Source organism: Taudactylus pleione, unplaced genomic scaffold (assembly GCF_031769625.1).
Source record: "Taudactylus pleione unplaced genomic scaffold, aTauple2 ptg000015l, whole genome shotgun sequence".
Classification (NCBI taxonomy): Eukaryota; Metazoa; Chordata; class Amphibia; order Anura; family Myobatrachidae; genus Taudactylus; species Taudactylus pleione.
In genome coordinates this window covers 30,928,853-31,193,619 of record NW_028284417.1, presented here as the reverse complement: position 1 = coordinate 31,193,619, position 264,767 = coordinate 30,928,853, and the positions used below count along the sequence as shown (strand labels likewise).

The 264,767-nt window shown below is 41.9% G+C and overlaps 1 protein-coding gene across 1 annotated transcript; it reads right to left on the bottom strand.

The window, feature by feature from the left end:
- Positions 1-125,324: 125,324 nt before the first annotated feature.
- On the bottom strand, positions 125,325-236,832 carry FHL5 (four and a half LIM domains 5). The gene is made up of 8 exons (XM_088470865.1): positions 236,772-236,832; positions 202,829-202,930; positions 197,737-197,835; positions 169,518-169,689; positions 161,494-161,668; positions 139,105-139,274; positions 132,679-132,865; positions 125,325-125,787 (listed from the first exon to the last, which is right to left on the bottom strand). Exons 4-8 carry the CDS (start codon positions 169,674-169,676, stop codon positions 125,636-125,638), a joined length of 843 nt encoding a protein of 280 aa, XP_088326991.1. The 5' UTR covers positions 169,677-169,689; positions 197,737-197,835; positions 202,829-202,930; positions 236,772-236,832; the 3' UTR covers positions 125,325-125,635.
- Positions 236,833-264,767: the final 27,935 nt, after the last annotated feature.

The window sequence follows — 264,767 nt, the reverse complement described above, 5'->3', positions numbered from 1 at the left end:
GGCCTTCAATCATTAAAACACAATTTTTCACTCTGTTTTCTGAGATTATTTGTAACAGGACAAAGCTAATTTCTAGTTTTGTCTAAAACTAATGATTCATACACACGGTCAGATAAACTTGACGATTTAAACAATAACTATCATATCGCTCAAATCGTCACGTTTATGGCCACCTCAAACGATGGTTGCTGCGTGGGCACGAATGATCGATGACTATATCGGCCATCGCCCATGTGTGCAGGCCAACTTTGTCGATATCGACCAGGTTAGCCTATTAATGATAGGGAGATCGTGGGTCGTTATAGTAGTTTGGGGGTTGCTGCATGTGCTGGTTGTTCGATCCAGCACATGCAGGACGATCAGATAACGATTGTTATAGTTATCTGACCGTTGAGCAGTATGACCATGTGTACCCTCCATTACTTTTCAGTGCAGTTTTGTGTTTTTCTTTAGTGGAATTATGAAGTCTGCAAGATAAGAAACCATGATTACATAAGCTGAAAGGGAGCTGCAGTCAGAAACAAGGGTTTATCAGAAATGTATGTATTTTTTTACATTTCAGAGGGTCCAATAGAAATATAACATGATAACCTGGATCTTAAAGTGGAATCAAGGCCAAAACCAGGTTTAGCGTGGCCTAATATAGCAGTTATTTCAGTGCAAATGCCCACACTTAGCCATTTATAAACAGCTCCCGCTTTTCAGATTTGATTGCACATGCAGGGGCAGATTCAGTTGGCTAATTGTCAGCCCCAAGTGTTTTAATTAGGCTGTGAGAAAAAAACTCATCTTAAATGCACCCTCTGGGACATGACAGGCCGGGCAACCCCATGCACTTAACGCAGAATCTGTGGGTTAACATGCGCTGCACGTGGGTTTACCGTGCAAGAAAATTGACTAATAATTATATTTGAATAGCTCCTGACGTTAAACCCAGAGCGTTACCCGCTCAGTAAATACCATGGGTAATTGAATATGCTCTGCAAAGTATCATTACTCAGCTGCTTCAAACTGCCTATGAAACCAGAAAATTCTTAATACAAAAATACCTCTGCTGGCTCATGCAAAGTAAAACAATTCAGCTATGCTTACTGCCGCCCCTTTAGGATACGTACACACTGGTGTTTGCAATGCGGTTTTGCAATTTAAAATTCATAGAAATTGCTCCTTGGTTATGTGCGAGTTTGATATGCTTCCTGATGAGTTAACAAGTGCATTTAATCTAGTTCCATCACAGATGTGTTTTAAAAAGTAGGCAAAACCTTCTTCAAGGAGATACTATTGCAAACCAGACTTAACCACACTCCAATCTGTAAACAAATTGCTCCCTTTTGAGATGAATGTAATTTTTCGATTTCAATGACACACCAGACACCATGAAATAGAACTAACAATTTAAATGCACATAAATTTTTTTTTCTACTAACATGTTAACTTGAGTTAGAAACGTATTGTCGAAGGCATTATTTTAATGCCCGTGGGTACGTAGCCTAATGCCGATGGAAATTTATACAAGCTATTTGCCCAAAGAACGATTTTTAAGTTTGTACCCTGACAATAATTTTATTTTTTGACCGATAGCTTGTATGTTGGATAAAGTATTCATTGTGGTGTTTGTCTATAAAATAGGAGGGTTGTTCAAAAAGTAATGCCTAAATGTTCACATCTCAAATTTTATTATAGATAGATTTGAAAATTTGCAGTAAAATACTTTGAAGTCTTAGTAACAGAATGACTCTACTCAAAAAATTCACCATCTGCCCTCAAACATTTTCTCCACCTCTCAACCCAAGCTGTGAAGCCACATTGGAAAAATTCCAGTGGTTGGTGTTTGACCCAGCAACGTATGGTGTTTTTAACAACCTCTAAGTCTTCAAAATGTTGACCCCAGAGACAGTATTTGTATTTGACAGGGCCAAACAGATGAAAGTCAAAAGGGGCCAAATCAGGACTGTATGGTGGATGTGGTATCATTGCCCACCCCATTTTGGCAATGGTCGCAGATGTTGCCATCGAAGTGTGATGTCTGGCATTGTCGTGGTGTAAGTTGACAATTGACAGTGGAATTGTTGACCCTTTTTTTGCGGATGGCTTCTTAAGTGTAATAAAGTCGATCACTGTTGATTGGTTTGATTCCAAGTAATCGGTGAGAATAACATTACATCCCAGTAGAATGTGGCCATGACTTTGTTTACAGATCGCTGTGATTTAAACTTTTTTGGCTTAGGTGAACTTGGGTGTTTCCATTGCTTTGATTGGGCCTTTGTTTCTGGGTCATAAAGGAATACCCAGGTCTCATCTCCTGTAATTTTCATTTTCCAAAAACGTCTCAGGGTTGGCTTCAAAGCTGGTCATAAGGTCATTGCACATTTCCACCCTCTGGGCCTTATGATCCCTGGTTAATTGCTTTGGAACCCATTTAGCACACACTTTACGATATCTCAAATCATGGATTAGTGTTTCTACAGTGCCATGGCTACATTAAAGTTCATCACTGATATCTCTGATGGTCACATGACGGTCTTTCTGACTCATGGCATCGACTTTGTGTCGGTTCTCTGCTGTCACTGCAGTTGATGGTCTGCCACCACGAAGGTTTGTCACACACTGATGATTCTCCCAATTGAAAACACTTCATCCACCTTCTGACATTGCTATAGTCAATCGTACACTCACCATACACTTTTTTCAGTCTTCTGTGGATTTTTGTAGCACTGCAGCCTTCTTTTTCCAGAAATTCAATGACTGTTCTTTGTTTCATCTTGGATTCCATGGTATTTCTTGGTCTACCTAAACAAAAATACATAATAATATAAAGTTAGCAGACATTTTAAACTACAAACTGACACAGTTTGAAATAAATGTTGCATATTATTTCAGAGTTATGAGCATTTAGGCATTACTTTTTGGACAACCCTATAAACCACATGTAAAAGTTTACGCTATTTGATTTCTAGTGAAGTAATGCCATATTTACTTTGGAATCATAACTGTTTGTGTCAGAAGAGTACAGGACAGTGACTATTGTATATTATGGGAATAGATCGCTATATATAAACAGAGTTGAATTGTTTTTAACTGGGTTTGGCACTGAGATGTTCAGTTTGTTAGTGATGTAGCTTTTGTTATAGGCTAAAGCACAACTTTTGTGGCATACCTGTGTTAGCATACATACTAGACTCCTTAGATGTTACTGGAATTTAATTTGTATTTTATTGTCCTATTTGTTATGAACTGTGGTTGATTCACTCCTGACATACAAACTAGCTTACTTGATAGCACTGTTCACTTTATCAGTCCAGTGTACATTTTTTAATTGATTTGCAAAGTCTAAAGCCAGTTATCTCAGGATATGTACTTTTCAACTAGGAAGCAATTTATAATGACAAGGTTATTAAATCCATCTATGGCTTTAGGTGGAGTAGCTTCATTTAAAGTTCCCTACATCAACCTTCATCAGAATTGTAGAGTGAATTTACTCTCATAAGCCATCTGATAATTTACAAAATGCATCTGTCAAAAGTCCTTATAAAGTAAAAGTTAATAAAAAAAATGCTAAACACTTGGATATAAAATATTTGTGCCACATGGTTCAAATTATACAATCTCAAAGAAGCAAATTAATACATCCTGAAACTATAGAAGTTAATGAACCTGACAGGTATAGCAAATTTATGTTCTACAGGCTGCACATAGATGAACAAATCAATTGCAGTCACACTTCCCAATTTGTCATGCACTATGTTGAACAAATAAGTGAACCAAAAGCACACAATTTCTTAAATATGCAGAAATGTTGCTTGCATAAGTATTCATCTGATGCAGACTAGTACTTGGCAGAATCACCTTTTGCTACAATAAGCTAGAAGTCTGTTTGGGTCCGTACCAGGTTTGTACACTGTTGGAGTAATGTTTTCTTCCTTGTAGATTTGGTCCAGGTTGTCCAGTTCACTTGAATGATGATTGGATTGCGATCTGGACTTTGACTTGGGCATGGTAGAACTTTCACCTTTTTTTTGTTCAACCATCAGTCCATCAATTTAAACAAGATGCCCAGTCCCCACTGTGGAAAAGCATACCCACAGCATGATGCTGCCACCCTCATACTTCACTGTTGGTCACGGTGATTGCTGAGTAATGGGCAGTGTTTGGTTTGCACCATATATAGCAATTTCAATTAAGGCCAGAAAGATCTATTTTTGTTTCATTTTACCACAAAACCATATTCTCCTTTTTAGATGTGTCACTCTATTTTCTGGCAAACTTCATTCTAGTCACATTCCCATACTGGTTAGTTGTATGCAGAGCTCTTGATATGGTTGACTAATGCACTTTCACTCCAGTTTCAGGCACTGAACTCTGTAGCTAATTTAAAGTGGTAGTTGGCCTCTCTCTGTGTGTTCCCTCACAAGTCTCTTTGCTCTGATGCTGAGTTTTGAGGGATGATGTTGTCTTGACCGGGTTGTTTGATGTAGCTTCCATTTACTCTCAAATGATCCAACTATGCACAATATTATGTTGTAGCCTTTTCCTATCTTGTGCATGTCAATAACTTTATAATTAATTTTTTCTCAGTATGCTGTTTGGTCTTCATTTTCACAACTATCCTTAATATTGATTGTATGGCCAATTTTATTTGAATTGTGGCATCTTTTCTCTATAAAAGCTGACCTTTTTAATAATTGACAGAGGCTAGTTGACAGCCAGTTGTTAGGATAATATATTTCATATGTGTAAACTTAGAGCTTCTCTGGCACAGGTGTTGAATACTTTTGCAAACAGCATTTTCTTTTTCATTTTGTAGACAAATTAATTATAAGTTTGAAAAACTACTTTAAAGAGCATACTGTTCGCAATAAAAATACTGCCTGGGATAATCGGTCATTTGAATAAAAGCTACATGAGACTTTTTAGAGGGTCAGATAATTTTGTATGCCACTGTATATGTATTTAATAGGCAAAGAAAGAATGCAAATATTTTAGGTGAAGCTCACTCCTGGGGATTTTTGGTCATAGTGGTTTCCCTTAATATAACTCCTCGGAAACCTTGACGATGCTGTATCATGTTGTAGTATTGTAGTCGTGAACAGTGGATTGTTGTAATTGGCTGCATGATGAAGTGATGCTGCACTCTGCTATGTAATCCAGCCCCTAGTAATAGTCTGACGTCACTGTCCCATTACTACCCAGGATGTGCAGGTTATAATAGGCAATCCCTTTTAATAGTGTGTCCTACTTTATTATTCAGGTAATGCTCCTGAAAAGGTTTTAATAGAAAAACTATCCAGTTCACAAATATAAAACGCTGTATTTAAAATGGAAGTATTAGTAATAAAGAGAAGTGTCCTAGCAAAACAGGATGTGCAATTCAAAGCTATACAGCTTTTATAGAAAGATTTTCAAAAGGTTAGCTCCCATCCTCTGCTGCATGCTTTAAAAGCTGTCCACACACTTAAATGTTCTTTCCAACCAGCCAACCAACGGTCATTCTGAAAAGTTGGTTAAATCCATTTGATTTAACTAGTTTGTCTGAACAACCGTTTTTGCCAGTTTTCCAGCATTTTGGAGCAAGTGGCCTATTGTCATTTGCGCCCATACATTACCAGACTTTTTGGATATCGGATTCTCACCTTGTCCATTGTGGTAGACCAGTGGTGTTAAACTCAGGCCCTCCAGATGCAGTGGAACTACACATCCCAGCATGCAGTGCCACAGTTTTGCTACTAGGGCATGTGAAAATTGTGGCAGGGCATGCTGGGATATGTAGTCCCACAAAGGCTGAAGGGCCCGAGTTTGACACCACTGTGGTAGACTGTAAATGACATTCACCTGCTGAATTCTTCTTTTGATGCTTTCACACAATTATTTCACTAAAGCTGGCCACACACTAGACCAACTTTCATCCAACCATCCAACTAGTTGATTGGTTGGAATGAAAATCTGGTAACAGATGGGAGTAAATGATGATCAGCAGTTTGCTCCTAAATGCTAGAAAACAGATGAAAATGGTCGTCGGACAAATTTGTTAAATGTTTGATCTAAACAATTTGTTCAAACAAAAGTTTTTGTCCATTTTCTGGTGTTTGGGAGCAAATTGCTGATTGTCATTTCCTTTCATCCCTTACCAGATTTTCATTCCAACCAATCAACTAGTTGGATGTAAGTTGGTCTAGTGCGTGGCCAGCTTTAGTCCCTCCCACAATGGGTGTGTTTCAACATTTAGTTATGTGACCAACTGATTTATGCTATATGAAGGAAATGGGAGTTAACTCTGTTTTAAAAGTAAAAAAAAATATATATATTTTTAAACAAATTACTTTCAACAGTATATCTCTTCAATTGTTAAAATACACAATTTATACAGTATTTTTTTGTATCTAGAATGTCATGCTACAATCATACAACCCTTACACTACAGGGCATATTCAATTCAGAACAATGTTGTGTTGCGATGATATCACAGATATTTACAGTAGCCCAACATCGCTCATTTTATTGTGCTAGTGTATTGTATGCAAGGTAAAACCAACAATGATGCGATATTCCGCCGTTATGAGTGTTCCTACAGCACATCCACAGCATCACTCCAAAATTAAATGCCCCTATATGGCACAATTATGATAACTGGTGTCAAGGAATATGGTGATGGCACTGTAGGAGCTATTCAAATTCTGCCATGCTCCAGTGTATTTTAGAAAATGAAAGCAAAGGTCTATTGTTTGATGTTGCTCTTGGCTACATCATGTTTATTCTTTGCAGATCTTCCTTCATAAATGTCCTAAAGATGCCTGTATTTTACGTTTCCAGCAGGAGTGGTTGTAAAAATGAGCACACTGTGGTGTCCATACACATGGAAATATTTATGAGACCAAATGTCTGCATCTTTAAGTAATTTGTCATCGTACACACTCCACAGCTGCACAAACAAATTAGAATTGCACAGTTACAGGGGTATTTACCATTTACAGGCCAATGACCTCTCCATGTGTGTCGAGCATTCTAATGATGTTCCAGTGCTGAAAGGTTTAATTTGTTTAGGGTGCAGTATCTTTATTTCACCCATTTTGGTTGTTGAAGTTCAAAAATATTTACCTATTTTGCAAATAACTCCATTTTCTGCATTTATCCTGCAGTAATTATCCTTTAGAAAATGTCAAAGAACAATGGGAAACTAAATAAATTTGTGTTTTAATAATGTGTGAGAAGAATAATTTACTTGTTCATTAATGTTGTTTACAGCTTATATTTTATTGTGTATATAAAAAGAGGATTCACCGTATTACCTTATGCTTTTATTTATTATAGATTTTGAGTGTGAGCTAGGGAATGAATGTATTTTGTTACTTCACTACTAAACTTTAAGAGCTCATGTATCGGATGAGCAAAATTAAGCTGCTGCCATTAATTCATTTTGGGTTGATATTCATGTAAATATTGCATGTTTTAGGTCATTTAAACTTTCTGTATAAATATACATTTATGAAACAAAATTGCATTGTGTCTTTTTGTTGACTTTAGATTTATAATTGGTCTTAAGATAAGTAAAAATGTGAATATTTTTATAATCCTTTAACACATACGCACATGTACAGTGGTGCTTTAAAAGTTTGTGAATCCTTCAGAATTTTCTATATTTCTGCTGAAATTTGGCCTAAAACTACCTCAGATCTTCACACAAGTCCTAAAAGTAGATAAAGAGAACCAAATCAAACAGATAAGACAAAAAATTAGACATGCTAATTTTTTAGGAAAATGATCCAATATCACATCTGTGTGTAGCAAAAGTATGTGAACCTTTAGGCTTAGCAGATATTTTTAAGGTGAAATTAGGTATTTTCAGTCTATGGGATCAGTCATGTCTGAGTGGACAACCTGTCTTTTTAAAATCACAGGGAACTATCAAAGTCTGATCATGTGTATCATGCCACGAACAAAGGAGATTTCTGAGGACCTCAGAATAAGAGTTGTTGATGCTCATCAGGCTGGAAAAGGTTACAAAACCATTTCTAAAGAGTTTGGACTCCACCAATCAACAGTCAGATTGTGTGAAAATGGAGGAAATTATCCAGGAGTGGTCGACCAACATAGATCACGCTAAGAGCAAGGCGTCTAATAGTTTGCAAGGTCACAAAGGAACCCAAGGTAACCTCTAAGCAACTGAAGCCTTTCTCGCATTAGCTAATGTTCATGAGTCCACCACCAGGAGGACACTGAACGACAATGGTGTGCACGGCAGGTTTAGAAGGAGTAAGCCACTGCTTTCCAAAAAAACCATTGCTGCCGTCTGCAGTTTGCTAAAGATCACCTGGACAAGCCAGAAGACTATTGGAACAATGTTTTGTGGACATATGAGTTCATAATAGAGCTTTTTGATTTAAATGAGAAGCGTTCTGTTTGAAGAAAGGAGAACACTGCATTAAAGCATAAAAACCTCATATAATCTGTGAAACACGGTGGGGGTGGTATTATGGTTTGGGACTGTTTTGCTGCATCTGGCTTAAGACGACTTGCTGTGATTGATGGGACAATGAATTCTGAATTATACCAAAATATTCTAAAGGAAAATGTCAGGACATATGTCCATGAGCTGCATCTCAAGAGAGTGTGGGTTATGCAGCAAGACCTATGCACACAAGTCATTCGACCAAATCAAAGACCTTATCTTAATCCGATCAAAATGTTGTGGAAGGACCTGAAGCGAGAGCAGTTCATGGGAGGAAACTCACCAACATAACACAGTTGAAGCTGATTTGTAGGGCAGAATGGGGTAAAATTCCTCCAAGCCAATGTTCAGGACTAATCAACAATTATCGGACACTATTAGAAGCCGTTATTGTTGCACAAGGATCTCATACCAGATATTGAAAGCCAAGGTTCACATACTTTTGCCACTAACAGATGTGATGTACTCATTTTTTTTTTATTTTTTTTAATTGAGGAAAATTAAAAAATTTTTGATTTGGTTCTCTATCTAATTTTAGGACTTGTGTGAAAATCTGAGGTAGCTTTAGACCAAATTTCAGCAGAAATATAGAGAATTCTGAAGGATTCACAAACTTTCAAGCACTGTATGTTTTTGAATTAGGTGTGCAGTACAATTTTTTTCCTACAGTTCAAACACTAGGCCAGAAAATAAAAATGTACATACTTTTGTCCACTGTAGTGGATCATTTTATATGTGGACACCCTGACATCACACCTATATCTGCTTGTTGAACATATGATTCCAAAGCCTAGGGACGGACTGGGGCTGCTGAGCAGCTCTAGCAGTCACCATGTGGTGCGCCCCTGCAAACAGGGCATGGTTACGACTCATACGGGGCGTGCCGTGAGACACGGGCCTGGCCTTGCGGAAGGCCCCCCCATCTTTCAGTATCCCGGCCAAACTGAGCACTGGGAGGTGGAGCTGCTTGGCCAGGGTTGAACGCCAGAGCGGCTCATCTGACCATTGGCCCTTCTGGCAGTTGCAGTCGACCCTGACAAAGCCTAATGCATTTATAAGGAGAGAGTTTCTGCTTTTACAACTATCCACTAGATTTTCAGACATGCCTGCTGAGATTTGCATCTATTCAGCCACAAGAGCATTAGTGAGGTGGAAGTTTACAGTCAGCATTCCAATTTTTCAAGGTTTGTTTGCTTGTGAGGTTAGGGCTTGTAATTGCGCATGGGTGATCTAAGGTTTATGTTTGGCAGCATGGCCATGGAAACTCAACCTGTGAAGTTTCTGACAAACCTTTCCCAGGTTGCTCCCAGAGGAAATTTAGAACTGAGGACAGATTATTTTTATCCAGTTCAGAACTTGGAGGTCCAATTCTGCAAGCATTTAGTTGTGCATGGCAGCTCCGGCAGGACAGAAACTTGACATACTGACAAAGGTGGTATCCTATGACAGTGCCATGTTGAAAGACACTGAGCTAATCACTATGACCCATTATACTGCTAATGTTTTGACTATGAAAACTGCATACATGCTTGATTTTTATGGCCTTGTAATCCGATAATCAATGTTCACAGGATGTAGTTATAATCCCGGCTGAAGAAATTCCAGCGCCGGAATGCCACTAACCCGGCTAGAATACAGTCAGGAGGTGAAACCCCGACACCGGAGTCGCAACACCAGAGAAGCCGGACGTAAGTATAGCCAGACTGGTTAGGACTTGGCTGCGGTTGGGAAGGTTAGGGGAGGGGGGGTTTAGACAGCAAGAGGGGAGGGTCAGGATGTAGAAACAGGGTTTGGGGGAGAAGGGGAGGGCAAGTATACTTACCTGATGCTCGGGATCCTGAGCACTGGGTTGCCGCTGTCGGTATATTGACAGCAGGCATCCCAACTGCCGGGATTTCATACCCATGCATTGGTCACTTCACCTGTGAGGTTTTGGGGTGTGTGTGTGTATAATATATAGCACGCTGAGCAGAAAACAATTGTGGGTCCCAGGGACTCAACGTTAAAAATTGGGGTCCTAGCCCATGGTTTCTGGATCCCATAATATTATGGGGGGTGAGGGCAGGCACCACTTGGGGCTGGGGTCAGGTACAGTGCTGTGGTTAGTTAGCATTTGGGGTAGATGTGTTAAGGGCAAAGAGCAATTGTGGTAGAGCTGGGGTGAAGTAGGGTGAAGTTGTGGGTAAGTGCAGACAGCAGTTGGAACAGTACTGGGGAAGCAAGGAGCGGGTTAGAGGAGGGTAGTCCTGGGGTAGGGAGGAGATGAGGGTAAATAGCTGGGGCAGTACTGGGGCCAAGGAGGGGGTTAGCGGCGGGCAGTGCTTTGGGTAGTGAAGGACCTCCATGTCTGCATAAATTTAAATAAAGGGCTCTACTATCTAGACACAGATCAGTGAGATCCGTGCATGCATCTGTTTAAAAAAGTATTAAAGTGTTAAAAAAAATAACCAGTACTGGTTGTGAAAATACAGGGGACAAAAGACTTTGGGGACCCCGGTGGGTGTTTTTTTATTTTAACATTTCTTTTGCAGGTTTTCTACAGGTACCAGAAGACCCGTAATGCCCTGTATGCTGGTACTTGTGGTTCTCAAAGTACCAGCATTTTTTTACACAGATTTATGCACAGATCTCACTGAACTATGCATGCATCTGTGTCATTAGGGAAATGCCTGTCAAGTAACTTCAGCATCATTTGGATCAGAACGACCTATTGTTCATGCCTAAACACTGAACGATATGTCGTGAAGTTTTAGGCAGGTGTGGAAAAAATTCTGCAAAGTAAGAATGCTTTCAAAAATAGAAGTGTTTAATAGTTTATTTTTATCAATTAACAAGATGCAAAGTGAATGAACAGAAAATAAATTTAAATCAAATCAATATTTGGTGTGATCACCCTTTTTCTTTCAAAATAGCATCAATTCTTCTGGGTACACTTGCACACAGTTTTTGAAGGAACTCTGAAGGTAGGTTGTTCCAAACTTCTTGGATAACTAACCATATATCTTCTGTAGGCTTGCTCAAATCCTTCTGTCTCTTGTTATCCCAAACCGACTCGATGATGTTGAGTACAGGGCTCTGTGGGGGCCATATCATCACTTCCAGGGCTCCTTGTTCTTCTGTACGCTGAAGATAGTTCTTAATGACATTGTCTGTATGTTTGGGGTCATTGTCCTGCTCCAGAATACATTTGGAGCCTGCATGATGGATAATTACCTGCCTGTATTTCTCAGCATTGAGGATACAATTAATCCTGACCAAATCCTCAACTCATTTGCTGAAATGCACCCCCAAACGTGCAAGGAACCTCCACCATGCTTCACTGTTGCCTGCAGCCACTCATTATTGTACCGCTTTCCAGCATTTCAGAGAACAAACTGCCTTCTGTTACAACCAAATATTAAAAATTTTGACTCGTCAGTCTAGAGCACCTGCTGCCATTTTTCTGCACACCAGTTCCTATGTCTTGCATAATTAAGTTGCTCTGCCTTGTTTCCACATCAAAGGGATGGCTTTTTGGCAGCAATTCTTCCATGAAGACCACTTCTGGATGGACCTCTCGTAACAGTAGATGGGTTTACCTGGGTCTCACTGGTTTCTGCCAGTTCTGAGCTGATGGCACTGCTGGACATCTTCCGATTTCAATTATGTGCCTTTATTCCTTTTTGAAGGAATTTGTTCTTCATAGTGCTTGCCACCTTCATATAATTCATATTGGAAGAACAATTGCATCTCAGGCGTGTGTACCGTCCCTTAGGGACATTCATAAGCCACTGAGGTTTACTATAGACGTTGATATAAGTATTAGAGTCTGTTGGCTTGGTGCACACAGTGGACTCTATTTGATTGTTTGCAATATATATATTTCTAAATCCAAAAAAACTATTTGTTCTTGGCTATAGTTAAAACTCAATTTTATATTAACATTATTATCATTGAGATAAGCATAGAAAACGCAGTGTTCTATTGTCACATACAGTATATAAGCTAAATCTCATCACTTATAGATGGTGTTAACTATTGGTGTTTTTTATGTACTATACCATATGTTTTTCTTTTTACATCAACATCATGAGACAATTATGATAATCTAACAAAGCACATCAGGACAGACTACCGTATACCCCATATTGGACTGACTATTGCATACTTCATTTTGGACATTTAGGTATGACTTGCCTTTTTTCTGACTTTATTAATACTTATTTTGAAATCTGTATGGACTTTACCGAGCGCCGTTACCTGTGAAATAGTTTTATAAGTTATATGTATGAGGTTTAGGTGGCAGCATAATGTCATACGTCACAGGCTACCTAATAAAGGAATTGCGTGTCAGCAAAGCAGCAAAATGACCTAACTTACTGGCGAGGTCCACGCTGGAACCCAGAAGTCTCCACAGTGGAGGAGTATGCTGGTTCCCAACATTCTTTGCGGAACAAGGTCACTTCCAGCATGGCAATATTATCAGCATATACAAAAGCTGCACAAATTCTAGAAGCCGTTGCACTGGAAGCAGCATAACATAACTAAGGCAACCAGATACAACAATATAGGTTACCTAACCACCAGACCTGAAGTCATACAGTGGCATTATAGTAACCTAAATCAACTAAAGTAATAAGTCGAGGTTAAAATAGCTCTGATTGGTGGCACATAAAAAATCCTTAATAACATAGAACATATTCAGAAACGAAAAAATAATAAGTGATACAACCACATAAATATATTCCAAAAAAAAAAAAGACAAAAATATACAATAATGCACATAACCCCCCCTCTCCCCCCGAAAAAATTAAAAGCATTCAAGCAGCTCTTAAAAATTTTTTTTTTTTTTTACAGAAACATACTAAATATTTTAGTTCTTCATTGAGACTGTTTGGGAGCACTGTCTGTCTGAAATTTGTAAATAAATTGACACTTGGTTTTTTTGTGGCAAACTCTCTCTTCAATGGTTTGCGAATGGTGGTGTGCTTTGATCTATGCTCGTTGTTGCTTTCTTAATTGAAGAATGGTGCATCCCAATATATTCCTTGGGCATCCAGGTCACCGTGCCTATGTAAATCAATTTATATGGGCAGATATTTAAAAATATATGAGGAACTTGCTCTCACATGTCATAAGATGTTTAAGATGGCTTTGTGCAATCAGGAAAGCCATTTCTACCAGCCAAAACTACGCAGGGCCTCCAATTGAATATATTTCACTTTTGATTGATATAAAAATTATTTTTTATTTTAAATTAATTTTTTTTGCATTTGCAGGGAATGGCAATTAGGTTGAACATCAGGAGGCAATCGGGAAGCCGACTGCCTAAATACCGGCAGCCGGCTTCCCAACTGTCTTATCCCGGCAAGGGTGAAATGCTGGGCGTCTAGATGTAGACACCCGCATTTCCCCGGTGCCCGGCATCACAATCTTAGTGATGCCGGGCGCCGCGAGCGGACAGCCGCGGGGGGGGAGGGTTAGGTTCAGGGCTCCCGGGGGGGACTTAGGGTTAGGCTAGGGGGAGGGAGGGTTAGGCACCCCCCGGGGGACTTAGGTTTAGGCAGCAGGGAAGGGGGTGGTTAGGGTTAGGCACTTAGAGGGGGGATTAGGGTTAGGCACCCCTAAGGAGGGTTAGGGGGAGTTAGGTTAGTGGATACTTACCTATCCACGATCAGGATTTCCAGCGCTGTCGGGCTTCCGCTGCATCGCACTCTGCTCCTGTCGGGCTGCCGCTGACGGGAATCGAACCGCCGGCCGCATACCAATTCCCGAACATCGCCTCTACATAAGCCAGCCTTTCATGTATAATTAGGAGTCCACTCACATTTTTTAATAACATGAGGTATTCATCTTTTATTGCATTTTTATATGCAATTCGTCAACAATATTTTCTTGGTTATGGACCTAAGTGCAGTTTTGTTACATTGCTTAATTATTTGACCAACACCATTAGGTTCACATATACAAGCAGACCTCTTAAAATGTATTGTATTTTTTTTTATTTATTTATTTATTTTTTTTTTATCTTTTTATTGCAATTGTCAAAGAGAAGTTTGAGACCAGTATACTTAAGAAACTGACTACTAGGAACACAGTTTTATTGGCTAATAGCTTTCGCCCAAAACCCCCTTTAAAAAGGATTGCCATTTTCTCAATCTGAGTACGAATTACCTCAAACAAATCTGCTTTACCCGATGCTTTGAAAAATATGGGACAAGACTTTCTCCAATGTGGCTATGATCAGAAAGAGATTGAAGAAGCCTGACCCTAAATAGGGAAGTGCTGTTACTGACTATTAGGAAAGACAAGAGAATGGATCATCTAGTGTTTTCAAGCACATGTTCTACCTCCTTAAGACATATGCGGGAGTCTATTCTTGGGCACTGGCACATCATCAAACTGATCCCATTCTTGGGTTACAGTATATTGCCAGAATAATCCGCTGTTTGCTTATAAATGTAGTAAAAATTTGGAGGACGTGATTACTTATTCAGACGTCCATCCACACTTAACCAGTGATGGTTGGCTCTGTTTGAAGAATGGCTCTTCCCAATGTAGTGGTTTTGTCAATTGGCATCATATAATCACGGGCGATACTTTCATACATCCAGGTACATCTTAAACTGGGCAGCACAGACGGTGTAATAGTTAGCGTTACTCCCTCACAGCACTGAGGTCATGGGTTCAATTCCCACTATGGCCCTAACTGTGTGGAGTTTGTATATTCTCCCTGTGCTTGCGTGGGTTTCCTCCGGGAACTCCGGTTTTCTCCCACACTCCAAAAATATACTGGTAGGTTAATTGGCTCCCCACAAAATTGACCATAGTGTGTATATGTGCGTGTACATGTGGTAGGGAATATAGATTGTAAGCTCCACTGGGGCAGGGACGGATGTGAATGGCCAAATATTCTCTGTAAAGCGCTGCGGAATATGTGTGCGCTATATAAATAACTTGTAATAAATAAATAATAATAAACATTGGATGACATGTGAGAACAAGTTCGCAATATGTTTAATTATCTGTCCATGTAAATTAATTTTATGTATGTAACGATCCGGATACTCAAGAAATGTATTGGGATGCATCGTTTTTCAATTAAGAAAGCAAGAACGTGCACCATCAATCACAAAGCATTTTTTTTAATAAAGTACACATTTTAAAATGTATGCCTATGGATCATATTAAATCATTGAAGAGAGGAGGTGATCACCACAAAAAATTACTTTAACAAGAGTGTGAATTTATTTATAAATTTCAGAACACTTCCAAATTGTCTCAATGAAGAACAAAACTTTAATATATTCCTGTAAAAAAAAAAAAAATTTTTCTTTTTTTTTTTTTTTTTTAGGGCTGCTTCTGTTTAAATGTATATGTTTTTATTAGGAATGTGCACTGATCCCCATGTTTTGGATCTGGATTTGGTTTTGCCAAAACCGCCCCTTGCATGTTTTGGATCTATATTTTTAATACATTCTTTTTTATAAAGTCTGCTATTATCATATAATTCATTTTTTTTTGGGGGGGGGGTTGTTTCTACAGTATTATTAACCTCAATAACATTAATTTCCACTAGTTTCCAGTCAATTTTGACCACCTCACAGCTCACAATATTGTTTTCATCCGTTTTAGACCCAAAATTTGCACCAAGCTAGCTGGCTGACTAAGCTAAGCAGCATCAGTGGGCTGTACAAACAAGTGGCAGTTCAACTTCAAACATAGCACAAATGTTTCTATTATTCAAGAGACTTGAGGGAGTTGGAGCATGTATGTAGTTTAAGGCAGGGAAATAAAGATTTGATTAGTAGTAAGTTTTTAATTTAATTTTTTGATTCCTGAAGCAAATTTATGAGTGTGGAGGGGAGGCATTTACAGAAAATATTTACTGAGAAACATCAGTCCTTGTCCTGGAAGAATCTTTGAGCACTATGCCTGCTTCTGCTGGTGCTGGGAGTGGCCAGGAAGACCACTAGTAGTGCTTTAAAAAACAATTGACTGTTAAACATTCCTTTGCAAAGATTCCACTTCACTAGAAAACAATTTCCCAACCTGTACAGGGACATTAAAAAATACTTAATTAGTGGCCTCCAAAATGCCATTGTACCCACTGTCCACTTAACCACAGGTATGTGGACAAGCTGAACAGAGCAAATGCAAGATTTAAGGTTTAAGTCTTACATTGTGTCTTTCATTAGAATCCTTGAGCGCTATGCCTGTTACTGCTGGGAATGGATTTTCATCCCAGAAGGGATGAAGACATTGTGTCTTCCCAATGCACACAGATCTGAAGAGATGTAAAGAGCTGTTGGTAAGCAAATTGTTAGCTCAAGTGGCATGTGATGCAGTGGCGGTTTCTCCTTCAGTTTCTCCAGCAAGTGCATCTGCCAAGAAAAAAAATAAACTTTCTCAAAAATACCCACTGGTGATTCAGATGAGTCAACACAACAAACTTTTTTTGTCTTGTGCCCAGGCATGACAATGGGCTTTTCCTTATCATGGGAAACAACTGTTTCATCCACTGGTAATTTACACAAACAACATCCTCATCATCAACATCCTTATTAGCGTTAACTACACATATATCCTGCTCATCCTGGTGCACCTCCACAGAAGCATCCTCAATTTCTATGTCAGCATGTTTACTTGTGCTTACATCATCATAAGGGGCAGAACCACCAGTCATAAATAAAGGCCAATACCTTAGCCTTTCCTTGCCACTTCATGTGGTGAAACTGGCATATTGCCAATTTTATGTCTTTCTGCAGATAACTTTCCTCTTTGATGTTTTCTTGTTTACCACTGTAAAAGATTGATTCTTGATTTCAAATGCCCTGACTTAAGCCCTATATGCTCTTGGGCATCGGCTTTAGTAGATGATGTAGATGGACTAGTATTATCATGACTGGTGGCACTGGCAGCAGCTCCAGCACTAGTATGTGGTTCCTGCATTCCTCTCAAGTGTCAACTGATCGTTCTCCATATCAACCAACATGAATGAAGTGGGGTACAGCACACACGTCAATTCGTACCAATTTTATATATTCCACTGTGGTATCAATGACCTAGAGCGTCACAAGATTTTTTTATGAATAATAAAAGAATAATACACTGTGCATCCACTTAGTGTCACAAGATTAATTATTTATGAATAAGTATAACACACTGCGCTACCACTTAGTGTCACAAGATTAATTATGAATAAGAATAACACATGTCGAAGCTGAATAATTGGCTGAGACAAGTTCAGTTTAAAATTTAATCACGGCGACGCCATCTTGCGATTGGCCGCAAGACGCCATCTTGAAAATGAGATCGCAAGATGCCATTTTGCGAATGGCCGCCTAAGCGCCATTTTAGATAAACTCACATTTTAGTACATGTGGCGATAATACTATTAGCACCATGCGATTGCATCTTTCACCAGTTCTCATACACACATTAATACGCACAATTGCACTGCTAACTAGTCGCATATTAGCGAATGCATAGGACTTTGTATGAAACTGTTGTTTTATTAACTTTATGCGCACGCATCTGCCCCAAGTTAACTAGCGTCCTTATATCAAACCCCGAATACTCACACACTACATATTCACACATAAGGTTTAATGAGCTTTAAAGTATATGATTTAAGTTGGTTCAGTTAGTTTAAATGCTGAGAAATAAAGATATTTGATAAAGGTTTTATACATGCTAAACAAGCCGTGTTTGGTTTTGTACTGATGCGTACTCTTTCCACAGTATTCCGGTGTTATCGGTGGGGAGATCGCATCATGCATTCTCGAGTTATGGATCGCAGAGACTTCAAGCAACAAAATGTATTAACTGTTAGGATGTTACAGGGGGCGGGAAGGGAAAGACCCCCAGCTGTTAGAGGCAGGGAGAGTCTATTTGAACCAGCCTGTTAAATGCTCTGTAACAGATGCTTCTCCCCTGGGAACCAATGACATCAGCAACAAACTTCTCTATTGTCCTGTCTATTCTGGGGGGGTATAAAAATGTGTGCTCAAACGCTGGGTTCTTAGTCTGAATCCTGAATGATGAGGGGTCTCTTGCTGATGCCTATCTTTGGGTCCGGAAGCGCTGCGTATGTATACTGTACTTGAGTCTGTATAATTCCTTTTGCGCCTAAATTGTGTCTGGATCAATTGCGTGTAACTGTCTGAACTTTTACTTGAATAACACTTGTGCTTTGGAACCACAGATTCCAGGTCTAAGCCTTTATTTACTGTATGACTGCGTACGCAAATTAGCGTCATCCTCAGAAGGTATAGGCAGGTTATCAGAAGGTATAGGAAGGAGTGTATAGAGGTTCTGATCCAGTATCGTTACACACTGCAGTACCACTTAGTGTCACAAGATTTATTATTTATGAATAAGAATAACACACTGTGCTGCCAATTACAGTGATGTAGTTTTGTTTTATATATAATGCATGTTATTTAGCACTTGTTGTGGTCTTGTAGTCGACGTGTAGACTAATCATTAATTCACAATTGAGGAAAGAAGTGAACAGTTGAATATTACACTGTGCTACCATTTACAGTGTCACAATACATGGATGATAAACTGCGGTCTGGTGAGCAGTGTCACCAAACAATAATAGCGCAGCTAAGTTGCTAACACACACAATAAAAAAATCTTTTTTTTTGGTGGATTGATATTAATTTGATTTCACTTTTTTTTTTTTTTGCCCCGGCGGAAGAGCACCCCTGAATGAGGCAGCAGCCCCTTGATGAACAACACAGACAGCACCCCTTTTGGATGGGCAACTAAGCACCCCTGCTGAGTGTGGACAGACCACCTGCAGAGTCACAAATACGTGGACGATAAACTGCGATAGTGTCACCGTACAATAATAGCGCAGCAAAATTGCTAACGCACACACACAAAAAAAACAATTATTTTTAAACTGGGGAAGAGCACCCCTGACTGACAGAGCACACCTCCTGGACAACACAGCACCTCTTTATGGACTGCAGCCCGAGCCTGATGTACAAAAACACAGCAGCAGCAGCAGTTAATTGACAGGACAAGTGACACAGCAGCTGCAGCACCCACTGAAGGAAGCCCCCCTATACTGCAGCCTAAGCCCCTTTATGGACAACACAGCAGCAGCCTTCAGGCCAAGACTCTGACTAGACACACACACTGAGTGACTGCTAGCTTCTCTCTCTACAGCCGGAGTGAAAATGGCGCTGATCGCGGGAACCTTTATATGATCCAAAACCTGCAAGAATCCGACAGCGGGAGGTTGATGCATTTTTGCCTTGTTTTTGGATCCAAGTCATGCTGGAAAACCCAAGCCTAGCTCGGTTCTCGCCTCAGATCTGGAAATTCGGGTGGATAAGGTTCTCAGAGAACCGGACCCGCTCATCTCTAGTTTTTATATATAAGTAAATGGATCTGTGTGTGTGTGTGTGTGTATATATATATATATATATATATATATACTCAGGACTTCAAGGACCTTATATCTGTATATATGCACGGGTTTTTGTGTGTTTACAGTATGTGTGTATATATATATATATATATATATATATATATATATATATATATACACACACACACAGACGGCACTCAGAGACTCACAATAAAAATCCCTTGGATTTTTTACCATGGATTTATTAGTCCCTGAGTGCCGCCTGTGTATATTGATTCTATCATTTGGGTGTGCTGACCCCAAAGGAGGGCACCGGAGTAAGTTGTAACTGTATGTCTAAATCCACGCATGGAGTGCCGGAGCATTGGGAATTATATATACACGTAATTATATATATATATATATATATATATAATTTTGTATGTGTGTGTGTATATATATAATGCACATGGCAATCGCACATACCCCATCAGAAAATTATTACAAAAATATATATAAAAAGGTGCCAGTTTACTGTCAATATATAGCAACATCCTTCCTCTGAACAAAAAGTCCCAGCATGGAACAGAACCAGGACACTTAGATAAATGCAAGAATAATTTATTCCACCAAACATGCTCCTGACCACATGGGCTTTTTTGGACATCAAGGGTATTGAGCATAGCTCCTCTTGTTCAACATGCTTAAGAGATAAGTACTGATGTCTACTCATGTTTTATTAATGGCTGGCTTGTTTCCCCTTTATGCCTGATTTGGTGGAATAAATTATTCTTGCATTTATCTAAGTGTGCTGGTTCTGTTCCATGCTGGGACTTTTTGTTCAGAGGAAGGATGTTGAGATATATATATATAAAATAAAATGACTAGTCGAAGTACCCAGCATTGCCCTGGTTTAAATCTTCAAGTTATTAAGTTTTGCTATGTGATTTTGTACAAATCTGTCCAGTGGAAGGGCCAGAATAGGCTCCCTGGGTCAAAGTTCTTCCCGTTGCACTCTGCCATGAGGTCTGATGGGGACCCCAACCAGTCCATTAGGCATCCCAGACCAATTGTCACCCTCTGTCATTCAAATCCATCCATTGGAAGGCCCAGAACAGGCTCCTTTGGTCAAAGTTCTGCTCAGTGTACACTAACGGGAGGTCCATAACCTCCCTCAAACCTGGCCAGGATCCAACTGGACCACCTCACGTTTGTTTCATCCCATATTGACAAACAAACAGACTAATGAATTTTATATATACAGTAAGATTTGTGGCTCTGTTGGTTTGTTGCATTGTCGCTATATTGTCAATAGCTTACTTTTCCAATACTAAATGACCACTGTATGTAAGATTTGGCAGCTGTACCTTGAGAGCTGTGGAAGATATTCACCAACAAACAAATAAACTTCTTTTATATATATATATATAGATGTGTACATACAGTATGTATGTAGTACACCGGCTCCACTGCAATCTTGAAGCTACGGGTGAACACCTACAAGGCACAAGTTAGGAGTCTGCTCTTGTCCTCAGTGAGTTTTCAGAAAGCCGTCTTCTTTGCACAATCCTCAGAGCAGCACATCGTGACAGAGTAGCTACAGTACCAATCCCTTGCACACACAAAAACCACACCAGGAATGGGTACAACTCAATTTCATTTTTGAGTAATGAAAACCAGCAGAGTAATATGTAAAGGAGCAAGAGAAACACAACCAATACCCTAAAAATCAACTACTTTGTCAACCTATTGGCTCTTCCTGTTACCCTTTTTCAATGCAGAGGAGAAAAGAAAGGGTGTACACTACTTAACCTGGAAAAAAAATGATTAATATGTAATGACGATTTTTCCCTCTGAAAAGGATATATACAGAGCACAATGGACATCATCACAGTTTCTGCAATAAGTAATGTGTAACAAGTGCACAGTTCCTGTAAATAGCAATATGTAGTAGATGCGCAATGGACATCATCACAGTTTCTGCAATAGGCAATGTGTAACAAGTGCAAAGTTCCTGTAAATATCAGTATATAGTAGATGCGCAATGGATATCAGCACAGTTCCTGCAATAAGTAATATGTAACAAGTGCACAGTTCTTGTAAATAAGCTATGAGCTACAAGTGTACAGTTCCTGTAAATAGCAATATGTAGCAGCAAACAAAATTAATACTAATGGAGCATTCACACGGTTAAGATTTGTCAGATTTGTCAGATGAACGATTGAACGATTTTACCAAAGTTTTGAACGATTTGAACGATTTTTTACTGCATTAAAATTAATGGAATCGTCCAAGTCTGACTGCAAACACATCAGATGTCAGATATCGTTATCTGACAAACGGGAACGCGCATCGTTCATCGTCCATCGTTCAGGCATGTCAGATATGTCAGATTTTCCTTCAGATATGAACGACTGGATGATTTTTAAATCGTTATCGTTCAGATCTGAAAGAAAAATCTGACCGTGTGTATGCAACATAACAGAGAAATATATATACAGTTTATCACCCTCCAAACAGCAGTGAACGTCCCCATAAAAGATTGCAGCCTGAGCATTTGAAATAATATACAGTGACAATAAATCCGACAGCAATTAGCATAAGTGACAGCTGAAATACTCCCACATCATTAGCATAAAATACAATTGAAAAACATTTGCATAAATTGAGCATTGTATGCATTTTGCAGAAGGGGACATTGAGAAGAGCAAAAACAAGGTAATAAGCATGACAGAGTAAAAACATGCAGATACATTATCTACAATAATAGGACTCTGACAGAACTCCCAATTATCAAGAATTTAACTTATTACAGGTGTCTAAAAGCCTAATTTGATCCTGACTGATAGCTGCAGCTCAGGCAGCGCTGTACCCCACATAGAAAACCCCCTTTTTATTAGGACAAAGCTTTGCAGAACACAGCCACCAAACCCCAACGCCCTCTTTGCTCCCCCAAGTCTGGGCGGAAGCCTACTTTAAGACAGGAGAAGATGTTAGTTCCAGTAAGATGGTGCCACAGGGTCTTGCAGGGTTGCTCTTTAGTACCCTCAGACTGGGTGCAGTGGTCCAGTGCCTGAGTCTCTTTCTCCCTCTCATTGGCCACGGAGACCAGCAACTGCCAGGAGGAGGTGGGCAGCCCACGATGCTTGGTACATGGCACCCTGCCCCCAGGCCCAGCCCACCACTGCTTGGTTGTAACATAAAGGGAGACATCAAAGAGACAAAAAGAACCAATGTGTAGTAATATTTAAAGCCACCAAAAGGAGATTGTCATTCAGAGTAGGGTGTATATCATAGGTTGATATATCATGGCATACCCCACTCACATCATCTGTGGCAGGTATATGTGATGAAAGGTATCTTTTGTATAGAGAATCTTCTTTAAAAGATTAGCGTACCCTACTCACTTCTCGCTATTATGGATGAAGATATATAAAGGTATCTTTTTTATTCTATCCCTCTGGTCAAACACCGTAGTTGAATATACATAAACCTTCCCAGTGGATTTTGATTATTGATTGGAGTGAGACACTAAATTGCGTACCCCAACTCACACTCTGTCGTTGATGATAAATCGTATATGGGTATCTTTATATGGAAATTGTGGATTCGTACCCCAACTCACGCGAGATAAAATGATGGAACTCCTATAAAGGTATCTTTTTCCAATGGAGTCCAGTCCTTCAATGTATGAGTAAACAAAGGTGTTTTTCAGTCCAAAAGAGTTTTAATAATTAAAAATAGACATATTGTCCCAAAAAGGACAAACAACAGCATCAGAAACACATAAAAAGTGATGCATAAAAACTACACTTTCAAAAAGAACATAAAAAAGATACAAAAAATGTTAAAAAAAATAAAAACATATTGCAATAAAATGGTCCAAGAATGGAAAAAATCCAAGTATTGAGCTGCCTTTAGTAGTTGTCAACGCGATTTGGTCACAATGACCTTTTTCAAGACATGCTGTTAGTGCGAGGAGCTCGATATTTATGTGGGAATAAGCCTATCATTTAATTACAGTAAGTGGTCATCGTTAGCATAATCATTATCTGTAACAGGTGTGTGAAGTTTATAAAAAGAAACCCTTCCACATATCAAAATATGTCAGGGTTTTAAAATTATTATTTCCCAAATATGTATAACCCATATTATCATAACATAGTCCACATTTTGAGATAAATCGTAATATATATGGTAACCACAACACATCAGTGTGGCGCATACAAGGTGCACCAATTGACAGACATATATAGAGAAATACCACAATTAGTGTTGTTAATATACAATTACATCTAATAAAAACATTGCTGAAATATATTAAAAGTATGAAATCCTAAAAGTATTCTAATCCATAGATATGGGACACACAGTTAATAGTTATAGCTATCCAAAATTCAAGAAATGTCACAGCATAGGTCAGACATAATTTCTATGATGGAGATCTACTTATGCTATTATATTAACATAAACACAATTAAAATCGCATCAGCATGATTAGTGTGATAACTCTAATCTGTTGTTAGAGACCTATAAGGACACACTCCTAAACAGTGGTAGATGATATCAAATAAATATCATTTAAGCACAATGTAATTATTAAGGTCATAATACTCACATCTTTAAGAGTGTATGAGACCTTAAATTCATATCTCAAACCATTTTAACTCAAAGTCTCCATTTAGACCTTGAATTGTGGTGAAATTCATGTAAGGAATATTGACAAAACCAAGTGGCAGCTTGTTGGTGCGCCCTGATAAGTGGCAGCTTGTTGGTGCGCCCTGATAGTTCTCTCCTCGCCCCTTTTCCATATATATATATATATATATATATATATAACCACATAATGTCCACACTCACATCTTACTAAAATACAATGCTGGGGTAGCTATCCCAAGCAAGGTAAAAACCTTGCCAAAAGACAATCTCCAAAAAATGAGGGTGCACTCACCAGGCTTCAAGAAATGTTCATAAAGTATTGATTTTATTTAGATCATCATAAAACGTACAGCCATCGACGTTTCGGTCCAGTCCAGGGACAATCTCATTTTTTGGAAGAGAGAGAAAGAGAGAGAAAGAGAGAGAAAGAGAGAGAGAGAGAGAGAGAGAAAAAAAAAGAGAGAGAGAATAAATAAATAAATATGTGGAATATACAGATCTCCCAGGTTTGACAGAGCAAAGGTATTAGGATTGTGTAAATGTCCCGGTCAGGTGTTGCCTCAATCAGTGCCTGGCAAGGCAGCTGATTACAGACACCTGTGTAAACCTGATTTAAGAACTGCAGAGACACTGGGGAAAATGAGCATGACGGTGAAATAGTCGCACAGATTATAGGCCCGTGGCTGACTAGTGTTAGGGTTCCTGGACTTGCAAGTCCACTGAAGAAATATTGCTCTATTGGAAGACTTTGTATGACATCTTGCCTGTGACACTGCCATATCCTGTGTACCTGCCTGTGGTGAGCAATAAAAGCTACTGATGGATTTTACCGGGTCTATGTGATTCTTGTCACATTTGGCACCTGAACAGGGACCTTGCTGGATACTGCTACGTAGCAAGAGCCCATATATAGTGACCAGATCCACCCACAGCAGCAGTGAGACGCTTTGCAGGACCCTACCCACTGCACAGTGGCTTGGTGAGTGAGTCACTTTAGTAGCAGCTAGGTGGGTGAGTGTGGCAGGCCAGCCATAAAATGGCAGTTGTTCATACTGATAATATGTCTGTGTATATGCAAATTGTGCACAATATAAAAACTGCTTAATTCCTATGTATGGGTGAATGACCAGGAAATGTGGTGCAGTTTTAAGATAAGCCAGTTGATATAGTTTGCTGGGAATCTGGCTTCCAAAAGAGAATTTATAAAGCCTCCTAAGTTTCACCTTTGTCCATAAAGGGATAAAGCAGTGTAAGATGGAGGAGCTTTTGAAAAGTTTTGCTGAATTAGCTGCAGGGCAACAAGCTCTAGCAGCAGTACAACAAGCGCAGGTGCAAGGACAACAAACCCAAATTCATCTATTACATGCAGAGTTAACTGAAGTGAGGAAATGTAGGCAGGAGCAAGAGGTGTTACAGAAGCTTACTCCATCTGATGACATTGAAGCTTTTCTGTGCACCTTTGAGCATACTGCTACGCGTTTAAAATGGCCTGAGGAGGAGTGGGCTGCCAGACTTGCTCCCTGTCTCACAGGGGAACCTCAGAGAGCATATTTTAATTTAAACATGACTGAGGCAAACTCCTATTCGCACTTTACAAAAACCATATTAAGCAGAGTTGGAGTGACTGGACCCAGCAAAGCTCAGGAGTTTCAGGAATGGCGGTTAAACCCATATGAAGCTCCAAGGGTCCAGCTGGCCAACTTAGCCAGGCTGAGTAAGGCGTGGTTGCAGCCAGATAAGAACTCTGCTCAGCGTATAGTAAAGGTGGTGGCTTTTGACCATACTGTGCGGATACTAGATCGTATGGTGCAACAGTGGGCTCTACAGGCTGATCCTTAAACATTTGAGGAGTTAGCCGTCGTGATTGAACGGCACCTGACTTTTAGGAAGTTAGGCAAAGCCAAACAGGAATTCCAGCCAGTTTCCAAGCTTAGAACCCAGGTCCCAGTTGTTAAAGCCAACAACCCACCTCCAGTTGTGTGTTTTGACTGCAGCGAGCCTGTTTATTTGCGCGGCCACTGCCCAAAGCAGGGCGAGCCGATGGACTGCGGTGCTGGAAAAACAACTCGACCAGTGGTCAGCATGGCTGCTGGAAGCACTTCACCAGTGCAAACCACCTTGTTTCATTTGATGGTGCGAGTGGAAGGCCCGGGAGGTCTGGACCTTAGTGGATACTGGCAGTGAATTAACCATCATCTCTGCCAACCTGGTTCCACCTGGGGCTGATCTGGTGCTACCCCCGGTAAAGATTATGTATGTACATGGGGATGTAGAAGAATGCCCCCGAGTGCACCTCCCAATAGTGATCAAAGGGTGATCCCTTAAGGTGGTAGCCGCAGTAGCTGCCAGACCACCCTACCCATTGATCCTAGATCAGGACTTTCCGTTGTTATAAGAGGTGGTTACGTGGCATGATGACAGCAGAAGGTCCACATCAGAGATGTCCCAGGAGCCAAGCTCTGCTGTTTCCCAAAGTTTGGTGGCTGTAATGCCCTACTTGGCCAGTGAGCAGCCAGAGGGGAGTGAGACCGAGACACAGTGGGTTCCCATTGGCAAGGAAGTGTCCTTGCAGGACTTTGGCCAGGATCAACAGAATGATGGGAACTTGATAAATGCATTTGAAAATTTTGTAGAGATAAATGGTAAAGTAATCACGGCTTTACCAGCAGAAGGTGTACCATACTTTGCATTGAAAAATTATTTGTTTTATCGTGTAACCTATTTGCAGGGTAAGAGAGTAGAACAATTGTTGGTTCCCTGGAAACACAAGCAGTTGGTGTTAAGGGTGGCTCATACACACCTGTGGGGGCCATTTGGGGGAGGAAAAAACTCTCCAGCATATTCAGTTAAGATTCTTCTGGCCCGGCATTCATGCAGCAATAAAAAAGTATTGTCAGTAATGTCCAAGCACCCCGGCTAAGGTTTCGGGCACACTTGGTTCCCCTCCCTGTCATTTCCATACCTTTTGAGAGAATTGGTATGGATCTGATAGCGCCAGTGGAAAAATCTGCTCGTGGGCATCAATAGTGGTGGTAGATTATGCCACAAGGTACACGGAGGCCATCCCGCTTCGTAACATGAAATCTAGCACTATTGCCTGGGAATTGTTGATGCTATATACCCATTTGGGAATACCAATGGAGGTCTTAATGGACCAAGGTACCCCTTTTGTCTCTAAACTAATGAAAGATATGTGCCGACGGTTTAAGGTGGATAGGATTACTGCCTCAGTTTACCACCCACAAACAGATGGGCTTGTTGAACGCTTTAACCAGACCCTTAAACAAATGATAAAAAGGGCAGTGTCTGAGGAAACGGGAGATTGGGACTTACTCCTACCCTATTTTAATGTTTGCAATGCGAGAGGTACCTCAATCGTCAATGGGATTTAGTCCTTTTGAACTCCTCTATGGGAGGCAACCTAGAGGGATTTTAGATCTGTTGAAAGAAGGATGGGAACAACAGTCATGCCAAGACTAACATTGATCAGTTTGTGACCCAATTGTATGTGCTATGAACAGGTTGCTGCGACCTCACAAGGAATATGCAGCTGCATATCTAGATGACCTAGTCATCTTTAGCCCTGACTGGGAGTCACACCTACCAAAAGTAGAAGCAGAGTTGCAATCTTTATGGGCACATGGGTTTACTGCTGGTCCTGAGAAGTGTGCCATTGGAATGGTGGAGGCAAAATATTTGGGATATATTTTAGGCAGAGGGCAGGTAAAACCTCAGCCCAGTAAGGTGGAGGCAGTCCTCATATGGCCTAAACCCAAATGTACATCTCAGCTCAGAACATTCCTTGGCCTAGTGGGCTACTACCGCAGATTCATTCATGATTTTGTCACTAGCGCAGCACCATTAACTGAGTGTCTTAAAAAACAGTCCCCAGATAAGATACTATGGTCTAGAACAGCCAAAGCTGCATGACAGGATTTAAGGCGTGCCTTGTGTGCAGAACATGTTCTACAGGCTCCTAACTTTAATAAGTAGTATAAATTGCAGACAGATGCCTCAGGTACAGGATTGGGGGCAGTCCTTTCCCAAGTGGTAGAAGGGGAAGAGAAATCCATCCTCTACCTTAGCCAGAAATTGCTGCCCAGGGAGCGCAAGTATTCAACTGTGGAGCAAGAGTGCTTGGAAATCAAGTGGTCAGTAGACTCTTTAAAATATTGTTTGTCGGGGTGGGAATTTGTGTTGGTTACAGATCATGCCCCCTTACAGTGGATGCAAATGAACAAAAAAGTGAATGCTTGTGTAACCCGCTGGTTTTTGTCTTTGCAGCCATTTAAGTTTGAGGTGCAGCATCGTCCGGGGAAACAGCGCCTCAATGCTGATGCCCTTTCCAGGACGTTTGTTGTGCCTGGTCATACAAGCAACCCTATGGTGAAGCTAGAGGAGGAGGAGGAGGAAGAGAGTGAGGAGGACGAATTGTGGAAAATGGTAGAGAACTGTGTACCCGGACGGATGGCACAAGTAGATGTGGGAGAGGCAGATAGCTCGCCTGAAAGTTTCTCAGCTTCAGCAGGGTGGTTGAAGCTAAGGGGGGAGGAGTGTGACAGGGTCGGCATGATTCCACATGAAGTAAATGTTGAATATCCAGATCTCCCAGGTTTGGCAGAGCAAAGGCATTAGGATTGTGTAAATTTCCAGTTCAGGTGTTGCCTCAATCAGTGCCTGGAAAGGCAGCAGATGACAGAAACCTGTGTAAAGCCTGATGGTGAAATAATCACCCAGCTTAAAGGCCCGGGGGTGACTAGTGTTAGGGTTCCTGGACCTGCGAGTCCACTGAAGAAATATTGCTGTATTGGAAGACTTTGTATGACATCTTGAATGTGACACTGCCGTATCCTGTGTACCTGCCTGTGGTGAGCAATAAAAGCTACTGATGGATTTTACCCAGTCTATGTGACTCTTGTGGCGCCATATAAATAAAGGATAATATATATATATATATATATATATATATATATGCATACAGTATATATAACTCATATATTAGCAGATGTACCTGGTTTCACCTGGGTAGACCTTAGATATTTACTGTTTCCATTTTCATCTCACCGCTCCAGTAACACTTTAATCCTTCACCTCTATAGTAATGCACCACTGCTATAGTAAGACATTACCTTCCCTCAACTGTGTACTAACACATTCCACTCCCTCACCCCTGTAGTAACACCTTTCCATCCCTCGCCCGTATTATAACATATTCGACATTCCCCTCCCTATGCAGTGCCCCCAGTAGTGCCCCTTATACAGTGCCCCCCAGTAGTGGTTCTCCTATGCAGTGCCCCTGTGCCCCTTATACAGTGCCCTCATCCAGTAGTGGTGCCCCTATGCAGTGCCCCTTATACAGTGCCCCCAGTAGTGGTACCCCTATGCAGTGCCCCCAGTAGTGCCCCCCCTATGCAGTACCCCCAGTAGTGGTACTCCTATGTAGTGCCCCCAGTAGTGGTCTCCCCTATGTAGTGCCCCCAGTAGTGGTCTCCCCTATGCAGTGCCCCCAGTAGTAGTCCCCCCTATGCAGTGCCCCCAGTAGTGGTCCCCCCTATGCAGTGCCCCCTGTATTGGTCCCCCTATGCAATGCCCCTTATATAGATCCTCCAGTAGTGGTCCTTCCTATGCAGTGTCCCTTATATAGTGCATCCAGTGGTCACAAGACACACACAAAACAAAATACTCAACTGAATCCCTACTCCTGCACCCCCCTGCCGTCCACTCGTCCGTCCTCCCGCTCGGCACTATGGGAGAGACATTACGACGTCTCTCCCTTCACCCACTGTGGGAGCCGGAAGGCGCACACACTCCCCCAAAGTGTCACCGGTCCGATGGCACCCAAGGCACAAGCTGACGCCCCCTAGTTACATCACTGGCTAATAAATCTGTGATGAGAAGTGCCTCTTGTGCAAAACCAAAAAATCACCAAAGTGTGCAATTAAATATGAGGATGGCCTTGTACCAAAAATTATTATGTGGCTTATCTGTGTATCTTTTAAGATATGTAATTTCCCTTCATATCCTTCAGGAATGCTCCCAACACATGGTATACATCATCAGGTCTTAAATCAGAATGCATAGCGTAGCATAGTACTGTTTTGATTACCAATGAAACGTAACAAACTCACAATAAAAACACTTGTGTACTAGCTTATCTAAGAACCGCTGGATGCAGCTAAAGATGGCAAGGTTTGTCTCCTTCCACCAAGATAAGAATTAACTAGGCTGTCCTATCTGGATGTATTCATGCTCTCGGCTGTCTCGATGCAGGTGCTCAGAACGTTGGCGCTGGAATGCCGACACCAGTCAGAATCCCGGCGCCAGTATCCCAACCACAGGCATCCCAACAGTAAGTATTCGTGTTAGGGGGAGGGTTAGGATTAGGCTGCGGTGGGGAGGTTTAGGCTGCGAGGGGAGGGTTAGGTTCAGGGTGCAGGTATGGAGAGTTAGGGGAAGGGTAGTATACTTACCTGCTTCTGTTGGGATTCTAACTCAGTCCGGATGTCGGCACCGGGATTCTAGGTGCCAGCATCCCATACCCTACCCATCATAATACCACAGTGATTTGTAAAATATCTGGAACCCTGAAGCGTTTAATCCAACTGGTCTTTGTCTAAGGGTAAAAGTTCAACCAGTCTGTGGTTTTTTTGTTTGTTTTTTTTAATGTTTGTTTCATGACCTACATTTCTTGCATAAACTTTGTACCTGACAGGTGTGCTGTTCATACCTGTTGTGGAAGCTACATATGTATGATATTTCATCTAAAATATCTAAAATGTATAATTGATTTAACAACTAGAGGGCTGATACCATGATTGTTCTTACATTGCTTGCACATAATATATATAAATTATACATATTCACCCAAATACAGAGTTGTAAACTGCTTTGCCTGTGAGCTGGCTCTATCTGTAAAATTCCGTGCATCCGAAAAGTATTCACAGCGCTTCACTTTTTCTCATTTTGTTATGTTACAGCCTTATTCCAAAATGGAATAAATTCATTTTTGTCCTCAAAATTCTACACACAATACCCCATAATGACGTGTAAAAAGTTTTTTTTTAGATTTTTGCAAATTTAATTAAAAGAAATACTTTGTTGATGCACCTTTGGCAGCAATTACAGCCTCAAGTCTTTTTGAATATGATGCCACAAGCTTGGCACACCTATTTTGGGGCAGTTTCGCCCATTCCTCTTTGCAGCACCTCTCAAGCTCCATCAGGTTGGATGGGAAGCATCAGTGCACAGCCATTTTCAGATCTCTCCAGAGATGTTCAATCGGATTCAAGTCTGGGCTCTGGCTGGGTCACTCAAGGACAATCACAGAGTTGTCCTGAAGCCACTCCTTTGATATCTTGGCTGTGTGCTTAGGGTCGTTGTCCTGCTGAAAGATGAACCGTCGCCCCAATCTGAGGTCAACAGCACTCTGGAGCAGGATTTCATCCAGGATGTCTCTGTACATTGCTGCATTCATCTTTCCCTCTATCCTGACTAGTCAACCAGTTCCTGCCGCTGAAAATCATCCCCACAGCATGATGCTGCTACCACCATGCTTCACTGTAGGGATGGTATTGACCTGGTGATAAGCGGTGCCTGGTATCCTCCAAACATAGCACCTGGCATTGACACCAAAGAGTTCAATATTTGTCTCATCAGACCAGAGAATTTTGTTTCTCATGGTCTGAGAGTCCTTCAGGTGCATTTGAGTGACTTCCGTCTGGCCACTCTACCACACAGGCCTGATTGGTGCAGAGATGGTTGTCCTTCTGGAAGGTTCTCCTCTCTCCACAGAGGAATTCTTTAGCTCTGGCAAAGTGACCATCGGGTTCTTGGTCACCTCCCTGACTAGGGCCCTTCTCCCACAATTGCTCAGTTTAGACGGCCGGCCAACTCTAGGAAGAATCCTGGTGGTTCCGAACTTCTTCCACTTACGGATGATGGAGGCCACTGTGCTCATTGGGACCTTCAAAGCAGCAGATATTTTTCTTAAACCTTCCCCAGATTTGTGCCTCGAGACAATCCTGTCTCGGAGATCTACAGACACTTCCTTGGACTTCATGCTTGGTTTGTGCTCTGACATGCACTGTCAAGTGTGGGGCCTTATATAGACAGGTGTATGCCTTTCAAAATTATGTCCAAACAACTGAATTTACCACAGGTAGACTCAACTAAGCTGTAGGAACATCTCAAGGATGATCATTGGAAACCGGATGCACCAGAGCTCAATTTTGAGGATCATGGCAAAGGCTGTGAATACTTATGTACATGTGATTTCTTAGTTTTGTTTTTTTACCAAATGATACATCTGCAAATATATGTATTTGTCAGGGCTTAGCACATGTTTTGATTTCACTTATTCCTCTCCGGTACGTACAGGCCGATCAGCCATTGGCTCATCTTCCCTGTATCTCTTTGCTTGTAATTCTCCAGCATAATCCTTGCCCTTTATCTCTCTGGCCTCATCCTCATATTTGTCTCTTCAGCACCTTTCCTGCATATCCAGCCTCACCTTCCCATATGTCTTTTAATCTCTAGCATTCGGCTCATATCCTGTGTCTCTAAACCTCATTATGCCCCCCATGTCTCTCAGCACCACCATCATGTGTCTCTCCCTAGTATACTTAGCATCATTCCCTTCTCCTGTGTCTCTCAGCCTCATCCCCTTGAGTCTCTCCAGCACATCCCCTTGTGTCATACCAGCCCAGTGTCTTAAGAACCACCCCCTGTGTCACTGCCCCGTCAGACCCCCTCACCAAACTCTAACCTGTCACATGTCTCTCCATCTCCAGTGCACACTTGTCTCCTGCTCCTCTTTGTGGCTCCTCTGTGATCCAGCAGTGCCACATGTCAAGAGTGCTGCAGTGGAAAAGAATAAAAAACCCTTTATTGCGCCGGCCACTGGGCTCCATATTTTTGTCTATGCCCCACTGAATACTGCAGCAGCACAGACAAGGGGAGTACATGAACTGGACTCCTGAGATTCTTGTGGGTTGGCACCCCTCAGAATCTTGTGGCCCAGTACAAGTGTCCCCTTTGTACACCCCCTCTTGATGGACCTGGTATTTTCACTTTCAGCCAACTCTGCATAGCTCACAAGTCCATCAACATGCCTTTCCTTAAATATTGCCTATGTGAGAACCCCCATTACAGCTCAGTTATGCCCCTTCAGTTACGAATGGAGTTTTTATTTTTTTTTGTTTAGACAATTGACTTTTAGTAGATTCCACCCTAAAATTGAGCACAATAAAAGACAAATTAAGAAATATCTGAAGATATAATTTCAGTCATATTAGTAGTATTAAGAATCCCTTGGTACAGTAGCTCTAAATTGTTTAGTATATTTAAGTATATATACAGTATAAAAGAGTTAAAGTTTCTATCTAAAGTGTTAGGGAAATGCTTCTTGTTTTTTTTACTGCCCTAATCAGCATTCCCAGGGGACTTCATTATCTTGAAGTGAGCTATTAAATGAGATCTGTTTGTGCTTTTTGAAGCTGTGTTTAATCTCAGCAAAACTGATTACTAAGCAACAGATTCTGCTTCTTTCCTGTAACATACAGAAGCAGTCATTCTAAATATGGAGAGTATATTTGCATGGGTGCAATATTTTTTCAAAACAATGTTCATTCTTGCTACTGGAGAATGAGCAGGGGCTTTTGTGTGCAAAGCATTGCATTTAGGGGTATATTTACTAAAGTGCGAGTTTTTAGAAATGGAGATTTTGCCCATAGCAACCAATCAGATTCTACTTAACATAGCACCTTCTAGAAGATAATAGCTAGAATCTGATTGGTTGATATGGGCAACATCTCCACTTCTAAAAGCCTGCAATTTAGTAGATATACCCCTTAACCTCTATGTGTGTGCAAAGCTCTAACCTATTTACACATCCACTGACAATGCTGTGCGTACCATCAGAACGTCGTTTGTACTTTGTATAAACACTAATTATATCTTCATATAAAATCCGAAGGCTAAAATAAATCGGTGAGAATTTGCATTTGTACCATATGGCAGACTGATAGTCTTGCAAAATACTGTATGTGCACAGGTATCCAATTCAATTAGCAGCTGATACCCCGTGCGTTAATTAACAGCGGGTGCATGTAAAAATGAACCTCTGGTAATTAATGCGTGGGGAAACCCATTATAATTAGTGAGTTTCCCCATGTTACCAGAGGTTTTACCGCACATGGAAAAGGCCAAATAACTGAATAGCTCCAGGCATTAAACACAGGGCTTTCCCCACACAGTAAATACTCCTAATTGGATATGCCCCAGTGAGTACTTATTTTTTAAAACAAGTTTTCAAAAGTTAACAAACATTAAGTAGCATACAATTGTTACTGTATTTACAAGGAAAGAGAATATGACATCAATGTATATGTTTTAAAACATGTACAAAATAATAAACATTATTAACTTATTTTCTGAAAATGTATGGCACTGTAACTTGGATGTAAATTTAGCCTTGTTTGACTTTGCATTGGTGTGAAAGTACAGATAATGCTAATTAGAGTTTACACCTTCCTAAAGCCAGGGGCGGATCTCAACTGTTGTATTAGGGGGGGAGACTTAATGATTAATTCTGCCCTCCCGCACCCGCAAACCCCCTCGCGGCAACTCCCCCTCCCCCTGCGACCCCCCTTCACTGCAACCCCCCCTCTCCCCCCCTTTATTTTCACTTACCTCCACTGCTCCAGTGATGTTCTCCCTCCGGGCTTCGGTCAGCTGCTCTCCCATCCTGCACTGTGACCCGGTCAGCTGTTTAATGTAGCAGCTGACCAGGGTCACAGTGCAGGAACCGGGAGACCAGCTGACTGGAGGGAGGACATGACCGGAGCCCCGATCTTCGGTCCCTGGACAGAGGTAAATTGTTTTTTTTTTTTTCAGCAGTGATCAGCGTGTGGTCTGTTTAGCCCACACAGCTGATCACAGGGTGTGAGGAGCCGGCTGTGATCTCTTCCTCCCCAGCTCCCGGGTGACAGCCTGTCACTGACACATCCCCCTAACTGGGAGACGGGAGCTCCGATCACAGCACAGCACAGCCATTATCATCGCTCTGCCCTGAATGATGCAGAGGAGAGAGATGATAAAGGTCAGACAAACAGTGGTAGGGTGGCAATCGCTCCAATCGCCCCCACGTGGATCCTCCACTGCCTAAAACTGAGATTAAACGCCAACATTTAGTATTACTGGAGTAAAATCTATATAAATACTTATAAATTATAATTTTTGCTTTAACATTTTCGGACTACTTGGATAATCTGGAAGATTCTTATCCTGTCTGCATTGTGGTTATTGGATAATCTGGAAGATTCTTATCCTGTCTGCATTTTGGTTAGAAAACCTAGTGTAAATCTTTGTATATCAGTTTTGCCAGAGCCGGCCCTAGCCAATTTGGTGCCCTAGGCAAAATTTAGAGTGGTGCCCTCTAGCAGATAATCCCACCACCAATCTAAGGCCCCCATTTATCAACGAAGCATAAACCCTTTAGCGATCATTAAAGGAATTATGCCTTCTTTTCTGGATTTAACAAACAGCAGTAATCAAAGATTACCGCTGTTTGTCAAGCATCGCTCTTGCTATCTTTTAGATGGCGAGTGTAATGCGGCCCCCATTGCCTGCAATGAGATTCAGTGGTGCCTTTACGGCTTCGGCGAAGCCTTTCGGGCACTGCCGGGTCCCTGTGTTATGCACAAGCGCAGACGGACCATTGCGCATGCGCATAATACCAGAGCCCTGACACTGGCAGCGTTAGGCAGCCACCAGCCCAGCGGAGGAGGACTTCACGGGACCTCGCTGGACGGTTAAGTATTGGTAAATACCAGTAAATTTTTTGTTTGTATCACAGTGATGCTAAATGAAAAATTGCTCTGGTGTTTACCATCGTTGATAAATCCGAGCCTAAGTGTTTATACGTGGAAGCCAAAAATATCACAGTGGTATATATATATATATATATATATATATATATAAATACATATACAGTCAGGTGCATAAATATTGGGACATTGACAGAATTTTCATATTTTGGCCTCTATTCACCACCACAATGGCTTTGAAATGAAACAAACAAGATGTGCTTTAACTGCAAACTTTCAGATTTTATTTGAGGGTAATTACATCCAAATCAGGTGAACGGTGTAGGAATTACAACAGTTTCTATATGTGCCTCCCACTTTTTAAGGGGCCAAAAGTAGTGGGACTATCGACTCAAAAGCTATTTCATGGACAGGTGTGGGCTATTCCCTCATTATTTCATTATCAATTAAGCAGGTAAAAGGTCTGGAGTTGATTCTAGGTGTGACATTTGCATTTGGAATCAGTTGCTGTCGACTCTCAATATGAGATCCAAAGAGCTGTCACTATCAGTGAAGCAAGCCATCATTAGGCTGAAAAATCAAAACAAACTCATCAGAGAGATAGCAAAAACATTGGGTGTGGCCAAATCAACTGTTTGGAACATTCTTAAAAAGAAAGAACGCACCGGAGAGCTCAGCAACACCAAAAGACCTGGAAGACCACAGAAAATAACTGTGGTGGATGACAGAAGAATTATTTCCCTGGTTAAGAAAAACCCCTTCACAACAGTTGGCCAAATCAAGAACACTCTCCACGAAAAAAACAGGAAGACCAGATTAGAGTTTGCCAAACAACATCTAAAAAGCCATTACAGTTCTGGAACAACATCCTATGGACATATGAGACAAAGATCAACTTGTACCAGAGTGATGGGAAGAGAAGAGTATGGAGAAGGAAAGGAACTGCTCATGATCCAAAACATACCACCTCATCAGTGAAGCATGGTGGTGGTAGTGTCATGGCGTGGGCATGTATGGCTGCCAATGGAACTGGTTCCCTTGTATTTAGTGATGATGTGACTGCTGACAAAAGCAGCAGAATGAATTCTGAAGTGTTTCGGGCAATATTATATGCTCATATTCAGTCAAATGCTTCAGAACTCATTGGACAGCGCTTCACAGTGCAGATGGATAATGACCCGAAGCATTCTGCAAAAGCAACCAAAGAGTTTTTTAAGGCTAAAAAGTGGAATGTTATGCAATGGCCAAGTCAATCCCCTGACCTGAATCCGATTGAGCATGCATTTCACTTGATGAAGACAAAACTGAAGGGAAAATGCCCCAAGAACAAGCAGGAACTGAAGACATTTGCAGTAGAGGCCTGACAGAGCATCACCAGGGATGAAACCCAGCGTCTGGTGATGTCTATGCATTTCAGACTTCAGGCTGTAATTGCCTGCAAAGGATTTACAACAAAGTATTAAAAAGTGAAAGTTAGATTTAGAATTGTTTAGTTTGTCCCATTTCTTTTGGCCCCTTAAAAAGTGGGAGGCACATATAGTAACCGTTGTAATTCCTACACCGTTCACCTGATTTGGATGTAATTACCCTCAAATTAAATCTGAAAGTCTGCAGTTAAAGCACATCTTGTTTGTTTCATTTCAAAGCCATTGTGGTGGAAAAATATGAAAATTCTGTCAATGTCCCAATATTTATACACCTGACTGTATATACAAAAGGTGCAATAAAAAGCATCTGAAACATTGATATAAGCTTTTATTTATGTGAAATCTGAGGAGTGCCGCCCGTGTCGTAGATGTAAATATATTTTTATATATATATATATTTTTTTTATATTTCTTGATGTATATATATATATATATATATATATTTGAGGGAGTCATTGGTTCTAAACACCCGTGGTACCTGACACACACGCACATATATATATATATATATATATACATACACATGTATACACACACATATACACTTACATACATATACACACACATATATACACATATACACTTATACACATATTTATATATATATATATATATATATATATATAGATGCACATCCAGGGACCAAAGCTGACCCCTTTACACATGTGCAGAAGCGCAGCATCCATGGATTCAAGGAGATGACCACACCACAATGCATAGTATTACCAACATTAAGCCTTCTGCTGTGGTTAGTTCCTTGAAGTCCATGGACTGCTGCCACTCTTCTGCATTTGACACATATATATTATAGATATGTATATATATCTATAAAATATATATAGATATATATACATGACACAGCTGCTCAGCCCCCCTCTCTGCCCACAGTTCCTACCTGCCTGGGCAGGTTCACCTACTTTTCGCTGTAGCTAATGCGGCAGCTCTTCAACACTGGGCTCTGGGCACTGCAGCGGCGGGTGGGCCGGCGGCTTATCATGGATCTGGAAGCAGAGCCGTGAAGTCACTCACGGCTCTGCTCCGCAAAGGCCCATGGGAGGAGTGGCCGCAGCTGGGCATGCGCAGCATGCCCTCCCGCAGCCATCTTGTCTCCAACTGTAGCCAATAGCAAGAATGAGCTTCTGTGCACCAGCTAACTGCTGTGTACTGCCCAATCGGAGCTGAGCTGAGCTCCGATCACGGCAGCAGGGGGAGGGGCAGACAGCAGCGCGAAGGGGGCAGCGTCGCAGAGGGGACCGGGGCAGTGTCAGAGCCCTGGAATGCCCCAAGGCATTCCAGTCGCCCCTAGGCATTTGTTTAGAATGCCTATGCCTAGGGCCGGCTCTGAGTTTTGCCTAAAAATATGTTGTAGAGCTGGTGCTAGCAGAATAATGTCTGGCTGAGAGTAATAGAGTAATGAATGTAGTGCTGAAGCTGTAAGTATTGCTCAAACAGTGTATGAACAAATGTGAAACATTTCAACTTTTTCACTCTGACATTGATAGTGTATGAGGTGTGGCTATTAAATAATGAGACTGATGCTATATTTTATGTTTAATTATATTGAGTACATATTAATGTCATTCCCCTTCTGTATCTACACACCTCTGCATTCTTATTTTCCATTGGTCAAAGCTGTGCTGTAGCTCATTATCGGTCAGCTGTCTCTACAACTTCATCATATTCTTCTTTACCTCAGTAACTAATGCAAAACAAGTTCCATTGAGTACAGATTTGACTTTAGGGAAGAGAAAAAAGTCACACAGTGCTAAGTCTGGTGAGTATGGAGGGTGTTCTAGCACTGCAATCTGTTGCTTGGACAAAAACTGTTACACAGAGAAGGCTGTGTGAGCTGATGCGTTGTCTTTATGGAGGATGAAACCATTTTCCACACAGGTAATAACTTTATCTAAAAAATGTGAATCCGCTTGAATTTGTTCCAAAATGTCTGTACAAATTTTCTTTCTGCTCGACAGTGAGAAGACTTGGAACCATCTTAAGATGGGTACACACTGACAGATGTATTGGTCGATCAATTGATCGGCCAATATATCTGGTGCCCGTTGGCCAGTGTGTATCAGCGATATATCTGTGAACGACGTTGTTCACAGACATATTGCATCGGCTGTGCTGCACAGCCGATGGACAGATATATCTGCAGATATATCTGTCCATCTGCAAGTGTGTACGGGCAATCAGCCGATCGCCCATACGCATGTAGCCACGGGGAGAGGGACAGATCCACTCCCCGGCCAGCGGGACCTGTGGCTGCCTGGAAGATGATGGTTGTTCAGTGTGTATGAATGACCATCATCTGCAGATCACTCGATCTGCAGATATATCATTGCAGTGTGTACCCACCTTTAGCACAAATTTCTGTCATGATAAGATGTTGATGCAAAACTTGCATAACAGTTTCTTTGTTTACCAGTCGACGGTCAATTCAAAAAGTTTCATCAACTTCTTTCCACATTTTCAATTGTTTTTGATGTGCAAGGCCTTCCAGGACATTCATCATCATCGATATCCTCACAACCTTCACTAAATCTTTTGTGTCACTCAAACGCATGTGCACATGATCTACAATCTGCCCTATAAGCTTTAGTTAGCATAATAAAATATTCGGTGGGCGTTTTGTTCAATTTAACTAAAAATGTTAAGTTAACACGTTGCTCTACTTTAGAACGAAGTGTTTTTCCCGTGCATCATAAAAATACTACTAATTTGAATGCTGTGTGACCGCAAACTATCTGTGTGACAGGGTTGTACCTTTCAAAACCATTTTGGGACAGTCCAAGGTCAATGTTCCCCCACTCTCATCATACTAACACACCTGTGACAGGTGATATTTGAGGTTGACAAAGATTTGCTAGTATTTACACTCTTTTCTGGCATATATTTGGGATATATATCACAATTTTTATTTATTTATTTTATTTTATGTCTACTAAAATGTTTTGCGCTGTCGATGAGGATAGAACTAATTACCAATACTCTAATACAGTGATTCACAAACTCAGTCCACATGACCCCAAACAGTTCATCATTTTTAGGTCACCTAGCAAGTGCACAAGTGTATTCATTACTCACTGATACATTTTAAAAGATCCACATGTGGAGCTAATTCATTCACTTGTGATTCTATGAGGAGACCTTGAAAACATGAACTGTTTGGGGTCCTGAGGACTGAGTTTGAGAACCTAACCTCTAGCTTTATTTTCTCATTAAATAATAAACAATATACGTTCATATTAGCAAAATTTTGCATCAACAAAGTCAAGCACCCATAGAGTGAAGACAGTACAAATGTATTTATGGCTCCCTCAGTAAACCACATTCAGAACATTAGTTTCCACATTGATTACTGTTTAGGAAAAGTAATCAGAAAACTGATACATGTACTTTTTAAATTTTAAAGTGGTTGTGAAATTGGTTTGATAAACCGGATCTAAAGTTAGAAATTCAAGCTTTGTTTCAAGTAAAAAAATGAATGAAAATAAATGTTGTTAAACATATTCATATCAATTTGAACATGGTTGAATACATGCATTTTGTAGTTTTATTTTAATGTCATTTTAACGTCATTTAAATGTGAGTTGTGAATTTTGGACTAAAACTTCAGGTAGGAGTTGACACCAATTTTAAACTACTAACCAGTATGGTCAAACAAAAATACATTTTCATCATTTGCTAGATCAACCAAAAGTTACATTTTATTAGATTTCCAACTAGCTCAGATAAGTTTTGAGTCTCTGTGGGGTTATTGATTCCAGTCTCTTCTCATTTACATAACTCTGGAAACTTGCACTGGAGTCACTGATCATGTATTTAGCCATGCAAACTGATGGTCCACTCAAAACAACACAAGTTTTATACAAGTTGGTTTGACTCCAGTGTCTGCAATATTTTTGGATTAGTGTTATGGATAATAATTTTAAATCGATAACAATGTGACAAATACAGTGTATCCAAGCTCTTAAAGTTCACCTGTCAGATGGAATTCAAGTTTCCAGCAACTCTGTAATGCAGGTATTACAGTAGTTATGGCTATAATTTTTACTTATGTCTTTTTTTTTTACAATCTATGCAACATTTTTGTATTTATTTTTACAAATCCTTGAGAAGGTGACTGCACTGCAGCACAGAGCAGTCCTGAAGACCACATAGCATGCTGGTTTTATTTCTCCTCTAGCCCTCACCTATAGAAATCATAAGTTAAATTTTAAGCATGGTATTGAACACTGGTGGGTCTAATTCGTTGATATTAACAAATCCATGTAAACGGGGCATAGTCGCACCTATAAAATCTGTTACTATGCAACGGGGGCAAATGCAAATGATTTTTGCATGCAGGTAAAACACTGCTTTTGCATGCAGCAGACAAATACAATATATATCAAAATAAGGCACTGGGTTTTCATGAGTACAGTGCCTTATTTTGATATATATTGCATTTTTTCTTTCTTCATTGAAAGTTTTTAGCGAGCATCCACTGGCTCACATTAGGCTGCTCCAGCTGTTGTTATTTAATACAATTCAATGTTTTTTCATATGCCATATTAGTGTATGAATTAGTTTTTTTGCAGACAAATACAGAGCAGTTTTATTTCTACATTGAGATTTGGAGTTGGTCTAGGAAACTGCAAAATATCCCCAAATTATACACCAGTGCTTTCCCACATTGTTGTTCCTAAATTATTCCGATTTTTCAGATTATTTTTCTTTTAGATATTCTGCCACTGTGTTGTAGATTTCCAAATACCAGTATACCATTGTTCTCCCTACTCTATTTTGAGGCTGTCTACTTCTTGTCTAATCACATCTTTCTCTGAGCTGTTGTTGTTGAATAACTTATTATATTAAATTGCATTGTGTGGTGTGAAATGTTTGTTGTCTTTACATGTGAATTAAGTGCATGAGTTCCCTAATGAGCAAAGCTGTAAATTCCCCTGGTATAGGAACTGTTCACTACCTTATTAAAGAAATAAAATCATTCCTCTTTCATAAATCCTTAACACATATGTCAAAATAAAAGCTCTAAGGAGTAAACTAGACACAAAGCTTATATCATCTTCCTGCTAAAGAATGCACAACATTCATAAACATGTCCATGAACTGATTTAGTTGTAAAAAAAAAAAAAAAATACACTAAAACTTATTTAAATATTTCTACTTGATTAGTTAAAAATGTAATTTGTATATTTTGTAAATGCATTTCTCAATTATTATTATTATTATTACTATTATATATTTTTTTAATGCAAATGTAAGTGTAGTATTGATGGATTTGGAGCAATGTACTCCCTACACCCTGCAAACTATGCACTATAGTTGCTCATTAACCTAAAAATCCAATCTTATTTAATGTTAAAGCATATTTGTGCATTATATATGATAGTGTCATTCTATAGTTCATTTTGAACCAATTTGCATGAATTTTTATATTTTGCAAATATATTACAATATTATATGTTTTACATAGATAAAAATTATGCTAGAATTTAAGTTCCAGCGGGTGTAATTTTATTTGTGAACAGTTTGGTATATCACACATATAGTAATTTTATGCTTTTGAAACCTAATAAATACTGTAGCAGTGCTGGCTAATGGGGACAGAGAACCAATTAAGGGTTAAAATAGTAAATTTTCTTTCTACTTTAAATTATCTTTGCTGCTTAATGGTGCTAAAATTACCAATCACAAAATGGCTACTAGTTTTACATCATATAATCAATAGTGACACAGTCACTGCCAAGAAGTGTGACATTTTAATTTATGCACTAAATATAATATAATAAAGGTGTAAAGATTATATAAGTTTGTAAATATGAATATTGACTGCATATTTAAGGTGAATATGTTATTGTAATTTTGGTTTACTTGGAGACAAACATGTTTACATGTGCAGTGTATGTGTATACAATCTGCGAGTAATAAAGTTAGCCAAGCACTGTGATATTCCAGACAATTTTGTGCAATTGGTTTGCTATTACCACCTGGCCATCTCTTCCATTGGGCTTCTTGGGCAGTTGCCCAAGGGCCCGTAGATTGTAGGGATCTGCCCCCCAGCAGCCGTGGCCAGTTGGTAAATTTGTGATATTTGTATTTCTGATGCTCCAGGAATCATCTGTGCCCCATCACACACATATGGGAAACATGGCTTGTTCCCCATAGGGTTAGACATTATGTCTTGGGGAGCAGACTCCTCAGAATCGGTATGGCGGTTAAAATGCTGACGGCGGCAGCCCGACAAGGATGAAAATCCTGATCGTCCCCATGTAAGTAATCACTAACTTATTCTACCCCCTAACCCTAACCCTCCCTTAGGGGTGCCTAACCCTAACCTTCCCCCCCAGTGCCTAACCCTAATCCCCCCTCTAAGTGCCTAAACCTAACCCCCCCTTCCCCACTGCCTAAACCTAAGTCCCCCGGTGGGTGGGTGCCTAGCCCTAAGTCCCCCAGGTGTGCCTAACCGTAACCCTCCCTCCCCCTAGCCTAACCCTAACCTCCCGGGGAGGTGCCTAACCCTAAATAGCCCCCGGGAGCCCCTAACCTAACCCTCCCCCCCTGCGGCTGTCCACGCTCGGCGCCCGGCATCACTTTGATCGGGATGTCGGACGCTGGACTCCTGGCGTCGGTAAAATGACACGAGTCTAGATTTAGATGCCTGTCATTTAACCCTCGCCGGGATTAAGCAGTCGGGAAGCTGGCTGTCGGGATTAGGTCTGCCGGCTTCCCGACTGCATACTGACTCCTCTGTCCCTATTTTTAGACTAGCAATCTCCATACCTGCAGGAAAAGATTCTAGCACATGGCTTACCATACCGGGCCCCACATGGCCCATGGTAAGTGTGTGATGCCTACCCTCTGCCCAGGATGGAGGAACTGTTAGCTCAGCCCATCCACGCAGGGTACTGACAGCTGTCAGAACACAGCATGGCAGTCTATGGAATGCAAAGCCAATGCCTGTCTTAAGGAGGTGTGATGAATAAGTAAATTTTTTCTTAAAGAAGTGGGGCCAGAATATAATGTCAATATATATGTGTCTCTCTGTAGGAAGGTGTATCTGTATAATGTCATGCTAAAGTCTAATGTGAGGTGTCAAAACCCTTAGTGTAGTTCTTTGAAGCTGGGATGAATGTTAGAAGGGATTTCCTTCCCATAGCATCATAAAACTTGGTCAACTGTTAAAATCTGTGGTTGTGGGTATTGAACACAAAGTACAGGGTCTGTTCATAGCCTCAGGGGGCCAGGTCAATAAACTCTGGAGTCAGGATGTGCAGCTGGGCATAAAAAGGACCTTACAGTACTTTGACCTGTATAAGTGGGATCAGTTTGCTGTCCCACAAGTTTAAACAGTTTGTGTGAGCCAATCAGCCACTCTCTGCGGGTAGGATTAGTATTCCCCCCCCCAGGGGGGATGAGGGGGAAAATATCTGGACACCAAGGGATAAAATACAGGCTCACTGGACAGAGGGTGTGATTCTCTGCTTGAGGCTGTCGACAAGACACAGGGCACCGGAACTCTTCGTCCCAAAGCTGTTCTATCCGTCGCGATCTGAATGGTTTGTTTTTTCCCATTTTATTATTTTCTTTGGTTTACTTGAAATTGTGATTAACTGTGTTTGTGACTTTTTGTAACATCCTTATATCCTTTGTAATTTTTGTACATAAGCTTTGAAGATATTTCTTGAATTAAACTAAACTAATTTTAGTTCTTGGAATCTGTGTTTTTATGACCCAAACACCTCATGCTTGGCATGTTACCGATGTTTAAATATTGATAAGTTGTGTGTACAGGTGAGAGCAGAAGCTTGCCTTATGCATTAGTGTTAAATTGGTCTCCTGCTGGTGGCAGATACCGGAGTTAATAACACACGCGCTGAGGTATTGGTGTAAGGTCTCGGTGGCAGCTCTTAGATTGTCGTATCTGGGAAGAGTTGTCACGGTGGTCCGTGTCAGACCCCATTTTATTTTTGGGGTCCCTAATTTTTGCTGAATTCTAGCCATGGGCTGAGTAGTATGAGACTAGTTATATCTAATGGCAAGGGGACCCCACGCTGTGTGTCTACCTGTTATAGCATCAGCCCCTCGGCTGGTTCAGCCTGATTCTGGTTTTTGGAGAATAGAGGAGAACCACCACCAGTTTTCCTCCCTATTTTCCAATACCAGAAAAGGTCCAGAGGTTAGATATTGATTTTGGTGGGGGACCACACACACACACACACACATATATATATATATCTGGCAAACTATGGGCGGCACTCCGGGTCTTGTTAGATGAAATGAATGCAACTGCTACCACTAGCCGTTAGTTCAACATTTCGGTTTATTACCTTTGTCAAGGACTTTACTTTTAGGCTATTAGTTCTTGATTAATAAAAACATTCTATAGAGTCGTATAGTTTATGAAACTGCCATCCTGTCTACCACTGCTGTGTTTCATAGATGTGCTATATTCTTTTAAACTGCCGTGTGTTTGTACCGCTGCTCTGTCACTTAGTTCAGCCAGCCAGCTCACTGTAGCCTTTGGCTAATATTGGTGAAAACAATATTGTCAGCTGTGCAGTGGTCAAATTTAACTGGAAATTAATGTTATTGATGTTAATATATTGTAGGAACAAAAACTGGTCAAAATTAGATGGTTTTAGCTGTTTGTATAAATGTTAAAGAAATCTAAATCTGAACCAAAACATTTGAGGGTGGTTTTGCCAAAAACAAAACACGACAATAAAAAACAAAACATGGGGGTCTGCACACATCTCTAGTTTCAACTGGACACCCACCTGCTCCACATGCGTGTCCCAAAGCGCTTACCTTTCCTTTTCTTAGTTTGTGCCTCTTCCTTTTTGCCATGCAGTTGGTTCATGCAGTAATTTGTACTTGTCATCACAACACTGACCGACACTGTGGTGCCAAATTCAAACCCCTACAGTCTATAGATGCTCTTTGCATAAACCTGTTCCAGAGTATTGGTTCCATTTCGAAGCTCCAGCATCCAGTGTTTTGCCATTCCGTGTACCATTACTTGTTCCTATGATACTGTGCTTGTGACCCAGACTCTGGATCGTTACCTTGTTTCTTAATCTGTGTCTGTGACCATGACCATTTGCCTTTATTCCATTCTAAACCAGCTCTTGTGCCCCAGACCTATTGCCTAGCCTGACCACTTTTGGGTCATTTATCTGCACCATGCATCTAGTACCACTTCATCTTAAAGGGCATTTCTTGTTAAACTCCGCTCCTTGACACTGCCAGTGCAAACCCGTCACTACCTAATAGACTTTAGATATGTTACCTGTGTCCATGATGATAGAGGAAGGGACTGCTGTATAGCTGCTTTCCACCCTGCAGGGGAACTTCTTAGCTGTCTGAGTTGTACAGTAACAGATTAATGGCATGGTACACAATACACATGGAAATGTAACCGCATTTTGTTATATTGCTTTGGCTGCATTGCTGTAATACTCAATCATGCTTACTCATACTTCTTTTCAATATGTTTTCTTCTGGGGAAAAAAATCATCATAAAAATATTTAAAAGAAAACTTGTACTTGTCGACATTGTGTCAGTATAATAAACATTAACCACTGCAGCGATGCAGATTCGCCTCCTCTTCTGCACCGTATTCTCTTTGGTATTCTCTGATGCTATTAACCCTATTCTTCTCCATCCCCATCCTCCCACTGTCTCTCCAGCCCTGCCATTGCAATAAATGCCTTCTGTTTAATCACATCTTTAATATGCTGGGCAGAGGACGAGGTGAAATATTTAGGCATGTTCTTGGCAAAGAACAACTGCAGATGCCAGGTAAGGAGACATATAAAAAGAAAAGCTTTAACAAGTACCAAAATGTAGAATGTATTTGAAGCAGAAATAGCATTAATATTAGCAAACAGCTGTGAGATGTTTGTTAATGTTCCAGACAGGACACAAGTCTTCCAGGAAACCTTACAGCAATGTCTCACTGTGCTCTGAGCCATACAATTTAAACATTGCTTGAAAGTCAATAGGAACATGCTACAAACCAAGCAGAAACATAGGGCCTGATTCAGACCCACTCGCGAGCGGCTGTCCGCTCGCAAGTGGGTCGATGTTCTGGACTGAGCATGCGCACGATGGAGGGAGCTCCGTCGTGCGCATGCGCCAGACGCGACGAGCGAAGGAAAGTCCTTCGCTCGTTGTGTCCGATCAAAGGGGGCGTGCTGTCAATGTTGATTGACAGCACGCCCCCGTTGGTAGGCGTGCCGGGGGCATGCCTCCCTGACGGGGGCGTTCCCACGGGAACGCCTCCCGTCAAAAGCCGGCCCACTGACATCACTAGTGATGTCAGTGGGAGTGATTTTGGCTCTGATAGAGCCAAAATCACTCCGGAGCTTGCGGTTGAAAACCTCAACCGCAGGCTCCGGCTCGCAATTTCGATGGTCGCGATGGTCTCGACCATCGCGGCCATCAAAATGCACGCTCGTATAGCCTGTGGGTGGTGACCCACAGCTATACGAGCGTCCAGAAGGACGCTCCATTTTCATGGAGGCCGGCCCTCATTCAGAGCGTGCGCTCTGCTCAGAGCGTACGGCTCTGAATGAGGGCCATAGTTCATTTGGATTTCACATTTGAAATATCAGAACAATCTTCTATTCCCTTGGATCTTCAACCCAACAGATAAACACTGTGGTGCTATAAGGTCACATATTTTATTTGCTAAATATGTAATGGGTAGCTAAGAAAGCATTGCAACTGCCAGGTCAAGCCATAAGTAAAATAAACAAACGGACAGATGTATGTCCCCGACCCAACCTGAGCTGAGACAACCCCTCCCCCCTTTAATAAGTTTAGTACTTCTGGGAAAGTAAAAGTACTCTCTGGCGGTGATAGGATCACTTATAAAATGTATTTAGAAATCCACTAGAGATAGTGTCTATGACACTGTAATTCTATTTGGGGTAATACACCTGGTTCCTATGAATGTCAGTCATCTATGACAATTGTCTCTGTGACACTATGATACTCACAAGGACAAAACCTTACTCACATATAGTGAGCTATATAAACTAGGAATGTCCAAACAGCAGGTAAAAGTTGAAACATCAGTGTATTTATAATTAGAGTCATGTAATTATGCCAGGCTTTTTTTAAATAGTTATGGAGTTAAGTGTATAAATATTGAAATATACACTTTTGTCGCTATTTCAAACAATACATTGCATCTAAACAGCTATAAAAGAAATACTAAACAAAATGGAAATGAGATCACAGTGTCAGATAGGAAAAGAATAAATGGCATGATATGCAAAAAAAGACAGCATCAAATCGAAATCACAGCAAAAAGTCTCACTAAAATCTGCTACACATTTCATGATGCCAGTCTACTTCTTCAGGCAGTCAACCTCAAAAAAAGAAACCTAGCCCCCCTTAAGCCTGCGTCAGGCGCACCTCTGGGACTCCCAGGTTCAGGTGCAGTGCGCCTGACAGGCACCTGTTATAAAATCGTCATTAGCACCTAATTAACTCAATTCTAAAGCTCTTAAAGTGGTCAGTGACCTTCATTAGGATGTACAAAGAGAGAATATATGGAAATCTGATTCACAAAACCACATTTATTCACCTAAAAGCAAGTAAAACAAAAAATACAAAATTTTAAGAGGCGCAGTGTGCCTAAGAGGCCACCCTGGACAAACCTACATATTTCCGCAAAATACCCACAACCTTTGTCATTTTCATTCATAAAATGAGCAAAATACACAAAATTGTGAGAAAATAAAAGAAATACTTACCTTCAAAAGTATATATACAAATAACCAGATAGCATATATAAGCAGATCAAGAGATTGTTAGCCATTGCGCATCCGTGAATGCCACACTGTGTATATGCAGTGATTTTATTGCAATTACGCTTGCACAGAGGATTCACTTGCAAAGTGAGTGACAGGTATTTGGGAGAGGTAACGGGGTAACTAGGCAAAACGAAGGCATGTTGGGACCATTTAAACTCCATTTCATGGGCATACATAAATTAGCCTTTGCGATCTCCTTTGCAGGATTAGAGCTGTGTCAAGAGAACGGCAGTGTTTGAGGCTGGTGAGACTTTCCTTACAAGCTGCGTTGCAGGCCGATCTCTGTCAATGTTACCAATGTTTACGCTGTTGTACGTCACTGGATGGATATGAGGTGGCAGCAGTGGGTGTCCCTATGCTCGGCTAAGCTATGGAAGGCATTAGCATATTTTGATAATTGCGATCTTTATGAGATGTCCTGGGGTAGCTCTATAAACAAACTAAGCCCTGAAGCAAAGATGAGCATAAGAAGTACAATAAAGGCAGAAATATACGTACAGATGATAACAAGTAACAAAATGCTGGGAGAGGGCAGTGTAAGCTTCAGGAGAACAGATAACCTATCTGGTGAAAACCATTAACAAAAATCTTTGGGAGACCAAAAGCCAATCAGATGCTTTGTAGAGGAAACATTAGATTAAGCCCTTTATGCTCCCACAACAACATGGTGAGCAACATAAGTCCTGGGTTCCCCAACACATGGGGCCAAGTGTAATAGTGTCCAATTTTTTTGAGCGGGTCAAACTCGCACCTTCTCGCCCATTTAAAAGTGCAAGTATGTCCAACAACTTGGCAAATGTAATAGAGCTTTAGTGTCACAGTTCGACTCGCATGCGAGTGCCTCTCTCAGCCAATGAGCGGTTCCCACCAATGATGGAAACCACTGGGTCGGAACCGCTCATTGGCTGAGAGAGGCAGAGGCTCACCTCTCTCAGCCAATGAACACTCAGTCAATGCATTTCTATAGGAAATGCAGTGACTGAGTTGTCATTTACAAGGTACCATTTTTAGAAGATGATACATGTCCATGGGTGCAATTTTTTTTTTGTTTTCTTTTCTCCTCAAGATATGGATGCCTACATAGACAGAAGAGGACCGGAACAAGGGGTAGGTGAGAGTAGAATTTTTTTGACAGGTTATGTTGATGCTACATGGAGAAAAGGATGTGAATGGCTACAGAGATTGTAGGTAAGTATGTGTGAGTGTGAATGAGTGAATGTGAAATCAAATAAAAGCTTCTGTGTCCATGTCCTATGTTTATTTTAATATTTATGTTGCATGTGATCTAGAGGTACCAGTGGGCCCTTAATGCCCCGCATGTTGGTACTTGTGTTTCTCCTAGTACCAGCATGCGTAGGAGGTTTGCCAGGATCTCTATGTCATGCGCCAGACTATTAAAACCACTTTCTTACCGCTCCTGTGCCTATCCAGGATAGCACAGAGGTCCGCTCATGCTGCACATCACTCCTGGCTAGGGATGAGGTCTGTCTGTGCTGCTACGGCCCTGTCCGCTCAGTGTCCTGTTACTGAGATGGCTCTTCACAGACTCTTGCTCACAGCGTATCTGAAAAAACATACAAGACTTGCGCTGCTGGGAATAAATTAATCACTATTTAATAAAATGTCAAGGTGCACTGATACCTCCAATATAAAATACGTTAATTAAAAATAAAGGCAGAGAATTATAAATAAAATTAAAATAAAGATATGTATGAATCTACAAAAGTAGAACCCTTAAATAGCATATGTGGAACAAAGTGTCATGACACAATAAATATGAGTGTGTAAACCAGATTGTTATTTAACCATGGTTAAACCTTGAAACAATGTACATGGGGGTCTCTGTGGCTCCCGGTGGCCTCCCCTCTATCTTCACACTGGAGAGGAGGCTGCTGGGAGTCCTGAGGACTGCTGGGAGGCTCCAGGGGCTGGTGAGAGAGGCAAGGTCTGCTGGAAGATGTAGTTCTCCTAGTGCCCATTCTTGGGGGGAGCACACAGACACTGGGGGGCCACACACATTGGGGGCCACACACACACAACACTCATACACACACACTTACAAACACTCACACACACACACTGACATACTCACCCTGCAGCAGAGGACCCGGCTTCCGATGCTGGATACAGAAGAAGATGCAGAAGACAGCGCTGCAGAAGGTAAGCAATTAATGACTAATTAATCAAATTAGAAACTTCCAATTGCATAAGTAGTCCTCAGGGGGCGGGATGCCACCAGGGGCCCAGAGCAAGTCCCAGTGATTTTCCCCAAAATTTGCGATTTTGGAAAAAATTACACTTGCTCTGGAGGTGCATGAAAAGAATCCTCCTGGGGCTCTAAATTAAAAAAAAAACACACACCTAATTGAATAGCAAAAATCCCGCACCTGCAGAAACAACCTTGCAGGTGCTGGATTTTTGCTATTCACGCACCCTATTGAATATGCCCTAAAGTGTCTGATAAAATGATCTATGGTTACACAATCTGCAGGTTAATCTGCCCCCCGACCCCCCCCCCCACCATGAGATCTTATACCTTCAGACACCACCTCCCTCTCCACCTGTCTTTCCTCTCCCACCCACCACACTGGTTTCTACCGCCAGTAGTATGCTCTCATATTGCCTACCTGGTCAAATGTATCTTTCTCCTCTGGCACCTTCCCCTCATCCTTCAAGCATGTTCTGATTTCCCCATTCTTAAAAAAGCATCACAGGCCCACTCTCTGACTATCATTCCATCTCTCTCTTTCCCTGTTTCCAAGCTCCTTAAGTGAGTGGTTTATAACTCCTCTACACCCACTCCCTCCTTGAAACACTTCAATATGGCTTTAATTTTTGTTTTCCATTCCACCAAAATTGCCCAGATCAAAGTCCCCCGTGACTTCCTCATGGCCAAATCCAAAGGCCAGTTCACTTTTCTTAAACTCCTCCACTCAATCTGGCTCCATTACTCCATTCTCTCATTTTATTGGTTCAGACACGTCTTTACTTGATATTCATTATTATACAGTTTTACTAGAAGGTTATTTAATGGCAAATATTATTCACATTATGGGAATGAACAGATTACCACTCTCTGGCCCTCATTCAGAGGCGATCACAAGAAGTGAGCGCTCGTTCTGAATTAAGTGCGGCCTCCTGGTCGCTAGCTAAGCTGTGGCTTAGCGACCGACCAGGGTGATGGTCGTGATGCTCAAGACCATCGTGACCATCGGGGCTTGTGACAAGACCCTAAGGTTGGGTCTCAGCAGCCGCAAGCCCCAGGTAGCTTCCTGATGTGATCGAGCAGGAAGCTCCCCACTGACATCACTGCTGTCGCCCACAAAACAGTAGGCGTTCCTTAAGGAACGCCACAGTTTGTGAAACCACCCCCCCCCCCCCCGTCCCACCTACAATACGGGCCAAGCTGTCGATCAACATCGACAGCTGGTCCTTTTGTAGTGAGCTCCGGAGCGAGAGAGTTAATCTCTCTCTCCGGGGCTTGTGTACGCGCAGTGCGGCTGCTGCGCGTGCGCAGGGCCTAACCATCGACCTGGTTGCGAGCACTCAGTGCTTGCGTTTGGGTCTGAATGAGACCCTCTGTCTGTTGTAAACTGTTTGCATTATAACTTATACTGGGAGTAAATGATTGAACACCCCAGTTACTGTATAAAGTGACACTGCATTCTAAATAAAATATTATATTACTATAATTGATACCTCATGAAAACAAGTATTTAGTGGATCTCCTATGTTTAAACATTGTTTATTAAAATTACCCTGAAATGATAGCCCTCAATTATTTAGGGTTTGCCCATTTTTGGGTACATAATACACTTATCACAATAATTTTTGGGGATCAGATAAACAAATCTATATGTATGCTAATAATACACAAATACAGATGTGTCCTCATACAACTAGTGTTAATGGGGACTACTGTATGTACTAAGCCTTGGCGAGAGATAAAGTACCAACCAATCAGCTACTAACTGTCATTTTTTAAACACAGCCTGTAAAGGGACAGTTAGGAGCTGATTGGTTAGTAATTTATCTCCGGCCACTTTTTCTCCCTCCAAGGCTTAGTACATAGACCCCAATATGCTATGAGATACCCGGCGCGACTGAGCCACTCTGAGAGGTTTAGGGTACTGTCTATTTGTATGAGCAGTGCCCTCTACCCTTTGTCTTAGCTACATAACTATGCTAATGACACTGTAATTATGTATTAAATTGTTTGTATTAATCTGTACTCGTAAGATTTTGTCCGTTGTATTCCACTTGTTCGACACTCAAAACCCTTTGATATCTTATTAATAAATCATAAAGATTACCTATAATACTGTCACTTTGTTTTAAACTGTATGCTCTTTTTTAACAGCATTTAATTTAGGGATTTGTGCCAGCCACTTGCATTTTGAATCTCCAAACATCTGGACAATAAATCTAATAAACATTTTAAGAAGTGGAGTATTTGGGGGCAACTGTATAAAATATGTTGATAATGCTGAGTTTTGTGATGACATGGGAAAAGTTAGCATTGCAATGTAACAAGTTTCCGGAACCGCGACAGCTCTTTCTAAAATTTCCTATTCTGGAGAGGTAGTGTCTGGTCACGCACTTTGCAGTGCTTGCCTTGGCAGAAATGATGCTAGCATTGTTGTTGAAAAATGTCATGTTGGTAGCACAAGGTTGCCATATTGACCACAAACCAACGGGCAACACACAGCAGAAAACTTTTCCTTGGATGATCTGGCCCGGAATGAAGCCCAATGGGAAGATGACAAATGGGGATTTATGTTTATCCGACTGCCTGGTCATATGGCTTGCAGTGCTTGCCTTGGCAGAAATGATGCTAGCATTGTTGTTGAAAAATGTCATGTTGGTAGCACAAGGTTGCCATATTGACCACAAACCAACGGGCAACACACAGCAGAAAACTTTTCCTTGGATGATCTGGCCCGGAATGAAGCCCAATGGGAAGATGACAAATGGGGATTTATGTTTATCCGACTGCCTGGTCATATGGCTTGCAGTGCTTGCCATGGCAGAAATTCTGCTAAAATTGTGGTGTCACAAGCTGTCGCAATGCGAACGCAGGGCGAGGTGAACGCTGGGTGATCATTCGCTGAACTTCTCCCCATCAGTTGTCTATCATCCCTGGTTTTATCTGGATTGGATCCAGTGACTATTTCCTGTGGGTGTGAAGGCAGTTCCGATGCTGGTGATAGTGTTGTTTCATGTTTCCGGTTCTGGCATAGTCTCTTCTTTTTTCATCCGAGTGCCCAGCCCTCCTGTCAGCCTTGTTTATCCTGTTGTTTGTGTCATCCAGGCGGCACGGTCTGCATACATACTACCTGCTGTTTGTGTCATCCAGGCGACACGGTCCGCATACCAACTTCCTGCCGTTCGTGTCATCCAGGTGGCACGGATCGCACTCCTGAGTGCAGAGTGCGCTATCTAGCGTCTAGCTGCTTGCGTCAACCCGGCGGCAGAGGCTGCACTCCAGCGTCCATGACCTTTGCGCACATGCCAAAAGAAAAGTACTCCATTTGAGGACAGGGCAACAGAAGGCGTTTTAGCTGGATACAGGAAAGTAAACAAAGCTTTGGACTCTTAGGGGCCTATTCATCATCCCTTATGCGCCCATTGCAGTTGTTTTTAGTAATTTGCCTATTCATTATTAGGGGCCCCCATGGGGTCACCTAGTATTCAGCAAATTCAGAAAACTGAAAGTTTTCAGAGTTTTCTTGTGGAAACAATGCCATCTACAGATGGTGTTGGTTCCCGGAACCCCTCTCTTTGATATGGGTAGGAGTGTTGCGAAAAGGGATCCAATTAGATCCCATAGCACTTGTGTGCATACGTGAATTCAGGTCATGCATACGCAGTCAAACGGATCGGCAGTGGTAAATAACACTGTTACTTCAGTAGCAGTGTTAGGGATTGTGGGGACAGCTGCAACGGACAAATACTGAATTGCTCTGGTAGTTAAGTATCAACTGCCTCAACATTCAGACCCTGATGAGGAATAGGCACCTTGATCCTAAAACTTGCAAATACAATATTCCATAGTCTCCCTACACCAACATGTATAATGTTAGAAGCCTCTATAGAAACTGTGCTATAATGAGACACGGAGGGAGAACAACAAATCACTGCTAACCATGTGATTTTTAAATCCACAAAACTCTCCACAACAACCAGATATCACTGAACAGCAAACGCCAAAATGGACCATAAAAGTGGATACCAGATTGCAGACTCATACTGGAACCATACTCTTAGGAAAACATCAGCCAGCTGTAAGAGGAGGAAGCCAATAAATGAGAAACAGATGCACAAAAGGAAATTGTGCCCATATTTTAATTTTATGCTAGGAATCATTTAATCCAAGGTTGCACAACAATAGCATGTAAACAGAAGGTGAATAGAGATCTTGAACTTTACAATGCTAGACTAGTTACGAAAGTATACATAGAAAATTTGGGTCAAGAATAAGAAGAAATGTTTGCTCCAGTGGTAACGCATAGTACTGTAAGGACACTCTTATGTTTGGTAGAAAACAAAACGATGCAAGTACAACCGTTTCCAATAAAAATAAACATTTTTATGATGAGAAAGATTAAGTCATGTTTGGTACAAGCATAAGGGTTTATAAGTTCAGGAAATAATGTCTAGTGTACAAACTTTAGTTACGGTTTTAAGTAAACAGCAAGAGCTTGGAATGAGGAGGTTAGCCAAGTGTTCTTGTACGGAGGATTTGACCGGAAAAAGCAGATGCTAGTTGAAACAAAAAGAATGAAAATAATAGATACATATCTTGTTGTTTATGGATGATTTGTTAATATGTTTAGAGCAGCAGGGAGGCAACTTAAATATTGTTCATAAATGTGAGAAAAGGAATTGGGGAATGCAAATTGACAGATACAATATAACAAAGTAATTATACTACTCAATCTTAAAAATAAAATTAAACTAGTACAGTATTAAGAACTTGATATGGAATGGAAGAAACATATGTACTGAGAACTCTTTGATACATAGGGGCCTATTCATCAATGTCTGCATTTTACATGTGAATACATTAGTTGCAGCATGTTTTTTGCATAATTGCACTTTGGACTTTCATCAAGATACAGTAGCAATGCAGGAGATATAATGGATATCAAGGAAAATATTCAGATGTTTTGGAAATACTGGCAAGTTTAATAAATTCTCAACTATCAAATTAATTTACCAAAAACTTGAAAATCACTCACTGAACATTTGTCCAATAACAGTGCACAGAATGTAATAAGCACCTATCAGCAAGCATCAACTAATGTAATGGCTGTACTGTAACTTGAAAAAAGGAACTCTGTTTATTAAACATCAATGAATACAAATATTAACAGCACAGACAGATGTACACTCATACATGCACTGCATTTATCACTGCAGCATAGCCTGTCACAAACCTCAACTTATGTTAAGCCCTTCTTAGTAATGCCATAATTATTATGGGATAGAATTATCAAGAAAAAGCATTGGAATCTCAACCAATGGATACTTTACTACAGCATACACCTATATAGGTGTTCATATACCTAGGGCTAGCGCTACCATCATTGAATGGTTATAGGGCACTTAAAACACTGAGGAGTCTATACTAAGACTTGAGTGGAGATAAAGTGAGTGGAGATAAAGTACCAGCTCTAATGTACAGGGAAAGGTGGGATGCATAGGGGAAGGTGTGACAAAGGGGATGTTCAGAGGAAGACGTGACGTTCAGGGGAAGGTGTGAGGTACAGAAGAAGGCGTGACGTTCAGGGGAAGGTGTGAGGTACAGAGGAAGGTGTGACATTCAGGGGAAGGTGTGAGGTACAGACGAAGGCGTGGCATTCAGGGGAAGGCGTGAGGTACAGAGGAAGGTATGACATACAGGGGAAGGTGTGACGTACAGGGGAAAGTGTGATGTACAAGGGAAGGCGTGAGGTATAGAGGAAGGTATGATGTACAGGGGGAGGTGTGATGTACAGTATAGGGGAAGGTGTGACATACAGGGGAAGGCGTGAGGTACAGAGGAAGGTGTGACGTTCAGGGAAAGGTGTGAGGTACAGAAGAAGGCGTGGCGTTCAGGGGAAGGCGTGAGGTACAGAGGAAGGTGTGACGTTCAGGGGAAGGCGTGAGGTACAGAGGAAGGTGTGAGGTACAGAGGAAGGTGTGACGTTCAGGGGAAGGTGTGAGGTACAGAGGAAGGTGTGACGTTCAGGGGAAGGCGTGAGGTACAGAGGAAGATGTGACGTTCAGGGGAAGGCGTGAGGTACAGAGGAAGGTGTGAGGTACAGAGGAAGGTGTGAGGTACAGAGGAAGGTGTGACGTTCAGGGGAAGGCGTGAGGTACAGAAGAAGGTGTGAGGTACAGAGGAAGGTGTGATGTTCAGGGGAAGGTGTGAGGTACAGAGGAAGGTGTGATGTTCAGGGGAAGGTGTGAGGTACAGTGGAAGGTGTGAAATTCAGGGGAAGGCGTGAGGTACAGAGGAAGGTGTGACATACAGGGGGAGGTGTAGTGATGTGCAGGGGAGGTGTGATGTACAGGGGAGGTGTAATGTACTGGGGAAGGTGTGATGTACAGGGGAAGGCGTGAGGTACAGAGGAAGGTGTGACGTTCAGGGGAAGGCGTGAGGTACAGAGGAAGGTTTGACGTACAGGGGGAGGTGTGCTGTACAGGGGAAGGTGTGATGTACAGGGGAAGGCGTGAGGTACAGAGGAAGGTATGACATACAGGGGAAGGTGTGACATACAGGGGAAAGTGTGATGTACAAGGGAAGGCGTGAGGTATAGAGGAAGGTATGATGTACAGGGGGAGGTGTGATGTACAGTATAGGGGAAGGTGTGACATACAGGGGAAGGTGTGAGGTACAGAGGAAGGTTTGACGTACAGGGGGAGATGTGAGGTACAGAGGAAGGTTTGACGTACAGGGGGAGGTGTGCTGTACAGGGGAAGGTGTGATGTACAGGGGAAGGTGTGAGGTACAGAGGAAGGTGTGACGTACAGGGGAAGGTGTGACATACAGGGGAAGGTATGAGGTCCAGGGAAAGGTGTGAGGTGCATTTGAAGGTGTGACGTACAGGGTGAGGTGAAGGGGAAGGTGTGAGGTACAGAGGAAGGTGTGACGTACAGGGGGAGGTGTGACGTACAGGGGAAGGTGTGACATACAAGGGAAGGGGAAGGTATGAGGTCCTGAGAAGGGTGAGATGAAGGGGAAGGTGTGACGTATATAGGGAGGTGAGTATAATGGCTCCAGACCTGTGTGTATAAATGGCTCCAGACCTGGCTCCAGACCTGTGTATATTACAGAAAAAGAGAGGCAGTATTTCATCTGTTCCTGTACAATGAGTCTTTCTCCTTTTAAACATCTTTCATGTTGTGTGATGAAATTTGGCATTGACATGTAACACAGGTTTTCATAGGGGATATTTACTACCAGTATGTGTCTCTGGTCCTCATTAAAGAGGTAGCCATGCCCCTGGTTGGTGAATGTTAAAGTTTATGTTACCACCTCCTGCTTGCTGACAGAGCATTCCTGATGTGTAATTAGTCATTGGTGACCTCATGCTATGATTCGGATGGTCAGTAACTTTAGTTCATTAAACTAGAGGAAGAATCCCTGTATTTATAGTTTTATTTTCACACCATAACTAAAGATTTGTAGGTGATTTTGTCAGTGATGGCGTCAAGTACTGTTCAATAAAAAGTCACCATATATTATTGCTTAAACAGGCTGTATATGTTATTACAGCTATCACAGTAAGTTTAGGTTTTATGATAATATATTTTATTATTCTGTTGTTAAGATTTATGAATAAATTGTAATATCTATATTTTACTGACTTTAAATTTTTATTACTTTGCTCTTAATAAAATACTGTAGTTCATAATTTTTTTTTAACAAATTCTTTTTATTGCACAATCATTAAAAAAGTGAGTAATTGCATTTCAAAACAAGACATCATGCTTATACAATAATTGTTAAACCTTGCAAATACCAGACATTACATCATGTAAAGTATAAATAAGAGGCACCAATTTCAGTTTCGTACCTTACTCTGTGATACATAAGGTACGAGTCCCCTTCCCTTATATAGGAAAAAAAAAAGTAGGTACTTTTTACACCTGATTTCCATCCCAAGTAATAACTGAGAAGTATTCTTTAATTCAATCCTGTATTGGACTGGATAGAGTTAGCAAATACACTCCCCACGTATCAAAGAACTTCCTAGTGAATCTTTATTTCTGGTTTGATGACTCTACCCAGTCCATTCGAAATATAAAATATAACTTATCCAGAAATATTGACATAGAGGGTTGTGATGGTTGAATCCATGTTTGTAAAATCGGTTTCCTTGCAGCTGCAGAAATCGCCAATAATAGTTTGTCTCCCTGCTGTGGCCCTGTTGCCCAAGGGCAGTATTCCAAATATGGCCCATTCTGCAGATGCCTGGAAGCGGCCCCCCACATTGGTACTAATAAATCCTCCAATTCTTCTCCAGAAACACTTTATAACCGGGCACTCCCAAAAGCAGTGAAAAAGATCTGCTCTTCTAGCCCCACATTTTACACATTTAGAGGAAGATGATAAACCCATCTCACAACGTCGGAGACATATAAGGCCTGTGATATATTTTAAGAAACATTTCTCCATACATTGGTATTGGGAGTAATTGTGATGATTTTTTCAATGCACCAATAGATGGGGGAATCTCTCCTTCCATTTTCCTAAGCCCGTCATTACTCCTTTATAATATAACTGTATCCTTAAAAGAGAATAATGAGATAATATTGCCTTCCTTTTAGGAACAGGTTGCAATAATATTGTCAGGGCTCAGCCGGGGATCGGCGCCCTCTTACCGCACCGCCGGCTTCCCCTCTCATCCTGGGTGGTCGGTCGGCCTGCGCGACGGCGGGGGAGAAGCTGAGTATTCTCCCCGCTTGCTGTGGCTTCCTGGAGGGCTGGTGTCCGGCATCGCAAATCCGGACGTGGGCGCCGCCATGACAGTCGGCCCATGTGACTGGATCCTTCTCCCTGATAGGCCCGTTTTCAGCTGATGCTGTGCACCTGTCTAAGGGTTCCCCTGGGTATAAAACTTTTCCACAGGTTATGGGAAATTGCCTGAACGTTTGTCTCCTAGCGTGCTTTAGTGAGTTCCCGGTCCAGGTTCCTATTCACCCGTACAGCAGCAGTGTTACCACCTTTACCTGTGTGCCTAAACATCTCTGGTGAATACCCGTGCGGCAGTGTTATCACCTTTACCTGTGTGCCTATACATCTCTGGTGAATACCCGTGCAGCAGTGTTACCACCTTTACCTGTGTGCCTTTACGTCTTTGGTGAATACCCGTGCAGCAGTGTACCCACCTTTACCTGTGTGCCTATACGTCTCTGGTGAATACCCGTGCAGCAGTGTTACCATCCCCACCTGTGTGCCTTACGTCTCCAGTGAACATCCGTGCTACAACGTATACCGCCTCTACCCGTGTGCCTTCTATCTCTGGTGACGTCTCAAGTAACCGTGAGTTGCTTCCCACTTGAAATCCTCATTGACGTTTGATCCTCGTGTCAAGGTGTTTTCCATACAGTATTTTAAGGGACTGTTTTGTGCCTAAGCAGGCATATCCTCGCTGGGCCATGGGTGTAGTGTCTCTATCCCTGCAGGGCTTGGGTACCTGGTCAAAGGACCGCGACCTGCTCACGGGGTGCAGCTAAGCCCATATCCCAATTGGGGGGGGTCACTGGTGAACACCATCCTGTGGGTTAGACTCCGCACCTTTGCCCAGGTCTCGCCAACACTCAAGACCTGTGGATGAGGAGAACGTACATCCAGGCCCCTCGTCTCCGCTTCTTTCCCCAACTTAGGCCCACCACGTCCTCTTCTCCAGTTTCAGACGTGACAAATATTTTATCCAGATTGTTAACCCAATCCTTCTCACTAAATGCCTGGACCACCCTACTTGTGTAATGCTGAGCCTGGATGAATGCTAAATCCCAAGTACTTATCACTACAAATTTTTCTCTTGCCTGCATCATGGGGGGTTGCATAGCTAGTTAGCATGCGGGAGTCTCATTTGTTATCAGAATTAACCAGACAAATCGCTCCAGCAACTAAGAATGGTCATGCACCACCACCCACAGAATTGAGAAAGAGCTATTGATCTATCAATCCTTTCCGTGTCCGAGCCAGGTGAGATTTCTCGTGTTGAGACAAAGTTCATAAATATTTATTATTACCAGATAGCATTGCAATAAGACCACCTACATCAAACTGGGTGTACAACACAAAGTGTCAGACTGGGGCATGAAGGGCACACCAGGGGAAGGCAGTGCTATGGGCCCAAGCTTAGAGGGTGTGGCTAGCTACCTCAGAGGCTTGGCCAATTATTAGAGAGGACATAACCTGCAGAAAACATGGATACTGCAGTACCTAGGCCTATATATATATATATATATATATATATATATATATATAAGAAAGAAACTGGCACACGGAGACGACAATATCCAAATACGATAAGTCGACTTATTACATCGTATTTGGATATTGTCGTCTCCGTGTGCCAGTTTCTTTCTTTTCTATAGGTCTACTTATCTGTGCACCGGAGCAGGTTGTCTATATTGACTGAGTGCCGGCAAATTGGAAGAGGATTCTATCTATCTATCTATCTATCTATCTATCTATCTATATATATATATATATGTATATATATATATGTTAACCAGCCACTAAATTGGATTGGCAGGAGGGCAGATCTTGGTGCAGTTTCTACAAAAACATATCAAGCATCCATATTCATCCATGCTCCTGCTCTACCAGGTAACTGACCCTCTAATAGCAACAGTAATAATAATAACAATTGTAATTAATAATGCAATTAATAAAGTATAATGCAAATGCATAGTCTGGAACCTGACTTTAGAGGAAGGGTTTGGGCCCACAGTCACCTGTACCCCTGTACTCTGGGCCCCTGTACCCCTGTGGGCCAGTCCAATCCTGTCAACACAGTCACAAACGGAGTCAGACTTACAGCTCAGCAATGGAGAAGAGGTAGCAGGTAAATGTGTAACAAGAAGGGGAGGACTGACCTATGCACCAAGTGTGGGGGAGGGGTCAGTCAGTGCACAACTGTGGTGGCTGATTATAAGAATAGGAGATACTTGCCAACATTTCTTTTCTCCTCTCCGAGAGAGTTCCTGGAAGGCACATTTCAATAGTAATTTGTCATTATGCGGAAGTTACCTTCTTTTCTGGGAGTCAGTGGGACTTACAGAAAATGTATGAGTCTTCCGGATATTCCGGATGAGTAGGTGAGTATGCAATAGGCTCGACTGTCCCTTATGTGCCTGGGCTGCCAAGACCAGGGAAGGTGTGTTTGAATGCTTGCATGATTGACCAGTGATACATAGGGGACAGCTGCATATGTCCAGTAAATATATTGTGAGATTGCTGACAGGAATGGGGCAGAAAAAGTAGCATTTGAATGCAGAAAATTAGAAAGAATTATTGTGATATACTCGTATTTATAAAAATAGTAGAATTTAGATTTAGGGAAAACACGCAGAGCGAGTTTTGCAGGATTAATACGTTGCAATTAATGAGGAATTATTGAAGATGAATGTTGGAATTTGATAATTCTCATTATTTTGAGAAGAGGTGCTAGAGCTACAATAGACAGCAGTAGCTATTCTACAGCTGCTGATGTGTTAAATTATATAACACTGATTAGTTCAGAGAGGGAAATGGTTGCTAAGCAATGTGACCCCATGTTACCTGTCACCCTGTGCTTTCTATTTTGTGTTGTTGTGCTATGTACCTTATTATTTCTCTACTTGTCATGCTCACCAATAATCGCCAGTAAATTATTAAACATTCTCTGTAAAGTGCTGCAAAATATGTAAACGCTATGTAAAATACTACTTGTGGATTATTGTAAGCTATCTTTTTGTTCTTCATGTGATGGATTGTAATGATGCTTAGGGTGGTGATGAGTTAGTTTGTAGTGTGTCTTTGTTACATTGGTTGTTTAGCGTAAACATGGTGAAGTAAGTATGGTTAGAGTTAGCTGTAAAAAGAATTTTGATAGTGATTGATTATCCTGTGTGTGTTTGAGATAATAGTGGTTCTTAACAGGCTGATGGTCAAGGGGGGGAATTCAATTCCTAATGAAGGCCATGAATGACACAAGAATGACTGGGTGCAGGCACTACATAACCCTATCTTTGCAAAATTTTCTTCGCACCTCATACCAGTGCACAGGAAAATTTGCAAAGTTGTCTACCGTAATCAGGGGCGGATTGAAAAAATTTCGGAATGTGGCCTAATACCGGTGGGAGCACCTCAAATGTAGGCAGTGTCCAAAACAAATTTAGGTGGAATTAGCAAACCATTAGCCCTAGTCATAATATAATACAGTGAGCATCAACATGACTGCCGTATAGTACAGACATCGTTCATGTAACTACAATACAGTGTGGAGATAAACAACATTATCACATATAATATAAATAGCATCCCTGTGAATGCCATGTTGTACAGAGAGAATCCCAGTGACAGACATACAATACATTGACCACCATACAGTACAGACTGCATCCTAGTGACTGAAATTATAGTAGAGACAGCATCCCAGTGACCAGCATACAGTACATTGAGCATACCAGTGACAGCCATACAGTACTGAGAGCAGTATGCAGTCGGGAAACCGGCTGCCTTAATACCGACAGCCGGCTTCCCGGCTGCTTTATCCCGGCGTGCGATAAATGACCGGAGTCTATATCTAGATGCCTGTCATTTACCCGACGCCGGGAGACCGGCGCCCGGCATCCCGATCGAAGGGATGTCAGGTGCCGCGAGTGGACTGCCGCGGGGGGGAGGGTTAGGTTTAGGGCACCCGGGGGGACTTGGGGTTAGGCACCCCCTTGGGAGGGTTAGGGTAAGGCTAGGGGAAGGGGGGGTTAGGGTTAGGCACCCCCGGGGGGAGGTTAGGGTTAGGCACCCCCCCGGGGGACTTAGGTTTAGGCAGCGGGGAAGGGGGATTAGGGTTAGGCACTTAGAGGTGGGATTAGGGTTAGGCACTAGGGGGGAGGTAAGGGTTAGGCACCCCTAAGGAGGGTTAGGGTTAGGGGGTTAGGTTAGGTTAGTTTATACTTACCTTAGGAACGATCGGGATTTCCAGCGCTGTCGGGCTTCCGCTGCCGGGGCTCTGCTGATATGTCGGGCTGCCGCTGCCGTGAATCGAACTGCCGCCCATGCGGCAGCCGGGAATCCATACCGATTCCCTGAGAGCATCACAGTTACCTCTATACTATATAGACAGCTTCCCAGTTTCTGTCATACAGTAAATTGAGCATTCCAGTGGCCTTGGATATGCCGGGCTCTATGGGAGTGGTAGTACATAGTTCCTGTGATGGGTGGACAAGTTGTGGAGCATGTGTTATTCAATATCGGATTTAAAAATGAAGCTAATATTAGATGTAGAAAATGTGTCATGCTTATTAGGAGATCATCGTCATTACACCACAGATTTTGCAGAGCTATACAGAGTAACAATTAATACATAGGACAAGCAAAGATAAGGTGATATTTGGGTGGTATGGGACAAAAGGTATAGAGGACCCTGCCCATGGGAGCTTATGGTCTAGAGCAGTGGCTCCCAAACTTTTTCAGTTCAAGGAACCCTTAGGGTCTCCTTGATTTTTTAGGGCACCCCTAAGTCAAAGTAATTAATGAGCTGTCCCTTTTTGACCCAAGTAGTTTGGTCAAAATTACATAATTAGTATTTAGGACAGGACATAAATACTTATTAACTTTTTTGTTTGTATTGCCACCTCTGTCTCTCCCCCATTGCCCCTCTCAATGTGTCTCCTTTGCAGCCCCCTCCATGTCTTTCTTTTGCAGCCCCCTCATGTGTCTCCCTTTGCAAGCCACCTTCATGTTTCCCTATGCAGCCCCCTGCATGTGTCCCTTTCTCCCTTTGCAAGCCCCCTCCATGTGTCTCCTTTGCAGCCCCCTCCATGTGTCTCCAGTCTCCATATGCAGCCCCCTCCTCAATGTCTCTCATTGCAGCCACCTCCCGTATAGTTCCCTATGCAAACCCTCTCCCTATATTACAGATTAACCACTCATAGCTATCCGCCCCTCCTATAGTTTCTAATGTAGCCCCCTTACTTACCTTTACTAGAGATTGCCAGCGCCGTTCCCTCAGCTCCTCAGATCCAATCCTCTAGCGCTGAGACCGGTGGCATCAACAGGCAGCCCAGCCCACTGCCTGTTCCATATCAGCTCCCACGCGATAACACCTAACCCATCCTTCCACCACCTGCTTTGCCTCTGCTCCAGCTCCAATCACTGATTGCCAGTCTGCTGCCATTTTGGGGTGGTGAGTGGAGCATGTTGCCACCATGTTTGAGGCATGCCAAAGCCAACAACAGCATCTTCCGATGCATATTCACTGACCTTTGCAGCTTAGTAGCTGTGGACAGTCTGAGTAACTTTAGGGTTGCTCAGAATGTTATTCCAAAATTGCTCATTATTAGATAAATATTTCTTACCAGCTACCCATATGTATATTAACAAAACCATTTGCATTAATAGTACCCATGTCTGTGCCACATATTTGCAAGTAAAATTGATCTAAAATTTAAAAAAAGTTGTGCATGAATCTAATAACATCTAAAAGTAATTTATGTTCCTTAGTTAATGTTAGATCAGGTTCTAGAGATTCTGTAACTTATTCAATTCCCTTATTGTGTTTAATAGGGGTTTGGTACGGGATGCCAGTGCTCGGGATCTTGGTAGTCAGAATCTCAAAGCTGGCATCCCGACCAGGTTACACTGCCAACGCATCCAGGTATGTATGTAAGCCTAACCTAACCCCTAACTCTAACCCTCCCTCCCAGCAGCCTAAACCTAACCCCCCCACGCAGCCTAATCCTAACCATCCCCCTAGTGCCTAACTCCTAACCCTCCCTTAACCCCAGTACTTACCTTTGTGATCCTGGCAGTCGGGATGCCGGCACCAATATTCTGATAAGTGTCGGGATTCAGGTGTCTGCACTCTGAACGCCAGAATCCCAGCGATCAGGATTATGGCCGCATCCTGTTAATAGATGTATATAATGATTGCACATCTATAGTAACAAATGCAAAATCATTCTGCCATTTTAGGACCATTCAATTCTATAATACAGATGTATGTTTTGTATATAATTTTAATCTGTTTACATAGTTTTTAAGAAACATATCCACATACTCAGAACAATGTGCCATTAATGAGTTTATGCCAGCCATGATCAGCCTAGGATATAGTTTATATCCTGGTGGTCGGGATGTCGGTGATCAGAATGCTGGCAACGGAATCCTGACACTAGTCAGAATCCTGGCGTCAGCATTCCAACGGTATGTATTGGGGTTAGGGGGAGGGTTAGGGTTAGGCACTAGGAGGATGGTTAGGCTGCAGGTGGGAGGTTAGGTTTAGGATGTGGGGAGCGATAGTTAGGTTTAGGGGTAGGGGTAGGATACTTACCAACAGGTGTTGGTATCCTAACCCTGTTGGGATGCCGGTGTCAGGATTCTGACCGCCGGGTTCCTCTTCCTAAACACTGACATCCTGTTCCAACTCATCGGCCTACCTGGTGGGCATTCTAGACTTTCTGGATCATGGAGAGGAAATAAAATATTAGAATTATTAGGTCATTTTGTATTAAAAATTGATACTCATCTTTTTTTTTATGATTTCCTCATGTAGACATTTGATTAATACATTTCTCAACTGTGATATATATTCTTCAGATGGATCTTTCAATAATATTTTATAGGAATTCTTATTTCCCAATAGTCTTTCTCATAATCTATTCTATTTAAAATAATAATTTTTTTTATTTATTTACAGTTTCTTATATAGCGCAGCATATTCCGTTGTGCATTACAATTGTAAACATTAACAACACTGGGTAATATCAGACAGATATATAGGTAGGAAGACCCTGCTCGCAAGCTTACAATCTATAGGGCAATAGGCATCGATACACAAGGATAGGTGCTATATTTTGGATTTTGGTCCAGCCGGAATGCACAGTTTCTTGGTGGGCTGCATGATCCAGTCACACCGGAATGTCGGCCTAATGTCATGAGGATGTGAGAGAAAGACAATGTGTGAGGTTGTGTGTGGACTGTGAAAGGGGATAAGCTTGCCTGAAGAGGTGAGTTTTCAGGGATCGCTTGAAGGATTGGAGACTAGAGGAAGGTCTTATTGTGCGTGGTAAGGCATTCCATAGAGTGGATGCAGCCCAAAGAAAGTCCTGTAACTGTGAGTGTGAGCAAGTAATGTGTGGGGATGAGAGACGCAGATCTTGTGCTGAGCGAAGAGGTCGGGTAGGGAGATATTTTGAGATGAGTGAAGAGATATAAGTTGGTGTGGTTTGGTTAATAGCCTTATGTTTAAGTAAAAGTATTTTGTTTGAATACGATAGAAAACTGGCAACCAATAGAGGGACTGACAGAGCAGGGAAGCAGACAATGAACGTTTGGCAAGGAAGATAAGCCTTGCAGCTGCATTCATAATTGATTGTAATGGCAATAGCCTGTTTTTGGGAAGACCAGTAAGGAGGCTATTGCAATAGTCAATGCGGGAAATAATGAGTGCATGGATTAGCGTTTTTGCAGTGTCTTGTGTGAGATATGGAAATAATTAACCAAACCTCCCCCTTTGTTTGCTTGTTTTAGGACAATGGGCTGGATTCAATTAGCTGCAAAAAGCCGCGGTTTGGCGAAAACTTTCGCAGTGCGAACTTTGCGCACAAAATGCATATCGTGCAATCCTATTCCCAAAGTTTTCGCGAGCAAAATCTGATCACTTGTACTAGTTTGCGCACGTGCACTGTGACTTTTACGCTTGCGCAGATGGGCGACCATCGCTCAGAGCGAGCGAGCGCAACTTAGCGTCCTGGTCTGAATCAGACACTCCCCCTAATGCCAAAATAATGTCACTAAGCAATGCATAAAACAGCAGCAAGCTGAAAAGGAGGACCATGTCAGCATGAACTAATCACTGCTGACCATCCAGATAGACAAAAACTAAGGTAGGAAACAGAAAGCTGGACTGGACAAACCAAAGCATCAGAATTTGCAACACGTGTAACTCAACACCCCTGTCCTGAGTGGTCCATCTTGGAAGACCACAATTTACAAAGCACAGCAGAATACCTAACCAAAACATCTCGCATGACGAAACCAAAAGTAACAGATGCTTTACTGAAGGAACTAACTCGCTAACCTAAATAGCCCTGAAGAAAGCGAATGTAAAGGCTAAATTTAAAAGAGCAGTTCTGAATAAAACATCCAAAGCAACACTGACCACAACATCTATCGACACCCACAAAAGCTGCAAATCAGGCTTGTGTGAATCGACGCACCCTACAAAAGAAGGAAATCCCTGCCAGCGCCAGAGACATGGAAGCCTTAGAGTGAATGGCCCCAAACCAATGAGAACAACAGGTTCCAGACAGAGTTATCCTCTCAATTACCCCTAGCAAGGAATGCCTCCCAATCACGCCAGGTGGCAGTGTAATTCCTTAGAGTAGCCACGGCCAGTGACTTCTGTGTAAAACCCTCTATGCCAGCCTGATAATCTACTAGACAGCCGAAGGGCAAAGTAAGCAGACTTCAGTGGTCGCAGGAGCCAGCACATGAAACTGAGCAAAGTTACAAAAAGGCAAGGCATCCCCTATCTCATTGTTAACAGTGGGTACATGATGATCCCAGAAATTAACATTTGCTTCCAGAATTAGGGGGCGCGGGGAGGAGTGAGGAGCAAGCACCCTCCCAGGGGCACCATTACCAGATGAGGAAAGGGATGGGCAGCGGGGCAGTAAAAACATTAGGAAAGCTGGTAGCCTAGCTGAACTGGCTCCCACTGTAGCTAACTGCCACACAAATGCCATATCTAAAGTGGCCACTAGCCCCTCTGCTAACTCAGGGGCCACAGGACCAGAGGGGAGAATAATGTGCTGTAGTGCTTGCTAAGCTAAAATGGCAGATACACTGGTGGGGACTTCAGTGGAGGATGGCCCTGCTGGTGCTCTGTGGGAAAAGCACTGCCCGATCAGCTGTAGCTGGAGTCACTGCAGTCAGGGGAAGAGACGAGCACCACTAGCCAGCCAGGATGGGATATGAAAGTGCAGGAAGAATAGGGAGAAAGGAGAGTGGGAATGAAAGCAGGGAATGAGATAAAAGGAGAAAAGCCAGGAAATGAGAAAAAAAGGGGAAAGCAAAAAAAAGTGAACAGGGTTAGAAAGGCAAAAGGGAAAGAGAGCAGGGAGATCAAAATGGGGGGCAGTAAGGATTTGGACAGAGAAGAGAAAGACACACAAGATGTCTGGATACTTAGTTACATGTTGACTTATCATCAAACATCTTGCAACTTGTATACCAAACTAAAATTCTCCTAAAGAACCCTATTGGCCCAAATAATGATTGATGCCTAAAACCATATAACCAGATCTGCCTAGTAACAGGTCACACTCAGCCAATCAATAGAAAACAATATTCTTATATAACCTCAAGCCTAGCCAGCTTTTGTCCACTCTTAGTGAAACACAGTGTTACAGGCCCCCATACATCTATGATTGAGTGGGGCAGATTCCCAGACATTAGGGTTGGCGCATCAGTGAAATCCAACATATTGATCAGCAAATCAAGAATTTCTCTGATTCCCAGATGGATCGGCAATCATCGATCACTATCAATCAGCATTTCCCACCCTGATTTGAAGATCAATTTCAATGTCAGCTCTCACACATTGAGGGAGAGATGAAGTAGAGAGAAATAAAGTACCAACCAATCAGCTTCTAACTGTCATTTTACAGGCTGTGTTTGAAAAATTACAGAAGCTGATTGGTTGGGACTTTATCTCTCTATAAGATTTGATAAATCTCCACCATAGTGAGCCTGATTAAGAGGAGGACACGAGCACCCAATGTTTTACTCCTGCTCATGCATCAGAGATGCACTGCACATGCGTCCTGATGGTTGCCGCTGGGGACGCATATAGAAATTCCATGGAGGGGGCATAGAGTGTCTTTGTACACAAATTGGTGGATTTGTGCTGAACCTGTGGGTGTCTCAATAGTAGGACATCTGTCAACCGCGGCACTACCATACAGACACAGTAGTGGCTACAGCAAGAGTCACTGCCACTACATTACTGCATCCTCCTCTGAATCATGCCGTGAATTTGTATACCTCAATATGCACTATCATTATCTTTACAGCTCTTCATAACATACATGACACTTTATAAATCAACAATAATGGGGATAATTCAAACAACAGTCTAGAGAGATTGTGAATTCTGATATGATATGGAGATTGCACAGTGCATCTATGTGCAGCCAGAATGAACACTGTTGTATTTGTGCCATTTGCAATGAGCTGATGAGCTCTGTGTCTACATATTGCTTCATCATGTGGCTTTGTATATGCCAAGTTTTATATATAGATAAGATGCAGGCACACGGCTATTTATAGCACATCTGCTTTTGGGCCATGAAACACTTTGAAAGGATTGCATTCGGTGCAGAACATATGAGCAGGGGAAATTGCTACTGTAAAATATATTTATACATTATTATGTTATACATTATTTTTTAAGGAAAGCATATCTTTCTTATGTGAGCTCAAAATGTGCTTTTAATTCAATATTCATTTCAAATTGTGAGAAATTAGAACTGTATTGAATACCATAATTTACTTTATTGGAATGTAATCTAATAGGATATTATTGCTAATAGGATATTATTGCTTTAGCTTGCTTCCCATAGAAGGAATTACAGTCCCAGCCCACACAACATTGGGGATTGCAAACAGGGAACTTTGTTTCGGGAAGTATGTTACGGAGTGGTGGTGGATCTAGTGTGCTATTACATTAGATGGAGTGATTGTTCTGTTAGCCTTTCTTTCAGACCATCCATATCCTCTACCTTCATTAGTTAGATTCATTCAGTGGCATAATTGCAGAATCCCATGATGATCAGAGAAACTAAATACATTTAGTTCCTGTGCCTGGTGCAGGTTCCTTTGCTATATGATGTGGCAGGATCTCTTCAGAATCTGCAAAAGCTGGGTTCAGAGAGAGCCAATTTGCACTGGGCAAATTGTATTGACTACACAGCAAGTTATGAAAGAATAGAAATCATTGAGATGTTGATGTAGGTAAGTTTAAATATTGTGAATTATATGGAGGGAAAAAATAATGTTTAGACTCTATAGGGTAAATTTACTAAGAATCGTGTCTGGCCACGTATTAAACAAACTCCCAAATTTACAAAGAATCGTGTTTGACTGAATAGTATTTTTTTATGGTGTATGCAATCGTGTTTTTGTAGCTGTGTTACGGCCAAACATGGTGAACATTCTGAATTCCAATCCACTCCGTGTTTGCAAAATACAGGTGAACACGGAAAGCCACTTCCGTTTGTGTTGTCATTGGTAGAAGCTGTCACATGTAAAAGTGTCATGCCTAATGCATATAAATATGCCCTCAACCGATCAGACCTCACAGGTTTAGTGAGAGGAGTTAAGTTAAGTAGTGTCATTTTCAAACAGATGACAGTTGGGAGCTGATTGGATGGAGCATCATTTATCATACACAACGAGTCTGATAAAACTTGTTGATAAATGTGCCCCAATTTCTGTGTGGCGGGTTGTTTGGTCGCGACACCAAAGGACTGCTTGTCATCATGTCTGGGTGAGCTGGCTCTCAATTTAGAAATACATTGCATGACCCAAAGTAAGTGCTGTTATCATGTAGCATAGGACCACCAGAGCAGAGACACCATGCCATGGCTGATGGCTTATCATATGTTTTCAAATGTATGTTACTGTATTTCTATTATCATGTAAGATGTATCTCTCTTGCTGGTCCATCATGGTCTGCCTGGGGGAATTTGTTTTTTTTTAGTCTAGAATAAATTAACCCATCCCTTACATGCACCCGTGATGGACCAATAAATTGATTTGAGCAACTACCATTCTGTATTTCACATGTCAGGTAATGGACCTACACCTTCTTGCAAAATAGTTATACTTGCCAAAATCATTGCAGCATTTGTTGACTGCAGGACACTTGGGATGCTCAGAGTAATGGCGGCCACCACAATTCACACAGCATAGTGACTGTGCTTGACGGTGGCTATTACATACAGTAGCTTACCTTAAACTCCTGGACATTTTTGTTGGACAGTTCATGCAGTCTGCATATTGTTTAAAGCGGTTTCTAGAGTCAGTTGCTTTTCACGTAATAGGTAAAATGGGTACTACTAGTGAGTTTTGTATATGGGCAATGCTGATTTATATGGTGGTCATTGTAATATCCTCTGTATTTTATGGTGGTCACTTATGTTATATGTATTATTTACCAGTCACTCTGATGTCCTCTGTATTTATGGTGGTCACCAGTGGAGACTCCAGATGTGGGGCTGCAGTGCAGTCCTAAATTCAAATAAAGGAGCCACACCAACTGTAGTGAGTCTTGGCTGGCGATGTGGGCCAGCGTTTGGAAGGCCAGTTTGTGCGGCTGCCTTATTTGAATTTTGGTTTGCGCTGCAGCCCCAGATCTGGAGCTGCCACTGGTGGTCAATGATGCTCTCTGTATTATATGGCAGTTATTGAAGCTCTCTGTAATAATGGCAGATACTGTAATGCTCTCTGTATTATATGATGGTCACTTTAATGCTTTTTGTATTATATGGTGTTCACTGTGAATTGTATGGCAATCATTGTAATACTTTGTGTACTCTATGGTGGCCACTGGGATATTATGCTCTTCCTATTGTATGATGGTCACTGGAATGCTGTGTGGTTGGTGCGGTAGTGTACACGCAGTAATACTTATATTTGAGTCCCAAGACTATGGAGTCTGGGCCTGATTCAGACCCGCTTGCGAGCGCTGAGCACTCGCAAGTGGGTCGATGGTGCCCAAGTGCGCATGCGCGAGACTCGAATATGGGTCTCGCTCCAAAGGGGGCGTGCTGTCGATGGTGATTGACAGCATGCCCCCTTTGGTGGGCGTGCCGGGGGCGTGGCTGCCCAGATGGAGGCGTTCCCATGGGAACGCCTACCGTCTGGGTCCGGCCCCCCTGACATCACTAGTGATGTCAGTGGGAGTGCTTTTGGTTCTGATAGAGCCAAAAGCACTCCTGGGCTTGCGGCAGCGAGACCCTACCGCAGGGTCTCGTCGCAAGCCCGATGGTTGCGATGGTCTTGACCATCGCGACCATCATTTTGGCCGCTCGCTATAGCTGTGGGTGGTCACCCACAGCTATGAGAGCGGCCAGGAGGTCGCTCCAAAAGGTAGGAGGGACGGCCCTGATTCAGAGCATCCGGCTCTGAATCAGGGCCTCTGTGTCTCTGCAATTCATTTCTTGAACAACCAAAAAGTGGGCCATGCTCTCATCCTACAAACATTTGTGTTGACATCTATTTTTAAACAGGGATTGATAGCTCTACATCTTGTAGTATATGTCAAGTCAAAAACTGTGGAAGGAAGGTTTATTGGTACTTTAAATATTTTAGCCATTTTAAGTAAAATGGTACATATTCTACTATATAATAACAGAAAAATATGTGTTTGGGGGAGCTGGTGTGGTCTCTCATCTAGGGCACTAACATGTCTGGTTATAGGTGGTTTACCCTTGTTGAATACCTTACTTCATCCTCTGCTTTGGACTGTGTGCTCTCAGCCATGGTGTGTGACCTTAAGCTAAACTCAATATTGGTATGTTTAATGTTGGATTTTGTATATAAATATAACTGTCTTTTGATGCTCTATAAAAAGTGAATTTCGCTGGAACTTGTTACATAGGCCTTTAATATGTCCAATGCTTAAACTTTGTCCTTCATTAGATAAATGCATATTTTTAATAGATATCTGTAAATGTTACCATATTTCTGTTGTGTTTTGGAGTCATTTTGTAAGACCACACATGTCACTGTGTATGAGATGACGTGGTCTTGAGGCTCTGCTCTTACTTATTTTATTATTATTATTATTATCCTTTATTTATATGGTGCTGCAAATGTTCTGCAATTTTAGAAATTGTTTCTCTTGTAGTTTTCGTACTTATGCAAATATCACGTCTCATAATAGCTGGATAAGATGATATTATGGGGTCTATTCATTATGTTAATTATCGGGGTCCAGACATTTCTTCTTGCCGCGAGCGCCTGAGCAATTCATCATTGCTCCGCAGCAGAGACAGCTGATCCGAAAATCAGCTGTCTCCACAGAACTTTTCACTGCTCCTTTCAGGTCATGCATACGCACAAGAAAAGCCCCGACATCCATCAGAAGGAGCCAGACAGAGGCAGACAGATCCCTTTTTGCAACCCGGAACTCCTTCCCATAGGGAAGGAGCTGGTTGCTTGCAGTGAATGGGAGCAAACGCCATCTGAAGATGGCGAATGCTCTCGCAGTCAAGCTCCAAAAATATTATTAAGGAGATATCTGTAATATCTCCTGTTTTACCTCTTGATGAGTGGCCCGAATACTTAATTTCTATAATTGCAGGTGAAAATAATAAATTTCACCTGCTTTTGTAGAAATTAAGTGATGATGAATAGGCCCCTATGTAATATAAGGGTCAGTCACACAGAGAGCAATATATAATATGAAACATAAATGAATAACAAAATAGGACAATGCACCGTAGAATAAAATGAACTATATTCAAAGAAGAGAAAAAAGTATACCAATGTAGGGCACTGTCAGGTAACCTTGGAAACTGAAAGCCTGTGTTAAAAATAATCTTTACTAAGTAATAATTAAAATAATAGACACGGAATCCCCATTGAAACTGATAACATAAATAGCTAACACAAAAAGTAATAGAAAAGTGAGTGAGTGAAAAAGTGACAATAACACAAACAAATGAAAAACTACCTTGGACATCCGGAATTAATGAAATAGCTGGTTTACTACTGTATAAATAACTTAACTTTGGCAGTTTGTCTGCTTATAATAATTTATCTATAAATTAATATTGCGTTGTGGTGGTAATTTCCATAATCAAAAGTAATTTTAGTTAGAAAACTTTTGAATTTGCAGTCCTAATACAGACCAGCAATGAATGATGAGATTTATATACTGCAGAGTTCCCAATAGAGTACCATGGAATGAAATATAGATGTTTTAGGAACACCTGTTACCTTGGTGCTTGGTGTGAACAGCACTACGATTTTAGCACTCAATAATATTTGCAATCATTACCTAGGTGAGTTAGATTGATTTATCTCCTGTGCAGAAGGATTCAATAAAGAGTCTGATACCTGTTACTGGAATATGGAGCTTTCCATTCTTTATGGAACATTAGGATTAGTAGATCATAACTAATGTATCACACTACAACTCACAACAGAAGGGCTATACTGTATATTACGGAGGGTCCTACAGTTCAGATTGAGATCAAATAATGAATAATTGCTGAATTCTGTGTCCTATATCTAACTATTATTGAGAGCAGATACACATATCCAGCAAACACAGTCTATCAAATCTCTAAAATAGAATCAGGATTTTGCATGCAGAAACTCTGTATACAATTTAGGCTGTAACATTATGAATACAGCCCCTGTAAAAATGGGACCTTTGATACATGTGGATATTATCATCTAGTCGCTTCATTCATATAATTCAGGCATATATTAGAACAATACCGACCCCAATTCTGCTCTAATTATAATGAATATTGATTCCAGAAATTGTCACCACACCACAGTATTACTTTTGTGATACATCATTTATTATGATCAAACCACCAATGTGAAGGTATTTAATTTATACCATCTATTTAATTAATTTTGAATGTCTAAGAGAGAGAATTCCTGTTATATATCAGACATTGTCACTTTTTTCACTTATACACTCACTTTTTGTTTTAGATATTTAGAAAAAAAATGTGGGTCCCAGGGACCCCTCACTTTAAAAAATTGAGGTCCTACTCCACTGTTTCTGGGTCCAATCACATATAATGGGGATTCAGGGTAGGAAGCAGTTGGGACAGTGCTGGGGATAGATAGCAAAAAATGGAGATTGTTTAGCAATTTCGCAGTAAAACCAGAGATCTGCAGCAGTAAAAATCACATGAAAGTAAACATCAATACTTCTAACAATGACACAAACATAATATAAAGTGATGATAAAATTGCGCTGATATCTGGAAAGATTATTTCAAAATAAATGAGTTTATTAAAATCCACTAAAATACACAAAGTAAAATGTCACAGTGCATCACTTTATGTAGATATCATGGATATAAAAAATACAAGAAATATTTAAAAAGTACAAAAGTGCAAATCATTGTATTATGGCTGTCAAACAAATGGTGTTCCTGGATCATACCATAAGGAGATGGTAGTGTGTTTGAATATCGATAGTCCAAAAGATCCAATTAGGCCATTCAGAGACACACCACCTAGCTTTGCCCAAATGTGGAAAGTCCTTTGGAGCCCAGGATACCACAGCACGGCATGAAGCACAACGCGTTTCGGATTAAATCCTTTTTCAAGTGCATGTATCCATGAGTGCAGATGGTGGTATTTAACTAGATGAAGCGGAAGTGGTTCCCCACATGTTCCGGCACCAATTCACACCGTTTGTGGTTCACCGTGAGTTACGGAAACCAGAAGTATGCATTCCACCGTCATTGACCAGAACCGGAAGTGAATGCGGGTGACATATTTCCGGGTTTTTGACAGCTGTTAGCAGCTGGGGATAGCAGCTAGCTTAGTTTTATGCACAGGCATTATATATTGCAATATTTTATAACATAGATGTTGGCCTAGCACCAGTTTCTTTAAGATAATTTAAATATACATGTATTGATTACATTGACAAGGACAACTCAAGTAACTTAATGCAACCAATCAATGTGGTTAGTATTGAAAAGCTTCATTTAGTTACAAGCATGCAAGCATAGAGGACTGAAGTCAGCGGCATCACCAGGTATGGTACTCATCCACCCTGGAGCATGCCAAAGTGGCACATGTGAGAGGGGGCGTGGCTTCATGCACATAAGGCCATGCCCCCTGATGTGTCATTTTGGGGGCGTGACCGTGTAATAACCACCTAGTTATCTGGGATTTTTTTTCACTGCTTGTGCAGTGGTGAAAAAATTCCCCAATAAGTGCTGCACTTGGGGCTAATTGAATAGCCGGGGGATTAATTATATATGATAAATTACCGCGGTTAATTGAATTTCCCCTTAGTCACTAATGTAGGTAAGCTATATTATAAGGGCACAGTCGTGCCCTTATATTAAGACTGTCTCGAATAAACGGAATTCTCACATAGGGAATTCCTGAGATGGGGGCATGGTGTTTGAGGGGCTACATCTCAAAAGCTATAAAACATACTGGGCTGAAATTTGGTATGGACGGGTAGAAGTGCTTCATGCCAAACTTAAGGTTAAAAAACTTAGAAATGAGTATTTAGGAACAATCAAAAATGTAAACTGTCAGTTTTTTTCTTCTCCTTCCTGTTTGGTTAAAATTGACACTTTTCTGCTTTAGTCTATGGGGGATATTTGGGAAGGCATAACGCAGGGTAGAGGACAAAATAATACTTGGGGCCAATTGTAATAGGGTGAGAGTTTAGAAAATGTGAGGGTTTAGCAGTAAACTCTCACGTTGGTTGAGTTTTATCTTCAAAATGGAAAAACATCTGAATGAGATTTTATATCATGACAGTTTTGTGAGTCTGAAAAACATGTGTTTGCTCTGTTGCTTTGTTCTCGGACTCTATTACATTGGCCAAGTTTAAAAAGTGTCAGAAAACTCTCTCATTTTCTAAACTCTCACCAAATTATATTTGGCCCTTAGAGTTTGTTTTGTTAGGTAGCACTTGTCCCAGTGTAGGGCCTTTTGGGGTTCAGGTAATTGAGAAAGCTAGCTTTTTAGCAATTGGCCAAAACATGCCCCATTTCAGAGATAGGGAATGTCGACTTGCTGCATATGCTCAGTAGGTGGCCTCCTGCAGTGGGTGTACAGTGGCTTCACTTGGGTGCACAAACATGGCTGCCTTTTACCGTATATATATATATATATATATACACACACACACACACACACACACATCAGTGGTGGATTCAGGGGAAGGGGCACGTGCCTTCCCTGTCACTTATGGGCACATTTGTTTTTATTTTGCAACCCTAAGGAAAGCCAAGCATGTGCCTGAGTCTGGGGAGGGGGGTGCACTGCTCGCTGCGTAGGATGCACAGCAAAAGCCTGTCACCTGTGAGATAGTGTGAGTGAGGATGAAAGGAGGACGCTGGCTGGAAAGGACACAATGTCTCCGGCCGGCGTCCTCCTCTCATCCTCACTCACACTGTGCTTCTGTGCAAGCACCCGGACATGTACACATGGGGGGAGAAGATGCCAGGCTCTGGACGGTAGGGGTGAACGTCCAGCACACGGACCACAGGGGGGCTCATCACCTTCCACGGGCCTGGCCAGCTGCTGTGCTACCCAGTGCTGGAGCTCAGCTACCTGCGCCACACCTTGCACCCTCATGCTGAGGAGGGGCATGACCTAATCCATACACTGGTGGCAGATGACTCCGCCTCCTGGGTTGAGAGGTTAGTGGCCGGACATCATCATCTCTAGATTCCCTCATATTGGTGTGGTGGGGTCTCAGCCCCATACCGTGAGACAGGCAGGGAGGGATCAGAGACATCCCCATAATACACTCAGACAGCAGGAGACAAGTGTTATAGAGAGACTACCCCCTCACCGGGATACACGCACAGAACATAGGCCCATTCATGATGATGTAATTTGCAACTACCGCAATGATTATGTAATTATAAAGCAGCTCAATGTAAATGATACTTAAACTTGAATAAAAATGAGCACTATTTATGTATATTGTTAAAACAAGTTACTAATGTGGCACCTGTAAAGAAAATACACTTTATATGGGTTATTGTAAGCATATGTTTATAGCTCCTCTTAGAATAATTGATTATTGGATTCCAAAAACACAGTCACTGCTGTCCCGCTGTTGTTAAAACCCTGACTTTCCCTACCTTTCCTGGCTTCGTCCTCCCGATGGCTTATCAGGCAAAGTTCAGGCTGATGGGGAAGCCAGTGCTTGCGAGAGCTGGCCTCAGCTGTAGCTCCACGTGTGTTTGTTCATGTGCCGCCGATTGAGGCAGCAGATGATGACGTCACATGGGTGGCAGCGGGCAGAGTGAACAGCTGTAGAGCCGCAGTGTCCAGTGTTTTGGATGGGTTAATACCTCCAATGCGTTTCGTGCCTCCATGCACTTTGTCAAGGCTATCCTTGTTTTTGGAATCCAATAATCAATTATTCTAAGAGGAGCTATAAACATATACTTACAATAACCCATATAAAAGTGTATTTTCTTTACAGGTGCCACATTAGTAACTTGTTTTAACCATTCATGATGAGCTTGGAGAGAGTACTAAAGTATCCTGACAGTGATGACAGACTTATTATTGTCCTCATTATCCCTGCTATGCATGTTGTTAAGACAAAAATTGGAATCATGGAGTGCAAGCTGCACCAGAACATGTGACTTAAGGTTTCTGAAGTACTCTAGGTAATATGCCCTCCACCCACACACCTTCACCATTAGCACCATGGCATTCTATCCCCCATTTCTTTTAACAGCTTGTACTATACCCCATCCCCTGACATCATGGCATCCCAGCATGTGACATGGCTTTGCTCCATACAGGGCATTTCATGATAGTAAGGGGTATGGCATGTCTGCAGGAATTCCTCAGTTTCTGTAGTAAATCCTATGTATTTGAGACAAATTTGTGCACAGGTGTTTAATTGCAGACCATGCCTAACACTGCCATCAGAAGACACCTCTACCGATTACTGTGTCCAGAGACTTAGTATTAATCCAACTACACACTGTCAGATTTTTTTGATCGGCATGAGAAACGGGGCGATTTTTTAGCAAATTGCCAGCTCTAATATCTGTACTACACATTATACAATAATTAGAAGCTACCGATTTTCCACCACACTGATTTTGCATATGTCCGTCCACAAGGAGAATGACATAGTGACAGGAGAACACAGGAAATAGCAGATTATTGAGAATGCTCGATATCGGGAAATTGAGGCCAAGATTTTCGTTCTTGGCCAATCGATCGGATAATCAAAAGATTGCGTTCGTGGACATTTTTTAACTTTTATCGGCGAAACGCTAAAACTATGGTTCATACACACAATACAATAAATCAGGCCGATTACCCAATTATTGGCAAATTGGCCCAATAATTGTATAGTGTGTAGCTAGCTTTAGCATCAAATCAACTTATACGTCTTATCCCCTTACCCTTTAGGCGGAGTCTGCAGTTTAGCAAGAGACCGCGGGCCCGATTCAGTCATGTTATGCTAGTGCCACCGCAGCTGTACAGTTGTACACAGCTGCTGTGCGAAAACATGTGAATGTCGTAGATGCTGGGATTTGTAATGAGACTCCAACAGATGGCATCGCAAATCCAAGTCACTGCATACAAAGATGCAGCATCGGTCGCAGATCCTCTGATGATCGACTTTTTGAGTATCCCTTTGATTGTGAAGAATGGCCATGTCATGGGTGAAAGAGGACTTGGACCTGGAGTGAAACCAGGAGAAGCTTTCAGGGCAGATTGCTGGTACTGGAAGGATGCAGGCTTCAGAGAGGTATTATTCATGTATTACCCACTGGCAGGTGGTGATCCAGACGGAAGTATACCCGATAGGTACGCAGGGTACAGGCGACTGTTAACCGGATGACTGGGAAAAGCACAGACTGTTTGGATATCAGCAGAAGTCCCTCTAGGGGTGGTAGCCTGGAGTAGCGCTGCTGTCACACAGAGGTCTAACGAGGGTGAAGGGAGTCTGGAGCGAGCAGGGTCTAAGGATAGCAGCTCGGAAAATGTAACAGCAAGGGAGCACAGATAACTAGTACCCAGCTTGCACTGGGATAAATGTTGCACTTGCAAATAAAGGACTACTCAGCAGCCCTTAAATACCAAAGGAAGTGCATGGTTGCTAGGATTCCTGATAATGCTCTGTCTGGATTGGCTGAAATGAGTCACCTGATGAAATCCAAGATGGCGACGCCCATGTTGTGCTGCAGCACTGCCCAAAGTGACCCAAACTGACACCTGCATTCAGGACTCTGTGCCTGCGTGACCCTGAGGTATGCAGCACTGATCTCCAGATGCCCGCACCCCCACCAGAGGGATCCCGCCAAAGCGTCTGAACAGGTAAGGCTCGCTGGCCCCGGACATACATAGCCCTGGTCATGACAGGGCATGTGTACTGAGACGCCAGACCCATTTATATTTGTACAGAATCATAGACCCAGGCTGGTACAAGCCCCCAAAAATATTCATGTGTTTATATATAAATAAATTTTAAAAAAGCAATGAAATTCCATAGAGAAAAAACCTTCCGGCTTCACATGTCCCATTAATGCTTAGACATGATCTGAAATTTCACAAAACCTACTGAATTTCTGCCACTTAAACTTAAATAAGCAATTAAATTCAGATTATTAAGGCTGATGCCTTAATGGATGTGTTCCTTTCGCAATACAGATATGGTATGCCATCACACCCTGCAGTGGCAAACGCAGGATTTCTGGATGGGCGTTTACCAAATTTAGAGTGAGTGTGGCCAGTCCATGAAGAGGGCATAATTAGCACTTAACTAGCTTTAATATGCGTCATACAAAGTGTATTGTGTGTCATTGTTCCAGCATATACAGGACCAGTGATCACAGTAAGCCATTAAATGCAGCAGTAGGGCCATCCTGCCTGAGCTGAATGTTTTTATTTCAGATGTGGGCACCATTATAGAGCATTGGAGCAAGTCCAGGAGTCTGGGAGAGCAGCAGAGGAACCTAGCACTGCCCTGGACAAATAGGTACATATTGGTCTCCTTATGCACTGGATAGTGTATTATTATACAGTATTAATAATTAACCCTATTGATGATCTATAGCAGTGCACCCCTAACAGTGCATATTTTTCAGATCTCCTAGTTGATGCACAGGTGTATTTATTACTGACTGATTTAAAAAGATCCACATGTGGTGCTAATTATTTCATTTGTGATACTGAAAAGAACATGCAGATCTAGTAAAATTATATAATATTACTATTTCTATTGTGGTCTTGGTGTGGACTGGGGAAGGGGGTTTCCAGGCCACTGGAACCCCTCCACTACATTTGCCTATGGCCCTGTGGTTAACTGCAGCTTCAGCACTCTCACAGAGTGACATTGCTGTCGCTCACAAATTAGTGGAGCTGCTAACTCACAGAATTGTGTGCTCATTTGAATACACACATGCAGTCTATGCAACTGAGATCTGAGCAGAAGATAGAGATGTGCAGATAGGATAAGAGTGGTGTGGTTGGGGGGAGGAGACAGAGCGGTGTGGATGGGGGAGACAGAAAGGCGTGGAGAGGGGAGAAGATTAAGCAGCACAGATGGAGTGAGCCAAAGTGATGCAGATGGGTTGAAAACAGTTGTGCGGATGGAGGGGGTGCAGAATGATGCAGATGGTTGGAAAACAGTGGTGCAGATGGGGGGGGGAGACAGCAGCATGGATGGGGGGAGACATAAAGGCATGGTTTGGGGGGGATCAGCAACTTGGATGGGGGGTAGAGAGTGGCATGGATACAAGAAGACAGCATAGCGCAGATGGGTAAAGACAGATTGGTGCAGATGAGGGAATACAGACTAGCACAAATGGTAGAATACACAACATTAGGGATTGGGGAAGACAGAGTGGTGCGGGTGGGGGGGAGGAGACAGAGTGACATGGTTGGGGGGGATAAAGTGGTGCAGATGGAGGAAGAAACAGTAGCACAGATGAGGGGAAGACAGAACGGCATGGCTGGAGGGAAGGCATTGGTGGAGATGGAAGGAAACAGAGTGGCACGTATGCAGGAAGACAGGGTGGTGCGGATGGGGAAAGACAGATTGGTGTGGATGAGGGAATACGGACTAGCACAGTTGGGAGACCACACAGCAGTAGGGATTGGGGAAGATAGAGAAGCAAGGAGGTGTATAGGGGAAGAAAATGTACAGTACATGCATAGTCAGAGGATGATAGTTTTTACAATTAGGGGTAAATTTACTAAAGTGAGAGCTTTTAGAAGTGAGTTTTAGAAGAGATGTTGCCCACAGCAACCAATCAGATTCTAGCTATTATCTTCTAGAAGGTGCTAGTTAAATGTTAAATTGAATCTGATTGGTGGCTAAGAGCAATATCTCTTCTAAAACTCACTTCTAAAAACTCTCACTTTAGTAAATTTACCCCTTAGGAAGCTGAATGTGTATTCTTAATGAGATGGATGTATGGAGTGAGAAGGATGTTGGAATCCAGTGGGATTGTTGTGGTGACCGAATGGGATGATTGTGGGTACTGAGTGGGATGTGTGTGCCACATAACTGCTCAGACCTCAGTTGCATAGACTGCATGTGTGTATTCCAATAAGCACATAATTCTGTGAATAAGCAGCTCCACCATGTTGTGAGTGACAGCAATCTCACTCTGTGAGAGTGCTGAATCTGCAGTTAACCACAGGGTGTGATGGCATACCATATCTGTATTGTGCAAGGAACACGTCCATTAAGGCATTATCCTTAATGATCGGAATTTCATTACTTTTTTTTAGTCTGAGTGGCAGAAATTGAGTAGGTTTTGTGAAATTTCAGATCATGTCTAAGTAGCCTTAATGGGACATGTAACAACAAAAAGTATTCCCCCAGCACTCAGAATGAAATCAGCAATAAGATTTGAAAAACTACATAGTGGTAGATAATTCAGAGATCTCAGTTGCATATATTTGCAAAGATATGGCTAAGCCTCCGGGCCGCGTCACGGCATCTCTGATACCGGAGGTCCCTATCACTTGGTCAGAATCTGGGGTGCAGAACCCAAAAAAAGCCGGCGATAGCCAGCCACCCCAGCGAAGCACAACAGTGAGAAACTAAAGTGTTAGTATAGGATTAAAGGAAAAACTATGTGAATAAGTGAATGTGTAATTAAAAAGCTAAGAAAAATATATATATACACAAAATATATTGGAAAGTGTAAAAGTGCTAAATAAAGTGTTAATGTGTGCCTCACCAGAGCAGCCCAGCCACACCAACCCCAAGGGGCACTGCACCCCAGACTCATCCCCAAAACTGATAACTGTATCCAATTTGGGTAATAATTGCCCAATATAAGGCCACATGATAATGGCACATACAAATATACCTGAATTGAGAGCTAGCTTACCTTGGAGTCACCCCTAAGTCCTCCTAATGGCACTACAAGAACCAGCACGCCTTCCTAACGCTGGTCCCATCTATGCCTCTCAATATAGAAATACATGTTGGTAGCTGCTCAATCACTTCAGTAATATCACTCAGGTGCATGTAAGGGAGGGGTTAGTCTATACAAGAAACAACAAAAAGTATTCCCCCAGCACTCAGAATGAAATCAGCAATAAGATTTGAAAAACTACATGGTGGTAGATAATTCAGAGATCTCAGTTGCATATATTTGCAAAGATATGGCTAAGCCTCCGGGCCGCGTCACGGCGTCTCTGATACCGGAGGTCCCTATCACTTGGTCAGAATCTGGGGTGCAGAACCCCAAAAAAGCCAGCGATAGCCAGCCACCCCAGCGAAGCACAACAGTGAGAAACTAAAGTGTTAGTATAGGATTAAAGGAAAAACTATGTGTTAATAAGTGAAGGTGTAATTACAAAGCTAAGAAAAATATATATATACACAAAATATATTGGAAAGTGTAAAAGTGCTAAATAAAGTGTTAATGTGTGCTTCACCAGAGCAGCCCAGCCACACCAACCCCAAGGGGCACTGCACCCCAGACTCATCCCCAAAACTGAAAACTGTATCCAATTTGGGTAATAATTGCCCAATATAAGGCCACATGATAATGGCACATACAAATATACCTGAATTGAGAGCTAGCTTACCTTGGAGTCACCCCTAAGTCCTGCTAATGGCACTACAAGAACCAGCACGCCCTCCTAACGCTGGTCCCATCTATGCCTCTCAATACAGAAATACAAGTTGGAAGCTGCTCAATCACTTCAGTAATATCACTCAGGTGCATGTAAGGGAGGGGTTAGTCTATACAAGAAACAACAAAAAGTATTCCCCCAGCACTCAGAATGAAATCAGCAATAAGATTTGAAAAACTACATGGTGGTAGATAATTCAGAGATCTCAGTTGCATATATTTGCAAAGATATGGCTAAGCCTCCGGGCCGCGTCACGGCGTCTCTGATACCGGAGGTCCCTATCACTTGGTCAGAATCTGGGGTGCAGAACCCCAAAAAAGCCGGCGATAGCCAGCCACCCCAGCGAAGCACAACAGTGAGAAACTAAAGTGTTAGTATAGGATTAAAGGAAAAACTATGTGTTAATAAGTGAAGGTGTAATTAATAAGCTAAGAAAAATATATATATACACAAAATATATTGGAAAGTGTAAAAGTGCTAAATAAAGTGTTAATGTGTGCCTCACCAGAGCAGCCCAGCCACACCTTCACTTATTAACACATAGTTTTTCCTTTAATCCTATACTAACACTTTAGTTTCTCACTGTTGTGCTTCGCTGGGGTGGCTGGCTATCGCCGGCTTTTTTGGGGTTCTGCACCCCAGATTCTGACCAAGTGATAGGGACCTCCGGTATCAGAGACGCCGTGACGCGGCCCGGAGGCTTAGCCATATCTTTGCAAATATATGCAACTGAGATCTCTGAATTATCTACCACCATGTAGTTTTTCAAATCTTATTGCTGATTTCATTCTGAGTGCTGGGGGAATACTTTTTGTTGTTTCTTGTATAGACTAACCCCTCCCTTACATGCACCTGAGTGATATTACTGAAGTGATTGAGCAGCTTCCAACTTGTATTTCTTTAATGGGACATGTGAAACCAGAAGGTTTTTTGCCTATGGAATAGAATAGAGCTGTCTCTCATATTTATGCATGTGATTACACCTATTCATTACTGGGCATTCCTTTTTATTTGTGGCTCATATTTGGCAATATACTGTACATTTTAACATGTCACAGAGACTAAGCAGACGCACACACCCGGCCGCTGTGAGAATATGCTAATCAATGCATACGCACGGAGACTGCAGAACAAGATGTAGATGCCCAGCCCCAAACTAAGCCACCCATCTCCCTTTACTCACAGTCTGATCAGTACGCAAGATAGTTTCAACATCAGTAACATCGAGAACCATCAGACCCATTAGCATTATAGTGGTTGACCTGACCTGCCGCAGGATTTTGGGTGTTTTCTGTGTACAGCTTACGGTATGGCTGCGTATGCTGCCGCACTGCGTTAATTATGCATGCCCCTATAACGGCATCCCAACGCACAGATACGCATGCGTTCGTCTGAACACCCCCCATCACCACCCACAAACGGCACTTCCTGTCAATCAATATCGGAGGGGGCTGCGTACACACTGCGTGCAATCTGCATCCCCTAACTAAAACGCACTGGCTAGTTCGCACACGCGCAGTGCGAAGCATACGCATGCGCAGTGCGAAAACATCAGCCAAGTGCGTGCGTTCTCTCCTTTGCATTCCTTGCTGAATATTCTGGCCCTAAATGCAATGAAATGTACTATATATTAGTAATACACATGACACCTTTCTATTCATTCCATGTTCACACAGTGGAATACATTTGCAAATTATGTCTTTGTCTTACCACATTTAAGTACTATGTCTGCTTGCTTTGATTGCTGATGAATGATGATATAGATTCTGAAGCTCTCTCAAACAGACTGCAATCAATCTACAGAAAGGCCACATTTACTGAATGAGTTCACTTGCATGTATTTTACTCTGGCATTAGATTGCCATTATTTTATTATTGTTCTCCTATCAGTGTTTTAATTCAAGGAATACTGTCTGAGATATCATACATGGTAGATGATTCTGTCAGTATTATGAGATGTGGTTAGCTCTATAACTGTGTATAACTTGGTATGTATCACTTTGAAACAAGCGGTTGGTTCCCTTAAATAAATACATACAGTATAATAATGTACTGTATATAACCATGCCAAAAGCACATGCTTTCAGGTTTCATCAGTTACCTGTATTTGTACTACATACTACAAGTTTTCAAAGTTTTATACATAACACTAAGTTTGGAATTTTAGCATATTATCTAGTTAGTTAGACAATTTGTATTTGTGGACTTCACAAGGTAGTCTTACAGAAAATCATAAAAAGATATCTGTGATCATCGATGGCTGCTGATCCCCATTTCTGACCGTCAGATCGGGGAATCCGTGAAATGGCCGCCTGATGTATGGGGCCCTTAAGGGACAGACTGAGTTGTGTTTTTTAAGTGCACTGTTAGTTATGGTCCTCTGGTGTTCAGGGCCAGCACAAACCTGGAAGTGCCCTAGGTGGCGCCTTTGGCCTTTCAGACTGGGACTGGATGTGACATCAAAGTTAAATGCCACACTCCCAGCATAACAATGACATGATGACGGAGCTTCCATCATCTTCACATATATAAAAGCTGCTTCCTGGAGATGGCCATCAAAGGGTTAACCATCGATCGCCAACAGTGATGGTGCCATCAGTGCACCATTGGTGGATATCCCTGCTGTGGGGCATGGCAGGCCAATCAGGGAATGAAGGCTGAGCGGCACAATGGCCTACATGCCCCCTGCACAGAGAGAAAGAACAACTATTGCTGTCCCTCAGCCATCGATGGTGGAGAACGATCAGATTTATAGCACTGATGGCAAAAAAGTAGTTGCTAGCCATCTATGGGCGATGGCTATCCCTACTGCTTCTTCATTTCAACAGAGGGTGCTCCATGTGGGATTGCCCCGGGGAAATAAAAACACTGGATAAGTGACATTATGTCACTCATTCACTATTTTAGGCACAGACTATCCACTGATACCCTAGATCACAGGTTCTTAAACAAGGTCCTCAGGACCCCAAACAATTCCTGTGGATCTTTTATAATGTATCAGTGAGTAAAGAATACAGGGCCTGATTCAGAGCCGCTCGTAAGCGGCCACTCGTTCACTCTGAGCGATGTTCGCACAACTGCGCATGCGTATGGGTCGTAATGCGCATGCGCCAACCAGTCATTGCAGTCGGAAATCGTGTGCTCGCAAAACAGCGAGGGGCTGCTAATTTGATTGACAGAATGTACCGTTTGTGGGTGGTAACAGGGGAAGGTGCTTGAAAACGGGGAGTGGAGATCCGAACGCAGGCGTGCCAAATGGTCAAAACGGGCGTTTAATGGGTGTGCATAATTAACAAAGCAGCGTCATTGACCACGTCACTTGGTTGTCTTTTAGCCTGAACTGCTCGCAGTGATTGCGGGAAGTAAAACCTACCACAAGCACTGCAAAGCAGTTCAGATGCCTTTCGATGTACTCGATTAATCTAATAAATAGCGGAGATGACGTATGATGCGAACGGCCAAGGGGCGTCTTTACAAAATAGCGAGCACATGTTTCGTTCGCTCGCTCAGACATAGAGGCGTCAACAGACCGCAAAGAGCAAGCGCTCTATTTAAATAGCCGGCCCCTTTTTCTAAACGACCGTTCGCAAATAGCGTCCGGCTCTGATTCAGGCCCACAGTTCCTGCTAGGTGACCTGGAAAACGTGATCTGAAATAGAAGTTGATAGGTTCCCAACTTTTTGCACAAAGAAGCCATTTTATGTGTCCAACTCTGAAAAGAATGTCACCACATTCCCAGGTATATAGGCAGAAAAAGGTGTAAAATGGATGGACTCAATAAATGGAGCTTATAAATATCACAAAAAAACAAATAATAATGACACATAATACAATACATTCCTGGAATGAAGGTACAGATGTTCCATATGGATCTGTTATTCATCCAGACATTATTCCTTTATGTAAATCTCCCAAGTTGGACATATATCAAAAGGAAAAAAACAGTATATGTGTGGAACGTTCATAAGGTTGGTCTACAGTGCACAGTCTCCACCTTGTGAGATTAGTATATCCATAAAGGTGCAAAAAGTCCAAAACCCAGTTTTGTCCCCTGTATTTCCCAAACCAGGACTGGCTCACTGAGCACAGTGCTGGTACTGCAAAATTCGGGGACCCCTACGTCTTTCAACCCCCGTATTTTCACAACCAGGACCAGCTCAGAAAAGCCCGGTGCTGGTTGTGCTTTTAGGGGGGGACCACACATCATTTAAAACAATGTTTTAACACTTTACAACCTTTTTACACACAGAAGCATGTATGGATCTCATTGATCTGTGCATGCATCTGTGTAATTCACACAAAGTTGCAGCATGAAGCAGGTATATTATTTTGGAGATTTGAAGTTCAATTTTATGTTCGATTTGAACCTGGGCATCCAAAATAGAACAAGAAATCACTATTCAAAATCAAACCAAATCAGATTCGATTTAGAAAAGGCTTTGGGGACCCTGGGGGACTTTCTGAGCACCTGTGAGACTAGGGTGCTGCACTGTGAGACTGTGACTGTTGATAGTGGAGATTTGCCATCTGTATGGTATGTTGCTTGGTTGGAAAGTAATGTAAACCTTCGGAGGCCCTAAGTAAATGGTAATGACTGGCACAGAGCTGCTCCTGCTCTCCCCTCCCATGTGGCTGAGTCAGTTGTTTGTGTGGATGTGATCCTCTCTCCTACACAGGGGGAACAGAGCACAGCTTCCCAGAACAGCAGGATAAGGAATAGTGGGCACATCATAGATTAATGTCACCAGTGAGTGTAGGACCGGTCTTATCTGCTGCTGCCCTGGAGCTGCAATGCTATATATTTATTTTCATTTTTGGGGGGTACAGGCTGATTTTCATTTTTTCTTATTACCTGCGGGTTTTGCTGTTAAAAATTACTGCAACTATTTTTTTTTTTAATTGGATACCACAAGTATAGGGAGCGCACATAACCGTGGTAATTTTTACTGCAAAAATCTCCAACCCAATTGAATATGCCCCTTAATCTCTGCCTCTGCTAGACAGTTACTACACATAAGACTCCTGTTTTACAGTTATGGTATTGTGACCATTATACCTGCTAAGAAACCTGTGCCACAATTATTGGTAATGCCTTATGAGCCTATGTTGTGTATTTTGGGCAGTGAACCATAAAGAACAAAAGGAGACTTATAAAGATAAGGTTAATAAAATTCCATTATTATTAATTGTATTCTAAATATCACTGTATGCATATCTAACTGCCAGCAGAATACAGGGATTGTTATACTATTAACACAAATTCACATTGTCCAAGGAATTTAAAATTAATGTTGTTCTATGATACAGTAATTACTGTGGTGATAAATGTGAGCCCTAAGTAAAGTGTTTAACTTCTTTAACCACTTAATTGATGATTTTTTTTTCTAAATGCCGCTCTGATATTGTCGTTTTTTTAATGCATATTTCAACTTATCCAAAATGATTTCATAACATTTTTGGTTTTTAAATTTGTAAAAAAAAAAAGTTTATTTCAAATCGGAACCACCATCGGAACATCGAAAACATTGTGACCATCGCGACCTTCAATTTCACACCGGTTTACGGCACAAGGTACACTAAGGGGGTGAGGGGGGAGGTTAATTTACTTTTTCCCAGCTGCTGCTAATCTTTGCAGCCCCTTGGTGGGGGGTCCTGCTTTGCTGACCGATCAGCAGTGATCGGCAGCACAGCAGACACAGGGGGTGAGGGTACAGGCAAGCAGAGGGAGCGGAAGAGAGCAGCAGTTGTGGCTTCTCTTCCTGCAGCAGCCCACATGTTTATCTGACTGGTGGAAATTGTGCGACCAGAGCAGATAAAGAACTGCCTGGTGTGGTTGGAAAATTGCGACCATGCCAGGCAAGTGGTTAAATAGTGTTTTGCCCAATATCTTCCCTCTTCTCTATAGACATTGCTTTGGTGGGATCCCTATTTTGGAGCTGCCCACCCAATTGCTATTATTCAACAGCATCCCAGTACTCAAATATAGCCAGAGTTTCTGTCTGTAGGGCTTGATTCACTAGGGATCGCTATTGCAATCGCAGCTGCGATTACGCACACAGGTCTTTTGTGAATGTAATCACAAAGCCAGCATAGAGACGCCCATTACTGCTATCTCACATCCGTAATACCTTGCAGTGCTGCTTATACATCGGGAACATCAAGTTACATCGGCCCCTCATGCACATTTACAACAGGTCTGACTTTACTCAGAAATTGCTAACCTCGTCACACGCAGTGAGTACACAAGCTATGTATGTCGTTGCAGTGGCTAATTTATGCACACCCATGCAATGGCATTCAAATGGACAGGCACACCTGCATTTCTCCAACCACTCCTTCATCATCGCCCCCAAACGCTTACGTCCCGTCCCTCGGCCTGCGATGGCTTTGTATCTGCATAAGTGATCGCAGTGCTATGACAATGCTAACTGACGCATGCACACAATGAAGCATATGTACGATCAGTACATACCATCGGGCAATCTGAATACGCAGTTTCAGTTGCGATCCGTGATGAATCAAGCCCATAGTTGTCAAAGCTACTTGGATCTCTTTGGACACAGTACACATACGAGGATGGATCAAAAAGTCAGCGTCCTGATGTGGTAGTAGATGTTGCCCCATATTGATTTTCTGTATGTATGTACTAGAGGTCTTAGTAAAACACTGTGGAAAACTACAGCACAATTATTTTTTTATTTTTGCAGATATTGAAAAATAAACGGAACAACTGAAACTTGAGCCGTCATTAAATATCTACACATGAAGAAGATGGCGCCTACTGAAATGCAACCTCAAGGAACAGGAACACATTCGTGGGAAGACTTTTGCATCTGATGATGATGTCATGGCTGCAGTACAGGACTGGTTTGAAGACCAATCACTGGACTTTGTCCTGAAGGAAATCAAGAGGTTGGAGCATCGATGGGAGAAGTTTATTGAAGTATATGGAGACTATGTTGAAAAATAAATGTCATTTGAACTAAAATTTCTCTGTTATTCATGGTCAGGACATTGACTTTTGGATCCATCCTGGTAAAACAGTGCATGATTCATGGACAGTTTATAACCCTGGTTGGTGGATACTGTAAGTTACTGTAGTGTACAGAACGGGGACGCTAAGTGACATTAAGCTTAGTTGCAGATTAAACTTCCAGTGGACACTTCAGGGAAAGTAGAGATCTGGTTAACAAAGGGTACCTGAATACTTAAAGGAATATTTATTACCAGCTTTTGCAGACTTTTCTAAAGGCCAGATTTATTGCACAACATCTCTCAATGCTTTTGGGTTCAAGCTTGGTGTTAACCAGCTCTTGTCAGGAGATCAGATAGTTACCTTGAAAGGTCCCCTCCTATAACTTCTTCATTAGTTTAAAATAGAAGGAACTGATTTACTAAATTTAAACATATATACACATGTAGTACATTTACTCGCCTAAGAGTCATGGTTTTTGCATTTCTGTTAATCTATTGGCTGTGTAGTTGGTATTTTCAGATTTCCATAGGTAGAGCTTTACATTGTTTTAACTTAAAATTTATATATGATCCAGGAGCTTGTAATCAGTATTGGAAATACCAAGTATTTTGTCTTCCTAGGATACAAGAGGACTGCAAAGCTTCTATTCAGGAACCCATTTATTGAACTTGTCACATTCACCCAAAAACCATTGTCCGGTGTGTAATGGGAAAGGACCTTTGCCATTACACAGGACATCAGGAGAGGAGGCAGTGTATAGTTACCACCACTAGTTGAGGGAATATTATTCCCCTGTTAGATTAGCAGTTGGTTGTGATTGACACAGATGTGGCAAGCTTTTTATTATTTTATAATCATCCTCTACTAAAATACACAAGTTCTATGGTAGGCAGCCAAGAGTTTGGTTAATATGATTAGTGTAGACACAATTTTGTGCTACTCCATAACATTATGATCATGAAATGTATTATGCATATTTTAGTATAAGACTGCAAATCTATTTGCTGTTAATACTTTTGGGCAGCTCCATAATGTACACCACCATATTTAAATATATATTTTTATATCCACAAGAAAAATAATAAAATAAAGATTGCACTCACTTTTGTGCACTGAATAAATGCATTTATTGCTGAATGGTTAGCTGCAATTTAAATGTATTTTATCTGTGATTGAACCTAGCATGGAGAAGACAACATTTTGTGTTTGCTCATTATAGCTATGAGTGTAACCCATTTCTCAGATGAATTCCCTTTTTCATATTTTTCAGTGGGTGGACAGTTACCACTGTCTACGACCTGATTTAATTCAACCTCAGGACATAGCCTGTCATTGTGTTATAAAGAAATCACTTGAAGGAAACATTGCCATGGCAACCGTGAAACAAAGTTTAAAAAAAAGTTTATTTTTCAAAAAGTATTTTTTGTAATAGGATTGGCTTGTCTCTTGTCCTTTTCTCTCATTTATCAAATATTACAGCACTGTAAAGATATGTCAAGAGATATGTAATTGCTATATCTGTTAAAGATTGCCGTCTAAAAAGCAACAGGCATTAATGGTTCACATCAGGTTAAAAGTATGTTTTTCTATCTCTTCTGACATTTCCCAGAATTAATAAAAAATGGTATTTTATATTCAACATTTGAAAAAGTAAAGCTCCCTATACTATATTATTGAAATCTAATTGAAAATAAATTGTAAGAACTTAGCTCAAGCGTATCTCTGGCTGGGGATGTAGTCTTAGACTGCCGGACGAGATGCCGATGGTCTAAATGCCGACAGTTCAAGCCTGACATGGGACTAAAGATAAGCGTTGAAATGCCGATGCCTATCTTAATCCTGACGACAGAATCCTGACAGACGCCATCCCAAACGAGGTAAGTGCGGGGCATATTAGGAGTTAGCCGCGAGGGGGACGGTTAGGTTTAGGAACTCCTGGGGGGACTTAGAGTTAGGCACCCCCCCAGGGTTAGGCTAGGGAAAGCCGGGGTTAGGGGTTAGGCGCCACTGGGGGCAGGTTAGGGTTAGGGACCCCCCCGTGAGGGTTAGGTCTAGGGTGCGGGAAGGGAAGGTTAGGTTTAGGCACCCCTGGAGGGACTTAGGGTTAGCCACCACCCAAGGAGTTTTAGGGTTAGGCACCACCAAGGAAGGGTTGGGGGGGGGGTTAGGATACTTACCAGCTGGCATCAGGATCTCCTCCTGACGGGCTTCCACAGTCTGACTAGCCGCCGGTATTTCAATCCCATTTCCTCTGGCTGTACTGACTGTAAAAGATGGCCGTATAAGATAATGTTCTTCCCTTAATCATATGATATTCTGCAGAGGGCCCATTCTGTTATCCACAAGCCTGGAATCTACATTGAAGCTCAAAACCAGAAATTAGTAAAGAGGGGAATCCTGCCATAATTCAAGAGGTGTTCTGCTTTGCTTTAACATGATATAAACAGACATTCTAACTGAGGATTAAGCAACAGGTACACATCAAGACTTTACTTGCTGGAGTTTTCTGAGAACAGGATGGGTCTTCTGCCACCACCAGTGAACTGATCTCTCTATGGTGGAAGGGGGAGTGACTTTGCTTCTCATTGGTCATTCCACTCATGCCCCATTCATCAGCCATTACAGATTGATCAATTATATTGTTCAACAATTTCAGAGGTAATGCAGGCTGTATATCAAATAATGTCTCCATTTGCTCTTTAAGAAAACGGATAAACTTATTTAAAGGGATCCATATGGGAGGTCAATACTGACATTGGTTTATTGATACCACAGTGCCAGTACCAGTATGCCAACATGAATGTAATGCTGCTGTAAGTAAAGCATTTTAAACAGGTTGTAATTATAACTTTAAATATGATGTTAAAGTTATAGTGCCAACACGGTTAAACTGTTTTAAGTAGTTATTACAAACGCATCAGCAACTTGGTACCAACATTGTGATGTCTGTATAGTCGGTGTCAAACTGACTGCATAGTACCTATTTACTGTAAATGCACAAAATATGTCAAGTTTTCAATATAGGTATATGTCTTAATTTTAAAGTCTCTGGCGTCTATGTACTAATAATTGCAGTACAGTATTATTATGTCTATCTCGCAGGGAATATTTACATTTTTAATTAAATTATCCCTGCTACAGTATGTACCATGGGGAACTCGCAGGGACAGCAGTTGTGGTAATGGGATGGTATTGGGCTTCGCATATCAGCTGGGACTCTTTGGAGGCAACCCCAGATATGCCTACAAAAAAGCAAAATAATAATAATATTAATAATAATAATTTTATTTATATAGTGCTTTTCTCCTAAAGGACTCAAAGTGCTTTACATTTGCCTTTACAGTACAAAACACAAAATTAGCTTAAACAAGGGACATTAGTGAAATGTTTGGGTGAAGAGGTAAGTCTTGAGTCTATTTTTGAAGGATTCTAGAGTGGAGGCATCTCGAACTGTGCGGGGAAGTGAGTTCCATAAGGTTGGAGCCCCAAAACTGAAAGCTTGACCCCCAGACGAATTCCGGGAGATTCTAGGTACTGTCAATAGCCCTTTGTCAATGGATCGCAGGACTCGTGTGGGACGGTACAGAATCAGAAGCTGCTTTGGGTACCTTGGGCCATGGTCATGTAGGGCTTTGTAAATTAGTAATCCAATCTTAAAAACAATTCGCCATCTGACAGGCAGCCAGTGAAGGGAGTAGAGAGTGGGTGTTATGTGGCTGGAATGGGGCTGGTTGGCTAATAGCCTGGCAGCTGCGTTTTGAACCATCTGCAAGCGGTGCAATTCTTTTGCTGGGAGTCCAAGGTAGAGGGCGTTGCAGTAGTCTAGGCGTGATGATATAAATGCATGTATGGCTTTAGGCAGATCTTCTGAGGGAATTAAGTGCTTGATTCTGGCACTGTTCCTCAGATGAAAGAATGAGGATTTGATTGTGGCCGATACCTGATGTTTAAGTGTCAAGCCACTATCCAGGACAACACCAAGATTCCGCACATGTTCAGTGTTTGTAATTCTGATCCCCCAAATGTAAGTCCTGTTGGTTGGCTATGTTGTAGCCCTGACTTGTGACATCTGTTTTATCAGGGTTCAGTCACAGCCAACTGGCACTCATCCACTTCTGAAGCTCAGCTAGGCAGCCATTTAGGGTTGTTATGGGGCCCTTTGTACCTGGAGCAAAGGACAGGTACAGTTGTGTATCAACTACATAGCAGTGGTACACCAGGCCATGACATCTGATTATTTCACCCAATGGTAGCATGTATATTGCAAGAAGCATGGGAGATACTATAGAACCCTGTGGGACACCACATGGAAGTGGCACTGGTGATGAAGAGTTTATTCCAGAAGAAACTCTCTGTGACCTGCCGGTCAGAAATGAATTGAACCAGCTAAGGACTGTGTCATCCAGTCCACAGAAATTTTTCAGGTGCTTAATTAGAATCCCGTGGTCCACAGTATCAAATGCTGCTGAAAGATCCAGAAGGATTAAGATTGAACAATCACCTCTGTCTCTTGCCATCAGAAGATCATTAAGCACACATACCAGAGCTGTTTCAGTGCTATGTGTTCTCCTGAATCCTGACTGGAATGGATCATAAATATCATGGGTAGATAGGCGGGTTTCCTGTTGTATTGCCACAACTTTCTCAGTGACCTTTCTTAGAAAAGGAAGGTTTGATACTGGTCTGTAGTTGGTCATGCAGTCAGGGTCTAAATTAGGTTTTTTAAACAATTGCTTCTTTTAGTGGTTCTAGAAAAATGCCTGTTTGCAAAGAACATTGAACTATTTTTGCAATTACAGGGCTAATCATGTCCATACACCCAAAGAGAAACTTAGTTGAGGCAGGATCCAGATCACAGGTGGTGGGTTGCAACATTCTGATAATTTTGGCAATGTCTTTTACATCCATTATTTCAAAGCTATTCCAGGGAGACAGGTGGTTTACCTTTGCAGGCTTGGTAGTTTTGCAATCCTTTGATGGCACTGTGGAGATTCCAGCCCAGATGGAGGATACTTTATCTGCAAAGAATTTTGCAAACTCATTGCATCTGGACTGGAAGAGGGTTTCATCAAGCTGCAGGCATGCTGGTTTGCAAAGCATCTCCACTGTACGGAAAAGCTGAGCTGGCTTATTGTTTGCTGCCTTGATCTTATTTGAAAGGAACTCTGTTTTCTTACGGGTGATTGTTGAATGATATTCTCTAATATGTTTGATTAGTGTTATCTTATCCTTTACCAGGTTAGTCTTCCTCCATTGTCTTTCACGTCTATGCCCCCTTTTCTTGAGTTCACTGACACTATTGTCAAACCAAGGGGCTTGACGGTGTGGTATGCGGGGTCGTATATGAATAGGGGCAATAATATCCATTGCAGCTGTCACATCTCTGTTATAGTAGTGGACTAGAGAACAAGGATCTTCACAGGCCCCCATTATGGCAGAAAGATCCAGGTTTGCTGCAAGATCCTGGGGGGTCATGCACCTCCTTGGATGATACCTTTTCAACTCCATGGGTAAAGTTCTATTTTGAGGGCTTGCAACTGAGAAGTGAATTGAGTGGTGGTCTGACCACGTGACTTGGTTTATATTTAGGTCAGAGACTTCTAATCCAATCTGGAAGACAAGATCAAGAGTGTGACCACTTATATACGTAGCTGAAGGAATGACTTGTGTGAGGCCCAGAGCATTCATTGTGCACAGGAGATTTTGGCCAAGGTGAGAGAGCTCATCATCAACCCATGCATTGAAATCCCCAAGGATCAGCCATCTTTAAGGCTCCAGAACTATTCCAGCAACAATAGCTACAAATTCTTGTAGAAATATCTTTCCATCTATAGGGGGGTAGTAAATGAGAAGTACTCTGAATCCTAAGTCTGTAGAACTCCGAGCAGCAATGCACTCAAATGAGTGAGTCATTTCCATTGGGTGGACCCTAAGTTTAAGTTCTATTTTAAAGCAGATGGCCACTCCCCCTCCCCTGCGGTTAAGTCTTGGGTTGTGAATTACATAGTAATTTGTTGGAACTGCAGCTTCCAAAATAGGAGCTGCATTTTCATTTAGCCAAGTCTCTGTAATACAGACAAGATCTGAAGATTCAATAAGGTCAGCAATTGTAGCAGTCTTGTTTGTTATAGATCTGGCATTACAAAGGACGGACCTTATTGGGCATACCAGAGGGCCTGTAGTTTTCTTTATATTGATTGTGGGGGCTCTGGGGATGTCAGTCACAGAGCGAGCGTTTACAGGTCTGTTCTTCCAAGCACAGGGCCGTTTAATAGGGACCACTTCTATTTGTCTCCTATATAAAACTGGTGACCCTGAAGGCAAGGAACTTACGTGGTTACAGCTGTTTAGAGCAATCCCAGCTGCTGTAGTTAGCCTATGGCATGCAATGGGACTAGAATTCTGAAGACCAATGAGATCAGCTTTATAGCATGAGCTTGATCATATTAGCTGGTGCACATCCACATTTGTCTCATCCATGCCTGCAACATTGCAACCTCTGGCCTTCACCAACATGTCTTAACATATTATTCCTCCTAGATCAGCTCTTACTGGCACTTACAGTATGTATCTCTAACATACAAATTCCAGAAAGAAGGAGAAAGAATGTCCTTAATTGGCGCACAGATAAATAGATCAATATAAATTAAAATGTAACCTTTATTATATTGTTTAAAACCTTGTTGTAGTGAAATATCAATAAAATAGATAGAATCAGATATGGTGAAAAAGAAATAGAAGAAAATGAATAAAAATTATTTATGCTGATACTAGGGGCAACTGTCTTCCTATGAATAAAGTATCTTATCCCATTCTGAGTATTCATGATGTACAGTACAGTATGTATCTCTGTCTACACCTCACTGGAAGCCAGGGACTCGAGTCTGTTGAAGACATCTCACAGTCACTATTACACAGCTGCAAACAGCCCTGCTTAACTGGAGTAGCAGATGTCTTTATAAAGCTTTTATTCAACATTTCAAGATAGGACCAGTGTGCTCTACCCCTCAGTGCCTAGCAGGCCTCCCTTAGCTTGAAGGGACTTCTATTATATCTGTACAGTTGGGTCAATGGCACTTCCCTACACATCTTAAGCTTCCTATAGCTGCAAAGGAAGTTCCCGAATGTCATTATCTTTGTATACACAACAAATTATATCACTATCAGCCAGGAACTCACCCATAGGTGCAGCACTAATAGAGGCTTCCAGAGTCATTTTTCCTTTCAAGCAACTAGCTATATCTGTTCACTGTACCTGTTTATACAGGTTGGCTCTCCATGCCTGTTATGTTGGTGGGAGTAGCCCTGTTTAGTTTCACTTCTTTGTCAGCCGACTCAACTTTCAGCTGCAAATAACTCATGCACCTAGAAAAGAAGTTCTATGCTTCGATACAGTACAACACAGGTACTTGTACCTGGCTTCACTCACAGTAGTCCTTCAAACATATCCGTGTTCCTGTTGCTAGATCCACAGCAATCTGAAATTGGCAATTTCTCTATATTGTATTTTGTAACTGGTATACATTCTGTATTATATGTCTATGGCAATTACTGGGATTCTCTCTGTATTGTATGGCAGTCACTAAAATGCTCTCCTTATTTTATGGTGGTAAATAAGATGCTCCCTCTACTGTATTTTATGGTCACTAGGGCACTCTATATTGTATGGTCACAAGGATGCTCTAAGTTTTGGGTATAGGTAGGCAGAGGAAATGTGAGTTATTGTTTATTTTACACTGCTAGGGAAAATCTATTGAAACCTTGCCTTCTTTTGTGTTGATCCCACCTAGTTAACTTAGCCCTACATGAGACCACTTTCATAATTGTTTTTAAAAGACGTCCTAAATATTCCAAACTGCTACTGAGAACACTTGCTACAGGAGGTAATGAAATAACAATTGTAGCTGGTGATGGGAAAAGTGAGTGTTGCTACTGTTAAGACATAAGCACTATCGATGGGCAATAATAAAGCAATCATTGTTAACTTGCATTTCCCTATGCAGCTAATGGTGGTGCATAATGGTTGGTTATGAGGAGACACAGCAGAAACCTGACATTGAAAACATAAACCAGTCACTGTAGAAGTCTTAAAAAAAATGCATATAAGCAGGTCTGACCACAGAGCACATTGTTCCCAATGACACTCCCAATGAGAGGCATGGCAAATCCAGAGAGGCATGAACGCGCCCACTAAAAATGCAAAAATAGCTTTCAACAACACTGGCACCTGCGGCTGCACAGTGGGACAGCATAGTTGCGTAACCTTCGGGAGAATCCCAGATCACTGTCTAGTCTCCTGTTGACCCGGATTGTAGATCATAAATCCAAGATTCTTTACTGCAGCTCAACTCAGCCTGCTGGGGGACCACTAAGAAGCTGCTGAGCAAAGACAGTTATTTTCTGCTGTCACTGTGACTGCCTGCATTGCTTAGGAGCCTATGCTGTCCTTGTTCATGCAGGGCTGTCTTAACAGCAGTGTGGGCCCTGGGCAAAGCAATTCACTGGGGCCCCTACCCAGCCATTCACGGGAAAAAAATTTAAATGGTCAATAAAATTAAATCCTCCTGCATGCCCATCAGACCTCCCACACATGCAGAGAAACTCTGTCTGACTGGTCTAAAGCCGGCGGATGAAGTGAAACTGCGACAGAATACAGTGCACCGGCAGCTGGCTTATAAAAATATCACAAATTTACCAACTGACCGCAGCTGCAGGGGGGTGGGTTGGTGGGCCCCTACAAGCTTCGGGCCCTTGGGCAACTGCCCAACAAGCCCAATGGAAGAGATGGCCCTGTGTTCATGAGCCCCTTGTTGGTGCCCTAGTAGAATGACCACAGTGTCTTCTTATCTCTGTGTGTATGCTGCAGTGAGTTACAGCCTCTGCTGCTGCTTCTAGCGTGAGCTGTGACTGAGGGTAAGAATTTTTATTAGTAATCTTTTGTTAAAATACAGAGGAAGATATTACTCCCAATGTGAGTTGCTCACTGTGAACACACAAAAAGGACAATAAAAAAAGTTTTCAAATCTGTTTTTTTACAAAGTAAGTCTGAAAGGTCATATGTGGTAAACCAGCAAATATATTAGCAAAATATATGTTCAAAACTAGTTAAACAAGATATATGTATAAAGGAACATCAAAATAATAGTAACCTCGATAAGTGCGATCAAACGGTCAAAATATTTGATGTCGCTGGTTAGTACAGTGATTTGTGGTGGACTAAAAGCAGCCTTTTTAAATAAATACCAACAGGATCCCAAACACAATTTCTCAAAGTAGCTCATGTGACCAATAAGTATGATGTAGTTTTACAGATAACATTCTATTCCTCAGATTGGAGTAAGTAGTATTTAATTAGAGTATCTGGTGTCTGTAATGATTTGGAGGATACTATAAAGGCATGGAGACAGCACAGCCAATAATTACACTGGGGAACAGTCAATCTGTTGCCAGGGATTTAAGAGTCAAGTTCGATTAATTTTGTGCTCCTGATCATGAATATGCCATGCTTATTTTTCAATTGGCTCTAGTTTTTGAGATATGCATATGTCCTTCATATTTATGAAAAATTAATTAAACAATGTTAAAAATAGTTAAAAATATATATTTTTTTATTTTGATTAAATTTGAATCATAAAATGTTATAAAAAGACACAGGATAATGACATACATAAGTGTTAGGAAGCTATGAGAACCGTTTTATGTAGGATTTTCTTTTGTATTCTTGTTGTGGGCAGTCCATCTGCAGACTCCAACAGTAATCGGCCATCATGTGACGATCCCACCTTCCTTGATATCTTTCTTCCATTACCTGAATATCCTGGTGGAACTGTTCACCCTGTTGTTTGCTTAAATCTCCTAGACTGAACGGGAAGTGACCTAAATGGGTGTACAAAAAATTTACTTTAATAATCATGTTGGCACCTACTTTCTCGAAACATTTTAGCATATTGTGGACTAATTCATGATGTGACAAGGATACTTAGTATGTCCACTTTGCTGCCCAAGAAGAAAGTTTACCATTTTTAAATCAACACAAACAGGCCACTGATGCTGATTATAAGCTATTTTTTCTAAGATTAACTAGATATTTTCATACTATTCTTTAAGTTTTGTTGAATGACATATAGGAATCAATGCAAAAGTATTCCCATTGTGCAGTAATATGCATTTTAAGCTCCTTTTAGACTAGTAAGGTACTTCAAATGCAGAAAAGAATTGAAGTTTATTATTTTTCATTAATTTGAAAACTGGAGCCAATTCAGTTATAGCGAAGATCTAATGCTAAAATAGGACCTGCGAGTACTCTCAAACCGGTCTTAAATCCTTGGCAAGAAAGAAAAACCCAGTGTTATAGGTAGGGTATACAAGTTGCAGGCAGTCCAGAGATCACAATGAAATAATATCTAATACACTAAAAAATCATACTTAACAACATCTTCTCAGTTGACCCATCAAGAAATATATGCTTATATATGTATACATATATGAAATATATGTATTCACACAAGGTCAAATTGCATTTGAATATATTGCATAGGCATTACATTTATCATGTATATTGTGCTGAGTGAGAATAAAGAAATATCACACCGAATAGTTGCAAACAAGAAACAAGGCAGTAATGTTAGTATCAAAATATTGCAAACTTTCCCCAAATATATTGTTACTAATGTTGTATAGAAATATCTTGCAACAAGCAAGCATTAAATAATAGATACGCCCATATGTGGAGCTAGACACGCACTTGGGTGGAGCATGACATGCCCCCTCATTCTACTACCAACTAGTTTTCAGAAGAGGGCAAGTATCAGCAACACTTTGCAACCCTGCAAGTATCAGCAACACTTTTCAATATCCTCCTTATCCTCCTTAACGGGTCCCTACAGCAAGCCTGGGCCTGTGTAATCAGTACCCCCCCCCTCTTGGTGCCCCTGACTATACCCACTTAAGTTTTTACTAGTATTCAAGTTTTTGTATTTACATTTTTCCAAACAGTTTCACTGTGTGTTCCCACTACAACTGCTGGAATCTATTTAATGCACAGGTTCTCAAACTCGTTCCTTAGGACCCCAAACAGTGCATGTTTTCCTGGTATCCTCATAGAATCATAACTGAGATAATTAGCTCCACCTGTGGAACTTTAGTAGTGCATACACCTGTGCACCTGCTGGGTGACCTGAAAAATGTGAATTGTGTAGGATCCTAGGAACCATTAATGTAATGGATCTATGACCCTTTCTGTAAAAAAAATGTTTTACCTACTGTCTTAGTTTTCCATCCCCCCAATTCCAAAAGTGTCCCTTTATTACAGAAATCCTTAATTTTTAAAATGATCCAATTCCTGAACTGATAATACTTTTGATATATTAAAAATGTTTCTATTAAATCACCACTTACCTTTTTAGAAGCCTTTCTCTATATTTCTTGCCGGGTATCTTCCAAGATGTCAGGAAGAAACTGACCACCATAGTAGAAATCTAGGTAGTGGCGGCTCTCCGTTCTTCCAAATAAATTATACTTTGCAACGTTTCAGCACTTTATTGCAATTTTGTCAAGCACATTTTTGTATTATGTTACTGACAAAAGTGCAATAAAGCGCTGAAATGTTGCAAAGTGTCTGTGTCTTAGAAATATATATATATATATATATATATATATTGTGATAAGGGTCCACACACAGCTTTTCAGTTTAAGTAAAATAAATGGAGTTTTACTGTCAACATTTAGGAACAGTGGCGGCTCTAGAGGTGGGGCTGCAGCGCAGTCCAAATTTCAAATGGGGGAACAACACCAACTGCCATTTCAAATGCTGCCAAACATAGTTGGCTATGACCCACTGGCAGTTGGTGTGGCTCCCCTATTTGAAATTTGCACTGCACTGCAGCCCCACCTCTGGAGCCACCACTGTTCAGGAACAAAAATAATAAACAACCTAGCCCCCATGCAGGGCACTACCTCACTTTTTGAACCCTGACTAGTCTGCAAATGTAGTCCTGTTTCTCACAGGTATAGACATGGCCCCTTGGTCTGACTTCCACACACAGTCTCTTTAGTGGTCCTCCCTGCCTCCTGAGAGTATGGACCCAGCCTCCCGGCCTGCAGCTTGGCTGATACAGCTTCACACAAACAAATTCAGAGTTTTGTGGTCCTCCCTGCCACTTGCAAGTCTGGGCAATGCCCTCCTGTCCCCCACTGGCCTTCAGGTACATTTGGCTCTTAGCTGCCACAGTTCCACTTAGACTGTCTCCTCTTGCAGCCTGTCTGGTCTGCCTTATTAGCCCTCACCTGGGCCCTGTCCACAAGGCAGCCCTTAGGTGTGGTCACACTTCCTTTTTCTACCCTGTGTGGGCGGGTCCCTCCAGCCCCACACAGAATACATGGCTCACTATCGCCACCTAGCATGATATTGCCACAATATATATGCGTGTGTGCGCGCAGCCGTGGGCAATATAACCTACCTCTTCCTGCTTCGAATACCTCTTCCTGATATATTTTCCTATCTGTGTTAATTCTGTGTTCTGCAATGCACACACTGCTTACATAATAAGACAGCCATCAGTTTGTAGTTATTGATTGCAGGATTAAGCTATGGGGAAGTTCATTTGTCTAATATGTTCATTCTAGAGATTTATTTAGACCTCAAATAATTAGTTTTGCTATATCAAAGATTTTAGGAAAAGCCAAGTTATCCCACAAAAAAATAGGAGGGCACCTAGCAATTAACCAGCAAGTTATCTACTCATATGAGCTGATTCTGAGCTGGGAGCAAAGCAAAAAAAGCAAGTAACTTTGCACTTTAATAAAACCATGCTGCACTATAGGTGGGGCAGATATAACATGTGCAGAAAGATTTGTATGTGAGAGGGGAGTGTCCAAAATCTAAATTGCAGTGTAAAAATAAAGCTGTCCAGCATTTGTGGGCTACATGTAGAAGCATATAGTATTTACATGGAAAAAAAATAAATGTATTTGCACCCCTTGCATTGCAACATGGATTGTCCAGGTGCTCAGTTACTTGCTCTAGTTTGCTTTACTCCCAACTCAGATTCAGGCCCATAGCGTTTTATTACATTATTACTTCCCTTTTGCTGCACTCTAGTGGTCAACAATAGAATAACTGCATTATATTCCTGTTCCTCATGTCTCCATGATAAAGTTCCTTCTAGAATTCAAAGCTTACTATCTTGCTCTGAGAAGTTTTCACCTGAAATGTAACCATTTTAACACAATAAAATGCATGACAGCAATACTACTTGACAGTAATTACCTACTGTTGCTACTAATGATAATAATTAGGGGTGTGCACCGGCCACTTTTCGTGTTTTGTGTTTTGGTTTTGGATCTGGATCTTTCTTCGTGTTTTGGATCTGGATTGGTTTTGCCAAAACCACCCTTGCGTGTTTTGGGTTCTGGGTTTTGTGTTTTGGGTCTGTATTTTTTTGAAAAAAAGCATAAAAACAGCTAAAATCACAGAATTTGTAGGTTTTTCTGCTCCTATGCTATTATAAACCTCAATAACCTTAATTTCCACTCATTTCCAGTCTATTCTGAATACCTCACACCTCACAATAGTGTTTTTATGTCCAAAAGGTTGCACCGGGGTAGCTGGATGACTATGCTAAGCGACACAAGTGGGCGGCACAAACACGTGACCCATCTAGGCGTGAAACTGCAGTGGCAGACAGGATGGCATTGAAAAACTAGGCCCCAAACTGTACATAATGCAAAGAAAAAAAAGAGGTGCAAGATGGAATTGTCCTTGGGCCCTCCCACCCACCCTTATGTTGTATAAACAGGACATGCACACTTTAACAAACCAATCATTTCAGCGCCAGGGTCTGCCACACAACTGTGGCTGAAATGATTGGTTCGTTTGGGCCCCCACAAAACAAGCTGGCAATTTATCTGTCCCTGCACAAACTGGCTCTACGGAGGCAAGATGTCATCCTCATCCTCCTCATCCACCGATTCCTCACCCTCTTCAGTGTGTACATCCTCATCCTCACAGAGTATTAATTCGTCCCTGCTGGAACCACAGGTCCCTCTGTACGTTCTGGAGGCTGGTCTCCCTGGAAGAGTTGATAATTCATTTTATGAACATCATCTTCTCCACATTTTGTGGAAGCAACCTCCTACGCCTTTCGCTGACAAGGTTCCCGGCTGCACTAAACACTCTTTCGGAGTACACACTGGAGGGGGGGCAACTCAGGTAAAATAGAGCCAGTTTGTACAGGGACCTCCAAATTGCTTCTTTTTCCTGCCAGTACAGGTACGGACTGTCTGACATGCCTACTTGGATGCTGTCACCGATGTAATCCTTTAACAGACAGACGCACGCTTGTCGCTGCTGCTTTGAGGATTCAAGTGCGGCTACAGCCCACACAATTCACAAAGACAGAAAAAAAAAAGAATATTTTTATTGTTTGTGGAGCACACTTTGAGGGTTACACCACCCTTTAACAGACAGACGCACGCTTGTCGCTGCTGCTTTGAGGATGCAAGTGCGGCTACAGCCCACACAATTCACAAAGACAGAAAAAAGAAGAAGAATATTTTAATTGTTTGTGTAGAACACTTTGAGGTGTCACCACCCTTTAACAGACAGACGCACGCTTGTCGCTGCTGCTTTAAGGATGCAGGTGCGGCTACAGCCCACACATTTCACAAAGACCAAAAAAAAAAGAACAATATTTTAATTGTTTGTGTAGAACACTTTGAGGTGTCACCACCCTTTAACAGACAGACGCACGCTTGTCGCTGCTGCTTTAAGGATGCAGGTGCGGCTACAGCCCACACAATTCACATAGACAGAAAAAAAAAGAACAATATTTTAATTGTTTGTGTAGCACACTTTGAGGGTGTCACCACCCTTTAACAGACAGACGCACGCTTGTCGCTGCTGCTTTGAGGATGCAAGTGTGGCTACATCGCACACAAGTCACAAACACATTAAAAAAATAGTTTTTTATTTTTTGGAACACTTTGAGAGTTACACCACCCTTTAACAGACAGACGCACGCTTGTCGCTGCTGCTTTAAGGATGCAGGTGCGGCTACAGCCCACACATTTCACAAAGACCAAAAAAAAAAGAACAATATTTTAATTGTTTGTGTAGAACACTTTGAGGGTGTCACCACCCTTTAACAGACAGACGCACGCTTGTCGCTGCTGCTTTAAGGATGCAGGTGCGGCTACAGCCCACACATTTCACAAAGACCAAAAAAAAAAGAACAATATTTTAATTGTTTGTGTAGCACACTTTGAGGGTGTCACCACCCTTTAACAGACAGACGCACGCTTGTCGCTGCTGCTTTAAGGATGCAGGTGCGGCTACAGCCCACACAATTCACAAAGACAGAAAAAAAAAGAACAATATTTTAATTGTTTGTGTAGCACACTTTGAGGGTGTCACCACCCTTTAACAGACAGATGCACGCTTGTCGCTGCTGCTTTAAGGATGCAGGTGCGGCTACAGCCCACACAATTCACAAAGACAGAAAAAAAAAGAACAATATTTTAATTGTTTGTGTAGCACACTTTGAGGGTGTCACCACCCTTTAACAGACAGACGCACGCTTGTCGCTGCTGCTTTGAGGATGCAGGTGGAATCTAGACGGGATTTGGAACCGAGGACACACTACCTCCATCAATTGTCTAAATCCCACTGCACTAATGTCGGATACCGGACGCACGTCTAACACCAACATAGCAGTCAAGGCCTCAGTTATACGTTTTGCTTCAGGATGACTGCTGTCGTACTTCATCCTCATCGCTAGGGACTGTTGGAGGGTCAATTGTTTAGTAAAAGTAGTGATGTTCCTACTTCCTCTCTGGGATGATGAACAACTCCCAGCAGCAGCAACAGCACTAGTAGGAAGTGGTTCTTGATCTTTCCCTATTTTATTTTTATCAGAGAAAGTTTGGTCCTCCATTTATGTTATATTGATATATATACGTGCGGCTAAAGCGCACACAAACACAGAAAATATTATTTTATTTTTGCTGGAGAGTAGTGCACTTTGTGGGTTACACCACCCTTTAAGAAATGAGCCAGCCGGCTCTTTACTTATGGGACACAGGCGCACGCTTGGCGCTGCTCCTTTGTTGATGCACGTGCAGCCACAGTGCACACAATTCACAAACACAGAAAATAATTTTTTGGGGGGTTTGGACTGGAGTGTACTTTCGGGGGTTACAGCACCCTTAACGGTCAAGCCAGCCGGCCCTTTACTTATGACACAGGCGCACGCTTGGCACTACTTTGTTGATGCACGTGCGGCTACTGCGCACACAATTCACAAACACAGAAAATAATTTTTTTTTTGGTTTGGACTGGAGTGTACTTTCGGGGGTTACAGCACCCTTAACGGTCAAGCCAGCCGGCCCTTTACTTATGACACAGGCGCACGCTTGGCACTACTTTGTTGATGCACGTGCGGCTACTGCGCACACAATTCACAAACACAGAAAATAATTTTTTTTTTGGTTTGGACTGGAGTGTACTTTCGGGGGTTACAGCACCCTTAACGGTCAAGCCAGCCGGCCCTTTACTTATGACACAGGCGCACGCTTGGCACTACTTTGTTGATGCACGTGCGGCTACTGCGCACACAATTCACAAACACAGAAAATAATTTTTTTTTGGGTTTGGACTGGAGTGTACTTTCGGGGGTTACAGCACCCTTAACGGTCAAGCCAGCCGGCCCTTTACTTATGACACAGGCGCACGCTTGGCACTACTTTGTTGATGCACGTGCGGCTACTGCGCACACAATTCACAAACACAGAAAATAATTTTTTTTTTGGTTTGGACTGGAGTGTACTTTCGGGGGTTACAGCACCCTTAACGGTCAAGCCAGCCGGCCCTTTACTTATGACACAGGCGCACGCTTGGCACTACTTTGTTGATGCACGTGCGGCTACTGCGCACACAATTCACAAACACAGAAAATAATTTTTTTTTTGGTTTGGACTGGAGTGTACTTTCGGGGGTTACAGCACCCTTAACGGTCAAGCCAGCCGGCCCTTTACTTATGACACAGGCGCACGCTTGGCACTACTTTGTTGATGCACGTGCGGCTACTGCGCACACAATTCACAAACACAGAAAATAATTTTTTTTTTGGTTTGGACTGGAGTGTACTTTCAGGGGTTACAGCACCCTTAACGGTCAAGCCAGCCGGCCCTTTACTTATGACACAGGCGCACGCTTGGCACTACTTTGTTGATGCACGTGCGGCTACTGCGCACACAATTCACAAACACAGAAAATAATTTTTTTTTAGGTTTGGACTGGAGTGTACTTTCGGGGGTTACAGCACCCTTAACGGTCAAGCCAGCCGGCCCTTTACTTATGACACAGGCGCACGCTTGGCACTACTTTGTTGATGCACGTGCGGCTACTGCGCACACAATTCACAAACACAGAAAATAATTTTTTTTTTGGTTTGGACTGGAGTGTACTTTCGGGGGTTACAGCACCCTTAACGGTCAAGCCAGCCGGCCCTTTACTTATGACACAGGCGCACGCTTGGCACTACTTTGTTGATGCACGTGCGGCTACTGCGCACACAATTCACAAACACAGAAAATATATTATTTTTTTAGCACTTGGGGGGAGCACCCCTGATGGACAGAGCACCCCCTGGACAACACTACAGCACCCCTTTAGGACTGGGACACTGCACAGGACTTTGGAACTGACTGCACAACACAGTCCAGCCAGCCCCTATGGACTTTGAAGTAGTGGACACAGCCCCTATTAACAACAGCAGCACAGCACAACACAGCCAGCCCCTATGGACTTTGAAGTAGTGGACAACAGCAGCACTACACTACACTACACTACACAGCACTAACTCCCACCCTCCCTCTTCACTGTCCACAGCCGAGTGAGAAAATGGCGCCGACGCGGGTACCTTATATAGGATCCAAAACCCGCGAGACTCGGAAGGCGGGATGATGACGTTTTGCCTCGATGTCAGATCCGAGTCAGGCGGGAAAAGTCGAGCCTGACTCGGATCGGACTCGGATCGGGGGGGCTCGGGGGGGTTCGGATTTCAGAAATCCGAACCCGCTCACCCCTAATAATAATACATAACTACCATTAAATCTAAATAAAATATAATTAGAATTGGAAATTTCAGGGGAACTGCAGCGTTTTCCCAGCAATTTACTAAGCTCATAACTGCCACAAAAATGCAATGAAACCACACTTTATAGCAGAAATTTATGACAGATTTTCCTTAAAATAATTGAAACCACCATATTTACTAAGCGACGAGTTTGGAACCCACTGCAAATCTGCTGCAATAATGCTGCAGTCCCCTCAAAAATGACTTTTCTGCACAGATCTTAGCTTGAAAATGAAAAGAAAAAAAAGACTCCATGCTATTTTTTTGAAAAGGTAGTAATATAGAGAAGCCTGCATGGGATCCATGCTGTGCTTCTAAACCATGTCTTTTACAAACCTGTGGGGACTGACGGTGGGTTCAGTCTAGAAGATAAAAATGACCCATAGTATATCTAGTGGTTTTAACTGAGAACCCACCATCAGTCTGTGGCAGTTTCCATAAGTTTTTAATCCCTGCAAACTCACCGTTTAGTAATTTGTCCCCTTTAGAACTTCCACCTCTTATAAGATTTTACATGAATATACATATATCAAGTGCTGTGTATTACTTGACCAAATAATATATATGAAATAACTATAATCAGTCTAATAAGATTAACATTCTCTTTTTCACCCCTTGGCAGCAGGTTGTCATTTTGAAAGGGTGTTCTTCAAAAAACAACAACAGAATCATTGTTTGGATATGCAGAATTCATACGCTGGGGTAATAGCTGATCCCATTTGGCTATTGCCCTAAGGATGAGAAAATTATATGTAGGAGTGAGACAGTAACACCGTACCAACCAAGTGTCCCGATTTTGTGGCACTGTTCCGCTTTCAGTCAGTTTCTCGCCATCCCACCCAGGATGGGAGGTAAATCTCACCGCTGCCCTTCGACACATGTGCAAAGTCCCAATCACATCTCCCATACATTGGGAGGTATGTAATAACCTTTTTATGGCTGTCATGGAAATTCAGAACAACTATGAGAAAGTATTTTATCTTCATACTATAGTTCGCATCTGAAAATTAGAATTTAGATTTTTAGTGGTACCGTAGACATTTTCTTATAAATATAGTGGGTAGTGGAACTGAACAGAAATTTAAGAATGTCTCTCACATCCTATTGCACACCCTATTGACCAGTAAATTAAAAAATGTCTATTACATCCTTTCCAGGCCCCTAATTCTTACACAGAATTATCAGCATATATTATGATTAGAGTCAATACATAACAGCAGCAATGCCCTCACATATAGTACCTGCAATGACCATTATACTATACTAGCAGCCAGGGGCGGATTGGGAATTTAAAGTGGCCCTGGAAAAAGCATGAAAGTGGCCCTATGTGAGCATGCCAAGAAAGTGGGCATGGCCTTGTGGCAAGGGGTGTGGTCTAATGTGAAATGCCATGCCCGCAAGCCACAACTCCCATTTTCGCCATGCTGAGGGCATGTCCACCACTCGAGGAGCAGATGGGCAGACCCACAGTCCCTCTCTTCAGTGAATAAGCACAGCAAGCATGTGAATGAGTATTTTCTTACCTATATGATTTCTCTGCAATTGGGAACCTCTGAAGAAATTGATCCTCCCTGGACAGGTAGTGCCTACAGTCGGTATTCACTATTCATGCAGGAGATCATATGGTCTAGAAGCTGCCTGTTTGTGTAGCAGTAAAGTCAATGTCATCATCATGTAACAAAGGTTCAACCAGATAATACATAGTAACAGAAGTTTTGGGGGAGTACAAAATATGAGTTTCCCATATCAAACTATTTTATATTAATAAAATATATTTGCATATATGGTACCATCTGCATCAGTAATATGGTTTCATTAGAATTGTTGTCTTACTGAAGATTACTGTCCCCCAGTCTTTTCTCCCAATAGAACCAGCAGTCCTGCCATCCTATTTGTGTGTCTCTAGCACCATCACTTTGGTGTGTCTCCAGTCCATCCCCCCTTATGTGTCTCTCCAGAGCTATCCCCCTACGTCTCTGCAACGCCATCATACCGCACCTCTCCAACACCATCCTTCCATGTCTTCCCAATGCCATCATTCTGTGTTTCTCCAGCACCATCCTCCTGTATCTCCCCAGCACCATCCTTCTGGGTCTCTGCAATGCCATCATCCTGTGGCTCTCCAGCACCATCCTGCAGGCCTAGCACATAATATCCCCCTCCCCAGATAGATCATTATCTCCCCTTAGCACTAAATAACCCCCCTCTCCCTCAGAAAGATCATCTCCCCCTAGAACAGAATAATCCTCCCTCCCCCTCAGACAGATCATCTCCCTCTAGAAAAAAATAACCCGCTCCCCCCAGACAGATCATCTCCTCCAGAACAGTATAACCCCCCCTCCCCCTAGAACAGAATGCAAAACAGCCCCCCCCAGACAGAAATATTTGTGAACATTGCATAACAATAATCTCTGGACTACCAGTGTGGCAAATGTAACATTTTCCTCTACAGTGCAGCCACAAGCTACAGGTGCTTGAACACTAAACTGTAATTGTATGAGACAAAAAGCCCTAAGCTTTTGGTCCTTTGCATTAAACATGTGTGATTCAAGGGGTCTATTACTAAGCAGTGTTAGGAGAAGTGAAAAGTCAGAGTGAAAAGTGATAAGGTGCCAGCCTATCAGCTCCTAACTGCCATCTCACAGGTTGTGTTTGAAAAATGACAGTTGGGAGCTGATTGGGTGGCACCTTATCACTTTTCACTCTTCACTTTTCACTTCTCCTAACACTGCTTAGTAAATAGACCTCTCAATCTTATAGTATACTGTGTAACCTATCAGGGAAACACCACATCCAACAGGGATTTCACTTACACGGTTGCATGATGTGAATCCTTGTCATTGTAACTATAACAAATTCAAGAAATGTGGCACAATACTGTGCACAACAATACTGTCACACATACAGTAACTTACTGACAAGTGAGGGCTTACAGACATGCAGACTGTCGCACACAACTTACTGACATGGAGGCCCACACACCTCTTACTAACACATAGGCCCGTATTCTATTAGTTTTGCTTCCGCAAAAAAGTTTTGCTTGCCCTACTTTCTACCTATATCGCGTGTTTTGGACGCGGAAACTTATCATGTGCACCCCCGCTATTCACCGTATTCAATCCAAACCACGCGAAAACGGTAAGCCACGAAGTCGGAACAGGTGGAAAGTGCTGCCAGAATTAGGGAAAGCAGCCTGAACCCCCCAAAAAGTTAAACTAACATTGGGGTTCAATGTACATGTGCCAGAATAGCCCTAATAAAGCTATTTGGGGTACTTAAGTTGTTTCAATAGCTTCTAATTAGCGTCTTTGCAGAAGTGGTGTAGAATGGCATAAAGTAGTATTTTTGGGTGAAAATAAGTAGTCCTGTCAAATTTGGGGTACCTGAAAATGGATGCTAGGGTATTTTAATGTCTCTAAAGTGAAGTTTATTCCTCCGTCATACAAGCACCTGCAATCCCAAAAACACTTGGCACCCCTCTTAGTGCACCCCCAGAACCTTATTTCAATAGTTTTTGAAGTTGTCCCCCCACTTTGTGCTTTTTTGCCCGCAAAATGAAAGTACTTTTTTGGGGTGTTCTTAAGTGTTTTCTGGAAATTTTTGATGCAGTTGTCCATTGGGGGCTGTCCCAAGGGTTCTGAGTGGTTTCCCCACCTTTGCACCCTAAAATAAAAGTTTTGCACTTCTAATCTCCTGCTACTCAGAGGCGAATCTTTTTCGCCTATTACATTGCATTGACTTTCCGTGTATGCGAAACCCGGCTGGAATTGAATACAGAGATAAGTTTCCACCACGCGAAAAGCTCCGATCCACAATACTTTTCCGCAGATCTCAGCTTTTCGCTTCTAATTGAATACGGGCCATAAAGTGGAATGTATCCCGCCACTGATCACACGTATAGCTGCATTTATTAAAGCCATATGTATCAAGATTTGCAATTAAAACCGTAAAGGACAGTTCTTCCGATAAGAGCTGTCCTTTGAAACGTGGGGACCTGGGAGTCCTTTTGCACATGCGTGAGCCGCAGATGACACTGGGAGGTATCCTATTGGATCCCTTTGGGAAAGTCTCTGGTAAGAAGCATATACAGCAGGCTCCTATTAGACAATGTCATCTGTAGATGGTGTTGCCTACCGGGAACAAGCTCCGAAAAGTGGTATACCAGACAAACGGCATATTAAATAAAATATATCTGATTAAAGATTCAGTCTACAATAAATGCACTGAAAATTACACTGTTATAACAGATAATGTCTGACTTACATATCAAATTTATTGAGTGTGCTTTTAATGATTCATTGTAACAGTTGTTGTACAGGCACAATCTAATTTCCCAAGGGACAATTACCTCAATAAAGGGTTATCCACAACTCTGGAAAAAATACCATTCATAGTGATTTACACACAGTACTATATGTAATAAGTAGAGATGTGTGTGGACTCCAGTTCTTTGGTTCTAATTCATCATGTTTTGGTTTTGCCAAAACCACCCACACGTGTTTTGGATCTGGATTTTATTTTACATAAATGATAGAAACAGACAATTTTGACCACCTCATAACACACAATATTGTTCAGCAATATTGTCCAAAGGCCTGCTGGCTAAACTAAGCAACAGAGTAGCAGCACAAACACACAGAAGTTTAAAAAAATATAGCACATCTATGAAACATTGTGGCACAGCAGTGGCAGAAAGGATGGTATTTTACTAAACTATACAACCCCATAGAAAGAATGGTTTCATCAATCAAAAACTATATCAGAGGCTGAGGGCAGTACAGGGAAATGGAGGTGGGGTATGTAGTGGGATATGTAGTGATTGATTAATTGATTAAGAAAATTTAATTTAATATGTGGCCTTGCTTTGCAGCAACTGAGAAAAGGTCATAAAACAATACTATTTATCTTGCCATGTTCATGTTTCTGAATAATACTAAAATAAATATTCTTCATAAAGCTCCTGATTGGCTGCCGTTTCACGAGTTGTGATTTGCTTGTGGCCGGCTCCTTATTTCAAATGCCACTAATGCTCTTTCTCCGTGGCTGCCGCCTGGTGCATTCCTCTCCGCTGTCACCCAGGCATTCCTCTCTATCCGGGCCCAGAACTGGAGTCCTGGCAGTCCCACCCTGCTGAGTGCACACCGGTGAATGTAAGGATACTGCCTTTGAACCACTATATACCCCTGCCTATACCTTCTAATATTCTGCCTATAAACCTCTAAGGATGATGCTAATTTGCGTACGCAGTCATACAGTAAATAAAGACTCCAGACCTAGAACCTGTGGTTCCAAAGCACAAAGTATTATTCAAGTAAAAGTATAGCAGTTACACGCTGTGATCCTCATATAATCTTAGCGCAAAGAGATTATGCAGACCCAAGTACAATTATACATACGCAGCGCTCTCTGGTCCAGATGTTAGGCATCAGCAAGAAACCACTCGTCAATCAGCATTCAGCACGAAGATCAGGAACCCAGGGTCAGAGCACACATATTTATACCCCCAAAAAAATAAACAACACAATAGAGAAGTTTGTTGCTAATACCATTGGTCCTAAAGGAGAGCGCATATGTTACAAGGCATTTAACAGGTTGGTTCAAATAGACACAGCCCAGCCTCTAACAACTGGTGATCTCTGGTTTCCCGCCTCATGCAAATCCTAACAGTTGTTCATATAATGTACATTTTGTTGCTTGAAGTCTCTGCGGTCCATAAGTTGAGAATGCATGTTGCGATCTCTCCATCGATATTACCGGAATACTGTTGAGAGAGTACGCATCAGTACAATACCAAACATGGCTTACTTATCACGTATAAAACCTTAGTTACGAAATAACCTTTATTTCCTAGCAATGATAATAAATGTGCATACTCGAATCTTATACCTTATAGCTTATGGAACCTTGTATGTGAATATGTAATGTGTGAGTATGTGGGGTTTGATGTAAAGACGCTAGTTAACTTGGGGCAGATGCGTGTGCATGGAGCTAATATTCAGCGTTTTCATACAGGGTCTTATGCATTCGCTAATATGCGACTTGTTAACAGCGCAATTGTGCGTATTAATGTGTGTATGAGAAATGGTGAAAGATGCAATTGCATGATGCTAATAGTAATATCGCCTAAAGTGTGAGTTTATCTAAAATGGCGCTTAGGTGGCCATTCACAAAATGGCGTCTTGCGATCTCATTTCCAAGATTGCGTCTTGCGGCCAGTCGCAAGATGGCGTCGCTGCGATCCAATTTTAAACTGATCTTGTCTCAGCCAATTATCCAGCTTCGACAAATGGAAAGCTTAAGTACACCAAAGCTAGTTTGTACAAGCAGCTCCAAATTGATTAAGGGCCTGATTCATTACTGAATGCAACTGCGATTACGCATGCAATCAGCCAATTTTTGGGTTCTGCAAAAAATTTAAAAAAAGCAGTGCGCTTGCGCAAACTAGCCACTGTGATTGGGACTGTGATTGCAGAGTCTACGCAGACCCATCACAGAGTGATTGACAGGATGTGCCATTTGTGGGTGGTGATGGGGGTTGTCGGGGAAACGCAGGTGTGCCAGTGCATTCGTACGCCTTTTCAGTGCATTCGTACGCCATTTCAGGGGCATTATCCATTGCGATAGCCTACGCAGTGTGAGGTTTCATAGCGTGCCTGGTTATTAGCAATTTCTGAGTAAGGCCAGGGCTTGTGCAACTGTGCGTGAGGCTGTGTGTGAGTACTCGATTGTACCGATGGTTTTGCTATTCTGCTAAGTATGCTTGTAAGGGAAAGTAGGCATCCTTATGTAGTGCTATGATCGCAATGGTTTGCCTTGTTATTGCAGGTGAACTGCATGCATAATCACAGCTGCACTCGCAATAGCGATCTTTGTTGAATCAGACCCTATGTGACATGCTAATTTTTACATTGTCATTAAAATAATCGTCCATCATCTTATTAGACTGATTCATGGTAGAGATGTCAAAAATTGTTGGCAAATCTTTTACGCTTGACCAGGGGATACATTTACTAAAGTGAGAGTTTTTAGAAATGGAGATGTTGCCCATAGCAACCAATCAGATTCTACTTAACATTTAACTAGCATCTTATAGAAGATAATAGCTAGAATCTGATTGGTTGCTATGGGCAACATATCCACTTCTAAAAATTCTCACTTTAGTAAATTTAAGCCCAGATGTCAAAATGATGTTTCACTTGATGCGCTGAGTTGACTCATCATCCTTACCCCCAGAGGGTCTCTTGGAAAAGGTTTGTTTTTCTGGGTAGCAGCACTTGCAGGAGAAACTGAAGCAGAAGATGTCATTGTGTTATGTGCCATATGAGCTGACAACTTGCTGGCATGGAGCTCTTTGCAACTGATAAGATTTGTGTCAGTTGGAAAGAAAGACATTATGTAATAATTAAAACTAGGGTCTAACATGGTTGAGACAATGTATTGGTTCACATGCAGGATCTTGACAACCCTTTGGTCCTAGTGAAGTGAATAAAGAAGTTGAACTACAAGTCCAGCATACTTAGCGGAATCACTTCATATCATCGCCTCCTTCAGTTTCTCTAGCTGCTTTTCCAGTAGTTTTATTATGGGAAACACCTGACTCAAGATGGCATTGTCTGAACTCACTTAATTAGTTACAATTTAAAATGGTTTCAGAAGCTTGCATAAAACAGAGAGTATTCTCAAGTGTGCTGAACTAAGGTTCATTCCTCCTCTTCTCCCTATATCATGGCTTATTGTGTAGGTTTGGAAGGCTTATTACTGTTCCTCCATTCGCTAAAGCACATAATGGGTGGAATTTCACCTGGTCTCTACCTCTTCCTTCACTTGGTGGCATGGTAAATTGAACTGTTCCTGCCCTACTGCAACCTTCTATAAGTGAATGCTGAATGCTGAAAATGTCAAACAAATTCTGTCTGCAGACAGCATCCCCTGCATGCCTCTTTAATTGTTTTAAAAATTTTGCACCACCATGTTTATTGTGTGGGCAAAACATAGGACATGTTCAAATTCATCCAGTTGAAATGCTCTCACAATGTCACTTGAGTTATTAGAAAGGACAAATCCTGAGGAGAGTCCTAATGGGGCAAGCCATTTTGCTATGGCATCTCTGAGTTTTTCTAACAGGTTGACACTGGTATGCCTCTTAGTGAAGCTGGTGACACAGAGAGTAGCCTGCCGTGAATTAGCTGACATTGTGTGTTAGACACTGCCACTGCTGAATGGGCTGTCACAGTCATATAATTTTTAGTTTGACCAGTACTGCTTTTCAACATATCTGTGGTTAAGTGGATAGTGAGTACAATGTAATTTTCTAGGCCAAGAACTAGTCTTTTTTAATTGACGGTACAGGCGAGGAATTGCTGTTCTTGTAAAATGGAATCGAGATGGAATTTGGTAGCGCGGACACAGGACCACAATTAACTGTCGAAAACCACATGCATTGATTGTGGATATTGGACGCAGATCTAATTCTAGCATAGCCATCATGGCTTCAGTGACTTGTTGTGCAACTGGATGGCTGGTTTCATACTTGCTTCCTCTTATTTTACAGACAATTGTTGTTTAACCCTAGCCTTCATGGTCCCCTTCTGGGATGAAGATTCATCCCCAGCAGCAGCAGAAATCTAGCACTCCAGGATTTTTCTGTGGCATCCTGGATAAGGGAGGGGTAAGTCAGCTTTCGCAAATTGGATGCAGGAGGACTACCTCTGATCATTAATGAAGAGGTTGATGACAAAGGTGCTGGGATCTATCCATGCTGCTGGAAACTGATATTGGACTGCTTGTAGTTATTATTTTACAGTATTTTTGAGATTTTCCCAAATAATTTGCATAAACTCACTGCAAATGATGTTACAGGGAGGAGATCCCTAGATGGTTAACATCTCTACCTCTACTTACTTTAGCTTCACATATGGTACAGATGGCTTGACAAATGCTGTCAGGATTTGTGTAAAAATAATTTCACACAATAGAGGTGGCTTTTTTGGTCTTATGGCCAGGCATGACAATGGTCTTCTTATCACAGGCAAGAACTGCTTCCACTGGTACTTCACTAACACAAACATTATTCTCATAATCAACATCCTCATTCACGGTGTCAGCTACACAAATATCCCCCTCATCCTGTTGCATGTCCTCAGTAGCATCCTTAATTTCTATGTCAGCATATCTACTTGTGCTGCTCTTCCCCATATTGGCAGAGGGTGCAAAAATTGTGGAAGGAGACTTCTCTTTGTATCCTGTATCGGAAAGGTCAGACTCACACATAGCACTCGTGGACACACTTAGATTCTCCTCAGGGATTTGTGACATTTCTGCACACACAGGGCCCATTTCAGCAAGGATCGCTGATGTGATCATGGCGGTGTCAGGATTTGGCCTAGGATCGGCCATTACTCACCCCAGCACCGGCTTCCCATGATTTCTCATGTGGTCAGACGTTAGGTGCGGCGGCGGGTGATGGCACTGAGGATTTTACCTTAGGTGCTCTTGGACTTCCATGCGTGGCTCCATGTCTTGGTTTCTGAGGTCATGGGCACCATGATGTTAGTCTTCCTCACCTGACTGTTCCTTCACCAATGGTAGCATAGTCTAGGTCAGCTAACACAGTCCTCCAATGAACTGCTACCTTCGGGTATATAACTGGGCTCTGGACACCAGGAACTTTCCTGTGCAACGTCATACTTCCAGTGTATGCTTGTCATCATTCTGTTCCAGGTTCCTGTTCCTTGTTCTCAAGTGACTGCTACTATCATCTCAATACCATTCTCCGGTGCATCTGGATTCGCACACCGTGAACTCAGTACACGCTATTGAGTACAATTGCTAAACCACTCTCTGGTGCGTCTGGATTTGCACACCGTGTACTCTGTACATCTCCATTCTAATCCTAACACAGAATCCACCTCCTGTACCAACGGTACTCCAGCACTCACACTCCGTACAGGCAGTGCTTTTTCAGTCTGCTCAATCACCATCCTCCTCCAGTGCTGGCAGCATTCTACTCCTCAGTGGAACTTTCCTATGGTTTGTCATTATAACACTTCAGGAGACTATTTCCTTTGTGCTACCCTGTATCTGCTTGTATAGAGTACGTACGCCCAGTGGGCCCAGTGGGCCCCAGAAATTTTTCCATTTCCCACTGGTATCGGATAGCTGACCAAAGGACCATGACCTGTTTGCTGGAAGCAGCTGAAACCCATATCTTGCTTGGAGGGGACACTGGTGAACACCTCCCGGCAGGTTAGACTCCACACCATTGGTGAGGTCTCATCAATGTCCGATACTTGTGGATGAGGAGAACATACATCCAGGCCCCTTGCCTCTGATTCTTCCCTCAACCCAGGACCACAGCTTTCAGCCCTTTAGTAGGGGATTCCATGGAGTAAGGCATGACAGGCAGCAAGCACATACGCAGTTCTGCAAAATTATGCAAATGACTGCAATCACAATGCCGCCAGTGCACAACATAAAGATGCCCACTTCCCTTTACTCACATCCATGATACCTTGCAAGTCTGTGAACATAGTCAGTATCATAGAGTACCATCGGAGCCTCCCGCACAATTAAGGCAGGTCAGACCTCATTCAAAAACTGCTAAACTTCCTGTCAGTATCTAGCGCTCATTCTGTGTATGCCATCGCAGGGGCTTAATAATGCACACCCCTGTAGCAGTGTTGAAATGCACTGGCATGCCTGCGTTTCACCGAACACCCCCCGTCACCCCCCCAATCGGTACTTCCTGTCAATCACTTTGTGATGGATGCGCAGAACGCATCAATTGACCTGGTACATGCGTTTTTGCACTTGCGGTCCTTGCTGACCCACAGTTTGTTCTTGCCACTGTATGTGGTATATGGCATGTTGCCAATTTTATGTTTTTCTGCAGTAAGCTTTCCCTTTATTAGAGGTGATTTGTTTTTAGCAATATAAGATATGGTTTTTATTTCAGATGCCTGACTTAAATCCTCTATGCTAAGGGAGGGCAATAAGCGGCCCCCCAGCTGTTGTAGAACTACACATCCCAGCATGCCCTGCCACAGTTTTGCTATTTGGCCATGCCAAATCTATTGCAAGGCATTGTGGGATTTGTAGGTGAACAACAGCTGGAGGGCCACTTATTGCCCACCCTTGCTCTATGCCTTTGAGCACTGGCTTTAATAGATGATGTTGAAGGACTAGTATTGCCATGACTTGTGGAAGAAGCCACAGCGCTAGTACTTAGTTGCTGCTCCTGCAGTTCTGCACAAAGGGTTAATGGAACTTATGCTGCAGTGCTCAGTTAAGTTACTACAGACTAGCACCAGTGTGAACAAGTAGTGCTAGTGTAAGTTTTACGCACACACACATATATATATATATATATATAATTATATACAGTATATTTGGATATATATATACTATTATATTATAGTATAGATGTTCCTGCACTATAGAAATTAAAAACTTATGTTTTGCTAACTGCCTACATCAAAAACTAGCTCGGCCAGTATTACAGTAAGGGACTGTCACTCCTCCTAGTCCTATCTAACATCCAATTCCTCTAGCCTAGCTGAGCTCGGCACTGTCACACTGCTACCTCTCCAGCGGCCCTGTGTAAAATACCACCCTAATCAATGCGGGATGGACGTATATCGGATCCAAAACAAGAAAGATACAATGCCGGAAAGATGATGTTTTGCCTAATTTTGGAATTTGAAAATGGTGGGGAGATCCAAGTCACCATTCAGATCAGGTAAGTTAAAATCCTGGAAACAGAACCTGCACATCTCTAAAATAATCCCTTAAATAAGAAGATTGATATATAAATTATGTTCGACTAATTTAACATCATATATAAGGTTAGAATGTTCCCTTGGTTATTGAATTAATTCCCAAGCACCCAATACATATTATTATGTGATTTTATTTGTTATAAATGGACACAATAATAACAACCCATAGTTTAGAAAAAAATTACACAGGAGACCGCCTTCCAGTTCAATTACAAGCTTCATTTCACAAATAAAATACAGGAGTAGGTACAGAATGCATATCAAGTTAAATCACTACTTAAAAAAAAAAAAAAAAAAACACAATCAGTTCCTAAGGGAACTAAAATCTGCTAGCACCTTACGCTGCCCGTGGAGTCAGTAGCATGATTATATGTCACAATATGTCCATTATGTGATTCAGATTAGGAAGCAAGGACACTGTTTACATGTACTAACGCTGAATAATATATAACTGAAACTACGGCGTATGCATGAAATTAAACAATGAACAGTTATGTCCGATATTGTAATATTACCTGTACACGGAGTTATATAGGTAACCAATAGTAGTATTTGATACCTACAGCAGAACTTGTGAATTGATACCATCTAGTACTCTATTATAAAATAAAGTCAGTCCTTAAGTGAATCTAAATTTGCAACCATCACATGCATATATGATCAATAATAACAATAAAGATATACAGACAGGACAGTTGCCCTGGTACTGATAATACTGTATCATGATCATAAGGAGAGAGTTTATTCAAAGGGGAGCTGAAGCCTGGAGAAATATATCCAGTGCATGCGTTGATGATTGCAAGCAGAGATATAACTGCAGCACAGTGACTCTAGAATAGAAATAACTGACATGTGACTATTAAATCCATTAGGAAGAAGAGACTATGAAGGTGTGAGAATTGTTACATGTTGAATTGTGTGAATGACATTCACTGTTACTTAATATCTTACTCAAACGTCACAGTGCTACAATGTTTCAAGGTGTGAACCGCTAACTAAAAGTCACTAGTATTATTACTATTGGAAACCTAATAATGCCACAGACGGTACATTGAAGAAAATAATAAATTATAAGTATAGTGTATACATCCTAACACTATTCATATGTACAATAGACCAACGACAGATGTTATTTTAGCATCACTTTTTTCTTTCTAATTGTATTTATATATGTATATATACATATGCATATATATGTCACATCTATTCTATTATTTTAATTATTTCGCCTGTTATCCTCAGGACTCAAAATTTTAATAAAGCATAATAAAAGTTATGTCTTACTAGGTTATCAAAATTATTCATACTACTGGTATCCCTTCAGTGCACCAGAGGTATATCTTTTCTTTTTCTTTGTTTTTGTTAAATTATCTCAAGATTGTCAGGTAGCACCTTCATATATAAATCTAATATTGTTTGTAATTATATTTATGAAGTGTTAGGGTATGGGAACTAACTGATATTTTCAGTAGTGAAAGATTAATAGATTAGGTTGGTGCGAGATCTCATTTTGTGTGTTTCTCTATTTTTCATTTTCACTTTTCTTATCTATCCATTTTATTTTGCTGGTTTTAAATAAGTCAATACTAATGTGAATAATAAATGTTATGTTTTAAAATGTTGTGGTTTTTTGTGTATAACATGGCAATTCTGTTGCTTCCTTTTTGCTTTTAATTTGGCTTCTAACTGAAAGGACCCTAGTGTGTGTTTATTTGTTTGGTACGGAATTTAGGCTGTAAGTTTGAATGGGGCAAGAATTGATGTGAATTATTTAATAATATGTTTCATAATATGGTAATGATAAACAAAAGCAACAATGATATAAATACACAATTTTAAAAATGTATATTAATAAAAAGCAGTTAACAGAAAAAAATATCACACAATACTTCCATTTTCTTTTATAATATGTTATTAATTTAACATCTGTAGCCACTAATGAGTTATTGTATTCAATATTAATTACAATGACACCATAAAGTCAAGCAAATATTAATACAGTATTATATAATGCATTTCTTTCTTAATGATATTTGCAGCAGAGAGGAAAGCATGACAGGAAGCATTATTAAGACATCTATTGTTCTGGAATTTACTAAAATAAAAATGAAAATATTAATAAAAACAGTATTGCAGTACAGTAATTCATTATACAAATTAATTTTACACATTTAATGATGAAATGTTCTAAAATGTTAGGCAAGGAAGAATTTTGTGGAAATTGTCAATTGCAGCAATTAAATAAAATATTGATAATTAACAAAATCCTTTGTACTATGTGAATCAAAGTGGCAAAAAAGTTTTCCCATCTATCACAAAAATGGACCAGAGAGAAGATACCATACAACTTCTATAGTCTCTTTTAACAAATGTAAAACAGGTTTATTGTCATCAATATTTATTAAGTTTACTACAACAATTATGCATGAAGACGGTATGTGTCTGAGTTTCAAAAATAAAATAAAAATACATAGCTCTATCTATTTTTGGAGAAAAAAACATAGGGAAGATAGAAGGCCTCAAACATTTTAAAATATGCTATAAATTATTTCATAAGCACTGGAAAAGTGGGGAGTGGCAGCTCGCCCCATCAAAACATTTGAGAGGCTCCAGTATATGTGTTGTGTTGTATTGTAGGGAGCAGGTTTACCACGTAGCTATTCCCCTTTCCAGCTGCTCCACCTTTTCCCTCCCCACAGCCCTTCTCTGCCCACCTCCTCCCCCCTCTGACCCTTACCGAGGCTAGTAACTTGGGGCTTGCTCCTCTCTGGGACAAGCCCTGCGCCCTTCTCCCCTCCCACTTTATATATTCCTCCCCTCTTTCCACTCAGCTGCCACGCTCTACCCTCTTGGCAGCACTGTTTGGAATTCACCCCAAAAAACCCAAATATTAATAAACACGTGTAAAAAAAATTAAGATTAATAAACAACAATGCACTTGCTTAACCAGGTACATAATTAAATTGCCTAAAGACAGTGGAGGCAGCCATTTTTGAATGTTAACAAAACTGCTGCCACCACAGTGAGTATGTAGGTGTTTGTTACACTTGAAATGTTTTTACAGGCAATGTGCACATGCATATTTATATGTGGCATGCTGGACACATACATCTCATACACAGTTAAAAATCTATATGTCATGACCACACTTAGGACAATATATTTCATTATGATGTGTGAGGAATTTTTGGTCGACAAGTGATATTCTGCATTTTGCACAGATGAAACAGTCACTGTGCCACTGATGATCCTCAAATGAGATATATTTGCCACCTCCTTGACCTGTTCAGAAAAAAAAAGTTACTTACATTGGTAAATAAGAAATAATTATTGTGCCATGAGAAATGATTAGAGATGTGCGCAGAGCCCCGTGTTGTGGTTTATTTTAGTTTTCCCCAAACCACCCTAAAATGTTTTGTATTTGTCAAAACCACCCTCGAGTGTTTAGGTTTTGGTTTTGGATCTGGATTTCTTTATAAAATTCTAAAAACAGCAAGTAATTTGTGCCTGTTTTTTTGTGCCTACAGTATTATTATCCTCAATAACATTCATTTCCAGTCAATTTTGACCATCTCACAGCTCACAATATTGTTTTAAGTTTTCACCCATATTGGCCAAAAGCTGCAGCGAGCTGACTGGTTAAACTAATGACAGAGCAGTGGCATAAACACATGACAGTATAAAAAAGACTATAGCACATCTAGGAAACATAGTGACACTGCAGTGGTAGACAGGATGGCAATTTAATATAAACTATACAATGGTATAGAATGTTTTCATTATTCAAGAACTAGATCAGAGGCCTGAGGCCAGCACAGGTAAATGGAGGTTGTCATATTAGTGGAAGCTAGGTAAAGGTTTGAGTAATTGATTAATTACAGAATATAACTACAATATAAAAAAAATTGAAATGGAACAAACTATTGAAAAACAAAATCCAAATAAAATTGATTGATTATAGAATATAACAATAAATAAAAAATTATAAATGGAACAAATAATTACAAAAGAAGAATCCAAATGAGATTGAATTAATTGATTAGTGTTAATTATTTACATTAACTATAAAAAAAAAAAAATCAGAGAAATGAAAAATGCTACTAAAGAACAAGCATCCAAAATCTCAATGAGATAGATTCCTCAGTATTCAAGGTAGAGTAACGGCCTAATTAATTATTAATTATATGATTGTATGATTTGATACTAGTCTGTATCTGCTTAGAAGCTAAAGGAAATAGGACCTATATGCCTGAATGAGAAGCTGGCGATGAATGGCATTGCAAGATGCAAAACAAGATGAATGCCCCAGTAAAGTACAGTAAAGGTCAGGTCAACCACTATTATGCTAATGGACCCAATGGTTCTCGATGTTACCGATGTTTATGCTATCTTGCGTACTGATCAGACTGTGAGTAAAGGGAGATGGGCGGCTTAATATGGGGCTTGGCGTCTGCATCTTGTGCTGCGGTCTCCGTGCATATGCATTGATTAGCATTTTCTCGCATTTTCTCACAGCGGACGGGTGCATGTGTCTGCATCCATGAGTTCCTTGCTGAATCAGGCCCTCAGATGCATAATCACATGCAGGCCATACTCTGACAGAAAATCTGCACTGGTGCAATTTTGATGGTGCAACAGTTGGTTGCATCTAAAGAAGCACTAAGCAAGATTACAGCGTCTAAAGACAATCAAAGTGGGCGTCTCAGTCCTAGCACATTCAGATGCAGAGCTGTACACCAGGGAAGGGCTTATAACAGTATTAACATAACAGCAGCTACAGTGACACAAGATACACACATAGATATGGATGCATCCAACTCAGAATGTGGCTATTTTAGTCTTTTTTAAACTGTCTGTAATCTTAAATTGAATTAATAATAAATATATCAATATATAATAATGGAATTGGTATGTATTACCGCCAGATGCCCGATGCCGGAAGGCCGGCAGATGAAGAACCCGACAGTGGAGATAAGTAGGCTATCCCTACCCCTCTCTCCCCCCTAAACCTCCCTTAGGGGTGCCTAACTATAACCTCCCCCATAGTGCCTAACCTTAAACTCCCCCCAGGGGTGCCTAAGCCTAGCCCCCCCTCCATTATCCCTAAATCTAACCCTCCCCCTCCCCCCTGTGGCTATGAGCTCCCGGCGCCTGGATTACCTACGTTCAGTATGCCAGGCGTCGGGATTTCAGAATGGGGTTAATGATAGGCATCAGTATTTAGACGCCTATCATTAGTCCCAACCAGGGCTTTCACTGTCGGGAAGCCGGTGGTCGGCATTTCGACCGCCGGCATCCTGACTACATACCATAACAATACCTTATTGTAATTACCTTCTAATTGTTATTATAACATTTCTGGGCAACCATTTTTTCCTACTTCATTGTGCATTCACTTAGTGTGGTGGTGGCGGCATAGGGCCTGATTCACTACCATACGCAACTGCATATGCAATAGTGATTACAGTTCAACTGCAATAGTATGCAAATTCATTGTGATCCTTATTCCCTTGCAGCACTACATAAGGATGCCCACTTTACTTATCACACATCTGTAATGTTTAGTAAAACTGCGAAATCATCGGTACAATTGAGTACCATTGTAGCCTCACGCACAGTTGCACAAGCCCTGACCTTACTCAGAAATTGCTAACAACCATGCAGGCTATGAGACCTCAGACTGCGGAGGCCATTGCAGTGGATAATTTATGCATGCCCCTGCAACGGCGTTGAAACGCACTGGCACACCTGTGTTCGCCCAACCACCCCCGTCACCACCCACAAACGGCACTTCCTGCCAATCACTCTGCATAGTCAGCTAGTTCACGCCTGCGCACTGTGATGCATATGCATGTGCAGAATGCAACACTAGGCCGATTGCGTGCGTATAAGCAACTGTGTTCGGTGCTGAATCAAACCCTAAGACAAGAGGATATTCAGTTGTCATTGGATTTATATTGCTGTTACACTGCAGCACACGGCTTTATAGCTATTGTAATGGATCAGTCTATTGCACAAATTACTATGCAGATGGTGCTTACTGGGAGGAAAAAGAAGTATCTTTGAAGCCACCTACAGATTGACTGCGATCGAACAAAAATTTGGACAAATCGGGCGCTAAAAAAAGTGTATGTATAAATAATATATAAATAATTAGCATCAACAGTCCAATAAATAAAAGCTGTGAGTTTGAGGTGAAACACCTATTGTTCCCAAAAAGACAAACAGCTAACTGAATGTATGATAATAAATTCCCTTACATACAGTCAGGTCCATAAATATTGGGACATTGACAGAATTTTCAGATTGTGACCTCTATTCACCACCACAATGGCTTTGAAATGAAACAAACAAGATGTGCTTTAACTGCAGACTTTCAGATTTAATTTGAGGGTAATTACATCCAAATCGGGTGAACGGTGTAGGAATTACAACGGTTTCAATATGTGCCTACCACTTTTTAAGGGGCCAAAAGTAATGAGACTATCAACTCAAAAGCCATTTCATGGACAGGTGTGGGCTATTCCCTCGTTATTTCATTATCAATTAAGCAGGTAAAAGGTCTGGAGTTGATTCTAGGTGTGACATTTGCACTTGGAATCAGTTGATGTCGACTCTCAATATGAGATCCAAAGAGCTGTTACTATCAGTGAAGCAAGCCATCATTAGGCTGAAAAATCAAAACAATCCTTTCAGAGAGATAGCAAAAACATTAGGTGTGGATAAATCAACTGTTTGGAATATTCTTAAAAAGAGAGAACGCACCGGAGAGCTCAGCAACACCGAAAGACCCCGAAGACCACGGAAAACAACTGTCGTGGATGACAAAAGAATTATTTCCCTGGTGAAGAAAAACCCCTTCACAACAGTTGGCCAAATCAAGAACACTCTCCAGGAGGTAGATGTATATGTGTCAAAGTCCACAATTAAGAGAAGACTGCACAATAGTGAATATAGAGGGTTCACCACAAGATGCAAACCATTGGTGAGCCACAAAAACAGGAAAACCAGATTAGAGTTTGCCAAACAAAATCTAAAAAAGCCATTACAGTTCTGGAACAACATCCTATGGACAGATGAGACAAAGATCAACTTGTACCAGAGTGATGGGAAGAGAAGAGTACGGAGAAGGAAAGGAATTGCTCATGATCCAAAACATACCACCTTATCAGTGAAGCATGGTGGTGGTAGTGTAATGGCGTGGGCATGTATGGCTGCCAATGGAACTGGTTCCCTTGTATTTATTGATGATGTGACTGCTGACAAAAGCAGCAGAATGAATTCTGAAGTGTTTTGGGCAATAATATTATATGCTCATATTCAGTTAGATGCTTCAGAACTCATTGGACGGCGCTTCACAGTGCAGATGGACAATGACCCGAAGCATACTGCAAAAGCAACCAAAGAGTTTTTAAGGCTAAAAAGTGGAATGTTATGCAATGGCCAAGTGAATCCCCTGACCTGAATCCGATTGAGCATGCATTTCACTTGATGAAGACAAAACTGAAGGGAAAATGCCCCAAGAACAAGCAGAACTGAAGACATTTGCAGTAGAGGCCTGGCAGAGCATCACCAGGGATGAAACCCAGCGTCTGGTGATGTCTATGTGTTCCAGACTTCAGGCTGTAATTGCCTGCAAAGGATTTGCAACAAAGTATTAAAAAGTGAAAGTTAGATTTAGGATTGTTTAGTTTGTCCCATTACTTTTGGCCCCTTAAAAAGTGGAAGGCACATATTGAAACCGCTGTAATTCCTACACCGTTCACCTGATTTGGATGTAATTACCCTCAAATTAAATCTGAAAGTCTGCAGTTAAATCACATCTTGTTTGTTTCATTTCAAAGCCATTGTGGTGGCGAATAGAGGCCAAAATATGAAAATTCTGTCAATGTCCCAATATTTATGGACTGACTGTATACAATTCAACCCAATGGGCGGAATTCAATTGTTTTCGTGGCCCGCATCTCCCATCTAAAGTGACAGGAGATCGCGGGCCGCTATGTAATTGTTCTAGATTTTCGTGCTGATCACGCCAAAAGTGGTTGGGTTTAGCTGCATAAAGAGGCTAAACCCGACCAAAGTGCTGGGCGCGATCGCGAAAAGTGATGTTTGGGTGCCCAAACATGTCACTTTTCGCACATTTCGGCTCTCATCCCCCAGGGGCTGCGAGCTGAAATGTAGCGCTGGCAGCTGATCGCACCCTACAGGAGCAAGAATTGAATAGCAATCAATTGAATTCCGCCCATTGTGTTAAAACAAATATAAATAGGTGACTCAATAGTACTGTAGGTAGAGAGAACGGCTGTTTATCTAGTAGATTGACTGCGATCTATCTAAGTTTACCAACCTCCAGTTTTTATTCCAGCAGGCAACATTGTTAGTGGTGATCACAGGTGGTTACTTCCAAAAAATTTGGAAAAATGGTATTCATTAAATGAAACTACAACTTGTTCAATGAATGCCGACAAACTGAGTTACTGTAATTCCTATTGAATCTATATTACTACATAATAAGGGTTAGTGGGTGGACAAAGTCATTGACTGTTCTAAAGAAAAGCTGAAATGCTGGCCTTTATCTTCCTCTATCCCCCAGCTACCCTACTGCAGTCTTTGCTCAGAGCTGCACACAGTCATAAAATAAATAAGTGATCATTTAAAAATATACTGGTAATGAATATAAAATATATAAGTACTTATATAGGAATAAAACAACTCATTGGATAAATTAGGGCAAAATAAACAACAACAAAACCTGGTTGTACCAAAACCAATACCAAAACAAGATAATGGTTCGGACAAGAAAACAAAAACAAAAACACTGGATCGCTAACTCATTTCTAAATAAAATATTTTAGTTACACATGAAAGAAAACCTTATAAATGCAAACTTTGTCTTCTCACTTATACCACTGCCTTGCTTACCATTAACTATTGTATAACAAATTTGTCTACTAGTAAATTACTTCAGTATAAGATATCAGTTAATTACATTTGGTTCCCATGCACCTAATCTTTTAAATACAGCAGTTAATCTTAGAGCTGTTTTTTTAGAATGTCTCTTCTTTAGGGTTGCCATGGAAACTTGGTCACATCATAATTACATCAGCTGGATTTCCTCTTCCAGAGTATAGCCATATTAGGGCATGAAAGACATAATCTATGGCTATCCTGCCACTCAGTATTATTACTTAACTGTAAATATTGATCTAATGATAGCTGCTATTTAACACTGCTTAGAGGCAAAACAAAATTCTATCAAAACTCTCCTGTTGTTAAAATAAATATAAAAAAGCAACAAAAATAATAATGAAATAATATGAGAACATTTAGAATAATAAAATAAAAAGAATACTAACAAAAGCAAATTCTGTATGAGATGGATGCATTTTGCATAAATGTCACCCATACATATAAAAAGACATGCAGTATATGTTATCTCACCATACTTGCCTCCTCTCTTGGAAGTTGTGGAAGGCTCCTGATTTTTCAGGTAGTCCCTCGCACCCCACCCACTTCCTAATGAAGTGGGCAGGATGGAGAGATTATACAGGGAATTGGCGTGTCGGGTCCGTATGGAGTGCTGGAGCTAAAATGATGCAAATCTTGTCATTTAGCCCTGCTCCTTCTTCACAGGTTCGTGAATTGCTGCATGAAACCATTGGCTGGAAACCATCGATGCTTTCATCCAACAATGGTCATCCTTGCTTTAATACTTGCTGGGCAGTGGGCCAATCTGGGAGTAGGGGCAGGGTTTCACTGGCCATGTCCAAGGGTAGAGCTATGCTCCATGTCCCAGCACATGAGAAAAAAAACATTGCATTGTTCTGTGCCATCAATGGTGGAGAACCACTGGATCTCTGCCATTGATTCCAAAACCATCAACCACCGGTTGTTAACCATTGATGGTCAGTGGCTATCCCTATGTGGAGAGACGGGCCCCTCATTAATTAAAGTAGGCAAGTATGCCTCAAATGCACAAAATTGCAGCAGCCCTCCTAGTTTTTGTCTGTCCACTTCTTTCCCTACATTTCCCACACTAATGATTCTGAACACAAATGCTTTGTAGAGAAAATATAATTATTACTAAAACATTTATTTTGCTACAGCAAAATTAAATATAGTGGGTGAGTTAAACTCCACACCATTATGTAGCTATGGTTATATGACACTTACCAGCAATGAGTTTATGACAAGCAGAACATGTTTTCGCAAAGAGGTTACTGAAGCAATCCAAGCAGTATGGCTCCTCATTTTTAGATGTAAATTTCTCTTCAGCCAGCTTCCCCTTACAGTGAGCACATACAAAGCATTCACTGTGCCATGGCTGATCATGGAAAGTAATTCCTGCTGTGGTGATAGCCTAATCAAACCAGAAAACACATGCTTGTTTTGTATATATACATATGGTACAAAAACATAAAATAAGGCCTTTGTAAATAGATAATACAAATGATTAGATTCAAGGTACGCTTGTAAGATTGCATGATAAATTTACTATTTATGTACATTCAATATATACATTTCCCCTGTTTTATGGATACATTTTTTTAGGGTGTGGTATGAAAAGTCGACCATTTAACACATCAACACCAGAATGTAAATATAAATTTTTTTGCATATTTTATCTTAACCCAAGCCCTAAACCTAACCCCTAATCCTAAATTTACTGTAACCCTAACCCCTAATCCTAAATGTACTGTAACCCTAACCCTAAATTTACTGTAACCCTAACCCCTATTACTAAATTTACCTTAACCCTACCCCCTAATCCTAAACCTACTGTAACCCTAACCCCTAATCCTAAACCTACTGTAACCGGAACCCCTATTCCTAAATTTACTGTGACCCTAACCCCTAATCCTAAAGTTACTGTAACCCTAACCCCTAATCCTAAACTTACTGTAACCCTAACCCCTATTCCTAAATTTACTGTAACCCTAACCCCTAATCCTAAATTTACTGTAACCCTAACCCCTAATCCTAAATTTACTGTAGCCCTAACCCCTAATCTTAAATTTACTGTAACCATAACCCCTAATCCTAAATTTACTGTAACCCTAACCCCTAATCCTACATTTACTGCAAATAGATCGATGGGTATGTGGACCTGCGCACTGAGGGCCTGATTCAGACCCAGACGCTAAGAATCGTTCGCTCATAGCTGCCGATGGTTCGCTTTGTGCGCATGCATCGCAGTGCGCGTGCGCGAGCCAGTCACTGCAATCGGGAATCGTAAAAAGACAAAGACTGAGTGCTACCTTGAGTGACAGAGTGCCATTTGTGGGTGGTAACACGGGAAGGTGCTTGTGAATGGGGGAGTGGTGGTGCGAACGCAGGAGTGTCTGGGCGTCTAAACATCGTTTAAAGGGCGTGCATAATTAGCATGGAGGCGTCATTGTACACATCACCTGGTTGTATATCAGTCAACACTGATCACAGTGCTTGCAGCAGGGTAGGGGCTACCATAAGCGCTACGTGCAGCTCCGATGGCTCTCGATGTTACCGATTAATCTTACACTTCCTGGAGATGACGTGTGTTAAGAAAGGAAAGTGGGCGTCTTTATACACCTGCGTTCACTCACTGCTGTCACTCTCTAAGACATAGAGGGCGTCCTTACGCCACACAGTGCGATCGCGGAATTTGCATTCCCGGCCCCTTTTGGCCGCGAGCGATCACGGCTTAGTGTCCGGGTCTGAATCAGGCCCTGAGTACTATCTGTTGATGGCAAGCTGCCGCACTAGATAGCTGACTCTATCTGATTGGTTTATTTAAAACCAATTTAGTATATAGAAACTGCAATGTTATACTCCTCCTTATGTATACCCCTAGTTCTTATTAACTAAAATAACATATAGGAGGTAGGTGGTTTTAGTGTTAAATGTTTTTACTTTAAACATGTAAATAAAATACCATACACATTTCCTATAATGCCTCTCCACATGGGCATAAAAAACATGTATTAAATTAATAGGTACCAATAAATTAATAAACATGAAATGAACATACTAAATAAATCATATATTAATTAGAAATAATTAAATCAAATGTAATAGTAAATATTGTCTCTTAATTAGAACATATAATGCTCTACACAAAAATTTACTGTCTCATTCTGGTGTCCATATGTTAAATGTCAACATTATGAATATGTCGACATTTCAACCATTTCGATATTTGTGAATGTGTTTCTTGTCAACCTAAAGTCAGTGCTGACAATCTGACTGTCGTCCTTTCTGAACCTGCCTAAATTCTGGTGTCAACATTTTGAATATCGACATTCTGACCAGATCCTGTTTTATTATGCATTAGATCCTCTTTATTATGCTAAAAATGCTCTTTATTATACTACAGTATATATCCTCTATATTGGTATGCAGACGGGAAGCCGGCGGACCTAATCCCGACAGCCGGCTTCCCGACTGCTTAATCCCGGCGAGGGTTAAATGACAGGTGTCTAAATCTAGGGATGCCGGGCGCCGAGCGCGGACAGCAGCAGGGGGGGAGGGTTAGGTTTAGGGCTCCTGGGGGGGACTTAGGGTTAGGCAACCCCCCTGGAGGTTCGGGTTAGGCTAGAGGGAGGGTAAGGGTTAGGCACCCCCGGTGGAGATTTAGGGTTAGGCACCCCCTCGGGGGATTTAGGGTTAGGCGGCGGGGAAGTGGGGGATTAGGGTTAGGCACTGGGGGGGAAGGTTAGGGTTAGGCACCCCTAAGGGAGGGTTAGGGTTAGGGGGTAGAATAGGTTAGTGAATACTTACCTGGGGACGATCTGGATTTTCATCCTTGTCGGAATGTGAACCGCCGGCCAGGGTTCCAGCGGTAAATCATACCGATTCCTCTATATTATGCTATAGATCCTCTTTATTAAGCTATACATCCTCTTTATTATGCTATTGATCCTTGGGTCTGATTCAGAGATGGACGGATTTGTAGAGTCGTACACAAGCGGTCATGCAAATCCGTCAATCTCAGAAGCAAATGCCGAAGGAGGTGTCAGACACCTCCTTGCTGCATTTGCTATCCCAGCACTGTGACCAATGTCGCAGGCTGGGATCTCCATCGCAACAATAATGACCAATGATCGCGATGGTTGCTCCTTTGGTTAGGCTGCGGGATCTGAAGCTTCCCACAGCGTGATTGGTAGTGAGGGCTTCTCAATGCTGTGATAGATGTATATCTCTTTATTTACATGCTGAGTTCTCCTGCCTCACCATTTTAGCAGCTAGTTGCTTCATACATTGTTTTGAAGTAATATTGGCATTAATGCCCTATCCTGGCTGGCACATTATGAGAGCTGTGGTTTTAGGATTGTAAGTCTTGTTAAATTGCATTGCAAGATTGCTGAGTAGGAGCCACTGTAAGCAAATACCCAGTGGCATACATCTTGGACAAGACCCCTGTCTTCCTTTTTCAATAAAGATCAAGCTAAAAACTATATAGTTGCTCAACCCAAATCTCCTGGCAACAAGAGAGGTTACATGTGTTGAATGTGTGAACCTATACAAAATGTAACTGCTTCTAATCAGATACTGTTGGGATAATCCTGTCACAAATCTGGGTCTTAGCATTTCTGACAAGCTCTGATACTTCTTCATTGCTGTATCCAGGCCTATGCAGAAACATTCCATTTCAATTACCTGATGCACTTCAGCAGCTCAGCTGTGTGCTCACCTGGTCAGTAAGACCAATGGCTTTTCACCTCCTCCTATTTAAACCAGTTCCTGTGAGCAACCCATTGCCAGAACAACGTGTTCCACTTTCTACCCAGGATTGTTCTAGGCCTCAGGTTTACTCCTTGTATCCTGTGATCATGTTCTCTGTGTATCTGCTACTTCGTGGATTCTCACTATTTACCATCTGCCCACTGGTGTAACTACTGTAGGTGCAGGGGGTGCGGCTGCTATGAGGCCCAGATCGACCCGGGTCCCGGACTTCCCCCTGCACTAACAGTAGTCGGTAGGAGGACTGCTGTGGTTGTGTACTACCTGGCAGCAAGGGCTTAAGCTCCGCCCCTGCTGTTAGTCCCTGCCTCCCGGTGACAACATCCATCAATGACTGGGAGGGCAGAAGGAAGCAGGCTAGCTAGGAGAGTGGCCTCGCGGGTCTAGAAGGGGACGTGGCCTTGCAGCAGGCGCAATCACGTATTGGCCATGGCTGCAGCGTCTGACGTCAGGGCCCGACTATAAAGGCTCAGGTTCCCAGCGTCCTGGTGGAGGGGGAGCAAGCAGAGGGTTACCTGGGGGGGGGGGGGTGTCTGTGAAAATTTTGCCATGGGGCCCCCCAGGTGTAGTTACGCCCCTGCATCTGCTGCTGTGTTCCATTACCTGTCAGCGCCGCAGCTTCCACGTTGCATACAGACCTGCTTTTCATCTGCTACTGTGTTCCGCTACTTGTCACCGCCGCAGCTCCCATGCTGCATACAGACCTGCTCCAACCACTTTGTCTCAACCAGCAAGTACAGTATACTGCTTTCCATCTGCCGCTGTGTATTGTTTGTCACCTATCAGTGCGGCAGCTTCCACACTGCATACCAAGCTACTACTCTTCAGTGCAGTGAGTACAGCTGCTGTCTTCATTCCATCATACCGCTGGGACAGTGCATGCAAGTTATCTCTTCTGTTTTACTCTGTGCTTGGTGGTTGCCCGGGTTATTTGGTTATACTATTGTGCTGACCTTGTATTGGTTTCCCAGTGCTATGTGCTATTGTCTTGGCCTAGTTCATAGAAGGGTGCTGGTTCCAGGGCTAGGTTTCAGTATGCAGTATACAGTCTGTACACTGAGGTGTCCAGTAAGCTGTATTACTAACTATTCTGACTCTCAGTTTCTGAGTTCCTCAATTGTTCCAGTTCCAGAGTTACAGCTTTCTCAAGTTGTACTCTGACTACATAAGTCTCTGATTCCTGGCTTCAGTTTTGAGTTCCTATCTACCAGTACTATATAGTTCTGAGTCCTGATGTTCACTCCTGTTTCTGGAATCTTTCCCTGGTCATGCTGATCTTCAAATGTCACTAGGCGAGGGGTAACCAAGTGGACCTGGTCTGTTCACTCCAGTTCCAGTTCGGTATCTATGCATATCACAAGTCTGTGGTTCCTACACTGTCACTAGTGCACCTATACTCCTGGTTATACTCATGTGCAAGAGCTACATTAAGCCTCCTCATTTCATCTGCACCTCCATTCAGTCCAAGGGTCCAACCAGATCTACAGAATACTCAGACCATGACGCATCCACAATCAGCAAGTTGGTCTAAAATGCCCAAAATGGCATGTTAACCTTTCATGTTTATTTCAAGCAATGCAGGAATCTCATCAGCAGGAGATATACAGTGGCAGCCTGGAGCATACAGGGTTTGCTGGGTGTTGTAATGCATCTGGTGCAGAATGCACCATCAGACTCTAAACACAATGTCATGGCAGTAGGGTGCTTGGGCACCTAAGAGGTGGTGGTACAGAATAGGTAGACATTCCTTGTGGCTGTAGTAGAATCCAATGAGCCTGGGGTGCATCTGTGGCTAATGTATACCAGAGGAGAGAGACCCGCAGCATGGCTGAATATGCACAGTAGCACATGTTCCAGGCTAGACCTGATATGAGAGCCTCAGTAGATCCTAGTGCCCACTAACTCTGTACTATGTGATGGAGCTCTGCTCTCCCAGCAGCATTGACTGGTGCCTCTCAAATGTTTGGGGTGGTGGTGGAGATCCCCCCCTGGTTATAGTGTCTATGCATAGCACACTTGAAGGTACACATTTACTTTGGAGAGACATCCTGATAAATTAGAAGTGCGCCTAGAACCATACATCCTACCACTTATGAACCTTAACTTTTCTTCTTAATAATGGCTTAAATTAACAGTAAAAAGACATTGGGACTGCCTTTGTTATTTCTGTCTGTTAACAAAAATACAATTCAATTGGTTGATGGGCATCTCTCTGCAGAAATGCTAATTGATAGTACAAAGTACATGCCACTATAAATAAAGGAATGAGATCTGAAAAAGTTGTTTTTCAGAGTAAAAATGACTGGATGTCCTTTAGCAAAACAAGTAACTCCACTAAAATGTGGCCTTTCTTCTTTTCTATGTAATTTTTATTGTCTCAATACACAAAATCAAATCTCTTTCCTTTTTTGATTTTGTTCAATTTTTTTTCTTATTTTGTTTTTAAACACACATTATTTTTACATTTTTGATTAACCTAAAACTGGAGGCCCGAGTGCAGGTTTCATGTTCCAGTGCACATCTGGGAGCCTATAAACCAGCTTGAGCTTTTTTTGACATCTCACTGACCTGGCATGGGGTAATACTAATCTCACATCTGCAGGCCAGTGTCACTAGTGACATGAATATTACATGACATAGCTGCCCCAATTACTTTTTTGATAAATTCTTCCAAAAAATATAAATTTTCAATATAAGTGGTGATAGAAAATCTGTCTTTTCAGATCGGTTTGATAAATATGAACCTTAATGTAACCTTATATAAATGGCTGATGGCCTTTAGTTGTCTCTAGATGAATAAGAACATGTACAGATGGTGTATTTTGCATAAGTGTATTTCCTATGGAGAAATTATGTAGAAATATAAAATGAACTATTTACCTTTTTGCAGGATTTGCATTGATTTGCAAATTGTTTCTCATAGCATGGTACACAATATAGACTGGAGAGTTTGGGAATAAATGGTTTTATTCCTAAAGGCTGCTGACAACTTTGGCAGACAAAACATGTTTCATGCCAGTTACACCCCTTGTACTCCATTTTTCGAGAACCTACAATATGATAAAACATAAAATGTTATGTGTCCTATATACAATTATAGAACAGATTATGTTGTTTCATGATCTTTTTAAATTTTATGACATATCTGTTTTGTATACAGGTCTATATTTACTAGAAAGGCAACGGGCATACGCCCAGGGCAACAATTTTCATGCTCAGGGTTTAATGTTCATATTAATTATTTTCATTATTTTTCCTGTTTTGCTACAGAGGTTAATGAGCATGTGGCAGTGCAAAATTTATAGTTTTTCTCTTTCTCAGTGCCTGGCATTGTCAACCATGAATTCAGACATATGCTTGCAAATACAGCTGTAATAATAAACAGTATAAGGATAGTTACCCACTGAGGATAAGAAATATCCAGTAACACAGAATGTCAAATGCTATAAAGTTTGTTCCGCAGGGCATAACTTGTGCTTACACCTGCTATCAGGTGGGGAATAATAGCTCCCATTGGCTGACCATATCCCCTCATTAGTATACTTGCAGTGAACGCAAGATAATAGAGTAGGCATTATCCAAAATATTCTGCAGTCCCACAGACACTCCTAAACATATCAGCAATTGGAAGTGGCTATTGGGTGAAAGGTATGGTTATTTAAATGGCCTGAAATTTTCTGAGGAATTGTTATGGTTACATAGACTGAACTTTGTCTTAAATAATATTAAACCTCTGATACTTTATAAATACATTTATTACTAATTATAGGGTAGATAATGCATTTGTCTAGGTGTATGTTTCATATATAATGCAATTTTTTACTCAATGAACGTAGCTAAATGTTGTGTGTCCCAGATTTTTTGTAAAACTATTTTATTAAGATTTTGTTATAAACAAAACAAAAGAATGTTACAGCCATAACAGGTGATACCTTAAAGTTGAGGCCATAAATTTATATTGAAATTGACAACTATGAATACATTAGCAATAAACATATACACAAATCAGGGTGGTAATCTCAACTGAGATAGGAGTCAATAAAGGAGATAATGACCATGCCAGAGAAATAAGGTCATAGAATGTATCACATACATTGACATTAAATAAACTAGTCAATATGACGGTAGCTCTAGCAAGTATTCAAATTAACATATACCTGTATAAGATGGGGGAGGAGTTGGAAGACCACGATAAGATGCAATAGGGAGGATATGGAGGAAGAATGGTCTTATGGAAGAAAGATGGTACCACTTAGGTAAAGTGTACATGTATTCAGGGATCAATAGGACCAAGAGAACTCATTAAAAATGTCAGTTATGGTTCTAGCAGTAAACAGCGGTGAAGAAACCAGTCTGTGGATTCAAATAACTTAAAGATATGTTCCTGAGTAGGGGGATGCAGATGATCTATATATAAGCCCCATATTTTATAGAACTTCACCACACCTCTATTTAATCAGGAAGACAGTATCTCCTATTAAAATATAAGAGTTGAAGAAGTTTTACTTCATTAAGAGTAGGGGTTGAATGCATAGTCCAATGGATTAGGATAATTTTCTTTGCTATTGAAATTAATATTATAAAGATGGAGATTAACGCTCTCTTATTAAGCCCTAGGTTCCAATTTTGAAAATTAGAACAAAGACATGCCAACTAATCAGGTTAGAGGTTTAAAGAAAAGATGTCAATTATAAAAGAGATCATTTTGTTCCAAAATCTTTTAATCTTTCCACATTCCCAGGGGCATTTAACATGTGGCACTTTAGACAATTACTGGTTTCAGAAGGGACCAAATGCATATGTTGTGATGGGGCTATGTAGGCTTGAAAAGTAACTTGTAAGTGAACCTCCTGTAGATAGGCAGATTAAAAGATACATAGAGTGGAATCAAAATGAGTAAACAAATCTTCAAGAGAGAATAAGGACCACATATCTACACGCCAACCCAGAATGTTTTGTCATATTGTGATTCTTGCATTTAATTAACTAGAGTAGAGTATTTTGCCCTATAGGATATATGACTTAAGTAGTTCAGTAAGCAAATGAGTGGGTCCATAGAGATCGGGGGGGGTGGGGACATTGCTGGTGGAATGGATTGGATTAATATTTTCGTTTGTAGGTACATATAAAAATCTTGATGTGGAATTTGGAAAAGTTGCTGTAAACCAGAAAAAGAACGTAGAATACCACTCAAATCAAATACCTTAGATGTGTTAAGCCCTTTGTCGTGCCATGATAGAAAGTGGGAATTGGTGAGAATTGGGGAAAAGCCAGATTTCTCCATAATGGTATGTGGGGAGAAGAGAGGTGATTTCTATGTATTTTATTAGTGATAGTAATCCTGGAATAATAAGTTTCTCTAAAAATAGTATGAGTGACAAAATCTTTAGGAATATCCTGCAGTCTTGTGTGTAGTAGGGTCCCTGGTGAGTATGGGGAATATAATTCCATATCTAAAGAGATGTCTGTGTATGTAATTCTACCAAGTAACCAATGCATACATATCTAAAAAATGCAGCCAAGGAGTAGGCAGCAAAATCCAGAATCCCTATGTCCCCTTTTAATGAGTCAATTTTAATATTGACATTGGAGTTCTAGGGTGTTTACCTTGCCATACAAATGGGAAATTAACAGAGTAAGGTGAACTATATCAGTTCTAGAAAGAGCGATAAGGAGCATCTGCATGAGCTAGAATATTTTGGGAAAGACCACACTTTTTATAACTGTTGCTCGGCCCAGGAGGGATAGAGGAAGAAATTTACAGCTATCTAACAGAAGTATAACTTAAAGTATTAGGGAAAAATTAGCTGAATATAGCTGTGAAAGATTAGATGTAATCTGGACCCCTAGGTATTTAATTTGGGAGGTATTAAGTTTGAAATATTGGAGAGCTAGTATAGAATCCAATTGTGTTAAGGAACCCAAAATTGGCAGAATTTTTCATTTGTCAACATTGACCCTGTATCCAGAGAAGGAACCAAAGGAGATTCATAAATCCATAACTGCTGGAACAGATAAAGCTGAATTAGATATAAACAAGAGCATATTGTCTGTGAACAATGCTACTTTAAGGGTCACTTTGCCTATATAAATTCCTTGAAGAATGGGTGTAGCACAGTACGTAGGGCTATGGCTAGATGTTCTAGTGCTATGGCAAACAAGAAAGTAGAAAGTGGGAAACCTTATTTTATTCCTTTTTGAATGGGAATTGGGGTGGATTAATGGCCATTACATGAAACTTTTGACTAATAGTTCGTGTAGAGGGTCCACAAAATATGTATAAACTTTAACGAGAATCTGAATTTTTTCTAATGTAGGGAATAAGGTTGAATGCCTTTTCGGCATCAAGTGAAAAAATTACTATGGGATTGGGATCTTTAATGGTAAGTAGAGATTACATGGTCCCCAGAGCTCTTCTAACATTGACCACAGAATGACATCCCCATATACTGTAAATCCAATTTGGTCTTGGTGTATGATATTAGGCAAAAGCCAAGCACAGGAATGCCCAGTGTTGCCTCCTTAAATATCTGTCAGACAATGTGCAATAGCATAAACATTGGTGCCTTTGACGCACATCAGCCATTCACAAAGCTTGTAAGTTAAGTCTGACTTGCTCCAATCACTGCAGCTCTCCTGACATGCAGAGAGCTCTCATGCTGTGTAGGCATTCGCAATGGCTATTATAACCATACCCATGAGACCGTGTTTAAACAGTCATACTCACCTGCAATTTTATAACCACCCCCCATTACCAAATGGTATATACCATCCCCCAAATGGTAACTACTTCACACTCACTTTTCAAGTGGTTTCTATGCATGGGTGCAATTGCACTGCAATCACTGCTTGTGCACAGTTCAACTTTTGTGCATATCCATTTGAGAAAGGAATTATTTGTAAATCACAGTATGATTTTATCAATATAGAGTCCCCATCCATTCCAACTATATGTCCTCCCCAAGGTACACAAAGATTTATTACATCCCCCGGGCATGCCCATTGTGTCATGGACAAATAGTATTACCTCAAATCTCTCAGCATTAATTGATTAAAAAAACTGGAGCTTGCCTACAAAAGATTTTTAATCAAAATACAGGAAATTAAATGGGAGGAAAATTACTTTTTGGCTAGTTCTGATGTAAGCACCTTATATACAATTATTGACTTGAGTATAGTCTTGAGAGCAGTATCCCATTTTTTAGACCAGACTGACTTGTCTGTAGAATTGAGGGACTTTATCATGGAAGGAATTTAATTCATTTATTAAATAATTATTTTATTTTTAATGGATCCTACTATTTTAAGTGGGAACTGCGATTGGTACCAGGTTTGTGCCCAGTTATGCCAATCTCTTCATAGCCTTCTGGGAAAAACAAACTAATTGGTCTGAGGGGGTACTGGGTGCAAACCTGGTATTCTGGCAAAGATTTATAGATGATGTTTTAGGGAAAGTGTGCGTTCTAAGGATTTCCACAAGTGTGGCCTATGTCTTATAGTATGTGTAGGTCTGTAGAATATGTAAGTTCAAAGCCAATGGCAATGTATATCCAATTTAAGATTTTATTATTTGCAATTCAAAAACTATAATTTATGCTCTGGAATGTCAATGTGGCTTGATCTACATAGGAAAGACAACTAGAAACCTTAAAGTTCACCTAGCTGAACATGTATACAATATAAGAAAAGGCCTAGAAATGCATACTATCTCTGCACATTTTAAAGAGAAACACGATTCAAAGGAATGCTTTATCAAAGCATTTTGGAGTATATAGTAAATTTCACCCATTTTTTCCACTGGTGTATGCACTGTTTCAAGAAAGCACCTTGGGGATAATTATTATTTTTTTATCACTAAAATGTTTATTGGAGAATGGTGAAAACTCCTTTTATTATCTTATAAGCTGCATATCTGTTGTTTATCTGCAGAAGTAAGGTTATTTTTTGTTTTATTTAGCATATGCATTTGCACACAGTCGCGTAATCTGCAAAAATATTGGCTTTGCATAAATCTTTGAATCAGACCCATTGGTCTATAAGAGTCAGGTAAAGTTAAGTCTCATCCAGGCTTGGGAAGAACCTTAAGACTAGCAGAGTTATAGTAAAGAGGAAGAGATTCATGATAAATAATATGGTAGAATACCTCCACCCAGACCATCTGGACCTGGTACTTTTGAATCGCTCTAGTCACCTCCTCCAAAGTGACTGAATATACTAAAGTGTGGACCACATCAGAATGCAACTTAGGATATGTAAGATTGGTAGAATATAAAAGGTTGTGTGGTTTGTGTAAGGGGGTGAGAAGTAGTTGTAATAAAAGGGATTCATAGAAATACCTCTTAATGGAAGCTATCTGCATTTTAGAAGAAAAAAACCATTAAAAGTTTAGAGTGGGTGGACTAACATTGGGGGTCAGATACCATTTAAAATATTGGTTAGGATGTGCCCAGTTTCCAAATGTATGTAACTGATAATTGACAGATAACAAGTATCAATCTCCCATAGTTTGTAGAAATTCATCAAAATTATTTTTTTCTACCTGAGAAAGATGTTTAGATGTAGGGGATAGATCAGTTTTAAATGTTTGATAGTCCTCACATAGGGCCATTTGCAGTGTTACATAAGAGGTAGAATTTTTCTTATTCATGGAGGATACATAAGAAACTATGGCACCGTTAATGACAGATTTGGCTGTCTGCCAAAAAAAAGGGATTGGACTATTATTATCTTTTATTTATATAGCACCACAAGTGTTCCACAGCGCCTTACAAAGTACATAAATAAGTGAACAAGAAATCGATGACTTACAGTACAATAAGCAACAGGGCATAAGCAACCAAGTGTTAGGTGTCCTAGTGGGGAGTAAGGAGAAGATGAAAGTATAAGTAAGGAGAAGCACAAGAGGGTAAAGGGCCCTGCTTGTGAGAGCTTACATTGTAATGGGGAGGGACAAACTAATAGGCGTGACACAGATGGGGTAGGAAGGAGCATGTAGCAGTTGGTTAGGATGAGAGCTGGAATGCTTTGATGAAGTAGTGGGTCTTGAGAGCCCATTTAAAGATTTGTAGAGAGGTGGAGAGGCTGATGGTGAGAGGGAGTGTGTTCCAGAGGTAGGGAGCAGCACAGCAAAATCTTGGATGTGGGAGTGGGAGAAAGTAATCAGTTGGCAGGAGAGGCAGAGTGCATTTGTTGAGTGAAGAGGGTGGACAGGAGTGTGAAGGGAGATGAGGTTAGAGATGTAAATGGGAGAGGAATGGGTGAGGGTTTTGTATGTGAGTGTAAGAACCTTGAATTGGGTTCTAAATGGGAAGGGGAGCCAGTGTAGGAGAGGGGAGGCAGATGTAGAATGTTTGGAGAGGAAGATGAGCTGAGTAGCAGCATTGAGGGCAGATTGGAGTAGAGAGGTGGGAGTCAGAGAGGCCAGATAGGAGGAGGTTACAGTAGTCCAATCTGGAGATGACCAGTGAGTGGATGAGGGTTTTCGTATCATTCTGCGTGAGAAAGGATCCGATATTAGAAATATTTTTGAGATGGAAATGACAGGACTGTGAGTGGGGCTAGAGAAGATAGTTGTGCCTTCAATTGATAATGAAATTGAGAGAAATGAAGCTATTCGGGAGGGTGGTAAGATGATCAGCTCAGTCTTAGACATATTAAGTTTAAGAAAGCACTGGGACATGCAGGCAGAGAGAGCAGTGAGACAGTGGGAGATACGAGTTAGGAGAGAGGTGGAGAGGTCAGCGGAGGAAAGGTAGACCTGAGTATCATCAGCAAAGAGCTGATATTGGAAGTCAAAAGAGCTGATGAGTTCACCTAGAGAAGACACATAGAGGGAGAATAGGAGAGGTCCAAGAACAGAAAATTGGAGAACAACTACTGTAAGTGGAAGTGGGGGGAAGAGGAGTCATGAAAGGAGACAGAGAAGGAACATTCATAGAGGTATGGGCAACAGTCAGGAGAGGGCAGTGTCATGTAGACCAAGGGAGTGAAGGATTTGAAAGAGGAGAGGGTGGTCCACAGTGTCAAAAGCAGCAGAGAGGTCGAGGAGAATGAGCAAAGAGTAATAGCCCTTAGATTTGGCAGCAAGGAGGTCATTGCTATCTTTCGTGAGGGCGGTTTCAGTGGAGTGGAGTGAAGAGAATGGAAGCCATACTGAAATGGATCAAGGGGGGAGTGGGAGGAAAGAAAGGTGGTAAGGTGGTTGTAAACAATATGCTCAAGGAGTTTGGAGACAAAAGGGAGGAGAGAGATGGGTAGGTAGTTGTAGAGAGTGTTAGGATCAATGGTAGGTATTTTAAGAATGGGGATGACAAGATCATGTTTGTATGCAGAAGGGAAAGTGCCAGATAAGAGGGAGAGATTTAGGAGGTTGGCAAGATGGGTACAGGGAGAAGGAGAGAGGTAGAGGAGGAGATTGGAAGGGATATGGTCAAGTGGGAGGTGGAAGGGGGGACCGGATGAGGGCCATGACTTCCTTTCCAGATACAGTGGAGAAAAATGTCAGAGTTGGTAGGATGGATGGGGAGGGTTGGTCCTGGAAAGGAGGGGGTGGAGTGCTGAGGGTCTGGTGGGATATGATGTCCTGATGTATGGAGACAGAGTCAATTTTAGATGCAAAGTAGGTGGCAAAGACAAGAGCAGAGAGCAAGATGGGGAGGCGAGGAGGGGGCAGGCAGAGGAGGGACTTGAAGGTACGAGGAGACGCTGGGGGTTTGAGGACTGGGAAGAAATGAGGTTCTTGAACTATGACTGTTTACAAAGGGAAAGGGCAATACTGTAGGATGAGAGCATAAATTTGAAATGGAGGAAGTCTGCCTTAGAGCGTTATTTTCTTCACTGTCACATGAGATATATCGTTAATTTTATACTCCTCTCAAACAGTTTACAGTCTTTTTTTTAAGTTTAAGAGAGTGTGAAAGGTGTGAAGGGAACCACCAGGTCTTTTAGGGGCCCCTGTCTAGTGCAATATGTAAATTAGACCAGGTCAGAGCATTGTCAGAAATAGCAATCAGTTCAATATTTGCCTATGGGACCATGAGAAATAATGTCTTGAAAAATAAAATATAGTCTGTTTGGGAAAGTGTATCGTGTGCCGCCAACAGACACGTGTAGTCATTGTCCGTGGGGAGCAACACCCTCCAGATATCAACTAGTTGGAGTCTAGATGCATATAAAGAGATTCCCATTTTGGGAAGGATGGGCAATTTAGAGGAACAGTGAGATCTATCTAACACATGATAGTACACCAAACTAAAATCACCACATACTATAAGAGGCTTAGCACAAAAATGTTTAACAAACATTTGGGCCATATACTGTGCATTGCATAGAAAATAAGACAGATTATGAAAAGGAATAACAGCTATGACATAGCTCTCTTCAGGATCAGCATTCAGCATATCCACAATTGGAGATATTTATTTCTCTAACATGGCAACTCCTCTTGCTTTGGAAGTATGTGGGGCTGCAACAACCAAGGGCCAATTATGCATTTGAAATTAGCCATCTCAGAGGGAACTAAATGAGATTCCTGAATAAATGCAATGTTGATATTCTGTTTAGATAAATACAGAAGTACTTTGTGCCATTTGGCAGGAGACTAAGAACATCTAATATTCCACATCTATTTTAATACTAGTCATACTTTAACTACAATGAAATTAGGCGATAAAACAGCATAGTGAGGACTACCACTTGAAGGAGGGAGGTGGGGAAAGGGGAAGGGATGGAACATGAGGAAAGTACTAAAACTAGATAATGAAAAGGGGAAATAATAAGTAGGGAGCAAAAAGTTTCCAGAAATGAGAACCAATTCAATTAATGAAGAGAGGACTTCCAGAATAGCAGAAATTGAAGCCAGTAGATTAGATTACAACATTATATCTATCACCCCAGAGAGTAGCTCCCAGCCGCAACCCATTTGCTACACTAGAGGGGATGCGGTCAGAATGCCGTCTGCTGTGATTCTAGCAGTAAGAATGCCAAAGACAGAATCCAGACACTTAGAATAGCGGCACCGGCATCCCAACCGCTGGAATCCCCAAGGTAAGTACTTGTGTTAGGGGTGGGTTAGGGTAATGGGCTAGGGTTAGACACAAGGGGGAGGGTTAGGGTTAGCTTGCGGGGGGTGGTTAGGTTTAGGCTGTGGGGAGGGAGGGTTAGGTTTAGGCACTAGGGGGGAGGTTAGGTTTAGGCACCAGGGAGGTAGGGTTAGGGGTTAGGTTAGACTTACTTACCTGGGGGCATCAGCATTCTAACCTGGTCGGGATGCCAGAATTGGGATTCTGACTGTCGGGATCTCGAGCACCGACAACCCGTACCTAACCCGTGACAGACAACTCCGATCTGATGTTTTGATCAGTAACTTTGTGGCTTAAGTTTTGAAGCTGGATTAAAATATCAGATACAGTCTGAAACAGTAGGGGTCCAGAAGTGGACTTACTTGCTTCTACTACATCCCCATATGAGACTGGAGCTTCAGAGGATCTTCATACGTGTGGTAAACTTGTGTCCTCAGAGTTTGCTGCAGCTTTCTTTGATGCTGGGGAGGTTGCCGTTGTGTCAGCATCCAGTGCCATGTTTGTGTCAGCCCAGCGTTTTTCCTGGCTGCAGTGGCTTGGGGAACGACTAGCTAGATATTTTTCCAAGTGCTGTCAGGAGGTGGGGGAGCCCTATTTGGAGGACAGCAAGCAACTTTTAAGAGATTAAATGTCCGGGAACGCGGATAAGCTGCACGGAGGAGACACTTAATCCAGAACCGGAAGTTCACGAGTCCCACATTTTTAACCATTCTCTGCTGTCTTCCTTATAACTTTGCCAGGTGGAGTCTTGGGGAGAGTATATAATAGATTGTGTATTTTTAGGTGACTTCAAAGTCGTTGCAAATCTTACAGTGATTTTGCCATCCAAAATCACCCAATGTTTTACCTAGAGATTTGGAGGATGGAAACCCAAACTGCGAGTGATGTGTAGCAGTTTTAAAATCCATATGTTACCAGTGGCTTGGGGTTCTACAGTGTGTTACAAATAAGTCAAAGAAAAACATGTGTAGCCCCTTATCCCCTTTCTACAGAAGATCCATACTATTCATCATTAGGCTTCTAAATAGCATTGGGCCCTTCATGGCACCCCTGGACTTTGGATAGTAAGCTAATAATAATTATAATTCAAAATGAATAATTAATAATGTAAAATCAAATGTCCTGACTGACTGATTCATTAACGCCCAGCCCAAACCCCTGGACCTACAGTCAGGTGCATAAATATTGGGACATTGACAGAATTATGGCCTCTATTCACCACCACAATGGTTTTGATGGGCGTGATCAGCACGAAAATCTAGAACAATTACATAGCGGCCCGCGATCTCCTGTCACTTTAGATGGGAGATGCGGGCCGCGAAAACAATTGAATTCCACCCATTGGGTTGAATTGTATACAGTCAGGTCCATAAATATTGGGACATTGACAGAATTTTCATATTTTGGGCTCTATTCACCACCACAATGGCTTTGAATTGAAACAAACAAGATGGGCTTAAACTGCAGACTTTCAGATTTAATTTGAGGGTAATTACATCCAAATCAGGTGAACGGTGTAGGAATTGCAACGGTTGCTATATGTGCCTCCCACTTTTTAAGGGGCCAAAAGTAATGGGACTATCAACTCAAAAGCTATTTCATGGACAGGTGTGGGCTATTCCCTCATTATTTCATTATCAATTAAGCAGGTAAAAGGTCTGGAGTTGATTCTAGGTGTGACATTGAATTTGGAATCAGTTGCTGTCGACTCTCAATATGAGATCCAAAGATCTGTCACTATCAGTGAAGCAAGCCATCATTAGGCTGAAAAATCAAAAGAAACCCATCAGAGAGATAGCAAAAACATTAGGTGTGGCCAAATCAACTGTTTGGAACATTCTTAAAAAGAAAGAATGCACCGGAGAGCTCAGCAACACCAAAAGACCCGGAAGACCACGGAAAACAACTGTGGTGGATGACAGAAGAATTATTTCCCTGGTGAAGAAAAACAGTTGGCCAAATCAAGAACACTCTCCAGGAGGTAGATGTATATGTGTCAAAGTCAACAATCAAGAGAAGACTTCACAAGAGTGAATATAGAGGGTTCACCACAAGATGTAAACCATTGGTGAGCCACAAAAACAGGAAGACCAGATTAGAGTTTGCCAAACAACATCTAAAAAAGCCATTACAGATCTGGAACAACATCCTATGGACAGATGAGACAAAGATCAACTTGTACCAGAGTGATGGGTAGAGAAGAGTATGGAGAAGGAAGGGAACTGCTCATTATCCAAAACATACCACCTTATCAGTGAAGCATGGTGGTGGTAGTGTCATGGCGTGGGCATGTATGGCTGCCAAAGGAATTGGTTCCCTTGTATTTATTGATGATGTGACTGCTGACAAAAGCAACAGAATGAATTCTGAAGTGTTTCGGGCTATATTATTTGCTCATATTCAGTCAGAAGCTTCAGAACTCATTGGACGGCGCTTCACAGTGCAGATGGACAATGACCCGAAGCATACTGCAAAAGCAACCAAAGAGTTTTTTAAGGCTAAAAAGTGGAATGTTATGCAATGGCCAAGTCAATCCCCTGACCTGAATCCGATTGAGCAAGCATTTCACTTGATGAAGACAAAACTGAAGGGAAAATGCCCCAAGAACAAGCAGGAACTGAAGACATTTGCAGTAGAGGCCTGGCAGAGCATCACCAGGGATGAAACCCAGCGTCTGGTGATGTCTATGCGTTCCAGACTTCAGGCTGTAATTGCCTGCAAAGGATTTGCAACAAAGTATTAAAAAGTGAAAGTTAGATTTAGGATTGTTTAGTTTGTCCCATTACTTTTGGCCCCTTAAAAAGTGGGAGGCACATATAGAAACCGTTGTAATTCCTACACCGTTCACCTGATTTGGATGTAATTACCCTCAAATTAAATCTGAAAGTCTGCAGTTAAAGCACATCTTGTTTGTTTCATATCAAAACCATTGTGGTGGTGAATAGAGGCCAAAATATGAAAATTCTGTAAATGTCCCAATATTTATGGACCTGACTGTAGAAGCATCGTGGAGAATATTCCTTTCATGATGTAGGTGCCCACTAAGAAGGGATTTTTCACAATTCGACTCCTAAGGGGGTGAAAATGTTTGCACCCCCTGTGCAATGTCCTGGTCTACTGTGGCTGACACCTCCTTCTGCATTTGCATCGTGTTACCTGTATAGTTAACTTACAACCATTGTAACAATATCCAGCTACTTCAGCCTTGTTTCTGCCAGAATATCCTTCTACTTTAGCACTGCTATCTGAATAGTATAATTAATGCCATTCCAGAATATCCAGCTGCTTCAGCCTTGTTATTTTTGCAAGCTTATATTTACAAGCATCTCCAGTATATTTACCTATTTCCTGCATGCTTATTTATAATCATTGCCAGAATCTTCAGCTAGTGTGATGTTGCTACCACTATGTAATCTTCAACTATTATTTGCTACACATGTGTAATTATTGCTATATCTATTGTACATTAATAGGATGTTATGGGTTAGGTATGAGATCCCGGCAGGCGGGATGCTGGCAGTCAGAATAAGTCTCCTAAACCTAACCCTCCCTAGCTCACCTTTCCCGCAGCCTAACCCTAACCCTCCCTACCGCAGCCTAACCCTAACTCTACCCCCCCACCCCCACCCCCGCAGCCTAACCATAGCCCTCTCCCTAGTGCCTAAACCCAACCCCTAAACCTAACCCTCACCCTAATACTTACCGTTAGGATGCCAGCGGCCGGGATTCCGGCACCGATATTCTGAACGCCGACATCCCGACTGCCGGGATGGTAACTACATCCCGATGTTATACCAGTTCATTTGCATAGAGAACCTGTATAAAGTCTAGTAGAAAATGTCCCTAATTAATGTTTAAGTAGATTATTGAACATGGCCAAATTTTATACTATGGTAGTAAAGTTACACTTACTGTATAGGAAGTAAAATGGAGTTAATCATGATGTACAAGTGGAAAACATTATTTAAGTTTTAGCAGTTGTACAGAATAATAATAAATTAATTTTGGGTAAAGGACTTTGGCCCTCATTCAGGGCCGCTCGTAAGCGGCCGTACGCTCGTAGTCATCCGATGTTGTTAAAACACGCATGCGTCGGTGTAACAGTGCGCATGTGCGTACGGCTGAATGCGATAATTTTTTCAGTCGTTCGTCGAATAGCGAACAGGAAGTGACATGTCAAATGTGATTGACAGAACTGTCCGTTTTTGGGCCTATGACGGGGGGGGAGATGGGAAAACGCAGGCGCGTTGAGGCGTTTTTTGGGCGTACCTAAATTATCTGATGCGAACGGCCAATGTGAACGGAACAAGTGTTATGTCACTGTCTGATCCACTTTCCATTAAAACTGCTCGCTCAGCTTGTGGTCTGGTATTCTCTATCGCAATGACGATGGTATCTTCGTTCTTCCCGTGGCTCATCGATGGTTTCCCGATTTATCAATTGAGGCCTCAAAAACAAACAAGGTGTTTAGGAAATAGCCTTTTTTTAGTAGCAAAAAACCGTACGCAGGTGACCTAACTTTGCAAAGTGTTAATTAAAACTCATATATTGTTTTTAACCCTTGGTTTTTTTATTCAAAAATAATGTTTAGATTTCCATTGTATTGTTTGTAATTTTGTTTGCGGGATTACCTTTTAACCAGTTTTTGAATAAATTACCAATAGAATTGTGCAGATTTTCAACAGTATTTTTTTTTTTTTACATTTTTGGGAAATAATAAAAACTTGATAACGTAAAAACAAATAGCAAATGATTTTAGAAACACACAAACAAAATAAGTGGCATTTGAAATCCACAAACAAACACAATTAATAACAAATTCACAAGAAAGGAGAGGGAGGTTTTGGGCATTAAGGAATATGGGGCAAACACTGAGAAGGATTGTGGGAAAATTAGCCAGTGCTGTCATCGCCTTTTGGCCCATTTGGCCGGGGTAGGGAGGGAGGTCTGAACGGGTCCGGGATGTCCTTCTGCTGGCCTGGCCAGAGGCAGATGTTGTGGCCTCTGGACTAGGCATAGGGCTAGGCACATTTGGAGGGATGGCTGTTGTTGTGCCAGAGGTGGAGGGTCCTGATGTTCCGGCAGGAAGGGAGGCCGGCTCCAACATGTGCTGGCGAACGAGCTGCTCCAGGGCATTTGCTATTCGCACGTTGGCCCCAGTATTTTCTGCCAGGGCCTTAGCAATGGTCACGTTGGCCGCAGCACTTTGCTTCAGGGCGTCCGTCACCCATAGCAGATTGGCATCCATCCTCAGCAGAATCTCGGTCTGCTGATCCGTTTTAATATTGAGATCAGTGAGGAGGCCCACTGCCTGCGAGGGGGAATGCCCTGGACTGTCTGCCACAGGGTCCCCAGCCGGATCTACTGCTTCCTCCCCTGCAGAGCCAGCAGAAATTCTGCGGCCAAAGCTCCCCTCTGGAGCAGACTCATCCGCCTGTGTCTCTGTGAGAAAAAAGAGAAAAGAGTAACATTATAATCTAGATATTGTCCCAAACACATTTCTGAGTTGTTAACATTACAACATTTACCTGGGGCAACATGAGGAGCTGCAAAGTCTGGCATGTCGGTATCCATGTTCGACACGCCAAACACCTTCTCATCCTGCACACACCCCTGGGCCATCTCCTCCAAATCTGTGAGCTCCAGTGACACAGGGGCGGGACCCCCACCTGTCCCCCCTGCATGCCTAGCCCTATCAGCCAGCTTTTGCTTAAGACGATATTTGAAGTCGCTCCATCTGTAGGGTAAAAAGTTGGCATTATTCCTGCAGTATTTGGACCTGTAAACACTTTTTACTAAAATGTAATTTTTACGTACCGGAGTTTGACCTCCCGGGTTAAATGTACAAAATCACCCACCCTATTGACACCACTGGCTATGTCATCCCACATTTTCCATTTCTGGCTTGCACCCATATTCCATGCTGCCTGTGGCAAGTTGTCATTGCACATTTGCACCAAAACCTCCATCTCCTTTCTTGTGAATTGTGGCTGCCTTTTTTTTGTTTAGTTGGCCTGCTAGGCCCAGCAGCCTCTTCCATGGCATCCTCAACACCTTTTTTTAAAATGGGATTAAAATTTATAATGTAAAATGTTTCCAAAATTATTGTTAAACATAATCCTTTTGCCCAAAAAAGAGAAATACTTACCTGGAGCCTCTTGGCCAGTGCTTTGCTGCTCTGTAGTAATTTTGGACTTTCAGGTCTCACTACAGCAGACCGATTTGGGTTTTCAGTGATGTTTTTATACATGCATCAGCATTATTCGGCCGCATCATTGACTGTGCGCTCCTATTGTCCGTCCTTAATTTGAGTGGGAAAATAAAGACTATGGCTTGGTGTGACTCGAGTCGATGTGGCATGTTTTGATTGTTGGAGGTTTTGCGTTGGAGTAGATTGTTGGCTTATTAGTAGAAGGAGGAATTTGTTTGTGCGAGTTTTTGGTTTTTTTCAAACTTCTTTATTTTCTGTTGGCTTTTTTTTATTGTTTGGCTATTTTTATTGGATTTTTTGAGTAAGTATTTAAAAAAACCACCGTAAAAAATAGTCGTCAATAGTTTTTATTTTTTAACAGTTATTTTGGCATTGCCCCAGTGACATTTTTGAACTTTGGGATATTTGTCTGTTTTTGGTAAGTGTTTTTGGTTTCATGAATTTACAAATTCGATGTGTTGGTCTTAGCATATGTTTCGCTAAGTAATGTTGTTTATTTTCAGGGAACAATCATGTCTTAACACTAAATGTAGCGTACTATTTTGCGGACTAAATGTGTCCTTATTTAACTGTAAAAGTAGCGTACTGTTTTGCACACTAATGTGTCTTGATTTAACTGTAAAAGTAGCGTACTATTTTGCGAACTAATGTGTCTTGATTTAACTGTAAAAGTAGCGTACTATTTTGCTAACTAATGTGTCTTGATTTAACTGTAAAAGTAGCGTACTATTTTGAGCACTAATGTGTCTTGATTTAACTGTAAAAGTAGCGTACTATTTTGCGCACTAATGTGTCTTGATTTAACTGTAAAAGTAGCGTACTATTTTGCGAACTAATGTGTCTTGATTTAACTTTAAAAGTAGCGTACTATTTTGCGAACTAATGTGTCTTGATTTAACTTTAAAAGTAGCGTACTATTTTGCGCACTAATGTTTTTAGATTTTTTCTCTGTAAAATCATGTCTTACCACTAAATGTATCGTACTATTTTCTGCACTAATGTGTGCTCCCTTCTCTATTTTTTCACAAAAAGAATTTGTTTCCAATCCTTTTTTATTAATTAATCTTAAACATATTTTCTACTTTTGAAATGTAGGTTGTTCTGCACATGACACGGCCCAGGCCTGTAAGCATCTTTGGATTTCTTAGAAAAGATAAGTATATTTTTCTTTACACATTTGTCTAAAACAATAACTACCTGGCTTACCATTTCAGGTTGATGTTGGTCGTATTATATTGGCCATGGTTCCAGAACCCGACCAACCTCAACTTCGACCCAGGCATAGGCCTCGTAGGTGTGCAAGGCCCCAGATATATAGAACATGTGTCACCCTTTTTGGAATGCCAGATGATGAGGTATTAAGGTGATACCGTCTGCCGTCACAAATCATCATAGACACTCTCTCATTAATAGAGAGTGATCTTGAACGGCAAATTGACAGTCCTACAGCAATACCGCCACTAACTCAATTAATGTCGGTGTTACATTTTTGTGCCTCAGGATCCTTTCAAACCACTGTGGGAATAGTTGCGGGAATATCCCAATCCTCCTTTTCAAGGATCCTGAGGGCAGTGATGGAGGCCCTTTTTAAACACCTCCATAATTTTATTAAAATGCCATTGGATATGGGTACCCTTAATGTGGCGAAGGCAAATTTTTACCAAATAGCTGGCTTCCCACACATCATAGGGGTTGTGGATGGCACTCACATACCACTTCAGCCTCCAGCAAGGCTGGAGGCTATTTTTAGGAACCGCAAGTACTTTCATTCACTGAATGTAATGGTGGTATGTGATGCCTCCCTCCAGATCCTGTCCCTGAATGCCAAATTCCCCGGCAGTGCACATGATTCCTTTGTCATCCAGCAATCAGGGATTTGGCACAAATTAAACTACCTACAAGCTGGTAATGCGTGGCTTCTGGGTAAGTTGAAACCTTCTGTTAAAACCAATGCAAAGCTTGTTACACAATGGTTCTGATGTTTGTTTTTATATTTTCACAGGAGACAGTGGTTACCCTTGCACGCCCTGGCTGCTCACTCCTTATTTGGTTCCCACACCAGGGCCACAAAGTGAGTATAATTCCGCACTTACAGCCACCAGGCAGGTGGTGGAACGCTGTATCGGCCTTTTAAAAGGCCGATTCAGATGCCTCCACCGCTCTGGTGGCGAGCTCATGTATTTGCCGGCTATGGTTTCGAAAATTGTGGTCCTGTGTGGGATATTTCACAACATTGCCATAAGGAGTGGTGTCCCAATGCAGCCAGATAATGCCTTGCCTGAGGATAGCCCCCCTGAGGTTGGTCAGAGGTCAGTATGTGGGGGGCCATACGCGATGACATTGTGGCCAGATTTTTTAGGTAATTATTTTCCAAAATTAAGTTAATTGACACAATGTAGACATGTAAGATTTTAATGTTCAATTTTTTTTTTTTTCTTTTATTCCATAAAATTACCATAAAAAACGATGCCTACTACCTGATCCCAAAAACTGACTTCATGTGGACACATTGGATATAACTTCGGGAACAATGATTTCTTCGCCTCATTTGTGGAATCATGTTGGCATGATACTTCTTCAAACAGTTCCTGATTGTTGTTTTACTTTTGTTGTTTTGGGTGTGTTTTGGGTTTTTGTGTGTGTTTTCGTTGTGTGAATTGATTGTGACAAATCACTTGGTGTTTATTATATGTGTGCATTAAACTTTTTTTTACCGTTAAACAAACATTTCCTGGGTAAATTACAAGCAAGTGTAACCTGGTCAAAAAAAGGCAAACTTGCTTAATGTCTAATCCTGTAATGTGTTAAATTGTAATGTTTTTGACCCTTCTTTGTGGCTAAAAACAAACACCAAAGATATTATGGTGAATCAGTCTGTTTGTCAATGTAGGCCTAAGCAGGTTTGGTTTAATTTTTACGTTACCCCCAAAAAAGAAAACACTATTGTTGCTGTTAATTCTACAAACCTATTGGTATTGTTAGGTGTTTAATGTGCCAGCTTACATACTTACTTGAGCTTTCTACAATCCAATTTTCATTACTTAAAACATCATGGTAAAATAGTAGACTTATGTAAGGTTCCACAATCTAAGATTTACAGACAAGGAATGAGACTTAAATAAATCAAAATATATTTTATTTTTTTAAACATTTTTTTGGTGAAAACAAAAAAATTAGTGGCGAAGGAGCGCCAACAGATGATCCAAGACCACTAGCATGCCAACTACATGGCCCCTCAAGCTCTGCAAGCCGGCATACATTTCTTTGTTCCGCCTCTGGTCCTCTGTGGGTTTAAAAAATGTGGGGATTACTAAAATGACACCTTAATTTATATGTTACCAAACAACTTAAAAATCAGACTCTACCAAAAAACGAGAATAAAAAACATCTACAAAACAAAAGTAATGCCAAACGCAAAGATTGTTGTAAAAAAAAAAAAAAAATTTGACATCAAAATTCAACACAAAATAGGGACAACTATGCAAAAATACTACATTTGTTGTTACCGTAAACAAGAAAGACACAAGTATGAGTGTTTGGACAGGTGTCATATGTGTAAGGGGAAAACATCCTAGACATTGTTTCACAAAGATATATATCCAAAACATTAGAACTACTTTACAATTTTGAACTGCACAGGCAAAAGGACAACATCACCCAAAAACAAAAAAATGCAAAAGCAACCATAGTCTAAAAGGGAAACATACCGGGCCTAATGCTGCCTGGGCCAGGTGCCCCGAAATCGTCCTCCTCAGAGGTGGGCCAGTGCTGCACGGAGGGAGGAGGGCTGATTTGGGAAGTCGTTGAGGGTGAGGAAAAGAGAGGGGGGGTGGAGGGGAGGGTGAGGAAAAGCGAGGGGGGGTGTAGGGGAGGATGAAGTTGGAGGGATGGGAATGTGAGGAGAGGGAGGGGCCTCACGGTCTGAAAGGTCTGGGGTGGAGGGGGAATTTGGGGAAGAGTGGGGAGAGGATGTTTGGGTGGGAGTGGGGGAGAGGGGACGAGCCCGACGTCAGTGACGTTGGAGATGTCGTAGTCTGCGCTCAGCCCCTAAATGATGTTGAAAAATTTATATTATTACATATTTAAAATTTTGAATCCAAAATTTACACACACAAAAAAAAAAAAAACAGGGCTATACGGGAAACATGCACACGCAGGTATGTCCAAAATAAAGAAACAGGGCTATACGGGAAACATGCACACGCAGGTATGTCCAAAATAAAGAAACAGGGCTATACGGGAAACATGCACACGAAGGTATGTCCAAAATAAAGAAACAGGGCTATACGGGAAACATGCACACGCAGGTATGTCCAAAATAAAGAAACAGGGCTATACGGGAAACATGCACACGCAGGTATGTCCAAAATAAAGAAACAGGGCTATACGGGAAACATGCACACGCAGGTATGTCCAAAATAAAGAAACAAGGCTATACGGGAAACATGCACACGCAGGTATGTCCAAAATAAAGAAACAGGGCTATACGGGAAACATGCACACACAGGTATGCTTGCATTTTAAATTTTCTAAAAAAAACACTTACTTTCCATGATTTGCTAACGCAAATTGGCCAACAAGCGCGGGGATCGGCGCCGGAGATCGGACCACCTCCTTTCCAACTATCCGATATTTCGACGGAATCCGATCCTATGCAGGCGGCGCAGCACCTCCGCGTAGGCAAGCCGCTTGCGGAGGTTAGTGATGGGGCCCGTGGAGTTGGTTAATCTACGGTCCATCACATCAGTGAGGACCAGGAGTTCTCTGCGACAAAAAGCTGTGGCTCTCATGATGGCAATGATTTTTTTTACACCAAACAGTTTTAATAAAGGTCCAAGAAAAAATTTGATTGGCTAATGTACTTTGTAAATTAACAGAAAGCATTCTATTGGTTATTGTATGAGTCATGTGACCTACACTCTCACAAATATAATGTGAGTTATGATAGGCTTGATGCAGTGACATGCGTAAGCTAATTTAAATATTAATAAAAAGATGAAAAATCTGCATATAAAAAAACGCAAAACAATAGTAGCATTCAAACAAACTTTTAATTTTGAACAACCATCCCCTTGGTCCAACCGTACGTATTCTGCGGATTCAATGACATACACTTACAATAATAAAGTTTATTGACATTGAAAAAAAAAAATGGATTGTAAACATGTGAATACTAATTAAGGTAATTAATATAGTGATTGCCATTAATCGATTCAAGTATGTTTGTGGAATGAAATAGCAGGCAATCGAAAACTGACAGGGCCACTTCCGGAATTGACTTGTGCGAGCGTTCCCTGCAACCAAAGAGGAGACGGACGGTCGCTATTTAGAACGTTCGCTAGCTAGAGGAGGGGTTGGGAGACTATGGGGCGGAAGATTAGCTGTGAGCGAACATACGAGCGAGCGCTTGATTTTAAATTTTTCCGCTCGTACGCCGAACGAGCGAACAGCCACTTGCGTCCGGGTCTGAATCAGGCCCTTTGTCAATTGTTTATGGAGTTTCCAAGATCATAGCATGGGCCACAGCAGTCACTTCTAAAGCAGATAATAAAATGTCAGAAAAGATAAAATAATATAAGCATTTTTATACATAGTAGGAGCTTGTCATTGTAAAATAATGGTTGTTTTTAAATTTAAATGTAGACTTTTTCTGCTGGCCTACTGTACTGTACACATAAAAATGTGATTTGCTACCCAGTAACTTTTCAATGAAATTGGACAAATATAATTGAGGTTATTTGCATGAGTGACTGTTGAGCAATTTTCTTATGCTTCCAATAACTGCTGAAAATTGTTCCTTAAGTATTTAGATTTTTAAAGTGATTTTGAGGATTGACAGGAAAGAAAAAAGTACTGTAAATTGCGACTTTACAGCATAAATATCCTCTGTTAGATTTTTTCCAGATACCATAGCCGCGAATACAGCTGCATTTTCCTATAGCAGTTTTTGTACTGAGTGTCTGCAGATTGGAAAGCTCATTTTTGTGACATCCTGGTGTTACATATTTGAAGCATTTGCCACTGTGCTTTATACCCACTTATTTGCACAGTAAACGTCACTTGTGTGTCACAACCCAAACAATCATTTCATGTACAGTAATTAGTATCAGCATTCTGTGTGAGGTTAGATAAATAAGTGGTTATCCGCCATTGACTGTGTCCCATCTGATAACATTTTTGCTCAATCCTTCTAACCTCAATTTTTAACGTTATCCTCTTTTGTCAGTGGGACTAGCTAGGGTACAGTTCTAAGTGCTCAAAGGGCATTTTTATTATGCAAGACAAAGTTCTTATTAGCTTAAATAATCTCTAGACTTTTAGATGCACTTTAAATTTATCTCTAAATATTATTCCCATCATCTATGTCTTACAACCCAAAGTTACTATAGTATTGTTAGATAAAGACAGTAAAAAGGTTAGCATTACTGCCTCACAGCACTGAGGTCGTGTGTTCGATTCCCACTACGGCCCTAACTATGTATATTCTCCATGTGCTTGCGTGGGTTTCCTCCCACACTCCAAAAATATACTGGTAGGTTAACTGGCTCCCAAACAAAAATGAACCCCTAGTGTGTATGTGTGTGAGCCTGTGGTAGGGAATATAGATTGTAATCTCCACTGGGGCAGGGACTGATGTGAATGGCCAAATAATCTCTGTAAAGCGCTGCGGAATATGTGTGCACTATATAAATAACTGTTAGTAAATAAATGCAGAATATGAGATTTCCACTTTGTCTTGTGATCTAATATTAAAAATGATGCCTTGTGCCAATGATGCCTACACTGCCAATGTCTGAAATACTATATGAAGTGATTGCACAGTAGGTAAAATTGATGACAATAAGAAGGTACATTTTTTTTAGTTACCCATTAAAATTACCATTTTAGCTAAACTAGACCTTAATTTGTAATATATTAATGAAACTGCATGTGTCATCATGGCTTAATGAATTAAACATTTTATCTTAAATAAATTACCAGGCATTATGGTGGTCTTGCAGTTGAAACACTTTGAGGAATACTCATTAGAGTAGCATTCAATACACAGCAGGAGGTCATCCTTGGCAGCAAAAGGCTTCTCTACCAAAGAACAAGTACATTTAACACACTTGAAACAAGCTTCATGCCAGTGGCTCTCTTTGTAGGCAAAGTCCTTGAAGATAAACAAACATTAGTTAATGTGGATGTACAAATAAAATTGTCTCTCTATTGCTGGTAACTACTCTACAACTGGCATTTGGCTAGGAGACATGTCATTAATAGAACAGCATATTTGAAATGTTTGTATTGTATAAATTCTTGTCTTCAAATTGAAGTTAAAAAACATAATGGGTTTTATGTATCAAGCTGTGAAAAGCGTGGAGAAGTGGACCAGTGGAGAAGTTGCCCATAGTAACCACTCAGCTTTGAGGTAGCATTTATCAAGTACAGTCTAAAACATAATAGATAGGAGCTGAATGGTTGCCATGGGCAACTTCTCCACTGCTCCACTTCTCCTCGCTTTTCACTGCTAGATACATAGACCCATGTTATATCATGGGTACCTAATCTTCAATGTTGACCTTATTAGGTTTGAAGATGTCAAAGTAATACAGATTATATAAATATGCCTATGTTTATTGGTCTTAGGTGTGGGCACAAGGTGTGCAGAGTGGCAGCATGAAACAAGGCTGAAGTCAGCCTCTTATTTCGGCCAGCTTCTTATTCACTTCTTATTCATGCTCCAGCTTATTATTCAGAACATGTTATATTAACACAATTGAATCAAGTTAGACCACTAAGTACACACTGTATAAACAAAAAGGTGCGTCTCTTACACAAATTTCAATTGTTTTTGTTCAAAAAGGTTTTGGTCATGAAATAGGGTAGCAAAGTAGGCACAGGTACTCATTTTATTGATTTCAATACGCACCTGTAGTTTTGCTAGAGTTAAACAGCCTTGGGCCACAAATGTAATACTTGGAACACACAGAGGATGATCACTTACATGTGACCCACTAGCAATTTGCCTCATCCAACAAGGTTTTGGGCATAAAATAGGGTGGCAAAGTGGGCACTGGCACCAGATTATATAAAATTTAATAAGTAGCTGTAGTTCTCCATTGGTTAAATAGCCTTGGGCAACAACTTTGGCACTTGTAACATACAGGGTAGGGAGAGTCACTTACATATGGCCTACTTGCAATTTGCCTTACCCAGCAAAGTTCTGGGCATGAAATGGGTTGACAAAGTGGGCACAGGAACTAATTTTATTGATTTAAATAAGTTGCTGTATGTCACGGTTCTGGTATTCTGTAAATCTGGCATAGGCCCAGGGTAATAACTGAGTAAAGGAAACGGGGATGCTTCAAGATACCATGACTCATAGGTAATACAGGTACTGGCAGACTAGAGACACTAGGAATCATGGACTGGAGCAATGCAAGGATACTAGAATTGGAACAGGAACCCAAGCCACCGGGCAGCCTCTCACCTAATGGTCCAATGACCAATCAGGCCAGAGAACTACTCCAGTGAGAGAAGCTTGCAGACTAAAGTGAAGCTTGAATACTTAAGTGATTTGTGAGTTTGAATCAGAAGCAGGTGAGTTAGAATACAGAAAAAGGTGAGTTATTATACACAAGCAGTAACATATTTCCGATACCACTTACATCTGAGACAATGTTTGGCCTAGTGCAGTGCAGGGGATGTAATGCATTTGTTTTGCAGGAAGAATTCTGGAGACTGAGCTGCTGCCCAATCTGTAATCAGTTTTCTCTGCTGCAGGAGGAGATAGCAAAACTGCATGCTGAGATATATAGGATGTCTGTGTCCTTGAGGCTACCACTGCCTCACAGAGCCCCAAGAAGACAAACTGCCTGGACTACTGCGGGCTCTGAAAGGCAGAGATTTCCAAAGGGAAACAGACACCTCCCACAAGCTGTGACACTGCAAAACTCATATACTGCTCTTGCAGGGCAGGAAGGTACAGCTAATATAGGCAATACAGAACAGGAAGCTATGGGGTCTTCCACTGACTATAGAAAAATGAATAGGAACAGGAAAATGACATCTTCAAAAAGGACTACACTTCTCTTGGGAGATTCCACTATTAGAGGAGTACATCTGAGAAACACTGCTGAAATAGAGAGACAAGTAAGCTGTTTACCTGGAGCCACAGCTCCAAGGGATAAAGAGCGCATGCTGAGAATTATGAAGGCAGCAAGAAAAGATGGAGAGGTGGATGTCATTGTCCATCTAGGGAGAAATGACCTGGCCAATGCTGAAGTCATGGCAGTAAAAGATGAATTCAGGAAGTTAGGGACTGCTCTAAAGCAGGTGGCAACCACTGTAACATTTTCAGAAGTATTGCCAGTACACAGAGGGGAGAGATAGAAATCATTGCATCAGAATCTTCAATGTTTGGCTACAGAAGTGGTGTTATGAGGAGGGATTTGGAATGACAGTCCATAGCCACGCCATCTGGCAAGATAGAAGCTTATACAAATATGATGGCCTGCACCCATCTTCAAAAGTTACTAAAATACTGAGTGAACAGTTTGAAAGTTTCACCAAGAACTATTTAAACTAGAAGAGGGGGACAGTGAACCAAACAATAAAAAATAAATCTGCTCCCCCAACCAAGAGGTATTATTTCTGCTGGCAAATGGAACAGGAAGCATACCCACAGCAACTGAAGATAATTCAGAACAAAACCAAATACACATAGGCAGAGAGATGAACGTACCTAGGAACAGTAGAAATAAGCAAACAAATAAAACTCTAAGAGCAATGTGCGCAAATGCTAGGAGCTTAGGAAATAAAATCCCCAACCTAATTGCAATAATGACAAGGGATGATCTGGATATTGTGGCTATTACAGAGTCATGGTGCAATGAAAATCATGACTGGGAGATAGCTATACCAGGATATACTTAATTTAGGAAGGACAGAATGATAATAATAAGAGGAGGAGTAGAAATGTATGTCAAGGAAAGCATAAATACTAGGTTAATACATAGTATTGAAGAAAAAAAATGAGTCCCTTTTGGTGACTATAGAAACAGGGGAGAAAGTGATTCTTCGTATTGGGGTGATCTACAGACCACCATGTCAGGAAGAGGAACTGGACAATTAACTATTGCAGGACATCACTAAAATGGCATTAAAAGGAGAGATTTTAATCATGGGAGATTTTAATCTACCCGATATAAACTGGGAGGTGTCTGTGGCAAGTTCCACTGGAAGTAGGGACATCCTGAATTCATTGCAGCGAGCCTCCCTCCAGCAATTGGTAAGGGAGCCCACTCAGAAAGACGCAATATTAGACTTAATACTTATAAATGGAGACAGAATATCTGATATAAAAGAGGGTGAAAACCTGGGATCCAGTGATCATCAAGCAGTATGGTTCAGAATAAAGACAGATACTGACTCATCCAATACAAAATCAAAGGTGTTAGATTTTAGGAAGGCTGATTTTGTCGGGATGGGAAGATGTGTAGGCAAATCTTTGGGAAAGTGGAGGAACTTGAAAGGAGTGCAGGAGAGGTGGGAACATTTAAAAAGTGCAATATTAAAGGCAACAGACCTTTATATCAAAAGAGTTAGGAAAACCACAAGGAAAAGGAAGCCAGTGTGGTTTGGGAAAGAGGTAGCAAGTATTGTGAAAGCAAAAAAGATGGCCTTTAGGAAATACAAGCAGACACAAAATAATGAGGACAAAGAGGTGTATCTTGTAAAACAGAAGGAGGCTAAGAAAGTAATCAGATGAGCAAAGGCAAATGCTGAGGAGAAAATGGCACAGTCAGAGGGTAAAGGGGGAAAAACTTTTTTGTAGTATATAAGCAAAAGGAGAAAAAAAAAAGGTGGAATAAAAAGACTAAAGACAGAAAGAGGAAGTCTTGTTGAGGTAGACAATGTAATAGCTGATCATCTTAATTATTAATTTTGTTCAGTGTTCACTACTGAAAGAGAGGGCAAGGGGCCACAGTTAAGATGCAGGTGTAATCAGAAAAATGAGGTAGGAACAAGCACATTTACAGAGGGGAAGATCCTAACAGAACTCTCAAAACTGAAAGTGGATAAATCAATGGGGCCAGATGGGATATATCCAAGGATACTAAAAGAGCTTAAAGGGGTGCTGGTAACACCATTAACAGAATTATTCAACCAGTCACTAGCTACTGGAGTAATTCCAGAGGACTGGAAAAGAACAAAAGTTGTCCCACTGAACAAAAGTGGAAGCAAGGAAGAGGCAAGCAACTACCAACCAGTGACCCTTACATCAGTAGTAGAGAAATTGAAAAAAAAGAAAGAGTCATAGATTATCTCAAATCCAGCAATTTGCAAGACCCCAAACAGCATGGATTTACTGGGAGATCATGTCAAACAAATCGTATTTACTTTTTTAACAGGGTGACTAAGGAAATAGATAAAGGGGGGTCATAGATATAGCTTATCTAGACTTTAGTAAGGCTTTTGATATCACAGACTGTTAAATAAACTGGAAAGCATGGGATTGGATACAATGATAGTTGAATGAATAAGATCATGGCTGCAGGATAGGAAACAGAGAGTTGTAGTTAATGGCGTGCAGTCTCAAGAGGGAAATGTTACCAGTGGAGTACCTCAGGGATCTGTACTTGGACCAGTGCTTTTTAATATCTTTATTTGTAACATTGCAAATGGTATTGAAGGGAAAATATGCCTTTTTGCAGATGACACAAAGATATGCAACAGGGTAGACACACCAGGAGGGGTAAAACGAATGATTGATGATCTAGGTACCATAGACTAGAGGAATGGTCAAGAATGTGGCAACTACAGTGTAATGCCAAAAAATGCAAGATCATGCACTTGGGTCTCATAAATCCAAAGGCTAAATATAGTATTAATGGCACTATATTGGAAAACTGCTGAAGAGGAAAGGGATCTAGGAGTCTTTATTTCAGGTGACTTAAAGGCAAGCAAACATTGTAATAAAGCAATGAGGAAGGCAAGTCAGATGCTTGGTTGCATAGGGAAAGGAATCAGTAGCAGAAAGAAAGAAGTGAAAATACCACTGTATAGGTCTTTGGTATGTCCTCATCTCGAATACTGTGTTCAGTTGTGGAGGCCATATCTCCAGAAGGATATTAATACATTAGAGACTGTACAAAGAAGGGCAACTAAAATTGTACAAGGTCTACACCACAAAATGTACCAGGAAAGACTAAAAGATTTTAATATGTATAGTTTGGAGCAGAGAAGGGAAAGGGGGGACATGACAGAAACATTCAAATATATAAAGGGTTTTAACAAGGTAAAGGAAGGAGACATTCTTCAAAGAAAGAGAAGTATTAGAACAAGAGGATATGTTCTGAAACTGGAGGGTGGTAGGTTCAGGGGAAATTTGAGGAAAAATTACTTCACAGAAAGGGTAGTGGACAAGTGGAATAGCCTCACATCAGAGGTGGTAGAGGCTAAGACAGTAGAGCAATTTAAACATGCATGGGATAGACATAAAGATATCCTTCAGAAGAAGTAAGGATCAATAAGGGTTGAGGTAACAATATGTTTAAAAATGGGGAAGACCAGATGGGCCAAGTGGTTCTTATCTGCCGTCAATATGTTTCTATGTTCCGATGTTTAAGCAGAACCTGATCTCAAAACAATATAGTACTGACAGTCTGGACCTGGGAAACAAGCCAGAAAGGGAACTCAGGATAGAGAGACACTTCAGGCACACACAGTACTGAACACCTCGAAGCTAAAAGATTGTGACCTGATCATGCCCTCCAGACCTGGAACCCCAATGCTGACTGTCACCTAAGACAAGAGCACACAGTACAAGATAACCAAAATTGTCAACCTAGATTATGCAGCAACCCATTATAGCCACAGAGTGTAGTGATACTTTCAACACAGTCCAGATGATGCCCACACAACACAGAGTGGAATGCACGCAGGTGATAAGATGTGTGGCAACAGCAGGTGGTAAGTACCGCAGGACTGGAGCTGGAGTTGGAAGTAGTCTGTGTGCAGCGTGGGAGCCACAGCACTGATAGATGGTACACAGCGGTAGATGGAATGCAGACGATGATCAGTCTGTGTGTGGCGTGGAAACCGCAGTGCCGAGAAATGATACACAGTGGTAGATGGAATGCAGACAACAATGATCAGTCTGTGTGCGGTGTGGAAGCCGCTGCACAGAGATATGATACACAGCGGTAGATGGAATGCAGACAACAGCAAGAAGTCTGTGTGCAGCGTGGATGCCATGGTGCTGAGATGCTATTCAACTGCAATGGTAAACAGTATGGTTATCTGTATGTGGCATGGAAGCCGCAGTGCTGAGAGGCAAAATAGCGATGGTACAAGTACAGTAGGTAATGGTTAAGTTTCATCAAGGAGAGTATCCACAGGAGAAAGCTCTGGAAACACAGGAGACACTGAGCCCAGAACGATCCTCAGGAAGGAACACAGTTGTTCAGACAATGAGACTTTTCTAGACCTGGAAATATATAGGGAGTGGTAATAGGTAATTGGTCAGGCCTACAAGGTGAGCAGCCAGGTGAGCGGTAATCACTGGTATAATCTGTTGGAGGTTTTAGACACAGCAATGAATGAATGTTTAACCCTGTATACTCGTCTACAGTACTTTATGGATCTCTCCTCTGGGACGTTCCAGTGGAGCAGTCTAAATGGTAAGGTCAGAGGGCAGGGCATGAGATTCGTGACCAACACCTGATGATGAAATGGATGGGATGAGTCTCTTGAACATTCCAGGAGAGTAGATAAGTACATTTTTCTCCTGAGCACCAATTGACAATATTTATTTTTCTTAAGCACATTTTTGCATAGAAATTTTAATGTTTGAATGGCACCAGCTATAGACTAATTTCAGACATAGAGCGTTTACCCAAAAAGTTAAGAAATCACATCTGATCTTTAATCTTTATTAAAGGTGCTTCAGCCTTACATGGAATGTTACAAATTCTTTCCACTGTACAATCTATATGTTCTGTATGTGTTCTTTAAGTCATTTGTTGCAATAATTTTTTCACAGGATTTTTGTTAATTTTACAATCTAATTAATGTTACAACATCTTTTGAGTATTGTAGGCTTATTATACATTGTATGACAAATACAGAAGGTATTCATGGGATAATGAAACTGCATATTCATACATTTTGATTAGAGATGTGCGAGTCAAGATTTATGAAATTCAACACACACCTGAATTTAAGGTTTCCAAGTAGAACCGGAACATGGTTCGGATTCACTTTTGTGTCACGACTCGGATCTGTTGCTGGTTCGGATCTCGGATTTAAAAACCCGAACTCGGGTATTGGATTCTAACATTTTAGTTGTTTTTATTGATTCTTATTGATTTTTAATTGTTTATCGATTTTAATCCGAATCCAAAACCAAAACACTTGAGGGTGATTTTGTAAAGCCAAAACCAAAACATGAAGATAAATCCAAAACAAAACACGGGGGTCCACGAACATCTCTACTTTTGATACTGAATTTTTATTTATTTTTTCTTTATCATGATTTATTTATACTTCATATGTTATATTTTTATAAACTGTTCAGTATGCAAATTATAGTTTACAATTTTGCCATAGTCAAATTACAGTTGAAATAAAAGTATTTTTTAGATCTGTTCAGTACATTAAATAAAAGCAAGCAGCATAAGAAAATAAACATGCAAAAAAGGCAATAACAAATACAGTACATGTTTGCTAGTAAATAATCTAAATCTTTCTTGAATTGAACCATTAAACAATACTCTCATAATCCGAGATTGTGAGTATTTTGAAATAAAATAATATAGTAATAAAACCAGCTAATTTGTAATCTCCTATATTTTAAATAAACAGTACTAACTTAACATATTCACTAAGGATGTAAAATAAATTAAAAACATGGGAAAGGTCAACAAATATTACAGAGGATTGGAAAAATCCAATGAGATTTTCTTTAAGAAGAGCCACATCTTACTTAGATATATGTAAATAGTGTCAGTGTTTACCTTAGAATCACATTCAATAGGATATTTACATTCTTCACATATATTTGCAAAAAGGCTTTCAAAGCATTTGACGCAGTAAGGATTGTCATCTTTAACTGTATATTTTTTACCATATAGAGATTCCTTACAGTGCTGGCAGACAAATGCTGTGTTATCCATAACAGCAATGCAGCTGAAATATAACAAAGTAATATCAGTAAAAGAAAATGTTAGAAAGGTAAATTTTAATTGAATAAATTTGATAATATAAAATTATCAATATCAAAAATTCAATATTAATTTAAAGACACAAACAATTCACTATTAAAAACATCTCTGAATACAATTTGACATTATGACTTTTTTAAAAGACCTTTTACATAGAAGAAGAAAGAAAAGTGCCACATAATATCTGTGATGTGTACAGGAAATTATGACTTGTGTTTTTTGTTAAATGGAAAATGTTTATTTTAAAACTATTAAAATGGAATGTTTTTAAATTCTTGTCACCTCATTATGTTCATATTTTCCTAAATGTCTCTGCCATACTCTGCTCATCTATCTTTATTTCCTTTCCCACACAGTATTCGCTGAATTACTCTCCAATATAACTTTAAAATGATACATTAAGGAGGAAATATAATTTTTTTATGTACACAATTACTGTCAGTGCTGTGGGGATGATACTGTTGCTCTGGAAGTACAAGGTTTCTAATAGTCAGAGGTCCAAATTTTACATTCAAATTCACCCAGGATATAGATGCTACTTGTTCATTATTGATTATGGATTAATAACAATTAATATTAAATCACAATTATGTTTAGAATTGCTTTATGATTTGAATAATATGAGGCTGATGGAGAATGAAAGTTTATGTAGTGTAAATTACATTAATTCACTCTGTGCATGTCCCGAAAATGGACCGCACACATTTGCGACTATGCAGATTTGTGTGTTTCCATCATGATTGCTTGCACTTGTAGAAGTGGGATGGGGAAGGGCAGAGGCATTCCCTATGAGAATCAGGGCAGTCAAATAAGTGCCCACTGCCTAGCTAAAACTAGGGCTCTTCCCAAACGTTCCTGAAGAAATTAATAATAATAATTATTACAGACCGAAAACATGACTCCTGCAGCCATATCTGTTGTAGAAAATAGTGTGAAATATCACTGATATGTTAATATCTGTCTATTTTGTAAGATTAAAATCAATATTTTATAATAACTGTTTAAATTATATTGATTTATATGTGTCTTCTAGCGCTGTTAGTAAATTTTATGCCAATTTTGTTTATCTTTGAAAGTGACCTACTCCATTTTTATACAGCCGCTTTTAGAGAAACACCCTAGGCAGCTCCGGGAAAGTTATCTTGCATAACCACTCTAAATTTGTAGATTGCTGGTTATGAAATCACCATATTATCTGAATTCTATCTAACCTTTCCAAAGTGCTTTGATGTTTTATCAACACAATGTAAACTCTTCTCCACATTTCTATGTCTATACATAAAGTAAAGATGATATCTGCTTATTCAGTATGCAGTCACTATGCCACCGTTTAGCATGTCCACATTCACACTGTCGACAGCAGGTCGACATTATGTCAACATGTATAAAATGTTGACATCATTAATGTCAACACCTGTAAAATGTCAACATTGACAGAATGTGACATGGGAAATGTCGACGCTTTCATAACATCTGCATTTCCCTGTCATTAGGGTGAGGGACAGAGACATTATAAAACAGTATGTCGACATTCTAACAATGTCAACACAACATCAGTATTAATATGCTTAATGTCAACAGTATGATCATAATTAATGGCAGACATATAGAATTTGATGGCAGATAAGAACCGCTTGGCCCATCTAGTCTGCATATATGTCAAACCCACTTATTCTACTAATAGTGATTATTCCATAGTAAAGTACAGTAGATAATTGAGGTGAAAGTATTAGATGCTGAACTACAGAAATTTTAAATTTGTTTTCTTTAGAATACTTACTCATTACAATTATTATACAGATTATAGCACATAACATACTTTCTCTTCCATGGTAAAAGTCATCGATTTCTTAATTTCTCTGTTTATTAACCTAAATAATTCTGACATATAATGATTACAAGTTTGTCTGATTAAGGTAAATGATAACTATACTGACTGACTCCATACAGCATATCCAGTGCATATAGCTCATACATTCTGATGTTAGATAATGCTCTTAGAGCAAATATTTTCTCTCATCATTATCATAAAGTATTAGTGAGTTTGAAAGTATGTATCTGCTAATGGTACTATAGTTGTAAGTTATATTTTGCAGATTACGAGACAGGTTAATGTCACTCACTTCCTCAGTAATGTTGTATTTATTTTATAAGAGCATAATTAAGACTAAATAAGGCCCTTTGGGAGAGTAACAGTTTTTAACTCAACAGTGCTGACTTATACTGTTTAATATCAGCTTTGCCTCACATATGATAACAGTGAACTTCTCATATGATTATAAAAGCTGTATACCAAAATAAATTAAAAATACCACCACTTAGCATAAACTGACTACAGCAGCTATGCTCAATGCTGATTATATTATTACTATCCTTTATTTATATGGCACCACAAGGGTTCCTTGGTGCTGTAGATAGAGGTGAAACATACAACATTTTGTAAGGGCACGGACTAATAGAGACAAGAACATAATTTTTACAAATATATCTTTAATAATCCCCAGATTACATAGTAACATGGAAATTGCAAAGGGGGGAGGTACCTGCTTGTGAGAGATTACATTCTAAAGGAAACATGGGTAAATAAAAAAGGGAGGTGGGGCAGAGCTGGAGGATGCAGAAGCTGGAGGGTTAGGGGAAGGTAGGGTTGGCTTCAAAGAAGAGATGATTCATGAAGGCATGTTTAAAGGACGGGGTTTCCGAGGTTGGGGGAAGTAAAGGAAAATTCCTGAAGATGAGTTGGAGGAAGTAATTACTGGTAGATGAGGAGATGATACAGCATTGTCTCATATAGCATTTACTAGTAGTGCCCTATTATTAAAATAGCAGTGATCCGATTTGATTGATACAGCATTGTAATCCATATTGAGTTACTACAATCTACAGTGCATATGTTTTTAATTGAAGCAAATACCTATAAAAGGATGACACTACAAAAACATTCCTTATATAACACAATCAGGTAAACAGCTGGGCTAGTCTCTTATATGAAGAGTTCAAGATGCATGATTTAATCATAGGCCTGCTTATGTGCCAGGCTAATACGGAATTACTCTACTCTTACTCCCATATGGTGTAGGCTTAATACTAAACATTGTTTTCCCAATACATTGGCACTTGCCATCTATCAAACTAGTGCTAGCTCTCACAAACTGCTTCCATTTTCTTATGTTCTCAGATTGTTCAGGACCTTTTAATAATAGGAATAAATCAAGTGAATTCCATGTAATACTCTTACGATGTGTGTTTACTATTTTTCTGAATACCTGGATTCTTTACTAGGCTAATGTTGCTATATCCCTCACCTTAATTATGTAATTGAATTATGTGTGAACTAGGACTCCCTATAGAAATATGTATTATAGCATGATATTCCCTCAACACATCCAAGACATGACAAATGAACACTTCTCCTATGTGCGAATGACTGTTGCCACATAGTAAATCCCATCCAGTTATAAGTGGAAATCCAATTGAGATCTGTTTGGCTTTGAATCTTCCCATAATTGCTCAAAGTTGCATATGTGGGCCCTGATGTAAGTGCAGTCTGCTAAAAGTCTCAAGATCTGTAAGCAGACTGAATTGAGTGCTATAAACTGAATAAGAGAGAACAACTGCACTAGTCTTATGATATGCCCTGCACAAATAATGATTTATAGCTTGTTATTTATAGATTGGAGGGGAGCTACCCACTATACAGTAGTTACACATCTAATATAAAAAGAAAAGATAGTCACATGTTGCACAAATCATGTCAATATAAATTCATAAAATATAACTTTTATTAGTTCAAAGTAAAACAAGTTAGTTCCAAGATTGTGATGAAATATTATTCTAATTTTTAATTTTTTTTATTTTATTTCAAAATTTTATATATAAAAAGCTTGTGCCAGAGTATGTATACTTGGATGAAACAGAGATTTTAGTTTATTATTTTAAAGTTTTACTGTACATACACTGTCCTTATTCCATCTAATAATGAATTTGGTTGTGGTGTTATCAGTCAATTAGCTATCACCTAGAAAATCACTCTGTCTTCTTATTTAGACTGTTCCTATTGGTATGCACTTTATTTCCTATACCATGAACATAGAATGTACTGTACATTAATCAGCACACACATCAAATATATCTATTACGTACTTAAAAATGAGCATGAAAATAAATATTCCCTCATCGCTAGGACAAGTTGTTCCACTGAATTAGTGTATGCCAAGATAATCAGTTCCCTGCTTATCACCCTTTATTTCAAGGAGAATAGCATTGTATTGATAAGTATCCTGGATTAGTGGAAAATGTGAATTGTTATATTATCACAGTAATCGGGAGTAGCAATTACATAGTTGCAATTCTACACTTTACTCGCAACAGCAACAGCTGACAAATGAGTCACTTCCAGAATTATTGATTTTCTCTTCTCCTATGCCACCAATTCAGTTTATTTGAGTGGCAATAATTATTATCAGTATATATGATTCATGTAGGTGTTCAACAGTGTGTGTAATTATTTCATACAGTGGTTAGTACCACAAATCAAACATAGAATAAATTTGTCATGGTTAATGGGATACTCCTCACCACTCTTTGTAAAAGAAACACATCAAGGCAATGGCCATGTGACTGCCATAGACAGAGGTACTCTGTCAACGATAATGCAACTTCAGACAATGGGGTAGATGTATTATAGTGGCACTTAACGTGCCGATATAACGCTTCCCGCTTCGCCTCTTTACCGAGGCGAAGCAGGATGCACTAATGATGAGATGTATAAACATCTCATCGGCCGGAGAGGGGGAGCGTTAACTCCCCCCTCCGGCGCTACCCGCTAGAGACAGCAGCACATCAGCCTAGTGCTGATGCGCTGTGTCTCTCTCCCGGCCGGCTCCACTGAGCATGCGCGGGATCTCGCAAGTATCGCGAGATCCCCGTGTGGAGCCCTGGAGCCGGCAGCCGCCGCAGCAGGGACAGTGCTGTCCCTGCTGTGGGGATAGGCTAATGCCAGGCTGTAGCATGCGTTATGACCGTTCGTACATGGCCCTGCCGTCAGTGCTGCTATCTTATAGATAGCGCCCCTGTGTCACAAGCGTGGAATTTAGGAGCTGTGTTCCCGGACTGGGCCTTGGATCTGTATTACTTGGCGCAGACGCTCGCTGGAGGAGACTTGGCTTAATGAAGTTTCTCCGCAGGAGACGGTGCAGCGAACTGACAGGAGTTTGAGGAATGCGGCAGTAACGTGGTAGATAGGAAGCTACATGGAGCGGCGGGATAGCTGTGGGTAGACGTTGGCAGCTGAGTGGCTACGTGGAGCGGCTGGATAGCCGAGGGTAGACGTTGGTAGCTGAGTGGCTACGTGGAGCGGCTGGTAGCCGTGGGTAGACGTTGGTAGCTGAGTGGCTACGTGGAGCGGCTGGATAGCCGTGGGTAGACGTTGGTAGCTGAGTGGCTATGTGGAGCAGCTGGTTAGCCGTGGGTAGACGTTGGTAGCTGAGTGGCTACGTGGAGCGGCTGGATAGCCGTGGGTAGACGTTGGTAGCTGAGTGGCTACGTGGAGTGGCTGGATAGCCGTGGATAGACGTTGGTAGCTGAGCGGCTACGTGGAGCAGCTGGATAGCCGTGGGTAGACGTTGGTAGCTGAGTGGCTACGTGGAGCGGCTGGTTAGCCGTTGGTAGACGTTGGTAGCTGAGCGGCTACGTGGAGCAGCTGGTTAGCCGTGGGTAGACGTTGGTAGCTGAGCGGCTATGTGGAGCGGCTGGAGCACAGTGGGAAGGCTTGCTTAGCTAAACTAAGAAACTAGTTGCACTGGCAACTTGTGTGAGCATTGGGGATCCTTTTATAGTGGACACTGGGAGCTGACAGGCTGAGAGAGAAGGGGAAGGCTCCTCATTGGTGGTAGTGGGGTCACATGGGCAATCCAAGATGGCCGCGCCCATGGACCGGAGGACAGCGCTTCCTGGAGGTAGTCAGCGGGGACCAGCGGTCAGCAGGAGCCGGCGTGGGAGCAGCACAGCAGCGGGACCCTCCAGAGGACAACAGCGGAGACTGCCTTGGGAGAAGAGGAAGGAGCGTACAGCGCGGGAGCCGGAAGACAGCGCGGGTCAGCGCCCGCACAGGTAAGCGATGGGGTCTGATTCTGGGGTCTCCAGGCCAGCGTGTGACAGTACCCCCTTCTTCAAGAGTGGCCACCGGACACTTCCTTCGTTTATGAGGAAATTTCATATCGAACGCTTGGACCAGACGGGGTGCATGGACATCGGAGGCATTTATCCAGATTCGTTCCTCCGGACCATAATTCTTCCAGTCGATGAGGTATTGAAGACGGTTGTATCGACAACGGGAATCTAAGATTCTGTCAACTTCGAACTCCTCTCCTCTGCTGTGTTTGAACACTAGAAGCTTTAGGCAGGACCTTCTGAAATCGGTTTAAGACTAGTGGTTTTAAAAGAGAAATATGGAAAGAACTTGGAATGCGAAGAACTGGAGGAAGCTTTAACTTGTAAGCCACAGGATTCAAGACTTTGATGATTGGGAATGGACCAATGAATTGCGGAGCAAATTTCATTGAGGGTACTCGGAGTCTTAGGTTTCGGGTAGAGAGCCAGACCATATCCCCAGGTTGGAAATTTGGAACCGCTCGTCTTTGGCGGTCTGCAAATCTCTTGTACCGGGCTGACGTTTTAGTCAGAGAGGAACGAACCTTTTCCCAGATGTTGGAGAACCGTTGAAGGGACATTTTGGCCGCAGGCACATCTAATGTGAGAAGAAGAGGGAAATCTGGCACTCGAGGATGTTGACCAAAAACTGTAAAAAAAGGAGTTGAGCTGGTGGACGTGTGATAATGATTATTGTGGGCAAATTCGGCCCAAGGAAGAAGTTCAATCCAGTCATCTTGGGAGGATGAGACAAAAGAGCGCAGGAACTGTTCCAGGTCTTGATTGACCCTTTCGGTCTGACCGTTGGTCTGGGGATGATAAGCGGTAGAAAATTTGAGTTTTACCTGAAGGGCTGAGCAGAGTGACCTCCAGAACTTCGCTACGAACTGTACTCCCCTGTTGGAGATGATCTCTTGAGGAAGGCCATGGAGCTTGAAGATCTCTTTTATAAAGCTCTGGGCGAGTAGGGGTGCAGACGGAAGCTCAGTAAGTGGTACGAATTGAGCCATTTTAGAAAAACGATCCACGATAACCCAAATTGTGTTGTGGCCCTGAGATGGAGGAAGATCAGAGATGAAATCCATAGATAGGTGAGTCCATGGCTTAGATGGAATTGCAAGAGGTTGGAGTTAACCCGCCGAGGTATCTTGTGTTGGGCACATTTCATGCATGAAGACACATAAGACCTGACGTCCTTTTTCATCGAAGCCCACCAATAGGACCGCTGGATAAATTCTAGGGTTTTATCCATACCCAGGTGACCAGAGAACCGGGAACATGAGCCCAATGCAGTAACCTCTTGCGGAGTTCCGGAGCGACGAAAGTCTTCCCAACCGGGGGTATAGAAGATAATTGGGTAGAGGCGAAGAAAGCTGAATTCAAGATTGGTTGGGGCTGTTCCATGGGTAGATCAGGGTCGCTCGTCATGGAACGGGAGAGTGCGTCGGCTTTGAGGTTTTGTGAACCAGGGCGATAGGAGACTTTGAAGTTAAATCTGGAGAAAAACATTGCCCACCGGGCTTGACGAGGGTTCAAGCAATTTGCAGATTTAAGATAAAGGAGGTTCTTATGGTCAGTAAAAATGGTAATGGGGTAATGAGCTCCTTCTAGAAAATATCGCCATTCTTCGAGGGCTAGTTTCATGGCGAGTAACTCTTGATCTCCAATGGTGTAGTTCTTTTTTGCAGGCAAAAACTTCCGGGAAAAGAAATAACAGGGATGAAGTTTTTCATCTTTAAATCGCTGGGAGAGCACTGCACCGACACCTTCAGAGGATGCGTCCACCTCCAGGATAAAGGGCCGGGTGGAGTCTGGTTGCTTTAAGATGGGAGCGGAGATGAAGGCTTGCTTAAGAAGTTGAAATGCAGAGGTAGCTTCGACGGGCCATATAGTTGGATCTGCTCCCTTGCGGGTGAGGGCTGTAATTGGAGCTACCAGAGTCGAGAAATCTTTTACAAACTTGCGATAGTAGTTCGCAAATCCTAGGAATCTTTGTATGGATTTTAAGGAAGAAGGAAGAGACCAATCAAGAATGGCTTGTAGTTTTGACAAATCCATTTGAAGCCCTGTTCCGGAGATAATGTATCCCAGGAATGGTACACTTGAGACCTCAAACAGACACTTCTCTAATTTGCAAAACAGTTGATTGGACCGCAACCTCAGAAGGACTTGTTTGACCTGGTCTCGATTAGTTTGGAGGTCTTGAGAAAAAATCAAAATGTCGTCTAAGTAAACGACCACGCACTTGTACAAGAGGTCCCGGAAGATTTCATTGACGAAAAACTGGAAGATGGCCGGAGCATTACCGAGACCGAAGGGCATAACAAGATACTCGTAGTGCCCATCCCTGGTGTTGAAGGCCATTTTCCATTCATCGCCTGGACGGATACGAATTAAATTATAGGCTCCTCTTAGGTCGAGTTTGGAAAAAACTGTGGCTCCCTTGACTCTATCAAATAACTCTGTAATGAGAGGAAGAGGGTAGCGATTCTTAATAGTTATTTCATTAAGACCCCGGTAGTCAATACACGGGCGCAAGCCACCATCTTTCTTTTTTACGAAGAAAAATCCAGCCCCTGCTGGAGACGTGGAAGGTCGAATGAAGCCTTTATTTAAGTTTTCCGTAATGTACTCTGACATGGCCTGAGTCTCAGGGAGAGATAGAGGGTAGGTTCGGCCTCTAGGAGGATTCTTCCTGGGAATCAGATCTATGGGACAGTCCCAATCATGATGGGGAGGTAACAGGTATGCACTCTGCTTGCTAAAGACGTCCTGAAACCCATCGTAGGCTTTGGGCAGGTCTGTAGAATCCCGTACAATGGAAGATCTGATAGGTATTACCCGCTGAAGGCAGCCTTTGAAGCAATTGGAACCCCAGGAGGTTATTTGCATGGTGGTCCAATCGATTTGAGGTGAATGTCTCTGTAGCCAGGGTAATCCGAGGACTAAACAATGAGAGGCTTTGGGAATCACTAGGAAGGATAGTTGTTCGGAATGGAGCACCCCAATGGTAAGTTTAAGTGGTGTTGTACGATGGGTGATGGTTACACTAGAAATGCGACTACCATCGATGGCGGTTAAAGTGATGACTCGAGGCAATGCTTCCATGGGGATTTGATGCTTCTGGACAAATTCAGTAGTGACAAAGTTCTCTGCCGCTCCGGAATCCAGGAGAGCTAATACAGCTTTGGAACCTCGAGGACACTTTAAATGAGCCTGGATGGTGGAATCAGACTTCCTTTGTGATTCAATGGCAACTCCTAACTTAACCTCTCTTTCATAAGTTAGGAGGAGGCGTTTCCCGGACGAATGGGACAAGTTTTAACTAAATGTTGAGGAGATCCGCAGTACATACAGAGGTTCTGCCTCTGCCTTTTCTGCCGCTCCTCAACCGATAAATGAGAGCGGTTGACCTGCATGGGTTCTTCGCCCAGAGGAGGAGAGGGTAAGCGGGAAACTGGACGTGGCCTTCCACGATCAAATCTGCCTCTTTCCAAGGCACGCTCCCTGTGATGGAGATCCACCTTGTTGCAGAGAGAGATTAACCCATCCAAACTGGTTGGAAGGTCACGGGAAGCTAGGTCGTCTTTGAGCCTTTCAGAAAGGCCACTCCAGAAGGCAGCGATGAGGGCATCCTCGTTTCAATTGAGTTCTGAAGCCAGAGTCTGGAACTGGACTATGTATTGGCCGACGGTCCTGCTGCCCTGACGGAGGCGTAGAATATCAGCTGATGCGGAAGTGGTTCTTCCGGGTTCATCAAAGATTTTGCGAAATGTAGCAACAAATTCGGGGTAGTTGGAGAGCAGGGGATCCGACTTCTCCCAAAGGGGCGAGACCCAATCGAGTGCTTGGCCAGAGAGTAGAGAGATGATATATGCCACCCTGGTTCTGGCCGTCGGAAAGTTGGCGGATTGTAGCTCAAATTGGATTTCGCATTGGTTTAAAAAAACCCTGCATAATTTGGGGTTGCCATCGAACTTGCTCGGAGGGGAGAGCTGAAGACGAGCAGGAGGTAGAACCGGAGGAGCAGGTGACACCACAGGAGGAGAGGCGGCTTGGGAGCCAGCGGGAGCGGGATGAGCCAGTAAGGACTGAATGTTGTCCAGGCGTGACGACATATCTTGGATAAATTGGATCAGCTGAGCCTTAGAGGTCTCCTGTCTTTCCAGACGGGATAGTACATCCTGTGAGGCTTCTATCCCAGATCCTTGACCACTTGCCGAGTCCATCTGGCCAGTGCAAACTGTCACAAGCGTGGAATTTAGGAGCTGTGTTCCTGGACTGGGCCTTGGATCTGTATTACTTGGCGCAGACGCTCACTGGAGGAGACTTGGCTTAATGAAGTTTCTCCGCATGAGAGGGTGCAGCGAACTGACAGGAGTTTGAGGAATGCGGCAGTAACGTGGTACCTAGGAAGCTACGTGGAGCGGCTGGATAGCCGTGGGTAGACGTTGGCAGCTGAGTGGCTACGTGGAGCGGCTGGATAGCCGAGGGTAGACGTTGGTAGCTGAGTGGCTACGTGGAGCAGCTGGTAGCCGTGGGTAGACGTTGGTAGCTGAGTGGCTACGTGGAGCGGCTGGATAGCTGTGGGTAGACGTTGGTAGCTGAGTGGCTACGTGGAGCGGATGGTTAGCCGTGGGTAGACGTTGGTAGCTGAGTGGCTACGTGGAGCGGCTGGATAGCCGTGGGTAGACGTTGGTAGCTGAGTGGCTATGTGGAGCAGCTGGATAGCCGTGGGTAGACGTTGGTAGCTGAGTGGCTACGAGGAGTGGCTGGTTAGCTGTGGGTAGATGTTGGTAGCTGAGAGGCTACGTGGAGCGGCTGGTTAGCCGTGGGTAGACGTTGGTAGCTGAGCGGCTATGTGGAGCGGCTGGTTAGCCGTGGGTAGACGTTGGTAGCTGAGCGGCTACGTGGAGCGGCTGGAGCGCAGTGGGAAGGCTTGCTTAGCTAAACTAAGAAACTAGTTGCACTGGCAACTTGTGTGAGCATTGGGGATCCTTTTATAGTGGACACTGGGAGCTGACAGGCTGAGAGAGAAGGGGAAGGCTCCTCATTGGTGGTAGTGGGGTCACATGGGCAATCCAAGATGGCCGCGCCCATGGACCGGAGGACAGCGCTTCCTGGAGGTAGTCAGCGGGGACCAGCGGTCAGCAGGAGCCGGCGTGGGAGCAGCACAGCAGCGGGACCCTCCAGAGGACAACAGCAGAGACTGCCTTGGGAGAAGAGGAAGGAGCGTACAGCGCGGGAGCCGGAAGACAGCGCGGGTCAGCGCCCGCACAGGTAAGCGACGGGGTCTGATTCTGGGGTCTCCAGGCGGGTGTGTGACACCCTGTCATTTACCGCCCAGACCCCCGGTCATACTTCGGGGAGAAGCGGTATCAGCGCACATTACGTGCGCTGATACCATTTCTGGGCTTCGTACATCTCCCCCATTATCAGGTTGTCCTGCTCCATATCTGCGGCATGCAAGAGGAACCTTTCATTCACCAACTACACTCCAGCCGCATGTCTAATTGTCCGGCTACTTTGCAAAGCAATTCACTACTAATTCAAGTGTTTGGCCACCATTGCACACACTAGCCTTTACCCCTTTCACTGCAGACAGCAGACGGAACATCACACTAACACAGCTGTAAGAATAGTGTGAGAAATAACAAGCAACTAAAGCATTCTCCTATAGTTACAGGTTGGAAAACTGCCGACCTCATTTAAGCCTTGGACAATCACCAGGACCTGTATTCAATCCAGCACCTAAAGGCCCCCACACATTGTGTGATTTTTTTAAACGATTTGGCTGTTTTCGACCAATTGGAATGACAAATCATTTAAAAAGTGCGGTGGGTGGCCATGATAACAATGCTGATGTGCACTCCTGCTGCCGCTGGTCATGGTCACTGATCAATTGAACCTGCAGAAAGATATTGACCTATCTTTCATGACGTGGCACTCATCATTTTGCGTGTGTGCATGATGAATGATGCGATGGTTGATGAACGATTTGTCGGCACTGATCCTGGCCACTCCCATCCACTATTTTTAAATGTTCCAGCATATGCATCGTGAGGTTATTTGCTGCCAAACGATTTGCAGTCATTAACGATCCATCTACAGTAAATCGTTTGGTCATTTGTACAATTGTTCCATGTGTAGGCACAATATCGTTTGTCCGGGAGTGTTCAGGAGTTCAAGGGAAATCGAAAACGAGATTGGATCATTTGCAAATCCTACAGTGTGTGGGGTCCTTAAAACAGGAATCAACTTATGGTGAGATCTGCTTTTTAGTGCTGGTGATATTTTTACCGTATACTTACAGTATTTGTCAATTTGTTTCTATTCTGGATGTTGCATGTTAGTACTATTGGATACATTGTGTGATTACTACTGGCCACTTCATTGAAATAATAAGAAAACTCACAGCAGTAATGCTGATATACAACAGTTATGCCTATGTGACTCAGGTTGCTGTGGCCTAAGAAATTCCATTTTAAAAGGTTGGCTACAAGCAGGGCCAGTGCTAGGGTGATTGGTGTGGCTGAAGCCAGTAAAGTTGCATCAAAGGGCCCAGCCACTGGCTTCAGCATGCTCAGAATACATGCTCCAGTTTTCTGTGATGCTGCCTGTCGCCACCCCCAAAAGCCAGCAGCATGTCACTCATGCTGTGGCTTTTGGGGAACTGCAAGTAACATCGCAGCCCCGGATCTGCATATATGCAGTGCGGCTTCTGCGCATGCGCAGATCTATTAACATTGGAAATGTTCATAAACATCGGGTTTATGTACATCTTTGAATTAGGCCCGATATTCTTTAGGATGTTTATGTTATTCTTATTGAAGTTAGGAATATTATATAAACTTTTTTTAGGTTTTTTTTTTCTGTTTTATTTGTTGTAAAATATATTAAAAGAACATTGTGCACTACAGATCTTTTTAAGTAGAGCATGTTCTGATGTTCCTCACTAAGGGCTCTATTTACTACAATCTGCATTGGTAATGCAGATTGTAGTGTGATATTACCGAGTGAATTCGCATTGCAAATTCAGGCAATATCACAGGGATTTACTACAAATCCCTTGCAGGGACAGAGCTTGCGATAAAGCTCTGTCCCTGCTAATCCCCTTCGGAGCCTTATCACGGTATTTTCGCAAAAAATACCGTGATTAAGTGCCCGCGCATGCGCCAACCGATCGCAGCTGCTACCCCCCCCTGGCGCTAAGCCCCCCCCGCGATCGCGGACCCCCCCGCGACCCCCCTCTCCCTTACTTACACTTACCTGCATGCTCCACCAGGCCTCCAGTGATGTTCTCCATTCCTCCGGTCAGGTGATCTCCTATACTGCACTGGGGCCCGATCACCTGATGACCGGGCAGCAGTGCACTGTGGGAGACCAGCTGACCGGAGGGTAGTCATCACCGGAGGCCCGATCACCGGTCCCTGGAGTCAGGTATGTAATTTTTTTTTTTACTATTTTTTTTATTTTTTTTTACAGTAATCAGCTTGCAGTTTGTTTAGACCACACAGCTGATTACAGGGACCGACTCCCGGCTCTGCTCTCCCTGTTAGAGCAGGCCAGGAGTCCGGTAACCAGGGGAGACACTGGATAACGCCACCTCCAGGTGGCGTTATTATCACAGGGCTTTCCCCGGTATTTTTTTCACATTTATTTTTAGTAACTATGGTCAGATCACATTTCCCATTACAGTTATGGGAAATGCGATCTGCTTTACTAAAAATAAGTGATACTTAGGGCTTGGAGTAGCATTTTACGAATTCTACTCCAATTGCCCTGTAATAACTATAGGTGATACTAAAATAATGTGAAAAGGGTGTGAAAACACCCTTTTTCACATTATTTTAGTAAAAATAATGTTGATAAATAGAGCCCAATATCACCTCTTGCATTACAGTCTGGACATTCTCATTAGTTTTCCAATGTGCTAGATGTTTACTTTGTATAGGTCAAATTGCAACTTTCAACAGGAAAGTAGATAGAAAAGAACTCTGTTAGGTGAGCACTCAAAAGAAATTTAGGCCCTCATTCAGAGCCGTTCGCTATTTGCGTTCGTTCGTTCAAAAACAAGGGGTGGCTATGCAAATGATTCGTTCGCACATTGCAGTCTGTTCACACCTCTGAACGAGCGAGCAAAACATACGCTCTTTTATTTCTTAAAAACACCCCCTGGCCGCTCGCACCATACGTCATGTCCGCTATTTATTAGATTAATCGAGTACATCGCCCAGCGTATGAACTGCTCGCTATTCTTGTGGTTGGTTTTTTCAACCACTATTTTGTGAGCAGTTCTGAGTTAAAAAAAACCAAGTGACGTGGTCATTGACGCTGCTATATTAATTATGCACACCCATAAAACGCCCGTTTTGACCTTTAAGCACGCCTGCGAACGGATCTCCACTCCCCGTTTTCAAGCACCTTCCCCTGTTACCACCCACAATAGCAGGCACTCGCTATATTGCGTACAAATGATTTTTGGCCCCACTGACTGGTTCGCGCATGCGTACTAAAAACCGTACGCATGTGCAGATGTGCGAACATCGCTCGGAACGAGCGTACTGCCGCTAGCGAGTGGCTCTGAATGAGGGCCTTAGTTAGTTAATATTAACTTTTAATATTCAATATTTAGAATATTATCACATCATAAGCAAGAAAAATAAAATTTGAAAACATAATTATTGTAGTACACACTATTCCTTATGGGTATATACACTTCATGTGTCAAATAACAATGTCACTGACAAAATGTCAAAATGATATGCATAATGCTATCACAAAAGTTATTATTAGGAAAAATAGTTGAGGCATATACTGTACATGAGAGAATTCCCCTTGCCTACTAATTAGTGGCGACGGTCAGGATATATTAGCCGTTATTCTTGATTCTGCTACTCCTCACCTGGGGCAGAGCCCATCTATGAGGAGTGAGTGACCATAAACAACAGGTTGCCCTTAGAAACAACAGGATAACAGTGAGGTTGCTCAGGTGTTCGTTTCTGCTGTTGTGGATCTTACTAATTTAGCATTGGACCTACAATGAGAGAATTACTATACCTCAGATAGTCAGAAGTTAATAGAGAGACAGGGAGCAAAGATTTGCAATATTGTGAATGCTGCTACTAAATATTATGCAATAACCATCTGTCTGCAGTCAAAAAAACATGCTTTTATGTACCATATTATTGTACTGATCTTCCTTCAAAAATAATAGACTATACTGCTATTTTCCAACTCTATATCGTACAGGGTAAATCAATTCCCTTCCCCTTATTATACACAAATTGCAACTTTCCCAAGAGACAGAGGGCCTGATTCAGAGCCGGATACTCTGACAGAGCGCTCGCTCTGAATCAGGGCAATCCTTCTTGTTTTTCAGAGCGGCCTCCTCAGGTCGATGGTGGCCCAGTGCACATGGGCAAACCGTCGCTCCCGGTCTCGTACCAAAGGGGGCGTGCTGTCAATGTTGAGTGACAGCACCCCCCCTTTTGTGGGTGGGGTGGGGGCGTGGCTGCCCAGACCGAGGTGTTCCCATGGGGCCGGCCCCACTGACATCACCAGTGATGTCAGTGAGAGAGCTTCCAGCTCTATTAGAGCCAGAAGCTCTCTGGGGCTTGCAGCCACGAGACCCTACCACAAGGGTCGTAAGCCCGATGGTCACGATGGTCTTGACCATCGCGACAATCATCCTGGCCACTCGCAATAGCTGTGGGTGGTCACCCACAGCTATGCAAGCGGCCAGGAGGCCACTCCAAAAAAAAAAAAAAAACGCCCTGATTCAGAGTGAGCGCTATTTCAGAGCCCTCGGCTCTGAATCAGGGCCACTGTTCGAATATCGGAGAGGATACCAGATTTTCTGTCATCAATTGTGATGTGTGACGAATCGAGGATTTGCCATTATGATCCAAAATCCAAACAACAGTTCAGTGTATGGAATACACATGAATTCGCCTCTGCCCAAAAGAAATGGCGTGTAAAGTCATGCTTCTGCTGTTCTTTGATGCACACGGTATGATCCTACAGCATTGGGTTCCCCATGGACAGACAATTAATGGTGACTACTATGCAAAAGTCCTGAAAACCCATTTGCGTGGAGCCATGAGAAAGAAAAGACCACATTTGCTGAAGAAACAGTTGTTTTTGCTCCAAGACAATGACTGACCACATGTTGCTGCTGTTGCATTGGCAGCACTGACTGAAATGAAAGGGACAGCACTGGTACACCCTCCATATAGCCCGGACTTAGCGCCCTGTGATTTCTGGGCAGTCCCAACCCTGAAAAAACAACTGCATGGAAAGAAGTTCTGAGCAGGTGATGAAGTAAAATATGCCACAGCTCCAAAAGTGATGTCACATAACAGTCTACTGCACGTCATTGTTGAAATGCTGCAAAAAATGTAGCGAATGTGAAGGACGCTACTTTCAAAAAGAAAAATGTTCAGATCCTGTTGAGTCATCTGATTCTGAATAAAAAAATCAGTCTCGTTACTTTTCAATCAGTCCTCGTACTATCTGACTCTCAACCTCTCAACAAAACTTCAAACGGACTCTCAAGACCCGCTTCTTCCCCAAAGCTATCCTGCTCTCATCCTAACCCACTCCCCCATGCTCAATGTCTACCCCATCTGTGTCACCCCTGTCTGTCTGCCCCTCTTCTTTAGAGTGTAAGCTCTCATGAGCGAAGCCCTCTTCCCTCATCCCTGATTTTCCTTCCCTTACTTATACTATCATCTATTCCATACTTCCTACAATGGCACCTAACTCTTGGTTTCTGCCACCCTGCTGTTTATTTGAGTGCTACAACCACTAAAGCAGCTATGTTGATAAACCATATACTTGTCATGCATTGATTGGTACTGTAAGTCACTGTTTTCTTGTTTTTACTTATTTGTTTATGCACTTTGTTAGGTGCTGCAGAATCCTTGTGGTGCTATATAAATTACGGATAATAATAATATACACATTCCAAATATAGGAAAGAGTGTAACACTATCCATATATACTGGTTAAATAAATATTGGTTCAACAGATGTTAGGATGATATAAAAAAAATTGAAAGCAAAGTTCCTGCTGGTCACGATTAAAATCAAGCTGCAAAGTTCTCGATGGTCATCCATTATTATCACTACATTTTGCCTGACTATGTTACATATTGTAATCATGTATAGATTCATAACTTGATGAAGTAATCTCCAAGCGTCCACTTCCACGCCGGAAGAGCTGGGTCACTGCAGACCCTGCTCCGGTTTGAAACAGCCGACTCGGGAATATCATGGGTTGGTGACGGCTAAATTCCACCTCTGATCCGGTTTGGAACCCTGTTCCAACCTCTGGGTCAGACCCGAAATTTAGGTATAAAAGCGGTATTACTGTATATAATGGACAAACACTGGGAATAATCTATGTAAAAGTTCACCTTTTCCACATTTGGTTATGTTACAGCCTTATTCCACAATGGAATAAATTCATTTTTGTCCTCAAAATTCTACACACAATACCCCATAATGACAACATGTAAAAAGTTTTTTGACACACGGTCAGATTTTCTGGAAGATATGAGCAATAACAATTGTAAAAATCATTACATCGTTCATGTCGTTGACAGGTTTGGCATGCATCGACGAATGATGCGCGTGCCCGCATGTGAGATAACAATATCTGAAATCGTTCATCATTCAAAGCACTTTGAAAATGGGGCGAAAAAGTACAAAGTGGGGGTACAAATGCAAAAACTAGCGAAATAGACTTTTGGGGGGTCTGCAAGTATGGGGGAGGTGTTTTTTGTATTGAAGGTGCTTGCTGAAGGTGCATTTTTTTCGGCACTTAAAACTTAAACTTAAATCTTAGCGAGTTATAACTATGCTTGCACTAGAGATGAGCGGTTCGGATTCTGTGGAATCCGAACCGCTCCGAACATAGGGGATCCGAGTCAACCCGAACCCTGTTCGGGTGTTCCCCGCCTGACTGGGATCCCCATTCGGGGCCGAACGGCGGCTGCCTGATGTCGGTTTCTCACTAGAGAATCCGACATCAGGGCTCCTCGAGTGTAGGGCAGACTGCTGTGACAGCGGTCTGCTCTACACAGAACAATCACACAGCCGCCAGCGGCAGCTGTGTGTTTGCTACAGCAGCCAATGAGAGTCACACAGACTCTCATTGGCTGCTGCACAGAGGGAGCCAGCTGGAGCTCACTCATGAGTTCCGTCTTCCAGCTCCCTACTCATCGTGTGGCAGCAGAGCGGACGGCGGCTGGAGCGGGGATACAGGTAAGTTTTTTTTTTTATGTGTGTATGGGGGCCTGCTAATGGGGGACAAACTACTGGGGGGCATACTACTGGGGGCCTGCTAATGGGGAGCATACTACTGGGGGGCACTGCATAGGGGGCCCTACTACTAAGGGGACTGCATAGGGGGCACCACTACTGGGGGCATTCTGTAAGGGACACCACTGCTGGGGGCATTGTGTAAGGGACACTATTGCTGTGGCCATTGTATAAGTGGCACTGCTACTGTGGGCATTGTATAAGGGGCATTACTACTATGGGCTTTGTGTATAAGGGTCACTACTGTGGGCATTGTGTAAAAGGGTCACTACTGTGGGCATTGTGTAAAAGAGGCACTACTGTGGGCATTGTGTATAAGGTCACTACTGTGGGCATTGTGTAAAAGGGGCACTACTGTGTGTCGTAACTTAAATAAGAGACACTACTTTATGGTGTATCAGGGGCACTATGGGCCTGATTCAGAGCCGTTCGCTATTTGTGGTCGTTCGTTCAAAAACAAGGGGTGGCTATTCAAATGATCCGTTCGCAAATTGCAGTCTGTTCCCACCTCTAAGTCTGAACGAGCGAGCAAAACATACGCTCGTTTTTTTGATAAAAACGCCCCCTGGCCGCACGCACCATACGTCATGTCCGCTATTTATTAGATTAATCGAGTACATCGTACAGCGTATGAACTGCTCGCTATTCTTGTGGTTGGTGTTTTCAACCGCTATTTTGCGAGCAGTTCTGAGTTAAAAAAAACCAAGTGACGTGGTCAATGACGCTGCTGTATTAATTATGCACTCCCTTAAAACGCCCGTTTTGACCTTTAAGCACGCCTGCGTTCGGATCTCCACTCCCCATTTTCAAACACCTTCCCCTGTTACCACCCACATACGCCTCATTCTGTCACTCAAAATAGCAGGCCCTCGCTATATTGCGTACCAACGATTTTCGGCCGCACTGACTGGTTCGCGCATGCGTACTAAAAACCGTACGCATGCGCAGATGTGCGAACATCGCTCGGAACGAGCGTACTGCCGCTAGCGAGTGGCTCTGAATGAGGGCCTATGTGCGGTGTAATGTGAATAAGATTGCGCACTGTGACTCCTAGGGCTGTAGCCCACTTTGTAAACAAGTACTGTGATTCTGCTGGCCGTTCCCCACTGGGTGGGTGCACTACTTTTAATTTCTGCCACTGCTGTGTGGCAATGTGTCATAGATGTGCTTTATACTGTGGTGTCTGTGTCGTTGTGCCGCTGCTTTGTCGCTTAGTAACCAGTCAGCTCATTGCAACCTTTGGCCAATAATGTTGAAAACAAGATTATAAGCTGTGAGGTGTTCTAAATTGACTGGAAATTAATGTTATTGAGGTTAATAATACTCTAGGAAGAAAAAAAAAGACCAGTTTATGTGATTTTAGCCTTTTTTGTCAATTTTTGTAAAAAAATCCAAATCCAAATCCAGTCACCGCAGTTTGGCAAATCCAAATCCAAATCTGGACGACGAATTAGAACCAAATCCAAATCCGGCAAAAATGTTCCGCCGCACATCCCTAGCTTGCACCCATTTTCCAAGTACCCCAAATTTGACAGGACTACTTGTTTTCACCAAAAAAACCCGCTTAATGCTATTCTTCACAACTTGTGCAAAGACGTTATTTTGGAGCAACTGATGGCACCAGGGCCCTCATTCAGAGCCGGACGCTCTGAGCAGAGCGCACGCTCTGAATGAGGGCCGCCCTCCATAAAAATGGAGCGTCCTCCTGGACGCTCGTATAGCTGTGGGTCACCACCCACAGCATATACGAGCGTGCAGTTTGATGGCCGCGATGGTCGTGACCATCGCGACCATCGAAACTGCGAGCCGGAGCCTGCGGTAGAGGTTTTCAACTGCAAGCCCCGGAGTGATTTTGGCTCTATCAGAGCCAAAATCACTCCCACTGACATCACTAGTGATGTCAGTGGGCCGGCTTCTGACGGGAGGCGTTCCCGTGGGAACGCCCCCGTCAGGGAGGCACGCCCCCGGCACGCCCACCAAAGGGGGCGTGCTGTCAATCAACATCGACAGCACGCCCCCTTTGATCAGACACAACGAGCGAAGGAAAGTCCTTCGCTCGTCGCGTCTGGCGCATGCGCACGACGGAGCTCCCGCCGTCGTGCGCATGCGCAGAGCACAACATCAACCCACTTGCGAGCGGACAGCCGCTTGCGAGTGGGTCTGAATCAGGGCCCAGGGCCGGATTAAGAATGGGGCGGGTGGAGCTACAGCTCCAGGCCCACCCACGAAAATAGGCCCACAAGATCCTCTATCGGTTTGACATTGACAACAGGAAAGCATTTCCTGTCACCACCACCAGCCGCACTGCAAAGCCCATTTACCTCCAGCTTTGGTAGGCTCTGCCCATCCAGTCCCTGGCCGTCCAAAAGCTTTTCAGTGCTTGGATTTCAGAAGCACCGCCCATTCACCACCCAGATGTCCAAAGCACGGCCCATTCATCCAGCTCTCTGAAGCCCCGCCCACTTTTTTATGTCGGTCAAAGCCCCGGCCACCCTCGGCACCCTAAGCCCCGCCCTCTTGTTATCTAAAGAGCCACACACATTCACTTCTCCCAATCTCTCCCTCCTCAGCAACTTAGTTGGTGGGCACCTGGTTAAAAGTGGAGCCACAGAGCTGCCTCGAGGTACTGATGGATGGTAGCTGGCTGAGAAACACATGGGCACTGGTCAGCTGTCACCATCTGTGAGATGAAGTCTACTTTAATCCAACAAGTAAGTTACAGTTAAATGTCTGGTTCTGCTCTGCTCTGTGTGTTATGACCTTCTCCTGGGGCTGTGTATCTATCTGTCTGTCTGTCTATCTATCTCATTATCTATCTATCTATCTTATTCCTGAGTGCTGCACCTTTGATGTATGTATGCATTTAATATGGGGGCACCGTAAGAAGGTATAGGTTTGTATGGGAGTGCCGGACCTGTGTGTGTGTATGTATGTATATATGAATAGAAATAAATATATATATATATATATATAAAAACACATTTAAAAGAGAAGTCTTTTGGATTCTATCGTTAAATAAAATACCCTATCACCAGTAGGCCTTAATGAAGGATTTGAGATCATTCCCTTCATTGATTAAAGGTGCTGCAGTATGTGCAAGTGCATTTTATTTCTCATCTTTTAAATATGGTAATTATGATAATGTCACTACATTGTTATGTTATGTGTCTGCTATGTGTTTTTTATTATTATGTATTTTTTGATTATGTATTGTTTTGTGGATCTGGAAAAGATACATACGGGTTAAAGTAATCATTCCACGTTTATATTCATTATTACTGTAATGCTATGGTTATGTCATGTGTGTATATATACACTCGATTGGAATATGTTGTCCATTTTAATGTATGCACCTATATAACTAGCATTAATGAATATACTTCGTTTATTATAGAAATCGGAGTTTGGGGGTCATTCAGACCCACTCGCGAGCGGCAGTCCGCTCGCAAGTGGGTCGATGGTCCCCACTGCGCATGCGCACGACGGAGGGAGCTCCGTCGTGCGCATGCGCGAGACCCGACGAGTGAAGGACTTTCCACCGCTCGGGGTCTCGCACCAAAGGGGGCGTGCTGTCGATGTTGATTGACAGCAAGCCCCCTTTGGTGGGCGTTCCGGGGGCGTTCCTGCCAGACGGAGGCGTTCCTATGGGAACACCTACCGTCTGAAGCCAGCCCCACTGACATCACTAGTGATGTCAGTGGGAGTGATTTTGGCTCTGATAGAGCCAAAATCACTCCTGGCCTTGCGGTTGAGAAACCGGACCACAGGGTTTCTCTCGCAAGTCCGATGGTCGCGATGGTCAAGACCATCGCGACCATCTTGTTGGACGCTCGTATATGCTGTGGGTGGTGACCCACAGCTATACGAGCGACCAGGAGGACGCTCCATTTTAATGGAGGTGGGCCCTGATTCAGAGCGAGCGCTCTGGTCAGAGCGTCCGGCTCTGAATCAGGGCCTTTGTATACTGAATCCGCTCATGTAGGCGTGTATTGTTTATGTTCTGAAAGACCGCCCATTAGATGGGTTGATTGGTTTAGCACCTTATTATTACCGAGGCACAGCATCACCCAAGCCAGCCCTCTGACGAAACGAGTGACGCGATTTTGTGCTGCCCGGCAGCTCCTCCGGCTACCTCGGTCCCCATGGCATCGGCACGCTTCAGTTACCAGCATTGGGCGTTTGTCCCGGAGGTCTCGTGGATGACGGTTGGTGATTGCCTGGGATATATTCTTACATGTCATGGTAATCAGTCCACAGAGTTTTTTTGACTGGGTATGAGTACATCTCGATCAGTGGAGTATCTTTTAATGAAGCATTTATTAAGACTTTTATGCACTATGGAGTGCCAGTCTTTCTTTTGTCTTTGCTTGTACTAGAGATCTGCCCCGTGGGATCCGGGATTTCGTATGCAAGAGTGAGTTGCGGTCCTCAATACTTGGACACTGGTGCCTTCACACCTTGCATTTGTGGCGAGGTGTTGGTGAGCAGGACTGCCTATCTTTATATCCATTTGCTTGTTTAACAGTGGGTGTGAGCGCCTGCCATTCTTTTTGCAGTGTATATATATATATATATATATATATATAACCTTTAAAGAAAGGGGTGCACTCACCAGTCTTCTAAAAAAGTCCTTTATTCCAACATTTAAAAGTAAATATTTCCTATCCCCTATGTCCCACCCTGTCTCTATTCACTGCTCCCTCCCCTCTTCTGCCATTCAGGCTCCGACATACAGGACCGCGGTTCTGGACCAAGTGGAGCCCAGGCCGAGATTTTCCTTTGGCGCTACCTCCTTCATACACCATCTGCTACCAGGGCCCTAAGATGAGTACACACAAGATGATATTTTGGATGATTTGTCAATTTGGGATGACTAAGAATGACAAGTCGTCCACATCATCCCGTGTGTATGCACTATTGCGTGCTCCTGCACATCTTTCATTGCATCTTCAGATCTGCCTGCAGTGCAGGACAATCTGAATATCTGGGGGCCGACACCATGGTTCTGGATGCGGCGGGGGAACAATATATCGGCTGGTCATACACCAGATCGTGCAGTGTGTTACGGACCGCAAGATTTATATCAGGCTGTCGCTGAGTACACACATCATCTAGTGTACTCCTTCCAAAATCCTGGGGATGCTTAATGTTTGCAGTGGCACACTATAGGCCCTTCATAAGTTTCAGCTCCAGGCCTATGTAAACCTTAATCTGGCACTGGCTGGCACTTAAGTACCCCAAATAGCTTCAGGAGGGCTAATCGGGGACATCTAGATTGATCCCCAATGTTAGTGCATCTTTTGGGGAGTGTCAGGCTGATTTTCCCAATTCTGCCTACACTTTTCGCCTGTTACAGTTTCGCAGGGACACGTTTTCGCATCCTTTGGAATTGAATATGGTGAATAGCGGGAGCGAGAGCGAAAAGTTTCCACGGCTAAAACACGTGAAGTCTGCGAAAAGTGCAGCATGCAAAAAAGTATCATGGGTGCGAAACTAATTGGGCCTTAGTTGTATACTTTTTATATCAATAAGAATGAGTCACACAAAGCTGGGGGTTGCAGTTGTAGGCTCAATGTGTGTCCACTGTCCACCACTGTCCTCAGTTACTGTAGTAGAAGAGTCCCCTTTACCACAGACATAGCTTCATTGGTAATACAGAACACTTACCACTTACATATTAACATGTACAGCCAGGGCCGGTGCAAGGTTTCCAGGCACCCTAGGCAACATTTTGCTAACAGCCCCTGGCCCCTCCAATTCATAATATGCAACGCATCTGTCTCTCCAATTAAATAACATGCCATACAGCAGTGTCCCAAATTCATAATATACTATATACAGAATATCACACACAGCGCAGCACCAAAATCATAATGTACCTCATAACACTGCCGCAAATTCATAATATGCCACACAGCTGTGCCACAAATTCATTATATGTCGCTCAGCCATGAATTATGCCGTTCATTATTTTTTTTAGTGGACTCAGCAGCACCGTCCAGTGGCCGGCGCCCTTAGACGAATGCCTAAGGTTGCCTAATGGTAGCACCAGCCCTGTGTACAGCTGTGCTCACAATAGATTGACTATTGACTCCAAATGGGTATTAATAAACTGTTTGGAATTTTATTTGGTGCCACACAGCTTTTTTGGAAAATGCTTGTAAGCCATCCTTGAAAAAGGTGACACGTTATAAAGAAACAACTGTCAGGCTGCCCATGGCAGACCTAGATTTGTTTCTGCAACAACACAGCTGTCTACCCGAATGAAGGAAATGTAAGGATTTGCAGTTTCTCATCTTATATTATATAGAATACATAAAAAATGCTGTGCACATTCAGACTTATAAAAATGCTAAATATCTGTTTAGTATTGTTTTCTATCAGTCTTTTGTTCCTCATGTTAATTTAATAAAAAAGTTCTAACAACATACAGTAGGTGACCTAGGAAATTTAATGAGACTTAATTTTGTACCATCATACATTCTGTTCTCTTACAGAAAAGAACAGCTTGTTGCTGTTCAGTGATAGAAAACATTTGGCAGATGATAGTAATATGTAAAAGACAGCAGTGTTTCTATATAAAGTCTGTGCTGCATTTGGAAAGGTCTGTTTTTAGTGCTTGGTGATTTGCACTAACAATTCTACAGAGCCACACCAGAGCCGTGACTACTAGACATTTTGGTGCCTTGTGTGAGAAAGAGCATTGCTTTCTCCCAAACCATACTGCCTACTGTATGTTAAAAAAACCACACACTTAAATATGGGCACTATAAAAATCACATCCAGTCCATCCTTAATATCGCTATTGAAATTATTTTTATAGTGCCCATACCTGAGTTTACTTAATTGGTGAGAACAGCAGCTCCATATTATGTGAGATTTATTTATTTATGGACTATTTTTATTCTGTTAATCTGTCTATGTACAGATTTTTTATTAAATATATTTAGCAAAAAGCCAATAGTACATATGTATATATATATAGAGTACATATATATATTTATATTTATTTTTCTGAACACATAATCAGTGTCAGGGTCAGGCAGCACAACCCAATCAATCACCCACAGTGAGTGACTCACTCACTAGGAGTGGCAATGGCTGGGACAGGCTGCAGGGTCTGACAGTCAGTGGCACACCAACACATACACTTATCTACTGTCTGTCCACAGTGCTGCGCGGCCGTGCCACTTGAAGTTGCCGGCCAGGACTCGGGAGGCGGTGACTGAGGGCCTCATTCACCAACAAGTTTTAACACTCAAAACGAGTGATAAAATTTGTTGCGTATAATAATGGTGCTTCAGCCAACCAGCTCCCAACTGTTATCTGTCTGAAAAAAGACAGTTGGGTGCTGATTGGCTGGAGCACCATTTATATCACTTGCTTTGAGTGATAAAACTCGTTGATGAATGAGGCCCTGAGTGAGTGACTTAAAGGGGGGAGCCTGCGGCTGCTTTCTTTGGCTGTGCTTTACAGAGCTGGGCGCAGCGCATCGCACTGTAAGCAGCGGGTACCCAGTGTAACCCTAGTTACGGCCCTGAGCCACACATAGTTCCGGTACCTGAGCGCTGCTAATACATATTATACAAGGTTTCATTTCAATGTTTATTATTTTATATCCTTGTGAATATCTGTATTTTTTGAATTGTCATTTATATTAATTTCACCTTCCATAAAATCATTATTTTAAAATATGTTTCTGCAAACAATTGTAGTGGCTGATGTCCCCATACAAATTACAAATTCAGGAGTTCTACAGAATGTGATTGTACATGCTATTATACTAACAAAGTGATTAAGGGGTCTATTTACTAAGCCTTGGATGGAGATAAAGTGAACGCAGATAAAGTACCAACCAATCAGCTCCTAACTGTCATGTCACAGTGTTTAAAAAATGACTGTTAGGAGCTGGTTGGCTGGTACTTTTTCTCTGTTCACTTTATCTCCATCCAAGGCTTAGTAAATTGACCCCTAAATATATGAAATATGAGCTTATGAACGGAACCTCTAACATTACGCTAAAAGCACTATACACCCACTTCAAACCTTATTGCTGAAATATCCCAAACCATATTTAAGAGCAATAACATTTTGAAGTACAGACACAATTTCAATATATCACATGTGTTGCTCTTCTGAATGTTTTTCTAGCTCCAGTGTCTGCTGTTGCCATTAATGGTACATTTCCTTTGCTACTCTGCTTGCTATGAAAACAGCACATCCAATACAGTGACTGTTTAATCATGACAACTATCATGAAAATTTTAAACTTATAATAGCTTAGTTACAGCTAAATTAATACATTTTCAATGTACACATTATACAATATCTGAACTGTGAATTTTCTTTGATCAGACATCTATATTACATATCATTATAAGTTCATTATTTGCATATGTGCCCCCTCAATGTACAGCACTAATTAATACGTTTTTCACTTTATAAAAAAGAATAATTGTTATTCCGACTTAGCTATATATACAGGATGCAGCCATCGTGTCAATATTCAAAATGATGAAAGTCATAATATTGACAGTGATGTCGACAATTTTGTAATGTCCAAATGTTCACAATGTTGACATGTGAAATGCCAACATTCTGCAGAATGCTGACATTAGGGTTAGGTTGTGTGGGGAGGGTTAGGTTTAGGGCTAGGGGTTAGAGTAGCGCATCACCTGACACTACAATGACTTGAAGACACCACTTCACTGCCGGAGCAGAACCAATATGAATATGTTTTCATAACATCAGTATCGACATGCATGTTGACATTATCATGACAATATTATGACTATCGAAAAAGTATACAGAACCGTACTAAATACCTATAGTCATGGCATATCTGTGGTTAGCATTCAAACTACTAACATTTTCTAATGTTTGACTTCATAAATTAGACACCACAATTGCCTATTCAGCATTCTAAAGACATGTAAGCTATACTGATTGTATAGAACTTTATAGAGGTAGTCAAATTATTACCATTAATTGCTTTTCCTTGAAATATACGCCATGGCAGTCGTTAATAAAAGGGTTAGTTAGTGCCTTAGTAAGCTGAATAGAGACAGGAAAAATAAAACCCCACAGCAGGTATATAGTGTGACACCTGCGTCTTTAAGAAATATCCCAAGCTGTCCTACAAAATATAATATACTTATTGTTTTAGTAACGCAATTTCACCCCTGGTTTTCTTTCTGTCTATCGCTTCGGTGATTGGTCACACACTCGCACTTTTGGAATGTCAACTAAACTTTATCAGATACACTCTTGAAGTGTCGGTATCCTAACCCTGTTGGGATGCCGGCGTTGGGATTTTGAACGCTAAGGTTTCCGGATGCCGGCATCCCGTCCTTTATGTGGGGTTGTGTGAGTAATGGCAGTGTGTGTTGAGGAAATCAGAAAGTGACAAAAAAATGTTCATAGATATTAGTCCTAAAAGACAGCCACATGTGTGCATATTCAAACAATTGTTAACATTTGTTAAAACATAAGTGCGTTGCAGCACACCATAAGTTGTAATATTGCATAATAAATACCTTACTAGAGCAGTGAAGAAGCTAGTGAGCAAAGATGATTCCTAGTGAGCTGCCAGCAGTGACGCAGAGAAGGGCTGAGGCTTGTCGGTGAGGTTGCATCTGCAATGAGGTTTAGTAGCGATGATGAGGATGGACATCACGCAGGTTTGCTCATACAGTTATTCATGCAGCCATTAAGCCGCAAGTAGGTGGCCCGAGTGGCCGCAAGAGGTACAACAGGACATAACTTCCCTTATTGTAATACACTACGTATCTGTGTATTACACAACATAGTGAAAGAGCCTATAACTTAATTACAGAAGGTTGCAACTCTGAGTCAGTTATCTAGGCCAGAGGTGCCCAGACTCTGGCCCTGATTGAGAGCCAGACGCTCTGAAAGAGCGCTCGCTCTGAATCAAGGCGTTTTTTTTTTTTTTTTGTACGGCCTCCTGGCCGCTCGCATAGCTGTGGGTAACCACCCACAGCTATAGCGAGCGGCCAGGTTGATGGTCGCGAAGGTCAAGACCATCGCGACCATCGGGCTTGCGACAAGACCCTTGTGGTAGGGTCTCGTGGCCGCAAGCCCCAGAGAGATTTCGGCTCTAACAGAGCCGGAATCTCTCCACTGACATCACTTGTGATGTCAGTGGGGCCGCCACCAAACGGCAGGCGTTCACAACATCTACAGCTCGCCCCCTTTGGTGCGAGACCCGGAGCGACGGATTGCCCATCGCTAGCCAGGTCTCGCAAATGCACACGACGGAGACGGCTCCGTCGTGCACATGTGCTGTGGACCACCATCGACCTGGTTGCGAGCGCTCAGCGCTTGCAACCGGGTCTGAATCAGGCCCTCTGTCATTACATTTGAGGTTTTAGGGATATCCATGCTTGGGCCCAGAAGATTAAATCAAATTGACTGTGTTGCTAATTAAGGAATCTGTGCTCAAGCATGGATATTCTTAAAACCTGGACTGTAATGGCAGAGTAGTTTGGGAATCTCTGAGCTAGGCAGTTAGTATTCCGTCACCCACAATTCATGAGGTTATAGCAGCAATTTAAAGTCATCTAAAATTATTAACTAACAAAGCTATGGATCCATTAGGAGCAATAAGAACATCACATATTACATTGGAATTTAATATACCCCCCAAAAAAATACAATGCTTATAGAATAAAAAATTATAGTAAAAAGGTAACAAAACAAACATACAAAAACATATGCAAAAAAAGGAAACAATAATTCACCTTACACAAGATACTACTGCTGTTTACAGACTTCCCAGTTGGAATGGAACCGCACAGAGGGCATGATTCACTACCAGATGCGACTGCGAATACGCACGCCATCCGCCAATTGTTTCGCACTGCACGTGCGTATGTTTCGCACTGCGCATGTATATGCATCGCAGTGCGCGTGCACAAACTGGCTGCTGCGATGGGGACTGCGACCCATCGCTCGTGATTGACGGGAAGTGCTGTTTGTGGGCGGTAATGGGAGGGTGGTCGGCCGAATGCAGGCGCAGTGGCGGATCCAGGGGGGGCGATTGGAGCGATTGGCCCCCCTAGCACAGTCCTCCCTTGAACATTTGTCTCGGCATCCTCACCTGCACTGAAGAGGTTAAGGTCCGTCACTCCCCTTCCCCTTAGCTGTACGTCCTCACTCCTCAGCTCTGAAGGGAGCATCAAGTGGATCCTTTAGCCGTGCATTGTACTCTGAGGTGAGGGGTCGGGTGCCTGAGAGCTGCAGTATCAGGAAAGTTATTCCTGAATCCTCCATGCAGCCAGCTCCCAGCCTAGGTCAGATCTAGGCCAAACAGCTCATGTAGCGGGGGATGCTCAAAACTCCATTCAAGTAGCTCCGAGCTGCTCAACTGCAGTTAGAAGAGATGGGCATGTTGTAACAGACAGCAGCAGGCATGATTTTGTCCTCTCTTTCCCCCTGGCCACACTATACCCTTTCTCTGTACACCTGACAGTATGTTGTACTCTAACCCAGGTAAGTGACCACAGATCTGGGTAACTGCCGGGCCTGGCACCTGGCTAATGGTGTCTCCCTGTTATTACTTTCAGCAGGGTCTGGTGCAGTGTTCCCAGGCATTGTGCAGGGGAAACTTCCTGCACGGGGCTGGAGGGGAGATGCCAAAGGCTGGGTGCCCTGCAGTGTGCCAGTCACCTCTGCTCTCATCATTGCTACCTATTGTACACTGTCACTTTATAAATTTGCATCATACAGTATGTAAGCAGAGTGAATTACACAAAATTATATATTTTTTTTATATATGTTTAATTAATTCATGTGAGTCTATGACCAACGAAAAATTAATAAAAAAATAATTATATTGCCCCCCCTAAAAGAACAGTCTATATCCGTTGCAGGGGCGTGCTAGTGCGTTCGCACTCCATTGCAGGGGCATGCATAAACTATTCACTGCAATCCCATATACAGTGTGAGGACTCTTAAGGTGCATACACACTGGGCAATTAAAGTGGACGACTGAACGATAACAATATCGTTATCGTTCAGTCATCCACTTTATCGTCCATTTTTAACACCAAAACGATGAACAATAACGACGATGCGCGTTCCCGCGGGTCGTTCGTCATTATCGTTCATCGGGTAAACTTGCAGGCCAACCTGACGATATTGTCAGGTTGCTGCATGTTGGGGAATGGGGGAGAGAGCCCGGCGCTGAACGATATAGTTAATGATATCGTTCAGCGGGTGTGCTCAATGTCATGGACTACATTGAGCACACCCTGCCGGGGACAACACTACACGATATCGCTCAGGGAGCATATCATCTAGTGTGTACGCTCCTATAGCGTGTGTGGTTGTTAGCAATTTGTGAGTAAGTTCAGAAGTGCATGAGGCTGCGATGGTACTCGATTGTACTGATGGTTTCGCTATTCTATTATAAATATTATGGATGTGTGCAATGTAAAGTGGGCGTCCTTATGTAGTGCTGAGTTTGCATTGTGACCACAATGGATTAGCATGCTATCGCAGTAATATTGTGTTCCGTAGTGAATCAGGCCCAGAATGAACAATTTCTCCAAATATTTAAAGCCTTTATAATTTTCTTTACTCCACAGTTTCCTCTCAGGAAGGAATTTAGGAGCTCATTCAGACCCTCTCGCTATGATGCGAACGCTCGTAGCTGGCCGATAGTTGCAATCTGCGCATGAGTATTCACCGCAATGCGCGTGCACAAACCACTACGAAAGATCAGAATGCGTTCACTCGTTGTGCATAGACAGCCCAGCAGAATGAGTGACAGGAGAAGCCATTTGTGGGTGGTGACAGGGGTAGACCACTAGAAAACGGTGGAGTGGAGGTGCGAACGCAGGCGTGCCAGTGTGTTGCAACGCAATTTCAGAGGCGTGCATAGTTAAAAGGCAGCGTCATGGTACACGTCACTTGGTGGGATTTCACACTGAAGTGATCACAGTGCTTGCAGAAGGATATAGTCAACCTCAAGCCCTGCGATCGCATCTGATGGTGCTCCATGTACCAATGTTTTCATGCACTTCCAGGAGATGACGTGCGCAAGTGGGCGTCTTATGAATGGATGATGGGTGTCTGCATACACAAAGTGATCACATGCCAAGACGTAGTGGGCGTGCTAATGTTCGTTATTATCGTTCATCTGGTAAACATGCAGGCCAACCTGACGATATTGTCAGGTTGCTGCATGTTGGGGAATGGGGGAGAGAGCCGGCGCTGAATGATATAGTTAATGATATCGTTCAGCGGGTGTGCTCAATGTCATGAACGACATCGAGCACACCCTGCCGGGGACACACTAGACGATATCGCTAAGGGAGCATATCATCTAGTGTGTACGCTCCTATAGCATGTGTGGTTGTTAGCAATTTCTGAGTAAGTTCAGAACTTGTGCAAGTGTGCATGAGGCTGCGATGGTACTCGATTGTACTGATGGTTTCGCTATTCTGCTAAGTATTACGGATGTGTGCAATGTAAAGTGGGCGTCCTTATGTAGTGCTGAGTTTGCATTGTGACCACAATGGATTAGCATGCTATCCCAGTAATATTGTGTTCCGTAGTGAATCAGGCCCAGAATGAACAATTTCTCCAAATATTTAAAGCCTTTATAATTTTCTTTACTCCACAGTTTCCTCTCAGGAAGGAATTTAGGAGCTCATTCAGACCCTCTCGCTATGATGCGAACGCTCGTAGCTGGCCGATAGTTGCAATCTGCGCATGAGTATTCATCGCAATGCGCGTACACAAACCACTGCGAAAGATCAGAATGCGTTCACTCATTGTGCATAGACAGCCCAGCAGAATGAGTGACAGGAGAAGCACTAGGAACGGGAGAGTGGAGGTGCGAACGCAGGCGTGCCAGTGTGTTGCAACGCAGTTTCAGAGGCGTGCATAGTTAAAAGGCAGCGACATGGTACACGTCACTTGGTGGGATTTCACACTGAAGTGATCGCAGTGCTTGCAGAAGGATATAGTCTACCTCAAGCCCTGCGATCGCATCTGATGGTGCTCCATGTACCAATGTTTTCATGCACTTCCAGGAGATGACGTGCGTAAGTGGGGGTCTTACGAATGGCTGGTGGGTGTCTGCATACACAAAATGATCACACGCCAAGACATAGTGGGCGTGCTAATGTCTTGCCGTGCCATCATCTGCCTTGCTGGGCATGCGCAGAATTTGCATATGCAGGGAGAAAGCAAACGCATCTAGCGAGAGGGTCTGAATGAGCTCCTTAATTACTTAAATAAGCATCCGTATACAGTAATTTACAGACTGGTGTCTCTGTGCCATACAGATGTAAAACTGCCTTCCTGGGACAATTAGTACCTTTTAAGGTGTAATTTATTTTATTTCTGATTTCTAAAGCATGGTAAATTAAGTGTTACTCTTGCTTTGACTGCACAGAGAGATTGCAAATTATGTCAGCACTAATTTATCACAAAGGGAATTAAACATTAATCCTACTGCAGGCAATATAATGATTTGCTCAAGAGATAAGTATTAAAGAGACGTTTGTATCAGAAATATTAATAGCATATTTTGTCCCTGTGTCTGTAACTGACAGCGGAAAGAAGTTCAAATGATTGCTTTTACCCAGACAAGGTTACCTTAGACTTGGATGTCAGAGAAAAAAACCCAGCAGTTTGAATAATTTTCTAGAGTCATGTAAATATCACTTCAGACGGTGTTTACTCCTCACTTCTACTGACCTTGAAAATAAATTGGAAAGTATTTACTGGTGATTTTATATTGTTCGAAATAAGAATCATTTTTACTTAAGAAGCTTAGGCGTCTAGTATTTACTAAGCTGTGTCAGGAGATAAAGTGAACAGTGATAAGGTGCCAGCCAATCAGCTCTTAACTGCCATTTTTCAAACACAGCCTGTGATATGGCAGTTAGGAGCTGATTGGCTGGTACCTTATCACCGTTCACTTTATCTCTTAACACAGCTTAGTAAATAGACTCCTTAAGGTGTGAGGTAGCATACATATCTTTTGAGTTTTGATTTATGTAACTCAAATGCATTGAATTTGAAACAAGTAGTTATTGAGTGTGTTTACAATACAACACTTTGATTTGGTGCAATCAACAATGTGTGCGGACACTTTGATTGGTAAAGGAACTTTCATTGATTTTCCATGTGTGTAACCCTGGTTAAGGGTTAAAGACCATACTGTATTAATAAATATATATATGAGGCAAAATATTTATATATACATTTCAGATATTTAAAGGTGAACAGATGTGAATGGTTGGAATTGGTAAATGTGTAGGAACTGCAATACAATATATGTGAAAATGTACAATGTGATATGTAATTAAATTATGTACATATTCTGAGGTAAAATGTTAACAAATTCATGCTATATATGAAAATATATATGTACTGTGTGTGAACAAATGACAATTCATATATATATATATATATATAGGCATTTATTAAATGGATATCCATGGATGTAATAATTCTGGCATACACTATAGTAGAAGAGGTGAAGTAATATAGCAGGGAGTGATTTGGTTCCTGTCAGGAAAAAAGGGTCCAGTTACAGAGAGGTATACAACAGCTGTCAGCAGCATATAGAAAATGGGCCTCAGACTGCACACCTTAAACATATATATATAATTGGAGGTGTTACTTGTGGAGACAATTGATATATACACAAAAAGAAATACAGGTGCTCAACTCCAAATTAACTGATTGAATATAAATAAATACATTTTTGCACTGAATAGAGGTTTTTGGCATAATCTTGGCCAAGGTTATGGGCCTACCCACCAAATCCGGGTAACCTCTGTTGGGTAGGTCCCTAACATACTAGGGTTCAAATCCAGAGTGCAGGACACCCAGAAAACTAGCCCAGCTAAGCCACCCCAAGGCACCACTCTAATAAGAAAGGTGAAGTGTAAAGAAATAGTTAAGAGCAGCCGAAGCTGCATATAAATAATAAAAATAAAAAAAGTGAAATACATATATAAAATACAGACAGTGAAGCTTTAAAATGTGTTAAAGGAAAAATGTGTTATACTGCGGTGCACTGAGGCAGATCAACCAAAGCAATCCAGGGGGACCCACGCCCCAAAAATGAACCAAAGCTGCACTACACAGTCTAAATATTTGCAGGACTTACCTATATTGTGCCTCTGACTGGTATGCATATTACAATGCCAGACTCCATGCTCTAAACCAATGTAGTAGGGGTGCTAGTCTGAGTGGAAAGTGTCTCAGGCTTTCCAGGTGTGCAAAGCAATGCACTAATTGGATTCATATAGAAAATGGGCCTCAGACTGCACACCCTGAACATATATATATATATATATATATATATATATACACTGTATATATATACACTGTAATTGTAGGTGTTACCTGTGGAGACAATTGATATTGATATATACACAAAAAGAAATACAGGTGCCCAACTCCAAATGACAGCAGTTGACAATTAGCCTTGAGTGCTCACACTGCAATGTGCCCTGCCAGGCACATGGGGGTGGAGCCGGTGAGGGAGCTTATCACAGCAGGAGCTGTGAAGATGATGGGAGCTGGCACCCACCCTGCTGGAAAGGCAGCAAGCAGTGGTGCCCAGCAGCAATGGACAGTTTGGTGGCCAGGAGGCTGTCAGTGGCATGTTACACAGGGAATCGGTATGAAATACCGGCCGATTCCCTGCAGCGGCAGCCCGACAGCTGAACAGATCCTGGCAACAGCAGGCCGACAGTGCTGTAAATCCCGATCATCCTAAGGTAAGTACTCACTAACCTAACCCCCCTAACCCTAACCCTCCTTAGGGGTGCCTAACCCTAATCCCCCCTGTAAGTGCCTAACCCTAACCCCCCCTTCCCCGCTGCCTAACCCTAAGTCCCCCCCCGGGGGTGCCTAACCCTCCCTCCCCCTACCCTAAAACTCACGGGGGGGGTGTATAACCCTAAGTCCCCCCTGGGTGCGCTAAACCTACCCCCCCCACGCGGCTGTCCACTCGTGGCACACGGCATCCCTTCAATCAGGATGCCGGGCGCCTGTCTCCTGGCATCAGGAAAATGACAGGCGTCTAGATATAGACGCCTGTCATTTAACCCTCACCGGGATAAAGCAGTCGGGAAGCCGGCTGTCAGGATCATGTCAGCCGGTTTCCTGATTGCATCCCGTTACACAGTGGCGGTGACTGACAGCAGGTGGTAGGCAAAACAGCCAGCTGAAGGGCCATTCAGGCTAAAGGAGGTGGTGTGGTAGCCGGAGACTAGTCTCCCTGTCCAATGGACAGAAGTATTGGGTAAGCTGTATCAAACCAGCACCTAACATCACAGTGATGGCTAGGCTGCAGGGACAGGTCACAGAGACACAGCAAAGTGATGGAGGTGGTCAGGGTATAAGAACAGGAGTAGCTATCAGTAGTGGAGCTGCTTCTCAGGTACATTCCACTGTGGGGAAAAGACATAGATTACCAGCACTCCCTACCACGCTAATTCATCCAAATATACGGAATTATAATATAAACCCCATTTTTTTTACATCAGTTACAAATATGCTGTTAAAGTTACTCTATTAAGGAGAGAGCTGGGGAGTATTTACATGCTCACTTACTGAGAATAAGTGGCCACTACTTAATTATAGTCAGAGTCTATATGATCTGGAGGCTGTATAATGTGCCTCATGTAGCAAGTCATATTACTATCTTCCTGACAAATAAGCCATCAATGTTTTTTTTTTTAAAACAATTTTATTCATTTTCATAAAGTGTCATTAAAAACGTATACAAAAAATACATGTGAACATTAGCATAAGAATTGACCATGATAGCAGACATGGTAAAAGACAGACGCATATTGCAACATTTAAACCATCAATGCTTAATGCAACTGGTAAAGTAAAATATAATCTACCACTCAGGAGAAGGGTTCTACTTTATAGACATTAAGAGGAACATATGTATCCAGAATTGTTTAACATCCTTTTTCAGTGGAGATAGACTGTAAGTATCTAATGACAGCTGGAGTCATACACTAGCTGGTTGCTGCAGATACAGACTCCAACTTCTCTAATACCAAGGAGGAGACTGATATAATACCCTAGGTATAACAGTAACCTTGTGCTAATGGCTCAGAGTGCAAATTACTAAGAGTTAAAAGGGATCTGGAATCATAATTACAAACAAGCACCCTCATATTAAAGGATACGCTGTAGACTCTACATAATTTTATTATATGGATCCATATATACAAATATATTAGACTGATATAGTATTATAGTATTGTTCAGTTCAATTCTATGTATTGCTAGGTATCAAACTGTATGTGATGAGTTATGTAATGCAAAAAAAAAGATAAGTTCACATTCTTATATGCATTAATATCTTGTCTGTATAAATTGCGTTAAACTAAACTATACAGAATGGTGTCTAATTACTGGGAGTGGTGAGAGTCATTGGAGAACACACAAATCCAAGAAGGACAGGATGTGATCAGGAATATGGATATACGGTATATATTGTGTTATCTACACCACATTACTTAATCGCTATTAGCATTTGGGTTTCCCAAGTAGGCCCATACCGACCACGAATACTTGGGTGGAGACACTGATAGGAAAAAGGTACGCCATTTAACGAGAGGTTAAAGGTAGGAAAATATTAGACAGTAAGGGGGTTAGTAACCTGGTGACCCTTTACAGAGGCAAAAGGGGGGTTACATTTGCATAAACTAAATATGATCAATATGATAACCAGGCAATAACCCCTATACTGCAATAAAATAATGCAGTCCAGGAAATCAGGAAAGATCTCCCCACACCTGGCTTCCAAAAATGTAGGGGCTCTCATATTTGTAAAAGAGGGTTCTCCACTTTCAAATGATGTGGCCCCCTAGTAGCTACTGCTGGTGATCACCAGACAATATTATACTGCCCTAAAGAAAAAATGAGTTCCATGGTGGGACGACACATGCTCCCTAGGGGAGTCTACTTTTTCAAACAATGTGCTCGCCTTAGTACTGTATTGTCTGGTAATCTGGAAAAGGAGATGCAGGTGCACACTCTAAGCACTAAGAACACTGATAGTCAAAACAGATATAATAAACTCTGCAAATAATGGAGTATTACTGATGTTCTTAGAGCATATTTGTCCAATCATATGAGTCTATCCTTCCTGTCAAGGTGAACTCCTAAAATTACTAATACTAAAACATTGTCAATTTATCAAAGACTTACCAAAATAGTACCCCCTGATATGTAGACAGCATGTGCAGGACCTGTGCTTGTTTTGAAGACCTAAGGGCAGATGGGTGGTTTTCAAAATTACCATTTGTTTTGATGTGTTTAGACTGGACATAATAGGAGTGAAAAAGAAGGGCATTTTTGGATTGAACAGGGTGTGAACTTTTAAACTTTTTTCCATAAATGATAGGTATCATTACGTATAGATTGTTCGAGAGATGGTACCACTTGCCGAAGATTTTTTTAATGCATTCTCTGTTTTTTTTCCTTATTTTTTTTTTTAACAAATTTTCTTTATTGAAGCATTGACATATAGCATCATATAATAGGAAACTTTTTACAACATATCAAAAAGTGCAATAAACAGATACCAAGAAACAATACCTTAATATCAATTTCCATATAATTCCATATATTGAAAAACAGAACACAAGCAATAAGGTTAATTAGATCAATTAGACTCGAATCTGCATACCACTCGCACCTCAAGTAGAGATGAAGATGATAGATATCGGAGGGTCTTGAGAACACATACTTGTTTCATACCACTCTGTAGTTCAAAAGCATTTCCGAAGTTGTTCTCTTAGTGATGGGGAGAGAGTATCAATATAAGTCTCTCAGGTATTAAATAAACATTCAGTGAATTTTTCTTTTTTAAGGGAAGCTTCCATCTTTGCTAACAGAAAAAAGTGAAAATGGTGGACTAATGGGCTGTATCCACATCTGGAGGATACATTTCTTTTGCCACCGCATATATCACTAATAGTAGCTTACGAACCCCCTTTGCCAATCTCATTTTTTTTCTTATTTATTCTCTGCCTGATGTATGAAAATTACCCAGAAGTTAGATTTTCTCCAATATCATGTTCCCAATTGAGTTCATAACAATATTTTTCAAGTAGGTTATAACTAATTATATAATCATTCTGTATATATAGTTTACATAGAGATTCTATTATGGTGTTGCTTGTGATTTCAGCTTCATTATTATGTGTGTTTTAGGTGTTTCTTATTTGTAGGAAATGGTAGATTTGTTTATTGGGACCATTAAAGCAGTTTTTCAATTAATTAATCAAAGTGTTTAAAAGGGCCCATATGTGTGATTTTGGTGATCATTTTTATGCTTCGGGTTGTCCAATTTTTAAAATGCTTGTGTGGCTGTCCAGATTAAAATGATGGGTTGTTCCAGATGGTCACTAGCTTTTGAATTCCTGATAATGGTTTATACATTTTGGTAGTGTAATCCATATGTTAATTGAGAATCATGAAAATGACTCGCAGTGATCTTCTATGGTTAATATGAGAAATGCCAGGAGTCAGAAATTCAACACTAAGGAGTCTATTAATTATCACAAATTAAGATATTCACCTATTTTTGTAAAAATTAAGTGTCAGGGTAATTCATCATTAATGTAACAATTCTCCCCCGATAAGCACTGTTACAAAACACTATATAAAAATATATAATAAACCATTAGTGTGCAGCCATCCTGGGATTTGAGGAAAGTACTAAAGATCTGCAAGCTGACCACACTCACCTATGCTTAGCTGAACAGAAAACCACAAGATATATATATGTATACCTAAGTTGATTATCCAAGTAGTGATGAAGTCTTTGGGGAATGTTAAAGATAAAATCAATCAAGCGCTAAAATATTAATTAAAAGTCAATTTCAATATGTTCAGTGAGTCCCTAAGGACTGAGAGTCCTCATTGTATGAATCCTATAGTATTCTCTTGTACATAACCTCTGAAAATGATCACCTCCTCTAACTGTTACTGGACTAAACTCTATGCCTGTTACTTTAATCTCTTTAGGGTCATTGTGATGTACTGAAAAAAAAATGCACAGGAACAGAATGTAGAACACTCCCTTTTATTACATTTCTCCTATGTTCTAAGAATCGACACCATAAAGGACGTGTAGTCCTGCCAATATATTGTTTTTTACATGTACACTCAAGCAAATCTATTGCATTAAGGAGCTACAATTGATATATTTTTAACGGGGTGGGAAAATTCTGTGATAGCTGAAGAGAAAGTTTGACTTTTATTGGTTATAAAAGTACAGGTAATGCAAGTGCTTCAATCACATTTGAAACAATTGAGAATCATGTAGTCGGTGGTAGATCTTTATAGGATGGTCTCATTTTAGCATATCACAAACAGTGACTAAGGAGATTTTTATTTGGTCTGCTTTAATGTAGATGGGTGTTTTTTCTTTGAATGGAAGATTATTGATTGAGCTAAATTGGTGGTATTATAATATTTTTGGATATTAGGTAAGACTAAAGCTGGCCACACATCTAAAGATTATCTGTCCAACCAGCCAACTAGTTGATTGGTTGGAATGAAAATCTGGTAAGGTATGAAAGCAAATGACAATCAGCAATTTGCTCCCAAATGCCGGAAAATGGACAAAAACTGTTGCTTGAACAAATTCTTTAGATCAAACATTTAACAAACTTGTCTGACGACCATATCCATCTGTTTCCTGGCATTTAGGAGCAAAATGCTGATCATCAGTTACTCCCATACGTTACCAGATTTTCATTCCAACCAATCAACTAGTTGGCTGGTTGGACAGATAACCTTTAGGTGTGTGGCCAGCTTAAGTCTTCATTGTTTTGTTGCTGTATGATTATGACTTGTTTTCTAGTACTTTTTGTTTTGCCATGTGAATTTAGAAAATGCTGTTGTCCATCTTTTTGCATGGTTATTGAGGGTATTCCCAGTTGGTAGCATTGATTGATTGAACCAGTAAGGTTTGAGATATCAGCTTTGGGTATTTGATCATAGTGTCTAGTAATACAAATCCCTAGCTATTTTACTGTAGTGATTTGCCACTGTTTTTTTTATTAGGAATGCTTTAGCTTTTTTCATGGTTGATTATATAGTTTTATATGTTAATTTCATCTAAGGATTTGTAATTGTGAGGAGAGCATCAACTGCATATATGCTAATTTTATAGTCTTTGCTTCTTTTATTAATTCCCATTATATTAATTTTTGCTGCTGATGGTTAGACTGCAGTGACTAGTAGATGGATGATACCATGTCCTTTTCCATTAGTCAGGTTTAGGGATTGTGAGGTAATGCCATTCTCTGGTAATTTAATTGTTAGGATATAGAAAAGAGGAAAAGAGCTTCTATACCTCTACTGATTGGACCTTCAATACTTATTTTTTGGGGGATATTTCCTTTTCTATTCAATTCACTATCAAAAGCTTTCAAGCATTTAAGAATAGTATCAATATTGTTTTTTCCTTTTATTAGCTAAATTACTTAGATTGATGGCTCTTCTTGCATATGTGTCTGCTATCATGTTATGAATCCCGTTTGCTCTACATACATGAGAGATAGAGAGTGCCAACATGTTTGCTAAAATTTTCTAATTTTTTTGTCTATTTATAAAAAAAATGTTAAAATAATAAATAAAAAAAACTTGCCATGTTTTGCAGCTTTGAAAGAGAATCATTTATATATCTTATAATGCAAGGACAGATCAAGTGCTAATGGCCATGTTTAGCCATCACTACGAGGTCAGCTCTGATTGCTCGGTTTAAATTCATCACAAGCTGCTCTGCTCATGTTGATATCTAATGTGGACAGCAGACAAAGTAATTCTGCAGTATAGAATGGACAATCAGCCATTCAGTTGCAGCTTACTAGTTCTAGTCCACTATAGTTTAGATCAGGGGTGGGGAACCTTTTTTCTGCCGGGGGCCATTTTGATATATATAAAATTATTTGCAGGCCCGGTGCACGCCACGCCCCTCCACATGGTGTCATGCGGGGCCACAATTGCCGGTGATTACCTCAATGCCCGGAGCATCCTGAGGATGCTCCAGGGAGCTGTAAGGTCAGTGGTGTGACCATCTGAAGCATCCTAAGGACGCTCCAGGCGGCACTGCTGCATAGATTCTGGCAGCAGGGTGTCATTCTAGACACCCTGCTAGCCAGATGAGGCTAGCAGAAAAAAGCTCAGAGGGCCAGACCAAATGATTCCGAGGTCCTTATATGGCCCCCGGGCAGGAGGTTCCCCATCCCTGGTTTAGATAAACAAGAACAGTGTGTTTCCGATAAATATTGATTTAATAATGCAGAATTGATTTCTCAGTGAGAATCTTTGTACAATGAGTGCGTAATCAACAATATATATATATATATATATATATATATATTTAGTTTGAGTGTTAGTCATTAGTTATGGGCAAAGCATGTTTGAGGTGTCAATGCAGCAAATAAATTGATGTCCTTATCAATCCTTACACAAACCAACATAATTGTTTCAATGTAGTATGATGTATAAGTGTATCATGGTGCATAATTAAAAATAATCTTTATTCATTATTAGATGTAACATTATCATTGCTAGGAAGAGGATATGCACTTTTAATTGCAATTTTACTTTTCAGCATTTACCAAACAGTAATGGTTGATTTTTGCAGTTGTCATTTTGACTCAGTGTATATAAGAATGTGTTGTTCCTCTCCTCCCACTCCTCTTATATTGACCACTTTTATGACTATTCGAGTGCATTGAAGAAAGGTTGGATTACTTTTAGAGATTTTGAATTCTAAAAAAGGCACAGTTTTTGAGAATTACATGTATGCAAATTCTACCATATGTTGTGCAGGTCATATTATTCCATTTATACATAATTCTACCTTTATCACTTAAACCATGCCTGTCACCTACTGTATACATGAAACAGAACAAACATAAATGAGCATTTCACATTGGCTAAATGTTAAGGAGATACAATTTTATCTAAATGTATGTTTCTACATATTGTATGACAATAGCAAATTTCTAGGCAGATATGAATATAAAGAACCAATAAACTTTATGTAATGTATGTATTTGCAACTAGAACAGTTTTGTTATGTATTAGTTAAACAAAGTACAAAATAACAACTTTACATACATAAGTAAATATCCCATTGTTTCTTCCCAGACACATACTATATGAGTGGAATTCAAGTAGCTGCAGAGTTTAACCGTATTGCAGAGAAAGTCCTCAAGCCACATATTATAGGGAATATTTAATGCCAAGGTTGCTCAGATAACTTCTGATTTACACTTATTTAGTGCAAATTGTATTTTATTGAATTCAACAAAATACAGATAATACATACATTCAAAAAACAGTGGCAAATCTATCACTAAATAAAGTGGGGAGAAACTCAGTTTGTTTTCAGAACCACTGGAAAAAGCGTCTAACACCGTATTACCTATCATCAATGGTTAATAAATCACAAGGAGACAAAAAACATACATACAAAAACAATAATACTTTCCAACATAATGTGAAAATAAAAACAAAAAGACATCAGGACAAAGGGAAGAAAGGAGGGGAAGGAAAGGGGAGAGGAAGAAAAAAAGGGGGGATAAGTACTCACTCTTCGATCAAAAGGTGCAAACTCATATTTACAAAAAACATTTAAACCTAAAGTAGATATAGAGTGAAGTTACAGAACGGCCAAAATAGTAATTAACAGAGGCCATAGGCCGACACACTGGGAAACATACCCATAGAATCTAGGAGGGAGAGGAGGAAAGAAGAGCCTTAAAGGTAGCAGAATCCTTAAAATCCATCCAACAAAACCAGGTGTCTCTAAAGGACTCATAACCCCCGTCAGCAGAAGTCAGTATATCATCCATATCCATATAGAAATCTATCCCGTTGAACCAATCCATCACCGTTGGAGAAGAGGAACGCCATCTTACTGGGATAACTGCTTTAGCTGCATTATTCAAAAGGCACAAAAGAGATTTCTTATATTTTGAGAGGGGTCTGGACAATAAATGGAACAACCAAAACAAAGGGTCTGTAGGGACTGCTTCTCCTAAAATATTTGCAGATAGGATACGAACCTCCTTCCAAAAAGGTTGGAGGGTGGGACTTACCACCAAATATGGAGAGGGTTGCCTGGGACATTAGAACACCGCCAACAAATATTAGGCACACCTATCCCCATTTTAGAGAAAGTGTCCGGACATCTGTACCAACGGGAAAGAAGCTTGTATTGGGTCTCTACGACACTAACATTGGAAGAAAATGCCTGGGCTAATTTAAATATTTTTTCCCACTTAACTTCACCTAGATCCTCCCCAATCTCACTGTCCCAGACTTTCGTGAAACTACGGGCAGGCTAGAGGCTGCCGACAAAAAATTATAGATTAGAGAAATAGTATGTGTCGGGGGGGGAGAGACAGCACAAAGTTGTTCAAAAAGAGTAAGAGGTAGGCGAAAAACTGAAAAAGGAGCAAGCGAGCATATAAAATGGCGCACCTGAAGATAGCGCCACTGTTCCCATAATGGGAGGTTCCCTTTCTCCCGTACTTCGTCAAAGGGAATAAAACTGCCTCCACTCATCAGCTGTCTGATTCTAAAAAGTCATAGATCGAACCAGGAATGAAAAGCTTTACCAACCATACCTGGGGGGAATTGTTCGTTAAAGAGAAATTACATGAATAAAGAATGAACTGGTGAAATCAAGGAAGACAGTCTCAGAGTATTCCAACAATTTAAAGTGGGTCTAATAGTAGGATGGGAAGAACAGGGGAGGGAGGGAAGCCATGGAGCTATTGATATAGGAATCCTTAGTGCCTGGTTTTTAATTTGCACCCATTGTTTAGTGGAGTCTATCCTGGACCATTCTAAAATTCCATGGAGGAGACAGGCCCGGTATTAACCTCGAATATTAGGGAGACTGTCTTTTTGATGGAACATGATGTCTAACTTTAAACGAGGCCTACTACCTCCCCAAACAAATTCCCTAATCAGCGCTTGGACCTCTAGAAACCAGCTAGACACTATCTTAATAGGTAGGTCAGAACATATTTTATTTAGAAGGGGAGAGAAATTGGTCTCAAATAAGCGAGAAAGGTCCCTAGTAATGATGACACCCAGATATTTCAGTTGAGAAGCATGCCAGGCAAATGGAAACACCTATTTAAGGCCTGCTACCATCTGAGGAGATGCCATAATATTCAAGGCAACTGAATTAGAGTAGTTGACCTTTAAATTAGAGAGGTCTCCAAAAATCTTAAATTCATCAACTAGGTTTGGTAACGAGATAACGGGATTCATAATCATGGCCAATTAATCATCAGTGAAAAGAGCTAGTTTATATTCGCTATTACTTAGACAAAAACCTGATATATCTGGGTTTAACCTGTTTGACCTTGCCAGAGCCTCCATACAGAGAATAACAATTAGGGGAGATAGAGGACTGCGCTGTCTAGTCCCACTAAATAGAGAAAGAATCAGAAAGGGAGCCATTAACTCTAAAACGAGCAGAGGGAAAGCGGTAGAGGGCAAGAATTCGCTGAAAGGAGACAGGACCCAGTCCCAGATGATCCAACACCCCAGACATAAAGCTCCAGGCTATTCTGTCAAATGCCTTCTCAGCATCTGTAGACAACAAAATAGCTGGGGCATCCGTATTTGAAATGTGGTGAATGAGTGCTATAATTTTGGAGGTATTGTCCCTAGCTTCACGTCCTGGAACAAATCCTACTTTGTCATTATGAATAAGAGAAGGTAGGAAATGTTTCAATCTATTGGAAAGGAGCTTGGCAAATAATTTAACATCGACATTAAACAGGGAGATTGGGCAGTAGCTGGGACATAGGGAGGGGTTCTTGTTATCTTTGGGAATAACCGTAATATGAGCCTCTAGGGATTGGCGAGAAAAGGGAGTCTCAGTCAAGACAGTATTGAAGGCCTGCAAAAGTATAGGAGCTATTTTATCTCTGAAGGCCTTATAATAATTAATAGTAAAGCCATCTGGGCCCAGGCTTTTCCCCGATGGAGTGGATTTAATTACCTCCTCCAATTCAAGTAGAATGAAAGGCTTATCTAGTCCTGGCAAGGTCAGCAAGTTTAGGGAACTAGATTCTAGGAAGGTACACCTCGATAGCTCATTGCTTCTAACTAATGTCAGGGTAGGTCAGGGAGGGAGGGAGATTATACAATGAGGAACAATAAGAGCAGAAAGCTCCTGACCAGTATTGTGGAAAACCCAACCCATCTCATCCTTAATAGAAGAGATAAAAGAATGAGCTATTTGAATCCTCAGGGCTCTAGCCAGCATTTTACTGGGTTTGTTACCCCACCTATAGTACCGACTCCGGAACTTCCTAAATGAGTGTTTAACTTTGTCCAAAAGGAGCTTATTTAGTGCTGTTCGACTCTTGACTAGATGAACGTAGACAACAGAGGAAAGGGAAGATTTGTGTGCTATCTCCAAAGCCTAAATCTGCTGCAATAGACCCTCTATTTGGCTCCCCCTTTGTTTTTTTAAATAGGAGTCCAATTGAATGCATTTGCCCCTTATAACGCACGTATGAGCTTCCCAAACAGTGATGCTCGAGACGTCAGGAGTAATATTACAGTCTAGGTAAACATCAATAGCCTCCACCACCTGAGATTTACAGTAAGGGTCAGATAGTAGGGACTCATTAAAATGCCATGTTCTATAGGTAGCATCAGAAGGCACAAGTGACAGGTCTATACTAACAGGAGCATGATCTGACAAAGTTGTTATTCCTATAGAAGACACCTGGACTAGGTGGAGATGTCTATGTCCTAGCAATATATAGTCTATTCTGGAATATGACTTATGGAGACTAGAGCAATAGGTATAATCCCTCTCCATGGGATGAATTATATGCCAAATATCAGACAGCTGATAAGTATGTAGCAAACATCTCACCCATCTTGACATGCAGCAAGGGGTCATTGAAGAACCTGTGGAAGTGTCCTGGAGGTGGTCCAAGGTCCAATTGAAGTCCCCACCTACTACCAGGGTTCCCTGTTGAAGCAGGTCAACTTTGTCCAGAACCCGCTCAAAAAAAATGGTTGACCTTGATTAAGGGCATGTATATTTAAAATTGTGAAAAGATGGTTAAAAATGGAGCATTTAATAAGCAGACATCAGAGCTGCTCACCCAGGCTTATGGGCCAGAACTGGCCCTTCAGCCAGAAGTGCTAGTTCGGGTCTGGCTATATGTGCCAGAGTCATTCAGAGCTAGAAGGTTAATATTGTCTTCAGTATGCAGTCATCACAAATGCTGTCTATATGATACAGCGGTTGCTAATACTGTCTGTAGTATATGGCGCTCAATAATGCTGTCTGTAATATATGGTTGTCACTAAGGCTGTCTGTAGTATATTGCAAGCGCTAATGCTGTCTAGTATATGGTGGTCACTAATGCTGTCTGGGGAGGGCACCATGATGAGTCTTTTACTCAGGTGACAGAAAGGCTAGCTTCACCCCTTTGAGTGACTACTTGTTTTGAATGACAAGTGAACTAATTTGCTAGTGACATACATGAAAAGAAATGCCACTGTCTGAGTAATTTAGGGTTATAAAGGCTTTGCACTCATAGATCTTAATGAATGCTGCACGGCTCAGTAACAGCAGAGATGTTGGCAGGTACATCTTTAATTTTCACAGACATCTGATATCATCCAGTATGTAGATCCTGTGGACCCATGCATGGGAGTCTGAAAAGTAGTGCATAGCCACACAACTACAGGTAAGATGAATGATGTAAAGTACTTGGATTAATTTGTTTATTCTATTCCTATTGGACAAATAAATTATATATGGTTGTGCCCAGTGCCATTTTTTATGCAGCGTCTTGATATCTTAATTTCCTAATATCTTTAGGACCATGCATTAGAACATCTGTAAAATTGTGTTTTGGTTCGCTCTAATACAGTGGCGTGGAATAACTATGCATAACTCATAAAACATTAAACTCTATATCTATATCTTTGAAAAACAAACAAGAAAAGAATGGGCACAAATAACAAACCACAAACCCCAAAGGAATTTTAGTTCCCTTCCCTTCTCTCTTTCCTCCAAGTTTGTCCTGTTTTCTAAAGTCTATTTTTAGAAATTTAAAAAATGTGCACAGTAAACTTTAATCCAAATTTCCTGCTATGGAAAATGAACACTCTCTAGCATTTGAATGTTACAGTGAGTTTCATCATGAAATCTAATAGTATATTACTACAGTATATTAGATGTCTTTTGTACTTTATTTTCAACCTTCATTATTACATACTGTTTTTCTGTCTTTTTTACAAAATCGTTTTTCTTTGTTGATTTTTTTTTATTTAAATAACAGGAGTGCAAATGTCTGTGACTGAACTAATCGATATAGCAAAAAAAGTTCTTGTTTTTGCGCAACAGAAGCTGCAGATGATGGTGCCTCTAAAGACCCCTTACAAGTCTCAAACAAAAAGCCAAAAAATATACATACAGAGTAACCACACTGCGCTATTAAATATGCAAGTCTCTTACATAAATATCAGTCCTGAAAATGATGTGGTCCAATCAAGAACATTCCCAAAATTTGCTTGTGTTCCAGCCTTTGTTCATATATTGGGCAGCACAGACTGTGTAATGGTTAGCGTTACTGCCTCACAGCGCTGTTGTTTTAAAATGGGCCGAGAACGTGTGTGTCTCCAGTATAAAAGAATTTATAACATGTAATTCAAAAAATATTATATATGCATTGGAATGCCAGTGTGGTTTGATATACATTGGGAAAACCACTCGAAATTTAAAAGTAAGATTGGCTGAATATGTGTATAATATTAGAAAAGGTCTGGAGACACACACATTCTCGGCCCATTTTAAAACAACACATGGATCAAACAGATGTCAAATTAAATCATTTTGGGGGATACAACAAATAAATCCAATATGGAGGTCTAGAGATCTTGAACATAGGTTATCCAAAGCTGAAATGAGATGGATCCATAAGTTACAGACACTAGTCCCCAAAGGATTAAATGGGGAGTTTGAATTAAAATGGTTTCTATAATTTTTTAGATTCATTTATTTCACCTGTTATAATTTTAATATGATCCATTTTCTGTTTTATGGTGTGCAATAAGATGTTCTTATGATGTTTTTATTAATAGCATATTCATACCCACTCATTTTTATAATAGTATCCTAAGTATGTATATTTATTATGTTTTTAATTTGCCGGCACTGCACTTCATGGACATTGCAAAATGGAGGAACGAGTACTTCTGGTTTGGAACGCAAATCTGGAGGAGAGTATGTTCCGTTTCCGACCATGGAGGAAGTTGAATTATGACCACCTTCGGGAAAGCATGTGATTCTGTTTGCGATCACGTGACTTCCGGCGGACACGTGACTTCCGGGCGCGAGCTAACTCTGGGAAAGAGCGGAAGTTCAGAGGCAGGAAGTTACCAATTAGAAGGGGTATATCAGGCCTGCAGGAAACATCCCACTATGCTTCTGAGGAAGGATTTCATTCCGAAACACGTTAAGCAAGTGGGACTTATACTCTGGGAATGGCACAGTCAGGAGCACCGTGGACTTGGTGAGGTGGAGACGGGTATCCGGAACCTTAACCCCTGCACTTTTTTCTAATAAGAGACTATTGGTACACCTGAACAATACCCACCCAGGAGTGCATCTTGGTGATGCAATGTGCATGTTTTTTATCTTACAAATGTGAGTGTGATGGTGTAATAAATTGTGTGTCAAATTATCCAACAGTATTGCACTATTGTTCTTTTTCTCTTTATATGTGGGAGTCACATTATGAGAAACAAGAAATCATCCAATATATGAACAAAGGCTGAAACACAAGCACATTTTGGTAGTGTTCTTGATTGGACCACATAATTTTCAGGACTGATATTTATGTAAGAGACTTCCATATTTAATAGTTAGCGCAGTGTGGTTACTCTGTATGTATATTTTGTGACTGAACTAAGGCAGTCAGTGCCTGGTGCAGAGCAAAGACTGGACCTGAGTCTCACATAAAGCAGCTGATTATGCAGATTCAGGGCCGTAACTAGGGCAGTGCAGCTGGTGCCGGCCCACAGAGGGCAGGATGTCATGGGATAGAACCGGCTGCCACCACCATCTCTATTTGCCAGGCCCCCGTTGTGATGTATGTTACGCAATGGTGTGTCGAGCTCTGCCTCCCAGCTCCTGCCCTGTGTGTGGGGAGAGGCATCATGATGTTTCTCCCACAGTGCTCCTCCTCCCCATGCCGCCTACTTCACCTCATCTCCGTGCTGCCGCCTCCCCTTCCTCCCTTTGCCTAGTCACAGTGTGCCTGCGGATACAGATATGAGGGTGCAGGTACTGGGGATACAGACATGACGGTGCAGGTACAAAGTGTGATTTTCATAACAGTTAATCAAAATGTATATGGATTTCCAATTCCATCCTGCATGACTACTACTCCCAATATGCCTTCATCCTCATGCAATATCATCTGGGTATGTCAATGTAAGTGATTTCATGACTTGCTTGTAGTTGGGATTTCTATTTCTGGGGATGTTCTTGAGAGTAGCATAGTTTATTGAGCATGTGGCTATTACGCAGGATATCGTGGCTATTACGAATCATACCCTGGAGACTCTCAGAGAACTCGGAGACCTGGCCGTGAGTATCTGTCCACGTACCCTTACTCCCACCCTAACTTTAATACCCTAACACTTATACCCAAACATCCTTAAACCCCCCACTCTAAGAAACATCTAACTCTAACTCCCTCACACTAACCCCTAACTCTAAAACCCTAACCCTAATACCCAAACAATTCTAACCGCCTAACAACCTACCTTAACCTTAATCCCGGACCTTAACCAAACTCCTGACCCATCCCTAACCATAAATGGGCAGACTAGATAGGCCCAATGGTTCTTATCTGCCATCAAATGTTTCTATGTTATGGAGATACAGAGATGAGAGTGCTGGGGATACAGACATATGGGTGTGGGTGCTGAGGATGCAGCCATGAGGCTGCAGGTTCTGGGGATGCAGACATGTGGGTACAGGTGCAGGGAATAAAGACATGAGGGTACAGGTGCTGTGGATACAGACATAAGAGTACAGGTGGTGGAGATATACAGGGTGCAGGTGCTGGGGATATACAGGGTGCAGGTGCTGGGGATATACAGGGTGCAGGTGCTGGGGATACACAGGGTGCAGGTGCTGGGGATACACAGGGTGCAGGTGCTGGGGATACACAGGGTGCAGGTGCTGGGGATACAGACATGAGGGTACAGGTGCTGGGGATACACAGGGTGCAGGTGCTGGGGATATACAGGGTGCAGGTGCTGGGGATACAGACATGAGGGTACAGGTGCTGGGGATACACAGGGTGCAGGTGCTGGGGATACAGACATGAGGGTACAGGTGCTGGGTATTCACAGGGTGCAGGTGCTGGGGATACAGACATGAGGGTGCAGGTGCTGGGGATACAGACATGAGGGTGCAGGTGCTGGGGATACAGACATGAGGGTACAGGTGCTGGGGATACACAGGGTGCAGGTGCTAGGGATGCAGATGTGAGGGTACAGGTGCTGGGGATACAGAGTCAAACATGAGAGTACAGGTGCTGGGGATACACAGAGTACAGGCGCTGGGGATAGACAGGGTGCAGGTGCTGGGAAGGAGATGTAAGCGGTCCCTGCAACAAACAGGAAAACCTTCACTTTAGTAATCAATGGTTTTTGAAACAATCAATAAAGGCATATATAGTATTAAACATGGCAAGACTATTTTTCTTTTTTTTTTTTTTTTTTTTTTTTTAGAAACCACAAACCATAATTAATTTTGGCTGTACATCTTGAACATTGTTATATTTACTTAAATCAGCTACTAAATCCTAAATTTCATAGAGAATTAATATTTTTTATTTTGTTCTATTGCCAAATTTAGCTAGAAATCTGCGGATGGATTTTTGCTGTTATTAATCAGATGAGATTATTTCAAATCTTTCTAGGATTATAAATGTAAGATTGTAAACGATATAACTGGCATGCATCATGTCTTGTTTGTCTACCCCTTGCAACTAAGATACCTTACTTCAATGAACTTATCAAATACATATCTAAACGTATATAAATATATAGACACCAGTCTATATGACTAAAGACTTCTTGTTGATTATTTAATAAGGATTCTACATTCTGGAAGTCAAAGACAGTGATACACTGCCATGGTTACTTTTATGCATCCATAGCCAAGACTGAAATGCGTTTAGCATTGGTAGTCATTATATTCAATTTGTGGTTTATTGTCACTTTATTAAAAGTATTATTTATAACTACTACTAAACTAATTAGAAAATTATATTTCATAGCTATATTTCACATATGTGTTTATATTTTGTAGAAAGCAGTTTTTGTATACTGTCTAGCTATACTTGTAGCAATCTTTTTCATTTTAAGGTAATTGCCTCCCAGACTTGATCAGGGTGGTAAATAAATAAGGATAAGTGCTGTACCTTGGGCCTGATTCCAAGATGTACGTAAAACCAATATTTACGCAGTTGAACGATGCGCATACATCTAAGTCGCAGGCATCAGGGTACATTATCGTAGTCGCTGGCAGTGTCTTTTCACTCACAGTGATTGACAGGCAGGGACCGTTTGGGGGAGTTAATGGGGAAAGGTGGCAAAAAAAACAGATGTGTTGCATCAGTTTTCAGGGCGCCATAGCCTGCATCTGCAACTCTGTATAGAACAAAAATGGCTCCAACATCTCATTTCCCGTAGCCATTCGGCACGACCATGGGGTGACTAAGGTAATCAAATGATCTGCAGTGATGCATTTCTGCACACAGGTGCTTGGATTTGCAAAGCCATAGGTGAGTGTCTCAATACATTCTTCGGCACATGCAACATTTGTATATTATCGCACAGCTGCTGCTTACAGGATTGGGATGGGATTAGCGTACATCACTCAATTAGGCCCATGGTGCACAAGTCCATTAATAATGTTCCTCTATTCAGTTTAGAGAGCTGGATGAAGGATAGTTGGGATTTTACAAACAAATTATTAGGCCCAGACTGGCAGTGCGGCCATTGCATGTCTCCTCTATCAAATGTCAAAATATAAACAGCAAAGAAACTGAAATAGTTAATGATTGTGTACACAGACCCATACTTTATGACTATTTTTAATAGACACTGCGTGTGCAACTTAGTTCTACATACAGGTGAATTTAGCACCATACATTTTCCCACACCAGTTTAACAGATACATCACATCAGTGAAATCTATATTGCTACAAGTTGGCCTAACCCTTCCCACTTCATATTTCCCAGTATTTTAGCTAACCTAAATTTAGGTTGTATTTGCACCCCCTGCAATGCAAAATGGCAAAAAAAAAAAAATATGTTGCACAACGCAAGGGGTGCAAATACATCTATTATATTTGCATGCAGGGTGAATACCCACTGCATTTGCACGGAACCCACAAGTGCTGGAAAGCTTTATTTTTATACAGTTTAGATCTCAGTTTGGACACAGCCATCCCAAATCTAAATCTCTCTGCACATTTTACATCTGCCCCACCTGCAGAGCAGCATGGGTTTGCCAAGGTGCAACCTTACTTGCTCTTTTTTGCTTTACTCCCAACTCAGAATCAGGCCCATTATCTGCAGGGAAAGAGTTAATAATGTAAATCTCTGGTTATAGAGATTGTTTTAAGCTTTCTCCCATTATCTGTTAAGTGGTACTATGTCACTTGGACCAATAGGATTTATCCTGATACCAGTTTTAATGCCATTACTGGCATAAAAAATTTGTAGTACATATATCCTATTTAATGCCAGTAGGAGACCACACTAAATCTCATTTTAATTTTGAAAAGATTCCTTAAGTTAATACATTTTAGTCTGCTATCATTCTTAAATATATACAAAAACTGCAGCACAATCATCCTTCTGTATCAAAATGCAACTAATTTTTTGATGTGTACAGCACAAGGCAATAATGAATTTTCTGAAACATTAAAGGTTAAAATGAGTTTATATCCTAGAAGCAAAAAAAATATTAAATTGAACATAACTAATCGAAAGTGCAAAGAAAAATACTGTTACATTTTAGATGTACTATAATAAACTACAAAACAGTAATACTCGCTGAATGGCAATCATATGGTTGTACAAATACCACATGGAGCTTTCCAACAACACACTAAGGGGTCTAGTTACTAAGCAGTGTTAGGAGACAGATTGAAAAGTGATAAGTCTGTGATAAGGTGCCAGCGAAACAGCTCCCAACTGCCATCTCACAGGATGTGTTTGAAAAATGACAGTTGGGAGCTGATTGGCTGGCACCTTATCACAGACTTATAACTTTTCACTCTGTCTCCTAACACTGCTTGGTAACTAGACCCCTAAAACTCCAAAACATTTATACTGATTTCCAAAATGTATTAAATTGTAAACATATTTCTTCCCCATAACAAAAAAAGTCTTGGATTACGAATTGCGCCTGTAAGAAAATGGCTATTTTCTTAATAAAATGTAAGTAGTCATTTAGATTTCTCTACTATTCAATTACTTTGCATTTTGTTAATTGATAAAAATAAACTATTAACACTTCTATTTTTGAAAGCATTCTTACTTTGCAACATTTTTCCAAACTTGCCTAATGGAGGGTACACACGGTCAGACTTTAAAGACTATCAGATAACGATAACGATCGTCCTGCATGCGCTGGGTGCAGGGGTGTATCTAGGGATCCAAGCAACCCCGGCAAGGTAATAGATTGGTGCCCCCCTCCCCCCATAATTTCAGGAAGTGCCCACCAGTAGTAGTCCCCCCTATGCAGTGCCCCCAGTAGTAGTCCCCTCTATGCAGTGCCTCCAGTAGTAGTCCCCCCTATACAGAGCCCCCAGTAGCGCCCCCCCAATAATGTTCCCCCAGTAGCGGCCCCCACAATACAGTGCCCCCAGGATCATCCATCCCTCCCATAACGTGCCCTCAGTAGTGGCCCTCTCATTGCAGTGCCCCCAGTAGCGTCCATCCCCCCATAAGGTGCCCCCAGTAGCGGCCACCCCTTATACAGTGCCCCCTACTGTGCTGTGCCATAAAAAAAGCAACTTACCTGATCCCCGCTCCTGCCGACAACCGCAGCTATCCTCTCCTCCGGGTCCGCTCTCGCTCTGTACTATGGGATGGGAGAGACGTCATGATGTCTCTCCCATCACCCGCTACGGGGGGGAGCCGGAAGGCGGAGCTCATGAGTGAGCTCCAGCCGGCTCCCTCCGTGGATGCAGCAGCCAATGAGAGTCTGTCTTACTATCATTGGCTGGCTGCTATAACAAACAGACAGCTGCCGCTGGCGGTTGTGTGTTAGTAAACTGTGTAGGGCAGACCACTCTCTGCGGTTTGCCCTACACTTAGGGCCTGGGGGACTAGCGAGGTAGTCCACCCATTGGCTGCTGGTGGCACTGCCGGACGGCACCCCCCTTTGGCCGGCGCCCCTGGCGAGTGCCATCCTGGCCAATGGGTAGATACGCCCCAGGCTGGGTGTTCAATATCGAGCATCCAGCACATGCCCCAAACACCCACTACTATAACGACCCCGCGATCAACGATCGCGGGTCCCTATAGTAAACAGGCTAACCTGGTCGATATTGACCAGGTCGGCCCGCATGCATGGGCGATGGTCGATATTGATATCAACCATCCGTGCACGTGGATCAACCATCGTTTGGTCGTTGAAGGGGCCTGGTACTGTGTATACATATATATATCTATATAATTATATATATATATATATATATATATATATAGTCAGGAATTCACTGCATTCGCCACTCCCAGGCCTGGGGTGCAAAGTGGCTTCTGTCCTCATTGCTTAAATAAATAAAAACAGAAAACTCAGCACTCACCATTGTTAAATCACTCACAATAATACATTGGGTTTTTGGTTCATGGTTTGATCAAGGTATTTAAGCCTGCAGCCCACATCTCTGTACCCCATTTCTCTGCAGGTCCTACACTATCTGTCATACTTATGGAAACCTGCTAGCTGCTATCACAGAGTTTTACTGAAAACATGTTAACTAGGTTAAAGCTCACCTGCCAACTAACTTATGGCTTTTCAAGGCAAGACAGTCACCAAACAGCTTCTATCATACTACCAAAAGGGCAGCTGATACAGGTTAAAATAAATGAGCTTGCACAGGGGTGCATGAGAAAGCTGTGATCACAAAAAGGTTAATTAAAAATTAAACAAATAAACAAAGTCAGAAATCCACTGCACTCGCCACCCCCAGATTTGGGTGCAAACCTGCACTCACCATTCCCAGGCCTGGGGTGCAAAGTGGCTTGTGACCACATTGCTTAAATAAATAAAAACAGAAAACTCAGCACTCACAATTGTAAAATTAGTGAACCAAAACCCCATTATTTATGTATTATCGTGAGTGATTTAACCACTTGCCTGGCACGGTCGTATCTGATATGACCAGTCAGAAATGCCCACTAGGCGGCTGTGGGAAGCTAATCTTCCCGCAGCCACCTACATCAGAGGCACCTTCTGGTCCCTCTGCAAGCATGGCTGCCTCTCTAGCATTTCCCAATCACTGCTGACCACAGTGATCGGGTACCATCAGCAACCCCCTCCCGGCACAGTGCCATAGAAGCAGCAGCTGCGGCTCATGTAGCCGCAGCTGTTGCTGTGACCCGATCACTGTGGCCAGCAGTGATCGGGCAGCCGTTGCTGCTCTGTATCCGGGCCGCCAGTGGGAGACCCTCCCACTGTGGCTCAGGCACTACAGTGATCACTAGGTGATCATTGTGTGGAGGAGCAGCAGCAACGGCTCTGGTAGCCACCGCCGCTGCTCTATAGCCGGGCCGCCAGTGGGACATGCTCCCGCTGCGGCTCCGGGAATTACAGTGATCACTAGTTGATCACTGTGTAGAAGAAGCAGCAGCGGCGGGTCTGGCTGCTGCTTCTATGTACCCAGGCAGCCCAGCAGCGCCCTGCACACTCCCTCCTCGGCCTCAGCTCTTCCTCCTCCTCCTCCATGATGCCCGTTTTGATAAGGGCCGTTAGTTTATGTATATATATATATATATATATGTCTATATGTATGTATGTATGTATGTATGTATATATATATATATATATATATATGTATATATATATGCGTGTGTGTATATAAATACAGGTTGAGCCTCCCATATCGAAAATGCTTGGGACCAGGGGTATTTTGGATAACGGAATATTCCGTATTTTGGAATAATTGCATATCATAATGAAATATCTTGGGAATGGGGCCCAAATATACACACATAATGCATTTATGTGTTATATACACCTTATACACACAGCCTGCAGGTAATTTTATACAATATTTTCAATTTTGTGTACATTGAACCATCAAAAATCAAAGGTTTCATTATCTCAGTCATGCCAAAATTATTCCGTATTTCTGAAAATTTGGAAATGGGAGACTCAACCTGTATATATATACATATGCGTGTGTATATATATATATATATATATATATATATATATAGATATATATATATATAGCAGAGTCTCTGATTAGGAATGGCAACCGACCATCGATGGTCTGACCGAAAACAAGTGGTTTGTCATTGCTGGTGGCCATCAATGTTGCACCATTGATGGCAACCCTCAATTGATGTTTAGGAAACATCGGCAGTTGTGGTCTACACAGATCTCGACCAATCGCTAAAACATTGATGGCTTCTAGTGATGGATGAACCATCGATGGTACAGCTGTCAATGGCCATCACTACAGTATAACATAAAAATTGGTATACTGTGTTTTAAAAAAAAACTTTTTCAAATAAAATAGTGATGGATAAGTTTAAAATTATGTTCTTAACCTAATTCAATCATAAAAGAAACCGACAATTTTGGAGCGGTTTTTGGAAAAATAATTTGTCAGTTAAGTGGTTAACAATGGTAAGTGCTGAGTTTTTTGTTTTTATTTATTTAAGCAATTCAGTTTATGCCACACATTAGAGCCCTTATACACATTATGCCATGTAGTAGTACCTCCTATACATTATGCCACACAATAATGCCCCTTAAACTGCACAGAAATGCCCCTTACATATTATACCTGTTTTGGTTCTCGCATTGTTGTGTAAGACCTCTAGAGCCAGGGAGAGTATCTTCCACCAATACCAGCCACCCGCTGTTTCCTTAGTGATTTATTTACACACCAGCACTTAGAAGGCCGCCTGGATTTACGCCTCCAGCAGTAGAGGGTTATACAACCATACACTAAACATATACTAAACAGGCAAGATAATGGACAAGGACAAGACAAGCCAAACACAGACATAAACCAGACATACAAAAAACAAACAAGGACTGGGTACAAGATGCGGCCTTGAGGGCCGAGGTATGACAAAACCTACACTGAGTTGCCTTTAGGGCCGAGGTGTGGCTTTGAGAGCCAAAGTGCGGCTGGAGAGCTAATAGATGTACAAGCTGTGATGTGGGCCGAGGTGCGGCTATGACAGCCGAGATGTGACTTGAGAGCCAATAGATGTACAGGCTGTGATGCGGCCTAGCAGGCCAAGGTGCAGACAACAGACAGGAGCATGTAGACACAGCAGGAACACAAACTGAGGGCAGCGAGGTAGAGAATACTGCAGGTAGGTATAGCTGGAACCAAACCGACACGTCAGAAGTGGCTGTGGTATGGAGATGCTGCGGGCAGTAGAGAGATTAACTGCAACTGCAGAGTAATTGCTTTGGAGAGTCCAAATTGTGAGGACATAGATGGATTTATACACAGCTGGAAAACATACTGGCAGGTACAGATCCAACAGACAGGTACAGGACACCAGAACTGAAGAACAAGGAAGACCAGCTAGAACTCCGGCTTCTGAGAACAGACCAACAAACATAGCATGTCAGACAATATAACCGGCATGGCGTGAAGGGCTGGTTGTAACTTAAGGAATACAGGGTCCAATCAAAACCATTTCCTGCAGAGAGCTATTCCTAATCATAGGCTAGTATGCACCTGAGCTGTACACAGACAGATGGCGATTAGTGAGCATCTGAGACAAAAATACAGACAGGAATGACAGGCTATGAGCTAAACACAGACAAGACAGGAATCCAGCTACCTGCAACAGCCGGAACATGGATCAGGACAAGATGCAGTGTCCCAGTAACAAGTATAGCTGGGACCGGGATACGTTTAAGAAGCCGGCGGCCGCAATCCCGACCGCCGGCTTCCCGAATCCTCTATCCCGCCTAGGGTTAAATAACAGGTGTCTAAAATCTAGACGCCTGTCATTTTCCCGATGCCAGGAGACAGGCGCCTAGCATCCCGATCGAAGGGATGACGGGCTCCGCGAGCGGACAGCCGTGGGAGAGAGGGTTATGTTTAGGGCACCTGGTGGGGATTAGGGTTAGGCACCCCTGCGGGAGGGTTATGGTTAAGATAGGGGGAGGGAGGGTTAGGCATCCCCGGGGGGACTTAGGGTTGGCACCCCCCGGGCGACTTAGGTTTAGGCAGCGGGGATGGGGGGGTTTGAGTTAGGCACTTAGAGGGGGAAGGTTAGGGTTAGGCACTTGGGGGGAAAGTTAGGGTTAGGCACCCCTAAGGAGGGTTAGGGGGGTTGGTTAGGTTAGTTTATACTTACCTTAGGGACGATCGGGATTTCCAGTGCTGTCGGGCTTCCGCTACCGGGCTCTGCTCTTTTGTCGGGCTGCCGCAGCAGGAATCGAACTGCCGGTCATGCGGCAGCCAGGATCCCATACCGAATGCGCTGGGACCTGCCACCAAAATGATCCGGATGCTAACAATACCACACAGTAATGTCCTTTACAGATTATGCCACATAGTAGTATTGCCCCATATAACACATTATTCCACACAACACATTATGCCCCTCCCCAGCAGCTCATCTCCCTGTGTCCCTCCAGCAGCCTCTTGCCTCACCCTGTGTGCCATCAGCAGCCAGCAGGTGTGGATTTGGGGCTGGGCCACCAGCTAATTACAGATGGTGCACCAGCAGGCAATGGCAGACATGGACAGTAGCAACGCAATTTAAATCTGGCACCGGTCACGATCCAATCCGAGCTTGTGGACCAACAGCCAATTAGGGGCCGCCACTGCTGATTGGCTGCCAGAGGGAGAGGCGGCCACACTTCTTGCACCCACGGTACATAGTGATAAAAGCATTGAGATGTTATTGATGGAAGGTTCTTAACTTCTGTGTGGTAATCATCTAGCTAATGAACAGCCTTAATTACCAGAGCACCTGTGAGAGAATAAAGGTGTGTCAGTTTTGCTAGTCTCTCTCTCACTACATGGGGAAAGCCGACTGATCGCCTGCTGAAAGATTATACTTTTGCTTGCTGTAAGCGCTCTGCTAAAATGCTGTTTTTGTGAGAGGGACACTAGGTCATGTTACCCTGAGAGACGGAATTCTTTATTAGTTAGAGCCGGACAGTCTAGGATTTATTTTTAGGTTTCATTAAGGCCCTGGACTGGTGTGCTACTAACTAGCTGCTGCATGCAAAGTGCTCACCCCAGGAGACAACACACCTGATGTTGCAACTGTATATATTTTTATTTAGATTACTGTGGTACACATTCCAAACAGCAAAATCACATTTTGCCAGTTTAGCATTGTCAGTGATTTATTTGTACTGTTTCTGCTGTTACTTAGGTGACTTCTGGCAAGTAGGGGTGAGAGCAAATAGTTTTTACTCTAAATGTTTATTGTGGCACTAGCACAATATCTCAGCTAGGCTCTGATTGTATGCCTTCATTGTGCAGCATCATCAATGGTCTTTTTATTTAAATAAGTCCAATTTAAAATGACTGTCATATACATCAATTGGAATGTGCACATTGCAATCATGTATGCAAAGAACCGACAGGGGAATACCTTGCTAGATCCTTGGAAGTGCTAACAGGTAAAGAAGTTCATGTGTGTAGGGCAAGGTGCGTGGGAGACTCATTGATATCCTGAGCTCATGAAAACTTTGGTACGCAAGTCTCTGGTCACTCATTCACTGGAAAAGGAGTGCACTTCTAAGAGAAGCCACTTGTGACATGAGCTGCAATATAACCCAAAGAGGGACTTTTTGGGAGGGTTGCAATGAAGCAACACTGGCTGTCCCCCACCTTGAAAAAGGATTGCAAATCTCCAAATAGAAGTCAGTAAAGAAAGAGACTATAGTGGAACTTCTTTTTCCAGAATGAAACTTTGCAGTATTTGTGGTTTTTCAACAAATATAGCTATTTCTCAAGGAGTGTATCAATAGTCATCTTAAGCCTAAAACCATGTGGCCTTGTGCAACCCATATAATATGATGAAACAGGCTTTTAAAAAAGGAAACCTGATTCTGGTAATGGGTGTAGGAAGGGATTAATGTAACCAGCTCTGACCGAATGGTTCCAATAACAATTAACTGCCCTTAGGGTCAACTATAGTTTTAGCATGAAATAAAATGATTTTATGATGGCTCAGGATTGCTACACCATGTTTCATTTTTTTATAGTCTGCAGATTCAAAAAAGGTCTAAGCAAATTGCCTTGAAGTCGAAATGGGTCTCTTGTAAAAAGACAATATCCACTTTTTACTTCCTACAAGCTCACAGGACCGCAGTACATTTTCTAGGGCAATTAAGTCCATTAACATTGCTGATGACTAGGGGTGGAGAAAGGTGCTCTGACATATAGAGAACCTAGAGCAGGGGTTCCCAACCACAGTCCTCAAGGCACACTAACAGTCCAGGTTTTAGGGATAGCCATACTTGAGCACAAGTGATTTAATTAGTACCTCAGTTATTTTGATTTAACCATCTGTGAACAATCATGGATATCACTAAAACCAGGACTGTTAGTGTGCCTTGAAGACCGAGGTTGGGAATCACTGGCCTAGAGGTCTAGTTAATTAAGAAAATAAGTGGAACCACCTGGCTTTAGAAAGAAATAGAGAGGGGTAAGCAGGAAAGCCATGGAAGGGAAGAAAAATAAGGCGATAGGGGTAATGAGGAAGCCCAATTGGGTGCCCTGTAACATTCGAGCCCACAAGGGAACCATGTCTAGAAGGAACAAACTTATTAAGTGTCGCTAAGCTTAATGGTGCATTGGAGGTTGCAGAAGATTGTTATAAGAGTGACCAGAGGTCTAGTTCCCAAATAGGTGATCAATGCTGCTGAGTAATAATAAAGGTACGTGTTATTTGCAATGAAAAAGGGTAGGAAAGGGGTCGATTAGAGGGTGAGGCGGTTGGGAATAAAGGAAAGATAAAGCGGAAGGTAACAGGGAAGGAGGGAGTTGATAGGATGGAGGGGAGGAGAAAGGGGAGGGAGAGACTGTGTGTGTATTGATCTGCAGATGACTCTGTAAAAGTTTTAACATAGAATTTGACGGCAGATAAGAACCACTTGGCCCATCTAGTCTGCCCTTTAAACATTTAAAAGAAAAGCTAATGGATCACTGGGATTTGTATTGCAACAATACTATGTGTGTTAAGTGCTGGGGAGCATTGTTTTTTGTGTGTATTATATGTATACATTTACACACATATGTACGGTAACTACTGGGCAAAATACTTAAGGTTTTCCTGGATAAAGTTTTGTTTTCTATAGTATAAAAAAAATACTATTTTACAAAAACAGTATGAATTGGTAAAATCAGAAGTAGAGGATTGTATCACTGGAATTCTGCACAGCTGTGATATAGTCATTTTGCCCCAAAACTTGATTTATGTCATTGAACAATCCAAACCCTATGTTCAAAATTCAGTGGCTGATACAGTAAATAACCAGAAATGGAATTAACAATAATGTGCAGGATTATTTTGCTCCTACCATGTGGATTATGTAATTTATCATATGTAACTAAACCCGCCAGTTAAGGGCATAATGTATTTAACAGCATCCAGCCCATGCCCATCTTTTTGTCACAATCACATACTGTGCATGCCGCCCTCCCTCTGAAAGCCTTGTGTATAACAGTATGATTCCCATCAACATCAAGACTAGTGCTTGATTCAGAGGTGGACGAATTTGCAGCTGTAGTTGCAATTTTTTGTGAAGTCACAGCAGCGGTAATATGCAAATGCTAGTTTCAGCCTTCACCTTGTGCTCTAGCGTATGCCGGACAGTACTAGCCTTGGCCGAGCACTTTTAATGTCTGTGGACAGTGTAACTCCGCTGCTGCTTCTGAGCACTACCACCACTGGTGCACCATTGTGTCTACTATCAACCTATGGCACAGCGTCTGCTTCTGAATTTCAGCTAAACATGGCCTCTGTGGCTGCGGCTGTGCATTTGGGAACTCAGACGCATTCATTGACACGCCCGTGACACTCCCATAACACACCCATGAGTCTGCCTTTTTTTACATTCACTTCAAGGCACTTCCCAGACACTGCCCAGAACTCCCATGGTTTTGCCTTGCCGCATCTAATGCCAGCGCCACTGTACACAACAGTAGACTCCGTTAATACCCAGAGAAAACACATGTACTATAGGGGTTTATAGAACTTTTTGTGCAGTAGCAAATAATCACTCAAATGTGCAAACATCTTCATTGTGTCCATCTCTGTATCAGGCCCATAGATCCTTATACTATACAATAAATATGATGAGAGCAGACCATGCATTTGAACTTTGATAAAAAAAAAAAACATGAAAAACTGCAGGGAAGATTTTCCAGATTCAAACTATGGCCCTGATTCAGAGCCGGACGCTCTGACAGAGCGCTCGCTCTGAATCAGGGCCGGGCAATTTTTTTTTTTTTAGAACAGCCTCCTGGCCGCTCGCATAGCTTTGGGTGACCACCCACAGCTATAGCGAGCGGCCAGGAAGATGGTCGCGATGGTCAAGACCATCGCGACCATCGGGCTTGCGATGAGACTCTTGTGGTAGGGTCTCGTTGCCGCAAGCCCCAGAGAGATTTCGGCTCTAACAGAGACGAAATCTCTCCCACTGACATCACTCGTGATGTCAGTGGGGCTGGCCCCAAACGGAGGCGTTCACAAGGGAATGCCTCCGTTTGGGCAGCCACTCCCCCAGCCCGCCCACCAAAGGGAGCGTGCTGTCACTCAACATCGACAGCACGCCCCATTTGGTACGAGACCCGGAGCGACGGATTGCCCGTCGCTATCCGGGTCTCACGCATGCGCACGACGGAGCCGGCTCTGTCATGCGCATGCGCTCTGGGCCACCATCGACCCGGTTGCCAGCGCTCAGCGCTGGCAACCGGGTCTGATTCAGGCCCTAATTCCACTAGTTATCGGTAGAGTGCACAAAATAGATTCTTTAATGCATCTCACTGTAATATATTGCAGCTACAGCATGTGATACATTTCTTGGGCTATTATATACAATGTCACACATCATAAGTAAATAAAACTGACACAGATCATCACTCTGCTATCACAGTCAAACATTAGGTCATTATTAGATGTTGTAATATGATATGTAATTTAAAAGAACTAAAATGTTCTTTATAGGTTATTCAATTCAAATATATACATCTGTCTATGTAAAGGAGTTCAACCTGGTTAAGATAGTTGTCTATTTCTGTGACTGATAAGATCATTTTAATAATAAGTACACTGGTTACCTCAGTTAGAGCATAAATATTTGGGTAATAATGTAGCCTATGGTGAGTCAAAATGACCCTTATTTTGACAACAGAGTACTACAAACTAATAAATAATTATTAGTATTTTGTACATGACTGCAAATTCTTCTGCAATAGATTTATTATCAAATGTATAAACTTTTAGGCAAAGCAGAACAGTACTTACAAGTAGCTTACATATCAATTTAATTGAAAACTGGACTATTGTTTATCAAATTCATAGACATAAGGAGTGCTTTACTAAAGGTCGTAATTCAATGTGCCTCTCACCAATCAGGTACAGAACAAGAGAAATATAAATGGGCAGAGAAAGCACTCAGATCCATTAAGCTAGCAATGTTCTGAGCATTAGGAAATCACACCTACTGTACATTCTGAGTCCCATCTAAAACAGGTCAAGAAATAATAATAAATTCGATGAAACATCTGTTTTTCTGTCCCATAGGTAGACAAGGCAACGCTATGCAGGTTATTGTGAAGCTCATACAGCGATGTGTCTGAACCTGCGGTTGGACTGTCGTAGCCTTCTTTGTTTGGTCACAGCAAGTGGAAGATCTTCGTATGTTTCATCATGGCGGATGAGGAAGACGTGGCTGTGAGATTATGTCAGAGATCTGTGATTGAATCAGGGCCGGCTCTAGGCATGTTCGACCAGTGCAGTAGAACAGGTGCACCACCCCATAAAGCACTGAGAGGGGGGGGGAGCGGGTACAGTTTACCCGGGCCCCAGGCTTGCTAGAGGGGCTCAGCAGGGCCTGGGTCCAGCGTCGCCTCCCCTCCCTCACAACAGTTCAGCACACAGCTTGTGCTGGCTGCAGTGCGCGACTGCTCACGGTCGCTGCAGCGCCGCTACACAGTGCTGCAAAAGTGACTTTTATTTATTTTTTGTAAAGGGGGTGTGGCCACACCTCCCGCAATTAGGCCAAGCCCCCTCCTTTACCTGGGCCTGGCTGGGCTATCTACGACCCCTCCCAACCATCCCGAATTCAGCGGGACAGTCCCACTTTCAGGCACTGCGCTGCTACTCCACCCATGGACTGAACTGTCCCACCGGTGGTCGGTAGGCTGGGCACTCCCATGCACCACAGCTGTGAAACGGTGCCAGCCCCAGAGCACGCACATCCATTCAGTGCAGTGAGAGGGCTGGGGGCAGCCCAGCTACTGAAGGAGTGTTGGGCTCGCCCCCAGGCTGATATTAAATGGGAGGCATGCCCCCAATTAGCGTCACTTAGGGGGCATGGCCTAGGTTAATTAGGCCATGCTCCCTTTTCAGGCGTGCAAGTCCACTGTGTGCAGGGTGAGGGGCACCGAAGTCCCTCTCTGCACTGGGCGTGGCAACACCTGGAGCCGGCCCTGGATTTAATTTTGTGTTATACTTGGAAAAAGCAGAAATGAAACTCATGAAGCATACTGTGGAGAAACAATTAGCCATACTGCAGTATTTCGGTGATGGAAGCACTTCAAAGAGGGTAATATGAAAGTGACTGATGAAGAGAGTTCTGGGAGACCATACACCCTGGTTACAGATGTCAACATTGCCAAAGCTGCAGAGATGTTGCAAAATGACAGAAAGTTAACTTTAAGCAAACTTTCGGCTTCACTTGCCATCTCATTCTAAAGGGTTCAGCATATTGTGACAAAGGGACTGAAAATGCATCGTGTGTGTGCCAGGTGGGTACCTAGAAATCTCACAGAAGAGCAGATGCTACAGCTGAAGCGATTCAGAAGAGAGATTTGAATCGTGCAAGAACACTCTTCGAATGTTGGAGAAGATACCCGATTGTTAAGTGTGAAGAATCGTGGATTTGTCATTATGATCCGGAAGCCAAACAACAGTGCAGTGTATAGAAACATGCGAATTCGCCTCCGCCAAAAAAATTCAGTGTGATACCTTCGGTGCGTAAAGTAATGCTTCTGCTGTTCTTCAATGTGCTCAGTATGATCCTACAGCACTAAGGTCCCCGTGGATAGACAATTAATGGTGACTACTATGCAAACGTCTTGAAAACCCATTTGTGTGGAGCCATGAGAAAAAAAAGACCACATTTGCTGAAGAAACAGTGAGTTTTGCTCCAAGACAATGCCCGACCACATGTTGCTGCTGTTGCATTGGCAGCACTGACTGAAATGAAAGGGACAGCACTGGTACACCCTCCATATAGCCCGGACTTAGCGCCCTGTGATTTCTGGGCAGTCCCAACCCTGAAAAAACAACTATGTGGAAAGAAGTTCTCAACAGATGAAGTGAAAAATGCCACAGCTACAACACTAAAAGTGTTGTCACAAAACAGTCTACTGCACATCTTTGCATCGTTGTTGAAACTCTGCAAAAAAAATTTATTAAATGTGAAGGATACTTTGAAAAATAAAAATGTTCTGATCCTGTGGAGCCATCTGAATCAGAATAAAAATCAGTCTCATTACTTTTCAATCAGCCCTTGTAAATCAGAGCAGAGACAAAATATGGGTTTATGATTCTCACTGCTGTCATGTAGCAAAACTTGCTGTGGTTTTAATAAAAAATATGAGCTTCACTTCTCTAGTGATATGTAATAGAAAAATATTGACTAGATTTATGAATTTTACCAACATCTATTACATAATAAAAAATAATAAAATAAAAAAATACCCTTTGATCTAACTAATAATCTCAAAGTATACCTGGTTCATTATAACGAGTTTAAAATATAAATAAACATACTGAAAAGATCAAACACTTTGTCAAAATTAGATAATTCAAAAGATTAAACAAAAATATGAATTCTGCCACCTTTACTATTATACTATTATGGTTGAATTGGGGAAAACTTATAAATATAAGGTACACACTACTTACTTTGGTATTTGTATATGATTCAGTACATTTTAATAAATAACACTTTTAAGTTAATATAGATACTTACAAGTTACAACTTCCTTTTCTTTCTCTCAGCTGAGCTACTAATGGCTTCTAGGGACGTTTCCAGACACATACTGAAGTCAGTGAGCAGTGTATCTGTAATTTAAGTCTCGTCAGATTTTGGCTCTTTCACAGAGATGGTTTGTTATTCTTGAAATCTATCCAAATGTCTCTCTCTCACATAGCAATAAGGGATGTTTATGTTGGGGTCCCAAACTTGCAAATTAAAGAAAGTAGCAAATATTTTATAATTTTTTTTTGCCTTTTAACCATGGCCAGGACCAGTGATCTAACTTGATGGAATTTCAGTGGCCACAGAAATGACTGGAATGTGCACAGTTGTGGAGACGGCAGAGCCAAAGTTATAGAAATAATTCAGCATCAGTTGTTCAATGAAAAAGTTATTCCATTTTTATAACCTAGCTAGGCATCATTTTATACCAAAGTGTGCAGCAGATTCTGGCCCTTAAGTGTAAATGTCATTTTAATTTGTTTTCCATTAAGTCTCCCAGTTGCCAATTCCTGCAACACAACCATACAACCTAGAAGCACAATATTTACTAAAATGTTGTTTTAACTTGTAGTGAAAATACAATATACATTTTTACACAGATAATTGTGCACTTGAAATCTACCAAATTACCGTAATTTACATGAAAAAGGATTAAAAACATTTCCAAATTTCACTAGCAACTTATGCTTCTGAATTTGATCTGAAGTTTTGAAAATGGATTTGCTGAAGTTCTGGTTAGAAAAGCATAACCTATCGGTAGTGCCTTACCATTTCATTCTTTCTGCTCTCAGAACCATCTCTCGCTCTGTTAAAACTAATATTAATCCAAGATAGGGATGGCATTTGCTAGCAGTTTTTTCTATTTAAAATTATCACTTTGTTACTCTTCATTTAAGTCAGATTTGATTAATTTTATAATAAAATTAATGTTATCATTAGAGCAAATATTGTACATTGAAATACATTAAACCACAGCTTTCTATTAATTTTAACAGAGCTGCAAGCAGGGAGAGGGAGGGGCGGCAGGCAGGATTTGAGGAGGTACTGTGATGGTCTGAGACAAAAACCAGGAATCTATGATGAGTTCGGAATCATGCGTGGTGGGGGTAGGCTAGGGCCAGATTAAGGGTGATACTGGAAGGGGGGCAGGGACACAGACTGTTTTAGAGACAAAGGGGAGGGGGAGGGGTTAAAAGGACAGAATCTATATTTATGGCGAAGGAGGGTGCCAAATTACTGCCTTACCCCGGGTGACATAAATCCTGGTTTTGGCCCTGATTTGAATGTAAAAGAGTAATTTACAAGACAGAATATTGAGTGTAATTTTCTGTTTACAGGCAGAAAAGTATAATTATGTATATTGGCTCATTATATTCAATTTTGCATTAGTTACAAAAGAAAAGCTAAAAAAAAGTAAATACTGTGACCTTGTATTTGGTATTAAATAATATTCCCTTTATTATCATGTTTGATATCCTGAGCAATGCAGCTAACATGGCCATCACTGCATAAACGTTCATGCTGTGGCACCATCAAAGGAGAAATGTCAGAGCTATATGCCTACTGTGGGCCGAATGTCCAATGATGTAGTATTATATTGTAAAAGTTGGATTCTATGTGTAGGTTTTGGCAAAATATCTGCACTTCAATTAAATATTATTTTTTATTTTCAAATGTTCACTGTTGTGTAGGAAGAATATGGTAGCCCAACAAAGTCTACCATTTTATAAAGTAGACACCCTGCTGTACCACATTAAATGAGGAACCACATTTTTATTTGACAAGATGGGGGAAATATGGAGTTTAGGTCCTCCCGCCTATGGAAAATTGTATTATTTGTGTATAGTTTCAGTTAATGTCTGGTGATCACTACTAAGGGCACACATCCGAGGATGAATGCACATCTGCTATGTCTAGGGGTCTGAGCCTGTACAAGACCTATTCTGCGCATGTACAGAATCGGTCCTATGATCTCACTTCCAAACCCCCTTAGCTGCAGCTTGATTGGCATGTTGTGGCATATGGTGGCGGAGCCTGGGTGTGCCTGGTCGCTTTTCCTGGAAACTGAGGCATATCGCCTCCATTTTCCGGGAGTCTACATCGGTGGACGCAGTTTCCTGGCCTCTTGCATGACTAGACACTGGCCAGGTTGCTGGAAGCTTCAGCTCCTGCAGCCTGACCATCAGTCACGATAGTGATCATAGCCTGCAACGTCGATCGCTGTGCTGGGATCGCAAATGCAACAAGGAGGTGTCTGACACCTTCTTCTGCATTTCAGATGGATAGCTTGTGTGCGGCTCTGCAAATCCATCCGTCTCGGAATCAGGCCCTTAGTGTCTCCAAGCTCCACCCTCTGCCCGCTAACCAGTAAAACACTTGACCATCAGTGGCAAATGCAGGAAATTGAAAGGGGGGTTTCCAAATATGAAAAATTATCTAGCCACAATTAATATATATATATATATATTATATATATATATATATATATATATATACACACACACACACACACCTCCAAAAAACAAATGGCACTAGGACACTGGTGTAAAGAACAATAGCTTGTATTGTAAAAAGATCAGCAATTTCGGAGCTGCCACCCCGTCGTCAGGACCATACAAACTGTTGATCTTTTCACAATACAAGCTATTGTTCTTTACACCAGTGTCCTGGTGCCGTTTGTTTTCTGGAGGTGTGTGATATTGGATTCTGGCACAGGATCAAGTTGTTACAGAGTTGTTCAGAGTTCCAGCAGAAGTGTGGACATATATATATATATTAGGGGTGAGCGGGTTCGGATTTCTGAAATCCGAACCCCGCCGAGCCCCCCCGATCCGAGGCAGATCCGAGTCAGGCTCGACTTTTCCCGCCTGACTCAGATCTGAAATCGAGGCAAAACGTCATCATCCCGCCTTCCGAGTCTCGCGGGTTTTGGATCCTATATAAGGTACCCGCGTCGGCGCCATTTTCTCACTCGGCTGTGGACAGTGAAGAGGGTGGGTGGGAGTTAGGGCTGGCTGGGCTGTGTAGTGTAGTGCAGAGTAGTGTTGTGCTGTGCTGTGCTGCGCTGTGCTGCTGTTGTCCACTACTTCAAAGTCCATAGGGGCTGGCTGTGTTGTGCTGTGCTGCTTTTGTTAATAGGGGCTGTGTCCACTACTTCAAAGTCCATAGGGGCTGGCTGGACTGTGTTGTGCAGTCAGTTCTCCATAGGGGCTGTGTCCACTCCAAAGTCCTGTGCAGTGTCCCAGTCCTAAAGGGGTGCTGTAGTGTTGTCCAGGGGGTGCTCTGTCCATCAGGGGTGCTCCCCCCAAGTGCTAAAAAAATAATATTTTTTGTGTGTTTGTGAATTGTGTGCGCAGTAGCAGCACGTGCATCAACAAAGTAGTGCCAAGCGTGCGCCTGTGTCATAAGTAAAGGGCCGGCTGGCTTGACCGTTAAAGGGTGCTGTAACCCCCAAAGTACACTCCAGTCCAAACCAAAAAAAAAATTATTTTCTGTGTTTGTGAATTGTGTGCGCAGTAGCCGCACGTGCATCAACAAAGTAGTGCCAAGCGTGCGCCTGTGTCATAAGTAAAGGGCTGGCTGGCTTGACCGTTAAAGGGTGCTGTAACCCCCAAAGTACACTCCAGTCCAAACCAAAAAAAAATTATTTTCTGTGTTTGTGAATTGTGTGCGCAGTAGCCGCACGTGCATTAACAAAGGAGCAGCGCCAAGTGTGCGCCTGTGTCCCATAAGTAAAGAGCCGGCTGGCTCATTTCTTAAAGGCTGGTGTAACCCACAAAGTGCACTACTCTCCAGCAAAAATAAAAAAATATTTTCTGTGTTTAGCCGCACGTATATATCAAATCGATATAACATAAATGGAGGACCAAACTTTCTCCGATAAAAATAAAATAGAGAAAGATCAAGAACCACTTCCTCCTAGTGCTGAAGCTGCTGCCACTAGTCATTACATAGACGATAACATGCCATCAACGTCGTCTGCCAAGGCCGATGCCCAATGTCATAATAGAGGGCACATACAATCCCAAATGACAAAGTTCAGGAAAATGACCTTGAAAAAAACATTTAAATCAGCTGAAGAGAAACGTAAACTTGCCAATATGCCATTTACGACACGGAGTGGCAAGAACGGCTAAGGTCGATCCCTAGTATGTTCATGACTAGTGGTTCAGCTTCACATGACGATGGAAGCCCTCCTCCCACTAAAAAAATCAAAAGAGTTAAGCTGGCAAAAGCACAGCGAAGAACTGTGCTTTCTAAGAAGATATCACAAATCCCCAAGGAGAGTCCAAGTGTGGTGGTGGTTGCGATGCCTGACCTTCCCAGCACTGGACAGGAAGAGGTGGCTCTTTCCACCATTTGCACGCCCCCTGCAAGTGCTGAAAGGAGCACCCACAGTCCACTTGCTGATATGCAAATTGAAGATGTCACTGTTGAAGTACAACAGGATGAGGATACTGGTGTAGCTGGCGCTGAGGAGGAAGTTGGCGAGGAGGATTCTGATGGTGATGTGGTTTGTTTAAATCAGGCTCCGGGGGAGACAGTTGTTGTCCGTGGGATGAAAAAGCCCATCACGGTCATGCCTGGGCAGAAGACCAAACATTCCACCTCTTTGGTCTGGCAATATTTCTATCCAAATCCGGACAACAACTGTCTTGCCATATGTACCTTATGTAATAAGTAGGGGTAGGGACGTTAACCACCTAGGAACATCCTCCCTTATACGGCACCTGCAGCGCGTTCATAATAAGTTACTGTCAAGTTCAGAAACTTTGGCTAAGACCGTAAGCAGTCCAGGGACACCTAAATACCGTTGTCCTGTTGTATCCAAGCGCCTGCAAACCACACCGTCAACTCCCTCCTCGTCAATTTCCTCCTTAGTCAGGATCGGAAGTAGTCCTGCAGGCCATGTCACTGGCATGACTGACTCTCCTATCGGGGATTCCTCCGGAGGATCCTGCATTGCTACGCTTCCTGCTGCCGCTGCTGCTGTTGCTGCTGCTGGGAGTCGTTCATCATCCCAGAGAGGAAGTAGGAACACCACTACTTTTACTAAACAATTGACCCTCCAACAGTCCTTAGCGAGGAGGATGAAGTACGACAGCAGTCATCCTGAAGCAAAACGTATAACTGAGGCCTTGACTGCTATGTTGGTGTTAGACGTGCGTCCGGTATCCGCCATTAGTGCAGTGGGATTTAGACAATTGATGGAGGTAGTGTGTCCCCGGTTCCAAATCCCGTCTAGATTCCACTTCACTAGGCAGGCGATACCGAGACTGTACAGAAACGTCAGAAAAAGTGTCCTCTGTGTCCTGAAAAATGCCGTTGTACCCAATGTCCACTTAACCACGGACATGTGGACAAGTGGAACAGGGCAGACTAAGGACTATATGACTGTGACAGCCCACTGGGTAGATGTATCACCTTACGCAGCAACAGCAGCAGCGTCACCAGTCGCAGCATCTCAGAAACGCCAGCTCGTTCCAAGGCAGGCTACGCTGTGTATCACCGGTTTCAGTAAGAGGCACACCGCCGACAACCTCTTAGAGAAACTGAGGGAAATCATGGCCCAGTGGCTTACCCCACTTAGACTCTCCTGGGGATTTGTGATATCTGACAACGCCACCAATATTGTGCGGGCATTACATCTGGGCAAATTCCAGCACGTCCCATGTTTTGCTCACACAATAAACTTGGTGGTGCAGAATTTTCTGAAAAGCGACAGGGGCGTGCAGGAGACGCTTTGGGTGGCCCGAAAAATTTCTGGACACTTTCGCCATTCAGCGACTGCGTGCCGAAGACTGGAGCACCAGCAAACACTCTTGAACCTGCCCCACCATCACCTGAAGCAAGAGGTTGTGACGCGGTGGAACTCAACCCTCTATATGCTTCAGAAGATGGAGGAGCAGCAAAAGGCCATTCAAGCCTATACATCCACCTATGACATAGGCAAAGGAGGGGGTATGCACCTGACTCAAGCGCAGTGGAGAATGATTTCCGTGTTGTGCAAGGTTCTCCAGCCCTTCGAACTTGCCACACGTGAAGTCAGTTCAGACATTGCCAGCTTGAGTCAGGTCATTCCCCTCATCAGGCTTTTGCAGAAGCAGCTGGAGAAAGTGAAGGAGGAGCTAAGACGGAGCGATTCCGCTCGGCATGTGGGACTTGTGGATGAAGCCCTTCATTCGCTTTGCCAGGATTCCAGGGTGGTCAATCTGTTGAAATCAGACCACTACATTTTGTCCACCGTGCTCGATCCTAGGTTTAAAGCCTATGTGGTGTCTCTCTTTCCGGCCGACACAAGCCTGCAGAGGTGCAAAGACCTGCTGGTGAACACACTGTCAGCTGAAGCAGAACGTGACACATCAACAGCTCCTTCTTCATTTTCTCCCGCAACTGGGGCTGCCAGGAAAAAACTTAGGTATCCTAAGCAACCCGCTGGCGGTGATGCAGGGCAGGCAGGACCAAGTTTGGACATCTGGTCCGGACTGAAGGACCTGGCAACAATTTCTGACATGTCTACTGTCACTGCATATGATACTGTCACCATTGACAGAATGGTGGAGGATTACATCGGTGACAGCATCCAAGTAGGCATGTCAGACAGTCCATACCTGTACTGGCAGGAAAAAGAGGCAATTTGGAGGCCCCTGTACAAACTGGCTCTATTTTACCTGAGTTGCCCCCCCTCCAGTGTGTACTCCGAAAGAGTGTTTAGTGCAGCCGGGAACCTTGTCAGCGAAAGGCGTAGGAGGTTGCTTCCACAGAACGTGGAGAAGATGATGTTCATCAAAATGAATTATCAGCTCTTCCAGGGAGACCAGCCTCCAGAACGTACAGAGGGACCTGTGGTGGTGGATTCAAGTGGGGACGAGTTAATACTTTGTGAGGATGAGGATGTACACACTGAAGAGGGTGAGGAATCGGTGGATGAGGAGGATGAGGATGACATCTTGCCTCCGTAGAGCCAGTTTGTGCAGGGACAGATTAATTGCCAGCTTGTTTTGTGGGAGCCCAAACGAACCAATCATTTCAGCCACAGTTGTGTGGCAGACCCTGGCGCTGAAATGATTGGTTTGTTAAAGTGTGCATGTCCTGTTTATACAACATAAGGGTGGTTGGGAGGGCCCAAGGACAATTCCATCTTGCACCTCTTTTTTTTCTTTGCATTATGTACAGTTTGGGGCCTAGTTTTTCAAACTGCCATCCTGTCTGCCACTGCAGTATCACGCCTAGATGGGTCACGTGTTTGTGCCGGCCAACTCGTGTCGATTAGCATAGTCATCCAGCTACCTCGGTGCAACCTTTTGGACATAAAAACATTATTGTGAGGTGTGAGGTGTTCAGAATAGACTGGAAATGAGTGGAAATGAAGGTTATTGAGGTTAATAATAGCATAGGAGCAGAAAAACCTACAAATTCTGTGATTTTAGCTGTTTTTATGCTTTTTAAAAAAAAAATACAGATCCAAAACACAAAACCCAGAACCCAAAACACGGAAGGGTGGTTTTGGCAAAACCAATCCAGATCCAAAACACGAAGAAAGATCCAGATCCAAAACACAAAAAGTGGCCGGTGCACACCCCTAATATATATATATATATATATATATATATATATATATATTATACATATATTTGGATGATGGAAAGTCAGTTCGCCATTACACACACAATGACACAGACACGCAAACAGACACACACACACACTGACACAGACACACTCTAACCTGGACAGACACTCACAAAGACTACACACAGACAAATACACCAACACAGACACTGACACACACACATACACACCTCTTTCACAAAAAAACATAAGCACAGGCAAACAAGTACAGCATTAGTTATTAAAGAATACCCCCACTGGCAACTCCCCCCCCGCACTGGCAGTAGACCCCCCTGCACTGGTAGTAAACCCCCGCTGGCGGCACCCCCCCTCATGACTTCACCTGTGGCTCCAGCTCCAGGAAAAAGCGCCGGGAATACAGTCACCCGGCGGCAGTTCAGCCTGGCCCTCTTGCAATCAATGCCCCATCAGAACTTCCTAGGAGGAGCTGCGCGCTGCTGCAGCAGCTCTCCCTACAGTTAGCCAGCCCAGCTCCAGCCGCAGCCAGTGTAAGAGCAGGCACAGTTGCCTGAACTCTGGCAGCTCCTTTTAATAAAAAATAAATAAAATGTTTAGCTGCGCGGCGATGGAGCAGCGGCCAGGGGTGGTTTCTAGGTAGAACAAAAAGAAGAGGGAATAAGGTCCTAGGACCAAATCCAAGACTATAACGGCGCACTCTTATAGCTAGTAAGCATATAGTAGTTAATAAAATATAACTTTTAATGAGTTCAAGCTAAAAACGAACTAACATAATATACAGACATAGAAATTAATGAGAGAAAAAAAAATTTGTGATAGTGAAGGGTGCTGAAGAGAAGAATATTCCCATGAAAATGGCGAAATATAGTAAAGACAATACGACAAATACACAAAAGTTATAACCAATACTATATAGTATTGGTATATCACAAACAAAATATAAAATACACCCAGGTCATAAACTTATATCCTTGATAACATTAAACATTTATTGAATGGAGAAACATCGATGTTACTATAGAAAACTGCAAATACAATCAAAAAATCTCTGGAGGAGATCACAAAACAAAACAAACAGGTCCTGTAAATGGACCAGTCATTTATAGAGATATACCATGTAGTACAGAAAAAAGATATAGAGAGGGATGTCAAGAGTCCTGATCCATCACAAAGTTCTGCTGCTTGCCATCGTGCTAAAGCAGAGAATGGGAAGTGAGAGACCTGTGTGTCATAGTGATCCCCTTCGAAAATAAAGAAAGATCACGACCCTGTAGCAGGCATTCAATTAAATCCCCTCTTTTGTCATACTATAACAGCATTGGACAAAAAGGAGGGGGGAAAATTACTGGGCTGCAGTCGGGAGGTGAAAGAATTTATAGTTACAGTATACCGATGGCCAGTATTGGATTATATGAATCCACGCAAAAAGATGATTATAACAGTATAAATACCATGTAGTACAGAAAGATAGAAGTATGGGGTATAAGAAGCCTGATCCATCAACGAGTTCTGCTGCAATGAGCAGAGGCTGGGAGGTGAGAGACCCGTGCTTCACAGTAACCCCAAGAGAAATAGACAATATCAAACCCCTTTAACAGACATTCATTTCTACCCCTTTATTGTCTTGCTGTTGTTGCATTGGACAATAGAGAAGGGGGAAGTTACTGGGCTGTAAGCGGGGAAAGATAGGAAAAGAGACTATTCAACCCGTATTAAATATAAAAATACAGTCACATGGGATGATTAACTCAATTTAGTATGTAGTGACAAATAATTAAATTGGGTATTAAGCAATAGATGGTAAATACTCTAGAAAAAGGATAAGTTTAGCAGCTTGTTAGTAATGTATGTCATCTCATTCTCTTAGCGTATCACAACTTAATTAACAGATACCCTGAAAATATATACCATAAACACTTATTAAGGAGATAATGAACTTGCTATTATTAACATAGTAACACTGAATTAAGCAGCTGCACATATGGCATTATATATCATGCAATTCTGTTATATTCACCTTAGGTAGGGTAAAAAAAGGGACTCTATAAATAGTATCTATGTACTCACTTACACAACAACAGGACTGTCTGGTTATCATATAGAGATTTTAATTAAACCGGGACTGCTAGTCAGCAGAATGCAGTGACCTGCATGTAACCATAATTGGGCATCAGAAACCTGCAATTATTATTAGGTTGGACTCACTATCAAAACAGTGTGATTGCTGTATATAATATAGCAATGTAAATGGACAGGGGCTGCAAATGGAGTGTCAGTGTCGCGGACGCTGTTTAAGAGAGAAGCTCCAACCTTAAGTATAGTGGAAAAATGAAATACCAAATACAACCTGGGTATAGGGGTGTCCTACTTCGTGCACATGCAGGGCACCCTGGAGACCGACACGCGTTTCGCCAGCGAGGCTTGAACACGGAGGAATCAGCTACAAATTAGTTGCAGGCTCCCACTGGTTATCTAGGATCAGTGAACCAGTCGGGAGGCTGGAAAGGACGATTGACATTCATAACAGCCAATCAACAGTTAGCTAAGTTGCGAGTATACTGGCCCAATCAAATAGCAGGGGCGGAGTCAAAACGGAGGCTCGTGTGGTTACGTTTGCAGCTTATCATAAGCTGCTCTCCCTGCGTGTATGCAGCAGGATGTAAATAATAAATAGCAGCAAGTTATACTGTGCGGAGTCATTTACATATTCAGGATATAAAAAATGTATCTACATGTGTCTTCTAAGCTTCTAGGTACTCAGAAACCCCCCCTGCATGCGCCTATGACCATGTTCTATGTGGCAGTGTAGGAGCCTGGTGGTGGCAGCGAGTTATACCCCTATGATGATGTTGGAGGAGCCAGTATCAGGCATTACTGAAAATGTGAGATGGTGTCTATACCCCAGAAGTGGCAAATTAAGCCCATTCAGGGCCGCTCAAAGTAAAGTGAACCTCTCTACAAGATTGTTTGTTTAAAAAAAAAAAAAGAATAGCGATGAATGGGTGGAATATGTCTACCTTACCATAGTGCATATAACAGTGGAATCACCAGTAAACTACAATAAACACTACACTACAGAAAACCATGGAATCCAGGGAAGGGAATAGATCTGTGGCAGCCTTGCTTCTATAAATTTTCAGGGTGACCCAATCTTTCAAATGTTGATACAGCTAAATTTATGGGACCAATTTGGGTCCCCTCTTTTAAATTGTGGACTCCTTAGTATTTTTTTTATAATATTGCCCTGCACTAGAATAGAGAAAAACAGCAGTGAATGGGGTTAAACAATATCTGTGTACACATTGCAAATGTGTGACCAATGTTGATTTTCTTAACATAATGTTCCAATAACGTATATGCTAAATGAAGCTTATCTTAAGACTGTTTAATGTCATATCAGTAGACCTTTCACAATAAACAGTGTGTGTACGCTGGCTTATTTATACAAAACATTGACAAGCCATAGGCTATTCATATGACATGATCAACATAGTCAGCTGTTACATCTCAGCCTGCCTCCATTTAACCACTGAATGTAGAGATTCTTGCGATTAAAGGGAAATTAGTCTGTAGAATTGATCCTAATCTCCAATTAGTGTTGAAGTTTCCTGGCAATTGTGACCTACAAAATACCTGTGTGCCAAACATGGACCCCCATATACCCACAAGTCTCCTTTTCAAAATCAGATTTGAGATATATATATATATATATATATATATATATACACACACACACACCCCAATACTGCAACCTGGCACTCTCCAGAGGAGGAATGAAGAAATACTTGCTAAGGTGCCATTCCAGACTTATCCAGTTATTCCATAGCAAATGTATACAGGATGGCGCTCAGTAGACTCCTTTATGTCATTTAAAACGGTACTTTATTTCCAAAGTTTCGGGGTCTCCCCCTTGGTCAGGGACAACAGGTTACAATAACAGAATGATAAAAACAAACATATATAGCCACAAATGATCAAAAGATTGCACTCACCTGCCCACACCACATCTTGTAGTCGCGGGAGTGTGACGTCATCAACCTGAGACTGCATGTGTGTGTAACAGACCTGGTCGCTAAGCAACTAGCACTCATGATTACTAACAAAGTAATACCTCCGGCAAACAAATGCCCACATCACACGCTAGTCGCGGCAGTGTGACGAAGGGGGAGACCCCGAAACGTTAGAAATAAAGGACCATTTTAAATGACATAAAGGAGTCTACTGAGTGCCATCCTGTATACATTTGCTATATATATATATATATATATATATATGTTGTGTGCTACTGTATTCAAGGGTGATGTCATGTTTAGCATCCTGGAGTCCCCTACTGAGGGACTGGAAGTTATGATCCCGGGTCAAGGAGGGAATCAGGAGCGAGGGGCCTGGATGTTCAGTCTCCTCATCCAAAAGCATTGGATGCTGGCGAGACCTGACCTAGGGTGCGGAGTCTAACCTGCCGGGAGGTGGGTTTCACCTGCACCCGGCAAACAGGTCATGGCCCCTTGGTCAGGGATCCGATGCGAGTGGGAATGGAAAAAGACACACTACTTTGGGCCACAAGAAATATAAACTCTGTAGCATTAGTACAGTGTAAGCACAATAGAAATATTTCCTGAAGAGGTAAAGGCTCTTGAAATAACCACTAACACTCAGTACATAGGAGATGTACTGAGGATGCACTGTAAATACCTCTGGAATACCTCTGGGAAGAGTCTCTGAAAGATTGCATGTGAAGTCTGGAACTGACGCAGCTACCACTGGATAAGGATCTATCAGGTGATTCAGCAAAGATGGCTGCACCCACGACCATCGCCGCAGGAACTCCGATATGGAATATTGAGTGACAGTCACCTGGGCCCGGGGAGAATACTCAGCAAGTCACCTACCGCTGCACCTGACGTCACACTGTTCATGCTAGTGAGGGGAATCCGGTGCTGCGGTAAGTAAAAGGCGATCCCAGGTAGAATCCTGACAGGTGAGCTCAAAGAAATCACTGGACCCGATTCAGACCCGCTTGCTAGGATGCGCTCGCTCGTAGGCAGCCAATTTTTGCATTGTGCGCATGCGTGCACATCGCAGTGTGCGTGTGCAATCCAGTGCGAGAGATCGGGAAACGTTCGATCGCTGCGCATAAACTGCCCAGCAGAGCGAGTGACATGACAAGCCGTTTGTAGGTGGTGACAGGGGCTGGCCACTAGAAACGGGGCAGAAGGTGTGAACGTAGGCGTGCCTGAGCATCTCAAAGCCGTTTCTTCATAGGCAGTATAATTTAGAGACAGCGTCATAGTACACGTCACCTGGCTGGATTTTACACTGAAGTGCTCGCAGTGCTTGGGGTAGGGTATGGTCAGCCACAAGCGTTGCAATCGCATCCGATGGTTCTCGATGGTACCGATGGTTGCATACACTTCCTGGAAATGACCTGCGCAAGTGGGCGTCTTAAGACAGGCTGTTAGGTGTCTGCATACACAAAGCGATTGCATACCAAGACATAGTGGGTGTGCTAATGCCTGGCCGTGCGATCGCCTGCCTTCTCAAATCTCATACGCATCGAGCGAGCGAACGCATCTAGCGAGCGGGTCTAAATGAGGTCCACTGTTTCCATACAGTTATCTTTTCTACAGTTGTCTACTATCTTCCCTAAAAACAATTAACCCTTTTGTTAACAGTCTGGAAGCTTCAAAAATTTACTGCAGGCTGCAATCTTTTCCCACCTCATCCCACAAAAAAAATATATATATATTACAAATAAAAATATTATAATGAAAAACATTATAATTAAAGAAGCAGTAGCTTTAAAAAATTGGTTTAAAAGACCAACAAAAAAAATAACAAAAAAGTGAAGTAAAGGTGAATAAAAAATATATACATGTAAAGGAAATAGAGGTTAATTAGTATACAATAGTTTATAATAAAAAAAAATTCTGGGCAATACAGCTAGTAAGCTAGTATACCAATAAAATACATGCAGAAGATATTAAAGAAACAGAAATTATATAGCTAGCTAATGTTAACTAATTAATTGTTTTCATTTGCAAATATCCTGTGTGTGCATTTATATGACATACTGTATGTACCTGACATAACCAAAGAAACCTGGGTAATAACAATACAACCGAATCTGCTCCTTTTCTGCATGTACTAGATTTTTACATTTGTTATGGTTTTCTAGACATAAATCATGACTGCTTCTGGTTATCACAGTATATTCAAAACAGAGGTTGCTAGTTTAGTGACATTTCAATATAAGTGTACGATCATTATGAATTGTATGTTTTAAAAGATATTACTAGATGAAAGAGTTAGGGTCATGAAATATAAGCTTACTTGAACTTTAAAGAAAAGTCCTCCCCCACCCCCATAGTAGCAGTTCTAGGTTATACGCACAGCTTCCAATACTATATCAGAATTTTGTGATTACAAATTTACTTCAGCAAAAAGTGTATCATTACAGAATTAAACATATTTTCACACATATTGCAAATGTGCAACCGATGTTAGTTTGATCGTTATTTTCACATGCCGTTTACAGTAGGTTAAATTAAGCTTACCTTAGACTGTTAGATGTCATATTAGCAGACACTAAGGGTAAATAACAATAAAATATATACAAGTATTTCACACACAGATGACTTTATTATACAAACAGTTACATCACAAAGGCTGTTTATTATTTAAGTCACATGAACAGCATAGTCAGCTGTTGCAGCTCAACCTGTCTACAACCACTGAGTTATAATGATTCATGGGCTTTCTTACAAGGCTCAATGAATCATCTGTAGACTTAAATCAAACCTTCCAACAAGATGTTGGATTTCTGTCATAAATTTTGACCTATAACTACTAGAAGTTTAAAATTTGCCACATGAAACATGATAAAACATACACATAGCATATTAAAAAGAGGAATTATAAATCTACTTAGTTAATTATTTGTTCTCATTTGCAAATATTGTTTGTGTGTATTAATATGACATACATTATGTGACCACGTTAAAGCAGAGATAGTTTATTCACTCTGGCGTTCAGTGTGTGTGATTTACATACATTACTGTCTGAAATAACATATGCTGAACATCAGAGTGAATTAACTATTTCTCTGCTTTAACATCTTCTCCTAGAGAATTACGGCATCTGTATGTGTCTTTATCTGGCTGCATAAGTGTTATTGGAGTGTGAAATGGATATCATTTATTGCATTTTCAAATAATACATCATGTGACCAAATGACATTGCTCTACTACATACTTGCCAACTCTCCCTCATTGTCAGGGAGACTCCCTGAAATAGTAGCAATCTCCCTGTCTCTCTGAAGAATCTAGCAATCTCCCTCATTTCATCCTTACCCCCATTATGAAGATGTTATATTAAAAAACAGAGATATATACATTCAAATGGGATCATTAGTGTAATTTCCTTGCATTGGTTATTATAAGGCACAATGATCCCTATGAATTTCTGAAAAGTATTAGTTGCTGTTATTATTACTGTCAAGGCAAAGCTGACCTACAGCGAAACGCGCATTGGCACGCCCGCTGTGTGCACTACATGTGCTGTGAACTAATGAAGTTATAATACCAATATATGATGATATAATAAGTTTACACCGTGTTATCCCATGTCAATATGAGTCACGCGGCTATGTAGAAACTCCGTTGTCAATTGAAACCCACACTTGGCAATATTGTATCCATGTGAAGAAACATTTGTAGCACAGTAATAATAACAGCAATTTATTCACCTGATACAATCACAGTATGATCTGTACGCTATCTCAATATATATAAGTAATGAATCTGAAGGGTTTTCACAATATATAGTGACCTCAGTGGTATACTTATGTCTGAGATAAGCTTAGCTTATAGTGGGATTTCATCCACATGGTGGTTAATTTGATGTCACTACTCTGCAAGAATATTGTGAATTAATTTCCTTAAATCTTCACTTACCCCAGTAAATATTGTTTTAATGGGGTCTATAATTAATCAATAGACACAATACATAACTACATCAACAGTGGAGAGATTCACAGTGAATAACTATATAGTGGCAATGAGTATATATGTCAAATAATATGTATTAATTGGACAAGATATCATGTTGAAGATAGTATGTGAATAACAAAATCCTCTAGACCATAACAATTGAGACCTCTTAATTTGCCCGTACATAAGGACAAATACGTAAGGATTATTTTTTTGTTTACTCTATGCCCAATTACAATTATTCATGGTTAACACCTTTATGTATAAGTGATATTTTGACTCCGAGTTTCGCTCATATAGTGACCTAGGAATAAGAATACAGTCACACTGCAAGGGATTTTCTTTAATTTTTATTTTTCACTTATTTCAGTTATTTTCACAATTTCATATTATTATTTTTTCTACTTTTAACCTCTATTTCGCTGGCTATGTCCCATGTTGGGGCATTTTAATGTATACCTAATACAGATTGATTTTTATTTTCCATATACATTTCTGTGCGCCATATCGTAGACAATCTTTTCTCTTCCCCCTCTTTGGGGTCTTTGAATATATACTTGTATCTGTCGCTTGGCAGCACCCCTCACCTATCAAATTATTGGAGGGTTATCTATAATATCATTGTGTGCAGATGTTTATGTTCCTTTGTATTCTTTTTTGAGATTTGGTGTATACCTGCTGAACATTGTACATTGCTTTACTGCTCTGCTTTGTTTTGCCTGGATTAACAAAGTGTGTCTATAGTGCATTTTCTTGTGATGGATCCATTTAATTATAGAGGTATGATGGCATGTGCTGGAGCTGTGGTGTTAGTTGAAGAGGAGAGGGCCCGGTAAAGGAGGAGGCTGAGATCATGCTGAACAAAGGATTGGCTGCTGCAGAGAGATACTGGCTCACACATGCCGCTGCTGATGGAGATTCGTGAGAACAATCAGGAAGACTACCGTAACTTCCTGCACATGGATGATGCCACCTTCCAGGAGTTGCTGCATCTGGTTACTCCCTACAACCAGAGGTAGAATACGAAGCTGCGGAGGGCCATTTCGGAAAGGCTAGTGGCTAGCCTGAGGTTCCTGGTTACAGGAAGATCCCTTGTTGACCTAAATTTTGGCTCCCTCATCTCCCCTAAAGCTTTGGGCCTCATCACCCCACAGACCCGCAAAGCTATTGAACAGAAACAAGAAAAAATAGAAGCTGCGCTAGTCCTATTGTACACAGAGTACGTTATGCCTTAAGTTGCTGCTATGGAAATAGAGGGTAGGGGTTGGGGGCACCATATATAACCCCCAAAAAATCTAGTATAAAAAAGTTATTCCCAGCACATACCATAAAGCATATAAAATATGAAATATGACTCGAAGTCTGTGTATGTCAAATAGGAAATTGTTCATTTAAATACCATTAATAAAGAAAATTCTATCAATAGTGGAATTGGTTAAAACAAGGGGGATACATATGAATGTAGTAAAAGATAGTTATGGTATTGGTAGTATATAATACTTAATTAATATATAAATAATCTGGAACACCTAATACCGGTATACAAGACAGTACTTTCACTTGACAAATAACATCACATTGTACATGTTTTACGGTATGTAGCTATACCTAAAAGGGTAATGTCTAAAGTCCAGAAGAGTGGAGAGATGGGGTCTGATTGTTGCGGTAGTTAGATACCGATGGTGCGGCCTCTGGGCTGATAATATAGTTAATGGACTAATGGTATGGCAAATGGGCCGTTGGTGCGGCCTCAGGGCCAATGGTGCAGCTAATTTAGCAGATGATGCAGGCTCTAGGCCAATGATGCGGTCAGTGGACCGATAGTTCAGCTAACTTTGCTGATGATGCTGCCTTTAGGCCGATGTTGCGGTCATTGGACTGATGGTGCAGCTAACTTAGCAGATGATGCAGCCTTTAGGCTGTTGTTGTGGTCAGTGGACCGATGGTGCTTCTTACTTAGCCGATGATGCAGCCCTTAGGCGATGTTGTGGTCATTGGACCGATGGTGCGGCTAACTTAGCCAATGATGCAGCCTTTAGGCCAGTGTTGTGGTCAGTGGACTGATGGTGCGGCTAACTTAGCCGATGGTGCTGTTAAAAGGTAGCTGGAGCAACCAACGAGCTGATGATGCTGGGGAGCGATGAGAGCTGCGGCTAGCTGAGCCGAAGACAGCACAGATAATGCAGGAGTTTGTGGAATTTATCAGCAAGCCTGGAACTAGGAGCTGAGGAAAAAGAAGTAGAGGCAGCCGATGTTCCTGTGACGTTTTGCTGCTAGCGCTGCGGTTACATGAGCTGATGCCAGCACGGAGAAACTGAAGGAGCAGTGATACGGGGGTCGTCTGAGAAGCTGATTTGCACACAGAAGCTTCCTCCAGCATCAGGTGTCAGCGGAATCCAGCTGGTGCTGCAGCAAGGAGAACCTGAGGCAGCACGAGGACAACAGGTGCAGAGGATGACCGGAAGCAGTTTGGCATTAGGAGAAGCCACGGAGTCCCTGTAGCAGGTAAGAAATACTGACACTGCTGCTGCCGAAGGAGAGACAAATCCAATATAGTTGGCACAGGTGCAATAGTTCAGTGAAGTTAAATAGGCTGAAGCATTAATCAAGCTGCACCAGTGGAGCGACATCACTTCCTGAGGTGTGCCGATCGCCTAGCAACAGGAACAACAGGAGTAACCCCGTCCTGCCTGGGAAAGTTGCCAGAAAGGGTCGTCGTGACCGCGACTTGTAACAGTACCCCCCCTCTTGACGCGGGGTTAAAGAACCCCGAGAACCTGGTTTATCCGGAAAAACCCGAAAGAAACATCTTTTCAACCTGGGAGCGTGTAATGCAGTATCAAGAACCCAGGAATGGTCCTCTGGACCATAGCCCTTCCAGTGGACTAAAAATTGAAGACGACCTCTGGATATTCTGGAGTCCAGGATCTTCTCCACAATGAACTCGTGTTGACCGTGAATTACAACAGGCGCAGGTTTGGAGGAGCATCTAGCTCAAAATCTAGCAGAAGAAAAAACTGGTTTAGGTAAGGAACAGTGGAAGGTATAATTGATACGGAGAGATCTGGGTAGCTGAAATTTGAAGGCTACCGCATTCACCTGTGAGATAATACGGAATGGACCAATAAATCTAGGCCCCAACTTCTGGGTAGGTTGACAGAGCCTGATATTCTTGGTGGAGAGCCACACCAAATCATCCCTCTTGAATTCACATGGTCTTCGATGTTTGTGCGCAATTCTCTTGGAGCGAAAAGAACCCTTTTAAAGACTTAGATGAACTTTCCTCCAAATATTACAAAGCCATGAGACAGAAGAGGTGACTGGTGAACAGGAGTCAAATGCGTTAGACCTTGGGTGTTGTCCAGTAACACAAAAAAAAGGAGATACCGTAGATGCAGAATGGCACGAGTTATCAAAAGCAAATTCAGCAATTGGCAAATGCGATACCCAATCATTGTGACAGTTGGAAACATAGCAACGTAGATATTGTTCAAGACACTGGTTGACGCATTCAGTTTGTCCATTAGTTTGAGGATGGTAACCTGAGGAGAGACTGAGGTCAATGCCAGACGCAGGAAAGAACATCTTCCAGAACTATGCAACGAATTGTGTTCCCTGATCTGATATGATGTCCAATGGTAAGCCATGAAACCGAAAGATATGTTGAAGAAATAAACTGGAAAGCTCCCTGGCAGAGGGAAGTTTTTGTAATGGTATAAAATGAGCCATCTTACTGAATCGGTCCACCACCGTCCAGACCACAGAACATCGGGCAGAGATGGGAAGATCGAAAATAAAATCCATGGCGATGTGGGTCCACGGTCTATTAGGTATAGAAAGTGGAAGTAATAATTCAGAAGGAGCAGTCCGAGGTGTCTTATTTCGAGGACAAATATCACATGCCAGAACAAATTCTCTCACATCCTGAGTCAATGACGGCCACCAAACAGAACAAAAGAAGTAATTCACATGTTGTATTGATGCCCGGGTGTCCAGAAGTCCTACAAGCATGAAAATTCAATAAAATAACTTTCCTGAACCTTTCTGGGAGAAACAATCGACCAGCCGACTTTTTCGGAGGTGATTCAGACTAACATGCTTGAATAAGGTCCACCAAATTTTGATTAAGGGCAAAATGAAAGATAGAATCTGGAATGATAGCTTCATTAGAACAAGAAGTGTGCTGAATAGGCTCAAAACTTCTGGACAGGGCATCAGCCTTGATGTTCTTCGAACTGGGCCTGAAGGAAATGAGAAAATTAAACCACGTAAAAATTAATGCCCAATGTGCCTGGCGTGACTTCAACCTTTTGGCAGACTGAATATAGGATAGATTTTTATGGTCTGTTAAAACAGAAATCCGATGCTTGGCCCCCTCCAACCAATGTCTCCAATCCTCAAATGCCCATTTCATTGCCAGCAACTCCCGATTACCCACATCGTAGTTGTGTTCAGCAGAAGAAAATTTGTGAGAGAAAAAAGCACATGGGTGTAATTTATCATCAACAGGGTCCCTTTGTGACAATACCGCTCCAGCTCCCACTTCAAAAGCGTCAACCTCAACGACAAATGGAAGATCCAGATCAGGGTGCCGAAGAACTGGTGCCCGGGTAAAAGCAATCTTGAGGGTTTTGAAAGATTGGATCACCTTCTCTGACCAATTTAGAGTGTCTGCTCCTTTTTTGGTCAGGTCTACAATGGGTGCCACAATGCTAGAGAATGATTTAATGAATCGGCGGTAATAATTCGAAAACCTAAGGAACCATTTCAGTATAGCTTCGACCTTCTGAAGATCCAAAGAAAAACCTTGAGAAGAGATGGTATATCATAGGAAGGACACTTGCGAAACATCAAAGTAACATTTCTCTAACTTGGCGTACAAATGATTCTCTCGCAGCTTTTGAAGTACCTGACAGACATGCTGATGATGCTGATTGGGTGATTGAGAAGAAATCAAAATGTCACCCAGGTATACAACAACAAATACCCCCAACAATTCACAGAGGATGTCATTAATTAGGTCCTGAAAAACAGCTGGAGCATTGGATAATCCAAAAGGCATAACCAGGTACTCGTAATGCCCAGAGTGAGTACTGAAAGCTGTTTTCCACTCATCCCCTTCTTTGATACGAATTAAACTATATGCCCCATGAAGATCAATTTTAGAAAAGATATTAGCTTGACGTAGTTGATCAAATAGCACAGGTATGAGAGGTAGAGGATAAGAATTTTTCACTGTGATGTTATTAAGTCCTCAATAATCTATGCAGGGACAAAGGAATCCATCCTTCTTCCCAACAAAGAAGAATCCAGCTCCTACAGGCGATCTGGACGGACATATAAAACCTTTAGACAAGGCATCCTCGATGTACTCTCTCATAGCTCTTTCCTCTGGCACTGAAAGGGAATATAACCATCCTTTGGGTAAGTTAGCATTAGGAAGTAAGTTGATTGTACAGTCATAGGGTCTATGTGGAGGAAGGACATCCACAAGTTATTTGAAAAAAATGTCAGCATAATCTTGGTATTGTGATGGAATATCCAGATGGACCTCTGCGACTGACTGAAATGGAATAGCCAGACAACGATCCTGACAGGTCTGACTCCATTTTATAATCTACCCAGACTGCCAATCAATTACAGGGTTATGGTCCCTAAGTCATGGGAAACCAAGAATAACTAGAGCTAAAGGACAATGGAGAAGATAAAATTACAAAGTCTCAGAGAGCAGAATACCAACGAAGAACCGGAGAGGTGGTGTTTTGAATTCAACATGGCCTGAAGAGATTAAACCTCCGTCTAAACCTCAAATAGAAATCTTCTGTTTCAGAGGAATAGCTGGAACTCCCAGAGTGTGAAAGAAGAGAATGTCCATAAAATTTCCAGCTGCCCCGCTATCCAAAAAAGCTGAAGTAGTAAGGATGGAATTTGCGAGCTGGATGGTGGTAGGAATCAGAATAGAATTTTTGGAGGAAATGGATGCTAAGCCCAAGTGCAAATCCTCCCGAACACCTAGGCCTTGTGTTTTACTGGCTTGAGTGGACAACTGTTGACAGAATGACCCTTGTCACCGCAGTACATATAAAGGCCTAAAGACCTTCTTCTGCGTCTTTCCTCGGGTGACAGACGAGAAGCCCCGATCTGCATGGACTCCTCTGTGTCCGGAGGTGGAATCCATGAGAAAGCCCGAGGAGACTTAGTAGGGAGGTTTTGTTCATGCCTTCGCTCCAGCAGGCGCCGATCAATTCTGATGGCTTGCTGCATTAGATCATCCAAAGACTCCGAAGGTGAATGTTGGACCAGAATGTCCTTGATTGCGTCTGAAAGACTGAGACAATACTGGCTACGCAGAGCCAGATCATTCCAGCTGGAATCAGTGGCCCATCTACGGAATTCTGAGGCATAATCCTCTGCTGCTTTCTGACCCTGCAGGGCAGTCTGGGTCGTCATATAATAGACCTAATGCTGTAATGAAAGCATCCACGGACTGCAATGCAGCATGCGTTGAAGGCAATCAGAAGGCCCAGGTTTGTGGATCCCCCTGAAGGAGAGAAATGACTAATCCCACTCTTTGTAATTGGGTACCTGAAGAGACTGGACGAAGTCGAAAATAAAGTTTACAACTTTCCTGAAAGTTTAAAAACTGTCGACGATCTCCAGAGAAGCGATCAGGTAAATTAATTTTAGGTTCTTGTGGAGAAACTGGTGGACGATACTGGTGGACGATTCTCTTCAACACTTAAAGAAAGTTCCTGCACTTTCTGGGTAAGAACTTGAATCGGAGCAGCCAGCACCTGGGCAGGATTCTGTCCCTGCTCCATAATAAGGCTGATAATAACCCCAAAGTTCTCAAATTTTTCAGGCTGACTATAATGTTACAGTATGCTGCTATACCTAAAAGGGTAATGTCTAAAGTCCAGAAGAGTAGAGAGATGGGGTCTGGTTGTTGCGGTAGTTAGATACTGATGGTACAGCCTCTGGGCTGATAATATAGTTAGTGGACTAATGGTATGGCCGATGGTGTGGCCTAGGGGCCGATGGTGCGGTCAGTGGACCGATGGTGCAGCTAACTTAGCCGATGATGCAGGCTCTAGGCCAATGATGCGGTCAGTGGACCGATGGTGCAGCTAACTTAGCCGATTATGCAGCCCTTAGGCCGATGCTGCGGTCAGTGGACCAATGGTGCGGCTAACTTAGCTGATGATGCAGCCTTTAGGCCGATGTTGTGGTCAGTGGACCAATGGTGCGGCTAACTTAGCCGATTATGCAGCCCTTAGGCCGATGCTGCGGTCAGTGGACCGATGGTGCAGTTAACTTAGCCGATGATTCTGTCAAAAGGTAGCTGGAGCGGCCAACAGGCTGATGATGCTGGGGAGTAATGGGAGCTGCGGCTAGCTGAGCCGAAGACAGCACAGATAATTCAGGAGTTTGTGGAATTCCCCAGCAAGCCCGGAACTAGGAGCTGAGGAAAAAGCAGTAGACAAAAGAAAAAAGAAAAGGTATTCCTATCACGGGGCACTCAAGGACAAACACATTAAATGTAATTAATTTTTAATTCCACATAACCACCAAATATAGCAACATTAGTGACCCATATTATACCAATTTTAAAACATAACCTTTAATCAATCCTTGGATTGGATACAGCGAAATATACTCTATTTTTATGATTTTAATTGATATATAAAAACGATTGAGTCTTTAGTACCACCTCACAGTATTTGATAGTTATAAATTATTCGGACTAGCTAGATCAAATTCAGTATGGTTCTATGTCTCTCATGAGCGTCTGTAGACAGCGGACATGTGTTACATCAGAAGGTATAATATCTCTGGTTATGAGAAACCAAAATTGATATCCTTGTTATCACAATCCAAAAAATCTCCTACTGCACCCTTCTGCAGTTATGGATACGAAGTTAAAAATATGCCTAGTATCTGAATAACTGATGTTGTTTACTATATTGATACTGCAGGCATCGTTTATGTGTTGCAATGCATACAGTAGTCTTCAACTTAATTATTGACACCAATGTCTCATGAATAGCTCTGAATGCCAGGTCACAGGTGCCCGCTAATCATTGTCCTATAGTCTGACAGACGCCCATAAATCTTTACATAATATGGTGAGGATGGTCAAAACATAAACATACACACTACACCACCTTTAATCAATCCTTGGATTGGATGCAGCGGAATACATAAAAGATTTAATATTTAAATCTATATATAAAAAAAATACAATACAATCATTAATTCCACCTTCCAATGTTTGATAGTTCTATATTATTCGGACTATCCACATAAAATACTGTGTAATTAATTGTCTCTCCCGAGCGCCTGTAGATAACGGATATACATTAAATCACAATATATTATATCTCTGTTAATAGAGAGCTATTATTAGTATCCTTATTGCTACAATCCTAAAGATCACCTACTGCCAATATGGAATTAATGTCAGTCTACTTCCAACCTCAAGATAACCCATGGATACAATCTATTCAGTATAACTAAATTGCCATTTTAAACCAATAAAGCGCTCATCTGGCAGCAAGTGAACTTATTATTGATACATAGTTTAATCCTTTCTGCAGCTATGGATACAAAGCGTTCAATTACATTAATATATAATTCTAAACTAATATAGCTCTCATGATTCCCTAAGTACAGGAAAGTTGTAATGCCACCTGCACTCTACTTCGCCCAGATTGACGTATTTGCAAAGGGTTAATTTATTCAGATGTTAATTCTATATTCCAATAATACGGATATAAAATCACAAGGCAGGTTATATTACAGAGATGTGTCTTGCATCTGAGTGATTATTGATGAGAGCATCGTGAATATATTAGATATCCAGTAATCTTCAGCTTGGTGTCTGGCATAAATGCCTCTTAGATAACTCTGAATACCGGGTCACACCCGCCCGCTAGTCAGTATCCTGTAATCTCACAGACGCTCATGAACATATAAAACATTGGGCCTGATTCAGAGCCGGACGCAAGTGGCTGCTCGTTCGCTCCGAGCGATGTTTGCCCAACTGCGCATGCGTACGGATCGTTATACGCATGCGCGAACCAGTCAGTGCGGCCGAAATTCATGTGCTCGCAAAATAGCGAATGCCTGATAATTTGAGTGACAGAAAGAGGCGTATGTGGGTGGTAACAGGGGAAGGTGCTTGAAAACGGAGAGTGGAGATCCGATCGCAGGCGTGCTTAAAGGTCAAAACGAGCGTTTTATGGGTGTGGATAATTAATACAGCAGCGTCATTGACCTCGTCACTGGGTTATTTTATAGCCAGAACTGGTCGCAAAATTGTGGTAGCAAAAACCAACCACAAGAATAGCGAGCAGCTCATACGCTGGTCGATGTACTCGATTAATCTAATAAATAGCGGACATGACGTAGGATGCGAGCGGCCAGGGGGCGTAGTTTCCCAAAAAACGACCGCAAGTTTTGTTCGCTCGTTCAGACCTAAAGGCGTGAACAGACCGCAAACAGCGAACGGTTCATTTGAATAGCCACCCCTATTTTCAGGACGAGCGAGCGCAAATAGCGTCCGGCTCTGAATCAGGCCCTTTGTGTCTTAAAGGTGGTCACAACATAGACATACACATTACACACGTCAGACAGCGTGCATCGCGTGTCTCCTGACGCATGTTTCGCTGTGTGGCTTAATCATAGGAGCAGTAGAGGCAGCTGATGTTCCTGTGACGTTTTGCTGCTAGCGCTGCGATTACATGAGCTGATGCCAGCACAGAGAAACTGAAGCAGCAGTGATACGGGGGTCGTCTGAGAAGCTGATATGCACACAGAAGCTTTCTCCAGCGTCAGGTGTCAGCGGAATCCAGCTGGTGCTGCAGCAAGGAGAACACGAGGCAGCACGAGGACAAAAGGAGCAGAGGATGACCAGGAGCAGTCGGGCGTTAGGAGAAGCTATGGAGTCCCTGTAGCAGGTAAGAAATGCTGACCATGCAGCTGCCGAATGAGAGACAAATCCAATATAGTCGGCACAGGTGCAATAGTTCAGTAAGGTTAAATAGGCTGAAGCATTAATCAAGCTGCACCAGTGGAGCGACATCACTTCCTGAGGCATGCCGATCGCCTAGCAACAGGAACAACAGGAATAACCCCGTCCTGCCTGGGAAAGTTGTCAGAAAGGGTCAAGTCGTGACCGCGGTAACAGTACATCAAAATGACACGTAAATAGTTACATGTAACATATATAAAAACTCCAAACTTGGTATGTGGTAGCTGTATAATCCAAATAAAAAGGCAGTTTTGTAAGTCTCTTACATGTGGAACAATCTGTGATCAATATGAAATTGTGCCTGGTGGCTGGCTGGTTCTCGTCTCTTAGTGTCCTGGGTTCCGTGTGAGAAAGAAAACTCCCTTCCTTCCAGCTGTTGTTGATAGTGCTGCCGCGAATGAGCAGTCTATTAGTGGTAAGCCAGGTACAGGGTAGCGATATAGCGGTGTGCAGAGGGGTCTGCCGGCAGACTAATCTGTACCTCCGTCCTCATTTTCAGACGTTTGGTAGTGGATCGATATATTCTACTTTCGACGTTTCGCCTGAAGAAGCCTGTGATCAGATGAAACGTCGAAAGTGGACAAACCTGCGTGCGGACAAGATCGACTGGGTCGTCTTGGCATGCTGTGTCCTGTTGCGGAAAACCACCCAGCAAAGGACAACAGGCACAGCTATGCCAGATGACTCAGTCTAGCCAGAGGACTTGAATCGGTGGTCATCTGTGCAAGCAACAGGAGTTAGTGAAATGGGCACTACACATGCAAAACAGGTCAGGGGGCAATACCTGGCCAATTTTAATGGAGTGGGGACAGTGCCATGGCAGGAAGACCGTAAAGTGGACAATTGGGGACTTTCTGGATTGTTAAATATTTAGCATGGTGTGTATGCACTGTCTCAAATCCACACTGGACGTTTCCCCCAAATCTCCGGGTTCTTCTACAGGCTCATACTCCACCATCAAGCACTGGGATGGCCGCTGAGGGTCATGGTCCAAGGTGAAGCGGAGGTAGTTTTTTTTTTTAAGATGGTGGATGCTTACACTGAGAAGAGGACGTGATCCACGCTAGGAATAGGTGAGTATGGAATTTTTTTTATTTTTTTTATAGGTGTCATGGATTCTACTGGACAAGGGGACATGAATGGCTACAGGGATTATGGGTGAGTATGCGTGAATGTGAGTGTGTTGTGAATGTATGCTTTAATAAAACTTTACTTTCACGGTGTGCGTGTCTTGTTGTTATTTTACTATTTATTTTGCAGATGAGGTACCAGCGGCCCGTTAATGCCCCGCATGCTGGTACTTGTGGTTCTACAAGCATGCGGGGGAGGCTTGTTGGGACCTCTAGTTCTCCAGTAAATAACAATGTTATTACATCTATTTTCTGCACCACACTATACACAATTAACCCAGCACCAACCAATCAGCGGTGCTGGGGATAGTCTCGGGCTATTAGCCCAGGCCTGGGGTGCCCTGGAGAGGGGAGATCTTTTATTAGGGGGGTTCCCACCTCCCCAGGAATCCCTGGCCTGGGCTGATTAGTGGCCAGGTGTTATGCTTTGGCCGGGGGACCAGGTGAAAAGGTTCCCCTGGCTGTGGCATTACAACCCCGCTAGAAAGAGTCTGGTTATGGAAAATACAGGGGACCCCTACTCATTTTATCCCATGTATTTCCAAAACCAGGACCAACTCACTGAGCCCAGTGCTGGTTGTGCTAGATACAGGGGATCCCTATGTCTTTTGTCATCCGTATTTTCACAACCAGGACAGGCTCTGAAAACTCCAGTGCTGGTTTTTCTTTTAGGTGGGGGCCCACATCCTTTTTTTTTTATATTTTAACATTTTCGAAGCTTTTGCCATATAATACACATTGGGGGTCAGCAGTGACTGGATTATATAATATTTACCAATAATATTTGCTGTGTCCGGGTTCTGGATGCTGCTGCTGCTGATCCTACATGATGCTGGAATAAAGTGGAGGAGGGGAGTGTCCTGGGAATGCCAGTCAAGAGACACCTGCATCGTCTAGGTCAGAACGACATATGGTTGGTCGTTTGGTAGAGCGTACACACACTGCACGATAAGAAGGGAATCGTTAACGAGATTGAAAGATCTTACTGCATGTAGAAAAGATCTGAAGATGTGACCAACGACCAGCGGGAGCGCACATCGACATCGTGATAGAGTGCACTGTATTGTATACACTGTAAAATATGAACGATTTTTCGTTCTGATGCGTTGGAATGGCCAAATCACTCAAGATATTGTCTAGTGTGTAGGGGCCTTTAGAGATACACATCAGCCCTTGATATACAGAAAGTACATAGCACAGTAGGGGTTCATCCCCAAGCCTCTTTAGTTAAGTTAACAAATCAGGAAAC

Excerpts from the sequence above, each read along its gene's own strand:
- FHL5 (XM_088470865.1), bottom strand. The coding sequence starts at position 169,676 with ATGGATAACACAGCATTTGTCTGCCAGCACTGTAAGGAATCTCTATAT. Across the intron at positions 161,669-169,517 it reads CTATTGAATGTGATTCTAAG|GACTTTGCCTACAAAGAGAG; the intron begins GTAAACACTGAC and ends TTTATCTTCAAG. Across the intron at positions 132,866-139,104 it reads AATGCAAATCCTGCAAAAAG|GCTATCACCACAGCAGGAAT; the intron begins GTAAATAGTTCA and ends TGGTTTGATTAG.